The sequence below is a fragment of the Oncorhynchus kisutch genome, linkage group LG4 (genome assembly GCF_002021735.2).
Source record: "Oncorhynchus kisutch isolate 150728-3 linkage group LG4, Okis_V2, whole genome shotgun sequence".
Taxonomy (NCBI): domain Eukaryota; kingdom Metazoa; phylum Chordata; class Actinopteri; order Salmoniformes; family Salmonidae; genus Oncorhynchus; species Oncorhynchus kisutch.
Window position 1 is genome coordinate 45276068 of NC_034177.2, and position 288358 is coordinate 45564425.

Here is a 288358-nt window from a genome sequence, read left to right on the forward strand (position 1 = left end):
GTAACAGTCAAAAGTTTGGACATACCTACTCATTCCAGTGTTTTTATTCTTACTATTTTCTAAATTCTACAATTTAATAGTGAAGACATCAAAACTATGAAATAGCACATTTGGAATCATGTACTAATGAAAAAAGTGTTAAACGAATCAAAATATATTTTATATTTGAGATTCTTCAAAGTAGCCACCCTTTGCCTTGATGACAGCTTTGCACACTCTTGGCATTCTCTCAACCGGCTTCATGAGATAGTCATCTGGAATGCATTTCAATTAACAGGTGTGCCTTGTTAAAAGTTAATTAGGGGAATTTCTTTCCTGCGTTTGAACCAATCAGTTGTGTTCTGACAAGATAGGGGTGGTATACAGAAGACCAAGTCCTTATTATGGCAAGAACAGCTCTAATGTGACCCGTTTCAGGAAACTAGGCGTATGTCATGGGTCAATACTTCACACGAGAGCCATTTGAACATAATCTTTTCTTCTTAAAAGAACAATCAAAATGATTTTTTTTTGCAGCAACGCCTTCTGGATCATGTGAACTTTCATGTGCCTTAATAACAAATGTGTATGCCATCTGTAAATACAAATACAATTGTACATTTACGAGCCTAGTTAGTTTAGCCACAGAAAAAGTCAGTAACCTTCACACTAACAATGCTTGGCTGAGATAATGAGTGGGCTGGACATGCCGGGGGATGAGTTTGGATTGGACTGCCATATAGCACGCTTCTGTCTATTTGAGCTGGTTAGTATGTGTAGGTAATCCTGTCTAACACGGCTTTTAAAACATATATATATTGCTTAGTAGAACTGCAAAGTGTTGCTCTCCACTTTCTGGAGGACCGAGTTTTGAAATCAGTGGAATTAGAGTATGATAGCTAAGGAGATGGATAAAACACCTGTCTCCAGATTACATCTTCAAACTAACGACAACCATGGCATCCGTGACAGGGAGAAGTGTCCAACCATGATGGGTGACGGGTAAGATAGTCTAGCTAGCTACATTTTCAGATATTACACGTTTCTAATTTTGACGAAGTTGGTTTCATTTCAAGTTAAAGTGTACTGTTAGCTAGCTAGCTAACGTTAGCTGGCTGGCTTGCTAGCTAAAGTTACGTATATTATCGTATTATTCGTATCTCAGAGCCATTTACTTAGCTAGCTATAGCCTAATGTTAGCTAGCTAGCATTGAACCTGGTTGGTTAGCTACCTGCAGATTCATGCAGGGTAGTAACATCATGAGTTGGAATTATGTTTAATTGTTTAGCTGGCTAGCTACATGTCTAAACAAAAGACTCATCAATGAAAGTATCCATTTCAATAGAATGTCACTGCGACGAAACTTAGCTGGTAAAATTGCTCTGGCTATCTACTCCGATTTCAGACCACGGGTAAGATAGTCTAGCTACAGTGGCTACATTTTCAGATATATAACATTTCTAATTTTGACATAGGGTAGTAACGTCATGAATTGGGATTATGGTTAATTGTCTTAACAAAAGGCTCCACTATGTAAGTAACCATTTCGGGTGCGTTCGTAAATTCAGTCTGGCTATCTACTCCGATTTCAGAGCACTCTCGTCTGAGTGTGCCAGAGCAGCAGAATAACTCATTAATTTACGAACGCTCAACACCCGTTGAATATGGCCGTAAACGTAAATGTTGGCAAAAAAAAGCATAATTAAATTGTTGCCAGCAGCGCTGTTACAGTCACCAACACTCTGGATAACATGACAACAGTTTAACCAGCTCTGCTAGGGCGAGTAAAATGGTCAGAGTGGGGTGTTCTTTCATTTCTCTCATCTCAAGCTAGCCAATGTTAGCCAGTTAACTTGGGTGCTTGACTGCCGTTGTGAGGTCAGAACGTTCGGATCAACTCTACTCATCGGCCAGATCGTCCAGTGTGCGCTCTGAATACGCCGAGAGCGAATCGCTTTGAATTTACGAACGGACAATCTGACAGCACAGTTGCAGTCACCAACGCTCTGCATAACATAACAGCCTAACCAGCTCTGCTAGTGTGAGTAATGTTCAGTGAGCTGTTCTCTCATTTGTGTCTGGAAGTAGCTAGCAAGTTAACTTGGGTGCTTGACTGCTGTTGTTAATAAAGAACGCTCGGATCAACCCTTAAAGAGATGGGTGAGGCTGAAGCTTAAGAGGGTGTGAATAGGTGATGCTGAATGGGTGTAGACAAAGAAGGGCTCTCCAGTAGCAGTACCAAAATATTCAAAGGCCATTTTCTCAAAAGTGAGTTTACAAGTTTATCAACTTTCTAAGCAGAATTACTTTCCCATTGCTCCTCAACTGTAGTGTATGACATACCATTGTATAGCTCTTTTATCCAATGTAAAAAAAACACAATTTCAAATTTTGGTACATTAGACCGATTTCAGCCAGTCGGTCACAAATAAGCAAAGAGAAACAACAGGCCATCATTACTTTAAGACATGAAAATCAGTCAATCCGGAAAATGTCAAGAACTTTTAAAGTTTCTTCAAGTGCCGTTGCAAAACCCATCAAGCACTATGATGAAACTGGCTCATGAGGACCGCCACAAGAAAGGATGACCCAGAGTTACCTCTGCTGCAGAAGATACGTTCATTATTTTATATAACCTTTATTTAACTAGGCAAGTCAGTTAAGAACAAATTGTTGTTTACAATGACGGCCTACCAAAAGGCAAAAGGCCTCCTGCGGGGACGGGGGCCTGGGATTTAAAAATAAATAAAAAAATACAATATAAATATAGGACAAAACACACATCATAACAAGAGAGACAACACAACACCACATAAAGAGAGACAACAACATAGCAAGGCAGCAACACATGACAACACAGCATGGTAGCAACACAACATAACAATAACATGGTAGCAACACAACAAGGTGGCAGCACAAAACATGGTTCATATTAGAGTTACCAGCCTCAGAAACTGCAGCCCAAATAAATGCTTCACAGAGTTCAAGTAACAGACACATCTCAACATCAACTGTTCAGAGGTGATTGCGTGAATCAGGCCTTCATGGTCGAATTGCTGCCACTACTAAAAGACACCAATAAGAATAACTTATTTGGGCCAAGAAACATGAGCTATGGACATTAGACCGGTGGAAATCTGTTCTTTAGTCTGATGAGTCAAAATTTGAGATTTGTGCTTCAAACCGCCGTGTCATTGTGAGAGGCAGAGTAGGTGAACGGATTATCTCCGCATGTGTGGTTCCCACCGTGAATCATGGAGGAGGTGTGATGGTGTGGGGGTGCTTTGCTGGTGACACTGTCAGTGATTTATTTAGAATTCAAGGCACACTTAACCAGCATAGCTAGCACAGCATTCTGGTTTGCGCTTAGTGGGACTATTATTTGTTTTTAAACAGGACAATGACCCAAAACCCACCCCAGGCTATGTAAGGTATATTTGACTAAGCAGGGTGATGGAGCGCTGCATCAGATGACCTGGCCTCCACAATCACCTGACCTCAACCCAATTGAGATGGTTAGGGATGAGTTGGACAAAGAGTGAAGGAAAAGTAACCAACAAGTGCTCAGCATATGTGGGAACTCATTCAAGACTGCTGGAAAAGCATTCCAGGTGAAGCTTGTTGATAGAATGTCAAGAGTGTGCAAAGCTGTCATCAAGGCAAAGGGTGGCTACTTTGAAGAATTTGAAAAGTAACACTTTTTTTGATGACTACATGATTCCATGTGTTATTTCATAGTTCTGATGTCTTCCCTATTATTCTACAACATAGAAATTAGTACATTTAAAGAAAAACCCTGAAATGAGTAGGTGTGTCCTCAATGTTGCCATTATGGTGGTTAATTCATTAATGATTTAAACATCTGTGTGCGTAGTTTGGTCCAGTTCAGGGGTAGTATGGATCCATCATGACAACCAGATGTAGATCAAGCAAAACACTAAACTATCAGGGATTGAGAGCAGTGGAGGCTGCTGAGGGGAGGACGACTCCATTCCAGCCATTGTTATGAGCCGTCCTCCCCCCAGTAGCCTCCACTGATTTAGAGAAACCCTGTTATTAAAGCCGGATATAATCCCATTGCTTTTGCAGAAGCAGTGGTCCTGGAGGCTGTGCTCTGTGTGTTGACTACCTCAGTAGGAGAGAGGAAGAAACAGATCAAAACAATGTGGTGAAGAGGGGATTGTTTTTGTCACTGCATCACTGCCTGGGGCTTGTTCCATGGTCAGGGAGATGAGATGTGACAGACACCTTGGCAGGTAGGGACATCAGATCCAGAGCCGCAGGGGATGGGTTACCTGGGTGTGGTGTTGTTGTTAAACAGGGTTGTCTCAGCAGCAGCAAGATAAAGAGCAAGCAATGATGTCATTCCAACCAGTGTTGCCCGCTGGGCGGGAACATTAGACAAGAGCCATGTCTGGATAACACTATAACGTGTTTGAGAAGAAATCCAGAGGCATCATGGGAGGAAAATAGCATCTAGACCTCCATTAATGCAAGAAAGGTTTTGCAAAAGGAGAGGAAGATGAAACCTCAATGCATTAGAAGAATTCTGCCTCCCCCTTATGGAAATACAGGAGAACTGCCAGTTGATTATCACACTTTTACTACGAGCTGAGAGTGTTTTGACCCCATTATTTTAGGGCTTTATGCCTTGAGAGTAGAACAATAAAACACCTGACCGAGACTCTTTGGTTTACTCTCAGGCTTACTGACAATCTGGATCTAAAAGCTAAACTCATCCCATGTTACTTTAGATCTCATATGGATTTATGTCCCTAAAACGGAAGTGTATCTTAACCAGGGGTGGAGTGCTGCCGGGCGCTCCTTCACCTTCTTCAATTTGAGAATACACTGAGCTGGTAAAAAAAATAATTCTGATCAATTCTAAATAGATTATATTTAATTACCACAGAAAATCAATTTAAAAAGATAGAATGTCAAACCAAATAAATGTGCATAACAGCCTAGAGGTACAGTAAACGGTGGTTTCTTCCCTGTCTTGTCTCTGGCAGTGGCGAGAATTATGCTGAACTATAGGCTACTTGTGTGCACTGCTGAGGCCTGTATAAGGATTGACCACTTTAACCAATCAGAATGCAGGTTTAAAAAATTGAGACGCATGAATACACCACAGCAAAAGCTGGATTTTATGTCTGTTTTTACAGCGAATTTCCTGCAATTCTATGTAGTAACGATTTATGTTCACTTCTTGTTCAATTGATTTGTTGATAACATTTATGCAAATACAGTCTATGAATTGGCAGTTCATCTCTCTGTTTTATTTTATTCTGCAATCGGGTATATTGTAACCATATGTACAAGCTATTCAAATCAAAGTTTATTTTTGATACAGCGTAGTGTTAGCTACACAATACAATGAAATGGCTATAGCAACTAAAGCTCTCCTCGCAGACAGTGCCATGATATAAAGGTAACGTTACACGTGCTTGTATTAACATTAGGTTATAGCCTACAAATAGCTATACCAGGTAGTCGTAGGCCTATTAGGGTTTAAGGCAAATTGTATATTTTTCCTAACATTCAGCTATCCTTAAGCACAACAAGTTGGTTCAACTTCTTTAACATCACTCACTGTGCGATCCTGGTGCTGTCCTATCACAACCACGAAGGGCGCTCCAATCGTTTAAAATAGCACTCATCAAGATCTGTTGCCTACGCCTAGTAGTTATCCTACTCATCACGTATTGTTATTATTACAAATAGAAGATGATCACTTCGCACAATGGAGAAAATCTCGATCAGAGCTGAATTACTGAATGATTGCCTCGCTGTTTCATGTCCACGAGAATCTGTCTATGGGAGATGACATAACGAATCATGAGTATTTTACATAACAGAACCGAATATAATAGCATAGCATACAGTAGTAGGCCTATAATGTTACTGTTACCGGAAGAAAAAAAACTCGGTTCTAATGAGATTTTAGGATGGTTAGCTGAAGCTGAATAGTCACCGAAATAAATATCATGCGCCAAAACTCAATAGAGCGCGCCACTAGGCAGGATTTATGCTTTGATTGAAACAAAATACAAGACCGGTTAATAGTTCGTTAACATAATCTGTTCTAATTCGCTCACGAAACACTAATTCAGGAATATCGAAATGCATAGGCTATTCCCCTGAAAATTATTGGGATGCAGATGCAGTTTCACCGATAAAACGTAAATAATTACCATTCGCCATTGACAGTGATGATGGCCTATTTTAAAATTAGGTATGCCTGTGTTTGAGGGTATTAAAAATAATGTTTTTCTTGAGACAATATGTGTGGGCATAGGCAGACGTTGCAATTGGAGGATGCATTTTATGCATATTAAATAACAGGGCTCTCCAACCCTGTTCCTGGAGAGCTACCATCCTATAGGTTTTCATTCCAACCCACATCTAGTACACCCGTTTCTAATAATTAGCTGGTTTATAAAATGCATTATGTTAGTTATAACTGGGGTTGAAGTGAAAACCTACAGGAGGATAGATCTCCAGGAAGAGGGTTTTGCGAGTCCTGTTCTATAATGATACCTAGTTCATTTACTTGTTAGTTGTTGCGTTCCCTCACCCAAAAAAGTCAAGGACCATGACGTGGGATTCAGTGCTCATTGAAAAGTCCAGTCAAGAAAAGTCCTTTAACAGTCTTTGTTTAATACTCCAATGTCACTGGTCAAATGAGTTTCACACTGGGGAAGTTCTGCTCTTTACACAATGGGAACAATGCACGTTAGATGACTGTGAGACCCTGACATTTATTCCGTGAACTTTAGTAGAAAATGTCAAACACTGAAAATGTCAGACACCTCCCTCACATGCAGGTTTCTACAGTAGGGGAGAGCGGGGTAAATTGAGCCAAAGGGATTAGTTGAGCCACCCCTTGTTTCTGGGAAACCATACACAAAATGAATCATGTGACCAAATATTTAGGAAGAGGTCATCATTTCATGGAGTCTGTGAAGGAAGAAAACACATGGAAAAAGTGGTAAGCAAGTTAGGTCATTTAAAAAACAAACAGATTTTCACAAAGTCAATTCAATATTGTGTTATATTGTGTTATAGGTTTCATGATGCTTGTATCTAAACCAAAGTAGATGTACATCAGTTGGGGTCTCTATAAGCTACAATATGAGGTTCTAAACCTAGCATGAATGTCCATTTTTGTAGCTGTGTGGGCCAATATAGTCAAAATGTTTGTCTTGGGGTAAGTTGAGTTGGGGTGGGATAAGATTTGAATCCAGAGCCAACTAGGTGAAAAATCTGCCGAAGTGCTATTGAGCAAGGCACTTAACCCTAATTGCTCTTGTAAGCCGCTCTGGATAAGAGTGTCTGCTAAATGTTAAAAATGTGAAATGGAAGGGTAAGTGATATTGAACAGAGAGATCTGTATCCGAATGTTGGTCGACATTTATGATGTGCAATATACCACAACCCCATTCCATTCATTCGCATTTGACCTACCAACACCATCACCCACTTACCCCAAGGCAGCTCAACTTACCCTGTCCCTATGCTCAACTTACCTCATACCTGGGGTATGTTGTTTCAAGAGAACACCTTTTTTGGACAAGCTATATTTTCAAAATGGTCATGTTTACATCAATTCTGATTATTTCCAGGGATATACAACATCATTAAATGTATGTACAGTACAAATCTTTGTTAGAAAGAATACTATATCTCCAGTAGTGAAGCTGAATATAAAGAATGTCTCAACGTACCTCACTCTTCCCTAGCAATTCTTTATTCAGGGTTGAAAACTGTAATGTTCCACACAAGAAACAAAGTTGTAATTTATTGGTTTTTATTCCACCCAAATTCTGCATAACTACATCCAACTGCATTCTGTATGACATGATTCAAACTGCTGTGCCTTCAGAAACCTCAGGGGCCTGTCGTCACATTCCACCTCAGAAATGTGTCTGATGAAAGACGCATCAGCAGTGCATCAACTTGTGTCAACTCATTCGTTATGTTCCTTTTGACTGTTTTTAATCAATCATATTTTCCATCGTTTAGCTTGAAATATGGGTGAACATACCAATGATATTATTTGAAACAAACGGGAGTACCTTTTGTCTTTTAGCGATACAAGTGATAATGATGATGATTCCGAGCACCAACCAAATTGTTTGTGCTCGACAAAGGCCAAGATGTTAAATGTATAGGCTACATTATGATTCCTTTTCAAGTCTCATCCACATTGTTGAGTGAAACTTTATTGTGAGTCAAATCTGGTAGAGGAATTTTTTACAAATGTATGAGTAGAGGTGAAAAGGAAGGTAGTGTTACAGAGCACATCATATAGATTCTCAAAAGGTATTTGCGTTTCAGCTTTTTAAAATGTCATCATATTTCCTGTGGAATATTAGGCTTACACTTTTGGAACTACATCTCCCAAAAATAATTGATTCATAATTTTGTAGAAAAATAGTCAAATAACATTTGTCAAACTGGGTAGCAACAGTTGAGATCCATTTAAAGACACCTACCCAGTCAAACGAATGGACTAGATACTGACTTTGCATTTGTGTCATTATCATTGAGTATAGCTCAAAAAAATTGTAAAATCAAAACAAACAAAAAAACAAATATTTCAAATATGAATATTGCATGCTTAACAAAGTCTTCACATTGATACTGCAGTTTTGTAGAGCCAGGTAATCTAAGAAAGTACTATGTTCATCTAATCCATACTAAACTAATGTCGTACCTACATTGTGATAGACCAAACTGTATTTTCTATTTCCTATTATATCACATTGATTAGACCTTATTCTGTTACTATTTCGAAAGTGTGAAAGCTTTTCCAACGCTATGTCATTATCAGATATGCAATGTCAGCGCAGTAATACACATCGCCCAATCTGGTAACATGTTTTGGTGGCTGTTGATCTACACCTAACTGTACTGATGAACTGAACTAGTAGCATGTACAGTACATGGTAAAGGGCCCTAGCCGTCACGTTTTCCTTGTTTTGAGATCCTGAAAACTCAGTAAATACTCGTAAAACATAGAATTATCCATCATTTTGCTTATGTTATGACCGAGTGAGTAATTTTGCATATACCAGCATATGCACCGACATGAATACATTCGAAATGAGCTATTTGTTTTACACTATGTGTGTTGGTACCCTTTGACAAATTAGAAAATAGGATTGAAAGCAATCTGACCATCCTTCAAATAAAAAAATGCAGTAAAGCAAGTCAACTTCTAAAGAAAATGGTGTCAAAATATACAAGAAAATCTCTCGCTCTCTCTCTATCTCTCACGGCTGGCATAAGTCTCTTCAATAATTCATGTCTTCACGTTACATAATATATTGAATCAACACACCTGTGGCCCATCCGACACCCATCTTCTTTACTACTCTGTCCAGTGAAAAGGATAGGACCCAATATAAGTCAAAATCTCCAAATACAAAACCGTAACACGTGAAGAACTATTGTAAGATCATTTGTGTGCGGCAATATACGACTCTATTCATCTTTTCATAATCGTGGTCAGTAGACAAACTTCATAAACATATGAATGACAGAACAGGTGACCGTTGTTTTTTGTTTTTTTACTGTAATCTGATTGGGTAAAGGTCATGAGTACATTTGAAAAATACAGAATGACATAGCCACTCACACCAAAGCCTTTCTTCCCACGTTTTTTTCCTTCTTTTTTTTCTCTTTTGCCTTTTAATAAGGTGAGCGCACAACATACACTCATTATTTCCCCCTTTTAAAAAGAAGTAAAGCATGAAAGTAAACGACAAAGCACACAAATATCCAACAACTGAAACTGAGAGACTAAGTTTTTTTTTTTAAATACACACAAACCACCAGTAGTAGGTACAAGTCTTCTGTCCATTAAGGAATTTGGAGAATCAAAAAGCACAGTTAGTTAGTCCAGCTTTGCCAGCCCTGTCGTTGGATGGTGTGGACCAGGGTAGAGGTTGTGTGTGGCACTACCATGGGGGATAGTGCTGCTGTACTCTAGTCTAGGCCATCCTCTGCTGGCTGGTGGCAGTTGACATGGAGGCTGTGAGGTCTGGGAGACCTGGGGCTCAGAGAGCAGAGCAGAGAGGGCCTGGCTGGGCTGAGGAGGCAGGCCAGTAGCCAGGGCCAGGGGTGAAGGGCAGGGCGGGTTGTTTGAGTCCAGGGGTACTCAATGTGAGGGAGGGAGGCCCTACTGCCTAACCAAAAGGACACCTAGAAGACAAAGAGAAGGAAATGGAATGAGAGGAAATGAGCCACAACAACCCTGTACATTGATCGGAAAATTCAGTGTTGTGTTACGAAGTGTGTGTGCCCACCGAAATATATGCTGTCTCCACTCAGCTCCAAAGATCATGTAATCTCAACAAATGGTTTCTAAATGACACGGATTCTGCAAAGAGAAGAGACTGATGTAAAACAGGGACAAATAGTGAGGATAAATCCAGATCAAACCAACAGAGTTATCTAGGGACAATATCAGAGGATATTGTCTGGTTCAGATACTAACAGTATTTACAGTATCATTCCACTGGTGTGGGATGTCCTCGGGTTCTGGTGGGTAGGACATCCAGGATGGGCTTCCATACGACGCTGGTGGAGGCATGACAAAGTAGTCTGAGTAACCAGGGCGGTTGGCTGATATGGCGTAGACTCCTGTCATTGGGTTTCCTGTACGAGATAAGCAGTGTTTTGCCAATCAGAGGCTTGAATGAGTGAACTGAAGCAATTTGACAGAGAAAGGTATACATATGCCTTATGTATATTATATATACACATGTACATGTATATACGTATACATTTACTAGTCATAATATATATATACTATTTATTATTCTGACCTGAGTAGCTGGTCATGGACTGGTCAACAGTAACAGCAGGGAAGGGCGCTCTGTTGATAGGCAGATAGGGGGCACCATTGTGCTGACTCTGCATCTCAGAGGCCTCGGAAACACGAGGCTTCAGGCTGACATCGGGTGAAGAACTGCAGAAGGGGAAACAAAGACAAAAGCTTTGTAATTCATACATCTCACCACTGGGTGGCCTGTAAACCTCATGCGCAAACCTGGTAACAGTCAAGGCATTCAAATGAAGATGCTGTTTGTTTTAAATAATGCGGAAAAAAGTACAGCACAGAGTAGAATTACAACACAATGCATGAACAGTATGCCAAAGGACTTAAACTGAACAATTTTCAACTTCATATTCATCATCTCTAGCACCATCCCAACATCAACACCAATAGATTATGTGAAAATGGCCCATTTCTATGTTTTGTAGAAAAAATATAAAGAAAAACAAGTGTTTCTAATGACATCATCAACCAATTAGCAGGCAATTAGTAGTAATTACTCTAAAACTGATCAAACTCACACGAGTTTGGAAACGCTTATCTAAGCGTCATAGGAAACACTTATCTTCCTCTATCTTTTTAACTACAAAACATAGAAATGGGCCATTTTCACATATGTTGACTTTGGGATGGTGCTGGAGATGATGAATATGAAGTTGACTTTTCTCCGTTTCCCTTTATTAAGAGGTAGATAAAAAAAACATGGGGGATGACCTACAAGGATACACAGTGCACAAGGTTGGGCATTAAATAGGTTGGGTATGTTTAGCATTGGGAGGATGTGAATAAATCATAATTAATGTTATTTTCATCAGTTTACTGTCTTTCTAACAGCTAGAGGAGTGTTGAAGGGAGAAGGAGGAGGGGGGGGGGGTTCGTACAGCCTCATTGAGGTCCCGGTAGGGGGTCCAGGCCTGGAGGGTATCAGAGGAGGTGGGGGTCCAACGCCCATGTCAGGAAGCTGAGTGAACCTGAAGCCCTGCAGCACCAAGCACAACACACACACGCACGCACACGCACGCACGCACACACGCATGCACACACACACACACACACACACACACACACACACACACACACACACACACACACACACACACACACACACACACACACACACACACACACACACAACATAGTTAAATCAGTGTGTGGGTGTTTAAACATATGTACTGTGCAGCTACTCTCTCGACACACCTTGACTTTCTACAGTAGCATTCAGGATTTTTGCTTGAAGCACCACCATAAGCAATTCTACAAGAGCACACGTACACCAATGCGTTGTTCCAAATCATTTGCTTTACATTGCACAGTCTAATCAAAGCACTCACAGGTTTGGGTAAGCTACACTGGTGGATTTCCGGCCCGTAGGCAGACCCGCGCTGGTGGCCTCCTCCGCATGGATGGTTCATGGTGCCAGGAGCGCTGGTCACACCCTCGGAGTAAGCGCTGGTGTGGCTGGGATTGTAGGAACTGTGGAGGTGGGGGTGAGGGTGGTGGTGGTGGTGGTGGCTGGCAGGCGAGGGCTCGTCTGGGGCCAGCCCAAAGGCATTACCCAGCAGGATATGCATCTGCTGCCGGACCTCGTCGATGGAGGGCTGAGAGCTCAGAGTGGACGAGTCCGAGAGACCTTTGACCTGATGGCTTCCACCATAACCCAGGGAGCACATCAGTCGGTCCACGTTGGTCTCCTGGAACGTCTCTGGCTCTGCCTGACTCACAGGAAGACAAAATACACACACACACACGAATCGTACGCATACATGGTTATCCATTTGCAATTTAAAAGCACCGAAAATTCAGAGCTATTAACTGGTATCGAATTTCCAATCTAAATCACTGAACAGGCTATAAATCATATTCACTGTCATTGACATTCAGCAAGGTTCAGGCAGCATAAAGAATGGGCTCCCAGGCTGCGCTAGATGAAGGTTTTAAAGTTCGCCTGAAGGTAATCCTCTTCATTTCAGCCATGGAGCTTAAAAGTGAGGATTGGGAGAGGTAGGTATAATGGGAAAGGCTTTGTCCTAGGGTTTTCTCTAGGTTATTGCACCCAAGTACCAGAACTTCTCTAGGCTCAACCACCTTTACCCCTGCAGTGACTCCAGGAGTACGGTGTTCATTTTAGGACATTCTCCCTGCAGTTACATCGGCAGTACGGTGTACATTTAAGGACATCTATGTCTCATGGATGCAGTGATATTCAGTGATGACTCACATCATAACCGCTGTTGCGGATGCCTCTCCTGGACCTCTCCCTGAGGACCAGCAGGTCCATCTCCGTCTCCACGGGGCTAGGGCTGCTGGCGGCCAGGGACTGACGGCTCCAGTAGGCTGGCTCTCTCGATGGGGGGTGCCTGAAGTAGGGATATCATAGTTGCCGTCGTCATTATTATAGCCATCATTAATATCATCATCATCAGTAAAAAATGTAATCTGCAAACATCTACAGTTGGGCTGATTCAATTATTTCTCTGCGCTGCAGCACAGGTTTAAACTGAACACCTGGACATACAAAATGGACTTACAAAATTTCAGACAGTTACTAAACAGGTACCAGGGAGAAGTGGCAGTCAAGCATCACGTCAGCAGATACTCTCGCCCAGAAAAGGCACCGGTGCTGCAGCACAGGCATTTTGAAAAGTGACTTTTAAATCAGTGGATCTGCATACACTGAACGCCCACTGAACACCCACTCAAACATGAAATGAATGCTTCCTGTATAGCATACTGTATGTCTCTCGGCATACTACATAATGTGGATGCTCCCCCACCTCCTGATGTGGCATCCTGCATAGGAGGCCCTCTTCTCCTCAGCAGTCATTGGCTCCTTTGCCATCTCAGGCCTACTGTGCCTCTCTCTGGGGTTGAATGGGTGGATGCCATTGTCTGTGATGGGGAAATCACAGTAGCCTTTCCTCTTGGCTTTCTGGCGTACTTTGTTCCTGTAGTGTTCGATGTCGGTTTTCTGCTTGAGCCCCATGTTTGCCTGTGGACAAAGTCATTTGTATCCATTACATTTGTATATTGATTCTAGTTTGGCATTGCTTGGTATTATGTGTATACTTGGTGAGGTTTCTCTTCCCTATAAATAAACAACTGGTTTCAATTCCATTCTTATTTCCCCTTGGCCCTAACCCATTGATGTTTGTAGATCTGTAGTCCAAGTGCAATATACAGTAGCTCCACCTCTACACTGCCCGTTCTGTACCTATCCAGAACTATCTTCAGATCTGCGTATAAAGGGTTGGGGCCAAGGGGAAGGGAGCAATTTGAGACAGGCTGGCCGATTAAGTATGACATCATTCCCAGCAGACCGGGGACGGGCTCTCACCTCCCCATTGAGGACGACTGAGTCCTGGCTGTGACTGGAGGAGGATGGGTAGGAGTATGTGGGCTGGGCCGCCATTGGCTTGATGGTGATGAGTCGCAGTGAGCCGGTGTGGTCCTCGTAGGGATCTGCTGGGGTGAGAGGACATTGCTATTTAGCACAGCACTAGCTAGCCCAGCTACTACTGATCCTGCTGTTATCCCCAATCACACTGCCTGAGTTACTGCAGTAAGACATGCGGTGTGCGCATGTGCGTGTGTGCGTGTGTGCGTTCGTGCGTGTGTGTGTGTGTGTGTGTGTGTGTGTGTGTGTGTGTGTGTGTGTGTGTGTGTGTGTGTGTGTGTGAGTGAGTGAGAGCACCGTGTGACTGAGGGCATGTGTCCATGCATATATGTGTTTATTTACAATTCATTAGCTCTCTCCTATTGGTCCGACAGTGTCTCAAGCCTGTGTGATGACATAACATTGTGTGGACACGCAGCAGTAGCCTACAGTAGCCAGAGCGTGGCCTCTCGGCTCTCTCTCACCACTCCTCTTGTGCAGCAGATCCTCCTTGGTGCTCTTCTGTGCCGCAGCCCTCCGTGCCGCCAAGCTCTTGCCCGTGTTGAGTTTCCCGGATTCGTTGCTCGCAACCGAGCCGTCCTCGCTTGGCAACCTGCTGCGGGTAACCATAGCAACAGAGGCAGGCAGTGGTAAGCTCTGTGCATACAGTATTATCCAAGGTTAATGCCGCTATCACACAGCCCCCTGGCCACAGTTCTAGCCCGTGAAGACTGACTGCAGTGCGCAACACAGACACCTCGACAGGTGGTGTGCTAGCTAAGACCACAGGCTAGCACAGTGGGTGCTTCTAGCTTAATGTCAACATATCTCTCCTGGTATCTTTTCAGGAGTAACCAACAGGCAGACACGAGTGACTAACACACCAGTCTGATGTGATGTCATATAAGATAGCTTGGAACAAGTATACCCATCATGTCAGCTCATATCGACATCCCTCTTCAGAATGTATGGATCAGGTCATTCGAAGGGTGTTATGCATTCAGAAATGCAAAATGGAATCCACATTCGCATTCATGAGGCTTGTATAATGAGGCACCGTTCTACTCATGTGATAAATAGCCAGACTCTGAGAGAGAGAGAGAGAGAGAGAGAGAGAGAGAGAGAGAGAGAGAGAGAGAGAGAGAGAGAGAGGGAGGAGAGAATGTATGTCTGTGTGTATTCCTGTCAACGTGAGCCCAGAAAAACACTGAATCAAACATGGCCCTGGAAGCATCTCTCCAGGCTGTGTAAGTTCACTCACGTTACCATGCCCAGTGTTCAGCCTCTATTCACTATACACCACTGTGTGTTTACCCCTTGTTTGTTTTTTTCCCCAGTTATTATGCTCAGTATCCTTTCAAAAGCGTTTTGTTGTATAATCATCACACTGCAGAATCCCAATGACAGCAGCAGAGGAGCTGTGTTTGTAGCCTTGCTAATCCCAGTCTGAATGAGCCCTGGGGTCCATCCAAAGGGTGACTGGAACAGCAGCTGACCTGAGTTCAGATACTATTTCAAATCGTTTCAAATACTTGATCAGTGTTTGATTGAGCTTGCCTGGTTTAATGAGTCAATAGAATGGTCAAAAACTACAACGCCCACTCGTCTGGTACTCCAGGCAGGCTAGAGCAAAGCAAATACTCAAAGCATTTGAAATACTTAGAGTACTATTTGAACCCAGGTCTGCACTGCAGTGCCTTCAAGGCCCAGTAATCATTGCAGCAGACTCATGTCACACCTCCAGCATGGTGGCCGTAAATATGGCACTAAAAAGTCCAAGTGGGTCTAAATCAGCCAAAGATAGGGGAGATCTGTTTGACAGCTGACAATGACTGATGTTTTGGGTTGGGCCAGTAAAAAATAAAAAAATAAAAATCAAGCCTTTGGTTGGTCTGTACCATTTCTTCCAGTGTGTTAGAATGAGCATTTTTATGCATTGGAAATTCAAAGGAAAGATGGCTCGATAGGCAGCTCAAGCTTAGCTTTGGCTACGTTTAGACAGGCAGACCGATTCTGATATTGTTTTCACTGACTGTTTTTTTGACCAATCAGAACCGCTATTACAAAGATCTGGTGTGACAATATCTGGTGTGATTGGTCAAAAGACCAATTAGTGGGGGAAAAAATATCAGAATTGGGCTGCCTGTCTAAACACAGTCTTTAGTGTTCTAGACTAGAGGGAAGAGAGGAGGCTGTATTCATTTTGTGGCACGGCAATAACGCATTCATGAATCACAAGTTTTTCATTACAAATTCTTCTTTCTATTGCCTTTTCCTAGTGATAGATGGCTACGATTCTTGGAATTGGCAACACCCAGGCAAACTGTAAGCCAGTCAACATGAGCAGATTTAAGCAGATTCTATGCAATCTGTCCAAGACTGTCATATTTTTGGTGCATTTTCCTTGACTTAAAGTATTGCCACAAACAAATCCAAATGTGTTCTGGTAATCTAAAGAAAACAGGGAGATCATTCTGTTTAAATTGAATTCAGTGTTCTTCTTACCCTTTGTGGATGATGTCAGCAGAAGGAGGTCTTTTAGAGGCAGTCCCATCCTGGTGCACCTTCCTGTCCAATGACAACGGGGCATCTCTCACTGGGAGGCCCAGAACCAGCGTCTCCTTGGTAACAGAGACGGTCTCCTCACCTTGCTGATGGCCTATGTGCTTCTTGGCATAGTCAAATCCCTGCACATGCTGGGACAGAGAGGGTTTTACAAAAGGGTTTACCATGACATATGATCTATGGTAAAGTAAAGGAGAATGACATTTAATTTACAGATAAGGTAAATGAGCAAAGTTGGCTCAGTGAGCTCTGATTTCTCTCAGTCAGCAAGTAAAGACTACTAAATGTTAAAACAAAATGTCTAATGGCACCTTTGAAGTTGGGATATATTGGAAGAAAGAAATGGACAATTAAATTGGTTTATGATTTATATTATACCGAGGCAGTTTCTTTGTTTCACCAAATTACTCTCATTTCATGAAGCCTCTCTTCATTGCAAAACAGCGAAAGGAACAGAATGTACAGATACATTTGCTTTCAAATTCCATTTTTTTTGTTGAAAACTCTAAATATGTAAATACATTATATTCAATGTTTTTCTAGTGCAGGTGGGGATAGAAAGGGAGAATACAACCTCACACAGCTTTAATAATTAAAGTGTCTTGCACGGTGCCATCAATTGCATCACCACACCTGGTTGTGAGATAAATCGACACACTGTTTGTGCAGACATCTTTACCTCATCCTGAGATTAGTGACATTTCACAACAGTGAGAGTCTGGCTGAGATAATGTATGAGGACAGGATGGCTTCATCCTATTGGACAGTCACAGTCAGGGGGAATGTTTCTACAGATGAACCTTGAAGGCTGAGCTCAACAGAGACATGTTTCACTGGCAGGAGGCAGACCTATCTGTCCACTTGATGCGGTTAACTTTATAAATGGCCTCCTTTCATCTTTCAGCTGCCCAGTTTGATAAAGACATGGAGTTGATCCGAGACTCTGCACAAGGCTACTCTCTGATGTATTCGACAAAGATGGATTCTGTGTTTTGACTTGGGCTCCTTTGGTATACTGATGGAGAAGGAGAGGTTTGATTATTTAATTTTTTTTAACAAGGGACTTTTTGTAAAGAGACCTCATGGCAGAACCACTCTAAACAACTCAATTATGATTGACATGATATTTGTTTTCGTTGCACAAACGGCCAAATATAAAGCCACGTGACGGACTATACCACATACTGTGTTTGGAGAGCAATGAAATACGGTCACATATTGAATGATCAACGCAACAACAACAAAAAACACCCCCATGCAGACTGAAGCCATGCCATTGATTTGCAGCTTTGTGTCGTTGTCCCACTTTGATGGATAATTATGTGCTGGGACTGGTGTTTGAAGAAGTCCACTATCTCCCTAGTGGGTTAGGCTCTGCTTGGTATTCTGTCTTCATTCCCAGAACGTTTGGACACAAACACATTCCACTGCAACAGACTGCACATAGGTGCAGTGTGGTGGAACCAAAGAGCTCAACTCAGCACATTTACCACTAATGTCCTTTTGTCATATCGCCACAAGCTATTCATAAACCAAGTAATTATAAGAATGTGTGTCTAATTTGCGCATGCGTGCCACATCTCTGGATCAGCAAGGGACAGAGAGAGAAATCTGCCTCGCAGCATCGCATGCGAATCTCCTATTTTGGTGCCGTTTCAAATCATTCATGTCACATTCAAAACCAACTCAGTGACATGAAAGGTTCACAAACAGTTTCACAAATCAACAAAGCCTTGAAGCACTGTACTCGCACATGTAAAATACAGTTGGCAAATATGGTGCTAATTGGCCACGTTCCTATCCTACTGTCCTATTTTTACTTGACACTAGTGTGTGTCTGACCTTGTCCTACACCATAAACTGGAGCTGGCGCTTCTCTTTTCCCATCCAGAAATATGCACTGATGTTACATCTGTTCTTCTGGAGGGAGTGATTTTGGTGTGTCGTACAGAAGTTACACAAGTGCGTCTTGAGTCGGAATCTGAAAGGTTGAGGGGCAGACCTTGGTAACCCCCCCCCCCCCACACACATTATCTCTATTCATCTAAATGGCACAATATTTAATCCAGTAACAAAATTACTGATCGCTTGGATTGCGCCACTGAGCCACTGGCTGGTATGAGATGAGAAGAAGCCTGGTGGATAAGAATCATTACTATGCATTGGAAGGCAACAAGGACGTATAAAATGGCCCAGTGATCGTGGACGATAAGCCATGGTGAGCCCACTCCATCCCTTCCATTGATTCCCCCCAGGCACTGTCAACATGCATTTATTCACAAATAACACTCAGTCAATACCTGGTGGTGATAACTGCCCTCCCTCCGATAGGATGTCTAAACAAGAAGACAATTGAAAGGGACATTTAGCCGAGGATTCACATCCATCACATTAACCATCTGGATTCTCATTTCGCCGCCCCATCATGCTTATTGAGCACCCATCACTATCGTCACCATTGGCTAGAAGTAATGGAGCCAACGCAAGACGTGTTAAGACCCGCCCAAGAAGTGTTAAGACCCGCCCAAGACAAAGACATTTCTCTGAACTGCGCATTAAGGTGATAAGAGATATGTAAAGTTCACCTTAGAGCGGGGTTTGAAGCTCCTGAAAGCGCCGGTCTTGAAGATGACCCTGTTCCTCTTGCACAGGATGGCGGTGACCATGGCGACAACAACCATCACCAGGGCAACAGGCGTCAGCACAGCCATGATCCACAGATTGGCAGGCGGGACCTTTACCACAGCTGTCGGGGAACCATGGAGACAAAATAAATACACCCATATCTATCAATATGTATTTTTGTTTGCAATCATTACAAAATTATTGAGGCACATAGCTATTCAACAGGCTACGAGACAGATAGAAGTGCTTCAGCCTGAGCATACCTAAAATATACTGCAATAACTCCTGTGCATCCATCTCTTTATGACTGAAAAAGCTAGTTCTGTAGACTTCATGTAAGAGAATAATGTTAAGGCTGTTTGGTAAAGATGTGTAAAAAAAAAAAAAAAAAAACCTACGATCAGCTTGGAGCAGGACAAAGTAGCCCAGAGTGAGGGCCATGGTTTGGGAATCCAAGGTACTGAGGGTCTTAGCTGCAGTGGTGCCAGTTATGGGGGCACCATTCAGTTGGGCATAGTAGGTCATTTCGGCTGAGTTCTTAGGCCCCGGGAGTCGACGAATGCCAACCATCTAAACAAGAGCAGCACAATTTGGTGGATTCAGTGCTGTCATATGAGACATTGCAAAAATACAATAGCATTAATTATGTATTTGAAACACTCAAAAAATAACAGCACTCAGGGAACACACTCATGGGATTAATATGAATCAGTGGAATTCATTGTATTTTAGTATAGATCACATGTCCATAATACGTCATAATGGTTTCATCACGGGCTGTGATTAAAGCTTGCCATAAAGAAGGGGGAAGGGAGTGTTAAATGGAAGAGCTCAACATCCGTTACATGAGCTCTCTCCCCCCTCATAAAACCTGATCATCTGTGACGTTACATAAAAATGTTAATCTGTGACAAAACCTAAAAGGGGACATAGAAATTCCGTGAATCTTCATAAAATAGTGAAACTCTGGGGCAAGTGAACATAAAATGGGACTGAGTGGTTTATCAGTGAGTGAGCATGCAGTCCCGTGTGTGTGTGTGTGTGTGTGTGTGTGTGTGTGTGTGTGTGTGTGTGTGTGTGTGTGTGTGTGTGTGTGTGTGTGTGTGTGTGTGTGTGTGTGTGTGTGTGTGTGTGTGTGTGTGTGTGTGTGTGCGTGCCCGCCTCACCTGGACGGTGTAGCTCCCGACGGTGGTGGCCCTTCTAAAGCGGCTCCCCTGACTCCCCTGACGCCCAGACACCAAAAAAAGCTCAGCCAGCCGCTGCTCCATTAAACTAGCAAAGCTCTGATAATTCCCTTCCAGAGAAGAGCTGTCAACATCCTGAATTACTGCAGAGCAGTGGAGCACAGAGAGAGAGAGAGAGAGAGAGAGAGAGAGAGCGAGAGAGAGAGAGAGAGAGAGGTGGAGAGGTGGAGACAGGGGGAGGGGGATGTGAGGGGGGAGAGAGATGGAGACAGGGGGAGGGGGATGTGAGGGGAGAGGGGGAGAGAGAGGTAAGAGGAAAAGAGAGGGATAGAGAGGTAATGGAGAGGTGGGATAGGGACAGAGGAGGAAAGAGAGGTTTGGTCATTCCTCAATTTAAAACTTGTAAGTCATATTATAGTAGGGCTGACCTGGGCGCACTGCAGTCTCATCACGACAGTGGCAGAAAGGTGTGCCATTTAGAGTCCTCTCACAAAACAGGGCCTCCTTCACACCGAGCATTTATCCGATGTGATCTCACAGAAACAGATGTCAGGAAGCTCTAAATAATGCATCAATAGGATTCGGGAGGGAAAGGAGGAGCTCAAATACGTTGGGAGAAGAAACACCACAGGCAAATGTACACAACACACAGTCGACCAAAGCACTAACTAACTAGCAGTTAGTGAAAATCAATGACAGTTTAAATTACCTGTGATCACCCAGTAGTGCTTTGTGGCAGTGGATGTGTTGAGGTTGTGGTACTCTAGTGCTGTGGAGTGAAAGGGAGAGAGAAAGAGAGAGGGAGAGCAGAGATGAGAGAGAGGTTACAGAGAGTAGGCTTGGGCAATATACCGTTTATACCGTATACAAGGGGCTGCAGGGGTGCGTGCTCAGCCACTGCTTATAACAATAAGTTAAGTATAACTACAAGAAATCTAAGATGTGCCAAATAAATTATATCCAGCTCAGGAGTCCAGCTATGCATTTGGTTGGCTAACTTGAAAGCTACGTGGCTAGATACCAAGATCAAGCCTCTTGGTTACAGCAGAGACATTCAATCCCCTTCTGGATCAAGATCCCTGTTGCCGAAATAGTTTTGTGCTTAAAAAAAAATGCATATATACAGTACCAGTCAAAAGTGTAGACACACCTACTCATTCAAGGTTTTTTCTTCATTTGACTATTTTCTACATTGTAGAATAATAGTGAAGACATCAAAACTATGAAATAACACGATGGAATCATGTAGTAACCAAAAAAGTGTTATACAGTATAAAGATTTTAGACTCCGCAAAGTAGCCAACCTTTGCCTTGATGACAGCTTTGCACACTCTTGGCATTCTCTCAACCAGTTTCATGATGAATGCTTTTCCCAATAGTCTTGAAGGAGTTCCCATATATTCTGAGCACTTTTGTGCTGCTTTTCCTTCACTCTGCTGTCCAACTCATCCCAAACCATCTCAATTGAGGTCAGGGGATTGTGGAGACCAGGTCATCTGATGCAGCACTCCATCACTCTCCTTCTTTGTAAAATAGCCCTTACACAGCCTGGAGTTGTGTTGGGTCATTGTCCTGTTAAAAACAAATGACAGTACCACTAAGCGCAAACCAGATGGGAATAGTATCGCTGCAGAATGCTATGGTAGCCCTGCTGGTTAAGTGTGCCTTGAATTCTAAATAAATCACAGATAGTGTCACCAGCAAAGCACCCCCACACCATAACACCTCTTCCTCCATGCTTTATGGTGGGAAATACACATGCGGAGATCATCAGTTCACCCACACCGCATCTCACAAAGACATGGGGGTTGGAACCAAACATCTCCAACTTGGACTCCAGACCAAAGGACAAATTTTAACTGGTCTAATGTCCATTGCTCGTGTTTCTTGGCCCAAGCAAGTCTCTTCTTCTTATTGGTGTCCTTTAGTAGTGGTTTCTTTGCAGTAATTCAACCATGAAAGCCTGATTCACACAGTCTCCTCTGAACAGTTGATGTAGAGATGTGTCTGTTACTTGAACTCAACATTTATTTGGGTTGCAATTTCTGAAGCTGGTGACTTTAATGAACTTATCCTCTGGGTTTTCCATTCCTATAGTGGTTCTCATGAGAACCAGTTTCCTCATAGCGCTTGATGGTTGTTGCGATTGCACTTGAAGAAACTCTGAAAGTTTTTGAAACTTTGACTGACCTTCTTAAAGTAATGATGGACTGTCAATTCTCTTTGCTTAGTTGATCTGTTCTTGCCATAATATGTACTTGGTCTTTTACTATATAGGGCTATCTTCTGTATACCCCCCCCCCCCACACACACACACACACACACCTTGTCACAACACAACTGATTGGCTCAAACACATTAAGAAGGAAAATAATTCCACAAATGAACTTTTAAGAAGGAACACCTTAATTGTTAATTGAAATGCATTCCAGGTGACTGCCTCACAAAGCTGGTTGAGAGAATGCCAAGAGTGTCCAAAGCTGTCATCAAGGCAAAGGGTGACTATTTGAGGAATCTCAAATATAAAACATATTTTGATTTGTTTAACATTTTTTGGGGTTACTACATGATTCCATATGTGTTATTTTATCGTTTTGATGTCTTCACTATTACTCTGCAATGTAGAAAATAGTCCAAATAAAGAAAGACCCTTGAATGAGTAGGTGTTCTAAAACTGTTGACCGGTAGTGTATAACAAGGCAATTAGAAATGCCGGAAGGGCATATTTTTCTTACTTGATCACTACTAAACAGAATTATTTGAGTGCTCTTCTCGATCAGTTGATGGCCTGATAAATCCAAAATTATGTGAACTTTCTTGCACATCTAAATGTGATGAGTTTGTGGCATATTACAGATATAAGATAAGCAACATTAGGCTGGGTATCAGCCTGATGACAAGCTGCCAAGCAAAGGCACAATGGATGCATTTTACCTGGTTGACACAGACATGCGCAGGAAAGGGATATCACAACTTCAGCCATCTACCTGCATTCTCGATCCTATCCCCAGCACCTTCGTCAAAAATGTTTTTAATTGCATATCTGAAGAAGTGTAAGCTATTGTTAATCACTTCCTGGAGAAATTGGTGTTCAAACAGCAAAATTATTTTTAAGTGCCAACTGTAATTAAAAAAAATACAATCTGGTTTTCGTGCCAACCACAGCACATAGACAGCCTTAGTTCAAGTGATAAATTATCTTAGAGCCAACACAGGCCAAACAGCTCTCTGCCCATGTACTTGTAGATTTAATTAACCTCTACAGGATTGGTGGGTCCCTCTCGGGACTAACGTAGGCTAATGCGATTAGCATGAGGTTGTAACAAGGAAATTTCCCAGGACATAGACGTATCTCATATTTACCGAAAGCTTCAATTCTTGTTAATCTAACTCCACTGTCCAATTTACAGTAGCTATTACAGTGAAATAATGCCATGCTATTGTTTGAGGAGAGTGCACAGTTAAGAATTTGAAAAGTTCAAAATAAACCAATTAGGCACATTTGGGCAGTCTTGACAAAAAAGTTTGAACAGAAATGCAATGGTTCATTGGATCAGTCTAAAACTTTGTACATACACTGCTGCCATCTAGCGGCCAAAATCTAAATTGCGCCTGAGCTGGAATAATACATGATGGTCTTTCTCTTGCATTTCAAAGATGATGGTACAAAAAAAACGTGTTATCTTTTACCAGATATAATGTGCTATATTCTCCTACATTCATTTCACATTTCCACAAACTTCAAAGTGTTTCCTTCAAATCATAGAATATGCATATTGTTGCTTCAGGTCCTGAGCTACAGACAGATAGATTTGGGTATGTAATTTTAGGTGAAAATTGAAAAAAAGGGTCCGATCCTTGGGCTGCATTTGACACTATTGACCATGACGTCCTTCTGGACAGACTGGAGAGGTGGGTTGGCCTCTAAATTAGTTTACATAGCTCAGAGAAAATACATATCAAATGTTGAGTTCCACGAGGTTCGATTTTGGGTCTGATACTGTTCAGTTTATATACTGTATGTTACCCCTTGGCAGTGTTATCAGAAAGTGCAGCATTGATTTTCACAGCTACGCAGACGACACACAACTTTACATTTCTGTGTCACCAGACGACTTTAGCTCCACAGATAAATTATTATACTGTATTAGTGATTAAAATACTTGGATGGCTCACAACTTCCTCCAGCTAAATCAAGACAAGACCGAGGTACTCATTGTTGAAGCCAAAGCACAGAGAGAGAATCTAGCCATACATTTGAATTCACGGGCAATAAAGATAAAACACCAGGTAAAAAACCTAGGTGTTACTTTAGATTCTGAACCATTTTTTTTAGGAATGTGACTAAAATAGCTTTGTATCACCTGAGGAACATTTTCTCTCTCAGGCTGATACAGAGAGACTCATCCATGCTTTTATTATAAGCAGGCTTGACTACTGTCATGCTCTCCTGTCTGGTCTACCCAAGAAAGCCATTGGTGAACTGTAAAACATACAGAATGCTGCAGCATGGGTACTGACCAAGACCAGGCGGCGAGCCCACATTAAACCGGTTTCAAGGTCTCTGCACTGGTTGCCTATGAGTTTTAGAATTCATTTTAAGATTCTTCTATTGGTTTTTAAATCAATCCACGACTGTGCACACCAATACATGTCAGACATGCTTTTAAGTTATGTACCCAGTCGGTCCCTCAGGTCCTCTGGCACTGGCCGTTTAACTATCTTAAAACCCAGGACCAAGAGGCATGGAGAGGCAGCCTTTATTTATTACGACCCCTGTCTCTGGAATTGCCTGCCAAAGAACCTGAGGGGGGCCGAAACTGTGGACATATTTAAAAGAGATCTTAACACATCTTTTTAGCTCCGCTTTTCCTTTGGGTGTTTTTTAGTTGTTCAGTTTGTGTTATTCTTTGTGTTTTTTTACATTATGCTTGTTGTGTAGTGGATATTTGAGCTTTTATTTTCATTGTTTTTATTTGTGTTTTCCTGTAAAGCACATTGGGTTGCATTCCATGTCTGAAATGTGCTGTATAAATAAAGGGTGATTTGATTTGAAGGGTTCAAATACACTGAGTATACAAAACATTAGGAACACCTTCCTACTATTGTGTTGCACCCCCTTTAGCTCTCAGAACAGCTTCGATTTTGTCGGGACATGTACTCTACATGTGTCGAAGGCGTTCCACAGGGATGCTGGCCCATGTTGACTCCAATGCATCCCACAGTCGAGTCAAGTTGGCTGGATGTCCTTTGGGTGGTGGACCATTCTTGATACACACAGGAAACTGTTGAATGTGAAAAAGCCAGCAGCGTTACACTTCTTGACACACTCAAACTGGTGTGCCTGGCACCTACCCCATTCAAAGGCACTTACATATTTTGTCTCACCCATTCACCCTCTGAATGGCGCACATACACAATCCATGACTCAATTGTGTCAAGTCTTAATAATCCTTCTTTAACCCGTCTCCTCCCCATCATCTACACTGGTTTAATTGGATTTAATAAGTTACATCAATAAGGAATCATAGCTTTCACCTGGATTCACCTGGTCAGTCTGTGTCATGGAAAGAGCAGGTGTTTCTAATGTTTTGTACACTCAGTGTAAAAATAGAATATTATTTGATCTTCCCTTCGTGCTCAAATCATCCGTTCTCTGAAGAAACACCCAGAAGGTGATGCAAATTGCAGGTTAGCATGAAGTGATCTAATCAGCCTCCTCTCCAATGCACAATATTGGACCATAACGTCACCTTTGTCAATTAGTTCAACATCTAATTATCAGTACTCTGCTGGTGTAATGAAATAAAGACACCATTCATATTTTCATGTTCAGACCACACACTTACAAACACGCAAACTTAAGCTTTCGCTGAGGACAACACAGTGGAAATATGACATATTTCTGTATAAAAATGAAGAAAACAAGAAGAAAACGCCACTGGAAACAACTATCACGCAAACCCTTCCCGTGATGCCCTGGGGCACTTACGCTCAGCGATGATGAGCGGGGGGAAGAAGAGGAAGTAGCCCACCAGCTCTGCGGTCAGCTGGTTCAGGAGACCGCTGGAGACGGTTCCGTTCAGCACCGCGTTCTCGTTCTTCACCACATAGACCAGAGACACGGCAGGAGAGCCAATCACCTGGGCGGTGCTCTGGATCTGAACAAACACAGACAAGGATGTTGTACGATATCAGACATGTCGAAGTAAATACAACACGCTAAACAGGTATGCTAATTGCATGGGATTGAATATGGCCCAAAGTCATTAACACACCTCCACAGAAAGCCCGCTGTAAGATTCCAGCACTTTGTCCTGAGCTTCCTCAAATGCATTCTCCAGCCGTTGTTCCATCATTTGAACAAAACTGCAGGAGTTGACATTGTCTTCTGAGCCTACAAACCTGAGAACTAAAAAAAAAACGCAGAGCAACAATCAGTATACCAGTAGAGTACATTCAGTTACAGTACGTAAGAGCGCAGTACATCATTTTCTACAAGCATGGTCACATCATTCAGCAGTGTTACATGTGTTGTTGTGGAGTGTTGTCCCTATTGGGCCTTACCTGTTTTGAGCTGCAGATGGACACTGAGGCTGGAGGCCCAGGGGGCTACAGGGAGCAGAACAGCCTTCACCAGAGGACTGTGCTGCCGGATGTCTGCCAGCACTTTGTCAAAGCCATAGGTATTCATTGTCTCCACCACCACAGATGCTATGTAGACCGTTTTCCCACTGGCTACATAGTACCCAAGAGTGACATTATGAGGGCTGCAGAGGTCCCGTTCAACCTGAGAAGAGAAAACGTGTTGTTTATGTCTTGATCGCTATCGCTAACACCCAACACAATTGCAGTGGGTCAAGACTAGTGTTTCTGGTCCTATGTACTACCACTCACTCCTCTCCAGTCTCCACCAGTATGTGTTAGCTAGCTATCCCCGGACACATAACTATGCAGCTTGTGTTTGTGTCGTTTCCTGCCGATCACTTCCGGGCTCAGTAATAATACATGGGTTCTGATGGGGGAGAGAAGAGGACTGGGATAGAGTAGCAATCACTGAATTACACATCGGGCAGACAGACAGAAAAACAGACAGAAAAACAGACAGCACAGGTAGGAAATCAATGGACTTAAACTGAGTCAGCCATCACAGAGAGAGAGGGAGAGAGAGAGAGAGAGAGAGAGAGAGAGAGAGAGAGAGAGAGAGAGAGAGAGAGAGTGAGAACAAGAGAACTGAATAACGGACGTGTCTGAAGAGGAAACGCCTGCAATAATAGGTTTTAGTCATTCAGCTAGTAGGGTCAATAAAGAGCTATTCTCTTCACATACTGTTAACAGCCTCTATAAAGCAAAGCCTATTCACCATTCAAGATGCCATTTATCATCATACTGAAATCCTTTCACCGTTAGTCACTTCAGTCTCCTCCGCTATCAAAGTGAGAAATTGTACCCCATGAATAGTATGGCTAAGAGGGGAGCCAGAATAAGTAAATACACTCACTCTAGTTCCTAGCGCTGCATTAGTTCCTCTGGCCATCCAGAGTAACTAATATGAAATCCTTGTCCCACAACGTGAACACGGACTAATCAACATTTAAACAGGACTACGGCACTGTATTCTGTATTTGATGTGGTAGGTGTTCTTCTCCAGTTACACTACAGCAGTAACAACATCCTAACACAGAGAGTAGAGAGCAGAATAATACGGACCTGGACATAAACATTGGTGTCGTTGAAGGCCCTCCGTAGAGCATGGGTGAGTCCTTTAGACAGATTCTGCCTCGTCATGATATCAAGCCTGTTCCTCCACAGCTGCATGGACAAAACTTTGGAGGAAAACAAACAGTTATATATATATATATTTTTTTTTTATGAAGGTCTTCATTAGGGATGTACTCACATGGTGGCATCTCAAATCTTGTTTTATTTATTTGGCGAAACAGAGTACACTAACAAACGGTTTTCAAACTGAGCTGCTGTTGATTGAGTGCCCATATGGTACCTGTTTTGACCCAGGTCTTCTCAGTGATGTTACATGGTAGATGCTCCCCTTCAGGACTGGTGGGGGTTGGTTCAGTTGTGGTCGGTCCAGGGGTTGTTCCTTTGGTGGTGGTGGGGATGGTCAAAGTGGTAGTCGGTGCAATTGTGGTTGTAGTGGGAGCGGTTGTGGTTGTGGTCGTGGTTTGGTCAGTTGTGGTTGCCATCACTGTGGTCTCTTGGAGGGTGGTCACTTCCTGTGTGGTCGTAGTGGTCCAGGTTGTGGTTGTAACCGCCTCTGTGGTCGTAGCTGTGGTGGTCTGGGGTGTCACAGTTGTGGTGGTCACGGTCAGGGGCGTGACGGTCGTGGTGGTCACAGTCGTGAGCTGTAGACTGTCATTGGTCACAGTGTCTGGTGTTGGGTTGGTGTGTGCTGCTGTGGTGGATGGTGTAGTGGTGTTGGTGTCAGCCCTTGCAGGTGTAGTGGTGTTCCATGTGTGAGTGGAGAAAGGACTAGTCACATTGTCTGGGAGGGTGGCGTCGCTCTCTCCCAATGTGGCCAGAGAGGACACTGGGACTGTAGGTAAATCTGGGTTCGCAGGCAAACTGCTGTCTCCCTCCTCTGCAATGAAAGAAGGAGCAGCTTTTAAATGATTTAAAAATTCGGTTCATATCAGGTCATTCATATCAGGTGAAAAATGTCCCGTTTGGATGATGTCCCATAATGTGAGGATGAGGTCAGACCTGGAGAGGCAGCATGATAGAGGGGATGGAGCAGGGTAATGTGGGACTGAGCTGGACCGAAAGAAAATGGGATTTTGAGGGAATGAAGGTGCAGAGCATAATGATGATGACGATGATAATGATGACGATGATGAGGATGATGATGAGGATGATGATGATGACAACGCTGATGATGATGACGACAACGATGATGACAAGAAACCAACGTCTCTCTAGTGTGTAGAGACACTAACAACAGTCATGAGGTGGGTATGTACGTACATAACATTGCGATTGTTTTTTTTCCTTCTACAACAAGATGGGTTTGATTATTGTTTGATGACTTGTCCTACCTGGGCTGGTGTTTGAGGTGCTGTTGGTTACAGGTGCTAAAGACAAAGGGTCTGTTGTTCCTGCTGTTTGATTGTCACTGTTGATGGCTGAGGAGGAGGCTAAGGAGGAGGCATTAGCTAGCACTGATGGTTGCACAGGCTGCTCTCTGATGCTTTCTGCTGTCAACCCTGATGGGTCTTTTGGGTCCGTGGGTATGGCTGGAGGGGCCCGGGGCCCATCCTCCACTGGCGTTGCCCTGGCAGAGAGGTTAGAGGGCACGGCTGGGTCCTGAGGCAGAGCCGCATGCCTTGATGACTCGTTGTAGTGCCCTTCATCTGGAAAACGAGGAGAGGTGGGACTTAAACAGCAACTGAAAGCATATAGATGCAGCATGGAAATTTAGAAAGAACACATTCCATATGGTTACCTCTCTCCCTCTCTCTCTCTCACACACACACACACACACACACACACACACACACACACACACACACACACACACACACACACACACACACACACACACACACACAGCACTCCATCATGTAACAACTAAAGTGACAGGATACAAATGCGACAAACATTTAACCGTTTTTGAACACAAGAAAGCACAGCAAATGTGTTTATTCTTCCATGTGGTTGGTGGCACTGAGTTGGCAGTGCATGTAGTCAGGCACGGATAGAGGTTTACCTGTGCCTGAGCACCTGCCCCTGTGCCCTCTCACTCTCCAAGTGCTCTTTTGGGTATTTGTATCATTATTATTTTTTTGTATACCGTTTTTGTCGTTTGACCCAAATATCGTTGTGATGTCGTGAAGTTCACCCCCCCCCCCCCCCCCCCCAGGGGTACAGAGATTGTGTGCGCCCAGTATCCAAACATGCATGGCTTGAGAATTGACCGGTCGAGTGTGTGTAGCAAGCTATTAGCTATCAACATTAGGCTACTACCAGAGCAGCATAACACTTGATTTAGGCTACATCATCATCAATATTCAGTCTGGTTGGCCTACACACAGCAGCACTTCACCATTTGTTTCCTTATAGAATCAAAGCTATGGGAAAGGTGCTGGAGGTGCTGCAACCCCCTGATGAGTTTAAATACATTTGCCAAAGTTATAGAATTAACTGCCGTATGTTCAACTATAAATTAAATCCTTCAGAACAGCCTACTACACCATGAGTAGACTTATAACATAGCCACAGAGGAGCCATAGCTTCTTTAAAAAAATTGCCTACCTGTGGATTGTGTGTAGCCCAATATGAAGGCATAAGCCTAGGCCTGCAGTCGGGAACGCGCGAACAGGCCTTTCACTAAATTTCTAATACAATCCAGGGAAAAGAGGTTGGAAAGCAAATGGCTCCTACTGAAAAGGGAAGACTATAATCTGTCTGCTGTAGGCTACCACAATATTCTCTTTAACATACAAATAGGCCCATTGAGCAAACATTGTTTTACAAAGCAAAATGAGAGAGAGAGATAGGCTTTTAGCCATCGGCGAGGGAGCTGCGCAACATTAGGTATTTTAGGGAAACTGGAAAGCTTTTTTAGGACTCCTCATATTGTACAATGTGTGTCTCCAGACACCTAGGCGTAGGCTAATCTATTGATCGATTCAAGATGAGGTCCTTTTGATTGATCGCAAATTCTCAGTGTTGTTTGTGTCAAAGTAGCCTGTCGTAATCATTTGTGAGGTATTGAAAAAGGATTCTGTGAGGTATTGAAAAAAGATTCTGTGAGGTATTAAAAAAGATTCTCTGAGGTATTAAAAAAGATTCTCTGAGGTATTAAAAAAGATTCTGTGAGGTATTGAAAAAAGATTCTGTGAGGTATTGAAAAAAGATTCTGTGAGGTATTAAAAAAGAGGCTCACAGGTAGTTTAACCACCATACACTCAAATTCCACACAAGCCACTAGCCAGCCAGCCAGCCATAAATCATGAGTTAGAAGGTTATGAATAGGATATATCATAAAATTATTATTTAAGAGCACTGAAGCTAAATAGCAATCAGTAAAACAAATATTTAACGAGCTAACGAGCAGATTTACATCAATCGTCAACTATTGAACACCTGCCCCCTGAAATGTCTGTGCACGGCCCTGCATGCAGTGACGTGGGTTGGTGTAGATAAAATGGCCAAATTCTTGTCCCAGTCCACCCCTGGCTTCACTGACATACAAGGACGGTTTCCAATAGACCATTCCCTTAATGTCAAACAGAAGTTAACCAGAACATGGTTACCATGTTCTTAGAATATTTAACATTAATGTTCCTGTCACGTTTCATGGAAACGTTGCAAAAGCATAGCTGCGTCTAGTTTATTATGGGTTAGGAGACTATTCCATCAACGTCCCACCAAACATACACAGTACATGGTTGCCATGTTCTCAGAATATAAGATACTAATGTTCCAGGCATGTTTCATGGGAAGGTTGCTGGAACATACGTGTCCAGTTTTCTGAGGGTTAGCCACCTAGAGTCGATTGACGCACCCATGCATCACACGGGGATGCAATTTTGAATATCGAATAGCCCCCTGTATGTTTACGCAAGAGAATTAGCATTTCTTGCAGTGGCTGCGGCTCAACCACCAATATAACGTTTGTGCCTATTCCATAACATGGGGCTTGTAAAAGAGGTGTTTTTCTACACGTGAGAGGATCCGGACAAGAGAATGGTCACAAAATTGTCCGTATAACAATCATCTTGCTCTACGACATCCACAAGCTTTACTGTAATCGTCTGAACTCTCTGTCACAGACGTTCTCATTTCGAAGAAGTCTGCTCACAAAACCGACTTATCCAGACCGAACCGTTTGAGCTATAAGACACCAATATCAAAAGGGGAGTCTCTCACAAACACGAAGATGTCGGTTGTTTTGCTCTATGATGCACACAAGCTTCACAGGAGTGAAGGCACAACGTCCATAGGGGGTAAAAAGTGCCATGAATAAAGTGACCAAACTTGTGTCTAAATTGTATCTATTGTATCTCAGATATAGGACAGACATTTCAAAACCTTATTTATGATACATTATTGGACTGTCTGTTTTGCCATGTACAAATGTGTTACTCAATGCATTTCTATGGGCTATAATGGTAAAGGACAAAATCAATGTTTCATCAAATATTTTTTTTATATGCAGTACCAGTCAAAGGTTTGGACACACCTACTCATTCCAGGGTTTCTCTTTATTTTTTTTACTGTTTTCTACATTGTAAATAATAGTGAAGACATCAAAACTATGAAATAACACATATGGAATATTGTGGTGACAAAAAAATGTTTAAAAAATCAAAATATATTTTATATTCTTCAAAGTAGCCACCCTTGCCTTGATGACAGCTTTGCACACTCTTTGCATTCTCTCAACCAACTTCACAAGGTAGTCAACTGGAATGCATTTCAATTAACAGTTGTGCCTTGTTCAAAGTTAATTTGTGGAATTGATTTCCTTCATAATGTGTTTGAGTCCGTCAGTTGTGTTGTGAAAAGGCAGGGGTGGTATACAGAAGACAGTCACTACTAAAGGACACCAATAAGAAGAAGAGACTTGCTTGGGCCAAGAAACACGAGCAATGGACATTAGACCGGTGGAAATCTGTCCAAATGTGAGATTTTTGGTTCCAACTGCCATGTCTTTGTGAGACGCAGAGTAGGTGAACGGATGACCTCCTCATGTGTGGTTCCCACCGTGAAGCATGGAGGAAGAGGTGTGATGGTGTGGGGATGCTTTGCTGGTGACACTGATTTGTTTAGAATTTGCTTAGTGGGATGAGTTGGACAGCAGAGTGAAGGAAAAGCAGCCAAGAAGTGCTCAGCATATGTGGGAACTCCTTCAAGACTGTTGGAAAAGCATTCTAGGTGAAGCTGGTTGAGAAAATGCCAAGAGTGTGCAAAACTGTCATCAAGGCAAAGGGTGGCTCCTTTGAAGAATTTAAAATATCAAATATATTTTGATTTGTTGAACACTTTTTTGGTTACTACATGATTCCAAATGTGTTATTTCATAGTTTTGATGTCTTTACTATTAAAATAGTCAAAATAAAGAAAACCCCTTGAATGAGTAGGTGTGTCCAATCTTTTGACTGGTACTGTATATACTGTATATATTTTTGTTTTATGTACAAGGGTCCTAACATACAAAATCAAATAGCTAAATGGTCCATTGTATGACCCTCTTAAAACAATTCCATATGTTAGCTAGGTTTTGCTTCTGGACAGGCCGAACAAGCACATGACTTAGAGAGATCCCTTATTGGGACAGTGGTTAAGGTGTTTGTCATTGATGCTGGTGGCCTGGGTTCGAGACCTGCTAGTGGAGTCACACTACTCTCACATTCTTAGCAACATACGTTAGTGTCATTACTTGGCAACATTTACACCACCCTCATCTGGTCTAATTAAAATCAGTTCCTCATTGAAAGATGAGAATCTGTAGAATTCTACTTTCAGCACAAATAATATCCACTACCTCTCATAAATGATGAGTATTCATCCATTCTGAATAGCTGAGAATCTCTCCATCGTCTTCTTGAAATGCACTTTGAAGTAAATCTCAGCTCTCCTAAAAGTACACTCAAGAAAAACTGTTTTATTGATTATAGTGATTTGGGAGTAACATTAAGACTGGGTAAAATGCCCCAACATTTAGACCACTACACAGAAATGTTCCTGCAATGTTCCCATGAAACGTGTCTACAACATTAATATCTTATATTATGAGAACATGGTAACCATGTACTGTGTATGTTTGGTGGGACGCTGATAGAATATTATCCTAACCCTCAGAATACTGGACACAGGAATGTTCTTGCAGCATCCAATGAAATGTGTCTAGAATATTAATATAGGATATTCTGAGAACATGGCAACCACATCCTGGGTAAGTTCTGTTTGACATTTAGGGAACGTTCTCATAACTCTAGTTCCAAAACATGCAAAATAGGTTCTCAGGAGAGTTTTGCTTACATACATAGAATGTTCACCTAACTAACTGAGAACTGGACACTGAAACATCTAGGCACCATTACGGCTAACATTCTCTCTCTCCCTAGAATTGTTAGCTGGGAAGGCAGGAACACGTTAATTCTCCATTTGACTCATCAATCCCAGAGGCCTGATGATGACATCCTGACTGTCCCCCTATGTTTCTCATCAACATCGTCTCTCTCTATAACCACATCTTGAAAGCATGAAATATTGTTCTCCAAAACGCAGCCTGGCAGTGCCCCATGTCAACAACATGAGTGGTACGGGGAAAGGCCGACGTCAAACTATGGAGCAGAACATTTGAGGATACAAACACTTCTTAGTCATCCAGGAGCAGTATTATGAAACCGTGACAGAGGGAAAATAATCTTAATAAGTAGGTCACTTATGTTTTGTTCAGGATGAGCATAGGGAATTAATTTAGATGCTCTCAAGTACATATCTGGGGCACACATAAGCAGCTGCTGTGATTTAAAAACATATAATCTCAACCTACGAGGGAAAGCTAGTGTGTTGAATCAGTGGTGGTGGTGTTTTCAAAGACATCTTTCCTCAGTACAAGTGAACGATGAGGAATGGGCAGCTAGCAGGGTTTATTGCCTTCTATAAGGGAGACGATTAAATACTGGCAGACCTCCAGAGCGCATTTGTACTTCCGTACCGAGCACATGCTTCCCCCACACTCTAAATCTATTCATCGGAGGATTGTTTAATTAAAAGGAAGGATTTCCAAACCAGGCTGGCTTTGTACAGTACAACCAGGCCTGTGCTTACATCCCCAGGATGCAAGCCCACTGTCTTCCATTAACACTACCTACTGGACTGTTCATCTCAAACAATGAGTCTAGCAGGAACAAGCATCGCTTAATCCTACAAAAAACAATCATTTAAAGCCCTACATGAATATATATATATATATATATATATAAATATATATATATATATATATATATATATATATATATATATATATATATATATATATATATGACAACGAGTTTGTACGTTCTTAATAGCAAACATGATCAGGAGATATTTATCCTAAAAGACCCTATAGGCTCAGAAGTGAAAGTGTGACAGTATTTGGTGTCTTCAAGACAGGACACACTGAAGACCTCTCCTGTATCTATCCTATCCCCCCACAGAAAGCCACCTGCTCTAACAGGGGGCAACATAAGGGCCCTCCCTCAGCAGCACTGAGAGATCACTGAGAGGCTGAGCCATGGCAGTAGACAGCAAAGCTCCTCCATTGGGCTCCTATGACAACACATGGCAGCTCCAGCCGTCCTGGGACTCATGAAGAACCTCTGCCCATTCAAAACAGTGAGCCATTGGGGCAGGAAAGAAGGACGCGTGGAGAAACACAGTCATCCAAGGCACAGGTGGTGAGGAGGGGGCCTTTGGGAAGTGTCCAACTGAAATTAAACCCATTGCGACAGTGTGGTGTGCTTTCCATGGAGTGACACCTTTCCAACAGGATGTGCAGATATACACTTCCTGAAACTATTCATAGTGTCCATCTGTCTCTCTGGGTTGAATATTGGATCTGGAGATTAAGTCACACTTCTACAGTACTTTTCAGGAAGACTACAGGACCCAGATGCAACAATTAACGTTGAAAAGGATGATTCGAGCAATTTATTCCACAAGCAAAACACACGAAACGTGAATATGAAGAAGAAAAAAATAGGTATCACATTGTATTGTACTTAGCAAAATTGCACACATCTAAAACTCAAAAGTGTGCAAAGCTGTCATCAAGGCAAAGGGTGGCTATTTTAATTATCTCAAATATACTGGCTATTTTAAGCTATCTCAAATATAAAATATATTTTGATTTGTTTAACACTTTTTTCGTTACTACATGATTCTGTATGTGTAATTTCATAGATTTGATGTCTTCACTATAATTCTACAATGTAGAAATTTGTACAAATAAAGAAAAACCCTTGAATGGCTAGGTGTTCTAAAACTTTTGACCGGTAGTGTATGTGAATGTCTGCAGAAATTGGTCATAAAATTTGATCTTCATCTAAGTCACAACAATAGACAAACACAGTGTGCTTAAACTAATAACACACAAATTATTGTATTTTCTTGTCTATATTGAATACAAAATTTAAACATTCATAGTGTAGGTTGGAAAAAATATGTGAACCCCTAGACTAACGACTTCTCCAAAAGCTCATTGGAGTCAGGAGTCAGCTAACCTGGAGTCCAAACACTGAGACGAGATTGGAGATGTTGGTTAGAGCTTCCTTGCCCTATAAAAACACCCACAAAATTAGAGTTTGCTATTCACAAGAAGCATTGCCTGATGTGAACCATGCCTCTAACAAAAGAGATCTCAGGACACCTAAGATTAAGAATTGTGACTTACATAAAGCAGGAAAGGGTTACAAAACTATCTCTAAAAGCCTTGATGTTCATTAGTCCACGGTAAGACAAATTGTCTATAAATGGAGAAAGTTCAGCACTGTTGCTACTCTCCCTAGGAGTGACTGTCCTGCAAAGATGACTGCAAGAGCACGGCGCAGAATGCTCAATGAGGTTAAGAATAATCCTAGTGTCAGCTAAAGACTTGGAAATCTCTGGAACATGCTAACATCTCTGTTGACGAGTCTACGATACATAAAACACTAAACAAGACTGGTGTTCATGGGAGGACACCACGGAAGAAGCCATTGCTGTCCAAGAAAACATTACTGCACATCTGAAGTTTGCAAAAGTGCACCTGGATGTTCCACAGAGCTACTGGCAAAATATTCTGTGGACAGATGAAACTACCGTTGAGTTGTTTGGAAGGAACACACAACACTATGTGTGGAGAAAAAACGGCACAGCACACCAACATCAAAACCTCATCCTAACTGTAAAGTATGGTGGAGGGAGCATCATGGTTTGGGGCTGCTTTGCTGCTATTAGTTTAAGCAGACTGTTTGTCTATTGTTGTGACCTAGATGAAGATCAGATCAAATTTAAGGTGTTGAAAATCCCAAATTGTTTGCATAGTCTACTTACACACAGCTCTGACACACACACTTATCCCACCAGACATGCCACCAGGGGTCTTTTCACAATCCCCAAATCCAGAACAAATTCAAGAAAGCGTACAGTATTATATAGAGCCCTTATTGCATGGAACATCCTTCCATCTCATATTGATCAAATAAACAGTAAACCTGGTTTCAAAAAACAGATAAAGCAACACCTCGCGGCACAACGCCTCTCCCCTATTTGACCTAGATAGTGTGTGTATGCATTGATATGTAGGCTACGTGTACCTTTTTTAAAATGTATGTAGTTCTGTACTTGAGTTGTTCTTGTCTATTGATGTTCTGTATTATGTCATTCTGTATTATGTTTCATGCTTTGTGTGGACCCCAGGAAGAGTAGCTGCTGCTTTTGCAACAGCTAATGGGGATCCTAATAAAATACCAAATACCAAAAGTCTGTTATTCCATCTGATTCAATGGAATTCTATTCACAGTAATTCAATAGTACTGTTACTAGTGGTCATTCAATATTACTAATCAGCAGAATCAAAGCAAACAACCTAGGCTACTGTAATTTGCATGCACACAAAAAAAAAGTAAGCTAGTGCCACTGTCTCCCAGGTAAGACATTACCATAAATTACGATCTGAAGAAAGATATTTTTGTGTTCCATTTCAGACTGGGAAGAAAACGCACACCAATTATTCTCATGATAGAAGCAAGGTATTAAGTTATGGCAGTAAACCCTACAGCACACTAACTCATAGAAATGCCAACCTAAAGTCAAATCAGAGCCTGATTTTTGCACAGCTTATGATCAAGGAGAGTATTAAAAAAAAATCGAAAGTTGAAAAAAAAGCCAATGAAGTGATGTTGTGACAGTGAAAAAAAAGATTCAGCTGCAGAATAAACTAAGTGCCATATTCTGTTTGATCTCTTGTTGGAGCCCAGGCCCTGTGTGTGTGACCCATATTGCAGTAATCACACTCCTGGGTCCTGGGAGAATATGATGGACATACTCTGGCACTTCAGTTATCACACAAGTTAAAGCCACAGTCTGCAATATATGCTACTGCCTGCAATATTTCCCAAACAATTCATGATTGATTAAAGTGGCCAGTGATTTCATAGACTTGAAATCACTGGCCACTTTAATAATGGAACACCAGTCACTTTAATAATATACTCTATTTTATTCTACTGTATTTTAGTCTATGCTGTTCCGACAATGCTCGTCCAAATATTCATATATGCTTAATTCCATTCCTTTACTTTAGATTTGTGTGCATTGTGGGCATTGTTGTGAAATTGTTAGTCATTACTTGTTAGATATTACTGATCGGTTGGGGCTAGAAACAGAAGCATTTCACTACACCCGCAATAACATCTGCTAAACATGTGTATGCGACCAATACAATTTGATTTGATACGGTGCCTTCAGAAAGTATTCATACCCCTTGACTTATTACACATTTTGTTGTGAATTCAAAATGGATTAAATGTTTGTTTTTTCTCATCCATCTACACACAATCCCTCAAAATGACAAAGTGAAAACATGTTTTTAGAAATTTAAATCCGTGAGTCTTTCTGGGTAAGTCTCTAAGAGCTTTCCACACCTGGATTAAGCAACATTTGCCCATTATTCTTTAAAAAATTGGTTGTTGATAATCGCTACGCAACTATTTTCAGGTCTTGCTATATACTTTCAAGTAGATTTACTGTAAATCTAAACTGTAACTAAGCCACTCAGGAACATTCACTGTCTTCTTGGTAAGCAACCACTGTAGATTTGGCTTTGTGTTTTCAGGTTATTGTCCTACTGAAAGGTGAATTAATCTCCCAGTGTCTGGTGGAAAGCAGACTGAATCAGGTTTTCTTCTAGGATTTTAACTGTGCTTAGCTCCATTCCATTTAGTTTTTATCCTGAAAAACTCCCCGGTCCTTAACGATTGATTACAAGCATACCCATAACATAATGCAGCTACCACTATGCTTGAAAATAAAATATGGAGAATGGTACTCAGTAATGTGTTGTATTGGATTTACCCCAAACATAACGCTTTGTGTTCAGGACAAAAAGTTAATTTACTCCAAACCATCTACTGCATCTTGCCTATGCCGTTCTGTACCATATCAATCATTACTGCATTGTCAGAACTAGAAGCACAAGCATTTTGCTACACTCGCATTAACATCTGCTAACCATGTGTATGTGACAAATACAATTTGATTTGATTTGATTTACATTTTTTCAGTATTACTTTAGTTCCTTGTTGCAAACAGGATGCGTGTTTTGGAACATTTTTATTCCGTACCGGCTTCATTCTTTTCCCTCTGTCAATTAGGTTAGTATTGTGGAGTAACTACAATGTTGTTAAAGTCACCATTGGCCTTATGGTTAAATCCCTGAGCGGTATCTTTCCCCCTCGGCAACTGAGTTAGGAAGGACGCCTGTATTTGTGTAGTGACTGGGTGTATTGATACACCATTCAAAGTGAAATTAATAACATGAATATCTTCATCACGCGCAAAGGGATATTCAATGTCTGCTTTTTTATTTTTACCCATCTACTGATAGGTGCCCAACCTTGCGAGGCATTGGAAATTGTGTTTAGGTCAGTGACAAAAAAAAACTCAATTGAATCAATTCAAATTCAGGCTGTGACAAAAATACCCCTAGATTCTCTAAGAATATAAGTTATAAGTTATAGCTTAGTACAACTGTGTTATCATAACTCAAGATCACAAAAAACAACAACTAATAAGCCTACTTGTTAAGCTTTTAACCACAAACTAAAATGATTTGGTGTTAAAGATCCTGGAAATTGATTTCATTGGAGGAATAAACACGTAACTAGCACATTGCACACACATGAAGAATGCCTTCCAAATGTGATAAACAAAACCAGGTTGTGATGTCAATGATGCAGATGGATAGCAGCTCATCTGTGTAGGCATTACTTGGTCCCATGTGACTAGACAAGACAATCATGTGACCATTTCCTGGCTTGGGGTATATCAAGGCAGTCTAGCAAAAACAGAGTGAGGGTGAGACATTCTGAGCCACGACAATTTTAAAAGTGGTCACGTAAGGACATACTGAGAGAGTGGAAATTATGCAGATGACAATCTGGCCATATGGTGATCAGGCAGGCAGCAATGAAGAATCCACTAAGTGAGCTGCACTGAGGAGAGAGGCTCTTTTGACTATGTCTACTGCATGCCTTTGATTTGGAGGGGAAAGACACTGTTGGGAGAACTCTAGTCTAGCACTGTAGCTCATGAAAAACAACACAGAAGGGGACACAGCAAACAGCATTACAGTACATTGCCCTAAATCCACCTTGGCAAACAAACATATCCTGATCCTGCCACACTGGCTTTCTACAACAAACCTGATGGCTTGCGGGACAGTGATAATGAATGGCGACAAAGATGGATGGAGCGTGGATTTCAGCAGGCCTTGTTCGTTTTGTATTCTGAGTCTGGCTCAGTCTGGCTCTGCAGTCTTCTCCTTTGGTTAGCATCACAGCAGCCAGGGACTGAAATATTGAGAGCTTTCTAAGCTCCTGCAAGGGAGAGCATGTGAGATTCCTTCACCTGAGTGCATCCTAAGAAACACATGCTTCAAGCTTCAAGTCCCAGGGATGCAGCAGGCAAATCACAACCCTATTAAAAGTGGATGAGTGTCTTGCTCCTCCAGTACCACCCTGCAAAAGAGCAGCGAGAATTTTTCCCCCTCATATCTGAGGAGTCGAAACCGACCTCAGGGTACCAGAAGTAAGACATAGACACTGGGAAAGTTAGTTTCACTCTGCATTAGTTCTTGTTGAATTGTTCTTTGTAGCCTACTGATCCTCAGACAGACAATATCATGTCCACGTGAGTAAGTCCCCCTCATAAATATAAGACCAACACTAAAGACAACCCACTTAATTTCCAAATACTATCAGAAGCAACGTACAGCCTTGTGACAAGATGACATGATTGGTGTTGGCAAACACATTACTGATCATACAAAAATAAAACTTTTCATACAAAAATGTATGTAATTTATACAATTCAATACAACATGCCAATTTTAGAACTGAGTTGCTTACACTAGCCTTCTATAAGACCAATTTGTATATTAAGAATATTTTTTCAGTACAGATTTTTTTTTTTAAGGGTGTTAAGAACATTTCTAGCTTCTCTCAAATTCAGATCGTGTGATGAATTCACAGTTATTTCACTACAGTATGATCAACTGTCAGAACTGGCACTGAGGGTAGAGCGACATTAGGAAAGTCAGTCACCTGAACTTTTGTAGCTAAGGTGACAAATGCACGCACACATGCACACTGGCAGGCATGTACACGCACACACGCGCACACACACACACACACACACACACACACACACACACACACACACACACACACACACACACACACACACACACACACACACACACACACACACACACACACACACACACACACACACACACACACACAGTACACTTGCAGGCATGTACACAAACCATATTTTTATTATGAATTCCTATTGATTCAAATGGCCAAACACAGACAGTAAATCATAAAAGCCCCTAGCAACAGCCTATCCCAGGGAAGCAGAAGCACTTCAATTGATAAGACTTTTAACATGAAAGTATGCATTGATTTTTCATAACAAATGCCAAAACTGCTGCAGGACCACGTGACGCCACTTGTCCAATGAGGAACCACTAGCCATGCTTTGCCCTTCAATGTCCCCTACCGTGGCTCAATACATAATAATAAAAGCCATTTAGCAGACACTTCTATCCAAAGCAACTTATAACAATGCGTGCATACATTTTACATACAGGTGGTCCTGGGAATCAAACCCACTAACCTGGCATTACAAGCTCCATGCTCTACAAACTGAGCTACAAAGGACTCTGATTCATAACCTACTGTAGTGGGAGACTTGCAGGCACTTATGGTGTGAGCACAGAAGCGATTTCATCATTGTTTCTGGGAATCAGAAGCATTAACCTGACAGAGGCCACCACATGATCGCCTGACTTTTCAACCCCTCTTAGGAAACACATTTGTTAAATGGCTCTGATTCCATTGCATATAGAATTCATTAGAAGGCCAAGACTCTTGGCTGTCCTTTCCCATTACATAATAGACACAGTCATACAACACACAGTGAGAAGCATCTTTGCAGCTCTCCGCCAGTTGAGGATACAGCAAGTGGGTTCTAAACGGACGCTGAAGTTGGAGGGAAGAATATTTCTAAGATTCCAAACTCATTGGGGTTGTGCCAACCAGGTTTCATTCGCTTTACCTTCAGGGTATACAGCACAACATGTTTTACATGCAAATTCCAAATACCTTTACAGCCCTATATCTAAGCCGTGCCAAATAAATAACTACACAGCACTTCTGTTTGGCAGTGCTGACATGAATCAAAGCAGTTATTTTATTTTCCTGTTTCAGTTTCTTTTGAGTTTGACCTGCTGATCTGCTCAGGTCTAAGGTGAGGCCAGCCAGACAGCCCTTCCCTTTGTGTTTCTCTCTTTAGTCAACACTGAAGCCTCCCAGGCCAACACAAAGTGAAGACTGCTGCTACATAGCAGGCAGCATCTATTAAGGCCGTCACACAGCCGTCACTGTGAGCGATGACGAGAGGGCGCTCTAACACATTGTGAGTTCAGAAAATGCTCAAGGAGACGGAGACAAAAATCCATTCTTCGCTCAATCTTGAGGGACTTGATGAAATGTTCATGCAAGTCAAGAGCATTCACTGGCTGTGATTTTTACTGAAACATCTCTGTTACCTAATGTGTTGGTTTTGGGGTCAACGCTATTCCCCAAGGAAAGAAATGACAAAACACTGTGTCTATGAATATGGACAATCTCTGGGGACGTCTAAGCTTGTCAGATACAGATTACATGTCACTCAGAATTACAGCTTTTAAAAAGGGGACACAGTAGCTGGACTTACAGCTGCTGTGCAGACTCCAAAATACAGACATTTGGAAAACACACATATGCACACACAGTATAATATACTAACATGTATTTATGTAATAACATGTATTACCCACGGATACATTATATTGTGCATATATAATTAAATATTCTGCATCAAGGTTTACACTTCATTACAACAACAAAAAACACAAACTGTGTTTCGAACATACTCTCATGTTCAGAACACGATATAGAATTCCCCATAGATTGGGAAATAAGTACTATACCTAATTGGGATTAGAAATCAAATTAGCCAACAAGATCATCCCAACCACATGATTTGTAGAGGCTCGTCATGCATAATGTATTTAATGTACAAGGGAAATATCTATTTAAGATCTGACACAGTGAGAGGGGCTCTAGCAATGCATAATTAACTTTCACAGCACAGGCAATCACCCTAATGAAGCAAAGCAGAGTGCATGGGGCAAGGTGCTGTACAGGCCATGTTTGAGGCCGATCTATTAAAAAGACTAAGTATCCAAGCAACCCAACTATTCATCCAAATTGTGGGCATCTTATTATGGGGTTGAATAAGGCCAGTGTTTCCCACACCAATACTGATACAGCAGCAAGACATGACCACATCATGGACAGCCTGGTTAAAGAAATGTGAAAGGTCTAGTTGTGTGTAATGGTAGAACAACACAGGAAAGAAAATGGAGCACAAAATGCAGTGTTTTCTTGTGAAGAAATGCTTATAGGCCTAGGCATGCACTGTACTGTATCTCCAAAATGCCTGTTGATGCCGTTGAGCAGTGTGAAATCCTATCTTCCGTCATTTACACAAAGAAGCAATTTGTTTGCACGTACTATTCGAATCACACAGCATTTCCAATCATTTCAAATCAATCTTAAACTATTGTCTAAAAGCAGACACAAATTGGAGCGTGTACTGGTTATTCAGATGCTATAGGGCAGGCTATATACAGCCCAGTCTGAAAAAAAAAGCGTTAGACAGATCGGTTCCCATGGCAACAAGGCACAGTGGGCTCCATGTTGACTCAAAGGAACAGCTCACCCCCCCCCCCCCTCCCTCGGGAAATACAGGAAAAAAACACCTCATTCTCAAAATGGTACGTGGATCTAGCCTTCCCTGGACCACAGCCAAACGCCAAATTCCAAATTCCAATATTGTTTTATGAATGGAGGAATAGGGGTATATTATGGCAATCTGAGAGGACCTGAAAGTGTATAGGTCAGACCCATGGCTAAGTCACGAGCTGTTTAGGAACAATGAGATTATAGGCTTATAGGCTAATAAACATCAGGTTCAAATCAGAGAGGAAAAGAAAAAACGAAAACCAATTTAGGCTAGTGGCTAGTTTTAGTTTCTTATGACAGCATTATAAATAATGAGTATGAACGTTTCACGAGTTGTGTTCTTTTTTTAAATTCTATATTGTGAATAACCTCCACAAATGTTGCCAACACCGTCGATCAAGTTAGTATGGATATTATTAAAAGTGCGCTTCTGCGCGCACGTTGCAATATTGACTGCACACAGGCATGCCACCCCAGGCACAAAGGCCACTCCAGCGGTTATTTTACTAAGTCGAAAGACAGTGTCTGGGAGGCTGCATTATAGAAAATCAACATTCGTATTGATTTAGGGACGTTCAATAGCTTGAATGTGTCTGCGACAGATAACACGGCTAGTGGGACATTTAGATCATTCAAAAATAGGCGCAATGTCATCATTTACGCACAATAAACCACTACCACCCAAATTGTTTGAATATAAAAAATAATAATGTGGATTTGTGAAGTGTCCACATAGGCTACATTTCAAGTGGCGCTTTGTTGTTGCTGTTGTCTTCTAAAATCTAGATTTTTGTAATAAATCGCAATTTCCTACACGGACAAAAAATAACTAGGTGGTGGGCTACTTTCTCCACGGTCATTATCCCCGTGTGTGAGCTGATAGTCATAATATAGGGACAGGGCACGAGGAGTTCCACCAACCTGAAGAGCAACCAATTTGGGGTACGGCTCTATAATAATACAGCCCGACATCTCAATGAAGACCAATTAGTTTGTCCTACCAAAATCAAGAAAAATATTACTCGAACAGGTTGTCATCAACCAAATAACTCTTACCATCAGCAGCTAGGACCGACGGCATTAAAAGCAAAACCATTCCAACGGATAAAATACATTTAGTCCACATTCGATTCAGCCCCAGTGTTTTTCCGTTTTTCTGGAAACATAAGGTGGATCCCATCCCCATACCTATCCATTCAATCGAACCAAGCGCGCGAGCATTGTTTATTCCGCTGGCGATCAAATCATCGAGGCTGTTACACGCATGTTTTGAAGCCATTTGTTTATCCTTGATACATCTAACAGTCTTAATCTTGTAAAATACATTTGATCAATCCTTCACTGCGGACAATGAGAGGTTCTGCGTAAGCCCGTCTCTCCCAGAGGTTGACACAAAACGGCAGCATTGACACTTGTGTGTAATGCGTCTGTAGGGCACACTCCATGCACCACGTCGACCTGCTAGCGCGTAATAAACTATTATCTGCGAAAAATTAAAGATGCACTCATATCCATAGTAGTGAGTTCAGTCATTCTGACAAAACAAACGTCTCCCATTCAAAAAAAAAAACCCGAACTGATAAATCATACGACACCGTCAGAATATTTACTTTCAAACCCGTCATTTCACGCCAGTGACGCCAGCATTGACTGCTAAAAATATTTGGCATTCTCAGTGAGAGACGACCGCTTGTGGGTATAGATGGCAAACCAAACTAATAAGTCGTCAATAGTAAACCAACTGGAAAACGCTAATTCTATCACCAATTTGATTTGCATGAATTAAAATTGGGCTTCAAAAAGGACAGGTTGTCACCAGGGGGCAGCCAGGGCGGGCCAATGGTATCGCATACATAAGTGATGAGACATTTGAGATCTGGGTTTGTGAACAGCATTGCATGTTATTTAAAAATTGGCCTGGTTTCAAAATGACAGCTTATATTAACATGTCTGCTATTATTTAGAACACTCCAGGCATTAGCTGAGGAACATGGTGTCACCTACATCACTATGATTTACCATGCCCTATACTGTACATGGTCAATGCAATCAAAATAAAGGTAGTGCTTTTCTACTCTGCTTGCACAGGGTGGTGCTATTGGCTTCGACCCGTTTCATCTACTGTATTGTACTGCATCTGAAATTGGACAAACTAAAATACAAGTTAGCAAAGCAAATACCTTATGCTAAACTGGGTTAACACAGTGACAAACAAGATGGCTGAAGCAATATCATTTTTTTTATTTATTCAAAGTGAATCTTGACAATAGTACACCAATTCTTAATTTGACACTCGCCAATATTCACCAGGAAAACCCGCTTTTTATGACAAAGTACATAAGGCTTGGTCACATTGAAATCACTGAGAACTAGAGAGAAATACGACCGCAAACTGTAAAAGACATTACATCCAAAATAATAAATTGTCCCAGTCCTCATAATGTATATATATATATATTGCACAGTGCATTTGCTACATGGCAAACTAGTGTAGCATAAAATCAAAAGCAAACAAAATCATAAAGCCACAAAACTACACATTAAACCAGTAACAGTTCCAATTTCACAATCAAGTCTATATGCTGTGTTGTTTAGATACCGTATATTATCCAATAAATTGAAGTGAAATACAACTTGTGCTAACAGGTGAAATTACTGCAAAAAAAGATCCAAAGCAATCAAACAAAGTGGTAAGGATTGGAAGGTTAATACAGTAGAATACAAAAGACCCTGAATGAATCATATAGGAAGTCATAAAACAATACAATTGCAGTATATGTGACAACTTTGGACCTAATATTTACGTGGGATGTTAAAGCAAATACCAACAAGTCAAATATCAAAACTAAGGCTGCTATATGGATGTTGATCATATACACAGAACAGAATTCTCTGTAGCCAATCGAAAACTAAAACAAAAACTACATTTTTTCAAGTCCGCAAACCATATGTTCAACTCCACATATACATTCACATTGTATGTAAAGCTTTGCATTTGTGCATGTCCAATAAGAGATAAACGGTGTCTTGGGTGAAGAGTGTAAAAAAATATTCCCTGACTAAGAATAACATTTGTATTTTTATATTCTGTAGAAAAGCTTTATGGATTCAGACCATATGGTCTAAGGTTGCGCATTGGGGTTGCGTGATCTGAAGATAGAAGCCAGCACCCATAAGAGCTTCTCAAGAGAGAAGAATGCATTGGATTTGTCAGCTCTATTATACTGTACACGAGTCCAGAAGCAGAATGCTTTCTCACTTGATGGCAAACATGTAAAACATATTTGGATTTGGAGACAGGCTGCAGAAGTCCTGAAATAACAAGAGGCTGCTTAATCCTAACATCCTGCCGCTTGGATGTGTAATACTCTATTCTGTTGAGGAGCGTCCACGTCTGACTCTACTGCCACCCCTCTGCGGGAGAGGGGACTGCCTAGGGGTCAGGGAGTTATCGACCAACAGTTATTCTCTGGACCACATATCTAAAAAAGGCACTAGGTTGTAGACAGTAAGAATGACAAAAAAAATGCATCCGTGTGTGTCTGGGGTTGTGGGGCTAGTGAGTAAACAAATCTCTCAGTCCACAATGTAATGAGACTACAAAAGGAGTGGCAAGATTTGAACGCGAAAAAGATCAGTCATCATTTGACAATCCCCCTTGTTTGGATTAAAGATTGAAGAAAAATACCACACATTTGCCTCAGTCAATCAACTAGGAATAGGTCAGAATCTGTAGAAAATCTCTCTCAATCCACTTTAGATACAAAAAGTGGGTTTAGAACATTTTCTTAGGCTTAAAATAAATGACAAAATGATTTTTTTTCTAGGCAAAGTCCACAGAGCACAGCAATTTCATGAAAACTGTGTGGGATTTTGCCTTATACTGAACCTGATGAGCATATTGAGAGTTCAATAAATTTGAACAAGTGCTTACTGATGCATTTCATAACAAATAGTACGTATGTGAAGAAGGCCTCTCTGTAGCCCAATGTTTAGATAAGGACCAAATAGATGTATTGCAGTAAATATATCTGCATGGTAATACAGATCTGTCAATCAATGATAATGTGAGTAAGATGTAGGCTTTTGAGCGTGTTAACAGAACAATAACTAAAAATCAACAAAATCGTCAACACATCAATTACTGTATGCAATGATGAACCCAACCTATATTTAATAAGATAAAATACTGATGCTATAGGCACACACACACAAAAAAAAACTGAAAAAACCAAAAACGCTAAATTCCATTACTTGCAATACAGTAGATACAATCGCACTTCAAAACGTCAAAGCAAATATACAGAGGCACTAACAAGTATTAATGCCATTAAGTACTCTATACTAAAATAAAATCCACCTCTATTATATGGTAATTAAAACTATACAAAAGTAAGAACACAGTAAGAACTAAGTTAATCATTTTGATGTGTCAATCAGTACATAGCTAGCAGCTTATCTAGGATACATTCAATACATAATATATCATACAACTTGCCCAAAATGCTGAAAATAAAACCTCAAACCTTTTAAAAATATATTTATCTCGATGACTCCAGAATACTTGAGGTCAACGGAAAAAGAGTAGCTACCTTGCTTAGGATATGAATTAGTCTTTGGTGCTGAAAGAGCATTTGAAAAGTAAGGAAAAACAAAAATCTAATGCTCATGCAAGCAATTAAAAACAAAATTCAAAATATATTTCCTCCCTGACGGAATGTAGAAAATAAGCACTAAGCAGTTGACGACGACAAATATTTAAATGGAACAATGAAAGCAAATTGCACTCAACCAATACACCTTGTCAAGCACTACATAGTCCAGCAATTATACTGTAGGTTGATAGATGGGTATATCAAACACTGTATAGGTGTTCTGAAGATAATGAGATCATACTGTACCAAGAACCAACGTTGTCGATAGTCAACAAGGCTGTAAAAAAACATAACACAGCAAACCAGCACCTAATATCTAGATTGTACTGCAGTTTCAAAAAAACAGTGTCAATACTGTTAGTAATTAAGTACTAAGTGACTAGAAATTGATTATCAAATATTAAAATCATTCAAATTGTGTTTTATGTACATTAGTTCATTTGGGAAAAGTCCAAACCAAATAAACATTTGCCACAGCAAAACATGCTGGCGTCCTCTGGTAAAAGAGGCTCAACTACTCAAATATACAATGAGGCCAAATAAGCAAGACTTATTTGATTATCTGATATGCATATCAGAGTAAAAATAATCTTCAAGTGCTGCAGTCCAGTACATTTATTTTATATATATATATATATATACACGCGCGTGTGATAAGTAACATTAACAACCTCATATATTTAAGGCACTACTAGGTGTGGGAACAAGTTACGATGCAGCAAGTCTCACAGTACACATAGAGTGACATCTAAGCATCTGTCAACAACTCAACAAAGTTATTTTGCCCATGCGACGTCATGCAGCGTGTGGAACAACCTTTTCAGACCACTGACAGTATCACACTGAAAACATAGAGGACATTAGCAAACAACACAGTAACACCTTTACACCACAATGAACCAACAAACGAACGGAGACAAACTTCTGCTGTCCTAGCACTGGAGACTGGGATGGCTTAACGAGTGATGTGATTAGCACACGTGCTAAGATAGAAGGCAATACAGAAAGGGGGTTGAGAAAACGACCTCTAACCCCTCCATTTGAACCATTTCATAGAGAGAACCATTCGATCCAAATGACAAAGCAGAGCAAATGTGCAAAAACACATTAAAAGTGAGAATTTCTTAATCATTCACTGATTCATTCATTCTTTTTCCAATTATATTTTTTAAAGCTAACGGATTCAATTCTATTATCATCACCATCAACCAACATGATTTGTTAAAGTCAAAGGGGATTCTTTATCCGTCATAACATGAGAGATGACAGATGAAGGCCTTGGTTGTAGTTGTCACTGCTGGCTGCCCCTGCTGGCCCATGGCCCTGGGTGGCTGGTTCTCAGATGTAAGGGTACTGGTTGAGTTTGGTGGGGCTGAGGGGAAAACCTGTATAGGCAGGCGAGGCGATGTAGGAGTGTGGTGGAAAGAGGGGTTTGTACTGGCCCTGGTGATGGATGGTGGGCGAGGGCAGCAGCCGGTGGTTGATGCCCATGGTCACCTGGTGGACAATGCCGTAGGTGGGCTGCAGAATGGGCCGCTGGGCGCATGGCGAGGCCAGAAGGTGGGCGACGGGCGCCGAGGGAGGGTAGGAGAGTAGGGCGGCCTGGGGGTGGTGTCCCGAGTTGTGGGTGGGGCTGCTGTGGGGGAGGGTGAAAGCATGGCCGTGCACCGTGGGAGGGATGTAAGCGTGCGGCCGCCGGTGCTGCCCATAGTTTCCGTTCCACTCCTTGTTGCAGGAGCCGTAATGCTGGACCTGAGGGTGGGCAGAGGAGAGGGAGAAACCGTTAGTTTGTAGTGGTGTCTAAGTCATTCTAGATAAGAGCACCTGCTAAATTACTAAAATGTCAACAAAGTAAAATTATGCAGGTAGAATTAGATTTGAATGACAAAACCTGGAAGACACCAGTAAGAAGGGGGGACTGACCTGGCCAAAGCCCAGGGGCTGCTGCTGGAACGCGGTCATCTTCTGTTGCTGGCGGGGATGGAGAGGTGTGGAGTGGTGGTTCAGTCGTCCGGGAGCGCAACGCCCTTTGGACTGGCACGAGATTTCGTAGACTGCAAGAGAAACCAGAAAAGGGATCGGTGAGACTAACAGATAAAAAGTATTTTAATATATGACTGGGTAAAACACCAATAAGGACCCACTGGAAACAAGAGCATGCTTTGCTGAAATAAACACAGAGAGAGAAACTTCGGCAGACAGAAATACAATTGCTCCTCCTTGCTAGTGGTAATAAAGCCCACTAGTAAGATTATTCATCTCGGTTTCATCCGCATGGCCCACTAGAGAGAATCTCTATTTGGCACCAGGTCTGAGGCTTAAGATCAGCAGATGGCACTTGGATTCGATTTCAGGGCTAAGGGCGGCAGGTAGCTTAGGGGCTAAAGAGTAGGGCCGGTAAACGACAGGTCGCTGGTTCGAATACCCAAGCAAATTAAGCTCCAGTACATCCTGTTTCCTTTGCTCATCCTTGAGATGTTTCTGAAACTAGATTGGAGTCCACCTGTGGTAAATTCAATTGATTGGACATTAATTGGAAAGGCACACCTGTTTATATAAAGGACCCACAGTTGGCAGTGCATGTCAGAGCAAAAACCAAGCCATGAGGTCAAAGTAATTGTCCGTAGAGCTCTGAGACAGGATTGTGTCGAGACACAGATCTGGGGAAAGGTACCAAAACATTTTGCAGCATTGAAGGTCCCCAAGAACACAGTGGCCTCCATCATTCTTAAATGGAAGATGTTTGGAACCACCAACACTCTTCCTAGAGCTAGCCGCCCGGCCAAACTAAGCAATCGGAAAAGGGCCTTAGTCAGGGAGGTGACCAAGAACCTGATGGTCACTCAGAGTGCTCTAGAGTTCCTCTGTGGAGAACCTTCCAGAAGGACAACCATCTCTGCAGCACTCCACCAATCAGGGCTTTATGGTAGAGCGGCCAGACGGAAGCCACTCCTCAGTAAAAAGGCACATGACAACCCACTTGGAGTTTGCCAAATGGCACCTAAAAACTGAGACCAAGAGAAACATGATCATCTGGTCTGATGAAACCAAGATTTAACTCTTTGGCCTGAATGCCAAGTGTCACATCTGGAGAAAACCTGGCACAATCCCTACGGTGAAGCATGGTGGCAGCATCACGCTGTGGGGATGTTTTTCAGCAGTACGGACAAGGAGACGAGTCAAGATCCTTGAAGTTCTGAGCGCTCTGGAGCAGGTTCTCTGACTGGGGCAAAGGTACACCTTCCAACAGGACAACAACCCTAAGCACCCAGCAAAGACAACACGAGTGGCTTCGGGACAAGTCTCAATGTCCTTGAGTTACCCAGCCAGAGCCCGGACTTGAACACGACTGAACATCTCTGGAGACCTGAAAATTGCTGCGCAGCGACGCTCCCCATCAAACCTGAGAGGATCTGCAGAGAACAAATGTGAGAAACTCCAAATACAGGTGTGCCAAGCTTGTAGCGTCATACCCAAGAAGACTTGAGGCTGTAATCACTGCCAAAGGTGCTTAAAGTAGTGAGTAAAGAATCTTAATACTTAAGTAAAAAATGTGATATTTTACTGTAATTATTTTTTGTACATTTGCAACAATTTCTAAAAACCTGTTTTTGCTTCATCATCATGGGATAGTGGGTGTAGATTGATTTTTAAAGCAACTTTAAAATAAGGCTGTAATGTAACAATGTGGGAAAAGTAAAGGGGTCTGATTGCTTTCTGAACACAGTGTTTGTGTATATACACTGTTCAAAAAAATAAAGGGAACACTAAAATAACACATCTGAATGATCTGAATGAATGAAATATTCTTATTAAATACTTTTTTCTTTACATAGTTGAATGTGCTGACAACAAAATCACACGTGCCTGTATGACCTCCCTACAACGCCTAGGCATGCTCCTGATGAGGTGGTGGATGGTCTCCTGAGGGATCTCCTCCCAGACCTGGACTAAAGCATCCGCCAACTCCTGGACAGTCTGTGGTGCAACGTGGCGTTGGTGGATGGAGCGAGACATGATGTCCCAGATGTGCTCAATTGGATTCAGGTCTGGGGAACGGGCGGGCCAGTGCATAGCATCAATGCCTTCCTCTTGCAGGAACTGCTGACACACTCAGCCACATGAGGTCCAGCATAGTCTTGCATTAGGAGGAACCCAGGGCCAACTGCACCAGCATATGGTCTCACAAGGGGTCTGAGCATCTCATCTCGGTACCTAATAGCAGTCAGGCTACCTCTGGCGAGCACTTGGAGGGCTGTGCGGCCCCCCAAAGAAATGCCACCCCACACCATGACTGACCCACCGCCAAACCGGTCATGCTGGAGGATGTTGCAGGCAGCAGAACGTTCTCCACGGCGTCTCCAGACTCTGTCATGTCTGTCACGTGCTCAGTGTGAACCTGCTTTCATCTGTGAAGAGCACTGGGTGCCAGTGGCAGATTTGCCAATCTTGATGTTCTCTGGAAAATGAAAAACATCCTGCACGGTGTTGGGCTGTAAGCACAACCCCCACCTGTGGACGTCGGGCCCTCATACCACCCTCATGGAGTCTGTTTCTGACCGTTTGAGCAGACACATGCACATTTGTGGCCTGCTGGAGGTCATTTTGCAAGGCTCTGGCAGTGCTCCTCCTGCTCCTCCTTGCACAAAGGCAGAGGTAGCGGTCCTGCTGCTGGGTTGTTGCCCTCCTACGGCCTCCTCCACGTCTCCTGGTGTACTGGCCTGTCTCCTGGTAGCGCCTCCATGCTCTGGACACTACGCTGACAGACACAGCAAACCTTCTTGCCACAGCTCGCATTGATGTTCCATCCTGGATGAGCTGCACTACCTGAGCCACCTGTGTGAGTTGTAGACTCAGTCTCATGCTACCACTAGAGTGAAAGCACCGCCAGCATTCAAGTGACCAAAACATCAGCCAGGAAGAATAGCAACTGAGAAGTGGTCTGTGGTCCTCACCTGCAGAACCACTCCTTTATTGGGGGTGTCTTGCTAATTCCCTACAATTTCCACCTGTTGTCTATTCCATTTGCACAACAGCATGTGCAATTTATTGTCAGTGTTGCTTCCTAAGTGGACAGTTTGATTTCACAGAAGTGTGATTGACTTGGAGTTACATTGTGTTGTTTAAGTGTTCCCTTTATTTTTTTGAGCAGTGTATATTTTCTGATTATAAAAAATCTCCTAGATTTAGGACACTTCAAAACATTGTTTCTTATGATACGTTTTTTGGTATTTCTGTACGTGTTATTCAATGTGTTTCTGTGGGCTTTAGTAGTAAAGGCAAACAACTATATTTAAATCAAATAATGTTTTTATATTTATTTGATAACTAAAAAATCCATAGTATGCTGACAGTCCTTTGCTCTGTGTAAAGACAGGGCTGTGAGGGTCATGGAATTTTGGATGACTTATTGGTCATTCTCCTCTGCTCCTGACTGAATGTGCTGGTTGATACTGCCTAGACAACCAAAGACTTGCTTACATATTTCAAAGCGCAACAACTTTTCATCACACTATAATACATTTTTAAAAGTCCACGTTACCGCAAAAAGTAATTTAACCACACAAATCCCGGCCGTCCTCTCTTCAGTCAGCTGTTTCCTGCATTTCTACACATTTCTCCATGGAGCCGAGAGATATCTTTGAGGTTTTAAAGCAAATTTTCTACAATTACATGAATTTTGCCATGCGGTGTTCTTTCGCTGAAACAAAATAAATACGGCTAAAAATGGACTGTTTTCTGAATTTTCTATTCTCTGACTACCTAGATTTAATTTAGGTGATTGTTAGTTCTCAAAGATTATACTGATATAAAATATATAAGTCCATTATCTTTGACTTACACCCCCCCTCCAAAAAACATGTATTTATTTTATTTTTGCACACCTACTCACTCAAGGGTTTTTCTTTATTTTTACTATTTTCTATATTGTAGAATACTAGTGAAGACATCAAAACTATGAAATAGAAAAATTGTTAAACAGTTTAAACAGTTCAAAATATGTTATATTAGATTATTCAAAGTAGCCACCCTTGGCTTTCTCTCAAATCAGCTTCACCTGGAATGCTTTCCCAACAGTCTTGAAGGAGTTCCCACATACGCTGAGCACTTGTTGGTTGCTTTTCCTTTACTCTATGGTCCAACTCATCCCAAACCATCTCAATTGGGTTGAGAGGGGGATTGTGGAGGTCAGGGCATCTGATGCAGCACTCCACCACTCTCCTTCTTGGTCAAATAGCCCTTACACAGCCTGGAGGTTTGTGTAGGGTCACTGTCCTGCTGAAAAACAAATGATAGTCCCACTAAGCCCAAACCAGATGGGATGGTGCATCGCTGCAGAATGCTGTGGTAGCCATGCTGGTTAAGTGTGCCTTGAATTCTAAACAAATCCCCAACAGTGTCACCAGCAAAGCACCCCAAAACCAACACACCTCCTCCATGCTTCACGGTGGGACTCACACATGCAGAGATCATCCGTTCACCCACTCTGCATCTCACGAAGACACAGCGCTTGGAACCAAATTTATCAAATTTGGACACATCAGACCAAAGGACAGATTTCCACCGGTCTAATGTACATTAAATCGTGTTTCTTGGCCGAAGCAAGTCTCTTCTTCTTATTGGTGTCCTTTGGTAGTGGTTTCTTTGCAGCAATTCGACCATGAAGGCCTCCTCTGAACAGTTGATGTTGAGATGTGTGTTACTTGAACTCTGTGAAGCATTTATTTGGGCTACAATTTCTGAGGCTGGTAATTCTAATGGACTTATCCCCTGCAGCAGAGGTAACTCTGGGTCTTCCTTTCCTGTGGCAGTCCTCATGAGCCAGTTTCATCATAGTGCTTGATGGCTTTTGCAACTGCACTTTAAGAAGTTCTTGAAATTTTCCAGATTGACTGACCTTTATGTCTTAAAGTAATGATGGACTGTTGTTTCTCTTTGCATATTTGAGCTGTTCTTTCCATAATACGGACTTGGTATTTTACCAAATAGCCCTATTTTACCATAGGGCTATCTTTCGTATACCACCATGTCACAACACAATAATTGGCTCAAATGCAATGAGGAAAGAAATTCCATAAATTAACTTTAAACAGTTCAGAGATCAGTTCTAACCAGGCCTTTGCATTACATAAAACTGAAACAAAAGATTACTGTATAGGCCTATTCTTACTGTTAATACTGAAACAATTTTGATGTGAAATTCTCCAAATAGAAACTGACCCGTTCTGTCTGTGTGCTGGTCCATGTTGTTGTTGTTCTGCACCACCCTCATAGGGGGCACCACCATGGTTCTCACTGGGAGCTTGCTGGGCTCGTTCTCGGGGTCCATGCCACGCGTCGTCATACCCAGGGACTGATGGTTGTGGTTGCCTAGGTAGCGGCTCTCCAGGTAAGGGCTGTGGCTCTGGCTGGAGTCCGAGGCGGGGGAACAGTCTACCGTCTCGCAGCCGCTCCCATGACCATCATCCTCAGACATGCTGAAAACAGACAAACACAATCAATAACAGAATAACTAACAGAACAACTAAATGCACAGGCGTGCTACTGATGATCAAGACTTTGACCCCTCAGGCAAGTTATCAAAAGTTGTGCAGTTTGGCAGTACCTGTTGGGCCTCTTGCAGGGGGACGGGCTGGACTGCACCGAGGCAGAGGAGCTGGTGCTGAGGGTGCTGTCTGGGCTGCTGAGGGAGCACACCCTCTCCATGTTCAGAGAGCCCTTACAAGCCTCGCAGTCAGAGCCGCCTTTGCACCTGCAGGAAGAATCCTCCTCCCCATCCGTGTCACTGCTGATACTGATTACGCTGAGGGTGGGGCTGGGTAGGTCATCGATGACCACAGACTCTCGCTGCTGGTGGGACATATCTATCCGCTCGTCCTCCACTGCCTTACAGCAGCTCACTTCTTCACTTCTTTCCTGCTGAACCTCCACAGGCCTCTCCCGATGGGACGAATCGCCTCCTCCTGTGTTACTAACACGGTCGGACATCTTTGGAGATCGGCACATTGAGATTTGGATGTCCCTGTTGTTGTGTGAGTAGTTCATGCTCCTAATAGGTAGTAGAGTAAAAGTTGTTTATCCATACATTGACTATTGTTTATGTAAGAACAATATGACTATGATTTAGTAGTATTTATCAAGCCAGAAACAATGAACTCGGGTCAATTCAACAGCATTGATTTGCCATGGACACTATCTAACTGGAACATAGAGGAGAAGCGTTGGGCGGAAGAAGGAAATCTCACCTGTTCTGACTGGTCTGGTTCCGCTTGTTGGCGTGTGGCTGTGGCCACACCACGTGTGCAATACCAATGTTGATTGGTTGTGGACCGGATATGGTCATTTGGTTGGTTAGAATAGGCTGCATCATGTTGGTGTAATGATTGCTGTGTTGCCGTACTTTCCTTTAAAAAGGCAAAACAACAACATTATATACATTTTATTAATACAGTACAAAGAAAGGGGAAAGTTAAGTATGTGTTAAAAAGGTCATTTCTTCTATGGTGAACTAACTCACCCCCAGTCACTGAGCCTCTGTGGGCCAGCCACATTATCAGAAGACATAGAGGAGGTAGGAGGAGCCACTTGCTGCCAGGCTGGTACCAGGATTTGCTGGCCTCTACTTGGCCACGGTTGCTGCAAAGATCCAAGATAGGAATCATTAGCACGCCATAAACCTTTAAGATGCGGTAAGGGAAGCGTCAAACTCCTAAACCGCCTCACTTGAAAGTGTTACCTCCGACTAGCATGAGTCAAGGACCTCAACTAAGTACAGTGTGGCATCTGACCCCTGTATACACATATCCCCAATGTGAGCCAGTCTCACCTGTGCCATAACTCCAGGTCGCATCTGCAAAGGCTGTATGGGAGGGGCTTGGTTCACCATTGGTATCGTGCTCTCCATCCGAACTGCATATCCTGACTGGTTTGGGTTACCTACAAAAACAACAAGCATAGCCTAGTATTGGATTTGAACTTTGATCGACAAGGCCACTGTAAATCCAGCATTAATATTGTATCTCTCATGAAATGACTCGACTGTGTGCTAATTTGAGGCGCTCCATACCTTGCATGGTTGGGGGGCAAAGGATGAGGGCTGGCTGAAAGGAGTCGCTACACCCAAACTGACCATTTCCAGTCTGCAGCATCCCAGGATGCATCACAGAGGGAGCAGACTGCGTCAAAGCCTGTATGGGGGGGGTTAAGTTTAATCAACTTTTCTTTTCATTATTTACTTCAGACACTGAAATGAGAGAGACAGCAGTACCATTAAAGGTAAATATTAATAGCAATTAATAGCAATTCAATAGCACCAATAATCCTGTAGGTGGCAATATTGGTTAAATAAGAAGTCTATTTACCCCAACCATAAATGTAACAGATTTCCAGTTTACATCCATTCAGGCCATACATTAAGCTTCTTGTAATTGTGATGAATAGATTACCTGGGAGTGAACCGATCCCATTTTATTGAAGGCCATTGGCAGTCCAGCTGAGTTGTTTGAGGGTCTGTGGAACGGTGCTTTGTTGCGGTTGAGCGTATCGTAAGTGTTCGGACGTGATTGACAGGCATCCATGATGTGGAAACACGATTGAACACTGGAGAAAAGGGAGGAGAACGGGTGAGATGGATAATCGGGCAGAGCACATTCATGGAACACTGCAGCCTACTTCTGATCAGTGTCCATCTGTAATCAGTTTGTAGTTAATTTCTTGGTAGAGCATGGAAGAGCTTTTGTTGGGTTTGTTATGTTATTGTTTAGCCCTAGGTTCGACTTACTGATTGCTGTGGGGAAAGTCAAGAAGGTGCTGCATGGTGACAAAGGGATGGTTGAGGGCATCTGAGGGAGCGAGCCTCTTCTCAGCATCAATCAGCAACATGGTCTTCAGCAGGCCCACAAACTCCATCCGGTCTGCCTTCTCTGCCAGCGAGTCACTGCCATCCATATTCAGCACCAGATTCACCTGGCAGCAAAACAAAACCAACATCTTTAGCTACTATGTATCAAAATACACAGGTATTCACTTGTCACACTACTGTATCATATGGTCGTTTTCACACATCATAATCTACTTGTACGCAAATTCGTACTTTGAATGATGTGATTATCTGACACATTTAAGCAAAGTTTTGTACTCACATGTGCTATGTCATCCAGACTGCTAAAAATGTACTTCCTGGCCTCTTTGGATTTCATCCCCGTCTCAGTCTCATGCTCCTCTGTCGTCTGCAGAAACAGAAAATGTGAGGAGTCTTCAATTGTGAACATGCATTCTCTAGAATTCTACCTAGTGTACTCAGAACTAGGTCTGTTGATGGTTTATGACAGGGGTCGGCAACAGGCGGTAAGGTTTTTGGTCCGTGCGTGATTTATTTTTTGCACAAAAACCTGAAAAATAAAATCACCAGTTCAGCAACAAATTTTTTTTTATAATAATAATAATAATAATAATAATAATTCTGGAAATCTGTTCCAAGTATTCCCACAAATAAAATAGATATGTGATCGTGTCTCAATGTAATCAAATACAATAGATTTTTGGCTTAGTTGTGGCCCATTTGCAGTACTCAAAATTATTACAATTATGTTCCGGCCTCCCTACCACCTGCTATGACAAATCATCCCGCGGCTAAATCAATGGCTGGCGAAGTTGAGGGATATTGGCGGGAACTGGAACACGCTGTCGTACACGTCAATCCAGAGCATCCCAAATGTGCTCAATGGATGGCATGTCGTGAGTATGCAGGCCATGGAAGAACAGACATTTTCAGCTTCCAGGAATTGTGTACAGATCATTACATCACGGGGCCGCGCATTTTAATGCTGAAACATGAGGTGATGGCGGCGGATGAATGGCATGACGATGGGCCTCAGGATCTTGTCACGGTATCTCTGCATTCAAATTGCCATTGATAAAATGCAATTGTGTTTGTGTTCTGTAGCTTATGCCTGCCAATACCATAAGAGTGCCCCATGGTGGCGGTGGGGTTAACATTGACATCAGCAAACACTCGCCCACACCATGCCATATATGGTCTGCGATTGTGAGGCAGCTTATGGTAGAGAAATGAACATTCAACTTTCTAGCAACAGCTCTAATGGACATTCCTGCAGTCAGCATGCCAATTGCATGCTCCCTCAAAACTTTGTGGCATTGTGTTGTGTGACAAAACTGCACATTTTATAGTGGCCTTTTATTGTCCCCAGCACAAGGTGCACCAGTGTAATGATCATGCTGCTTAATCAGCTTCTTGATATGCCACACCTGTCAGGTGGATGGATTATCTTTTCAAAAGGAGAAATGCTCACTAACAGGGATGTAAACAAATTTGTGCACAACATTTGAGAGAAATAAGCTTTGTGCGTGTAAGGACCTTTTATTTCAGCTCAGGAAACATGGGACTAACATTTCACATGTTGATGTTTATATATTTTTGTTCAGTGTAGTTACCTAGCCCTGGTCTAGGATGCCCATGTTCAGGAATCAGAGTGTCAATGTTACCTTCAGTCTCCAGGAAGCATAAGGCGAGTCGGACTCTTTGCAGAAGAAGCGGGATGTCTTGGTCCCCGCGTTTAGCAGTTGCTCCCCCGGCAACACTTGTGTCTGAGATATGTAGCGAATCTGTGTAGGAGAAAGACAGAGGAAGACAATATGATTGCAGCGTTTACATCATATACCTGCTTGTTGAACCTACTAATATACAGTGCCTTCAGAAAGTATTCATACCCCTTGACTTATTCCACATTTTGTTGTGTTACAGCCTGATTATATAGATTTTCTCACCCATCTATACACAAATATGACAAAGTGAACACATTTTTACTTTTAGCTAATTTATTAAAATGAAACTAAATGAAAATGTAATCTCATTTATACAAATATTCACAACACTTTGCTATGAACTTCCAAAATGAGCTCCGGTGCATCTAATTTCCTTTGATCATGCTCTGCCTAGAGCTGGCCGTCCGACCAAACGGGCAAGAAGGACCTTGGTCAGGGAGGTGTCCCGAGAACCCAATGACAGAAGTACAGAGTATCTTGGCTGAGATGAGAGCTCTACTACACTATACCAATCTGGGTTTTATGAGAGAGCGGACAGATATCATAATGTAAAAGATCCTTTACCCTCCATGTCTGGAGAAAACCAGGCAAAGCTCATCACCAGTCTAACGCCATCCTTACCATGAAGCATGGTGTCCGCTTTCAGTGAGGGACTGAGAGTCTGGTAAGGATAGAGGGAACAACGAATGGAGCCAAATCCTTGAACCTGTATCAAAAAGTGCAAATAACCTTGGAAATGGAAATTTTCACCCCTGTCTAACAGGACAATGACCGTAAGCATACAGCCAAAGCCACGTTGGAAATTGCTTCAGAACAAGAATGTGAAAATCCTTGAGTGGCCCAGCTAAAGCCCAGACTGGAATCCAAGTGAAAACCTATGGTAAGACTTGAAGATGGCTGTTCACCACCGCTACCAATCTAACTTAACAAAGCTAGAGAAAATCTACAAGGAAGAAAGGGAGAAAATCCCAAATCCAGATGTGTAAAGCTGACACAGACTACCGAAGTCGACTAAAAGCTGTAATCGCGGCCAAAGATGCTTCTACAAAATATTGACTCACAGGTGCGAATACATATATAAATGAGATATTTCTCTAATAAATTTGACAACATTTCTAAAAACATGTTTTCACTTTGTCATTATGGGGCATTGTGTGTAGAAGGATGAAAAAATATATATTTAATCAATTTCGAATTTAGGCTGTATGTGGAATAAGTCATGGGGTACGAATACTTTCTGAATACATCTACAAAGGAATCACCAACATTAAGGATAATGGACAAACATGTCAACTTAAATTACTAACACCAGATGTAAAGTATGTAGAAAAGATAATGGACCTATATTTTCAAATAAGATCATCTTCGAGAACTAACAATCACCAAAATAAAAGCTAGACAGAGAATCAAAAATACCCCCCAAAAATGTGTATTGTATTTTTGTCATTGAATAGGGCCCCCATTGATTTTGTTATGTTTGAGTCAGTCAGATAGCATAAGCCATGGCAAGATGTGTGGAACTGCAGGAAATTTACATTTGTTACTGCAGTCAACAGGAGGGCCTCTAAAAATGGTGGTCGGCGACCGCACCATTGGCCACGTCCCAGCCACGCCAACCACCCAAACCCCCCATTTTGATCTTGAAAAAACCCTGATGGCACTACACACATATTCATCAAAACAAACTACACAATAGTATTTTAATGCAGGACGTAAATAGAGCTGACCACTGCACTGCTATTGATGGCATGCAATGACTGGACCGCCAAGTGTGCTCATGGAGTTGTGAGGTTTGTGAGAGAGGTGTCGAGGAGAACTTCCCATTAGCAGCATTCCGTCACCCCCACATCGGGAGCCTGACACAGGCACACGGCTATCCCAGCCCTACCAAACATACCTGCAGGACAAAGACACTTAAGCCAAGCAGGGTGTTTCGGTCTCTACTAATCCAAGCTAATCAAAAAGGTTACATGTAGGTCTTCCAAACGGAGTAAATAGACACACGTCACACACTTGTAAAATATAATTCCAGTAGGAATATCGGTTACTCTTCTATTATAGTACTGCTGCTAATCCCTTGCTACTTTGCCAGGCCAATATGCTGAGAGCCACTTGACATGCCCAGGACAGATGTAATGTGCTCCAAAATTGCCATGGAAACCCAATCCCACAAAGTGGAGGTAGGGTGACCTAGATAAATGCAAAAAAATAAAAATAAATCACCTTACAAAAAGACATGTTGCTCATCTGGTAACATGGCAAAAACAATAATGAAGAGATCTACTTCTTTATTATTCAAACAACGTCATTGCTGCCTATGAGCTCATTACTAAAATAGTTTTTAAAAACAGCAATAGACCGGACTTAGATTTTGACACTTGCTCTTCTGTGGGAGCAGTGACACTGACAGTATGACAAATACAAGTTAGCATCTGTCCCTGACAGTAATGCCAGTAAGGCCTATTACTCAGAAAGGGTACGTCATATCTACCCTCTTCCAGCCAAAACACTGTGCCTTAGAGCTGCTAAAACTACAAGACCGGGCATGTGTTAGGACAGGAGGCAGGGGATTTTCCTCACTCTGCAAAGCTGCCGCTGTATCTCTCAATACAGCCAGGAGACCGGCGAGATTAACTGGCTCTGTTTAAGGCTTGATGATTTGGATGTTATAGAGATTCAAATTGGGTTGCCACAACGCTGCACAAACACAGTGAGAGCAATGAAGTGAGAACCTGCTGATGGTGCAGGCTTGGGGTGGGGGTGGTGGTGGTGGGGGGTTGAGGTGTGCGTGGTGTGTCTAGCATTAGGCTTATAAATACATTTTGCTGTGTGGCATGGAACTGGACCCAGCGCTGGCGCGGTGTAGCAGTCAGGGCGGCTCATGGTCAGCAAAGCACTACTGCCTGGTCGTGGTCCAAATGACCACTAGACCCAAGAATGACAGCCCTACCCCAGCACACCACAGAGCTTTCCCATGGTCTCCCCTTTAAGCTGGGGGACTCAGTCCCAATCACTTAGTTACTGGCCTAAGGGAAATAATCAAAGATGACACAGCCAATTTCCTGTTCCATTAATGTCCAGATGAGACTTTTTGTATTCGTATGCTTCACTGCTTAGAGAGCACCAACAAAATAAGACAGGGTTTCAATAAGAAAACAAACGAAAAGTGGAGGCTTTAACCATCACATTTAGATTCAAAATGCACCAGCACACAGGCATCAGGGGCTGTTACACTGCTACACTGGTCTGTGTGTGGCCAGTCTTCACTGAGATGTCAGTTCTGTCAGTATCGCTCTCTTCCCTTGACAGTCTGCTAGCTTCGGAGATGTCAGGCAGGTGCTTTGATTTACCTGGTCATACTCCAGTGCTCCTGGGTAGAGGGGCCAGCCCAGAAAGAGCTCAGCGATGACACAGCCCAGGGACCACATGTCGATGGCCTCACAGAACGGCAGACCCAGGATGATCTCTGGAGCCCTGTATATAGGGAATACAAAACAGGAAAGGGTTTAGTGGGGAGCACTTTCAACAACCATTGTTACACACATACACAACAGGCATTGGATTTGTTATACTCATGGGAGGGCAGGGAACTCAAGATGAGATCTTAACTAACATGATTTATTGTGGGAACTCATGTATGAAGACCATGAGGTCACACAAACACAGTAGGTACTGTATATTGAACTCGTATTAGTTCTTCACAAATACTGAGACAGAGCACACACGCACATAAAACAAATGTTTAATCAAGCCGAGAGTGACGCCTGTGGTCTTTGACGGCCATCAAGCAATTTTGTGGACATTACCGCAAAAAAATTAAGGCCAATCAATCAGTTACCATTTTAAAACCAAGGCGGAGCACAGCGGCTGCCTTGACAGATGCAACACCCTAACGCGACCATTATAGTGTGACACACAAGGTAACCTGTGACATCACTCGGTTTTGATATCCTGCTGGCAGGAAACGTCTGTCGATGGATAAATGCTGAAACAAATTCAGCGAGAGAAGGTGTGACCAAAAAAAAAAAAACAGGCTCTTAGTTCTACGGAAAGGGTGGATACCTAGTCAGTTGTTCAACTGAAATGTGTCTTCCACATTTAACCCAACCTCTCAGAGAAGTGCATGCAAAATGGGAGGTTATATCCAGTAGCGGTGGGCGGGTAAAATAACTGGAGAAGTTGTTTGCTCTACAACAGGTTAGTTCTTATGCCTTGCCAAAATGATACCGTGCATTCTGAAAGTATTCAGACCGTAACTTTGTTACGTTACAGCTTTATTCTAAAATGGATTAAAACATGTCAATCTACACACAATACCCCATAATGACAAAGCCAAAACAGTTATGTTGAAATTGTTGCCAATGTATAAAAAAATGTAAAACAAATACCTTATTTATATAAGAATTCAGACCCTTTGCTATGAGACTCTAAATTCAGTTCAGGTGCATGCTGTTTCCATTGATCATCCTTGAGATGTTTCTACAACTTGGAGTCCACCTGTGGTAGATTCAATTAATTGGACATGATTTGGAAAGGGACCCAACTGTCTATAAAAAGTTCCCACAATTGACAGTGCATGTCAGAGCAAAAATCAAGCAATGAGGTTGAAGGAATTGTCCGTAGAGCTCCGAGACAGGATTGTGTCGAGGCACAGATCTCGGGAAGGGTACCAAAACATTTCTGCAGCATTGAAGGTCCCCAAGAACACGGTGGCCTCCATCATTCCTAAATGGAAGTTTGGAACCACGAAGTCTCTTCCTAGAGCTGGCTGCCCGGCCAAACTAAGCAGTCGAGGGAGAAGGGACTTGGTCAGGGAGGTGACCAAGAACCCAATTGTCACAGACAGAGCTCCAGAGTTCCTCTGTGGAAATGGGAGAACCTTCCAGAAGGACAACCATCTCTGCAGCACTCCACCAAAACAGGCCTTCATGGTAGTGGTCACACGAAAGCCACACATCAGTAAAAAGGCACATGACAGCCCGCTATGAGTTTGCCAAAAGGCACCTCAAGGAAACCAGATTATCTGGACTGATGAAACCAAGATTGAACTCTTTGGCCTGAATACCAAGCATCATATCTGAAGGAAAAACTGGCACCGCTAATCACCTGGCCAATACCATCCCGAAGGTGAAGCATTGTGGTGGTAGCATCATGCTGTGGGGATGTTTTTCAGCTTCAGGGACTGGGAGACTAGTCAGGGTCAAGGCAAAGATTAACGGAGCAAAGTACAGAGAGATCCTTGATGAAAAAAAAACAACCCTAAGCACACAGTCAAAACAACACAGGAGTGGCTTCAGTACAAGTCTCTGAATGTCCTTGAGTGACCCAGCCAGAGCCCTTGAAAGGATCTGCAGAGTATAATGGAAACTACCCAAATACAGGTGTGTCAAGCTTGTAGCGTCATATCCAAGAAGACTTGAGGCTATAAAATCGCTGCCAAAGGTGCTTCAACATTGGACTGAGTAAAGGGTCTGAATACTTATGCAAATGTGATTTCAATTTCTCATTTTATACATTTGCAATCATTTCAAAATTATGGGTTAGTGTGTGTAGATTGATGAGGGGGCAAAAAACGATTGACTCCATTTTATAAGGCTGTAACGTAACATTTTGAATAAGTCAAGGTGTCTGAATACTGTCCGAATGCACTGTGTGTATAGGCCTAAAGCAGAGACAATAACCTGTTTCATCACAAAACCAGAGAGCAATACGTCAGGTGACGGTCCACAAAGCATTTTTACATGTATCGAACAGTTACATGACCTACAGCAGGATCAAGCACGTTAATGTTTCCGACATTTTCAGACTCTAAATCAACGGTAGGTTAGTAACCACAGAGTTACTGCAAGTCTAAAAGAAAACAGGAGCTGCCTCCACTATTCCAGCACCATTTCAACATCAACTAACTTATGCTTAGTCTAATATAGTGACAACTAAAAAGATATCAAATGTGCACGTGAGTAAAAAAAAAAACACGTTGACTCACCCTACTTGTAGAGAAACGCAAACGACATCCTCCCCTCCTTCATGTTGATGAAAAGGTCTGACTGTCATACAGTACACGCTTTTAGTTCATTGTCCTTGGTTACCTGGCTAAAATGCTTGCTCGTTAGCCTAACTTCCTTTCATGGACAACGATGCACCAGGCCAGCTAGTTAACACTAGCCTACTACATACTGAACTTCGATCCTCTCAGGCCAGGGGCACAACGTATGAATTTATGGTTAGCATCGCCGTTATAAGCATTGGCCGGTGTGGAGATGTAAGTAAAACCACAAATCCAAATCCCTATCTCCATGCATGGCTTATTTTAGGTAAGGGACAATTTTAGCTGGCCAGCCACTGGAGGTCAACGAAACAAAGAGATGCAACAATTCAAGTGTTTCTATAAATTATATTCTGATTTTGATGTGATTGGTGTGAAGCCAAATCCAAACTGGCTTCCGTTAACACTTGATTTGTTGTGCTAGCATCATTCACAGTTTAGCACAATGCTGGTTGGCTATTATTTTTATGAAACACAGAGACAACATTTTATCTTTCATGTTCTTTTTTTAATAGGTAAACTTTTTGGCATCCGTGAGTACACGCCTCTGGTTATATAGTCTATCATATTGTGCAGCAGAGACCCATAAAACTTCAGTTCAGATACAGACAAATAGGCCATCCGTAATTATTTCAGGCAAGAAAGAATGAACTACTTTCTCAAAACCTATTTTGGACATCTGAAGAGTGGGCATGGCTATGAGACATCTGAAAAGAGAATATCAACAGTGCAATCTTATATTGTGACCATGGGCACCCTCTCTTGCATCAGCAGTTAATTCTGTGCCCTGATGACAGCATAGCTTAGCACACCCAGCATACAGGAAGAGGAGATGCAGAGTTACTCTATATCCAGCCCTGGACAACACTGGTAACAGCTGAGGGGGATCATGTACACCCACAGGGAGACAGACGGTCAGTGTTCACCTCAGGCAACATTGTGAGTAAGAGATAACCAGACATAGTATAAAACCTTAGCTATCTGGGAAAGTAACACCTGTTATAAAAGGCCTTTCTCTAACAGGAAGATCAGGACAGTTCATGTTTTTCTACCCTGTGCTGGAAGGGGAAGCAACAATTAACTATTTCCTGTCATTCCTAAAAAGAGCAGAAAGTTAGAGAAATGTGAAGCAAAGAAAGGACAAGGGACATTGAGAAACGCAGAACATTTCAACGTCAGTATCCGTCGCATAAAGTGGAAATTAGGTCCGAGTGCTATCCTGAGCAGAGATAGTCTTCCCCTTTTTTTGCAAAACATTGGCAAAGGAATGGATTAGAGTGGTGGGTGTGTTATTTAAAAAATATAATTTCTAAACTCCTGTACATGGTGTGCTTACGGCTAAGTTCAGAAGAGTCTGTTATATCATATTACAAAATGTCCCGTTAGAGATCAAGCCTAGCCTATATAACACCAGCATGAACTAATATAGATAACATGCAAGTAACTGATTAATCCAGGCTGGAGCAGGAAGTTCATCCCCGGAGAACGTGTTTCCTAGGCTACTGTGACTGAGGATCTGACCGCCTGGTCAACAAGGCCTGGGTATCCGCCTCCCTGTGGTCCAGGGGAATTCTGCACACTGCAGCTGTTCTGGGGAAAACACATGTCTTCCACAGGCCCAGGAGCAGGGAATATCTAACCATGGCCCTAACTAAACTCAATCTACTAAAATAAACACTACATGTGTCAGGGGAATGTCGATTAGGGGGAGCTGTGAGGGGGTTTCCTCAACCTGTCAGCACAGCTGGGTGCAGGCGAAGACAATCTCTCGGAGCGACATTGGCTCTCCATTCCTACATCAGTTTATTCTAGTTCAGACGGTTCTCACGTTGTGTCTAGAGACATACGGCTCTACATACAGCTCTCCTGCCACGGTTCTCAACCTGCTGGGCTAAAAATACTCTGCCTCATGGGGTGCATATCTAGAAATCTCCACAGCTGATAAACACAGCCATGTGTTCTTTGGAAAAACTTGGAGAATGTTTAAATGTAGTACATCAACCTTCCATTGAGATGCCTTAACAGAGGTCAAGGATAAATGACCGAACTTACCCCATTACCCAAGCAGCAAGAACAAGGACAGAAGCGCTCTGATGCAAATACAGGTAACTGCCAAAATAAAAGGAAACACCAACATAAAATGTCTGAATAGGGCGTTGGACCACCACGAGCCAGAACAGCTTCAATGCACCTTGGCATAGATTCTGCCAGTGTCTGGAACTCTATTGGAGAAATGAGACACCATTCCTCCACGAGAAATTCCATTATTTGGTGTTTTGATGGTGGTGGAAAAAACTGCTCTCTGTTGCTGCTCCAGAATCTCCCATAAGTGTTCAATTGGGTAGAGATCTGGTGACTGACGAACATGGCATAGTTTACATGTTCATCAAACCATTCAGTGACCTCGTGCCCTATCGATGGGGGCATTGTCATTCTATGGGGACATAGCCAAGGTCGCCATATTTACACGACCCTAAGCATGATGTTAGTTAATTGCTTAATTAATTCTGGAACCACACCTGTATCCCTCATTTACTCAAGTGTTTCCATTTTGCCTATACTCTTACAGCAGAACAGGGTATGCATTTTACAGCCCTTCAAATTCACAGAAAGTCAGAAATTCCTCCATACAGATACCACAGGAACCAGAAAGACTAGTTTAACAAAATGTTTTGTTAAGACCTAATGTTGGATATTTAGAAAGAGGAGATACGACCAAGTTCATTCAAGCTAGTGCGTTCTTTATGTGTTGTGGCTGAAGTGTGCGTGAGTGAGTGACTGAACCTGTGAATATACATATCGGACCATTTGTGTCGCGCTCACACCCAGCAGGGAAAACATACCGCTCATAACTGAACTCCGGCAGTGTGATAAAGGCTGCAGCCACAGCCTGCCTTTCCAGAAGCTGCCCGTACAATGCACACACCATATTTGATGGAACACAGCACTTTGTGGAGCCTCGTGGGGGTGGGGCAACCATTTCCAGAATTAAAATACACTGGACCATTCACATGAGAGCTGCCTTATCTGGGTAAAAACAGACCAAACTGACATAGCTAGAATACTGTGATGCCAAAAGAGCATTTGGAATAGCAGCTAAGAATGTAGATTAGATTTCACAGGGAAGGAAGATATTAGCTTCTAGCCAACAGCCACACACAAAAACAAAATGGGCATCATTTACTTTACTCAACAGCCATTAAATATCTTCCATGTCTGATTGGGTGATTAAACAAACGGAGTAGAGCCTCTGCACCAGCAGATAACTGCTCTCCAACTCGAGAAGGCCCATCTGCAGTCTGTCGACACAGGACATTGACTGACTTTATTAGGGACTCATCAGCAGCATCAGCCCAGACATGGCTAGATGACCCTCCTTTAATGTGCCAATTAAGAAACAGGTCTTCATCAAGCAGCCACAGGCCATTGTGTTCCTGACCATTTCTACTTTAATGATGTGTACTGCCAAGGGCATGTTTCTCTCATCAAAACAGCAGCCCTGGCTGATCTGACCACACGACCTTCTCTACTGTGGGATTGGATAACCATTGAAGCTTCTATCTTCGACTTAGTGAGATTGTAAAACAGTGGTAGGGCTGGGCCGTAAACTGCATTTCACTATATACACCAGTATTGATGCACAGATCGGTTTGGATTTCTATTTTACCTTACATAATGGTATTTGTCAATGTTTCGTATGTTAAATAGAAATGTAATTTTGATGAAAGTAAAACAATTCTGGCAATCGTCCATTCTTACTGCCAGTAAGAGACTGCTAACAGTCAAGAACTGCCAATTTGCTGAGAAGCATCCAGCTGCAGATTATGCATGCTGACGCCGCCTGGTCTGCGAACCTCCAAATTGTATTTTTGCATCTCAGATGGTATGTGTGCGTGCAAACAGTAGAAGTTTGTTGGTCGCGTGTATCGCACGAGTCAGTAGCTTTGTTGCAGGGCATCAGTATGCAACGCACACACCAACTGTTGGTGGCAGTAACGCACCATCCTCTCTGGCACCATTAAACCTGTCTGAGCTCGTCTGTCTCACGTGTGTCCTGAGACGGTATCTGCTGCAACCAGACCCTATTGAATTTGCTAGCAAGAGCTTTGGATATGCATGTACATGTACTTTTGCACCATGAATAGTGCCTGTGAAGCAGCGCTGGCGCTGAAGGTACTTTTGGAATGTGCACACGTGCCAAAAACACATTTTTAAATCGGCACAGTGCCCCTTGTGGCGAAAGTAAGAACTGCCATTGAATCCACAGAAAATACATGGTCAATACCGATGTTGTTTCCATTAGAGGTCGACCGATTGGCCAATTAATTAGGGCCGATTTTAAGTTTTCATAACAATCGGAAATCTGTATTTTTGGGCACCGATTTGCCGATAAAAAAATAATATACATACACCTTTATTTAACTAGGCAAGTCAGTTAAGAACACATTCTGATTTTCAAAAACGGCATAGGAACGGTGGGTTAACTGCCTTGTTCAGGAGCAGAACGACAGATTTTCACCTTGTCAGCTCGGGGGATTCAATCTTGCAACCTTACAGTTAACGAGTCCAATGCAATAACGACCTGCCTCTCTCTCCTTGCACTCCACAAGGAGACTGCCTGTTATGCGAATGCAGTAAGCCAAGGTAAGTTGCTAGCTAGCATTAAACTTATCTTATAAAAAAACAATCAATCATAAATCACTAGTTAACTACACATGTTTGATGATTTTACTAGATATTATCTAGCGTGTCCTGCGTTGCATATAATCTGACTGAGCATACAAGTATCTAAGTATCTGACTGAGCGGTGGTAGGCAGAAGCATGCGCGTAAACATTCATTCAAACAGCACTTTCGTGCGTTTTGACAGCAGCTCTTTGTTGTGCGTCAAGCATTGCGCTGTTTATGACTTCAGGCTTATCAACTCCCGAGATGAGGCTCGTGTAACCGAAGTGAAATGGCTAGCTAGTTAGCACGCGCTAATTGTCATTGTGTTGCTGGTTCGAGCCCAGGGAGGAGCGAGGAGAGGGACAGAAGCTATACTGTTACACTGGCAATACTAAAGTGCCTATAAGAACATCTAATAGTTAAAGGTTAATGAAATACAAATGGTAGAGAGGGAAATAGTCATATAATAACAACAACAACAACAACAACAACAATCTAAAACTTCTTACCTGGGAATATTGAAGACTCATGTTAAAAGGAACCAACAGCATTCATATGTTCTCATGTTCTGAGCAAGGAACTGAAACGTTAGCTTTCTTACATAACACATGTTGCACTTTTACTTTCTTCTCCAACACTTTGTTTTTGCATTATTTAAACCAAATTGTTGGTTTAAATAATGTTTCATTATTTACCTGAGGCTAAATTTATTTTATTGATGCATTATAGTAAGTTAAAATAAGTGTTCATTCAGTATTGTTGTAATTGTCATTATTACAAATAAATCTTGAAAACAAATATATTCTAAATAAATAAATAAAAATAGGCCGATTAAGCAGTATCGGCTTTTTTGGTCCTCCAATAAAATCGGTATCGGCGTTGAAAATTCATAAAATCGGTCGACCTCTAGTTTCCATCCACCGTAAAGTTATAACAAATTTAAAAAAATAAAAACGACAGTTGTGGTGGAAACAGGAAGTACAATTTAATAAATGCCGAAAGATACTGTAATTTGTTAATTTGACATGGTGGGATCTTTGTGTAAAAAAAAATTATGGAAGAACTGGCGGTGGAAAAGCCTTTACAGGCTGACTATACCGCTCGAGTGCGCGAGTGTTGCAAAATAAATTTAGAAATCTATATTATTGAATTATTGCGCCAACAAGCATCTGCGTTGCCAAGGGCTAAAATAGAAGTCAGTTCTATTTGTGACACAGATAGCACTGCAAGTCCTGCCTCTCCCATCTCCTCATTGGTTTATAGAAGCAGGTTCCCACGTGCCACCTCCTCATTGGTTATACCCACATGGGTGACTGAATGCACCTAATTAATGAAAAGGTGCCAATCGCAATATAAAGTCAAGAGAAGAAAAAGCCTAGGAGGAGAGATTACTAGAAATGATTAGGTTGACCGTTGTGTGGATTCATTGTCGGAGTAGCAGACCTTGTGCATTTCAGGTAAAATAACTCAATGTTTATATCCCAGGACAAATTAGCTAGCTAAATTGCCATAAATGTTTAATGCTTTTCGACCTGTCCCCAAATTAATGTAATTGGTTCAGAGTTTGTTTTGATATTTTAACCTGCGTGTCGTGAACGCGTTTGGTGTGGGGGGGCAAAATACGTTTATGCACGATGGCGCACGCGAGCAGCCGGTTTGGGTTCCGTGTTAGGCGCAAATATTAATATAATAACCATGATATGGAAGTAACCTTGGAGTCAAACGATGACATGGCGTATGGTCCTTCTACTACGACTCGGGGAAACCATGCAGTTTATTAGGCTCCAGATTAAATAAGTGATGAACTTCACAGGGTGGTGAATGTGCACGGTATGAACTTGATGCTCCTTTCCAGTAAATGTTGAGGGTTTTATTCTGGTGACATTATGATCAATGCTCGACTCCAGTTTGACAAATACATACATTCTTGCAAAAAAGTATTTAGTCAGCCACCAATTGTGCAAGTTCTCCCACTTAAAAAGATGAGGCCTGTAATTTTCATCATAGGTACACTTCAACTATGACAGACAAAATGAGAAGGAAACAAATCCAGAAAATCACATTGTAGGATTTTTTATGAATTTATTTGCAAATTATGGTGGAAAATAAGTATTTGGTCAATAACAAAAGTTTCTCAATACTTTGTTATATACCCTTTGTTGGCAATGACAGAGGTCAAATGTTTTCTGTAAGTCTTCACAAGGTTTTCACACACTTGCTGGTATTTTGGCCCATTCCTCCATGCAGATCTCCTCTAGAGCAGTGATGTTTTGGGGCTGTTGCTGGGCAACACGGACTTTCAACTCCCTCCAAAGATTTTCTATGGGGTTGAGATCTGGAGACTGGCTAGGCCACTCCAGGACCTTGAAATGCTTCTTTCGAAGCCACTCCTTCGTTGCCCGGGCGGTGTGTTTGGGATCATTGTCATGCTGAAAGACCCAGACACATTTCATCTTCAATGCCCTTGCTGATGGAAGGAGGTTTTCAGTCACAATCTCACGATACATGGCCCCATTCATTCTTTCCTTTACACGGATCAGTCGTCCTGGTCCCTTTGCAGAAAAACAGCCCCAAAGCATGATGTTTCCACCCCCATGCTTCACAGTAGGTATGGTGTTCTTTGGATGAAACTCAGCATTCGTTGTCCTCCAAACACGACGAGTTGAGTTTTTACCAAAAAGTTATATTTTGGTTTCATCTGACATTCTCCCGATCTTCTTCTGGATCATCCAAATGCTCTCTAGCAAACTTCAGATGGGCCTGGACATGTACTGGCTTAAGCAGGGGGACACGTCTGGCACTGCAGGATTTGAGTCCCTTACTGATGGTAGGCTTTGTTACTTTGGTCCCACCTCTCTGCAGGTCATTCACTAGATCCCCCTGTGTGGTTCTGGGATTTTTGCTCACCGTTCTTGTGATCATTTTGACCCCACGGGGTGAGATCTTGCGTGGAGCCCCAGATCGAGGGAGATTATCAGTGGTCTTGTATGTCTTCCATTTCCTAATAATTGCTCCCACAGTCGATTTCTTCAAACCAAGCTGCTTACCTATTGCAGATTCAGTCTTCCCAGCCTGGTGCAGCCTGGTCTACAATTTTGTTTCTGGTGTCCTTTGACAGCTCTTTGGTCTTGGCCATAGTGGAGTTTGGAGTGTGACTGTTTGAGGTTGTGGACAGGTGACTTTCATACTGATAACAAGTTCAAACAGGTGCCATTAATACAGGTAACAAGTGGAGGACAGAGGAGCCTCTTAAAGAAGAAGTTACAGGTCTGTGAGAGCCAGAAATCTTGCTTGTTTGTAGGTGACCAAATACTTATTTTCCACCATAATTTGCAAATAAATTCATAAAAAATCCTACAATGTGATTTTCTGGATTTTTTTCTCATTTTGTCTGTCATAGTTGAAGTGTACCTATGATGAAAATTACAGGCCTCTCATCTTTTTAAGTGGGAGAACTTGCACAATTGGTGGCTGACTAAATACTTTTTTGCCCCACTGTGTGTGTGTGTGTGTGTATGTATGTGTGTGTGTATATATATATATATATATATATATATATATATAAAATTTCACATGCTGTTGTGCAAATGGAATAGACAACAGGTGGAAATTATAGGCATTAGCAAGACACCCCCAATAAAGGAGTGGTTCTGCAGGTGGTGACCACAGACCACTTCTCAGTTCCTATGCTTCCTGGCTGATGTTTTGGTCACTTTTGAATGTTGGCGGTGCTTTCACTCTAGTGGTAGCATGAGACGGAGTCTACAACCCACACAAGTGGCTCAGGTAGTGCAGCTCATCCAGGATGGCACATCAATGCGAGCTGTGGCAAGAAGGTTCGCTGCGTCTGTCAGCTTAGTGTCCAGAGCATGGAGGCGCTACCAGGAGACGTGGAGGAGGCCGTAGGAGGGCAACAACTTAGCAGCAGGACCGCTACCTCCGCCTTTGTGCAGGAGGAGCACTGCCAGAGCCTTGCAAAATTACCTCCAGCAGGCCACAAATGTGCATGTGTCTGCTCAACTGGTCAGAAACAGACTCCATGAGGGTGGTTTGAGGGCCCGACGTCCACAGGTGGGGGTTGTGCTTACAGCCCAACACCGTGCAGGACGTTTGGCATTTGCCAGAGAACCACAAGATTGGCAAATTCGCCACTGGCGCCCTGTGCTCTTCACAGGTGAAAGCAGGTTCACACTGAGCACATGTGACAGAGTCTGGAGACGCCGTGGAGAACGTTCTGCTGCCTGCAACATCCTCCAGCATGACCGGTTTGGCGGTGGGTCAGTCATGGTGTGAGGTGGCATTTCTTTGGGGGGGCCGCATAGCCCTCCATGTGCTCGCCAGAGGTAGCCTGACTGCCATTAGGTACCGAGATGAGATCCTCAGACCCCTTGTGAGACCATATGCTGGTGCGGTTGGCCCTGGGTTCCTCCTAATGCAAGACCTCATGTGGCTGGAGTGTGTCAGCAGTTCCTGCAAGAGGAAGGCATTGATGCTATGGACTGGCCAGCCCGTTCCCAAGACCTGAATCCAATTGAGCACATCTGGGACATCATGTCTCGCTCCATCCACCAACGCCACGTTGCACCACAGACTGTCCAGGAGTTGGCGGATGCTTTAGTCCAGGTCTGGGAGGACCTGCCCTCATTCCCTGCAGGCATTTCAATACACCAAGAGTCAAGTCAATTGCCAGACCTCATCGAGAGACTGGCCTCTGGTCAGAGGAGACTAAGCCCATGGTTAAGACATCCGAGGCTTGTTACACCACAGTTCTGTGATCTGTTGAATGGGATCAGATACAACTACGCAGGTCATGGATTAGATAATATCCAACACCTTGTGATGAAAACTGCAGTTTGCCCTTAAGTTTAAGAGGGCACTTTTAATATGGACAAAATAGCCTTGGGTGGAGAGAACCAGGGAATGTCTATTGAAATCAAAACAGACACTTTTAGCAGGCACCTGGGCAAGTGAAATTTGTTTTGCCTAATTTCTAAAGTTTACTAACACCCGGTACAGAATGTTCTGAGTTTAAGGAGGTAGTGTTCAAACACATTGTGAGCCATTCCATTCCTGGCTCTATGGAATGGGGTCCAACCTAAAATATAACAGCAGGTATATGTTAAGGCCATTCAAGTCTGCCATACGACAGAGCAGACATGAAAAATGTGCTTTATGAACCAAAGCGAAGAGGAAGAAAAACAGTGATGTTGCATAATGTTGAGGGAGGGAGTAATTCATTTTACTGTGGCAAAGGCAAATAGCTCTGGTTAACGTCAAGCAGCTTGTATTGCACCCACAGACTGATCCTGCCTAGGCTTGCATGCAAGCATTTCACAAGGCATGTACCCAAAGAGAAAAGGCCCTGAACATGTTGTTCCAGGAAGTTTATGGCTTTAAAATAAAAGTACAAAACCCATCTCTACCCTATAGTATACTAGGCAATAAGACCAGCGCCTCCTATTCGACGCTTAACGTCGGACTCCGCGCAAGAAAAAACATATTGTTGGATATATTCCTAGCAAATAGAATTAGAAAGACAACTGCAGAACACTAATAGGCCTATATCACAGTTATCAGCACTAGATCAATAAGCATGACGTGGGAAATACATTGACCTGGTTGTGTACACAGAGATCAGTGTCATATCAAAAAAAAAATGGCACAGTAACATTCTACAAGTCTAAACTAAATATGACGATCAACAACGCAACCGGCTAGACTGAGGCAGTATTCCTTCCTTCAAAGGCAACAGTCAGCCATAAAAGTAAGGTTCTCCCCTGAGCTGGCACAAGATAAGCTGGTTATGTGGAAAGCACACACGATCCATAAACCTCTTAAGAATCTGAACCCCACCCCCCCCAATTTTTGCTTAAAATTACATACCCAAATCTAACTGCCTGTAGCTGAAGCAAGGAAACACTTTGAAGTTTGTGGAAATGTGAAATTAATATAGGAGAATAACACATTAGATCTGATAAGAAAAGAAGAAGTTGTATTTTTTTGTACCAATATCTTTGAAATGCAGGAGAAAGGCCAGTGTATTATTCCAGCCCAGGCACAATTTAGATTTTGGCCACTAGAGGGCAGCAGTGTATGATGTAAAACCGGTTTACCGCCATCGCTAACATTTGACAGAGTCTCAGCAAAGTTTTAGACTGATCCAATAACCCATCGCATTTCTGTAAAAAAAAAAAAAGTGTAAGACTAAACCAATTAGGCACATTTGGGCATCAAGGCTGTCTCTGCGTTTCAGCTCTATTCTAACGGTCTGTAATTACCTGGCTGTGTTTTAGTGGTGCAAGCCTAACTGTTACAAAACCCCAAAGTCATGGAAATGGAATGGAGAAAAGGTCATTCACAATACAGTGAGAGAAGCATTTTATTCCAGATAGTCGTTATCAAGATTTGATCTAGGAGCTGATACAAACTGTAAAACACTGATGAAAACCGGTTTACCTCCATCGCTAACATTTGACAGAGTCTTGTCGTTCTCAAACAACAAAAAGAGTGGCTGAGCAGTGATGCCACTTGTGGTAGTACTCCAAGTAGGGATAGTACAATTACAGTATAACCTATGGTTATGGATGAAGACAGTAAATAAAATACCCGCCATAAACATGGAACAGCTGACTGGAGACGTGACGGCTGGGCATTTGTGCGGTTGAGTCAGTTTCTGCTGTAACATGGACTCCACAACGTGATGAAACTTTGTTCCTCCTTGCTAAAACATGCAAGCTGTTGCAGCAAACGAGTCTTCAGTAGCCTAGGCAACGTCCCCCTCCCTGCAGCAACAGCACATGCAGTCAGGAGCGGAGAAGGAGAAACGGGTCTTTAAAAGCAAAAAATGAAGGGCTCACTGCTAATGACAATTAGTGCAAAAATAACAGCATGGACATGGAAAACCGTGCATTTGACAGCCCTGGGGCGGTAGAGGGAAAGTCCAACCTCAGGGCAGGGCTAAACCACAAAACAAAAATAGCCTAGCGCTCAGGGAAAGTACACTAAACCCCGGTTATAGCCTGCTACTTTGAAATCTTGCATGAAGGCAAACTCTTTGGCTGTGTAACTCCCGAACTCTCTTGTCCAGAAAACCTAACACACACACACGAGCTGGTGGTTGAATTATTCAAAAGAGCACAGTGCTCCATGTGTTCTGGGATAAGAACCTGGAGGGGGAACACTGCCAAACTACAGCTAGGAGGCTAAACATCACAGATAATAAAAATACAATTTAAAAATTACACCTAACCCATATCTTAACCACAAAATAAAAAAATAAAACATTATTTCTCACAAGAGAATGATTAACTGACTAGCCTAACAATTAATACGCCTACATTACTGCAGTCACTTCACAATGTCATATTTACAGATTACAGTAGGAACATTAGGTTTTGTATATGCAGTTGAAGTCAGAAGTTTACATACACCTTAGCCAAATACATTTAAACTCAGTTTCACAATTCCTGACATTTAATCCTATTAACAATTCCCTGTTTTAGGTCAGTTAGGATGTAAAGCAGAGGCACTGAGTTTGAAGGTAGGCCTTGAAATACACACAGGTACACCTCCAATTGACATCAATTAGCCTATCAGAAGCTTCTAAAGCCATGATATTTTCTGGAATTGTTCAAGCGGTTTAACTTCTTGGGTATAGGGGGCGCTCTTTTAATTTATGGATAAAAAAACATGCCCGTTTTTAAGCGCAATATTTTGTCACGAAAAGATGCTCGACTATGCATATAATTGGCAGCTTTGGAAAGAAAACACTAAGGTTTCCAAAACTGCAAAGATATTATCTGTGAGTGCCACAGAACTCATGCTACAGGCGAAACCAAGATGAAACTTCAACCAGGAAATGGGCAGAATTTTTGAGGCTCTGTTTTCCATTGTCTCCTTATATGGCTGTGAATGCGCCGGGAATGAGCCTGCCCTTTCTATCGTTTCTCCAAGGTGTCTGCAGCATTGTGACGTATTTGTAGGCATATCATTGGAAGATTGGCCATAAGAGACTACATTTACCAGGGGTCCACCCGGTGTCCTTTGTCTAAATTGGTGCGTAATCTACAAGCTGCACGCAGTCATCCAGTGATTGAGAGGAGAGAGGAGGCTTTCAACGAACTATATATCATGAAGAGATATGTGAAAAACACCTTGAGGATTGATTCTAAACAACGTTTACCATGTTTCAGTCGATATTATGGAGTTAATTTGGAAAAAAGTTCTGTGTTTTGATGACTTTTTTTTTGGTAGCCAAACGTGACGCACCAAACGGAGCAATTTCTCCTAAACAAATAATCTTTCAGGAAAAACTGAGCATTTGCTATCTAACTGAGAGTCTCCTCATTGAAAACATCTGAAGTTCTTCAAAGGTAAATGATTTTATTTGAATGATTTTGTTTTTTGTGAAAATGTTGTCTGCTGATGCTAATGCTAAATGCTATGCTAGCTATGCTAGCTGTTACACAAATGCTTGTTTTGCTATGGTTGAGAAGCATACTTTGAAAATCTGAGATGACAGTGTTGTTAACAAAAGGCTAAGCTTGAGAGCTAGCATATTAATTTCATTTCATTTGCGATTTTCATGAATAGTTAACGTTGCGTTAAGGTAATGAGCTTGAGGCTGTATTCACGATCCCGGATCCGGGATGGCTCGACGCAAGAAGTTAAAGGCACAGTCAACTTAGTGCATGTCAACTTCTGACCCACTGGAATTGTGAGAGTGAATTATAAGTGAAATAATCTGCCTGTAAACAATTTTTGGAAAAATTACTTAGTCATGCACAAAACAGATGTCCTAACCGACTTGCCAAAACTATAGTGCTAAAACAAGAAAAGCCCATCGGGCCTCAATTAACAGAATGCTAAGACAATTTGCACAAACTAATAGCAAAATCTTTAACCAAATGCTAATGTGCGAAAACTAACGTAAACAGAATTGCAAAGACAGACAACTCGAGCTCAAAGTTAAGCATAGCTAATAGCTACCAAATGTCATTTTCAGTGAGTGTGGACATTTACAAGCAAAAGTGAATGAGATAAATTGTGCAAATGAACAAAGTTGTGATGCTGCATTTCCTTCAGAAAAGAATGCGCGTGTACACGGAGCAGAGTGGAAAAGAACAGAGAAGAAAAAAAGAACTAGGTAAGAAAAAAAAAAAATGGTAGCTGTACAGACTACTCATCCAGAGCTCTTTGATTTATAGCAGAAAGCCATTAAAAGATATCCGATAGCCAACACTCAGTAGTGAATTGTATACAAGTAACTTTATCACCTCATATGCGCCTCACAGAGACTAGCTGATAGATACAGAACGCTTGGACTCACCAGCTCCCGCCGTCTCCCATTTACAAACAAACACGTGACTGGCTCAACTGTCCTGGGGAACTACAGTAGGCTTCATAATGTCAAATAATGTGACAGGTGAAATGAAGAACGCAATCTGCTTCCTCTCCTAACGTATTGCACAAGCGGACTGCAACTTAAAAAAAAAATTGCTACAAATATTCAAATGACGTAAAAGAAAAAAACTTCCAATAAACATTTGACCGTATTGAAAAACCACCCTGTGGCTTTTTCCAAAACCATTGTATACAGCATAAACAGTACACCACCAAGCATAACCATAAGAAGGGTTTTAAAATGTTTAGTTTGTTCTAAAAGGATGAACTTGTTACCAGTGCTCCTGATTAGGCTTAATTGTATCTGTTCTCACATCTCAATAGGTTCAACTTTTAAGAGAACAACCCCCCCCCCCCCCCCCACCCCATAAAAGTTATCCTGGAATATTCAGAAAGTATAATTTAACCTATAAACTGATCTGAGATCAGCCAGAAGAGTGTGACCTTCAGGGATTTACTTTTGGCATGTTTTACTGTGGCCCCTGCCAGCAGCTTACCATTTGTAGCAGTCAGACTGCACTGTCCAACACCCAAAGGCTAGGCCTATTTCTAGGCCTATTTCTAGCAGCAGTGTATCATGCTCAGCGTCTCTTACGCACTCCTCAGCCAAACTGTAACAACAACCTCAACCCATAGTTGAAGAGAGAGAACTCAAGGCAAGAGCAAACTACACTGAACAAAAATATAAAAAAGCCGCAACATGTTAAGTGCTGGTCCAATGTTACATAAACTGAAACAAAAAAGGTCCCAAAGTTCCAAATGCACAAAGAAAACGTAGTTCTCAACTGCGCACAAATTAGTTTACATCCTTGTTAGCGAGCACTTTATCATTTGTCAACATAATCCATCCACCTGACCGGTGCGGCATATCAAGAAGCTAATTAAACTGCATTACACAGATGCACCTTGTGCTGGGGACAATAAAAGGCCACTAAAATGTGTAGTTGTGTCACAACACAATGACACAGATGTCTCAAGTTGAGGGAACGTGCAATTAGCATGCTGACTGCAGGAATGTCCACCAGAGCTGTTGCCAGACAATTGAATGTTAATTTCTCTACCATAAACTGCCTCCAATGTCATTTTAGAGAATTTGGCAGTACGTCCAACTGGCCTCAAAACTGCAGACCACATGTAACCACGCCAACCAAGGACCTCCACATTAGGCTTTCACCACTTTCAGTATAGCTACCACACATCTACCAGATGCGGTATAATTAAATGCAGTCTCTCATAGTGCGTTCGGAAAGCATTCAGACACCTCGACTTTTCCCACTTTGTTACGTTATACAGCCTTATTCTAAAATGTATTAAATAAAAAAAATCACACACAAATCAGGCCTTTATGGTAGAGTGGCCAGACAGAAGCCACTCCTCAGTAAAAGGCACAGCAGCCCACTTGGAGTTAGGCAAAAAAAAAGGTACCTAAAAGGACTCTCAGATCATGAAACAAGATTCTCTGGTCTGATGAAACCAAGATGGAATTCTTTGGCCTGAATGCCAAGCGTCACGTCTGGAGGAAGCCTGGCACCATCTCTACAGTGAAGCATCATGCTGTGGGGATGTTTTTTCAGGGACTGGGAGACTAGTCAGGATCGAGGGAAAGATGAATGGAGCAAAGTACAGAGAGATCCTTGATGAAAACCCATTCCAGACCACTCAGGACCTCAGACTAGGTGAAGTTTCACCTTCCAACAGGACAAAGACCCTGAAACACAGTCAAGACAACGCAAGAATGGCTTCGGGACAAGTCTCTGAATGTCCTTGAGTGGCCCTGCTAGGGCTCAGACATGAACATTTCTGGAGAGACCTGAAAACAGCTGTGCAGCGACTCTCCCCATCCAATCTGACAGAGCTTGAGAGGATCTGCAGAGAAGCATGGGGACAAACTCCCCAAATACAGGTGTGCCAAGTTTGTAGTGTCATACCCAAGAAGACTTGAGGCTGTAATCGCTGCTAAAGGTGCTTCAACAAAACTACTGAGTTTAGGGTCTGAATAGTTATGTAAATGTGATCTGTTTTTTTCTTCTTCCAATAAATGTGCAAAAAAAATTCAGTTATTGCTTTGTCATTATATAGGGTAGTGTGTAGATTGAGGGGAAAATAAACTGTATCCATTTTAGAACAGGGCTGTAGCGTAACAAAATGTGGAAAAGTAGGGGGTCTGAATACGTTCCGAATGCACTGTATATGTGAATTAGAGTTTGTAGCAGTCTGACCGTACGTCGGATTGATGCCTTTCTAAAAACGAATTACTGTGTAAGCCCCTCAAGTGTGCTTAGTCATGACAACCCAGCATACGATCCTGACTATGAATAAAGGTTGCTCTTCACCATGGTCAATCAGTAACAGTGTGTTTACGGTACTGACCACATTGAAAATAAGAAAAACTGAGGCATGTGTTAAATGGCATAACCCACAACCATAGGCAAAGACACACCTACGCATATGCACAATTACTTTAATCTAAAAGGTCTGCGCACATGACATTTAGCAACCGTCCTCATTTATTGTTTCTGTCTGTTTTATCAAGAAATTAAGGGTATTTTACCAAGCCCTCAAGACCAGGGTTTTCCTGAAGTCCATGGATTTGGAAAACTGATGTCAGAAAAGAGGTTACCATTTGAAACATGCAGGTACATATATAGGTAACCTTCATGGGAGGCAAAGTGAAGACTACAAACAGCAGGTACAAATGAGAGTAGAGGCAAAAGGCATCGTAGTGACTTTGAAAAAACGAAACGAGAGCTTTTAAGGCACAGTGTGGTACCTCGGAAAACTCACTTTACATGTTCCAATAAAAATAAACATTGGTCACCAACCAGTAGTCTCCAAGGCATTCCTAGTCATTCACCAAACATTTCAGCAATATATATATAAATAAATATATATTCTTAATTTAATAAAAAACACAGCGCTGTTGGCGATAGGTGCACTTGATTCAGCAGCCCTAATGCCGGGAAGTAAAAGTGTTCCCATTTTTTAACCATGTGTCTGAAGGTTTAACTCCACCTACCTGGCAGGCCCGGAGAGCAAATTAAGTCCACTTATAGGCCTACCGCTCTCCAATCAGATTGCAGACAGCGATCAGAGTTCGGTTACCTCATGCCATAGACTGTAAAAATAAGTATTGAATGCACAGCAAAGTTGATGTGAGACTTAACTTTTAAAACCACGACTATAGAGACTCAATGAATACAGCAAAGAGCTGCTGTTTTTATGAGTAAGTTCATGTGTAAGTTGTTATTCGGCCCTGTCAACACTTTGTTCAACCCTTTTATAAAGCCATGAAATGTGCGTTTTCCCTACTTCCACTCATGCTACAACCAGCTGCAATGAATGAGTATAGCAAAACATTTTTGTTACGGTTCCGTTATTATTTGTGGCTTGTCTTATTTATTATCAAGGAATATTGCACTTTCTCTGGGCTCGGAGGCAGAAATAATGCAGTGCGAGTTAAGTTTCACCATCAGCTGGAAGACTGTGTCCCCTTTTGTCAGCGGAAGGAGGGAGAGCGGAGGGTGTCTGAGACCTCCATCCCCTCAGACTGACCATCAGATGCTGGTCATCAGTCCAGTAACAAAAATGTATATATTATGCTCACTCAGCTGTGCCACAAGTAATACAACAAATGATATATTACTAGTGTATACCAAAAATGTTGAAATAGTCTGACAAGAACATTGGCAGGGCAATTCAAGCACGTGTGATAATGTATTGGGCCTATAGCCTACTGCACAAACCTCATTGCTACAGAACTGTTTTTAATTGGTTAATGTAGCATAGGCTTATGTTTAAATAATATTATTTAAAAAATGTGAATGGTAGATCTCAGGTTACATTTTGACTCAGTGACCTGGACTCAGAAAAGGTTGGTGACCACTGCTATAAAACAATTAGGCGTAAACTACATGCCACAGGCAGCAGTCTATGCATTGTAATTTGAACACATTTCTGATTTAATCCAGCAGTAATAGTTGAGAGCTGCATTCCGGGCCTAGTTGAGAAGTAAAAAAGTAAAGCTTTAGTCACCTCCAAAATGTGAAGCACTATGAAAAGTAATATCCCTCTTATGAAACACTCGGTTTCAACCTCCAGTTTATGCACTCAGTTCCTCATATCTATTTGACTGATAACCTGAGTGCAACAAAGTCACACACGGGTTCTGTACCCTCACTGAAACATTACATCATCAACATCAAGAAAGTAGATAAGTCCAACACCTACATGAGCAGCGTAGGGGGAGGTTTATCAGGTGTGCAACTGCAGGGGTGTTCACATCCTGCTATCTGCGTAGGTTGAGTTCACTGGACATACTGGCATGTCTACACATAGATAAACTACAGTTATCACAATGACATGGAAATATGAATCCAAGAGAAGCCAATTGTTCACTGTGTACAGTTCAGAAGGCAGGCAACCAGCCTTAGCTGTTGTGAACCTCATGTCAGCCTCCGACACATGCTCCATGGCTGGCTGAACACGAGAACTGCTGTTCCCAATACCAAGATGCAGATGGAAAGAATAAAAAATACCTTGGTACCGTGTGCTGCACACACACACACTCACTCTAAAACAGAGGAACGTCCAAATGCCTTTCTCCGGTCTCTAAATGTGCATTTACACGCAACATTCTTCCCCCCGCCTACTGACCTCTGGCTATATGCAGCCAAGCCATGAGAATAAACTGGCTTTCTAAGCTCTTCATAGACCAGGACCATTTCTGAGAAGCACCATAACACCGAAGCAGGTCACGGAGGTATATTACATAACACTGTTTCAACATTTCACATACTTGTTAAATTGGAAGCGTAAGGCCTATATATGGTAGTGGCCAAAAGGATTAGACATCAAGAATTTTCCATGTGTCTCATCCAGAAACATGTAAAACATTAAAGGCATTCTTGTTCATGTAAACATTTCTGTTCCTTCAACAGGTTACGTAATGTAGGCCCATTTGGGTGTGACCGTCTGATGGTTAACAGAGGCAGAGCACGGAAAGCGTTTGCATGCCGTCAAGCTCCCTCTGAAAGATCTGCAGGTTATTACAGGGCCCTTTGTTCATATTGCATAATGGACTAAATGCATAAAGCTCTGGACAATAGACTAACCCTTGTGAAATGCTAACCCTGTATCTTGAACTGGTCAGTGCTTAGGCTACCAATTAACTGGAGTTGTGCTGATTTGTCATTCCAACTTTTAAAATAGTTCTATGAAGATAAAGGCATGAACAACACTCTATTCATGTAGTCAGGTCACAGTACTAAACTGTATTATTGTGACGTAAAAGGGCAGGCCCAACCTACCTGTAGTAGCGTGACTGCAGGTACGTGGAACACACAGCTTTGGACACGTGGCTGGCCGAGCCAAAGTCGATCACTTTCACCCGGTAAGGTTGTCGCACCGGGTCCACCAGCATGATGTTCTCCGGTTTCAGATCAGCGTGGATCAGCCCCAGGCTCTTGAGCTTCTTCAGCGCAGTGGCCACCTGCTGTAAGACCGGCCGGATCACCTTCAACGGCAGCGGGCTGAACTTGTTCTGCTTGAGGAAGTCATAGAGGTTCTGCTCAAGCATCTCAAACACCAGACAGGTGTGGCTGCGGTGCTGGAAGCACTCAAAGGCCCGCACCAGGTTATGCTGATCTGCATTCTCGCCACTCAGACGGGCAAGGATGCCAACCTCTATCTGGCCCTGTCGCGCGTACGATGGGTGGTTCTTTAGGATCTTGATAGCCACAACCTCTCCTGTGCCCCGCTTCCAACACTTCACCACCTGTCCGAAGGTGCCGCGCCCCAGGAACTCCAGCACCTCATAAGTGTTCTTCATGGAGCACAAGACCTCGTGCTGCACCAACTGGTAGTCTCCATCCCCGACCGCATTGCGAGCCCCAGTCCCTCCCCCATTCTGTTTGCGGGGCACTCCCCCCACCGTGTTCCCTATGTTAGTTTGCAACATGGCAGGTATCATGGAAACGTCCTCCACTATCTGCATGGCTTTCCCACTGTTCTCCGGGTGCTCACCCTGACGTTTCAGACCACATTGCAGGGGGCTTTTTAACGAGTTCAAACCTCCCTCACTCTCTCCTCACCTCCTTCACTGCTGCTTCTCTGGCCAGTCTGACTGCCCCTGTAGCTTCACTGCTGTGCCGGCTTCTCTGGACAGTTGCCTTGACGGGGGGACCCTGGTCCTGGGTCCGAAGTGTTTTTTGGAGCAACTCACTGTGTACTACTTTCAGGGATGCAGTGGCCTGCAAAGTTATGTCCTGCCCACTCAGGAGTCTACAAGATGTTGAAGTTTGTCTTAAATGGAGGATATTGGTAGGCTGGGCAATGCCAAGGTTTATTCCAATTATATAAGTCGACGGGGTCCAATCATTAAAAAAAACTGCTGTTGAACTCAACTCTGTTTCTTCACACTGCAAAAGGCACTCGTTTGTGTTTGATAAACATCTGGTGGGTCCACCAACATTTGAGGCCATACCTGTAAGAGAGAAGGAATGGAAAAGATTAGTTTACAACTACCGCACCTCTTGTTTTGCAGGCAATAACTATCCAAATTACATTTTTCACGCTGTATAATCAAATTTAGCCAGCCATGTTGTTGTTACGTGGCTGATTGTTAGGCCATCTCAACACAACTTCCAACAAAAACTGCTATGGAGGAGGCAATTAGACATTTCAGTTAGATCAGATAGCATGTGGTTTCCAGAATTTCCATTGGTTCTCCATAGCAAGCTCTACCGGGGCGCATTCAGCAAAAAACTAAAACCATATCAATGTAATGAGGGGGGAATCCCATCCCTCTGTGGGCGAGCTATGGTGTGTCTGTCTCACTCAGGCAGGAAAAGCAGAGCAAGCAAAAAAGGGAACTACAGTAGATGGGGGGGGGGGGCTTTATTCAAACAGCAAACTATGTGGCACTCTAGACCGCAAGCAAACAGTCAGCCAACCTGCCAGCCTGTCAAAAGCTAACATTTCAGCATTACCTTTTAAAATGTCTCATCTTGTCACTATAGTCGCTGGAGTACCAGCACTTGTTAGATCATCAAAGTTGGGAAACATGAATGTTTTAGCTGTGCTGCGGATTCTATCAGAGTGAGTGAATGCGTCAAACAGTATGGAAAGGTTTTATGCTGACATGGCAATAGTTACACCATGGGGTACAAATACAGTGCCTTCAGAAAGTATTCATACCCCTCGACTTATTCCACATTTTGTTGTGTTCCAGCCTGAATTCAAAATAGTTGAAATATTTTTTTTTTCTGCCACCCATCTACACACAATAACCCATAATGATAGTATTTTATTTTAATCATTAGTCAATTTATAGAAAATTATACAGAGATCGAATTTACATAACTATTCATACCCCTTTACTATGACGCTCCAAATTGAGCTCAGGTGCATCCAATTTCCTTTGATCATCCTTGAGATGTCACAACAACTTGGAGTCCACTTGTGGCCAAATCAATTATTTGATTTCGAAACACCTCTCTATAACATTCCCACAGTTGACCATGCATGTCAGAGCAGAAACTATACCATGAAGTTCAAGGAACTGTCCACAAATTGAGTGTTTTCAATAACAGTGTTCTTCATCATTGGGAAATTGAAAAAATACAAAACTACCCAGACTCTGCCTAGAGCTGTCTGACCAAACTGAGTAACCGGGCATGAAGGACCTTGGTCAAGGAGGTGACCAATAACCCAATGACCACTGACAGAACTACAGAGTTCCTTGGCTGAGATTGTAGTCCTTCTGGCATGTTCTCCAGTCTCTACAGCACTTCAAAAATCTGGGCTTTATGGGAGGCCAGAAGAAGCCACTCCTGAGAAAAAAAACACGACAGCACACCTTCAGTTTGCAAAAAGGCACAAAGATTCTGTGGTTGGAGAAGACAAAAATGTAACTCTTTGGCCTGAATGCAAAGCACTGTGTCTGGAGAAAAACAGGCACAGCTCAACGTCCGTCTAACACCATCCCTACCATGAAGCATGGTGGTGGCAGCATCATGCTATGTGGATGCTTGTCAGCAGCAGGGACTGGGAGACTGGTACAGCTTGAGGGAACAATGAGTAGAGCGAGACAAATACAGGCAAATCCTTGATGAGAACCTGCTTCAGAGAGCAAACGACCTTAGACTGGGGCAAAGAATTACATTCCAAATGGACAATGACCCCAAGCATACAGCCAAAGAAACACTGGAATGGCTCCAGAACAAGAATGTAAAACTCCTTGAGGAGCCCAGCCAAAGGCCATACTTGCATGCCATTTGAAAATCACTGTCCACAGCTACTCCTGAACTAATTTAATAGAGCTTGAGAAAATCTGCAATGAAGAATGGGAGAAAAATCACCAAATCCAGATGTGCAAAGCTGACAGATATACCCAAGACGACGCAAAGCCATAATCACCGTAAAAGGTGCTTCTACAAAGTATTGATTCAGGGGTGTGAATACTTATGCAATTGAGATATTTCTACATTTTCAATAGTTTCAAAAATCATGTTTTCACTTTGTCATGGGTTATTAAACAATCTTGAATTCAGGCTACAACAAAATGTGGAATAAGTCAAGGGGTATGAATACTTTCTGAAGGCACTGTATGCCATGTTCAGACAGAGGAATGGGTGTGTCTTTCGTATTGAAATGGATTTAGTTTAGGGGGGGGCACGGTTAATCGAATATCCTAACAGACGTTAGTAGATTCCTGTCTCCAAAAAGCACCTGTTGTATTGAGCGATTTAAGCAAATAAACACCAGGGCTATTAATTGAAGATTTATGGTACTTGAGATATTTTTTTTACTATTTTCTGCATTGTAGAATAATAGTGAAGACATCAAAACTATGAAACATATCAAATCATGTAGTAACCAAAAAAGTCAAATCAAATATTTGATACGAGATTCTTCAAAGTAGTCCAAATGTTTGATTTTTGGTTCCAATCGATGTGTCTTTGTGAGACGCAGAGTAGGTGAACAGATGATCTCTGCATGTGTGGTTCCCACCGTGAAGCAAGGAGGTGTGGTGATGGTGCTTTGCTGGTGACACCGTCTGTGATTTATTTAGAATTCAAGGCACACTTAACCAGCATGGCAAACACAGCAATACGCCATCCCAATTGGTTTGCGCTTATCAGGAGTATCATTTGTACAACAGGACAATGACCCAGGATGTGTAAGGGATATTTGACCAAGGAGAGAGAGTGCTGCATCAGTGACCTGGCGTCCACAATCACCCGACCTCAACTCAATTGAGATGGTGGGATGAGTTGGACCGCAGAGTGAAGAAAATGCAGCCAGAAAGTGCTCAGCATGTGGGAACTCCATCAAGACGACTGGAAAAGCATTCCAGGTGAAGCTGGTTGAGAGAATGCCAAGGGTGTGCAAAGCTTTCATTAAGGCAAAGGGTGGCTACTTTGAAGAATATAAACTATATTTTGATTTGTTTAACACTTTTGTTTACTACATGATTCCATGTGTGTTATTTCATAGTTTTGATGTCAGCACTATCATTCTACAATGCAGAAAATAGTCAAAATAAAGAAAAACTCTGGAATGAGTAGGTGTCCAGACTTTTGACTGGTACTGCATATATAGGCCTATTTTAACAATTGAAAGGATTTGTCTAAATTAAATTATCCTTGACATTTACCAACAAGTATACCCCATGACATTTGAAAGTCTTAATTGAGTAAAACAACTTTTGAATGACATTTTTATAATGGTGCTTTGAACTATTGCTGCGCATTTAGCCCCCCAGGCTGCCCTGACATTAGTATGCTATTTCCCCCACTTCAAAAAGCAATTACAGGCCCTCACCTAACGGTTTTCACAATACCTGACAGATGAACGCAACACTCACCCCAAAAACTTTTGTTACATAATCAGTTATGGTGAAATCTGACTTTTCATTCTCTGTTGCTTTTAGCCAAACTACATAAGAAAAACAGCATACCCGCTGTCTAGCATTTACATCAGCAGTCTCCAACAGGTTAATTATGCACTACCAGTAGCTCACCAAACAATTCTGAAAGTACATGCAATTTTCACATGTTCCACAGACAGAAATACTTGCCCCAAAACCTTCAATTAAATGTTAACTGCAAAGAAGGCTTACCTGGCAGAAGTATATCATGAATAAGTATCTATTATTTGCAAACGTTGCCATGAAATGAACAGCAGCAGTTCAGAACTGTCACTAGACCAGCAGATTAGACAGCACATTCTTCCCTCACTAGATTTGCAATGTAAAAAGTGCCAGAGGTGCAATTAAAAATAAAAATTAAATTAAACAATTTTTTTTTAATTTTTTTAATCGCACTTCTGATGTGATTTAAGCATTGACAAGTACTCAGAACATTAAATTTAGATGTTTCTTTAAGAGGGGCGGCAGGTAGCCTCAAGGTTAGAGCGTGGGGGCAGTAACCGAAAGGCTGCTAGATCGAATCCCCGAGCTGACAAGGAAAAAAATCTGTTCTGCCCCTGAACAAGGCAGTTAACCCACTGTTCCTAGGCCACCATTGTAAATGAGAATTTGTTCTCGACTTGCCTAGTTAAATAAAATAACAATTGTCATTTTTACTGAAAAAATATAAAACAATCAGATTCTATAGAGTTGTTTTATTAGCCACTATTTTATCAGGTATATTGACAGAAAACAGAGTGCACCTTTTCTTGTACACTAAGGACCCGGAGAAACAGTTGCTAGGGAGAGTAGAAGAGAAGAATGTGCCTATTTGAAAGGAAAAAATTTATCAAAATGAGTAGCTCGCAATAAGTAAACTTTTTTTAAGTAGCTCTCCTGTTGGAAATTGTTGGAGACCCCTGACAAATATCATTCTGATTGCTCAAGAGTCAGTAGCTATTTTATTTTGTACTTGACAATATCCCCAAAAAGTAATATGAATAGTAACATAATATTAAATGCCCATCCCTACTGATTACCCAATGAAAAGGTTCACTTCACACTCAGGGGTACCCTGTAGTGATATAAATCAGAATAGCAAGTCTTAACTCTTTATCATTATTTACATAAACCTTGTCCAACACTTACTAGTTACCACACTAGCTAAGTACAAAAACAGTGTCAGCTGCAATGCCATCTGTCCATACACGCAGAGGCTTGATACCCCATCATTGGTAGGAGACCCTGGTCTAGTGTTGAATTACACTCCTCGCCATTTCAGGATTGTAAAGGCTGCCTGCTGTAAGAGGCCACTGGTAACTAAGTCAAATCGAATCACTAGTGACTGACTGACCTTTCTGTGTAAGTAATCAACAAATGGGTGGGGGTGCAAACTGAGGACTGGTATGGGTGGTTGATAAGTCACCTGTTGACAACGTAGTTTAAGTAATTTCAAGTAACTAGCTAACGTTAGTAGTGCCAAGGCAGAAATCCAATAAATTATATAAGGGAGTTAATGTTTTAACTAACTATGTCTGAGGGATAAAACATTTATAAGTTAGATGGCTGGTGAAAGTAAGCGTTCATCTTGTCAGTTAACGTTATGTCACAACAAGAGGAAGGACATGACTGGGACTTCTCGTTCCCCCCGAGTGGATTACTACTCAGAGACAGTGTGTGTGCAGTAACGTTACTGTTGCTATTCCATACAATGTAGTTAGTTAACGTTAACCATTCCATGACGTTGGCTAGCCAGCAGGCATTTTTTTTTTTTATCACCCAAAATCAGATAATTAAAATGTACATACAAACCAATGGACGAATCAAAAATGCAACCCATGCTGACGAACAAACGTCTTGCTAACATTAACTATTGGCTAGCAACTAGCTAGCTAGTTTGACAGATTTGCTAACGTTAGCTAGCCAACGTCTACATTAGGCATTGAAGTCAAACTGAGTAAAACTAAACAAGTAGCTATTTACTAGTTACGAAATGCATTGAAATTCGCACAAATGGCTTGATAACGTTTATATATCATAACGCAAAAAATTTGCTATCTTTATTAACAGTAGTTAGTGACAGAATACAGTCAGCAGGGCTTCTCTGAACATGCTAACGAGTTTAACAAGTACCCACACCATGCTCAGTATGCCTGCAATGCTGCCATCTTGTTCTCCTGGACAACGAGGCTTTCGATAAACCCACAATCTCACACATTTTAAACTCCAAATAACTCACGTATTACACCGTTAAATGAAACCAGTCTTCGTCCACGGCGTAGTCAATAACTGCCAGTTTCGCAAAAAAAGTGGCTCTTGTTTTCGTTTAAAGGGTAACGAAGCCCATATTTCTAATCTTTGTTGGGACCAGTTATCCCAGAGGCCGTGCAGTTCCAGCACTTTGCTCGTTATTTCATCAACTAGCACTAGCTATGTTGGAAGCCAGCAGAAAAAGTCTCCCCACCCTCGTTGCGTGTGCAATGTTTAAGAGTCATAGAGCAAGACCAGAGAAATCAACCATCGACACATTACGAGCTGACTTCTGAGCACGATATCGTCAAAACCGCTGGCAGAGTTCTTTTTGCATGGCCCGGTTCCCCAAGGGAGCGGAGTGAACTGATATTAGACTATTCCATTGGTCCTTAAGGGAAATCGCCACTCACCCGGGGCACCGGGCCAAGCAAAACGAACTTCACCAACTATAATCTATAAAGAAAATAACATTTATGAAACATGGTTTATAAAAAGTTTATAAAAAGAAAACTGACAAATTTGAGCAAATATGAACAGTCCCCATAGCCTCAGTCACGTGACTTATTTCCTCAGTTTCTTAAATCCAATTATAAATCAGGTGGTTCTGATCACGGAATGCTGATTGGCTGAAAACGGTGGTATATTTAAGCAATAAAGCTCGAGAGGGTGTACTACACCCACGGCTAAGGGCTGTTCTTAGGGCAACGCAATGCAGAGTGCCTGGATACAGCCCTTAGCCATGGTATATTGGGCATATATAACAAACCTGAGGTGCCTTACTGCTATTATAAACTGGTTACCAATGTAATTAGAGCAGTAAAAATAAATGTTTTGTCATACCTGTGGTATACAGTCTGATATACCACGGCTTTCAGCCAATCAGCATTCAGAGCACAAACCACCCAGTTTACAACAGACCGTAGACCATGCATTGGTGAAAAAAAATGTGATTTTACTGTCCTAATTAGGTTGGTAATCAGTTTATAATAGCAATAAGGCATCTCAGGGATTTGTGGTACATGGCCAATATACCACGACTAATGGCTGTACACAGGCAAACTGCATTGCGTTGTGCTTTTAAGAACAGCCATGGTGTATTGGCCATATACCACACCCCTCATGCTTATTGCTTAATTAGAGAATCAATTTCAAAATGAACTTTAGTTACCTCCAATATCCAATGCAATTAATGTAATTCTATTGAATCTATTTTCAACGGCAAGGTGAAGACCCCACTACATAAAACATCATAAATAGGATTTGTTTGTTAAGTGCAAAATGCAACAAAATATTGATAAGGACATTTTTGCATTCTAACCATAGCATTCTATCCATGTGTTATATTATGGGAAATTCTCAAATAACCCTCCCAGGCCCTCAGAATGCCCTTTGGTTTCAGCAAATGATAAGATAACACTTCTGTCATTTCCCCTCAGCAATACACTAACCTTTTCCTAGATGATAGCGCTGGCCACTTTAATGTATGAATAAACTTGATTTGAATGTCTGTTTCAATATTGAGTATTGTTTCCCTCTGCTGCTAGATATGTGTATTGCATGTAACTCCACAGTGAAGGCTCTGCTAGTCCCAAAAGCATGGGGTTTAAAACAAGGGTAATTTTTCAGCAAAGGAAATCTATATATATACACTACCAGTCAAAAGTTTGGACACACCTACTCATTCAAGGATTTTTCTTTATTTGTACTATTTCCTACATTGTAGAAATATATTTATATTTTAAATATAAATATATTTTGTATTGGAGATTCTTCAAAGTAGCCACCCTTTGCCTTAATGACAGCTTTGCACACTCTTGGCATTCTCTCAACCAGCTTCATGAGGCAGTCACCTGGAATGCATTTCAATTAATTGGTGTGCCTTCTTAAAAGTTAATTTGGGGAATTTCTTTCCTAAATGCCTTTGAGCCAATCAGTTGTGTTGTGAAAAGGTAGGGGTGGTATACAGAAGGTAGCCCTATTTGGTAAACGACTAAGTACATATTATGGCAAGAACAGCTCCAATAAGCCCAGAAAAACAAATGTCCATAATTACTTTTCCTCCACAAGAAAGGAAGACCAAGAGTTACCTTTGCTGCAGAGGATAAGTTCATGAGAATTTACCAGCCTCAGAAATTGCAGTCCAAATAAATGCTTCACAGAGTGCAAGTAACAGACACAACTCAATTGTCACACACTGATCTGTTTCACCTGTCCTTGTGCTTGTTTCCACCCCCCTCCAGTTGTCGCCCATCTTACCCATTATCCCCTGTGTATTTATACCTGTTTTCTGTTTGTCTCTGCAAGTTTGATTTGTTTGTCAAGTCAACCAACGGTTTTGTCTCAGCGCCTGCTTTTCACCCGTCTCTCTTTTTTTCCCCTCACCCTCGTGGTTTTGAACCTTGCCTGCCTGACCTGACCCTAACTGCTGTCCTGTACCTTTTGCCCCACTACTCTGGATTATCAACCCCTGCTTGCCTTGACCTGTCGTTTGCCTGTTGTTGTAATAAACATGGTTACTTTGACACAATCTGCATCTGGGTCTTACCTTCAAACCTGATATCAACTGTTCAGAGGAGACTGCGTGAATCAGGCCTTCATGGTTGAATTGCTACAAAGAAACCACTAAAGGACACCAATAAGAAGAGACTTGCTTGGGCGAAGAAACATGAGCAATGGACATTAGACCAGCGGAAATCTGTCCTTTGGTTTGATGAGTCCAAATTGGAGATTTTTGGTTCCAACCGTTGTCTTTGTGAGACGCAGAGTAGCTGAACGGATGATCTCCGCATGTGTGGTTCCCAAGGTGGAGGAGGAAGTGTGGGGGTGCTTTCCTGGTGACACTCGTGATTTATTTTGAATTCAAAGCACACTTAACCAGCATGGCTACCACAGCATTCTGCAGTGATACACCATCCCATCTGGTTTGGCTTAGTGGGACTATCATTTGTTTTTCACCAGGACAATGACCCAAAACACCTCTAGGCTGTGTGTGGGCTATTTGACCAAGAAGGAGAGTGATGGTGTGCTGCATCGGATGTCCTGGCCTCCACAATCGCCTGACCTCAACCCAATTTAAATGGTTTGGGATGAGTTTGACCGCAGAGTGAAGGAAAAGCAGCCAACAAGCGCTCATGAAGCTGGTTGAGAGAATACCAAAAGTGTGCTGTCAAGGCAAAGGGTGACTCAAATTTAACATTTCTGATTTAACACTTTTTTTTAGTTGCTACATGATTCTATATGTGCTATTTCATAGTTTTGATGTCTTCACTATTATTCCACAATATAGTAAATAAAGAAAATCCTTTGAATGAGTAGGTTTGTCTAAACTTTTGACTTTGTATACTACTCTTTGGGGTCACTTAGAAATGACCTTGTTTTTTAAAGAAAAGCACTTTTTCCATTAAAATAGCATTAAATTGATCAGAAATAGTGTAGACATTAATTTAGTAAATTACTATTGTAGCTAGAAGCGGCTGATTTTGAATGTAATATCTACAGAGGCCCATTATCAGCAACTCCTGTGTTCCAATGGCACGTTGTGTTAGCTAATCCAAGTTTATCATTTAAAAAGGCTAATTGATCATTAGAAAACCCTTATGCAATTATGTCAGCACAGCTGAAAACGGTTTTCTAAGTGACCAAAAACATTTGAGCGGTAATGTCGGTTAGGACATCTACTTTGTGCATGACACAAGTAATTTTTCCATCAATTGTTTACAGACATTATTTCACTTATTCACTGTATCACAGTTCGTGGGTCAGAAGTTTACACTTAATTCTGCCCAAAAACAATGACAATCTCTCTCAACCAGTGGCATATGGGCTAACTGATAGATGCAGGCACGCACTCGCGTGCAAACACACACATTCATGTTTTTAAGTGTATGTAAATTGTATTATTTTGTCTAATGTCTTTTCCCTTGTGTCGGACGCCAGTAAGACTAGCTGTCGCCATTGGCGTCGGCTAATGAAGATCCTAATCATATCAAAGTCACAAAAAGGCTGCAAACTAAATTCAGCAAAGGCTTGACAACCAACACAAACCTGAGAACAAATAAATATTCACAGGATTTATTGAGTGCTTCATGTTCGGTGCTGAACATTGCTGATAGGTAATTACAGCCTTACACAAAATAAGTAACATTGATGTGATAACACTTTATGCAACAATACATTGAAGCATAGCCACGGGAAGATGTTTGGTGGTGGGGGTGCTGCAAATTTGGGAGAAAAACATTTCTTCTCATGTTACAGACTGCTGTATCCGTCCACTAATACAGGCAAGGCCTGTCCGCTCATTAGGCAGGATTATGCGGCCACCTACGGCGGCAGATTGAAGGTGGCAATTTCTGAGCTAAACTGATCAAGACACACCTTCAACAACACATAAAAACCTCACATAATTCTGCCCAAAAACAATGACAATTTCTCTCAACCTGTGGCATATGGGCTTTTTAAGTGATTGCTGATGCCGCCGTGTAATACACAGTGGCCACTTTGTCAAAGGCAGGGGTGCAAGAAATGTTGCTTGTCCATTCCCAGCGTGCGTCTCCATGGTGCTGTTGGACAACTGCATCACTGCCACTCTCCAACGTTCCGCCAACAACAACAAATAATCTGACATAAATCATAGCAGATATCAAATATGGTAGAAAGAGTATGTGGCCTTTTCTGTGGCCTACAGGCTGGAGATAAAAATGTATGACAATGTAATTTGATCTGATAAATCTGCATGATGTGTCTAACATAAATGGTGCCCAATAAAAAATAAACATTGCTGACAAGTTGCCAAAAAACAGATCCTAAAAACAGGACAGGTCAAAGTAAAATGGACAATATGGAATGGATAATCAGGCTACTCACAACTGCTGTCCAGGAGCTTTACGCCGTGGGCTAAATTGTCATGAAAAGTGGTTTCAAGTTTGCATCCTTCAATTTTTGACGAGCTGATCATTACATTTGAGTCACTTAGCAGACTCTCTTATCCAGAGAAACTTACAGTAGCAATTGGGGTTACGTGGGCAAATCAAGGGCAAATCAACAGATGTTTCACCTAGTCGGCTTTGGGATTCCAACCAGGGACCTTTCTTTTACTAGCCAAACACTCTTAACCACTAGGATACCTGCCACAAAAAAAGAAAATACTTACAGTGCACTCAAAGTATTCAGACCCTTTGACTTATTTTTCCACATTTTGTTATGTTACAACCTTATTCTAAAATTGATTAAATTGTTTTTGTTTTTCCCCTCATCAATCTACACACAATACACCCATAATAACAAGGCAAAAAGAGATTTGAGTTTTTTGCAAAAATGTGATGGAGTGCTGAATCAGATGACCTGGCCTCCACAATCACCCGATCTCAACCCAATTGAGATGGTTTGGGATGAGTTGGACCGCAGAGTGAAGGAAAAGCAGCCAACAAGTGCACAGCATATGTGGGAACTCCTTCAAGATTGCTGGAAAAGCATTCCAGGTGAAGCTGGTTAAGAGAATGCCAAGTGTGTGCAAAGCTGTCAATGCAAAGGGTGGCTACTTTGAAGAATCTAAAATATATTTTGATTTGTTTAACACTATTTTAGTTACTACATGATTCCATGTGTTAGTTTTGATGTCTTCACTATTCTATTTCTACAATGTAGAACATAGTACAAATAAAGAAAAACCCTTGAATGAGTAGGTGTCCAAACTTTTCATTGGTAGTGTATATTTGAATTAATCTCAATTTTTTCCCCCAGCTTTTTCAGGGGGTGCTGCAGCACCCTCGGCACCCCTATTTCCCGCAGCTATGCATTGAAGGAGCGTTAATGTTGCATGGAATGAGTCAAAAGATCGATGGACATGCAGTAGATGTTGAGAAAACAATAAGTTAAACAGTAACATCAAGCTCTTACAGTATATACACATTTGCATGCACAACTTTATCTGCATCTATAGCTAGGTTTCCATCCAATTGGGGACAGATTTTAAATGCCAATATTCAAACATTCTTAAAAACAATATGTACATTTTCCCACCACAGACGTTTCCATCCAATTGGCTAGTGGCCAATAAATGGCCCTGCCAAATGACGGAGTGGCGAGTAAAACATTTCCATCGCATTTGCAACCCTACTGATGGTTTTGTCACAAAAATGTTTGTGTAACATTGCGAACGTCCCATTCTGGCAAGTGCATGGGCGCTCTAGCCAACAGCTCGCACTCGCAGATACAGTGTGGGTATAGCCTACTACATGATGAGATTATTATGGACAAAAGAGCGAGATATTATTTTCATTTGTCAAACGGCAGACAAGCATCATTATCATGTCAGCAGAATTAAGACCCCCGATAGGTATTGGAAATGAGCATCAAGCTCATCACCGTGCACTTTCACCACCCAGTGAAGTTCATAAGTTTCATCGGTCTCCAATCCAAAATGAAATCTAGAATCGGCTTCCTATTTCACAACAAAGCATCCTTCACTCATGCTGCCAAACATACCTTGTAAAACGGACTATCTTACCGATCCTTGACTTTGGCGATGTCATTTACAAAATAGCCCCTCCAATACTCTACTCAGCAAATTGGATGTAGTCTATCACAGTGGCATATGTTTTGTCACCAAAGCCCCATATACTACACACCACTGAGACCTGTATCTCTCGTTGGCTGACCCTCGCTTCATATTCGTCGCCAAACCCACTGGCTCCAGGTCATCTATAAGTCTGCTAGGTAAAGCCCCGCCTTATCTCAGCCCACCATAGCAGCACCCACCCGTAGCACGCGCTCCAGCAGGTATATTTCACTGGTTACCCCCAAAGCCTATTACTCCTTTGGCCACCTTTCCTTTCAGTTGTCTGCTGCCAATGATTGGAATGAATTGCAAAAATCACTGAAGCTGGAGACTCATACCTCCCTCACTAACTTTAAGCATCAGCTGTCAGAGCAGCTCACAGATCATTGCACCTGTACATAGCCCATCCAACTACCTCATCCCCATATAGTTTTTTTGCTCCTTTGCACCCCAGTATCTCTACTTGCACATTCATCTTCTGCACATCTATCACTCCAGTGTTTAATTGCTAAATTGTAATTCCTTCGCCACTATGGCCTATTTATTGCCTTACCTCCCTAATCTTACCTCATTTGCACACACTGTATATAGATTTTTCTATTGCGTTATTGACTGTACGTTTGTTTTTCCATGTGTAACTCTGTGTTGTTGTTTGTCACATTGCTTTGCTTTATCTTGGCCAGGTCGCAGTTGTAAATGAGAACTTGTTCTCAACTGGCCTACCTTGTCAAATAAAGGCGAAATAAAATAGTATAATTTTTATTTTATTTTATGTAGCCTAACTAATAAATTGCATGCTTTCCCGACTCGTAGTGGGAGGATCACAAAAGATCATAACGTGACTCCAATATGATGGTTATTATATCAATATTTGCACATAAAAACATTTCCACTGCCATTTCTCATATAATACGTTTTAGACACAAAAATATCCCCCACCTCTTGTCTAGCGTATTTTGTTTTGTCGAGATATGAAAAGTTTACAGACAAATCTGCTGTTTCCATCAGGCCTGTCATTACATTTTTTTATCCAACATGTACTTTACTCACGTAAAAAGGTTGGATGGAAACCTGGTTTGCCAAAAAGCAAACAGAGCTTGTAAAAACATGGTGTTTTAGACTCTCTCGCTCTCCATATCTCGACCATATCTGCTGTCTCAACCTCAATGCCAGTGGTGGAAAAAGTATTCAAACGTCATGCTTGAGTAAAATTAAAGGTACCTTAATATAAAATGACTCAAGTAAAAGTGAAAGTCACCCATTAAAATAATAATTGAGTAAAAGTCTAAAGTTATTGGTTTTAAATATACTTAAGTATCAAAAGTAAAACTATGAATAATTTCAAATTCCTTATAGTAAGCAAAGCAGACAGATAGCCTTGGGCACACTCCGACACTGACATAATTTACAAATGAAGCATGTATTTAGTGAGACCGCCAGATCGGACGCAGTAGGGATGAGCAGGGATCTTCTCTTGCGTAAATTGGATCATTTTCCTGTCAAAATGTAATGAGTACTTTTGGGTGTCAGGGAAAATATATGGAGAAAAAAGTACATTACATTATTTTCTTTAGGAATGTAGTGAAGTAAACGTTGTCAAAAATATAAATAGTATAGTAGAGATACCCCCAAAAAACCTAAGTACTTAACACCACTGCTGAATGCTTGGCTATGACAAGCCAACTGACATTTACTCCTGAGGTACTGAACTGTTGCAACCTCTCTACAACCACTGTGATTATTATTTGACACAGCTGGTCATCTATGAACATTTCAACATACTGAAGACCAATCTGGCCTTAATAGCTATGTACTCTTATAATCTCCACCTGGCACAGCCAGAAGAGGACTGGTCACCCGTTTGAGCCTGGTTCCTCTAGGTTTCTTCCTAGGTTCCTGCCAGCGTGCTTCTACATTTGCATTGCTTGCGGTTTGGTGTTTTAGGCTGGGTTTCTGTATAGCACTTTGACATCTGCTGATGTAAAAAGGGCTTTATAAATACATTTGATTAATTGTATGGTTCAGTATTACCTTTTGTCCTTTCATATGTTTTTTGTAACATGTTTAAACAATTACCAATTATGAATCTACAGCTGGTCACATGAAGGTATGCAAGGCACCAATCATGATCACCGTCAATAACCAGGTTCCGATCCAAACTTTTTATGCAAAGTACATGTCAGATAACAAAAATGTTATGACAGGTCTTCTGGAAACAGACAATTTTCCAGTGAACTTTCCAAATGTTGACAAAACTAAATACGCTAGACAAGGTGGGATTTGTGTTGGTACAATGAATTATGGGAGAGATATCAATGGAAACACTTTTATGCGCAAATATTGATATAATAACCATCACATCGAAGTAAACTTGGAGTCAAACGATGACATGTTGTGGTCCTCCCACTACGACTCGTAGGGAAAGCATGCAGTTTATTAGGCTACAGATTAAATAAATTATAATGAACTTCACAGGGTGGTGAAAGTGCAAGGTGATGTGCTTGATGCTCCTTTCCAATAAATATTGAGGGTCTCATTCTGGTGACATGATCATCGATGCTTGGCTGCTGTTTGACATATATCAAATAATCTCGCTCTTTTGTCCTAATAATCTCATGTAAACTATACATGCGCTCTAGCCAACAGCAATGCCAATACCAGAGTGGGCACTCACTATATAATCCAACACTTTCTTTGTGAAAACTATCTGTAGAGTTGAAAATGCGCTGGAAACCCAACTAACTAAAAAAAATGTATTCAGTACATGGGAATTTAACCGCAAAAGCTATTTTTAGTTGCACGGCCTTTTATCTGTCAATCTGATGGGAACACATGGCTGGTGGGAAAATGCTCATATTGTTTTATGCAGATTTTAGAATATTTGCATGAAACTCTGTCACCAATTGGATGGAAACCTAGGTAGCGATGTGTGCTTTACAGTATACATCGCAGTTTACAGTGGAAATAAATATCCAACAAGGAGGGCCTCTACACAAAAGGTCCTCTTATGTTCTCACCTTTACCATCAAGGACCACTTTGGAAACGTGTATTAAAGGAATACTTTTTAGTGTTATCTTCTGGGAATAAATTCTACATCTTGTTGTATATGTTTTTAAGCAATTCAATTCATGAGTAGCCAGTTACCAAATAGTTTCCAGATGCTATCACAGAACTCCTTATTTAATGCAAGTAAAAGAAAACATGCAATTTTGTATTATGCCTTTTTTTTTTACCCGTGTTTGTTGTACCAATCCAGAAACAGACACACCATCATCAAATAAGTAACATGTGAATGCAACAGCGCTTGTTGTATAAGTATTTTGATATCAATTAATACTGGCATTGTACAATACTGTCATTATTACATTATCTTTAGCCATACAATGGAAAGCATGGATAACCTACAGTGATCCCATTTTAATTAAGAGTTCAGTGTTAAAGCCTAGGTGTCATTACTTTCTCCTTCTTGCACAATCTCCTGAAGGATCTTTTGGTAGAAAGGGGAATAAACCAACTTGTTGAAGTGGACCAGACGGCCAAACTTCATGGCAATCTCTTCCAGCTCTTTGCTGACTGGAGCTAGGCCCCCTGGCAGGGTTGGAGCACTCCTGTGACTGGACTCCAGGAAGGCAAGTAAGTAAGTCTGGATGCGGGAGCCTGAGTAAGGAAAGAATGTTCATGCTCAGAGGGTTAAAGTGACACAGTAGAGCAACAAACTAGGTATGCTATCATCAAAAGCAGCTCATGTCATTGGCATGACCACACATGTAAACGATGATCAAAGAATAGACAGAAGATACAGACCCAAACTATATTTTGCACAGAACTTCATTCAGGGGAATGGCATTGGCAAAATACATTCAACTATGGTTACTCCTTGCTGTCCCCAGTCCACCTGGCCATGCTGCTGCTCCAGTTTCAACTTCCACCTGACTGTGCTGCTGCTCCAGTTTCAACTGTTCTGCCTTATTATTATTCGACCATGCTGGTCATTTATGAACATTTGAACATCTTGGCCATGTTCTGTTATAATCTCCACCCGGCACAGCCAGAAGAGGACTGGCCACCCCACATAGCCTGGTTCCTCTCTAGGTTTCTTCCTAGGTATTGGCCTTTCTAGGGAGTTTTTCCTAGCCACCGTGCTTCTACACCTGCATTGCTTGCTGTTTGGGGTTTTAGGCTGGGTTTCTGTACAGCACTTTGAGATATCAGCTGATGTACAAAGGGCTATATAAATACATTTGATTTGATTTTGATTTGATTTGGTTAGATTACCTATAAGCCTGCGGATGGCGTTGTCTGGGAGAGTAACAGCCGAGATTTGGCCTTTCAGAATGCTCTGCCGGTTTGTGGAGAACGGGGAGAATCCATGTTCAGACAGACGTCCAATTAGCTCCACACACATCCTCTCTCCAATGGTAGCCAAGGCTTCATCTGCAATGAAAGACCTTCAGACCAAAGTTAAGAGTTGGGCGAGTTCATAAATTCATAAAATGAATGAGAGCTCTGGGTATTACGTTATTTCAACTAGCCTACCTGGTTAAAAAAAGGTGAAATATATACATGTATTTCTTTTTAAATGTATGACAAACAAGAGTAGTCACTATGCCTAATGTCGTAGACCATGGTTATGAGTATATTCAAGGGTGTGTATGATCATTCCAACGGTGTGTGTTTAAATGTGTACTTACGGCATGTGCATCTCTGTGAGCAGAACCCCGATGGTCCTCTTCAGTCTGTCCATAAGGCCTGGCAGGCCTGAGATGGCCTCTCCCGTGGTGTTGTACACTATGAGCAGCACAGACGCCACCAGAACCAGCTGCTCCAAGTCCTGCTGCATTTCCTGGAAACGCACCTGGTCCATGAGAAGAGTCTGAGAACATGTAAAAAAAATGATTTGATTTGGAATTTTAAGACCCCTTTAGGTATAAAAAAATAAATATAGATTTGAATATTGAATTTGGCCTTTACTACTATAGCCCATAGTAACGCATTGAAGAAAAACATTCATAAATGGCCAAAAAAAGAGACAGTCAAAAAATAAATAATAAGGAATAAGGTTTTGAAGTGTCTGTCCTTTATCTAGGAGATATAAGAAAGCTCAGGAAATATTTTTTTTTTTTTTACATACAGTACTTAACCCCTTATTATTGTTGGCACAAAACAACCTCCATACTTCTATTCATTTGTATGGGTTACCTTCAGACGAGTCCCATGGGGTCATATTAGTTTGTAGCCCAAACGGTTTGGACTACGTTACAGACAGAAGTTGGCACATAAGTGTTACAATTCAGATGCTACAGATGTTTTCGTGAGATGATCTGGATTGTTTCATGGTCTGAATACCGCTGTAACTCAGCCCCCTTCCACCGCAGATGCAGAGGCCAACATTGGCGAATGCAGTGGATCCAGGCGCAGCCAAAAAAACTGATATCTCTACCTTAAACTGATGGATTTTAATGGGATTTTTTTATAATGATTATGTTACTTACGACACACAGGTGCATCAATAGACTTAAGGATTATTTACCACTGTTAGGCCATTGTTGGGCCTGTGTAAGGTGTATGACAGACAAGCCTACCTCAGGGAAAGGATCAGAGGCGTGGTTCCATTTAAGCAGACACAGGTAAGCATGGTTGTGCACAGCGAGAGGAGTGGGTAAACCACCCGCGCCACCCGCTTGATCTTCATGAAGTACAGACTTAGCAGAGTCTTGAAGCCACTTCTCAGTAAAGTCTAAGGCATCTGAAAAAGTCTGCATGTTACTCCACAAACAGTTACATCATCTACAGTAAGAGCCAGCACAGCATAGCTTAGGTAGGATTTTGTTCAACCAGTGATGACTGAAGCAACCAGTGATGTGATGCGAGACGCTAATGATATCCTCCTTACTGGGTTGTTTTTCAACAAACTCCTGGAATTTCTTCCGTTCGTACTCAACGGATTGCTGCAGGAGGTGGGGTCGAATACTGCTGACTGCAAAATTGGCCATATCAAGTTTCATTTTATCCATCACTGGAAATATCGCCCTATGAGAGAGAGTATGACCATTTTAAAAGTGACAGGGATGAAGACATTCCAAGCACAAATCTTAGCAAAATAAAGCCGTATGTTAGAATGACAAAATAAGGCTGTATGTTAGAATGACAAAAAAGAGGGAGACATCAATTGTGTCATGTTAACATATCATTCAAAACATAACCCCATTACAGCACTAAAAGGAATTGACTGTCGATTTACTTTAATAGAGGCACAAGATCTGTGATTTCCCGAAGCTTCCTGATGTCCTCGTCCCGGCTCGGAGCGCAGAGTGAACCCATCATACCAATGACAAACTCAACCAGCTTACTGATGTCCAGAGCTCCGTTCTCTGCCTGCTGCTGGATCAGAGAGAGGTCTAGCACCTCCTCAATTCGCCCCCTCAACCGACCGTGACCCGGAAGCAGAAAGGACAGCAGAGTCTACAGTGGTAGAGAGAGTGACCCTTTAATGAAAATTGCTCTTCTGAATGATAAAACAGATGCGGTAAAGAGGTCAATGGAATTCGACCAAAACAAGTTTCAAGTTGTAATGTCACATGCACAGGTACAGTGAAATGCCTTTCTTGCAAACTCAAAACCCAACAATCAATAACAATGTATCACTAGAAGAAGAAACAAACACGAGAAATAAGAATAGGAAATATGGAAACATGTGGGAGAAAGATGCCGTGGGGGAAAGATCACGAATCTCCTCATTGCCCTCCAGCAAAATTAGCCTACATTTAGGCTATTGTTTATACTGTATGTGAATTTCACACTTGAGGTAAAAATCTGATGCTTGTATGGCCTTCAACCCCAAAACATATTCATGTCATTGTCACCAATCAACTGCAGTTACAGTTCAAAAACGACTTTGAATACCACCCTATGACTTCTCCATGCTAGCTATGCTACCAGCTCATATGAACTGGAGTTAGCATTTAGCAGTCACTTTTTCTAAACCTGAAAAGGGACTACTAAATGTTATGCAGCGAAGATCTATCCAAATCGGACTTTAGCAACCACCCTTTGGGCCTGATACCGTACATTAATCGTGACGGACTTGACGGATATTTACTTTGTTAGATCAGAATTGTTGAATGTATGCCAATCAGGCGTCATTCTTCTATCCCCCACGGTCTGCGGTCCGTAGACCTCTTTACTGCATCTATGGCCTAGCAACAGCTGTCTTACCTCTTTGATCTCAGCAAGAAGTTTGATGGCGTGATTATATGATGGCGGGTTCTCACTCAGTTGTGCCTCTAGAACGTCCCAGAATGCTTTATGCATAATATCCTTCACCCTTTTTTCCAAACTGGGAGCATAGCAAGAATAATCATTTAAATGGCAATTCAAAATGCGAAACAGCATATTTACAAAATTGTGGATGATAGCATCAGTACATCAGGTCTTATAATTGTGCATGGCACAGCAATCAGAATACATAGTGACAGCCACTTCTATAAGACTACCCATTGAGCTCACCTTCCTTCTGCTGGCTCTGAGGGCTTCACCTGGAAGTCAGTATTCACTACGATCTCATGGGCCAGGGCCATGTTGGTCACACCTTTCGCCGTCTCCATGAGCTCCTCCGCTGACACAAATCTTGGTGGGCTGGCTGTGAAACAGGGGAGCAATGGCAACAGGTTATGTAGCTCTAAAAAGGGATGTGGACCAACTTATACTTAAATTACATCTTTTAGTTTTAGACTTCAAGCCTTCAAATAGTACACCTGATTTTGAACCATTAAGGAAGCTGGGTTATAGCTAGACACAAATTGTCAAAATCATATTTTTTTGTCGTTTCAGGGAGATTTTTTTAAATTTTAACCCTAAACCTAACCATTGTCCTAACCTTAACCCACATTTCCTAAACTGCTACAAAAAGTAAATTATGTTTGAAACTGTATACCATCTAGTTCCCACCCTGTAGGTGCTACTCACATTGTGGGGTGTTCCCTCTGTGAGGACTAGGTGTGCCTCTCCAGACTCTCTTACTATGGGACTGTTCAGAGGAGTCAGTTCTGTCCTCTCCACCCCCAGGTTTGTCGGAGTCCTTGGGCATGTTGCTCCTCTCACTTGAGTCCCGGGACTGAAAAATTTAAGTTGGGATAAATTAGGATAAGAAACATATTCAAATACTTTCAGTTGTGTGATGGCTGACCACCCGCCTCTACGAATCAGAGAGTGGAAGACTCCTCTCTCCTCTCTAACATGTAGGCTCACTTTTTGTGTACAGTCCCATCACAAGTCAGACTGTAGAATATAAACTTCCCTTGAACATACTTCATGTTGTCCACAGATTTTGTCCTTATGTAGGAGGTAATCTGAGCCAAAATAGCCACAGAGTAGTGTTGTTAACACTACTTTCAGTATGATGGCCTGTAAATCGGTTTGTATTTTCAATGCTGCCGCAATTCACACGCGATTTGCACAATGTCAACAATAGCCGAGTTTAACCAAAGCACACACCAAAAGGTGTCCCACACGATCATCTGGCAAATTCCCACACAATCAGCTGATTGCAAGGGGAAGAGCTTTGGTCGAGAACATTTGGTTACATTCCGCTATTGTTTACATACTGTGCACCACGTGAAATGCATCAGGAGATGGAAAACACAAGCAAGCAACAGAACCTAACCGCGCCGCAAAAACTCGGGTAAACAACACTTTCCTGTGGTTACCCTATCTCCTACCTCCAAAAGGACCAACAGCACGGACAACCGATAAAGTACGTTTAAATATCACCGTATTCAACATTCTGGCTTGTAGAGACGTTTTTTTTTTTTTTACAGCGACGTCTTTCAGATTGATAGCATGGAGTAACCATGGTAACAGGCTGATAAGACAACCTAACGCCAACACAAGCATTAAGACAACTTAAGGCAGCCAGGACATCGCACCATCCTAATGATGTGATTGCAAACAAAAACAATCAGAGCTCTGTGGCGTCTGGTCATAAGATCACTGGCGCATAACAAACGATGCAGTTCTGTCAAGGCTAAACCAATAGTGTGATTTCAATGACATCACCGAGTCCTTACACCTCGACAGCAGAGACAGCCTAATTTCCGTCATGAGCTAGCAAGCAAAAACACTGTTATTGTGAGCAACATACCGTATACTGTGGTTAGCTAGCTTGCAGGGTAGATTTCTTTTGCCAGTCCTGAAGTGAATGGACAGTCGAGTGATGGAGTAGTCGTCTCTCTGCTGGCTGACAACAAAACAATAACGTGTGACAAAGCGATTCGTTACCTACTGCCTGACTTTCATCAGCTGGCTGCTAGGCTAACTATAGCTTCGATTCAACCAATATAGTTTTTACATTGTGCTGTAAAAAAAACTCTTGGTTGAATCGAAGCCAGGCTAGCTAATGTTACATGTAAAATAATTAGAATCAATTTGGTTACCTAATCAAAGTGCACTTCTGGCATGGTGAATGAAGTTACATAGCTAGCTAAATGCGTTGTTGATCTCTGGTGAAAATGAAGAGAAGTCTTCCGGCAGTGGGTTGGGCCAAAGTGACGTCGAACTCGTCGTGAGGTCCCTGCTAAATACATACTCAGATGGAAGATGGCTACAATGTTTATGACTGCAATGTGTCCCTCAACACAAAAACACGGAAACTTAAAGCAAAATAAGACTGATGCAATCAGAGTTCTCCCACTCGAGTTAAATTCAAATACCATCCATCTCCATGTATTAAAAAACTTGGATTATTTAAATGCAATTCATAATGCATGTTTACAAAGTTTATCCTAGGCCTATACAAACATGTACAAAGTGTGATCTTTTGACAACATTGAAACTGGCTACACACTGACAGCAGACATAGAAAGGATGCATTTCTTCTCTTTGGCAGAGTACTTTGGATCAGTGGAGGATGGTGGGTGCAGGGCCGATTCCAGGCATAATCGGTCGCTTAGGAACCCCGGCCGCTAGGTGGCCCCCGACCAAAATGATTAAATATACACTGAATCAAATTACGAACGCAACATATCAAGTGTTGGTCCCATGTTTCATGAGCTGAAGTAAAAGATCCCAGAAATGTTCCATACGCTCAAAAATAAATCTCAGACTTCAGTGTTTTCAAAACAACTGGGAACTCAGAAAAAAACTAGCTCCGGCTGGTAAAAATCTATTTGAATTGTCAACCAACTCGGGAACTTCTTCTTTCTAGAGCTCTGACTTTCCAACCTGAATATCACTGACGTCATGATTTGACCTTGTATTATTTTGAGTTCCCAGTTGTTTTGAACGTGGCATTTCACCCCTACTCTTACGATAAGTACCATGGGATCTTTAGTGACCACAGAGAGTCAAGACAACCATTTAACGTCCCATCTGAAAGACAGCACCCTACACAGGGCAATGTCCCCAATCACTACCGTGTGGAATATATATATATATATTTTTTTAACTTCCAGCACCATCTGGTGTCCCATCCAGGGAGTGACTGACCAGGACCAACCTTGCTTAGCTTGAGGCAAGCCATCAGTGGGCCGCAGGGTGGTATGCTTCTGAAACTCAGTATGCCATGGGCTCTCCAACCCTGTTCCTGCAGCTACCCAGTGCTTAAATTGGGAAACCAAGTGAAGTCTGTTTGGGAACATCGACGGTAACATGTTTTCGCAACGAAACATATTTCACTAAACAGTTGACAGCCCTTTTGCATGCTCTATAAAGGAATAAAGGGGAGAGAGGAGGAGATGGAAATGCATGGTGGTGAGAAATTATGTGTAGCTAAAGGTAATGTGCCACCCAATTAATTATGTTTTTTTAATTTTTTTTATCCCCTGTCCATTTCGTTGTGTTAAGCTTTGAAACAACATCAACAACATCAACAACAACAATGTTGAACTTCTTTCTTCAAATTGATTATCACAGCAAAATGAATTTTAAAAGCAGGATACTGTTTTGATAAGTGTTGGATGTGATATTTGATCCCATTTGCATTGATGTCAGAGTGGTTAGAGAGACAATAGAGCTCGGAGTACCAGGCCATTAGCTCAGGTCATGAGTTGGGTACAACCAAAGCATGTCCAGAGTGCATAAGAGGAGATTACGTGACTCAAGGTCATGTGGAATTTTACTGCGGTCATGACTAATGACTGCCGATGTGACGGTAAAATGGTCACCCCAACTGCCCTATGCACAACCGAAGAATTTCGTCACAAACGGTCAGAAACCGTCTCAGGGAAGCTCATCTGCGTGCTCATAGTCCTCACCAGGGTCTTGGCCAGACTGCAGTTAGACGTCATAACAGACTTCAGTGGGCAAATGCTCACCTTCGATGGCTACTGGCACGCTGGAAATGTGTGCTCTTCAAAGATGAATGCCAGTTTCAACTGTAACGGGCAGATGAAAGACAGGATGTATGGCGTTGTGTGGCCGAGCAGTTTGCTGATGTCAACATTGCCCCCCGGTGGTGGTTCTGTTATGGTATGGGCAGGGATAAGCTACTGACAAAGAACAGAATTGTGTTTTATCTATGGCAATTTGAATGCACAGAGATACCATGATGAGATCCTGAGGCCCATTGTCGTGCCATTCATCCGCCGCCATCACCTCATGTTTCAGAATGATAATGCAAGGCCCCATGTCACAAGGATCTGTATGCAATTGCTGGATGCTGAAAATGTCCCAGTTATTGCATATCTGCATACTCACAAGATATGTCACCCATTGAGCATGTTTGGGATGCTCTGGATCAATGTGTATGACACCATGTTCCAGTTCCCGCCAATATCCATCAACTTTACACAGCCATTGAAGACTAGTGGGACAACATTCCACAAGTCACAATCAACAGCCTGATCAACTCTATGCAAAGGACATACAGTGCATTCGGAAAGTATTCAGACCCCTTTCCAGATTTTGTTACGTAACAGCCTTATTCTAAAATGGATTAAATCGTTTTTTTCCCTCATCAATCTACACACTATACCCCATAATATCCCAGAAATGTTTGCAAATGTATAAAAACAAATAGAAAAAGACTGAAGTATCACATTTGCATAAGTATTCAGAACCTTTACTCAGTACTTTGTTGAAGCACCTTTGGCAGTGACTGCAGCCTTGAGTCTTCTTGGGGATGATGCTACAAGCTTGCCACACCTGTATTTGGGGAGTTTCTCCTATTCTATTCTACAAATCCTCTCAAGCTCTGTCAGGTTGGATGGGAAGCGTTGCTGCCCAGCTATTGTCAGGTCTCTCCAGAGATGTTCGATTGGGTTTGTCCGGGCTCTGGCTGGCCCAGTAAAGGACAGTCAGAGACTTGTCCCGAAGCCACTCCTGCGTTAACCACTCCTGGTCCTGAGCGCTCTGGAGCAGGTTTTCATCAAGGATCTCTCTGTACTTTACTCTGTTCATCTTTTCCTCGATCTTGACTAGTCTTTGATACCGCCACCATGCTTCCCCGTAGGTATGGTGCCAGGTTTCCTCCAGACGTGATGCTTGGCATTCAGGCCAAAGAGTTCAATCTTGGTTTCATAAGACCAGAGACGTGTTTCTCAGTCCTTTAGGTTCCTTTGACAAACTCCAAGCGGGCTGTTATATGCCTTTTACTGAGGAGTGTCTTCCATCTGGCCACTACCATAAAGGCCTGATTGGTGGAGTGCTTCAGGGATGGTCGTCCTTCTAGAAGGTTCTCCCATCTCCACAGAGGAACTCTGGAGCTCTGTCAGGGTGACTTGGTCACCTTCCTGACCATGGCCCTTCTCCCCTGATTGTTCAGTTTGGCCGGGTTGCCAGCTCTAGGAAGAGTCTTGGTGGTTCCAAACTTCTTCCATTTGATAATAATGGAGGCCACTGTGTTCTTGGGTACCCTTCCCGAGATCTGTGCCTCGACCCAATCCTGTCACGGAGCTCTACGGACAATTCTTTCGACCTCATGGCTTGGTTTTTGCTCTGACATGCACTGTCAACTGTGGGACCTTATGTAGACAGGTGTGTGCCTTTTTCAAATCATGTCCAATCAATTGAATTTACCACAAGTGGACTCCAATCAAGTTGTAGAAACATCTCAAGGATGATCAATGGAAACAGCATGCACCCGAGCTGAATTTTGAGTCTATAAGGTATTTTTTATTTTTTTATACATTTGCTAAAGTTTCTAAAAACCTGTTCTGACTTTGTCATTATAGGGTATTGTGTGTAAATTGATGAGGGGCCTTTTTTATGTCATCTGTTTTAGAAACGTAACAAAATGTGGAAAATGTTAAGGGGTCTGAATACTTTCAGAATGCACTATTCATGATAATATTATTATGGACAAAGAGCAAGATATTTTTATTTGTCAAACGGTAGCCAAGCATCGGTCGTCATCACGTCACCAGCATAAGACCCTCGATAATTATTGGAAAGGAGCATTAAGCTCATCACCTGGCACTTTCACCACCCTGTGAAGCTCATCATAACTTATTTCATTTGTTGCCGAATAAAGTGCATGATTTCCTAACGAATCCTAGTTGGAGGGTCACAGAACATGTCATCGCGTGACTCCAAGTTTACTTCAATATGAGGGTTATTATATAAATATTTACGCATAAAAGCATTTCCACCGACATTTCTCTCATAATTAATTTTACAGACAAAAAGAGGCCACCTTTACTAGCGTATTTAGTTCTGTCCACATTTGGAAAGTTTACCGTCAAATGTTGTTTCCATCAGGCATGTCGTGACATTTTTTATCTGATGGAATTTAATCATAGTCGAATACCAATCGAGCATGCATGGCACCCGCCCAGAGGCCCTGACCTGCAACATGTTCTCTGCGCCACATGGCAAAATGTATAGAATTGCAGGAAATCAACTTTAAAACATAAATGTTTCTCTCCACCGTCAAATCTCGCATAGGCCCCCCAAAAGGCTTGAGGCGGTCCTGAGTGGGAGGAGTTCTACTCAGCCTCCTCTGATTTGGCTCTTCATCAAATCAAATTAAATTTCTCACATACACGTTTTTAGCAGATGTTATTGCAGGTGTAGTGAAAAGCTTGTTCTTCCGTAATGCAAACAGCTCTTCATTTGTTGTTCTTTGAGTATAGTCCTTCTTTGAATATAGTCCTTCTTTGAGTATAATACGCCTTTGTTGAGGCTTGCTGACAGAAGGTGGAGCCTAAGGATAACAAAGCGAGACATCTGAGTCAGAGCACTCTCCACAAAGACTACAGCCAGATATATATTTCACCTCTGGTTGTTTCCCGTGCACAACTCTGGCGAGTTTGTCTCTGACCAGCTTGTGCAAAGATTCTGGTATCTGAAACAGACGTTTTTTCAATTAAGCCATGTGTCAAATGTAATGATGTAATGAATGCATGTTCATGAGAAATTCTCACAACATACAATGTTAATAAAACATTCATATAGCTTTTCACCCAAATAAATCAGTCACTGTTCTGTCTACAAAACAAGAATACCTTAAAAATATCATGATGATTGTCCGGCATGAACAAGACCAGAAGGTTCACTTTCTCGTTGGCTAGCAATTTGCTGAGGATAATGGCTCTGGAAAAAGCTATCTTCGTAACCATTTTGTTTTCAATCTGAAAATGAGACCATATAATGACGATAGTAATTCCAACATCATTTGAAACATAATATATTCTGGTTAATCAAGGTCTGAATTAGAATGCTCTGACTCCCTACAGAAACAGTAACTGACCCATGTGCATTATCAATCAGTCAATCAATCAATCAATCAATCAAGGCTAGGAAAAACTCCCTAGGAAGGCAGGAACCTAGGAAGATACCTAGAGAGGAACCAGGCTCTGAGGGGTGGCCAGTCCTCTTCTGGCTGTGCCGGGTGGAGATTATAACAGTACATGGCCAAGATGTTCAAACGTTCATAGATTACCAGCAGGGCATTACTCTTACGGTCTCACCTCTTTGTCTAGCTTGATTTCCAGTGGGTCTGTAGCCACAGCCATGAAGCCCAACAATGTGCACAGCTCCTCCCGCTTCACTTACAAGGGTGCAGTTGCTTCAAACACAACTGCAATGCCTCCAGAGCTTTATCGAACTTTGCATTAACTGAATGTGCAGTTCAAACAACAACAAAGCAGTCACACCACCACAGTTTTGGGTAAACAGCTTAGGGGTGGGACTGGAGAAATGTAACCAAATTCATAGACGGGTATATGGATGCAGGGACTGACCATCCGTGAGATCAAAATGATAGTTTTGAAGCTACAATGTGTTTAGTTTACAATGACATTGTTTACAAACAGTAAACAATAAGTAAAACAGTTAGACAGTTAGACAGTTGAACTAAGCTCATGACACATTGGTAAGTAATAATTTTTAAGAATAAATGTCTGCATATAATTATTTATTTATTTTATTTAAAAAATGTATGTAGCAACCACATATTGCCCCTTTAATGCAGCATTACAAATAGCTGGTGATAGAAAAGGTGCCATCTTGACCAAAGTCATATGAAGTGGTCACCTAGAAGTTCGGTAACCCCAATGTATATGTCGGACATGTGATTGGCCAGCAGGGGCGAGCGGTCGGGCTGGCCGTAGTATTCACCAGTGCTTCATACAGCGTCAGTTTGGGCTATTGTTTGCCTGAGCAATGGTGCTGGCCCTGGCCAACAACACAGCACCTGGACACCTGGGCAGCTCACGACTCACCTCCACCACCTGCTGGTCAGGCAGGTACTCCAGACAGACCAATGCTGCTTTAAGCCAATTATCCTCCGTTCCACAGAAGAAAACATACAATTTTGTGCCACTGAAAAAACTGTTGTCCTCACCAACAGGAATATTGTACTCTGTAGGCCTGTATGAGCTCTTCAATTATGGTGGAAATATTCATATAAGATATTAAATTAAGACCGATAAAAAAATCACACAACATACTGTGATTCCTTGAAGGCCCTCAGGGTCTCATTGTCCAGGTAGTTGCTGGTGTACATCAAGTGAGGAGAGAGAGGCCTCTCTACCTTCCAACAGATTGTCCAGCATAGGAAAGTCTCAGAATTGTCTCCTCCTGCCTCACTTCATCAACCAGAGTAAAGGAATGGACTGTTCTTCAATCCTACTCCTGGGTACCTTAAATGGCTCGACATTTAAGTTTTTGCCCGACACCAGCATCCCTGATGTACTTAGTTTTAGTTGAATCTGGTGTATATGTCCTGGGCTATAACAAAATGTGCATCCCTGTGGGTTCCCAAATGTTAAATTGAAGAGTATTAGACAATATAAACACAGTAAACAGGTTTCCATCCAGACTGTTTATGAGAGGACAAAAATGTAACCTGATGAAAACAGCTAATTTGTCAGTAAACTTTCTTGATGTCGACAAAACAAAATGCACTAGAAAAGGTTTAATCATTTTTAAAGAGGAATGTATTCTCATCACGCTGCGCCTTGGTCTCCTCGTTACAACGACCGTGACAGCAGGGTGGTGATAGTGCAGGGTGGTGATAGTGCAGGGTGGTGATAGTGCAGGGTGGTGATAGTGCAGGGTGGTGATAGTGCAGGGTGGTGAGCTCGATGCTCCTTTCCAATAACTGTCGAGGATCTTTATTTGTATTGTGGCGACATGATGATCGGTGCTTGGCTGCCAATTGGCAAGTAAAAATGATCCCGCTCTTATCTATAACCTCATCATGTTCCCTCCGCACTGTAGAGTGGGCATATTTGCTGTTTATCGCAGGCTTTGTCCAAAAACCATCAGAGATTTTAAAAAATAGGATGGAAACACAGAAGTTAGTTAGTTTAGTTTTTTTTGGGGGGGGTAAATGAAAAGTTATACAACTAGTGCTTTTTAAGTGCATTATGTCATGACCACTAGTTACACATCTGCAACAAGTCAGTTTGATGGAAACACACCTCTTTTGGGAAAATGCTATTTTTTTCCATGCAGATTTTAGAATATTTCAATTAAAACATTTCTCCCGTCAGAAAATTTTTTGACTCAAATGTATAGATACTATATCAAATGTAGTCTCTGGTTTCAATTTGACTTTACACTATGATAGTAGATGATGACTTACAGGTCTGTGGAAATGAAGCGTCATGGACTGCTTGGCTTGGACTGATGCTCAGATTTCCCAACCGTCTCCAACGGTTGGCAGTAGAATGGCGAATGAAGAGCTCAGTGACTTTCAACGTGGCACCGTCATAGAATGCCACCATTCCAACAAGCCAGTTCGTCAACTTCCTGCCCTGCTAGAGCTGCACCGGTCAACTGGAAGTGCTGTTATTGTGAAGAGGAAACGTCTAGGAGTAACAACTGCTCAGCCGTGAAGTGGTAGGCCACACAAGCTCAGAACGGGACCACCAAGTGCTGAGTGTCCTCGGTTGCAACACAGAGTTCCAAACTGCCTCTGGAAGCAACCAGCACAAGAACTGTTTGTCGGGAACTTCATGAAATGGGTTTCCATGGCCAGACAGCTGCACACAAGCCTAAGATCACCATGAGCAATGCCAAGCGTCGGTTGGAGTGGTGTAAACCTCGCCGCCATTGGACTATGTATCAGTGGAAACGCGTTCTCTGGAGTGGTGAATCAAGCTTTAGCGTCTGGCAATCTGATGGAGGAATCTGGGCTTGGCGGATGCCTGGAGAATGCTACCAGGTCCAATGCATAGAGGCCAACTGTAAAGTTTGGTGGAGGAGGAATAATGGTCTGGGGCTGTTTTCATGGTTCATAAATAAGCATAAACTTCCACTATCCTCAAAGTGTTGCTAAATTAGCTCTTCACCTCAGTTTGATTCTCAAAACATGCACTTTGGTTGGAGAGTGAGGAACGTAAGTGTTTCCTTCCCTTTGCACAGGTAAAATAATGTGCAGTCACATATCTGGCATGCACCCAATCACCGGTCGGGTTTCCACTAGCTTCTGTAGCCACAGTCAGATTCCACAGCCACAAAGTCAAAATTGTCAAAACTCTTAATTTAAGGTAAGATTTAGCAGTGTGGTTATGGTTAGGTTGCAAATTTAATATTAAGATGATACATGTCAGAAATTGGCTTTTTGTAGATATGTGTGCTCTGCATTCAGGTGTCAGAACACAGGTCCAAATGATGTCCAGTTTTGTTTGTTTTTCTCACGCGCTGGCCTGGCTGTGTGCGAGCTGTGCTAGCGGCTGATTGCATTTAAATAACAGATGGCTAGCTAGGCCTACAACATTGCCTTTATTACTTTCATAAATGTAGCTAACTAGCTAAGCAAACAACACTGTCACTATATAATATTAGAAACCTTGCTAGATTTACTTAAAATCACTTATTGTGTATTCTCAAAAGTGTGCTTGTTTCTTCCCATCCAAAGGAAATTGGCTGTGAAATTGGTAAGTCACCAACCATGCTACCTATCCAGCTAACGTTAGCTCTCTGGAAGGGGTCTATCAGTAAGTCGGTGCCTTGTTCTGGTTTATAGGCCCTTGGACTTGAAGACGGTTGGTGAAAATGATTTACAGGTAGCCCAGACTTAACCAGGGTTGTACAACCTAGGAACCAAACGTAACGGGGAAAACGACCTGAATTTGTCATGTAGAAAAACACGTTGTAAAATACCATGTGCGACTAATACACCCCTGTGACCCCAGGCTCTGAGGTCGACGCCATGTAGTTAGTCAAAGGCACATTTCTCTAAACAGCGGTCTGCTAACTATATAAGCCTGGAGCTACACCAGTGGGTCTCAGCCAGAGGTCCTATGGGTGCCCGAGTGAGCTTTTAGGGGGTTCCTGAAAAGGCAGGGAGAAAACCTACTGTTACTCATTAAGGTCCAAGGACCTGGCTATTTTCAGAGGTAGGCTGGCTCTGACAGGCAAAAACGATATCTAGACGTGAATTAATTCTCAATTGTGACACGGTTTTAGAAAACATTAAGCCCTTTACTTTCATATCACACCAAAATCATTTCACAAATACAAAAATATACATTTACTGTTGTAACCAGCTTTATTACAGTTGAAGCTGACAGTATTTTTCAGTTCAATTACGTTTCTGGCAGCGTTCCTTTACACACGGGTGTTCAGAGCATGCTAGATGTCTAATTAGCGCAGGTGGTCGCCTTGACCGTCCATCTGTCTTCTGTATACACGTGCTGTAACATGGAGATATGGACATGTGCGACACTAACCCTTTAAATGTGTTTAGTCATCAGACCGAGTGTGAGGGAATCTTAACAAAAGTCCCCCAGGAAAAATAGACCTTCATCAATAAGCGCTAAAGATACCTCATCAATAGGCGGTAAAGATACCTCATCAATAGGCGGTAACGGTAGTTAGCGTCTACGAACGGGGAAGGAGCAATCTAACAAATAGAAAACTAGAAGATTGATCAACTAGAAGATTGATCAACTAGAAGATTGATCACACCGAGACAAGGTGATGCTGAAGGTTTTTTATTCAAAGAGATAGACATGGAGGCAATCAGTGAGATGTACAGGACACAATTCAATCAATTAATTAGTTATTCCAGTTTAGTGCTGAGCGATTAACCGAAATGTTGGTTATTTTTCTGTTTTCAAACAACTAATTGACCAACATTGTTTCAACTATTTGAATTCCATTTCGTTCTGTTTTTTGTTTCCGGTGAGCTCAATGCCCACATTGCACAGTTTCTCTAGAGATAAATCAGATCCAGCCTGAACTTTGCAAAGTTTTTCTTCCCTTATGTAACTAGGCAAGTCAGTTAAGAACAAATTCTTATTCACAATGACGGCCTACCCCAGACAAACACTAACCCTGACGATGCTGGGCCAATTGGGCGCCGCCCTATGGGACTCCCATTCACAGCCGGTTGTGATCCAGCCTGGAAATGTAGTAGGGAGTTGTAGTTTCCAACAGGCCAATGTCCAACATAGTTTAGCACATAAAGGTAATTAACTACAGTGATCATAATCCATTGTGCATCTACTTGTCCAGTTTGTTTCTTTTACACCTGCAATGGAAGAGACAGAAGAATGTGCGATCGTGAGTAGATATAGAGAACAGCTGTTGCTTCACGAGGTATCACTACCTGAAAATACATTGGTAGTTTCTATTCAGGAGTCATGACCTATTTCGCAAAAATACCTCCTTCACTCATGCTGCCAAACATACCCTCTTAAAACGGACTATCCTACCGATCCTTGACTTCAGTGATGTTATTTACAAAATAGCCCCCAACACTCTACTCGGCAAACTGGATGTAGTCTATCACAGTGCCATCTGTTTTGTCATCAAAGCCCCATATACTACCCACCACTGTGACCTGTATGCTCTCGTTGGCTGGCCCTAACTACATATCCGTCACCAAACCCACTGGCTCCAGGTCATCTATAAGTCTTTGCTAGGTAAAGCCCCGCCTTATCTCAGCTCCCTGGTCACCATAGCAACACCCACCCGTAGCGCACGCTTCAGCAGGTATATTGCACTGGTCATCCCCAAAGCCAATACTTACTTTGGCCGCCTTTCCTTCCAGTTCTCTGCTGCCAATGACTGGAACGAATTGCAAAAATCTCTGAAGCTGGAGTCTTATATCTCCCTCTCTAACTTTAAGCATCAGCTGTCAGAGCAGCTTACTGATCACTGTAACTGTACACAGCCAATCTGTAAATAGCACACCCAACTACCTCATCCCCATATTATTACTTACCCTCTTGCTCATTTACACATCATCATCTGCACATCTATCACTCCAGTATTAATGCTAAATTGTAATTATTTCGCCTTTATGGCCTATTTATTGCCTACCTCCCTACTCTTCTACATTTCACACACTGTACATAGATGTTTCTATTTTTCTATTCTATTGTGTTATTGACTGTACGTTTGTTTGTGTAACTCTGTGTAGTTGTTTTTGTCACACTGCTTTGCTTTATCTTGGCCAGGTCGCAGATGTAAATGAGAACTTGTCCTCAACTGGCCTACCTGGTTAAATAAAGGTGAAAAAAATAAAAAAATAAAAGTATACCTTATTTACTTTGAAGATCTACAAGGTGCCAATTTAGTCAGACAGCACAGGCAGCAGCTCAATAGAGATGACTTGGGAATGAAATAATAAAGTAATCGAATCAAAAAATGTAATCTACACAACAACTTAAATATTTTAGTAAAACATTTTGAAGAAATGATGGTTAGTAACTGATAAGCAGTAATGGGCAGTCACTACCATCATGAGACTTAAAAAATTATAATTCTGTGTTACAGCATTAATCCCGAACCGACCTCAAAACTTCCTACTCGCTCATCACTATTCCAGGTATGCACTGTTCCCTTATTATTTGCTCTATTTTTCAGTTGATTTAGGTCAGGATTGATTTAATGTCCTGAATCATATTTGGACACAGAGAACCGATGTCATACCTGCTAAGTGCTCGGGTTCAAATAAGCTCATGTTGAAGTGAAGCAACCCGGTGATGTTGACATACAATGATGCAGAATAGTTTCTATTTCAATGTTATACAGTTACAGTGACCAAGGTTTTCAAAATATGGCAATTTGTGTGTTTTAGAATATTTCTAAAACTATTCAGCTGTACCGTCCATCTGCTGTAAGTGTGTACTCTGGTCATCTCACGCCTCCTAGTGCTAGTAACAATTATTGGTGAATGCATAGGATTAAATGCAATTATTAGGCTACACATGCATTAAACACATTATGGATTATAGCTAGCAGGGATGATAAAGCTGCCGACCATGCGGAAGCACTTGCACATAAAATGTTGATGTCGCTTGCTAGATATCATATATTTTTTTGTCAAAATACTGATAAGGTACCATAGTAAAAAGTATGTTACTGCTTGGCTGAAACAAAAGCCTCCACCCACCCTGGCCCACCCTGGCTAAGGATTTACTGTATTGTCTAACTTGGATGTTATATTTATTGTAGTTAACCTTTTATTTAAACAGAGAGTCATATGTGAGGTTCTTTAGTGAGCTGCCAAATATTGTTTGGCAAGTGATCATGTAATTCTGAACCTCCCAGTCATCTAAATAATTTTAAATCATCCCATAAAGGAATCATCATATAATGGAAGCATACTAAACAAAAATATAAACGCAATGTGTAAATTGTTGATCCCATATTTGCTGAGCTGAAATAAAAGATCCCAAAAATGTTACATATGCACAAAAAGCTTATATCTACAAAATGTTGTGTACAAATTTGTTTACATCCCTGTTGGTGAGCATTTCTCCTTTGCCAAGATACGCCATCCACCTGACAGGTGTGGTATATCAAGAAGCTGATAAAAACAGCATGATCATTACAGAGGTGCACCTTGTGCTGGGGACAAAAAATGGCCACTCTAAAATGTGTCACACAACATTATGGCTCAAGTTTTGATGGGGCATGCTGTTGGCATACTGACTGAAGGAATGTCCACCAGAAGCTAGAGAATTGAATGTTCATGTCTCTACCATAAGCCGCCTTCAACGTCTTTTTAAAGAGTTTGGAAGCACGTCCAACTGGCCTCACAACCGCAGACCACATGTATGGCATCGTGTGGGCGAGCAGTTTCCTTATGTCAACGTTGTGAACAGTGCCCCATGGTGGCGGTTCGGTTATGGTATGGGCAGGCATAAGCTATGGACAATGAACACATTTGCATTTTATCGATGGCAATTTGAATGCACAGAGATACCGTGACGAGATCCTGAGGCCCATTGTTGTGCCATTTATCCACCTCAATCACTTCATGTTTCAGCATGATAATGCACAGACCCATGTCGCAAGGATCTGTACACAATACCTGGAAGCTGAAAATGTCCCAGTTCTTCCATAGCCTGCATACTCACCAGACATGACACCCATTGAGCATGTTTGAGATGCTCTGGACCGACGTGTACGACAGTGTGTTCCAATTCCCGTCAATATCCAGCAACTTCGCACTGCCATTGAAGAGGAATGGGACAACATTCCACATGCCACAATCAACAGTGTGATTAACTATGCAAAGGAGTCGCGCTGGATGAGGCAAATGGTGGTCACACCAGATACAGACTGGTTTTCTGATCCACGCCCCAACCCATTTTATTTAAGGTATTTGTGACCAACAGATGCATGTCTGTATTCCCAGTCATGTGAAATTCATAGATTAGGGTCTAATGAATTTATTTCAGTTGAGTGATTTCCTTATATGATCTGTAACTCAGTCAAATCTTTGAAATGTTTGCATGTTGTGTTTATATTATTTTATTTGCACAGTCAGTATTTTCATGCTATTGTGTGGTCATTTATTTTCTATGACATGAATTTATGATGCTTGTTTACTTTATCTCTTACAATATTATTGAGCTCAGTCATTACCTGGTGGTAATTATGTAATTGTGGTATAAGAGCCCTAAATAGTTTGCTGTAGCTCTGCTTTAAGCATTTAAGTCAGCCCAGGCGTCGTGATCGATGACATTGTGATTAAATACGTATCAACTTCACCTCAGGGCTTTGGTTATGGCAGTGGTCTCCCTCAGTGCATTTACAAGACAATAGTAATAAAACTCGAAGGTAATAAACCCTTCATGTTGCTGATGGGAATTATCCCGTTGTATGGATGGTGTCCTTTTAATTTGGCTTTTCATGGCTTATAGAATTGTTTAATATCTGCTCAAATGAATCAGAGGACAGGCAAATAAAGAAATTGCCCCCCCCCCCTCCCTCCCCAGGTCACAATGTCATTTATGATAGTAGCAAATTCTAACTGGTTCATTTAATCCCTGCACTTGATTGATAATGGGGCAGGTTGAATGGAGAAAATACTATTTTCTATTAAAGGATCGTCGGCAGTGGAGACCTCCCACTTAAAAAGTGGTCATGATGAGGAGACAGGGACCATCTACAGGTCAAATTAAATAACTTATTTAATTTAAGATGAATGACAGGGCAATTTGTCCATTCAGTGTAATGGCTCTGACCCCTATTAGACTCTCAGGACAGCTTCATTTCCACCTTGATGGGTTGAAGATGTTATTCTCAATGCAGTAGAATTGCTACTACTACCAAATCATTGCACTGTACACCCTGCAGTTCTGTAACGTTAGGCGTATACCAAATATGACTTATTATTATATTATATATATTTTTTTACTTGTACAGGAGTTATCAGAGTGTTAATTAGTCCCAACAAAACCTCCTGACCTGAACGTCTTGATGGATCTCAGTGCACACTCAGGAAAACTCCCCGCCACGCTAAGCTAGGGTTACTGTAGAAAGACATAAATTATAGAATGCATTTGAATTCTTATTTCCCTAACTTACAATACAATTATTATTATTATTTTTATTTTTTTGACTGGAGGACACGACTTTGAAAAGGAGCTGTCGTTATCGTACACCCCTCACGAGACAGACAGTGGGATCATTTCCTTACAAGTCTTCTTGCTGCAGTGGAAGAACTACATATTCACGTGGAATGGGGATTTATAAACACCCTTTAAATATCTCTTGATGTTACTGTAACATAAAGCCGGATAATCGATTTTTACGTTATTGGAAAAACTTACATTTTCAGGAATGTCTCCACAACAACAACTTCCTCTTCATCCCATTATTTACCAGGAAGAGCTCGGACACGTACGGCTCTATTTGGCCAAGTCATGAGGAATTGGGGAGTGTAATTTCGTAGGAGGTGTATTATGATTTTTCAGAGGAAGCTCACCGACATTTTTGGCCATCTGGACACAAGCCAGCTGTAGTTGCACATCAGAACGGGGTCATGCAAGCAAAAAACCTGATGAATTCTCGTATTTGCTTGTAACAAGGGGTACCCTGGAGCAAGCACTTTAAACCTGACACTGGACATGTTTAAGATTATAAGAGGAAAATAAACTATTGTCTCTTGCCTTTTATTGTTATTGCCATGTTTCTGGAACAGAAACAAACGTATTGAATCTATGTGATCCTCAGGCATGCCATTAAAGTAACAATTTGTAGTTCTTGGGTTTATAGGTGTGAGGTTAAAAGAAGATGTCACGTCAGAATATCTTGCCCAAGATAAATTCCATCATGTTTGTTTTCCTATACCGTGTGACGATGTAGTAGTGGCAAATATTTTAACCACACCAATTTTTTTTATAATCATATGGACGTTTTAGGGGCATGACGTCAAAGTCTGGGTATCTCATTGGTTTACCTGCATTCAAACTCCAGATTCTTTAATGCCCAGACTAGCAATTAAATGAAAGCGGATGATAGGCATTTATCTGATCTTAGAATACTGTGTTGTGAATTTTCACATAAGGTTATTTACATGTATTCAGATTACATATGGGATAGGCCTGACAATGTGTTTTTGCTCAGGCATTATTTAATCTGCTGTTGCCTCTTGATTTACTTGGATAACCAAGTTTAATAACCTATTTACTGGGCTCACCACCCATTATTCCTCTGCAAACTAACAGCTTAATCTTGTGTGCACTTTTCGAGTATGTAATGCATAGTTTAATGGGAACTTAAATAAACTCCTTGAGCCAAATGCCACACGCATATACAAATGAACTATATGTAGAAAGCATTTTCCTTTTACCTGCTTTCCAGGGCACTAATATCACCACTCTAATGTACCGCTACTTCCCCGAAGATATTGGGATGAACTACTGAAACTCAATTCATAGTTGAGCCTCCCTCTTTGAATTTATTCTGTAGACCGGTATCCAACTCTGTCTTTAGGAAAAATGAATTGGGTATTGATCATGATTTGTTTAGTCATTTTAAATGTTTGCAGCCGTTTTTATCTCAATATCAAACCATTTCTGGTTAACAATTTGGTAGTTTGGTAACCTTACTGTGATTGTTTTCAATTACAATGGTAAAAAGAAACAAAAGTCGTTAACACTGTCTGGGAGTTGTCTGAGTGGGGAGGGGAATACTGAAAATGAGCTGTTATTGGCAGAGAGGTTTGGAACTCTTTCTTATTGGTCTTTAGCCATGCAAGGCCAAAACTCCATCCCACCTGAACAGGCTGAAATCTCAGGCGGCGTTTTCAAACCGCTCTTACACTAAAAGGGCAATGTCATCATTTTCACAGTATTTTTCCAACCTCATAGTGTGGAAATATTTATAAAACACAGGAGAATCAAGATTTTGCCTGCACTGGGCCTTTTTGACGGCACTGCGAATAATACTCTAGTAGTAATTTTACATTTGAGATTGACTATGTATTTTATATATTATTTGTATGCGCTTTGCTTCCGGAGGCTGAAACTCAGTATGATGAAAAGATTAGTAACTTGTATCGAAGAAGCAGAAATTAGAATAGCAGAATATCTCACAAATGACAGCAACCCTTTTTTATTTTCCTTTTCTCCAGATTTTTCACCCTCAACACCCCTACTTCCTGCGACTATGTGGTGGAGTGGAAGCATGACTATGGCTACATGCACACAATAATACGGTTATTGTGGATTGTCAGATTAATGTTATAGTTTGTTTAAAATGTTTACATGCTTTGCAGGAAGAAGGATTTGCCTACTATTCCTGTTTACATGGACACATCTGAAATCAGGCCAACTGATGGGACTTAAATAAAATGCAGAAAATCGGCAATCAAAATGAGCGTTCTAACACATCTGAAATCAGGCTACCTGGTGGGACTTAAATTAAATAAATGCAGAAAATCGCCAATGAAAATAAACGTTCTAGCACATGGTTATATCATGTTATTTTTGCAAAGACCATTTGATTCCGAGTTCGGATATATAAAGTTTGTATGTGAAAACTATTTGTAAAATGCATACTTTCCGTTTCTCTGAATTCACTGCACTCGTGCAAAAGCAGGAGGTTTGCGTTGCTGTTGCTGGCACATGCGCAGATCAAATAAACCGCTGGATAAAACTGTAAAACATTTCCTTCCAAAGCTTGCTCAGAATACCAGGTGTTTTAGTCGGCGTGTGCTTACTTCGATTTTGACCTTAGGATAAGCAGAGTAAAGTGTTTACATGACTATTGCCATACTCGGCCTACTGCCATAATCCGTTTTATATCAAATTATTGGTGTGCATGTAAACATGCTCAATGTAGCCAGCTTTTCTTTTTTTTCTTTAGTTTTTTTGTCCAATTTAGCTTTCTAGTTTGGAAACATTTGATTCTGATATCATGACATAATAATTTTGCAATCTGTTTAATTTCTCCCCTGAATTTAGATTCAGTCCCAAATCAGAGGTGTCGAATATGAAACAATATGATAAAGCTATTAACTTTTTTTCCCCTTTATTCATACTATTTTTTATTATTATTTCAAATTGTTTTGTACAAATGCAGTAATTCAGTAATGCCAAAATTAAGTTACTGAGTTTAGTTTATTGTTCCCAAATACTATTCTATTGATTCTAATAAACTAAATACATCTATTGTGACAATGTTTAATTGAAGGGAAAGCACCAGCTGGACAAGGAGATTAACAGTCTGAAGGAGGAAGTGAAATTGTTACAGGCAACATTTCTAGAAAACACACAAGGCAGATTCCCTCCGCTTTTCCCCCTGTTTTGGAGGATATGGGTGAACGATGTGAAAAGCTATCCCACCGCTGGCCTTATGAGTTGGTGTGTATGTGGAATAGATACTGGGTTGAGACAGCTGATATATGGAAGTCCCCATAGCTCACTGCATTTACAACCTAACCCTGCTATTGAGGAATGCAGGCTCCTTTTGACATTTTATTTTGGAGTAAAATAATAGACTTCTTGCTTATATTATGGCACAATTGGTTTGACTTTATTTGATGTCGTACTGTATATTAACTCATTTGTATTGTTAGTTTAAATGAATGGGATTTGCACATATGCAAGGCTTTGCTTATACTATAAAACTTCCCTGAAAGTCTGAACTGTAGACTGTAAACATAACCGTCTTTTTACTACGGTTCTACAGTTGTTCGAGTACAGTTTGGAGAAGAAATTAAGCGAGCTGGTACGGATTCCAATTATATAAAATGTCGACGGGGGAGAGTGGGAGTGGGCGGAATTAAAGAGGAGGATGAGGGGAGGGATTGGCTCATCAGGAGTAACGGATAGGGAGTGTGTGACACTTGAACTGCCAGTGCAGCCGGGAAAATATCACTATAATATTTTACAACTGAGCCTCACTCTGTTTAACCTTCCAGTGGCAAAGAAAAAAAGCGGCTTGATACAGACAATCAAACAAAAATGACAGCGACGAACAATAAAAGGCTCTCAGGCATGTGTCAAGTTGACTCCTTATCTCTAGGAGGGGAGCCGGCGGCCAAGATGTTAAACAAAGGTCCTCTCAGCCCAAAGTGACAGCAAACTCTTTCCCAGTATCCTCCTTTGTGGCAAACTGACTTCGAAAAATCAGACCAATCCTGACCATTCTGCTGAGAGAGAACCCATTTTACTTCTTTTTAGAGGAGCAGAAGCTGCAGTTGCAGACCCAGACTAAAGACAGCCACCTGGACCAACTGGTGGAAGTGGAGGTGGTTTGGGGCTCTCTCCAGACAGTGGGCCATAGTCAAGCAGGCCCACAAGAAGCTGGAGCAAAATGGTACTCCCACCACAGCCATGCCCACTAGAACATTTAGACTTTTGATGTCAAACTTAAGTTGCTCTTATACCTATGCAGAGGAACTTAATGTAAAGTGTTACCATACGTTTTAAAAGCCAGACTTTGCCCAAGACTCTAATATACACTGAGTGTACATAACATTAGGAACACCTTCTCTTTCCATGACATAGAATGACCGGGTGAATCCGGGAGAAATCTATGATCCCTTATTGATGTCACTTGTTAAATCTACTTCAATCAATGTAGGTAAAGGGGAGGAGACAGGTTGAATAAGTATTGAGGCGATTGAGACACGGATTGTGTAAGTGTGTCATTCAGAGGGTGAATGGACAAGGCAAAATATTGAAGTGCATTTGAAATCATTGTGCAGGCCACACATTACCAGGTAGCTTGTCTGGCATTCAACCAGTAACTCTGTTGTGCTTGGTTTTTGAAACGTGTTAATCTTTTGCCCCTAAACCATAGTATCACTATTTATGTAAAGTAGTGAAACAGATACGGTGGAGTCAGCAGCTGCTATTAATTTATAGAAGATAGGAATATTTTTTTCCACCTTGTGGAGTTAATCTGGAGGATGTTACTTTTCCATTTGCAGTAAAGATAAAGCTACATATGCAGGGCGTTCGGGAAAGGATTCAGACCTCTTCCCCTTTTTCTACATTTTGTTACATTACAGCCTTATTCTAAAATGTTGTACATTTTTTTTAGAGTCCTCATCAATCTACACACAATACCCCATAATGAAAAAGGGAAAACAGGTTTTTAGAAATGTTTGCAGAAACAGAAATACCTTATTTCTTATTACCTCCGAGACATGATTGTGTCGAGGCACAGATCTGAGGAAGGGTACCAAAAAAACATTCTGCAGCACTGTATGTCCCCAAGAACACAGTGGGCTCCATCATTCTTAAATGGAAGAAGTTTAGAACTCCCAAGACTCTTCCTAGAGCTGTCTGTCCTGCCAAAGTGATACAAAGGGGGAGAAGGGCCTTGGACAGGCAGGTTACCAAGAACCCGATGGTAACTCTGACAGAGTTCCACAGTTCCTCTATGGAGATGGGATAACCTTCCAGAAGGACAACTATCTCTGCAGCAATCCAACAATCAGCCTTTTGGTAGAGTGGCCAGACGGAAGCCACTCCTCAGTAAAACGCACATGACAGCCAGCCTGCCTGGCTGTCATGTGCCAGGCAGGCTGGCTGGCACATGACCTTAGACTGGGGCGAAGGTTCACCTTCCAACAGGACAACGACCCTAAACACACAGACAAGGCAACGCAGGAGGGGCTTTGGGGCATGTCTCTGAATGTCCTTGTGTGGTCCAGCCAGAGCCCAGACTTGAACCTGATCGAACATCTCTGGAGAGACCTGAAAATAGCTCTGTAGCGACACTCCCCATCCAACCTGACAGAGCTTGAGAGGATCTGCAGAGAAGAATGGGAGAAACTTCTCAAATATAGGTGTGGCAAAGTTTGTAGCGTCATCAATCAATCAATCAATCAATCAATTACATCAGCCAATGTCACAAAGTGCTGTACAGAAACCCAGCCTAAAACCTTAAACAGCAAGCAATGCAGATGTAGAGGCACGGTGTCTAGGAAAAACTCCCTAGAAAGGCCAGAACCTAGGAAGAAACCTAGAGAGGAACCAGGCTCTGAGGGGTGGCCAGTCCTCTTCTGGATGTCCTGGGTATAGATGAACAGCAGGGTCAGATAATAATAATCACAGTGGTTGTAGAGGGCGCAACAGGTCAGCACCTCAGGAGTAAATGTCAGTTGGCTTTTTGGCTTTTCATAGCCGATCATTCAGAGTTAGAGACGGGAGGTGCGGTAGAGAGAGAGTTGAAAACAGCAGGTCTGGGAAAAGGTAGCACGTCCAGTGAACAGGTCAGGGTTCCATAGCCGCAGGCAGAACAGTTGAAACTGGAGCAGCAGCATGACCAGGTGGACTGGGGACATATGACCAGGTGGACTGGCGTCATACCCAAGCAGACTTGAGGCTGTAATCGCTGCCAAAGGTGCTTCAATAAAGTACAGAGTAAAGTGTCTGAAAATGTATGTACATGTGATATTTCAATTTTTTATATATACATAAATGTGAAACAATGTTGATAAACCTGTTTTTGCTTTGTCATTATGGGGTATTGTGTGTAGATTTATGAGTGGGAAAAAAACTATTTAATCCATTTTAGAATAAGGCTGTAACGTAACAAAATGTGGAAAAAGTCAAGGAGTCTGAATACTTTCTGAATGCACTGTATATAAATCCCAGAAATATTTAACTTGGTCAACAATTGCATGATGTAATTAATTTAGTTCAGCAAGCCTACATTTGTTCAATGACTTTCTCTTTGTAGTCTCTGATGCCTCTCTTACAGTTGAAAATGTCATGAGACTCAACAATAAAACTAAAGTCTGTAAACAGAAAACAAGATTCCACAATCATCTCCTTAAAACACTTGAGACGTGATCTAAATATGAATTTTGACTTCTGTTTATAGGGAACAATTGGGTAGAGAAGGCAGTGTCTGGAGGTGTAACTCAAATAATTATCTGCCAAGGAGATCAATGTCACGCCCTGACCTTAGAGAGCCTTTTTATGTCTCTAGTTGGTTTGGTCAGGGTGTGACTTGGGTGGGCATTCTATTTGTTGTATTTCTTTATGTTTGGCTGAGTGTGGTTCCCAATCAGAGGCAGCTGTCTATTGTTGTCTCTGATTGGGAATCATACTTAGGTAGCCTTTTTCCCCACCTATGTTGTGGGATCTTGTCCTTGTATTTTTGCTGTTGAGCCCTACCAGGCTGTACGTTTCATTGGTTCTCTCTTTCTGGTGATTATTAAAGAATATGATTAACCTACCCCACGCTGCATCTTGGTCCACTTCTTCAGACGAGCGTTACAGAAGATCCCACCACAAGAAGACCAAGCAGCGTTTTCTGGACTAGTGGACATGGGAGGAGATACTGGAAGCCAAGGGACCCTGGGCGCAGGCTGGAGAATATCGCCATCCTAAGGAGGAAATGGAAGCAGCAAAAGCGGAACAGCGAAGATATGAGGAGTTGGCACGACGAAGCATGCCCGAGAGGCAGCCCCCCCCAAAATTTGACGAGGTTCCCCGCACCATAGGCGCCACCAAAGTGGGGGAGCCGGAGGTGGAGCGGGGTCTGCGCCGCCACCGAGGATAGATGCCCACCCAGACCCTCCCCTATAGGTTCAGGTTTTGCGGCCGGAGTCCGCACCTTTGGGGGTGGGGGTGAGGGGGGGGGGTACTGTCACGCCCTGACCTTAGAGAGCCTTTTTATGTCTCTAGTTGGTTTGGTCAGGGTGTGATTTGGGTGGGCATTCTATGTGTTATATTTCTTTGTGTTTGGCCGAGTGTGGTTCCCAATCAGAGGCAGCTGTCTATCGTTGTCTCTGATTGGGAATCATACTTAGGTGGCCTTTTTTCCCACCTATGTTGTGGGATCTTGTCCTTGTATTGTTGCTGTTGAGCCCTACAAGGCTGTTGGTTCTCTCTTTCTTGTTTTTCTGGTGATCATTAAAGAATATGATTAACCTACCCCACGCTGCATCTTGGTCCACTTCTTCAGACGAAGAAGTGATCATATATCATTGTTGTGCAGTATCTCTGTAATATACATGTGCAGCATTCACTGTACTATAAAGTGCCGGAGACTGAAGGTTACACACATTTGACCATGACATAATTTTGTTACTTTTCCCTCTTATGGATGTGGATCAGAGTTTTGGGGTCTCCAAGTTTGTAAATGAAAGCACTCTTATGTTCTTGTCTTCGTCAAGGATGTGGAGGAACTTAATAACAAGCTTCTTAAGGCCAAAGTGTCATCAGTGGGTGGATCTGGAGAACTGCAACCTCATAGTCAAAGAGCAACACAGACTGCATGTGGTAAGAAGGATTTAGTTTTTGGGAGAAAATTGGATATGTAGCAGGGTATTTATTACCTTGTATATCAAGACAACGTGAATGAAATGTTAATAATTAAACAGGTTTTTATTTTGCAGGAAACAGAAATGAATTAAAGGAACTCAGCGATGAGTGTACGACTGAAAGGGCTGGAGAAAAGGTCAGCATCCAAATGGTCTTTCCCTGCATAGCATAGTGTATTACATTGGCTGCTCGACGGGGTGAAAATGTTAAAAGGTGACATTTGATGGATTTGGGGAAAGTGTGTCAGTGTAAAATGAAGGGGGTTGGTTTGTGGGGGTTGGGAAAGGGGATTCCCATGCGGGGCAGGCAAGCGGTTGTGCTTTATGTCATTAACACAGCCCCCACCCCTTTGTGTGTGTTCAAGAGGCGATGATCTCACTACAGCATGTCCAGCAGGTTCTGCTGTCATCAACTCAGGCTGTGAGCTGAGTGGAGCTGGAGGTTGAAGCACAGCGGAAGGAGTACCCGATCAGGCCTTTTAGCAGTTATTAGTGTCTCCTCGTTTCAAATAAGCAAACTAAGCTCAAGAAAATTGTTTTTCTTTTAAGATTACAAAATGGTCTGCAAAATTCACTTTCCCGTTCCATGTTTATTCTGCTCTATTACAACTTATTGCATTTTTTATTGCCCCGTGATTTTCTGAAAATAGAACACAATTTGATAGGTATGATTTCAATGACCAGAGAGTACTGTTGATGGTTTAATGCAAAATGGTGGATCAAACACTTCCTCTGTCACTCTCTTTTCGATCAAAGACTTCTTAAAACCAGTTAAATGATTATGAAGTGAATTTCTACAAGGACAGAAACAAATGACGATAGTCTTCGCCGCACATAAAGATGGCGGACTGCATTATATATCACACTTTGCACATTAGTACACACGAAGTGAAACTGAATGATAGTGTGTTTATCCTCTGTTTACAGCCGCGTATCTTATTGCCTCATACTCGCCCCCTCTACCCCAGTTTAATTCACATATTCATTCATTTATTAAAATCATTATTAACATGACACAGCCCTGCTGATTTGTATTGGCTTCTCTTCCTGTTTAGATCCCTCAGTCCAGGTTAAATAAACACATAAAAATGTATTATTGCACAAAAAACCTCTCGGGTGATTAATTTTATTGCAGGCCCTTAAAAGAGAACATGAAGTGATCCGAGAGAAAACCCAGGAAAAACGAACACTGATCTGATGGAGGAGTGCAGAAATTCAAAGATGACACGGGACAGTGAGGAATATTGTCAAATACGGTTGAAAAGATGCTGTGATGCACTGGACAAACATATTCAATGGACCAAGTCTCTCTTGTGATGTAAATGCGTGGTCAAACTTAACTAGACATATGTATGTTTGTGTCACTGCTTCACATAGCTGAACACAGCTGAGCACACTAAAGTTGTGTTAAAATTGTGTGCACTGCGTGTGCTTAAACAGAAGCTTATGTGACATGTGGGGATCCAGTCAGTCCAGCTTCTGATCACCTTCACGAGAAACACACAGAACTACCATCCCCATGCTATACTGCAAGCAGAACGCATACAGGGCCTAGAGGTGGGGGACAGCAACATTTGCCAAATAAAAATCTGACTTACACATGCTGACATATGCTGAGTGTACAAAATATTAAGAACACCTTCCTAATATTGAGTTGCACCCCCCTTTGCCCTCAGAACAGCCTCAATTCGCTGGGGCATGGACTCTGCAAGGTGTCGAAAGCGTTCCACAGGGATGCTGGCCCACCTCAATGTTTACCACAGTTGGCGTGTTGGCTGGATGGCCTTTGGGTGGTGGACAATTCTTGATACGCACAGGAAACTGTTGAGTGTGAAAAACCCAGCAGCATTGCAGTTCCTGACACAAACCGTTGCGCTTGGCACCTATTACCATACCCCGTTCAAAGGCACTTAAATCGTTTGTCTTGCCCATTCACCTTCTGAATGGCACACACACACACAATCCACGTCTCGACTGTCTCAATGCTTAACAATCCTTCTTTAACCTGGATTTAAAAAGTGACATCAATAAGGGATCACAGCTTTCACCTGATCAGTCTGTCATGGGAAGAGCAGGTGTGCGTAATGTTTTGTACACTGCTGATTAATAACAGAGAGACAGATGTTTAGTTGCTGTATTTCGACCTTACACCATGAATTCCTCAATAATACTCTCATCGGTTATCGTTCGCCTATACAGAGTGGGCTGAAAGACAATCAGAACCCAGTGGGTGAAAGCAGAACCCAATCTGCTAAGGGCATTCCTAGAGAGGATGCAGATGTAGTGGATGGAGAGGCACAAACAGGGGAAATGTTACAAATGTGCCAGGTAAGATGCATTATATTGTACAAACATAACATTATATTGTTTGCCAGTCATTGCCATTGCATGATTCATTACCATCGCATTCAAGTTAATTGCATATTTAATTGTGGCATCGATGTTGGTTCAATAACTTTGTAGAAATTGTACCAAATGTATCTTTGATGTTGTTTGGCTATGTGGTTTACCAACACAGATCAAAGCTGTGAAGTCGGTCCTGAGGGGTGTTTGGAGACTGTGATGGAGGTCTCTCCACAGACAGCCAACTATAAGGTTATCAACAGCGTACAGGCCACCCATGGTTCCGATCCAGCGTACACAGGCATAAAGGGAGGTGGAGAGGGTATTGACAAACCTAGCTCAGTGCTCCTGCCACTAGCAGGAAGTCTGGAGTGGTTGGCCTCGCTCCAGTCTGGATCTGCAGATGGTCCGACCACGGTCACAGACGTGGTCCATGTGCTGAGTAGCTGCAGAGCAGGGGAAGGTCAGCCAGCTGACTCAAACAACAAACGTAACTCCAGTTATTCCAATGATCCAGTCTGCAGTTTGATTAATAATGTCTGGATGTCCATCTAACCGACAAAGGTCACTCTATGAGGGTGCAATCTGGCTCTGAGAACAGGTCTGTCTGTGGTGGGCTAGACATTAACCCAGTAGCTGGAGGAACAAGGGATAGATGGCAAGAACAGAGGGTGTATACACCAGAGATGACAACCAGCCAGACATGTGATAAACACGGAGGCAGCCAGAAAAGCAGCATCATAATTTCAGGACATTGGCCCAGTCCGAGCTGAGACCCCATTGGCAGTCTCACAGTCCTCAGATCCATGCAACGCGCTTCCTCAGAAGGTCTTTGAAATCAATGTAATACGATGTCACACGCCAGAGGTCAACGATGTGTCACCTAGCAGGTCATTACCAGCTTCAGCCCAACACAGCAATACACACATTGAGAATACAACAGAGCAATGCCCCTGAACCTTCCACAGCAAAACAGTCCCCAGAGTGTTGTTGCACAGGACTGTGCTCAGTTGGACTATAATATTGCCACCAAGAAGTCGGAGGATACGCATGAACAACCAGCTAAAGACTGTGTGCCGGTGACAGAGGACACACTGGATCCTAACTGTCAGGAGACCTTACCAGAGAGTGGAGAGCTTGATGCGAGCCCTGATGGAACCCATGGAGATGATGTCCCTGAACATCCTTCTTCAAATGTTTGTGTGGACATTGCCGGCCCTGTTGGATCCCAGTCCCAACCTTCTCCACTTGCTATGGGCTCACCACAGTCTGAGAGGGTTCATGAAGGCCACTGCCGTAACTCTACAGTGGAGGAAAAGTTGAGACCACAACATGCCAATGAAAAGGATGCTGCAGTTACGCACAACAACCCACCGACGTCAAAGCCCCCAAGAATTGAGACCGATCTCTCCTCCAAAAGCAATCATTCAAGACAATCTGACCCGCTAAAAGTTGAAGAGAAGACAATGCGTTTTTTTTGCAAGCAACAAAAGATATGAATCATCATTTGTGTTAACTGGACATACATTCCAGGAACATGCAGGGCATCGCAATTAGTCAAAGTACCAATGACAGTAGGCCTACAACCTCTACATGCCAGATATCTCCAGTGTCTGAACTGAAAACCAAACAGTCCTCTGGGTTCCAACAGCTTCCTTCTCCATTCACAATACCCATCATCCTAAAGGGCAAGGAAAACGGTGAGTATGTCAGTACAGGTGAGTATGGCAATCAGTTAAGTCTTCAAATAATCTTTCGAAGTACTTTTACTCTGAAAAAGGAACATCGTGGTTTTGCGACTTCATGATTGCCTCCTTGCGATTGGAATCTGATTGGCTTGAGTATATCTTCCATTCCCTGTTTGTCGTTCAGATCCGTCAGTGATGACCACGTCTGCAGACTCACAGAAAGCTGACAGCATCCTGACTTCCCGCAAGACAGATCATCGAGGGAAGTGGAACCAAATCAGAGATACCTTTTATGAAATATCAATAGAAAAAGTGAGTTCATATACAGTATCTAAGGAGCAGTTATGCAGAGCAATGAAAATAACTTGAAGCTCACTTTTTTTCTTATTTTACAAAAACGTTTCAGCCGAGTGAAATGACAGCATTTTTCTCAGTTAGAGGTTGATGGAGAACAGCAGTATCTCAGCAGTACAGTTAAAACTATTTCAGATAATTGTTTCCTGTAAATCTTTTTTATTTTGTATCCAGGCCTCTGGGTTGAGGGTCACAGAGTCTGAGTCTTAATGTTGAGGGTCACAGAGATGCTACTGTGGAGGGGTTGGGATTTTCAACGTGTGTTCAACACATACAACTCACATTGCTAGATAGAGAATGGAGTAGCTGTGGGAATAGGCTACCTAAGGATACTTTGCTACCTCTCCTCACTCACTCACTCACACACACTCACTTACTCTCTCGTCACAATCATCGCAGTGTGTCAGTCTGCTGTTTATTAGAGCCAGGTGCTGTGAAATGAGAAACAATGAGCATGAGTTACATGTTTGAGGGGAAAGCACCTAAAACATGTAAAGGGACAATTTCAACAAGTTGGATCTATTATTTAAGCCTAAAAGGCTCATAACCAATGACTAACTGTCAGTTCTGTGTTGCCCAACATCCTGACCCCTTCCACTATGGGCAGCAGCAGGGTGTGGCAGGAGTACCCCAGGACCGACTCCTCTCCCTGTCACCCCAGCTTCAGCAGAGGGACTGCTTCTGGTCTAATTGTTTCCAAGCTCATTAACTCTTAATTACTCTACAGCCAATCTGGCAGTGTCTCAGAGGGAATTTAATGGAGAAAACACCACTCATTTCCAGCAGGAGCAGGACCACTGGGCAACTGTAACTTGAGTTAATTGGAATACACAAGTTACAAGAATCAATTAGTGCACATTAACCCAAATTAACAAATGCAAATGAGTTTCTCATTAAGTTTATGTCCCCCCTGTGAGGAAGCAGTAGAGAGCAGATAGACACATGTTAGGGCGATACAGTATGTTGCTCACAGGCCTCACACGTCAAGATTAACAAGTGCATATTTGATTCCGACTGACAGCGGGTGTAGAGAGCAGTGTTGAGAATAAAGAACTAGTCTTTAACCACAACACTTATACTATTTGTAACCATGGATAATTACTATGCTGTAAATTGGCTATTGGGGTGATCACTTTGAAATGGATGCCAGAAGATGCTGTCAAATTGACTCGATCTAATCGAAACGCAGCCTAAATGTGTTACAATTCTGCCCATTTCCAATTTTTACAACTACAGAACCCTGGAAGATACAAAGGGAAATTGAATCGTTTTTCAGCCAGTTACCCGTACGAATGCAAGTAAAATGCCTATTATCGTTTTGCTCCTACGGATGCTCAGTAGGCTTACCACTCAAGATGTATTCCACAAGAGAATTCCTCACACAGCACAAATAAGAAGACTCCACACACCTTCGACAGTAGCACAAGGTCTCTCCGAGGTCCATCTTACTACACTTACTCATTATGAACACGTCAAAATGTTAATGCCTGCATAAAGAAGTCTGAGTGTCTCAGCCAGTGTTGGTGATCCCTGTCCTGAAACGGAGGGTGGGATATGGGGCAATATGGAGAGGGTAATATTAATACACCGCCAGGATTATGAAGCGGTGGTCCTTTTGAAACAGTCAATTACACTTGAGCGCGGGAGGGCGCCCCGGTGTTAATTACCAGTTGGTTTTTATACAGTGTGTAAATAAAGAGGCTGCTGACATTCACATTCCATCACTGTGTCCTCACTGAGTGCCGAGCGAATTAGCCAGGCCCTTTCTTCTGCTCTTCTCTGCATGCTCCACTGGGTCGTGTGCTTTCCGCTAACATTAGAATAACACTGTTGAGGAAGGTGCCTCTCTCTGGGAACACGGCGCCCTGTTCAAAATCATGTCAACATAGTCTTCTTTCGCTGTGGGGTTGTGTGAATCATAGACCTCAATGAATTACCTTTTTTTTATTAAGCACTTCCTGTCTTATTATTTGAATGTCTCAGCTGTGTTATTGTTAATCTTTTCTCTCTCTCTCTTTTTATTTTTAGATCCGATAGACAATGCTGTTCATCATGGGTGAGTGTGTGAGCGATGATTACCGCCAGAGTATGAAAAACAAAGTTGCGTAAAATACTAGAAGACCTTGACGTTCTTAACGTATTCCCCACATACTGTAGGTGATGAGCCTTGAAGAACCGAACAAACACCTCACATCTTTACGGTTTGAGTCATGTTTTGAGTTTGCTTCTGATTTACATCCCCGGATCAATTGAATTGAAAGTCTTTATAGGCGGGGAAAACATTTTATTTGCCAATTTTCTGCAACCGTCAACCAAACGGATCCCTCGGAATGCTCAGCACTTTGTGGAATATCCCGAGGTTATAGAGCTTGTTTTTTTCCGTCACGTTATGCCTCTTTACTTCAAAAGCCATCACAATAAATCTAACCAGGAAGTCTTATTAAATTGAGAAGAAAATGTCCTTTTAAGAAAGCTTGAGTGCAATCCTGGCACTCTGTGTGCACTGCCTCGTGAAGTGAAATACTGCAGCTGCTGGTCTATAAAATACTTCCGGTACATGAGCACATTATACTGGGCTGATTTTACTCTGGACCCCCCCCCCCCATAGTGCCTCTGTAGAGAAACCAGAGTTTTTTTTTAGAAAAGCATTGCCCACATAAGAGTGTTATAGCAATCCAATGAAAACATAAACCGAAGATGTGTATTTAAAGTAAGAAGGGATCTAGTGTTTGATTATATTTTCAATAGTTTTAAAGATCAAACAAGCTTGAACTTTTTTGCATTCATTTTACACATCGACTTTGTAGCATTTATACACTTCAGTATTGTTAGAAAAATTATACAGCCTCTGCAATTAATAGCTGTACTAAAACGCACAACTTAACAATGAATAACTGACTTTACCTTTGCTTGTAAGGTTTAAGATGAACGACTACGCTCTTGGTCTCCCTGTGTGCATGTGTACCGCTGTGAAGCACTTCTGTTCCGGCCCTCTCGTCTTACCCCGGGTCTGGAGCATAGAGAAGATAATCTTAGGCCGTCCCCCGCTGTCAAAGGTCACCAGGGTTTGAAGTTCATCCTTTATATAATTTATGCTCTTAAGTAAGCTCAGCCCTCGTCTCTCTGCGGTCTCACTTCTTGCCGTCAGTTATCAGTCTTCAAATGATGAAATATCCCCGTACAAATCCTTCTGGTGAGAGACATGGAAGTAAGGCTAACACTCTTTGGATGGTTCCTCTGATTGAATTATACACATCAAAGGCCACCATGCCAGCGCCACACGCGCATTTTGATTTGAGCAAGGTTGAGAACATCACATGGGGACATCCTCCTCCTCCCACGGCTAGGAGGTACAGTATGTCACCCTATATATCTGTATGAATAACTCTGACTGTGTGGAGCTCCATAAAGGATGAACTGTTTCAGATGTGATTGGGGGAGGAACTGGAGCCGGGCCTTAAACAGTATGCCGTCTTGCATTAAGCCGCGTCGCCATTGAGGTGTCAGCCCATAAGTCTCCAACAGCAGGACGCAGCAGCCAAATGATGGAGAACACTTCTCCACTCCAGGGGATCTTGTAAAACTGTCATGCCCCCAGCCTCTCCTCCTTGTCTGGGCCTCAACCTCAGCCTGCACTACTCTCTTCCTAAATCACGACTATATAATAGCACGCCAACATCCAGTAAGGGGCAAATGTTGTTTAGTTAGCAACTTGTAGAATAGCTAAGAGAAGGCGTGTTTCTGTTGTTCACTAAGTAGTGGTGTTCTATTTATTTAACATTGAAACATGGATGGAGATCAGAGCTAAATGTTGGTCCTGTTTAATGTTTCAAAGGGCTAAAATATGTGTGGAATACTGTACATAAACCAATTTCCTTTGTAACCATGTCAATGCTAGTTTATGACAGGATCAATAAGGTGTTGTTTAAAGTTACAGTAGGCCTACTGTGTGTGGGCGTTCATGTGTTCAGAATTCACTGAGTTACTCAATACTGCTTTTCTCCACTATATTTTCCACTGCAACAATTTTCCACGTCAAATGAAAATACTGTTATAGAATGCGCTCTGAACTCTGCTTATAACCTGAAGAAACTTAAGACTGAAACTTCTGCTTGATGTTTTTAGATCCACGTTATAGGGAATGTTCCGTGCTCTTGCTCTATTCAACACACCACAAAGTATTGTAACTCTGATTTAACCTGGTAACTGATTTAACCTGGTATTATTTGATATACTTACACTTGCGAACTGTCTTTCCTTTATTCCTTATAGGGTATCTGCTTACTTTAGCAGCCAACCAGAGAACCTCCTGATGAGGCTTCAATGACATGCTCCATTACTCTTACCAAGCGACCCTTGACTTCACCTCCCTGATGAATGTAGCCTCTGACTTGGGGAGTGTTGATGCCAGGTTAGCTGTCCCTTTTTCTCTCTCTCTCTCACCCTGTTTTTTTTGTGTGAATCTTGGTGCAGGGTCTTCAGTGATACGACAATATTATATGAGACGGAAAAAGGACGTTATGAGATGACAGATGTTATGGAGCGTGTTATTTGAGGTTTGGTCTCTTTCTCGCTCATAAATCTGTTTAGGAGGGAGCTGTCGCGCAGGCACTCATACATCCTCCAACTGGGTCACATTATTACCACTCAATTAGTAGATCCAGTCTCAGTTTTCAGCACTGTGGCCCTTCACCCTGGTTCCCACTGGCCAGAGAAGAGCTCATCAGAGAAGGCTACGTCTGGGTGAACTGCTGGTATGCTGGAGGGAGAAGCCCCAGATATAGGCAGCTCAGTGAAAGTATAGAGGATAGGCCATCCAAGAGGGGCTCAGTAGAGAGGAACCAGTGCCTGGAGCAGGTGCCTTCCATCGCGGTCTTCCTCTATGTTCATAGGCATCTGTAGGCACATAAAAACACCAGGCTGACAGTCCCTGTCCATCCCTTAGCCCTCATCCAATCATGGGGATGCCCCTTAATGTCTTTGTCGTTGTTTTTTTCTTCTTCTTCTCACTAATAATGCTAACTGACTTTGTGTCTGGAAGGATATTCTTTGGAAGAACAGTCTCTCTGATCTACCCACTTCCTTGTTTTGTCATGGCGCTCAGTGTAGATGGTTTCTTTCTCGATGATTGAGTTCCTTGGGATAACACGTAGATGTGTTGATGAAGTCTGTAAGGCAACTTTCTGGCAAAGATCTGATCAATGAGCTTCAGATTGATGATGTAGCGTTCAGTGTCTAATGACCTGTCAGATTGGAGGAAAAATGGGGTCAAAGGTCTTCAGATTGATGTCGGTGGAGTTCCTGGTGCCACTGTGTGTTCTATTCCTCAGCAGGGATAAGCAACGTTTATTTATTTAGTGTGTTCTGTACAGTATAACCATCGGAACTCAAGTTTTGTCATGTCTTCCAAGAAGACGTGCATATCACCAAGAGTCGATAGTGTGATCATTTTGGTGGGAACATTTAAAAAAAAAAAAAAAAAAAATCTCCACTACATTAGAATGTTATTACAATACCTGCAATAATGTAACATTGTATAGAACAAAAATGGAATACAAATATGACATATGTCGCACATTTAATAGACATTACACACCACAACACAACATCATCGCATGTCACTTCCTTCATTATTAAATTGAGGAATGTGCATGACTCTTTATCTTCATCTCGAGAGCAAGGGCCAAGACACAGCAGGAATTCAGATGATTTAGCAGAGTTTGACCCAATCGCTCTCTCACGTGCACTACAATGGCAGAGTCCAGTGATGGATGGCCTTCATGGCACTGAGGAGTGTTTAGTTAGTGGGTACTCACTGCCTCACAGCCACGGTCCAGGAGTGAGCTAAATTTACACTGATAGTGGCTGAAGCGGCACTGTTAAAACGTCATGCCCCAGAGCAATGACTGATGATCAGGAGGTCAAATCTGCCAATAACACAAAGAGAATATCAAAAAATGATGTTAGAATATGTCACGCCCTGACCTTAGTTGTCTTTGTTTTCTTTATTATTTTGGTTAGGTCAGGGTGTGACGAGGGTGGTATGTGTGTTTTTGGCTTGTCTAGGGTTTTGGTATTGTCTAGGTAAATTGTAGGTCTATGGTGGCCTGAATTGGTTCCCAATCAGAGACAGCTGTTTATCATTTTCTCTGATTGGGGATCCTATTTAGGTTGCCATTTTCCTTTTTTGTTTTGTGGGTTATTGTCTATGTGTAGTTGCATGTCAGTACTCGTTATTATTAGCGTCACGGTCGTTTTTGTTATTTTATTAGTTTGTTTAGTGTTTCTTCGTGTTCATTGTAAATAAAGAAGAATGTATTCAAATCACGCTGCGCCTTGGTCTCACGGTTACAACGAACGTGTCAGAATATTACATTATTCTGGAAAATGTCAAACTTTTCTTTAGGAATCTGTGATGCATATGATAGGCCTACTTGGAACTTGAGTGATGTTCTTTCTACTTCCATGTTTTTGTCGTGGTAAGGCCCTGCATTTAGGCTACTGTAGGCCATGTGAAACTGTAGTGACCAGCCAGTGAACCCACTGGCAGACACAGACTAGACCTCATGTTTACTGTGCTCTTCTTAGTTTTCCTGCCAAACGTTCTAGGCAGAAAGGTAATCTTGTTTCGTCCGACTCCCCATTAGTAACTACTGGAGTATGTGCCTCATGGACAGGTGACAAGGACGTGGTGTTTAGGGAACAGAACACAACCTTGAATGTGGCTTCCACATCCCTGCTTATATTACCACGACTCATGACTCACTCACCACCCAGCAATGAGGATAGATCAAAATTGAGACCATCATCAAGTGACACTTCATTATCTCCCAGCTCTGGTGAGTCAGAGGAATCAAAACAGCCAGACAGTGGCGTGACCAAAACAAGCTGGTACACCAATGAACGCTTGTCCTTGGGTGATGCTTTTCTCAATTTGAAACACTGTAACATTGTGACCTTTTTATCAAAGCAATTCGTTCTCCATTCACTATCAGCAGAGTTGGATCCCGTCGCTGACACCAACCGTCTGACGTGCTCTTCACTTTAAGAGTTCAGTACCGTGGATTTGGCAGCAGATCAGAACTGCTCTGTTATTTGTAGGACTTTGATTCCTACTATACTGATGCTGTGGCGTTCTTATACACACAGAGATAAGTAAGTTTGAGAAAAATGGGCAGACCAAACATCATTTCTTCTGTCTGTTGAACCCCAGCCAGCCCTTCTTCCACTTTCTCCTCCTCATAAACCATAGAGAGTAGAGACTGAACAGTTTCAACTCAAAGGACTGCTAGTGTGTTGTTAGGATGTAGAACTCACCGTTTTATACTACATGGGACTTTCCTTTAGGTATTGTACATTACTTGTCGAGCAATACCTATGAGGCATTTACGAAGAGGCAATGTAGTCTTTAAATTGTTAATAAAGGCTGTTATAGGAAGCCATAAGCAGTTGTAACAGCTTATAGTAATTCATATAGTTCACAATTGATGTTATTGAAGTTTTGTATGTCCTACAGTACACAGGTAGACACTGTGTGAACCTGTTATATACAGCGGGTTCAGAGAAACTATTACCAAAATGACTCCTTATGAATCCTTATCACTGCATTTCTAAATATTCCTATTGGTATGTTTCTGTAGTTTCCAGGCATAGTTTAGTGTAGTGTTTTTGACATGAATTCAAGTTAGTCTGACTTGCAGCATACCAAGGCGCATGAATTAATGGTGCTGCAGCTGGCGGTACCTCTCTGGCTGATACGGCGCTCAGTGCCTCAGTCTCCCCGTGTTTAGGTAATGTTGGACGGCTTCCAACGTCCGCTCAAATAGCTGAACATTTCCCCGTTCAGCCTTTTGAAGAGTTGCCAGTGTTTTTAAGATACTCAAGTCTCACACAAGTTTCGGGCCTTTGCCTTATCAACTGCACTGCCCAAATCCATCACCACCTGCACGTCCAGTACCACCTGTTATTCTTAGATCCTCCTCTTTCTGGTTGTAAATCAAACTCCCACACGCTACATTATTATTTCTGACCAGACTGCGAGCTCCGTCTGTAACTTTTCCGTGGAGGTGGGCCCAGTTTAGTCTTGTTGTCATTTGCATTAAGTTGATAAAAAATAGGATTAAATGTAACTTTTTCTCCCCCTCTCTGAGAGTCCCATGTTGCTCCTCCAATATAATCAGCGAAGGTTTGTTACAGTGACTACAGTAGCTAGTATGTTTTGTGTTTTTGTTATAAACTTTTTATATAGCATTGCGTTAACTGAATGGCGGTACAGATATAGCTTAGTCAGTCCTCTGTAGCAGTTAGTAAACAATGGGCATTGTGGAGCACCAGCCCCAAGGCCACCTCTCTCTCTCTCTACTGGATCTTAGTAATAATGACTGTATCAGTCTACTATCCCCAGAGAGAGAGACGCCCCAAAGAGGCTCTTTCTTGTCCAACACCTGTGTAGTTTTTATGTCGTTCTGCATGTGGCCATGCTGTGCTGATGTGAACTGACCTCGGTGGTATCCGCAGATAGTGTAGAAGGGAGTCAGCAAGGGCCTTAACGGCACCAGTACGAGTACGAGAGAGTGTCCGATTATTTATGCTGAGCATGTGAACAGAGGGACATTGTTTTGAAGCAGACTTTGGGGGGTTTCAAAAGCGAGTAGCCTAGCGTTGAGCCAGTAAACGAAAGGTCGCTGGATTCAAATCCCAGAGCCGGCAAGGTGGAAAAATCCGCCGTTCTGCCCTTGAGCAAGGAAGTTAACCCCCAAAAACAACTGCTCCCTGGGCGCCGATGACGTGGACATCGATTAAGGCAGCCCCTCCCGTACCTCTCTGAGAGGGGTTGGGTTAAATGCGGAAGACACATTTCGGTTGAATGTATTCAGTGTTACAACTGACTAGGTATCCCCTTCCCAGTTAATGTAGTTCACTGAAGACGAAAGCTGATTATAGAAGACAGTGATTTATTTGAAAAAGGGTTTTGTGTTATCTGTCAGTTGTAACATCTGTACAGGTTGTTGCAGACTGCTCTCAACAGCTGTCCTCTGCACTCCATTGAAGTGAGGCCATATTCTCTCCATGTTTACAATAATTTGTCGCTTCAAGTGCTGTCTGTTTGCTCAAGGCGCCAGAAGCATATTCAAACTTGAGTGTTCTCTGCCATGGATTAAAAGCAGAATTTCTCATTTTCTCTAAGGCCTCTCAGTGGACCTCTCAGTGGACTTAGGCCACAGATGAATCAAATGACTGAAAGTCGACTGGGGCTATCAATTAGTGCAGAGCAAATGAAGTGGCCCAATGTTCTACCTTGAAGTCCATCGTTCTCGAAGGAACTGAAGGGTGTGGAAAAACAAAATATTTTCTGGGTCAGCTGGATCACTGTGTTTCTTGAGACTGGAAAGCACTTAGGTAAAAGTCTGTCAGGTGTTATTTGAAGATCATTTGTTGTTTGTAGAGTAAAAATGCATTGTATGGCCCTGGGAGCTATTACTCCTCTTTGCTATTTTTAAGAAATGCCAGATCGGACATTTACAGAATGCCTAGGAGATCCTCTGGGATAGGAAAACCTTTGATACAGTTTTTTTTTTTTTTTTTTAAATAGAGTGAAAGGGTATATATATATATATATATGAGAGAGAGAGAGAGAGAGAGAGAGAGAGAGAGAGAGAGAGAGAGAGAGAGAGAGAGAGAGAGAGAGAGAGAGAGAGAGAGAGAGAGAGAGAGAGAGAGAGAGAGAGAGAGAGAGAGAGAGAGAGAGAGAGAGAGAGAGAGAGAGAGAGAGAGAGAGAGAGAGAGAGAGAGAGAGAGAGAGAGAGAGAGAGAGAGAGAGAGAGAGAGAGAGAGAGAGAGAGAGAGAGAGAGAGAGAGAGAGAGAGAGAGAGAGAGAGAGAGAGAGAGAGAGAGAGAGAGAGAGAGAGAGAGAGAGAGAGAGAGAGAGAGAGAGAGAGAGTCAAGGTGGGGTATTGTGTCTCAGTCCTTATCGGACATCTAAAGAATGATCATGATTAGTCGGCCCATTGATCAGAACACAAAGAACAAAAAGATGTTCATCAGAGTCCAGTTGTTGCATTCATGTTTTAAACAATAAGTATGTAGTTATTGCTAGAAATCAATCAAATATGAAACATTATAGCATTAAGCTGTGAAACCATAAGGGACCGGGGACCAAGCCCTGCTGCACACTGCTAGAATGAACAGCAGTTTGAATTGTCTCATAGCTCTGTCTTTATTTCCCCAGCCTCAGACGACTCAGCCCTCCAATCTTATTTCCAACTCCCCTGTTGATGGTAAGATAAAGGACTTTGACACAGTGACTCTTCCTGACATGACAGGCTTTTTTTTCTTTCTTGCCTTCTTCCCCGAGTTTAAGAGTTGAAACGTGGGTCAGCAGCTTTTAGCAGAACCCCAGACTAGAATTCCAGATGGTGGAGTCAGAAACTATCTCAGCTCATCAATTTAACGGAGTGCTGCTGCATATATCTACGCTCGCTCGGGCCAAAGCTTCCGGCCACACCATGGCCCCAACGGAACAAATTGAGACATATCTTGTCTAATTGGTTACATGATGACCACTATGTACCCTACAAGGAAGCTGTCGAGGGTGAAATGATGCTGAGTGCATATTTCCGTTAGGAATCCCAAACTCTGACACGTCATCCTACGGTATTGACTGACCAAATGTCCATCTAGGCCTATGGCAGTTTTCCAGTGTATTACTGAACATTCTTCTATACCAAGAGGAAAGTTGACACCTTTAAAAAAAAAAATGATCAGGGAAATATTCCCTGCAAGAACATTTCTGGAATGTAACAAATTGAGGCAGTTACTGAGAATCTACTTTTTTTTCCATTGTAAACAGAGATGGTGGCCATTTTGAGTTCACTTTCATTCACGTCTACTGTTTGTGTCAGTGTTGCCATGAGCACTGAGGGGTTGGCAAGATCGGAAGCAGTGGAGATAGATCAAAAACAAGGACTACATAAAATACTTGTGATTAAATGCAACAACACATATTGGGGTCTATTCAGGGCCGGCGCTAGCCTTTTGGGGACCCTAAGCAAAATTTGGTTGGGGGGCTCCCCCACCTCGCGTGAAAACATTTAATGGCCCCCTCTTGACTGTGGAGAGAAACATGTAAAGTTCATTTCCTGCCTAGAACCAGCCCTGGGTCTATTGGTAACATTACCAAACATGTGTTTCTTTATAAATATGTTTCTTCATTAACATGCTTTGTTTCTCCCAAAGTTGTTGTTCCAGCAACGACTGATTTAGCTATCGCGACTGCACGCCTAATCTCAGTTTTTGCCATTTTTTTTGCAAAACAGACATCCCGCATTGTTCAAAGCCATTTCACGCGCTAGCCTACCATCACCCTCAGACAGGCCCTGTTTCCAATGTGTTTTATGCTATAAGCACTTTTCACAAAAATCTCTGTTTTTCTAGGAAATGCAGTGAGTCACTAACTCTAACTACACAAACACTATGCTGTGTTTAGTTTTCTCTCTGTGTGTTGCTGTGTGTTTTGATGGAACTCTGATCCAGCATTCTGCTGTGTCCCCCAGCCTCCAGCAGGCTAAAGCTGGGTCACCCCGGCTATTTATTACTGAGCTCAGTAAACTCACTGAGGAATACCAACCATACAGACACTGGGCCTGACAGATTCCTGGGTCTCTGCCTTGTTTTACAGTTGGACACTGCTTATTGGGAGTTATGATGAGTGAGGAACACAGTGTGCGTGGGTGTGATGTGTGTTTGTTTATATGGGCAAGCGTCCTTGTTTGTGGGCGTACAGAATAGGCTTCACTCCCAGGTGAAGATGGCCACTAGTGGATTCCTATTCTCTCCCTTACTAAACATCTTGGATTGGATTACAGCAGAGATGGGGTTGAAAGGGGGAGTTGGTGCACTGTCCCAGAAGGGAAAGTAGCCTACTATTTTTGCTGAAGCTGAATGTGCGTGATTTGGCAAAAGTTAATGTGATGTCCTTACAAGTCATTACTTTCTGTATCCACTTTTTCACATTCTTCACTTTGCTGGTTTACAAAGAGTATTATAGACAAGGATCTGATCATTCCTCTGGGACTTAAAATGCATCCATTTAACTTTCCTGAAATGTACAATTCCTGAAATTCTTAACTAGCCGAGATAGGGTCGGGGTCATGATCACTCATCGTTGCAGAAAGTGTCTTTTCGTTGCTCTCAGGGGTCGGGATGGTTTGCCCCATAATATGGCCGCTGTCTTCTTAACTATAAAAGCGCCAACATATTTTATCATAAAAGCGTCAGCGGAGGTCATAATTGGTAATGGCTGCAAATTGACACTGTCTGTCAAGCAGTAACACTTTTTATTTTATTAACTTTTTATAACACAAATAAATGGTTTAATGCCCCCAAAATAAGCATATATTAGAAAAAAAATGAAATGTATAGCAAATTGGATGTTTGAAAATAAATGTTTTTGTATGGTTTTCATGTTTTGCAAAGTTATTTTGATGAATTTGATCCATAGCCACTTGTCATGGACATTTTTCTGGTATACATTCAAAGTGTTGGATTTCTGTGATACTCAGAGGCTGAGAAATTGTCGATTGAGCTAATCTGACATACATGTACCAGTACAACCTAAAATGGCCACCGATATAGGCAAAATGAGCTCATCTGCCATGAGACTTTTAGCTTTTAACTTTGGAATGCTTTGGGCTATCAACTCAGTTCTAATTACATCTGAAATATGCAGTGGCGATTGTAGCACGTACATCTTGGTGGGGGGAAAGTGGGATGCATGCCAGCAAAGCCACTACACAAGACAACACAATACATCAATTGCACTATAGCGGTCACAAGCGGTACCACAAACTGTTAGAGCATACATAAAGCTGTCCCAACAGCAGTCCTAACATCAAACCCCTGCTACACCTGGCTATCAGCGGAGCCTTGTCTGGCAGCAACAGTTCATTGAGCCTCATTTATTGCCTTTCAAAAAAACATAGCTGATATGTCTGACTTGGTTAAACAAATGTGGTTTCTAATGACAATTGAGATGTACAAACTATGGCATAAGGGGACGAGAAGCGGATTAGAGGCAATCTGTAATTCCGATTAAGACATTAATGAGCGAGCTAGGACGGACGCTGTCAATATAACTATTTGTTTAGCACTTATGAAATGTACGGAGACAGAATTCAGAACATGGGACGTTCTTACAGTGTTCTCCCTGTACACCAAGTCAGAACCGTAGGATAAATAAAGGTGGCATGTAAGCAGACAATGAAAGCTCTTACAATATTCGATGATTACATTTCTCTGAAACAGGCTATAGGCTACATGTGCACCACCAAGTCAGAATAGTAGGCGAAATGAAGAGAGGTAAATATACCAAATTATTAGGGTGAGGCATGTGGGCTCCTAACATCTTACTACACAACATACACCTGGTATTATTTTCTTAGCTACAGGATACATATCTCCCTGGCATATTACAACATTTATGCAGCAGTATACAATACATTTTGGACTCACCTTGTTGAGCTCACTTGAACAGGAAGGTGGCGCGGCAGTCCTTCGTGGGCAACTTTTGTCATCAAAGCCTGGTATTCTCTGGGTTTATGGTGCTATCAAGACAACTGGGAACTCCGGAAAAAAACAAGATCGAATCATGATGACGTCATTGATCTTCAGGTCGTAGCTCTTGAAAAAAGGCCGGATTTACAATTCCGAGTTGGATGACCTTTCAAAACCTATTTTCCCAGTCGGAGCGTGTTATTTCCCGACTTCCCAGTTGTCTTGAACTCGCTGAAGTCAAGTCTTCGCAGTTCCTAGTTAACAGTTGTTTTGAGCACAGCACAAATCATGCTTCATTGACAGCATGGCCAATGTTGAATGTTTATCATTTTAAACTTGGAAACAAGCCCCTTCATCCCAGATTTGGGACCACACAGCCACTGTCACTGATTCCTTCCAAACCACTCATTGCTGAATTTACGATTTCCAACTTGTTATGTAATGTTTATGGCCAATGGCCGATGAGCACCAATACGTTTTATCTATAATTTCTCTTCATTATTTCTCTTCATATGAGAAGGATTAAAAAGGATTTGCCAGTAAATTGTCGACTTGATTCATGATGATGACTGCTAGCTAAGATTTTGAAAGTATGATGTTGACGTGATCAGTCCTTTGCCTTAATGACAGCTTTGCAAACGCTTGGCATTTTCTCAACCAGCTTCATGAGGTCACCTGGAATCCATGCTGACTTGCCTAGTTATATAAAGGTTAAATAAAATAATAAAAAATGCTTTTCCAACAGTCTTGAAGGAGTTCCCACATGTGCTGAGCACTTGTTGGCTGCTTTTCATTCACTCCGCGGTCCAACTCATCCCAAATCATCTCAATTGGGTTGAGGTCAGCCGATTGTGGAGGCCAGGTCATCTGATGCAGCACTCCATCACTCTCCTTCTTGGTCAAATAGCCCTTACACAGCCTGGAGGTGTGTTTTGGGTCATTGTTCTGTTGAAAAACAAATGATAGTCCCAATAAGCGCAAACTAGATGGGATAGTGTATCGCTGCAGAATGATGGGCTCCTGTATAGCTGCTCTGTGCCAAATGTTGTGCTTGTATCACAAAGTGCACTACGGAGTCAACGTTTTCAGTTCAGCCACACAACACTTTTTTGTTGTAATTTTTACCCACTTTTTCTCCCCAATTTCGTGATATCCAATTAAGATCCAATTGTCATCTTGTCTCGTCGCAGCAACTCCCCAACGGGCTCCGGAGAGGGGAAGGTAGAGTCATAGAGTCATGCGTCCCCCGGAAACATGACCCGCCAAGCCGCGCTTATTATTAACACACGCTCGCTTAAACCCAGAAGCCAGCTGCGCCAATTTGTTGGGAAGAAACACCATTCAACTGAAAACCGCAGTCAGCCTGCAGGCCCTAAAACAGACAACGCTGGGTCAATTGTGCGCCACCCTATTGGACTCCCGGTCACCGCCGGTTGTAATGCCGCAACACTGCGATGCCATGCCTTAGACCGCTGCACCACTAGCGAGGTCCTACACACACCACTTTTATACAAAAGAGAGACATTTTTCCAAACGGACCCATTGCCGCTTTTAGAGTTAATTTTGCAACCTGTGGATGGGTTTTGCGTGGCCCCTTTTTAGTAGGCTATAAGAAGATAAGACCTGGCCATATAGACTACTCTCTATTCGAAACGGAATTATCCGTGCTGAAGTATGCTAGAGACACATTAATCATCTTGTGAAGTTTTGTCTAGTTCCCTACCACAGCGGCTGCCATCATCAGATGCATGGTAACATTGGTAGGACAGCCTAATTAAATAGCCTTCCAAATCCTATCGCTGTTACAGTGGGAGCATAGAGAAGATGTTGGAGTCTTTCCGAATGCGCAAAATGTATTTATGGATTGAAAGTAGAGAGGTAGGCTAGGCCTACTTGTTTTGTCTTTCAGAATATTTATATGTTTAAAAAATATATATATAACTAATAAATAATGCATTTCAATGTGTTGCCTTGTCATAGCGCCATAACACATCATTTACACTGGAAGATCATTTGAAATGTATTCATAATCAAGGATGTATTAACAGTCTATTTTGGTCTCAGGGTCACAATCCTTTTTTGAAAGAATTTATGCAAATAACCCATGTCTAGAAAATGTACTTCATCATCGATAAAACATTACTAATATAAGTGTAGGCCTACTACAAATTTGAAGCATAGTTTGTAATTATTAATACACATATAATAGAATATAACAATATAATGTAATAGTGCTTTATTAGTAGTAGTTTTAGTATTAGTAAACTATTAGTATTATTTTTCTACTTGGATGAACTTTTAGCCATTGAACTAAATTCAACTGGTTCGATAGACAGAGGTTCCTATAATGTTTAGAGATACAGTGAACGAATTAAGAAAAAATACAGGGATTATAGGAATACATTTAGTCAAAACAATTCAGTTTCAAGTTTAAATGTAACGTGCACAAGTACAGTGAAATGCCTTTCTTTGAGTTTGCAAGAAAAGCATTTGACTGCACTTGTGCATATGACATTAAAACTTGAAACTTAAATATGCCAATCAGAAAATAATTGACAAAGGCACCTATATCGAAAAACGAATTGTGTTACTTTGTATGAGCCGCTTAATCAATGTCAACACATATTCAGGCTATGGTATCATTTCAAGAGACGAGAATGTCACTCCATCGTTTATATGTCGTGTTCAGGTACATTTTCTGTTCGTAAATAGAGGGCTTTTAATTGCATTCATGATATAAAACCTAGGCTACGTGCAGTGACAAGGCATGAGCAACACATAATGTATATCCAAATCACCGAACCAAGAAAACATCCTCATCACGTCGCACTACATGAGAAAGAGACGCTGATTTCATTGCGTCAACAAGAATGTAACTAATTTAAGTGTATGTTCCAGTTTTAAATGACCAACAATGTGAGATGTGAGATGATGTTGTTATTTCGAAAGCACTGCCTACATTTTGTTGTTCTTTATGCGGTACTATTAAATAGGCTATGTGTCAACATCACACATATATTCTAATGGTTGGTAAAGCTGATTAATAGATAGAGGCCGCCCCAGGAATAAGTTAAACAAACAGTAGGTATAATAATTCCAAATCTAACTTTTTTTGGCAACATCCAAAGATTCAGTGAATAATCCTGTTCAAGACAAATCAAGCAGTGATATTGGTACTCACAACTTATTTGCACGTGCTGCGGAAGGAATATAGTGAAGGGATGTACACTCATCGTATTTCTAAATCCACCAAACTATTTCAATTTAAGTGGAACTCTCTCTCAGTCACTCACTCTCTCACTCTCTCACTCTCTCGCTCACTTTCTCTCACACACACGCGCACGCACGCACGCGCACGCACGCACACACGCACACGAAAACACACACACACACACACACACATGCGCATTCATCCATACACACATGCTGATCAAGTAGACAGCAAACCCGGTTCCAAACAAACAGATAAAGCAACACCTCATGTCACGATGCCTCTCCCCTGTTTGACCTAGATATTCTGTGTATGTCGGCTATGTTTCATGTTTTACATGTATGTAGCTCTGTACTTGAGCTGTTCTTGTCTATTAATATTATGCATTATGTCATGTTTCATGTTTTTTTTGTGGACCCCAGGAAGAGTAGCTGCTGCTTTCACAACAGCTACTAGGGATCCTAATAAAATACCCCAAATCACACAAACAGGCCCATTTAGACTTACTGCATGGTGTGAGCGTACACAGAGAGGTGTTTAGAGTGAGGGGCTGAGGAGCCATACTGTCAATGAAATGAAGCCAGCTTCTCATCCCTCTTGCTCATTGGCCTTGGCTCCTCCTCCAGCCTCCTCACTAGGTCTCTATTTGAGCTCTGTGGGCTCTGAAGAAAACAGACGCATGAGTAAAGGAATAGAGGGCTACTCCTCTCCTCCTCTCCTCCCTTCCCACTTTTTCTCCTCCATTCACCGAGCTGAGAGAACACTCCCCAGGCTGGACCTCCAGACAGCACCTCTCTCTGTCCACACAACAAAAGAAACACCATTGTTTCACCTTCGTTTGGGGGCAACTGTCTGTGTTTCCCTAGATACAAAGATTGCCGTCTTCCTATGTTACAATGAGGCTTTGTTGGGCGTGAACTTCCACAGAACCAGGAGCCGGGTACATCAGAACGCCGAAGAAGACTTAGGTCCATTTTCCGAGCGACCCTGTCGGGGTTTTGGACAGACTGGTTTCAGGGTGCGGTTGCTCCGCCAGAGATGGGCTCAGATGTGCGTGATCTCAATGCCCTGCTGCCCCCGGTGCCATCCTTGCCAGGGGGGAACGGGAATTGTACCCTGCCCGTCAGCAGTGCTCCTCAGTGGGGCCCCGTACTGGACTTCCACACTGGCACCCCCTACAGCTCGCTGGCACCCCACCCCTTCATCAAGCAGGAACCCAGCTGGAGCTCTGGAGACCCCCATGAGGACCCCCACTGCGGCCTGAGCGCCTTCACTGTGCACTTCTCCGGCCAGTTCACTGGCACAGGGGCCTGCAGGTACGGGGCCTTCGGGGCTCCCCCTCCACCCAGCCAGCCCCCACCAAGCCAGCCAAGGATGTTCAGCAACGCACCCTACCTGACCAACTGTATGGACACCCAGCCCCCCTCCAGGAACCAGGGTAAGATGAACCATAATCATCTCTTCTGGAGATTAGTGTAGTGAAGCGTTACTGTGGTTGCACGAAGACTTGATATTAGGTTAAATACGATATTTTAATTCTCAGAAAGAATGGATTTGTTCCGTGTTGTTCAAAGTAGTTTTAAGGAGTTACGTTTCTAGTCCTGTAATAATTTTGCGAATTTATGCTTTTCTTATGATTTGACTATATTCCCTGCCGACACTTTTTTTGCTGACTCTAGTGATGTACATTTGTCTGTAGTTCACGATCAATAAAGAAACAAATGATTAATAGATACACCTGGAGAAAAAGGTCCTATGAACAGTAAATGCATTCGTCATTGCAAGGAAACTTGTGTTTTGTTATGCTATTGTATAGTGTGTCAGTGATACTCACTGATCTTATTGTCAGCACAATTCAATGAAAGTGTGTTGACATGAGTTTCCAATTGAGAAAATCTCTGCATTTGCTATGCTCTTTTCTTTATTACCTTATCACAATTTTCACAAACTTATGATTGATTTAGCAAGTTTATAATTAGTGCGTTGCATACATATATATATATATATAAAAAAAAAAGTTTAGTGCCGCTCACTGAACTTAGTACTGTTTAAATGATTTACCAGTAGTATATTCCGCTGCAGTGAGTCAATTTCATAACGAATGATATTATGCATTACTGACATTGCTTCTAGATGAATGTGCCCTATTAACAAAGTGTTATTTCAAACAGAATAGATTAATTTCATCACGAATGGATGTACAATTTGATCTCTGAAATTGTAATAGCAGTAGCTGTGTTGTAGTTCAGCTGATCATACAGTTGCCAATCCTCATACAACCGCAGGACTCTTAAATATTTGATTATACTAAAAAAACTTGTGTTTTTTATTTATTTTTACAACTGAATCTCAAATACAAATGTTTAAGAGTCCTGCGAGAGGTTAATATACATAGCTACTGAACGTTCAGTATTATGCTGAACCATTCATTAGCCATGGCATTAGGCCACTGAATAGGCTATAGAAGAGTATGCTAATGTGTTACAAATTAAGGGGAAATGGCTCAGTGATGACAGAAAAGGTCATTATTTTTTAACTTGTATTATGACATGAACTAATCTCAGTAGAGTTCCTTAAATCAATAAAGTTTATCTGAAGCTGACCAATTGTGAGTGTGACATATACTTGGCTTCTGATTTCCAAGAAAAAAAGAAAAGATTATTATGCCTCAGTTTACACTTTGACCTGAGCTATTTATAATCAAGCTCTGGGATTTCTTTTTAGGGCTGTTGGGGGTCACCAATGTTCACACACCAAATGTAATCAGTCTGCACTTTTAACAGAGGATTAATTAGAAATAACATCAGTTTCAAAGGGCTCGTCCAACCTTCAACCCACTTATCACACCCCTTCTGTGCCTGGCCAGGCAGTACAAACAAGCATGGCTCAGACTCATGCGGGTCACTTTCACTAGATACTAAGACAATGATGGTCACTGAGGGAATATCCACCGTAGTCATGCTGTGTTTACATTTAAAATATGAAACTTGAAAGTCAAAACGAGTTAGTGTGAGGACAGGTATTTTGTGTGCAGTAGTGTCTGTGCCATTAAAGTGTACTTGTGTGTGTGTGTGTGTGTGTGTGTGTGTGTGTGTGTGTGTGTGTGTGTGTGTGTGTGTGTGTGTGTGTGTGGGAAGTTTACTTGAATGGAAGCCGAGGAAAAGAGAATAGTCTAGTTAAGGTATTATAGTAGGGACTTTCCTTGAACAAAATTATTAAAAACTGCAAATATTTGTATTACCCTTCAATGGGTTATATTACCCTTCAGAACCCTTTTTGTTATGTATAGTATTTTTTAATTAACGTGTTGTTTCTAAGTATCATTCTGATATTCCAACAGTCACACAGTTTTATTGTTGACTTCCCTTGGTTTACCATACTGGTTGACATTTTTAATACACGGAAATTCTGTAATAACTTATACAAGATTTGTAGGCTACTTCTTGACCCGCTTTTTCAAAACGAACAATAAAAAAAGACACTTATCGAAGTACAATTACTGGGAAAATATAGATGGAATTCCGAAATGGATTAATATCTATACAGTCACTGTGATATTAGTTTTTATTGTTGAAGGCACAAATTTATAGAATTAGACACTTTGTATCTGACTATTGATCAATTGGGTTACCGGTTGACAATTCACAATTCTGTAATATTTTAACTCTTTGGGAGTCAGTAAAAACTCTTTACAATTTATTATTACATTGATACTATACTGTAAGTAATACGCATAAGGCCGTGGTTCAGTGATTTACATTTGACTACTTGTCCTTATAATAAATGGCTTGTGAATGATTCATAATCTTTTCAGCAAAAGTAATAATCAGACCATCAAATAAATTATTACAATTAATGTGCAACGCATTATATTTTAGAAGATATATGCAGTGCCTTCGGAAAGTATTCAGACCCCTTGACTTTTTCCACGTTTTGTTACATTACAGCCTTATTCTAAAATGGATTAAATACTTTTCCCCCCTCATCAATCTATACACAATACCCTATAATGACAAAGCAAAAACAGGTTTTTAGAAATGTTTGCTAATTTATTAAAAATAAAAAACTTAAATATAACATTTCCATAAGTATTCAGACCCTTTACTCAGTACTTTGTTGAATCACCTTTGGCAGCGATTAGAGCATTGAGTCTTCTTGGGTATGATGCTACAAGCTTGGCACACCTGTATTTGGGGAGTTTCTCCCATTATTCTCTGCAGATCCTCTCAAGCTCTGTCAGGTTGGATGGGGAACGTTGCTGCACAGCTATTTTCAGGTCTCTCCAGAGATGTTAGATCGCGTTCAAGTCCGGGCTCTGGCTGGGTCACTCAAGGATATTCAGGGCTGGTCCCGAAGCCAGTCTCACAGTCCCTGCCGCTGAAAAACATCCCCACAGCATGATGCTGCCACCACCATGCTTCACCATAGGGATAGTGCCAGGTTTCCTCCAGATGTGATGCTTAGCATTCAGGCCAAAGAGTTCAAGCTTAGTTTCATCAGACCAGAGAATCTTGTTTCACATGGTCTGAGAGTCTTTTAGATTCCTTTTGGCAAACTCCAAACCGGCTGTCAGGCCTGATTGGTGGAGTGCTGCAGAGATGGTTGTCCTTCTGGAAGGTTCTCCCATCTCCACAGACAAACTCTGAAGCTCTGTCCGAGTGAACATTGGGTTTTTGGTCACCTCCCTGACCAAGACCCTTGTCACCCGATTGCTCAGGTTGGTCGGGCAGCCAGCTCTGGGAAGAGTCTTGGTGGTTCCAAACTTCATCAATTTAAGAATGATGGCGACCACTGTGTTCTTAGGGACCTTCAATGCTGCAGAAATGTTTTGGTACCCTTCCCCAGATCTGTGTCTTGACGCAATGTTGTCTCGGAGCTCTTCGGACAATTACTTCTACCTCATGGCTTGGTTTTTGCTCTGACCTGCACTGTCAACTGTGGGACCTTATATAGATATGTATGTGCCTTTACAAATCATGTCCTAGCAATTGAATTTACCACAGGTGGACTCTAATCAAGTTGTAGAAACATCTCAAGGATGATCAATGGAAACAGGATGCACCTGAGCTCAATTTCGAATCTCATAGCAAAGGATCTGAATACTTATGTAAACAAGGTATTTCTGTTTTTTTACGTTACCATTATTGGGTATTGTGTGTAGATTGCTGAGGATTTTTATTTAATTAATCAATTTTAGAATTAGGCTGTAACGTAACAACATGTGGAAAAATCAAGGAGTCTGAATACTTTCCAAAGGCACTGTATATGGCAGAAAATTCTGGTCACTTCATAGGTGCATTTGGTTTTCTTCACATCCCGCTCTACTGCAGTGCGTAAAGCAGACTGGTTCAAGGTGAGGACACTACCACACAAACTCCCTGGGCAGTGCCCTTCACTATGCCCCCTTGTGTCCCAGACCAGCCCAGGAGGCTACCCAGCCCTATGTAAGCCTACTGTAATGGGGATCATTCCTGTCCTCCTCTCCACTGTCAAGACAGAGATGAGTGGAAGACAAATAGAGCTCTTTAATGAGTTTTGAGTAAACCCTGCTGGGGCGCTGGTGAAAGTGGCTGTGGTGTGCACTTACTGGCGTCGGTGTTGGTTGGTGTGTGATTGATGAACTGGTGCTCCACCCTGGGTCAGACATAGACATGATTAAGCCTTGAACCTGGTGTCAGCCCTCCAGTGTCCTGCCACAGTTTGTTTTCACTCCGGACGCTTTCACTCTCACCCCAACGCAGGGGCAACTGGAGTTTGAGGAGGGAAGAGGAAGGTAATTTACTACCCATTCAATACAAAAGGTTATGGTTCTGAATGTTAACGGATAAGCTAAATCTGAATTTATAAAGTAACTTTTCACATGCAAACATGTTTTTACGTACTTTCCATGGTCTGAAAAACCTTGATATTATTAATTTAGTTTTTCTAAACCGCTCTTCTTTGTCTTCACAGGTTACAGTGCTTTCGATGGTACCAGTAATTACGGTCACACTCCCACACACCACTCCTCCCAGTTCCCCAACCACTCCTTTAAACATGAAGACTCCCTCGCTCAGCAGACCAGTATGGGTAAACAGCACAATATTCTCACCTAGATTCCTGCTTGTGTGTGTGTGTGTGTGTGTGTGTGTGTTTGTGAGCGAGCGAGCGAGTATTAAAATATATATGTGTGTAAACACGTGTATTGTGAACTCCATACTCCTCGCCTAGGGAGTGGCCTCCATCTTAAAGTCACTGCGAGGTTAAGTCTTACAGTGACCTTCACGTCAGTGTCCTAAATCACTACCATCTTGGGTTTTTCATTTTCCTTTTCTTCATCCATGGCCCTCCTGTTAGTAAACGGCTGAACGTGTGTTGTTAATTTTATATCTGTGATGTTGTAAATTTCAGACTCTCTTCATGGAAATGATAACTGTAGGAAACAGCGATACAAGATTGTTGGAATGTTTAGAACTGCCCTGGGACCAATTCACAATATGTGGAGGCAGAGCCAAAGCAGAGATCCTTCATTTGCGCTTTGAAAAAGCAAAAAGATTCAGTGTGCTTTACGGCTTCAAAGAAGAGCCTCTTGTTTGTATAAGTGCTGTGTACATTCGGGCCACAGGTCACAGGTTTCCTTCACAATTTCCATTTCAGGATAGTTTTTCTTAGAGAAGGATCCATTCGTTCAGAGATGACTTCCCTGAAAAGCTTTATAGCTAATGTGGCTCTTCTTTCTTTGACCCATACCCACATCACTCGTAAAACGGCAAAGTGCTTCAATTGAAACATTTTGTTTGTTCACGCACAGAAAGTGAACCATCAGACAAAAATGTTTACTATTGTTACTCTCTCATAGCCGTGCGTCTGGGTCGTCGAGAGAAATAAAGGATCGGGGAACTCACTTCCAGTGTAGTCGTGAAGCTGTCTTTTATCCTTAGGACTGTCCCATGATACTGTTTAAATTCTCAATCTGTCATGTGTTTAGTTGGTGGGTGATAATTGAGATGAACAGTAACGGTTTCATTTGTCTGCTTGTGTAGGTGAGCAGCAGTATCCTGTCCCTCCACCCGTGTATGGATGTCACACCCCATCAGACAGCTGTGCAGGCAGCCAAGCACTACTGCTAAGGAACCCTTACAACAGGTAGGCGCTCCACTACAGTTGCTTCACTTGTTCTTACCTGACATCACATCCCTGCCACTCACCTTAGCCCCATCCTTATCAGTCCCATAAGCCCCATTCGAATAGGCCTACCACTCACCTGTCATCTATTGCCACAAAGCAGCAGGCTGACAGGCAGAAATCTTACTAAGGAATCCTGTTTGTAGTGACTATCGTCTTGTTAACGGTAGCTAGGATGCTCTAAGGACAATCTGTACAGGATGTTCACCTGTGTAGTAGTCTTAATCTGGCCAAGGTTGTGCTTGCCCTCAGCCAGATTGTCTGCTAAGACAATAATCAGCAGCATTGTGGTTCTAAAATGTCACGCTGCCATTGAGCACGCCCAGTGGCTAGAGGAAGTAAAGTAACAGGGAAAGGAAGTTGGACAGAAGGAGAACATCCTGATTTTCAGTCAGGAAATTATCAAAATAAAGCCATTTGTCGACATTGTACTCTCAAAACCTTCCATTGGACTAAATCCACCGCAGTCCTTCTTGACTAAGAATAGTTTAATATAAAAGCACATTTACCGTGTTGTGTTCACGTTGAAAGTTAGTTGTCTTGCGGAAAAAAATACTTCAAGTAGATGGTATGGATGAGGACCATGTCCAGATAAACTCCTAACAGTTGTCAAGACAGAAGCAGTGCTCAGTAGGCCAAGATAAACAGTGTAATCCACTACTGCTTTTCCAGTCTTAGACCAATGTTGAATTCTTCCTAAAAAAAAAAGTAGCTCACTGTCCTCTGAGTGGAGAGAACCCCATTGTAACCTCGCACAACTGTTAACCAGTGGTAGAAAAAGTACCCAATTGCCATACTTGAGTAAGAGTAAAGATCCCTTAAAAGAGAAAATGACTCAAGTAAAAGTGAAAGTCACCCAGTAAAATACGACTTGAGTAAAAGTCTAAATGTATTTGGTTTTAAATTGACTTACGTATCAAAAGTTAATGTACTTGCTCAAATATATTTAAGTATCGAAAGTAAAAGTAAAAGTATAAATAATTTCAGATTCACTATATCAAGCAAACCAGAAGACACAATTTTCTTGTTGTATTATTTTACGGATAGGCATACTCTAATACTCAGAAATAATTTACAAACAAAGCATTTGTGTTTAGTGAGCCTGCCAGATAAGAGGCAGTAGAGATGACCAGAAATGATGTGTGTGAATTGATGTGTGTGAATTGGACCATTTTCCTGCCCTGATAAGCATTCGAAATGTAACGAGTACTTTTGGGTGTCAGGGAAAATGTATGTAGTAAGAAGTACATTATTTTCTTTAGGAATGTAGTGGAGTAAAAGTCAAAGTTGTCCAAAAATATGAATAGTAATGTAAAGTACAGATACTCCAAAAAACTACTTAAGTAGTACTTTAAAATATTTTTACTTCAGTAAAAAACACCACTGCTGTTAACTCACTGGTCTTGAGACGGCACAAAATTAGCTTGCATTCCTCGAATAGCTTTAACATTTTGTTTTCAGCTCAAGGGAACATAAAGATTCAAAATAAGAGGATAGTAGATAATGGGAGTGTGTTAGACATGGTCTGGAAGCCCATTATTCAGGTTCTGCTCCTCCTGATATCCTCCTGATATCTGTTGGGGAAGGGAAGGGGCTGGGAATACTCAAATCAAAGCCGCTCTCTAATCAAATTCCTGGTACCAACAGCTCTGTATTTATACAGTGAGACTGCAGTTATGCACTTTCTAATGATTTGGAAGTACATTAAGTAAAAACAAGCTAGGAACAAGGTTTCTTCGGGAAGCGCTGGTGTAGAGGATGAAGACTGGTGTCCCCCCCCCCCCCCCAAAAAAAGCTCTAGAGCACCTTGAATCAAAATACCCAAACATTTGGTTATTTTATCAAGATAGTCTCAGGTGTGTATAGAACTTGTCATAGAGGACTTTACCTAAAGTTCACAGTGTACCAGTGGCAATTTTAGCATGTAAATCTTGGTGGTGCAAAAAAATATATTTTTATTATGTATGCCAGCAAAGCCACCACACAACACTAAACAATACATTAATTGCACTAGAATGGTGACAAACGGTGACCAAAAACTGTTGTGTATGGGCCTACATAAAGCTATCCCAACAGCAGTCCCAACACCTTACCACTGCTACACCCGGCTATCAGCGGAGCCTTGTCTGGCAATGAAACAGTTAATTCAGCCTCATTTACTGTCTTTTAAAAAAACATAGGCGGACTTGTTTAAACAAATGTGGTTTCTACTGACAATTGAGATGTACAAACTATGGCATAAGGGAAAGACGAGCGGATTAGAGGCAATCCGTAATTTTGATTAAGATATCAATGAGCGAGCTAGTACGGATGTTGTCAATTTAACTATTTGTTCAGCACTTTTGAAATGTACAGCGACAGAATTCAGAACATAGGCCGTTCTTACAGTATTCTCCCTGTACAGCAAGTCAGAACCGCAGGATAAATAAAGGGGCCATATAAGCAGACAATGAATGCTCTTACAATATTCAATGATTCAATTTCTCTAAAACAGGCTATAGGCTACATGTACAAGTGCAACACCAAGTCAGAATAGTAGGCAAAATTAAGATTATTAAATTATTAGGGTGAGGCACATGGGCTACTAACATCTTACTACATAGCATACACTTAGTATTACTTTCTTAGCTACAGTATACATATCTCCCTGTCATATTACATCATTTATGCAGCAGCAAACAATATGTTTTTGGACTCACCTTTTGCTGTAGTCACTTCCTTCCATACAACTCATTGTTGAATTTACGATTTCCAACTTGTTGTGTAATGTTTATGTCCGATGGCCGATGAGCACTGATACGCTTTATCTCTAATTTCTCCTCATTATTTATCTTCAAATGACAAGGATTAAAAAGGATTTGCCAGTAGATTGTTGACTTGATTGATGATGATGACTGCTAGCTAAGATTTTGAAAGTATGACGTTGACATGATCAGCTACTGTACCTATAACGTGATGTTACATCATTATATCTGTGGCCAATGACCTTGAGCCTTCTTGGATGGGCACTTCTAATGTATCTCTATGTTAGAGCCCAAAGGGCTCGAATTTTCGAGGTCTCCCCTTAGACTTCGCAGTGTCGTAGTTTCCCCATGAGTGACAGAACACTGAGCCAATCATGGCACACCGCTCCGTATTTCCTGCTGGCTTGCCCCACCACCACCACCATAGAAAGCACTGAGCTGGGCTGAAACACCTGCCTTTTGGAGCTGCATCATTCAAGAAGAAAAAAAGAGACCATGTTTGTGTGCAGCTTTATTAACTCAATAATATATATATATTTTTACATTGTTTGCAAACTGATATGTGACACGTATTAATGCCAAAATAACATGCAAAACAGGCAAGCCCCACCCCATTTTTTGCCAAAAATGTGGGGCTCAAAACAGGCTCTGCCCCACCTACCCTGAATGACGGGTTGCCACTGCAGTGTACTAACAATGGGCACACCCTCAAGACTGAACTGTGACACTTTCTGTCATCCAAATTGCTGAATTGATTTGAACTAAAAAACTACAGCCTAAAAAGTCAAAACTCTTCTGAGCACTGTTGGGGTAAGTCGTGCCAAAGGGTTAGTTGAGCCACCACTTGTTTTTAGAAAACCATACACAAAATTAATAATGTGACCAAATATTTAGGAAGAGGTCGTAATTTTATGGAGTCTGTGAAGGAATAAACCACATGGAAAAAGTGGTAAGCAAGTGAGGTAAAAATAAAACGGAGTTCAATTAATTTATTGTGTTATAGGTTTCAAGATGCTTGTATCTAAACCAAAGTAGATCGTTGTAAGACAGTTGGTGTCTCTGTAAGCTATAATATGAGGTCTTAAACCTAGCATTAAAGTGCATCCTTGTAGCTGTGTGGGCTAATAGTCAAAATGGTTGCTTTGGTGTAAATTGTGCCATTTGGCAAGGGGCAAGTTGAGAAAATGGCTAATCAATCTACCCCATACAAATGATGATTACATTTAGTCAGTTTTATGCATAATATGCATAGTATTTTGAAGACACCTCGCATTTGCGTGATTAGTCATGTTGAAATGATGAAAAATGCCATCCTCAGTTGGGTGCGCCCCCCTCTAGGGCTAGGCCACAATTGAAGTGTTTTTTCCCCATGCGTAATGCAAGGAATAATCCCTGGGATATGACGTTACACCTGGGCCTGACCTATTGTTAAAAGTGTATTATTTTGTTTTTACAAAGTGTTTAGAAATGAGTCCCAATGCTTACCCTGGCCTTAAACTCAATTTACCTCGTAAGTTGTGCCAAGAGACCACTTTTTTTTTGGACAAGCTTTTTTCAAATTTGTAATGTTTACACGAATTCTGATTATTTCCAGGGATAGACAACATCCTAAAATATGTGTATATATCTTTGATCAAAATAATACTATGTTTCCCTTGACGGAGTGTTGCTGAATGTAATAAATGACTCTAGATACTCCACTCTCCCTTATTTTATGTAGGTACCAAACAGAGTGCAGGCTACTACGGTCAATGTGCAGGGTACCAGGCACCAGAGCATCCCAGCGCAGTGAGCTGTTCCTGTGGTATGATAAAACGATGTGATGTCAGGGGCGGCAGTGATTTACATTGACATTTTAGTCATTTAGCGGACGTTCTTATCCAGAGCGACTTACAGGAGCAATTAGGGTTAAGTGCCTTGCTCAAGGGCACATCAACATGTTTTTCACCTAGTCAGCTCGGGGATTTGAATCAGCGACCTTTCGGATACTGTCCCAATAAATCAAAAGTATGCGTTTGGGAAAGCACCTGGCAGGTTAACTAATGGTCCTGGCGTCTGATGCTTAGTAACGGATTGCTTATTTGGTTCTGAGTGATGGAGGGCTGTAATTATTTGTGTGGGAGGATCCTCATTGTGCAGTGTATTCAAGAGCCGTTACCCAGGATGCACTTGTATAGATGGGGCCAAATGTTATAATCCTCTCTCTTGTGGCGCTTGTCCACACTGAAAACAGTGGTGCCACCGCTGGACGTCCTCGCCCGAGGAATACATTCCTAGCGGTGACCATTTATATCAAATGGCATCTCAGCCGGAATGTACGGCAACGGAACCCTGTTAACACGCTGGCTTCCACCATTAAGAGGTATGTCGACATGACCAGTTCCTGTCATCTGAAGAACTCCTATTTGATCTGGATTAACAGTCGTCAATCTGCACTTGTCTCAGAATAGCAGTGGGGGTGGGTGGAGGGGGCGGAGGGAGGGGGCGGAAGGGGCGGGGGTTGGGGGGCTCCCTTCATTAAATCACACGTTTGACCACTCACGGGCATTGCTGAGGTATTTGATTTTGCGGCAGAGTGGGACTCCACAGGGGCCCTGTCATTTCTCACTGAGGTGATTGGAAAGGAGAAAAGACCTCGTATCACAGAAGTCGCATACGGGTTGCTTGTTGTTTTACCTTAGCAAGTTCAGGTTGTGCCTGAAATGGTGCTTTCGGATGTTTTCCATGCCTGTGTGTGACCCTGATATGTTAAAGGTGACAAGCCATGATAGTGAGTCTAGGATCGTTTCAGAGGGCTATTTCTAGTTGAGGGGGAAACATCACTTTTTCTCCTGCTTTAGTGCTGTAATGAAAATATCCTCCTGCCTTCTTGCTTTCTTGTCATTTTTAGTGGCCCTCTTTTTCCAACTCCCTTTCCATCTCCTCCTGAACCTCCTCTCTTTCTGTTTTCGCCAGGTATCGTGTGCAGGTTAAATTAGCTTCTCTGTTTTGTACCTTCCTGTGAAATGTATCCTGCTATAATTTTCCCGTGCAGGGCATTAGCCTTGACCACAGTGGGACATGTAATGGAGGGGAAGGGCCCTGCACTGGGGAGTAGTGGAAGTGGATCAGTACACAATGGGATGGCTTTCCCCCTGGGATTCTCCAGCCAGGGTTACAGAGGCAGGGCTCAGTTAGACTGGAGGGGAGGGTCTGACCCTTCCACCACCTCCCCGAAAAAGCCAGCAAAGGCCGGGGTGACTGAATGATTAATCTGCTGCTAAATGAGAGGGACTCTGGTGCTTAGGCTGTGGAAAATCAGACTTGGAGTCTCATCTCCAGGGACTCACGCCAAAGTATGCAATGTGCCTCTTCCAGATAAACGCCACCACTCCCCCGTCTCTCTCCCCAGGCCCTGTCTCTCTCCCCAGGCCCTGTCTCTCTCCCCAGGCCCTGTCTCTCTCCCCAGGCCCTGTCTCTCTCCCCAGGCCCTGTCTCTCTCCCCAGGCCCCGTCTCTCTCTCCAGGCCCTGTCTCTCCCCAGGCCCTGTCTCTCTCCCCAGGCCCTGTCTCTCTCCCCAGGCCCTGTCTCTCTCCCCAGGCCCTGTCTCTCTCCCCAGGCCCTGTCTCTCTCCCCAGGCCCTGTCTCTCTCCCCAGGCCCTGTCTCTCTCCCCAGGCCCTGTCTCTCTCCCCAGGCCCTGTCTCTCTCCCCAGGCCCCGTCTCTCTCCCCAGGCCCTGTCTGCATACATTAACGTGAGCTTGAGGTGTTTAGCTCCACAGTGAATGAGTGAATGAATGAACTGTGAGGAGATTTATTGCAGCATGCAGCTTGCACTGTCCCGACTCCGGCTATCCTTGGAAAGAGTAGAGACAAATACAGCCTTATGCCTTCTCAACCATCTATTCATAATTTAACTGTACAGGATACAACCCCCTCCTTCCATGAAATACAAAAATGACGGACAGTTTTGTAAGACTAATAATATAACGGTATTGCCATCTGGTTATTATGAAACTAGATGTGACCCATAGCTGCCTTGAAATAGCTGCAGTGTGTGTAACTGAACCAACTTGAATGAATACTTTCGGGGGGCTACCTTCGTCTTTTGAGGGGTTAATAAGTGTTTAGCTAAAATTGCCATTTCTAAATTGAATAGTTTTTTACCTCATAAAATAAATAGGTTAGTACACAATGGATGGATAGCACACAATACCTGACCTGTGTTTGTTATTTCTACATATACCACAATGGATCATTGTCCTTTTGTGCTACTGTATGTCCTTATCCTGTACGTCTATTTGATTGAGAGTAGTGTGTGGGTGACAACACGTTTTGGCAGAAAGTCTTGCGGTGTTAACCAGTTGCTCTTTGATTTACTAAAACAGGCCCTTATTTATGGAAGAAAAATAAGTTAGTATGCAGCTTGAATTTGTGTTAATCCAGGGTTAGAGAGAGAGGCCAGTTACCGCCTAGCCGTATGAATAAATCTGGGAATGACAGGAAGTTAACCATTAGTCTTTCCTCCAAGTTCCACTTTGGATGCTTTAGGTGAATATACTGCACTGTGACCCGTAGAGCAATTTGCCCCTATGTCAAGACAAGTTATAGCTGGTGATTTTGCTGCATTTATTTATTGGGAGCTTTTACCTGCTGTGCATGCTATTGAAATACAATGCCAATGCAACTTTGCTGAACTGGCTTACACAGATAAGAGTGGGAAACGCTTAAACGACAACGTTTATTTACGAGTGGGAGACCCTTTCTTAACAACTTTCCCCTATATTTCAGGAGTGGGGCCGTTTACGGCAACATTTTACAGTACATTTAACGGGGTGGAAGACAATAGCCATTCATCCTACGATTCATCCTACAATACATCCTACAATTCATCCTACATTTTCTTGCCTTTCACTCAGTCCGCTCTTAAAACTGCTGAATGCTCTTGAACAGTTTTTATGTGAATTGTAATTTAGCAGACAAAATAGGAAACGGTCACATATTTCCTCACTAAAAATGCTCTTGTGTCTTTCTCTCTGTGGACAGCCATGCTACGGGCTATGAGAGTGACCCCAGCAATCCCATGGTGTATAGCTGCAGCACCCAGTACCGCATCCACACCCACGGAGTATTCAGAGGCATACAGGTCAGTTCTGTCCTCTCACGGCTTCTGAGTTCGCATCCAGGTCACACACTCTGATTCCTCTCTCCATACACATCTTTGCTTATGTGATCAGGGCCAAGGTCGGGACGTGGAGCACAGACGAACACTTTCTTGCATGAACACACATGTACACACACACATGTACACACACACATGTACATACACACATGCACACACACACACACACACATACACACACACACACACACACACACCCTAAATGCCAGCACAAGGTCATCCTCTACTCCCGAGCTCCAGGCACTGCACGGGTGCTGGCAGAAGAGGAGGAGGTGGGAGAGACTAGAGAGATACAGTACAGGAGGGAGAGAGAGAGAGCGAGAGAGAGAGAGCGAGAGAGAGAGAGAGCGAGAGAGAGAGAGAGCGAGAGAGAGAGAGAGAGAGAGAGAGAGAGAGAGAGAGAGAGAGAGAGAGAGAGAGAGAGAGAGAGAGAGAGAGAGAGAGAGAGAGAGAGAGAGAGAGAGAGAGAGAGAGAGAGAGAGGAGAGAGAGAGAGAGAGAGAGAGAGAGAGAGAGAGAGAGAGAGAGAGAGAGAGAGAGAGAGAGAGAGAGAGAGAGAGAGAGAGAGAGAGAGAGAGAGAGAGAGAGAGAGAGAGAGAGAGAGAGAGAGAGAGAGAGAGAGAGAGAGAGAGTTAATAGCCTGACGCAATGAGCAGACTATGCGAGAGGAAGCAGTCCTCTGCCAGAACAGTTGAGACATTTAAAAGGCATCTCAGGATGAAAAGGGACGAGGAATCACTTTCAAGAAATCCATTAGCAATAAAGCCACAGGTTCCTTACACAGGCCCATGTTAATAAATCATTAGCTCTTCATTAATGTCCGTCAGCAGCTTTAAAGCACAGAGAGAGCAGAGATTCTCCAGACCTATTCCCGTTGAAAAATGGGAATTTTGGTACTACATCCGTCTCTTTCTCCCTTCTCATTGTTCTCAAGTGAAATGAATTCAGTAAAACCTCATTCACAAAATGAATCGCATAAGTATGCTTAATCACATAAGTATGCAAAAGTACACTGAGTGTACAAAAACGTTAAGAACACCTGCTCTTTCCATGACATGGAAGGTGAATCTACTATCCTTTATTGATGTCACTTGTTACCTCCACTTCAATCAGTGTAGATGAAGGGGAGGAGACAGGATAAAGACTTTTAAGCCTCGAGACAATTGAGACATGGATTGTGTATGTGGGCCATTCAGAGGGTGAATGGGCGAGACAAAAGATGTACGTGCCTTTGAACGTGGTGTTAGTAAGTGCCAGGCGCACCTGTGTCATGAACTGCAACGCTGCTGGGTTTTTCACACTAAGCAGTTTCCCGTGTGTTTCAAGAACGGTCCACCACCCAAAGGCCATCAAACCAACTTGACACAAACTGTGGGAGCCAACATGGGCCAGCATGAACACCTTGTAGAGTCCATGCCCAGACAAATTGAGGCTGTTCAGAGGGCAAAAAGAGGTGCAACTCAACATTAGGAAGGTGTTCCTAATGTTTGGTGTACTCAGTGTATATTTTTTGAAAGTCATGTTCAAGTTGTACGTGGACACTTGGTGCTCAGAAAGCTTTCTATTTGACAATCCCAGCATTGGCTTTGCCCCCTCCGTGAAGTGGGGCGTCTAGACAAGGGACAAGTCAGGCATACGGTAGTGTCATAAAACACTGAAGTAATTTGCTTATCAATAGGCTGCTAACGCTATTTATTAGAGCGCCAGTGTGCCCACAGAGCCCATTACACTAAGCGCCTGCTAATGGACAGCAGATGGGTATCAGGGTCTGGGAGGGAGGGGAGGGAGGGAGGGAGGGGGGAGAGAGGGGAGCACAGGGGGGCACGGACAACTGAGATGGGGTCTGCCTAACGTCTGTGACTAACTGCTTTAGAGAGTAAATCAGTGGCATGGAGTAAATTTGACCAATCATTTTACGGCTAATTCCAGTATAATGAAGCCCCCCTTAGCAAGGTAATTACACTTCTTCTGCCTTTAAAAAAAAATGTGTTTATTATTTTTGAGTTACATTTTGCTGCAATAGACTAGTGGGTAGCTTAGTTACTATTATCTCTTCGTATGATATGTCGTGGTTCTAAACCTGTATCATGGCTCACTGTGTGTGTGTGTGTGTGTGTGTGTGTGTGTGTGTGCGCACGCACCCTTTCACAGGATGTCCGACGGGTGCCAGGTATCGCCCCCTGCCATTGTTCGCTCAGAGACCAGTGAGAAGAGGCCGTTCATGTGCACATATCCTGGCTGCAACAAACGATACTTCAAGCTGTCCCACCTGCAGATGCACAGCAGAAAACACACAGGTAAGTGCCAGGGCAGCCATAGATCAAGCGCTCATGAGACTAACATACCAGTGTATCAGGGATTCAGGTCTCGCTGTACCAAAGCCCTCTCTGTGTTCCCCTGGGCCCTCGCTCCAGGCGAGAAGCCCTACCAGTGTGACTTCACCGACTGTGGACGAAGGTTCTCCAGGTCCGACCAGCTGAAGAGACACCAGCGAAGACACACAGGTTTGCCCTCTCTCTCTCTCTCTCTCTCTCTCTCTCCCCCACTGCTTCTTTTTTTCTGGTTCCTTTTCCCTCTTTTCAGCTTCTCTGCTCGAGCTCCCTCCATCTCTCTGCCCTCTGTATTGTAAATAGAACGCTGTAGCTCGTGCTCCCTTTGGAATGGCTTCTCCCCTGGCCTCTGCTCTACTCTGTCTCTCTCTCTCTGTGTGTGTGTGTGTGTGTATATGTGTGCGTGTGCCTAGGGGTTAAACCGTTCCAGTGCGAGACGTGTCAGAGAAAGTTCTCACGGTCTGACCACCTTAAGACCCACACCCGGACTCATACAGGTAAAACAAGTGCGTAAACTTTGATTTTTCCACATTCTGCTTATTACTTAGCTAGTTACTTCACTTTTTCATGAACAGTCGGTAGGTAACGTCTCAAGGCTTTGGTGGTTTAGTATTCCAACTAATCTACGGTCTGTTATCATACTGGATGAAAATTGGTTAAAAAAAATAAGTCAGTTCATTGTAACAAATTACCTGTTACTGAAAGTGATCGAAAATGATCATAGGCAATTCATTCATCTCTTCCTCCCCTTCAGTAGGTTTAAACCTCAATACTCACTGACAGCGCTCCTCTCTCTCTCTCTCTCTCTCTCTCTCTCTCTCTCTCACTCTCACTCTCACTCTCTCTCTCTCTCTCTCTCTCTCTCTCTCTCTCTCTCTCTCTCTCTCTCTCTCTCTCTCTCTCTCTCTCTCACTCTCACTCTCACTCTCACTCTCACTCTCACTCTCACTCTCACTCTCACTCTCTCTCCCTCCCTCTCTCCCGCTCACTCTCCCGCTCACTCTCCTAGGTGAGAAGCCTTTCAACTGCAGATGGCCCAACTGTCAGAAGAAGTTTGCCAGGTCCGATGAGCTGGTTCGTCACCACAACATGCACCAGAGGAACCTGACCAAGCTCCAGCTGGCCATCTGAGCCAGAACTTAGCCAGCCTCACTGCTCTCAAACATCCTCCCTACATGAGACTGAATCCCCCAGCTCGCACGGGGGAGCAGCAGCAGAGCACGAGGCCGACAACATTGTTCATCTGCATGTTACCGTACAGCCTCACCAACGGACAGTTCTCCAAACAGTGCCACCTAGGGACAGTCCTCTGTTCATACACTCTGATTCAGAGGGTTATTTTAGTAAGATATATTTAATGAGGAAACCAAACAGTTTCTATCGCTTGTCAGTGTTCTATAGATGTGTATAACTTTTGTGCCCATTTCTCAGTTGAAGTATTACAGACTAATTTATTTGATCATACTTTTGTGAATTAAAATCTTTCACTGGAATGATTTCTGGAAAGGGGGATTTCTGGAAAGGGGGACTTTGGTCCGACAGTATCTTCATCATCGCTATTGTTCAGTCCACATCCCTGTGTTTTTGATTTGATCTGCACCGGGTAGTTGAAACATAAAACTACACTATGTCCGCTTTTGTCTGTGATGTTGTCTGTAAATATTGTTTCACTTTGACAGTGGATTTTGGGGCTGTGAGTTTAAACAAATATGTATCGGGCACACTGGCTATGTGGCCAAGAAGTTGTCATATTAAATGATGTAAATAATCAGACTGGACCATGGATTACATTCATATTCTTGCCATGGAAAATGTGACTTAAGTATTATAGTTTAGACTAGACCTACTTCGATAGATCCAGGAAATGCTTTTTTAAGTGTGTATTTCATAAGTCATAAAACAATTCTGATTTTTTTCCTCTGAAGTGTATTATAAATACATTACGGTCTGTTCCCATCTGTTGAAACTGTATTGTTCTTACTGTTTTTATACAGTATATATACTGATTCTGTTGTTGTTGTTGTTGTTATTTTTTCCCATTGCGTTCTGTATTAAAGCCCCCTCGGAGTGTGCACACTGCCTCGGCAGCTGTGTTGGCTCAGGGGCCAGGGTTGAGTTACTTTTGCCTTCACTAACAGGGCTGATCAACCGCGCTCCTGAGACCCACTGACCAGAGCGTAACCTGACCAGGTCATGAGCCCTTGTAAGTCACCTGACACAAGTTACCAGAGGAGGCTTATACTGGCCCGGTCTCCGAATAAAAATAGTTATGATAACAAAATACAACTCTTGACTGTAGCTAACATCCGCTGCTTTCTTTATCTCTGAGCAGATTCTTTTCAAATTCCTTGACTTCTGAGTGAAACAGGAGACGCAGATAAAAAATAAACGTGTTTTCTCTCAAACTCACTGTTCCTTGGGACTATTCATCTTAATTAAGCGGTGCAGTCTCCCTGCACTTAGAAAAAAATACACTTTTAATCCACTATTGTTGTTTTTCAAACAATAAAAAAATATCCACTTTAAGTTGGGAGTTTTTTTTATCGTTCGAAGTCTACGTAAATGCACTGTCAATGTGCAAACAACAAACAAAAAGCTTGGTACAATTTCAAAATGAATCACAGTTAGTTGTAAAACTTTAAAGCAGTGGAATTCAAACTTTTTCAGCTGGGACCGCAGTTATTCTGCCTGGACTCCATTTTTATCCAACAAAAATGTCTTGCGACTTCACCCCCAAATGTAATGACACAACCTTAAAATTGGTAGTTTTCGATTTTTACATAAACAAATCACCTTTAATAATTTCATTAAAATTTTTCATCAAAAGGAAAAGAAACCAATAAATTTACTGAATAAAATTTTATTTTTCTAATTGCCTTTCTCAAAAACATTTGTATATTGTCCAACATAATAATCTGTACTCTTCATTTTTTTTAACCTAAATATATAAATGTTTTGGGTCACTTACAATTTCCTTGTTTTAGAAAGAAAATAGTTTTTTTGTCCATTAAAATAACATCAAATAACATCAAATGTTGTAAATAACTATTGTAGCTGGTAACCAATTTTTATGGAATATCTACATAAGCGTACAGAGGCCCATTATCAGCAACCATCACTCCTGTGTTCCAATGGCACGTTGTGTTAGCTAATCCAAGTTTATCATTTTATAAGGCTAATTGATCATTAGAAAACCCTTTTGCAATTATGTTAGCACAGCTGAAAACTGTTGTTCTGATTAAAGAAGCAATAAAAAGGGCCTTCTTTAGATTAGTTGAGTATCTGGAGCATCAGCATTTGTGGGTTCGATTACAGGCTCAAAATGGCCAGAAACAAAGCACTTTCTTCTGAAACTCATCAGTCTATTCTTGTTCTGAGAAATTAAGGTTATTCCATGCGAGAAATTGCCAAGAAACTGAAGATCTCATACAATGCCGTGTACTACTCCCTTCACAGAACAGGGCAAACTGTCTCTAACCAGAATAGAAAGAGGAGTGGGAGGCCCCGGTGCACAACTGAGCAAGAGGACAAGTACATTAGTGTCTAGTTTGAAAGAAAAGCTATTTTTTGTCCATTAAAATGAACATCAAATTGATCAGAAACACAGTGTAGACATTGTTAATGTTGAAAATGGTTAGAGCGAGTTTGCGCTGTTCTGTGAAGGGAGTAGTACACAGCGTTGTACGAGATTTTGAGTTTCTTGGCAATTTCTCGTATGGAATAGCCTTCGTTTCTCAGAACAAGAAAAGACTGATGATTTTCAGAAGAAAGTGCTTGTCACGTCGTATGTAGGTGGCAGGGAAGTCAAGCGCAGGAGAATTAAACTTGGTATAAATGGAGTATTTTAATAACTTCAAGTCCGTAGTAAAATAAATGTGGGTACAAAAACCCGTCGCACACCAATCCATAAAACATGAACATAACAATAAACAATCTCTGACAAGGACATGAGGGGAAACAGACGGTTAAATACACAACAATTAATGAATGGGATTGGAACCAGGTGTGTAAGAAGACCAGACAAAACCAATGGAAAATGAAACATAGATCAATGATGGCTAGAAGAACGGTGACGTCGATTGCCGAGCACCGCCCGAACAAGGAGAGGCATTGACTTCGGCAGTCGTGACAGTGCTTTATTTCTGGCCATTTTGAGCCTGTAAACGAACCAACAAATGCTGATGCTCCAGATACTCAACTAGTCTAAAGAAGGCCAGTTTTATTGCTTCTTTATTCAGAACAACAGTTTTCAGCTGTGCAAACATAATTGCATAAGGGTTTTCTAATGATCAACTAGCCTTTTAAAATGATAAACTTGGATTAGCTAACACAACATGCCATTGGAACACAGGAGTGATGGTTGCTGATAATGGGCCTCTGGACGCCTATGTAGATATTCCATTAAAAATCATTACCAGTTACAATAGTCATTTTCAACATTAACAATGTCTACACTGTGTTTCTGATCAATTTGATGTTCATTTTAATGGACAAAAAAAAGAGCTTTTCTTTCAAAAACAAGGACATTTCTAAGTGACCCCAAACTTTTGAAAGGTAGTGTATATCGTTTTTTTTGGTGTTTTTTGGTAACCCAACTGCTGTTCCCCCATGACGCCACTAAGACTTTAAATACCGCTGCATTGTGGCCTAGACTCAATCAGATCAAGCGTTAACCAGCAATAGCAGACTGCGGCACAACTGATGCTTTGGTGTTGGAGTTGGAGGCGGAACTGCGTTGGAGCCGTCGGTGAGCAGCTGCTCTTGCGATCATTGTCAGGAAGCCACTTCCGCCCCACTCGTGTTAGAAGCTCAGAACTAAAAAAGTGTAGGCCGCAGAGAAATAAATAGAGAGAAATAGTAATGGTGTCTTTTTGTAGGCACTAACTCCTCCGTCGCTAACTCCTCCGTCGTTCGCTGGACAAAGCCTTTAATGGGAAATGAATGCCGTTTCTGGATAAATGCCGAAAATAAGGTCTGTGGTAAACACAGGCTTAGGAGATCTTGTACTTTTTGTTCAGTCAGATTATCTTCATCAGCTAACTTCACCTTTTGTGAACCTTGAAGCATTTATGCAGTCAAAAAAAAACACATAAAGGCTTCATAATTCACAAAGGTCATGTTAACAGACTGTTATTATCTCATAGAACAGAAACATAAAAGATCTCCTAAGCCTGTGTTAATAACCTCAGACCTTATTTTCGGAGTTTATCCCAAAACCCTACTCTTGCCCTATACATTTTCCCCATAGGAATGGCTGAATGAACCAGAGATAACTCACTTCCGTTTTTTAGGACTATAAGCGGGCGAGCTCTATTACACTCAAATTGAAAAATCATTCAACTAAATAATGAGGGTTTCTATCATCTTAATGGAGGTGCAGATTCCAATGGTAATGTCCGCTTTAGGTATAAGACCGGTGAGACCCTTGTGGAGTTGACAGCTCTGATGCAGTTCCACCTCTGACACCGTCAAAACATCAGCGATGCGGATGTCGCCTAAATGTATCGGATGGTGTTTGACCACGTTGAGAGAATATTGTTGTGGCCATCCTCTTCTTTAGCTATTCGCTTGGCCCCAGCGTTCCGTAAATCAGCTTGACTCTCCACCCTATTAGTCACGTAAAAAAAAAAAATCCCCTGCTATATCTCAAGAGTGACAGTGGTTAATCTCTGTCCCAGATTTCTGCTCCATGGCCCAGCTCCACGGCCTTTGAAGAGAGGTGGCTGTTTTTTGTAACTTTAATGCGGTCCACTTGTAATCGTCACAATAGAGGCTGTATGAAAACCCTCCACTTGGTACGTTCCTTTTAGACAAATGTGGGACTTTCTAGGAGGACAGGGTTGAATGGGATTGGATGCGTTTGACGTTAGTGTAGTGTACTATCGCAGGCCAACTTTGCCGTACTTTATACACGGCATGAATGGCCTTTAGTGTTATTTCTGAAGACGTTGTTCATGAGGTTGACCTTCATCATAAAAGGTCATTAACATGTTTGCATGACTACCCTATGGTCTTCAGATGCGCTAGTCTTCCAGTTTAGCAGACACGAGATGTACAGTATATGAAACACATTAAAAGTAGTGAAGAAAACGCAAACACCTTCAAGCCTCTGGTCCATAACTCGGGCCGATTCTGAGTGACTGTTGATAAAGACAAGAGATTGGCTTTAGGTTCAGGTCAGAGAGACGTCTCCGAGGCGTGCTCCTCTGTGTCAGTTGACCCAAACAAACCGAACAATGAACTGATATCTGAAAAAAAACATGCACAAACATTATAGTGTACATTTGATGTCGCCAAATAGATGCCCCATGTTCCTACAACTTTGAAATCCCTCTTTCGAAATGCACTCTTTTTCAGAATGCAAATGCCGTGGCGCTGTGTCCAGCGATGTGGTAATAATACACATCAACAGTTAAATATTAACCATCCTCATCCCAATGGCTGCAAACTATTCAGCTGATACGGACGCTGTTCAGAGCGTATACAATTTCAAACCTGATCTCCATCCTATTTTCATCACACTCAACCATTCTAATTATATCAACAACGATATATTATATTACATCCCTTTATATATAATAGTGACCTTATTAAACGCACCAAAAGCATTAATTCAAGTCCGATAGGTGATGTTAGGGTGCGACCAGAGTGTGTGTGGTTGGTGTGTTGAGCTTGTAAAGTGCTGGTGGGTGATTCCATCCTGATAAGCCCTTAGCCGCTTCGCTGCTCTGCTGGCCAAAACAGCCTGCCGCGACGCTGACACGTTTACCACCTAGACCAGTTGAGCCAGTCTCAGCCTCTTCGTCGAGCCTCTCATTTGACAAGATTAACAGGGAAACGGGCGATAAATGAACAAAGACACAGGAGGGAATGTGTAACGTCTTAGGCACTCAGCGTCTGATCGGTTTGTTTATTTTGGGGGATAGGCAGTGAGACCAGAGGAGTCTGTCGGCCGTCGGCGGCTTAAAGCCCGCTGCTGAGAATCTGACCCGAGGAGGGTGGAGAGGATATGAAGTATCAGTGAGTTGTAAATCTCATGGAGTTACACTTCTCACCCCCCAACCACATTCACTTATCCCAAAGACACGTGCACTCCAACCTGCATGGCAATGGAGTGCATAAACAGAACCTGTAACATCACCTTGGGGTCAGAGTCGTTTCGTAGCTCTAGCCTCCTTAATTAACCTTACTTGATTACAAATCATCTGTGGATGCTTGAGGATGCTCCTGGGACGCTCCTGGGTTTATGGGCCACAATGCAATGGGAGTTCCTTAGCGCACTACGCAAATACCATTTTCACAAGCAATGGCAACTAAACACTGCCTTACCTGCAATTTATAGAAGCTCTTCCCTTATAACAAACAGGAGAGGGCTGATCAAACACAAGCACATGCAGAAGTGTTTGAGTAAAAATGCTATTTATTCCATTGTTTATAACGCACTTAAATCCTATTATGATTATGAGAAATGCATCACTGAAGATAGAATGGAAAAGTGAAATCGTTAATAACACTCAAATCCCATATTTTTTCTCAGCAGGCAGTCAGTAAGCTGAGCCAAATCACAGCTATAAATCCTTCACAGGAACAAGTGAACCAATGAGGAGAGAGAGAGAAAGCTGGAGAGCGTGAGAGAGAGAGAGAGAGAGAGAGAGAGAGAGAGAGAGAGAGAGATTTAATTTAATTTATTTGACCATGGTTACTGATCAAAACCTTAGAAAAACCTTGATAAAGTACAGGCTCAGTGAGCACAGCCTTGCCATTGAGAAGGGTAGACACAGGAAAACCTGGCTCCCTGTAGAGAAAAGGCTGTGCAACCACTGCACAACAGCAGAACATGAGACAGAGCTGCATTTCCTGACAAAATGTCAAAAATATAAAACAATTAGAGAATGTCATTTCCCCAAATTTGAAACCCTTATTCAAGGTTTCAAATACCTCTCTGATAAGAGTAGGCTCCCCGTCCTGTTGGGGGAGGACCCAGAGAGCTGTGGGTTGGCAGTGCACTACATTGCTGCTTGCCATAAGATGAGGGACAGTGTCTGACAGACAAATCAACCTGCACATGTCCTCTACTGTATGTGTCACGATCGTCATGGGAAGTAGACCAAGGTGCAGCGTGGTGAGCATACATTTTCCTTTATTTGATAATGTCGCCAACAAAAACAATAAACAGTAAAAAACGACCATGAAGCTTATAAGGCAAAGTGCCACAAACAAAGTTACCTACCCACACTGAAAGGAGGGAAAAAGGGCTACCAAAGTATGATTCCCAATCAGAGACAATGATAGACAGCTGTCCCTGATTGAGAACCATACCCGGCCAAAATAGAGAAATAAAACGGCTCTCTTAAGGTCAGGGCGTGACAGTATGCTTATTGTTATTGTCCAATGTATGGTTATTTTGACCCTTGGTTATTGTTGTTACTGTTGTCCCGTTGACTATTTTGATTCTTATTATTTTTATATTGTAAATATCCAAAGAAAGCTTTGGCAATATGCACATTGTTACATCATGCCAATAAAGCACATTTAATTGAATTTAATTGAGAGGAGAGACAGTGAGAGTAGAGAGAGAGAGAGAGAGAGAGGGAGGGAAAGAGAGAAAGAAAGAAAGAAACAAGAGTAAATGAGCTAGTGAGTCTTGGTGTTGCGCAGGCCTCTAGGGTAATGCTGTAATGGTAGGAGATGATACTGTAGATGTTTGGGCCCTGGTACGACTCAGCGCGAAGCAGAGTGCGGCCTGTTCCTCTGGAGGCTGCATTCCTTCAGCTCCTGCTGCCTGTCAGAGACATGGGCCAAGGCGGGGCCGGGGAAGGTGGCTCTGGAAAGGGGGGAATGTAGCTAGTTGAGCCTTAAACTGTAGTTGTGTAGTGCCTCTTTGAAATCATAGCATTGTAATCAGTCACGGCTGTGAAATAGAGATATGTACAGTACCAGTCAAATGTTTGGACACACCTACTCATTCAAGGGCTTTTCTATATTTTTACTATTTTCTACATTGTAAAATAATAGTGAAGACATCAAAACTATGAAATAACACATATGGAATCACTGCCATCTAGTAACCAAAAAAGTGTTAAACAAATCAAAGTAGATTTTATATTTGAGATTCTTCAAAGTAGCCACCCATTGCCTTGATGACAGCTTTGCACAAGCTTGGCATTCTCTCCGAAAACCCGCCAACAGTGCTGCACCAATTCTGAATAAAGAATACAGAGGATTTTGGTTGCACTACATTACAGTGACCTTATTACTGTGTTTCATATTACACTGTAATTATTGTAAATACTAATTGATACACGTTAGTTACAGTTACCTAGGGTTAGTATGGAGGCTATAAGGTTGTGATTAAACCAGGAAGTGCACAGGAATATAGGGTTAGGTAAGGGGACTAAAGGTCTGTTACTCACAAGGGGAACAGGGCGCACAGGTGCATATGACGTCCTAGGCCAACCCAAAACACCTATAGTTAACAAGGAACACCAGACCAAACCAAAACACCTATAGTTAACAAGGAACACCAGACCAAACCAAAACACCTGTAGTTAAAACTTCTCTGGGGTAGGGGGCAGTATTTTCACGTCCGGATGAAAAGCGTGCCCAGAGTAAACTGCCTGCTACTCAGGCCCAGATGCTAGGATATGCATATTATTAGTATATTTGGATAGAAAACACTCTGAAGTTTCTAAAACTGTTTGAATGATATTTATGAGTATAACAGAACTCATATGGCAGGCAAAAACCTGAGAAACAATCCAACCAGGAGGTGGGAAATCTGAGGTTTGTAGGTTTTCAAGTCTTAGCCTATCCAATATACAGTGTCTGTGGGGTCATTTTGCACTTCCTAATGCTTCCACTAGATGTCAACAGTCTTTAGAACCTTGTTTCAGGCTTCTACTGTAAAGGGGGAGAGAATGAGAGCTGATTGAGTCATGGGTCTGCCAGAAGGCCATGTGCTCAATCAGGCGTGCGCCCGTGAGAGTTAGCTCCGTTCCTTTTCATTTCAAAAGACAAAGGAATTCTCCTGTTGAAACATTAATGAAGATTTATGATAAAAACATCCTAAATACATCGTTTGACATGTTTCTACGAACTGTAATATAACTTTTTTGACTTTGTCTGCACCTAGTGCCTGCGCATTTGGATTACTGTACTAAATGCTCGAACAAAAAGGAGGTATTTGAACATAAATTATTGACTTTATCGAACAAAACTAACACATATTGTGGAACTGGGATTCCTGTGAGTGCATTCTGATGAAGATCATCAAAGGTAAGTGAATATTTATAATGCTATTTCTGACTTTTGTTGACTCCATAACTTGGTGGGTATCTGTATTGCTTGTTTTGGTCTCTGAGCGCTGTACTCAGATTATTCCATGTTGTGCTTTTTCCATAAAGCTTTTTTGAAATCTGACACAGCGGTTGCATTAAGGAGAAGTATATCTTTAATTCCATGCATAACAGTTGTATTTTTGTAAATTGATGTGGCTCTCTGCACCTTCACCGGATATTTTGGAGGCAAAACATAACAACGCACCAATGTAAACAGAGATTTTTGGATATAAATATGAACTTTATCAAACAAAACATACATGTATTGTGTAACATGAAGTCCTATCAGTGCCATCTGATGAAGATCATCAAAGGTTAGTGATTAATTTTATCTCTATTTCTGCTTTTTGTGACTCCTCTCTTTGGCTGGAAAAATGGAAGTGTTTTTGTGTGACTAGGTACTGACCTAACATAATCGCACGGTATGCTTTTGTCGTAAACTTTTTTGAAATCTGACACCGCGGTTGCATTAAGGAGAAGTATATATTTAATTCCATGCATAACAGTTGTATTTTCATCAACATTTATGATGAGTATTTCTGTAAATTGACGTAGTTCTCTGCACTTTCACCGGATGTTTTGGAGGCAAAACATAACAATGCGCCAATGTAAACAGAGATTTTTGGATATAAATATGAACTTTATCGAACAAAATATACATGTATTGTGTAACATGAAGTCCTATGAGTGCCATCTGATGAAGATCATCAAAGGTTAGTGATTAATTTTATCTCTATTTCTGCTTTCTGTGACTCCTCCCTTTGGCTGGAAAAATGGCTGTGTTTTTGTGTGACTAGGTACTGATCTAAAATCCGATGATTGTCTCGGTAATGTGTTTTCGGACCTTCCCTTGGTTGTATTCTGTATTCTCGCGGGGCAGAAATCTCAGAGACCAATTGGTTCTGATTTACCACCCCAAGATATTCCTGAACAACGTCTATTTGCACCCCTACTGGATGGAAATTACAAGTGTAATGGCTGTGCTCAATGCAATGGCACTTATAAATGTAGATCCTTCAAACACCCACAAACAGGGAAATCGATCCCAATCAAAGGGGTTATTACGTGCTCCACTAAGGCAGTTATTTATCTGATTACTTGTTCTTGTGGTAAAAATTATATGGGTAAAACAAAGCGCAAATTAAAAGTATGTTTCTCAGAGTATCGTAGCACCATTAGGTGCAAAAACTTGACTTACCCAGTTGTGGCCCACTTTTTGGAGGCAGGCCACTTGATTTTGTCTCTGCGTTACATTGGCATCGAACTTGTCACCTTCCCTAGGAGAGGGGGGGACCTTGATAATTTATTGTTAAAATGAGAGGCTGCCTGGATCTTTAACTTAAAGACCCTTGCTCCCTTCTGTCTTAACGTAGACTTTGATCTGAAGCCATTCTTGTGATTATTGTGACTTTGCCATTGTAATTGTTTGTAAGCTTGTGTAGTCTAAAATTAATTTATGATCGTATGCTCTCCATTTGTTTTTTGTATGCTGTTCTTTGTATGACATTTTAATATTTGAGAATGAACCAATGATATTAGGCCACTCTTGGCCATGATTACAGACACCTGTATATCTTTTGACACTATATAAACGAGTCATCCCGCAGTGTTTGTGATTATACCCTGATGAAGACAGCTTGGCTGCCGAAACGTTGGATATTCAATTTGGATTACATTTGGATGAAAAATTCTCCTTTATTTTCAAGTTTTCTACTCCGCTAGCCAGCACCTCGCCTAAATAGGTGCGGGTTTCTTTTTCTTCTTGGTACTGAACTAACATAATCGCATGGTATGCTTTTGTCGTAAAGCCTTGAAATCGGACACTGTGGTGGGATTAACAACAAATGTATCTTTAAACTGGTGTAAAATACATGTATGTTTGAGGAATTTGAATTATGAGATTTCTGTTGTTTGAATTTGGCGCCCTGCACTTTCACTGGATGTTGGTCAGGTGGGACGTTAAGCGTCCCATGTACCCTAGAGAGGTTAAGAAGGAACACTAGACCAAACACCTATAGTTAACAATGAACACTTCAAAACCAGTCAGAGTGGCTAGGGGAAAGGGTCACACAGGCCACTTCAAACTCCTACCAGAATAAAAAGAGCTGCCCTGTAGTACTTCTAATGTTAAGGGGTAGGGTTGAGGCCAGGGTTAGGGTTGAACCAGGATATGGACATGAACGAGGGTTAGGGTTAAGGGTTTGGGTTGAACCAGGATATGGACATGAACTAGGGTTAGGGTTAGGGTTGAGGGTTAGGGTTGAGGGTTAGGGTTGAAATAAGAAGTGGACATGAAGTCAGTGTGTCAGAATTCAGTCGGAATCTGCAGAACATTGTGAAACACATGGAGAGGCACAACAGTGGAGTCATACCCTCAACTTGGACTAGAAGCTGAAACAGTATATGTCATGGAATGTTTGGTTTAATGTTGGAAGTGCACATCTCTGTTTCAGGCCCAAGCAGAGCTGCTCTGCAAGCCTGTCCTGTGAGTTAAGGGTGATGAGGGGGTCTGCCCCGTTCCACACAGTAAAACAGGCTGACAGAAGAAAGCAAACACACAGGAGATGACATAAAGTGCTTTAGAGAGGTCAGTGCTGCAGCTGCACCACAGAGGGAAGAGGGTGAGGTGCTTTGGGTGCACCTCTCCAGTGGCCCCTGAAAGTGTCAGTTAACGTAACCATTTAGATGGCAGGACTCAGGAGAGAAGAGAGCCAGGTTACTGCACACACACACTGTCTGATAATTCATCCCCCCGGTCTAAGAGAAGGGAACAGAGTGATCAGAGAAAAGAGGTTTGATTTAAATGCCTTTTTTCTGCTCAGGTATGGCTCTTCCTCTCTCAGACTGGTGGGTGCTGGTCCTTCTCAGGGCCTTCACTGTGGCACCAACTTTCCTCTGATGAATGACTTCATCTGATGCAGTGAGTTCACCACAACAACAAAAAGAAGTTGTTCTCCCTCACGCAGCGTTATTCTCTCAGCACTGTTGTAAAATGAACTGTTGTTTCTTGAAATAGAACGGCGAAGAATATATGATCGGAATGAAAAGTGGGATAGAAGAGAACATTCCTGAATGGATTATTTCCCAGTGTTCCGTGTTATAAAAAGGCGATTAAATCATGTAAAGCCTTACATGTGAATATAGTATATCAACAATGATGGTGGGATCTCAGTAAATAAAGGACAGATATATCCACTCCCGTGTCATGTTCCAATACCTAAGGGAGACGGGCCCCGAAATATATGGGTTATGGCCTATCTAGATTCTGCTACAGTGGTCCGTGTGGAGTTTCATTACTTCCAAGGAGATAGTCCAAAAGATTAAGAACAATACGTTTATTTAGAAAGTGAAACACTCTTTTTTTTGCCTTATCCGGTCCATGGTGTATTAACATAGATGGGAAATATTTCACATAATAAAAACATAAACTAGCCTAGATGTGTTCTCTTGGGTGATGAAATCTTATAAAAACATCAAGCAGAACCTATAAATAGATTAAACAAATATTTTAGGATTAATGGTAAGATAAAACATTTGACTGGCTCTCGAGATTCTGAGTGACTATCTGTAGGCGTACAGGAAGTGCAAGTATAAAAAAAAGTAGTTTGCGGAATTGATTCATCAATTTGCTGATGTTTCATAACTGAAAACTGCCAAACTTTCTAAAATGTTTTATGACATTGGGGAACACATTAGGAGGGATCTTAGACCATTCCTCCATACACAATCTTTCCAGATCCTTGATATTCTTCGTCTGCGCTTAGGGACTGCCCTCTTCAATTTCATTTTCAATGGGGTTCACGTCCGGAGACTGAGACGGCAATTGCAAAATGTTGATTTTGTGGTCAATTAAACATTTATTTGTGGATTATGATGTGTGCTTGGTTGGGGTTATTGTTTTGCTGTAATATCTTCCTGGTAGAGGCAACCAGGTTTTTGTCTAAAATGTCATGGTACTGGGTAAAGTTCATGATGCCGGTGACCTTAACAAGGTCCCCAGGGCCACTGGAAGCAAAATAGCCCCATAAAATCAAAGATCCACCAACATATTTTACCATATGAGTTCTTTTCAGCTTATGCATGCTTATTTTGATGCCAAACCCACTACTAGCTCAAGCTCTATTTTAATGTGATCCAACAAATGTAAATGCCTGGAGTTTGCTAAAGGGTCTTGGCACTTGGATTGAAACCGGTACAATGGTCAGATGACATGAAAATAGAGCTCTTTGGCCAAGCACACCGGTGGTTGGTGTGGGGTCGAAATAAGGATGCATATGCAGAAAATAACCCTATTATCTAAAAAGATTGGCCACTGAACAATGCACACACACACAAAAAAAAGGCTCAGTCATTATCCTTGCAAGATGAGGGGTTGAAAGGTATTGAAAAAAGGGGTGCCTATAACTTTGACCCCTATCTTTTTTAGAGGAAAATTTGATTAGTTCGAATATCTTTATCATAGTTTGAAATAATAGAATTGGAGTGTCGTAAAGTACTACAGTAAAAACACTTTAAGGGATCGGTGTCCCTAAACCGGGACGGTTGTTGCTAGGGTGCGCTAATGTGACTAGAATGACGTTGTAAGTAACAGCCAACTTTCCAGGACATAGACATGTCTTATACAGGCAGAAAGCTTAAATTATTGTTAATCTAACTGCATTCTCCAATTTACAGTAGATATTAGATTGAAAGAAAATACCATGCAATTGTTTTAGGAGAATGTACAACAACAAAACACTTTTATCACGGTAAATAATACATTCATCTCTGAAGGTAAATAATGTACTTACATTCAGTAAGTTTGCTCTGATTTGTCATCCTGAGTGTCCCAGAGATAAAATGTAGTATAGTTTTGTTTGATAAAATCCATTTTTATATTCAAATGTAGAAACTGAGTTTAGCATGGTATTGAACCCCTGCTGCCACTGATTTGGCAGACTCACCAAACACAAATGCTTTGTTTGTAAATTATGTCTGAGTGTGACCCTGGCTATCCATTAATAAAAATTTAAAAAACAAGACAATTGTGCCATCTGGTTTGCTTAATATGACGAATTTTAAATAATTTGTACTTTTACTTTAACTTTTGATACTTAAGTATATTTTAGCAACTACATTTACTATTGATACTTAGGTATATTTAAAACCAAATACTTTAAAACTTTTACTCAAGTGTTTTTTTCCTGGGTGACTCACTTTTACTTGAGTCCTTTTCTATTAAGGTGTCTTTACTTTTACTCAAGAATGATAATTGGGTTATTTTTCCATCACGGTATAATGTAATTTTTGGGGATCATACAATACAGCTAGCATTTGCATGATTTATTTTATACAGTCTTTTTTGCTCATTTTAATAAGCGTGCCAATTATTATTGACCTGACTGTATGTGCCCATGTTCCAACAGCAGGTTGTACAATATATATATATATTTTTGTGCAATACATTTAAAAAGAAACAGTGATTATGAAAAAGTGCTGTAAAATATGTGGAGAGGAGAATTAGCTGAAATCTGATTTAAATAATACAGTACCTGAGAGGGCATGGTTCTCATGTCCTTTGTAAAAATGTATTTTCTGAAAAATTGTTAAAGAAAATCTTTCAAATATATGCAATAGCTCTCTCTAGTGGTGAAAAGCACATCATCACATTTTACCCGTTGTTTTTCCATCCATTGTAAATAGAAGGGACTTATATTGACTGATGCTATAATTGCCAACCCACAGCGCCACCTAGTGCCAGGACTTGAAATAAATTATATATTTTTTATAATAGCGATTGAAACCGACAGATTATCATAAACTCATCCAGCAATTTACAGTGTAAATATCTTTCTCAATTGGTGTTTCTTGTATATTTCCCTTATAGAATGAAAGCCCCATGAGCATAAAACGGATGGTTTGGATCAGGAAGGAGTAGCCCTAAACGTGTGGAGTGTGTTTGTACAGAGCCAAGTGAAAACTACCCAGCAGAGTATCACATTTCAGGGGCACATCCATCACTCTACAGACAGCAGCCACAGACAGCCATTGGCCACTACCTGGGAAGGTTCAAAGTCACATGCTGCGCTGTTTGTCTGATTTATGAACTGTCAGAGGTATCGCATTAACAAGAGATTAGCCTCAACAAGGAGATGTATGATATAAACAAAGTGAAGAGACGACGAGCGGCCAGGGAAACAGTCAGCGGGGAACAGAAGCTAAGGTGCTGGTGGACAGACACACAATGAGAGGCGTATTGGCTATCAGCCAGGGCTAGGTTGTTTGGTTGCTTTAGGCTTGTAATTCTCATTTGGATGTGTGTTGTCTTTATTCAAGGATACTACTATTGCAAGTACGGTTGGTTAAAAGCAGAAAAAAATGTATGAACAGGTTTTTTATTGTATGAATGGCTACTGGTATGATTTATAATGCGTGTGTATTACTCTATAACTGTGTGCATGTGTGTGTACTTGTAGGTGTATGTGTGTGTGCGTGCTCTTGTTTCTTACCATATGTATGTCAGTTCAGTGTGTAAGACAGTTGTTGTTGTGGTAGTTGTCCCCAAGGCTAAGTTGGAATTGGCAGGGGTGCCCCCCCCCCCCAAGGGACTAGGCCCCTGCCAACACCCTCCTCCCTCCTCCCTCCATCCCTCCATCCTTCAGCCTCCAGCTCAGCAGGATCCTGAGCCCTAGTACTGAGACACCTCCTCCCAGAACCCCCCTCTCCCTCTCCTCTCTGTCTCTGGGAGGTCTCAGCTGTCCCCCTCGGAAGGCACATCAATCCCCCCAGGGGATTTCCAACACTCTGCTAGCTAGGACCACTATAGGGGCCAAGCCTCCACTAACACACAGGCACATAAAGGCCCACCACAAAAGAACCCTGGAAAAACCTCTATCTCTTGCTCTGAGAAAATACTGTGTTGCAGTTGCTCTTTCCCAACCACATGAGAGCAGTGTTAGTCTTTGTCAGAGACCTGGAGTGATGAGTGTAATTACTAACTGCACTGAGGAGGAGTGTGAAACCCTACAATGGTTTATGTCAGGGCACCTGTCCAGTGTGGGTTAAGCATTTATGATGTGTATGGAGTTGTGTGTCAGTTAGTGTGCAGTTCAATACATATAGGAATTATTGTGGTAAAGGTGTTTTAAGTAAAACATGTCCGTGTTTGGAAGAAAGTTGCGTGTTTCAACTTGCCTTTACTTGCTGGATATTACTTTAAAATAAACCACTGACAACACGTACATACACATACATGAAAAGAAAACCATGTGTTTGATGTATTTGATACCATTCCACTTAATTCGCGCTAGAGTCATTTAACACGAGCCAGTTCTCCCCAATTCAGGTGCCACCAGCCTGTTGTAATACGCAGTGATGTGCAGTCAGGGTAGGCGAGGTAGGCAGTGCCAACCCTGTAATAATCTAATAAAAAATAGCTGTTAAGAAAATTCTATAAAATATTGTCATTCTTTTTATATCTAATGTTCTTTTTCTCAACAATTCTAGTGGTTTTTATGCAAAAAAATCTCAAACTTTGCTAAAACTGCATCAAAACCGCAGAAAATGTCCTCAGGTATTCATTGCCTTCCTTTCCAGACATTCAAATACGTTCAAATCGTTGAGGGCGCAGCCGTTCCTGAGTCCAGTCACGGTTAATGGACAGTGTAAGCATAGGCATCGCTGCTTTGCCTAGCTTGAAGATTCATTTGTTGCATTGAGCCGATTTCATATTTTGCGCATTCATATTGCCTAAACATGTTGTGTAGGTATTACCATGGGAAACTGCGCACATTTGATCTGGTCTACATAATGGCACTTGCATCCCTTGAACTGAACAAAGCTAGCTAGCGAACAAAAACAACCTGAGAAATGGACACTATTGCACCTCCAAAATGTTCCAAGTTGGAATAATGTAATGCGCCATTTGGAGGGTGAAGAGTGGAACCTATAATGAAAGTTAAGACCAGACAGAGGCAGCATACAGGAGCTCTACACACAAGAAGTGACCATGACACACAACCACCATATCCCTGATTGCTAGCTGCCGGGCAAGCGAACATTGAGTACTGGACTGTCCACTTGTCTGAAACGTCATTATCAATTAATCCTTTTTTTACCAGACTTTTACACATCTTGGACATTTACTTTTGCTTTGTGTATGTAATGGGAATGACTTGTGTCAGTGTGATAATGGAACCGGATTAGGCATTGGGGACATGTCTCCCAGGACTGGGGCCTGCTGTGTGCATGCCGAATAAAATAATGGACAAGGTGTTCTGCTTTGACTTCTACAACTCTGTCACCAAGAGGTTCACCACAAATGAATGGACTTCATTTACAAGTAAAGGTAGGCCTAAATGCGTTGTCCTTTTTTTTATTTAACTAGGAAAGTCAGTTAAGAACAAATTCATATTTACAGCCCCGTCGATGTGGATGGGGATGTGCTCGGCCCTCTGTTTCCTGTAGTCCACGATCAGTTCCTTAGTCTTTCGGACTTTGAAGGATGGCCCTGCCGTCTCACAGGCTCCTGACCAACTCAGCTATTTATGTGTGTTTTTATGCTGTACATAATGTTTCCGCCATTATCTCCTATGCCCTAAAACAGCTTCTGGACATCAGAACAACGATCACTGACCTCGATATGGACGTTATATTTACCCCTGATCAGGCCCTGGTCAGGCCCTGGACTCGAAAGTGGAGGCAGCGGCGAAAGAGAGACAAGCGAGGTGGCGTCATGATTAGGCTACGTCGGCGAGCATATACCTTTTGTTGGCGAACACACAATCCCAAGAGGGCAAGCTGGACAAGCTCCGTTCGAGACTATCCTATCAACGGGACCTGAACATCTGTAACATCCTATGTTTCTCAGCGTCGTGGCTGAACGAGGACATGTATAATATACACCTCACTGGCTTTTCCAGGCGTCGTCAAGATCGGACGGCAGCCTCGGGTAAGATGAGAGGGGGTGGGGGCTGTCTCTTCGTTAACAACAGCTGGTGTGCAATCTCAAATTTTATGGAAGACTTGAGTTTTTATAATACCTCTTGATAAGATGCAGACCGTACTATTTACCAAGAGAGTTTTCATCAGTATTTTTCGTAGCTGTCTATTTACCACGACAAACTGATGTTGGCACTAAGACCGCACTCAACCAGCTGTATAGGGTCATAAGCAAACAAGGAAATGCACATCCAGAGGAGGGGCTTCTTGTGTTCGGTGATTTTAATGCAGGGAAACTTAAATCCGTTTCACCTAATTTTTACCAGCATGTCACCTGTGCAACTAGAGGCAACACAACTCTAGATCACCTTTACTTGACACACGGAAGCGCATACAAGGCTCTCCCTCACCCTCCCTTTGGCAAATCTGATCCTCCTGATTCCTGCTTACAAGAAAAAACAAACAGGAAGTACCAGTGACATGACAAGCGGATGCTAAGCTATAGGGCTGTTTCGCTAGCACACACTGGAATATGTTGTGCGATTCAACTGATAACATTGAGGAGTTTACCACATCAGCCACCGGCTTTATTGATAAATGCATCGGCGATGTTGTCCCCACAGTGAACGTACGTACATATCCCAACCAAAAACCATGGATTACAGGCAACATTCACATTGATCGAACAGCTAGAGCTGCCGCTTTCAAGGAACGGGACACTAATCCGGACGTTTTTAGAAATCCTGCTAGGAGCTCTGACGGGCCATCAAACAGGCAAAGCGTCATTACAGAACTGAGATTGAATCCTACTACGCTGGCTCTGACGTTCATATGGCAGGGCTTGCAAACTAGCATGGATTACAAAGGGAAACCCAGCCGTGAGCTGCCACATTCACAAGGCGGATTACCAGGACGCGTACTCAGAGCATGCACTGACCAGCTAGCAGGTGTCTTCACTGACATTTTCAACCACTCCAGGACCCAGTCTGTAATACCTACATGTTTCAAGCAGGCCACCATAGTCCCTGTGTCCAAGGCAGCCAAGGTAACCTGTAAATGACTAGCATTCAAATGTGTAGCCATGAAATACTTTGAAAGGCTGGTCATGGCTCACATCACCACCATCATCCCAGACACCCTGGACCCATCCCAATTCCCATACAGCCCCAGCAGATCCACAGATGACACAATCTCTATTGCACTCCACAATGCCCTCTCCCACCTGGACAAGAGGAACACCTATGTGAGAATGCTGTTCATTGACTACAGCTCAGCGTTCAACACCATAGTGCCCTCCAAGCTCATCACTAAGCTTAGTACCCTGGGACTGAACACCTCCCTCTGCAACTGGACCCTGGACTTCCTGGCTGTGGAGGGTATGTGGAGAGTGTGGAGGCAGCTATCTCTTATGTATCTTGGCTACATTGGTATTTACATTTTGGTGAATATTGTTTGTCGATTTTGATTAATAGTCTATGCCACTCTGGTTGTTGGAGGTACAGTATCTGTTGTATGGTAAACTTGGGCTTCATCAAGGTTTATTTGTGAGTAAATGTTGCTTTGGTGCTTACCCCAACCACCGACCTTACCGCACATCACTGCACGCATGCATGCACACACACGCACACACCGTGCAAGTTACAGTTTTTCTCAATCGTGCACAAGCAATTTTTGGATGTGTTAACACTATCTATAGCAGAACAGCAATGATCAAATGTTCTGCTCATATACATATTCAGAACTTCGGATCATTTTCTTGCCTTAGTAACTGACTTGAAGATCTTAGACCACCTTTTGCAAAACTTCACATACAAATGTCATCAGTGAATACTGTAAAGTATTTTGTTCATAGAATATAACACATTGAAATGTGTCATTGTGTTCACTGTTTCCGGCAATCAGTAAATACTACTGCACAAAATTCTACATCAGCCCATTCTACATCAGCCCATTCTACATCAGCCCATTCTACATCAGCCCATTCTACATCACCCCATTCTACATCAGCCCATTCTACATCACCCCCTTCCTAATCAGCCCATTCCTAATCAGCCCATTCCTAATCAGCCCATTCTACATCAGCCCATTCTACATCACCCCATTCTACATCAGCCCATTCTACATCACCCCCTTCCTAATCAGCCCATTCCTAATCAGCCCATTCCTAATCAGCCCATTCTACATCAGCCCATTCTACATCACCCCCTTCCTAATCAGCTCATTCTACATCAGCCCATTCTACATCACCCCCTTCCTAATCAGCCCATTCTACATCAGCCCATTCTACATCAGCCCATTCTACATCACCCCCTTCCTAATCACCCCATTCTACATCACCCCATTCTACATCACCCCATTCTACATCACCCCCTTCCTAATCACCCCATTCTACATCAGCCCATTCTACATCACCCCCTTCCTAATCACCCCATTCTACATCATCCCATTCTACATCACCCCCTTCCTAATCACCCCATTCTACATCACCCCATTCTACATCACCCCCTTCCTAATCACCCCATTCTACATCACCCCCTTCCTAATCACCCCATTCCTAATCACCCCATTCTACATCACCCCATTCTACATCACCCCATTCTACATCACCCCATTCTACATCACCATCTTAATTTAGTGATTGAGGAAAAACTGTAAAAGCTCTGTCAATGTTACAATTTTAGATCACACTGTGTTTATGGCTCTAAAGGTGTGTATATATATATATGTATATGTATATCAATATATTGTAAAGAAAAAACAACTCTCAAATAGAATGTTTACTTTGTTCATCACAATGACTGACATTATCGAGCAAAATATTTTGGAGGCTTGAATAAAACAAAACAAAAACACATTTACATGACAAACAATGCATCATGTTGGAGGTATGTTTTGGCATATGGGACATTTTAATTTGGATGTTACAGTAATTGTAGTCAAATCAAGCTGATTTGAATAAAGCAGGCCTGGGGGATACAAGCCGAGTGCAGAGAGAGGAACATGTTATGTACCCTTCACCTCAATCACCAGATACTAAACTATATCTGTGGTGGCAAAAACCCATGCTTGTCGTGTTTGCAAGTCAAATGAGCCTGTTGTGCATATGCTCACGACAGGTTGGAGTTGCTCATGCCGTGTTCTCTTTATGTTGATGGTGATGTCTGATGAGTCGCAGCGAGGAGTGGGCTGCCCAAATATGTGTTCATCTGTGGAGTTGCTGTGTTTCATTTGTGTAAGCTGCAGCTTTGGCGACCGTCCTAAACCCCTCTCTAAGGGCCTTGTAAAGCTACTAAGCTTTCAGGGCCACAGTGGCACTGTGACAACTGACTCTCTATTACATATGCTTCGATGTAAAGAGAACAGTATCATGGACAAATCAGATGTTCATAATAGATAATAATATTGATGGGTCAGGACGTTGATTTCAACCAAAGCCTATGTTTTCCTACTGCATCAAGGGATTTATAGTCCTTTGTTGTTGTTTCCCCCCCCCCCCCCCCCCCCCCTTCTGAAATATTTTCCCACTCCTCCCGTCCTCTGTGCTACAGTGGTACATGAAACAGGCCGGATGGATGCCCCGTGTACTCGGTGTCTGTGGGGGGAAATCGCATAGAGACAAGAGATTTAACTCTCTCATCTCCGCTGCTCACTGCGACTTGGCTCGGCTTTTTCCCAATTTGGAGGATGAAAAGGATATGCTCTGACTTGACGGTGAAATACGTTAACTCCTAGCTAACTGGGTGATATATTACGCATTCGTAAGTAGGGACACCTACATACTGTATGGCTTTTCACAGCCACGGCCTGGATACAGCCGTTCTAAATATCCGACTCACTCTGTTAAAAAGGTTGTTGTTCTGTAGTTCCTGTTCGTTCTGGTGGAGTTTCTCAGGGTTTTTTTTTAAACAGTGAATGGGTCAAATGGGTCCATAGTCATCACTGACCCCCCCACCCCCCCACCCCCCACCACCACACACCACCACACACACACTTCAGTTCATCTAATAGGACATAGTATCCAGGCATTTAGTTAAATGGGGAAGTCCATATCTCAGCCCGTTCTGGCCTAGACTCTCGCCTCTTGGCATATAATTGGTGAAGGCTGCTATTTACAGACTGAAGGTTGCACTCGCTATCAGAATAATGAATGTAATTCTCCTCATTTATTCCTGTTTGTCTAAGATCCGCCATTACTATTGCCATGTGACGGTCAGCTCAGGGCTTATTTTCACACAGGTACGTGTGGGAAGGTCAGAGTAGTGGACTAAGGCATGTCAACAGATTGGGCTTTTCCAGCCAGCTGGGAAGTGTGCACATGGAGTTGGGAGGGAATAGGCACCAAGAGAAATAGCCGTTGGAATTTGATCATCCTAGAAAGAGATGCAACGGTATATTTTCTGCTTGACTGATCTGCCCTACATACTGGGAGACGCAGATATCATGATTGCAACGCGGAGAAAACAAGTGGCACAGGAGACGGAGCTCAAATGAACATTGTGTTACGGTAAGACATGTAATAAATAACACATGCACTACCTAGTGCCATCAAATGGTTTCAGCATTTCATTTGGTTTTGTATTCTTTTCTTTTTTTTTGTTAAAACCAAAGAATCTTCGATACATACCAAAAAGACCATAGTTGCATGCATGCAGTTCTACGCTACTCGATGCCTAAACGCCTGTTAGGCTTTCAACCCAATTTATAGTCTTGAAGAGGCGGCAATCTAAGTTTAAAAAAACAACCGTGACTCAGATCCTGACCTTTTCCGTTCTTAGGAATGCTCCCATATTAGCCCACTCAGAGCATCACACCCAGCTAGAAAGCACTGCAGGTTTGGCGCGAGGCGAGGCGTGTGCGCCTGTCTAAACGTCTAAATGACAGTGTCCCCCTCTGGTCTAAAACCCCAGGATAACATGAGACTGCTGATGACTCCAGGATTGCTTCCCTGCCTTTGGTAAATAAAAGACGGAAAAACAAGTCACGGTCTAAATTGGCCTTTAAAATATAACCCACTAATTGTGAGAAGTCGTCTGGCCTTGTATCGCCTAAGGGTGGACCCCTTTAGTCACAGATCCCACAGTGTTCATACCAGAGGGGTATGTTGAGTGAAAGGAGGGCATATAGGGTCAGAAGAGTGTTGGATTAATGCACACTTTCAAAAAGAGGGTGACTTCTTAGAGAGGCCCAGAGATCCACTGTTCCTCTGGAGGAGTTGCTATGGTTAACACATCACGCCGCGATGAGAACTGCATGGAGCCTTTTCATTTACACATGACTCCTGGGCACTGTTACCCTGTCCTTCATGTATAATAATCACCCCCATTGCTAATACTGCCAATCAGACTGAGCGGAGACAGACAGAGGGAGAGTGAGTGGGAGGGAGACAGAGAAAGAGAGAGAGAGGGAGAGAGAGGGGGAGATGAAAAGGCAGGGAAGGAGAGAGAGGGGGGGGGGTGAGTAGAGAGGGAACACAGCGAAGAAGAGGAATACAGTAGTGTTTTGGTCCCGATTGAGGCGTTTGGGGATATTAATTAAATGTCTTAAACAAACATCATGGCTGCGGAGGGTATGTGGAGAGTGTGGAGGCAGCACAGCGCTCCATCTGCTGTGTGTGTTTCTGTGTGTGTAGAGGGTCTCTCTGTGGAGGGTCAGGCAGAGCGGAGCATTGTGGTAGTTAAAGTTCAGGAACACAGAGGAACAGATGGGCTCCCCGTCTCTCGGGGCAGGCCAACAGCCTCCCAACGCCTCAAGCCCTTTATGTCTCTCTCTCTCCAAGTTGCAAGGATACAGAGAGAGACAGACAGAGAGAAAGAGAGAGAGACAGACAGAGAGAGAAACAGAAATAGAAATAGAGACAGGGCGAGGGAGAGGGGAGAGAGAGAAAGAGAGAGAGAGGAGAGGGAGGGAGGGAGAGAGGCAAAAATGGGAGAGAGAGAGACAAAAATGGGAGAGAAAGAGACAAAAATAGGAGCCAGAAGAATTTAGCTTAAACTAACCTAGCAAGGGGAGTTAATACAACTAGGTCAAACGACCAAACTGCGTGAGTAAACCGAAAAGGAGCACGGACTCTAACGTTAAAACATATCTTCTGTTTTTTTTGTGTGAAGATTTTTCAATCCATTATTTCAAGCAACAGCAGCGGACAAACAAAAATGGTTGCCATAGCAATAGTGCAGCAGAGCAGCAGCAGTAGCAGAGCCCACAGGCACCATGTCCCCACTCCCCCACAGCGCTGAGTCCATTCTTTACCCTCCAGAGGCCTAAAAATGACACAACGAGGAAAGCTCTTAAACAGCAACGACAAAAGGGGAGGCCAGAAACCCTTTTTGCAAATCCTCTACAAAAACAGTGAGTAAACTCATCTTTCTCACTGACCAACCAAATGCATGGGGCTCAGCAGTCTGCTCTCACCCATCCATAAAGAAAGAGGGAATCTGTAATGGGTGGAAGCTGAAAGTCAAAGAGAAAGATGACCCTGACAGCAACATGATAACAATCAACCTCTACAAGACTGGGACTCTCATGGTGCAAGGTAATCTTAGGCTGTTTGGAACAGACTTTCAGACCATTAAAAGGAGAGAGCAGAGAGAGAGAGAAGGACACCACCTCCCACAAGACAGACTCCACCAGCACCACCCTCATCCCTACTTTCCCCACCCAAAAGGGCACATCCAGCACCTCTCTTCCCACCCCAGGAGGAGAGTGACCACCCTCAGTGCAAAGCAGGCTCAGGCCCTCCTTACCACCATGGCTGCCATGAGGGGTGAGTTCACCAAACTGGAGGGGGAGGTTATCCTGCTGAGGGAGAGCGTGAGCAAACAGCAACCAGACATCCACACCTTGGAGGAGCTAATAACCAAGGTGCGGACAGAGCCGTACAGCAGTCTCGCAAAACAGCTGAAAGAGGTTCATTAAGAGAGAGAGTGGGACTCAAGAGAGAGCTGGCTGATCTAGCAAAGGAGGTGAGAGAGCTCCAAAAAAATCCAGGCAGAGCAGTAATAAGGAGCTGACCACACTAAGAGAGGAGCTGAACAGAGGACAGGCTGCAGGAGCAGCTAGATCACCACTCTGTAAACTGGCCTCACACAGCAGAGGAGCCCACCTCAACCAGCCAGGCTTCCCCAGCCCTGCCTGCTGCACGCCTCCCCCCCAGCCCACAGAACAGTCTCCCACTGACAGTGGCACCTGCACAGACCAGCCACACCCCAGCCCCCACTCTACCCCCTCCACTCCAGAAGAAACACTGTCTGACATCGTCCTGTTGATGGACTCAAATGGGAAGTTTGTTCAGGAGAAGAAACTTTTCCCTCGTCACAAATGGAGAAAGGTGTGGTGACCAACAACGCGTAGTGCCATGGAGCTGCTTGATAAGGCCCAGCTCGGGTCACCAAGCCATGTAATCATACACACCGGAAGCAATGACCTGCTCGCTCAGCGGGAGAGGGTGGTGACTTCACTACGGGAGTGATGTCAACCCTGCCACAATCCAAAGAATAAACGCCAGCCTCTCCAGGAACTGTGCCCTACGACCCAATGTGGCCCACCATCCCACCCTCGATCTGGACTGTCTCTATGACCATGTTCACCTGTACAGGGAGACAGTCCCCATCCTTGCCAAGATTTTTCACTCTTTTTGCTGTTTCTTTTTTAAGCTACATTAGAGCTAGCTAGCAACAGCAGCAGACAAACAAAAACAGTTGCCATGGCAATGGTGCAGCAGCAGCAGAACAGTGCAGCAGCAACAGCAGCAGTAGCAGAGCCCAAAGGCACCATGTCCCCACTCCCCTCAGCACTGAGTCCATTCTCTACCCTGCAGAGGCCAAAACTGACATAACAAGGAAAGCTCTTAAACAGCAACTACAAAGGGGGAGGCCAGAAACCCTTTTTGCAGACCTCTACAAAGGACGTTGCTTTAAACCGCAGCCCGACCTCTTCACCGACAAACAGCGGAGCAATGCTAGACCACCAGAAGAACGTTACGCTATTAACAGTCATGGGGACAAACACCTACCGTGAAGCAACAACTTTTCCCTCCCCACATACCTCCCCAGAAACAACTATGACAAAGTGAAAAATGAAAATGGAGCACAGCTCCCGAAACTCTGTCGAAACACTGGGTCTGTACATCGTCAATGGTAGGCTTATAGGGTACTCTTTTGGTAGGTAAGTACTGTAGACAACTTCCTCACCAACCTAAACCCAGAGTCTCTCAGAGCCTTCACAGTCAGCCCACTAACACCTCTTTCAGACCACGTTACAATCAGAGTGTATCTGAGAGGAGCGGAACCCAGCCAAGAAGCATCACAGCCCAATACATTACATGGTACTAAACAGTCTTATATAGATGGAGTGCAAACAGTACAGGAATCTACCAAAAAGCAATTTAGTAGCCAAAAAATACAGTCTCTCCTGGACAACTTTCTCCTACAACACTGAAGGTGTAAATTTTGCCTTTTGGAACATAAACTTTATATTTGACAAATTAGCCACCTAATCTAAAAAAACAAAAGAGCAAACTAGAAATAAAAGATAATGAAAAATGGTTTGATAATGATTTGCAGAAATCTAAGAAAGTCACATTTCTAATCAAAAACACAGAGAACCAGACAACAAAAATATAAAATCAAAATAAATCAAATCAAATTGTATTTGTCACATACACATGATTAGCAGATGTTAATGGTCACATACACATGGTTAGCAGATGTTAATGCGAGTGTAGCGAAATGCTTGTGCTTCTAGTTCCGACAATGCAGTAATAACCAACAAGTAATCTAGCTAACATTTCCAAAACTACTACCTAATAGACACAAGTGTAAGGGGATAAAGAATATGTACATAAAGATATATGAATGAGTGATGGTACAGAGCGGCATAGGCAAGATACAGTAGATGGTATTGAGTACAGTATATACATATGAGGTGAGTATGTAAACAAAGTGGCATAGTTAAAGTGGCTAGTGATACATGTATTAGATAAGGATGCAGTAGATGATATAGAGTACATTATATACATATACATATGAGATGAATAATGTAGGGTATGTAAACATTATATTAGGTAGCATTGTTAAAAGTGGCTAGTGATATATTTTACATCAATTCCCATTATTAAAGTGGCTGGAGTTGAGTCAGTGTGTTGGCAGCAGCCACTCAATGTTAGTGGTGGCTGTTTAACAGTCTGATGGCCTTGAGATAGAAGCTGTTTTTCAGTCTCTCGGTCCCAGCTTTGATGCAGCTGTACTGACCTCGCCTTCTGGATGATAGCGGGGTGAACAGGCAGTGGCTCGGGTGGTTGTTGTCCTTGATGATCTTTATGGCCTTCCTGTGACATCGGGTGGTGTAGGTGTCCTGGAGGGCAGGTAGTTTGACCCCGGTGATGCGTTGTGCAGACCTCACTACCCTCTGGAGAGCCTTACGGTTGTGGGCGGAGCAGTTGCCGTACCAGGCGGTGATACAGCCCGACAGGATGCTCTCGATTGTGCATCTGTAGAAGTTTGTGAGTGCTTTTGGTGACAAGCCAAATTTCTTCAGCCTCCTGAGGTTGAAGAGGCGCTGCTGTGCCTTCTTCACGATGCTGTCTGTGTGGCTGGACCAATTCAGTTTGTCTGTGATGTGTACGCCGAGGAACTTAAAACTTACTACCCTCTCCACTACTGTTCCATCGATGTGGATAGGGGGGTGTTCCCTCTGCTGTTTCCTGTCCACAATCATCTCCTTAGTTTTGTTGACGTTGAGTGTGAGGTTATTTTCCTGACACCACACTCCGAGGGCCCTCACCTCCTCCCTGTAGGCCGTCTCGTCGTTGTTGGTAATCAAGCCTACCACTGTTGTGTCGTCCGCAAACTTGATGATTGAGTTGGAGGTGTGCGTGGCCACGCAATCGTGGGTGAACAGGGAGTACAGGAGAGGGCTCAGAACGCACCCTTGTGGGGCCCCAGTGTTGAGGATCAGCGGGGTGGAGATGTTGTTGCCTACCCTCACCACCTGGGGGCGGCCCGTCAGGAAGTCCAGTACCCAGTTGCACAGGGCGGGGTCGAGACCCAGGGTCTCGAGCTTGATGACGAGCTTGGAGGGCACTATGGTGTTAAATGCCGAGCTGTAGTCGATGAACAGCATTCTCACATAGGTATTCCTCTTGTCCAGATGGGTTAGGGCAGTGTGCAGTGTGGTTGAGATTGCATCGTCTGTGGACCTATTTGGGTAGTAAGCAAATTGGAGTGGGTCTAGGGTGTCAGGTTGGGTGGAGGTGATATGGTCCTTGACTAGTCTCTCAAAGCACTTCATGATGACGGAAGTGAGTGCTACGGGGCGGTAGTCATTTAGCTCAGTTACCTTAGCTTTCTTGGGAACAGGAACAATGGTGGCCCTCTTGAAGCATGTGGGAACAACAGTGCTGTAGACAGATGACCTGGTGCTGCTGTCTCCCACTAAGGAGGGTCTTCTGTAGACAGATGACCTAGTGCTACTGTCTCCCACTAAGGAGGGTCTGCTGTAGACAGATGACCTGGTGCTGCTGTCTCCCACTAAGGAGGGTCTTCTGTAGACAGATGACCTGGTGCTGCTGTCTCCCACTTAAGAGGGGTTAAAGCAGCACCTAAATCATCTGCACAGGTTCTGTCAAACCTGGGCTCTGACTGTTAACCTAAAAAACAAATATAATTATATTCCAAAACCGGAAATCAGGATCATAAATATAAATTCTATTTGGACACAGTTCTATTAGAACACACCAAAACCTACACGTATCTAGGACTAAATATCAGCAACACAGGTAGCTTCCACATGGCTGTGAACAAGCTGAGAGACAAAGCAAGAAGAGCATTCTATGCCATTAAAAGGAACATTAAAATCAAAATTCTAATTAGAATCTGGCACAAAAAAAAATCCAATCAGTTATAGAAACAATTGCTCTATATGGCAGCGAAGTATGGGGTCCGCTCTCTAGTAATGAATTCACCAAATGGGACAAACATCAAATCGAAATACTGCATGCAAAGTTTTGCCAGACTTTATTGCAAGTGCAAAGAAAAACTCAAAATAATGCATGTAGAGCAGAATTGGGCCAAAACCCCCTCCTTATTCAAATACTAAAAAAGAGCCATCAAATCTTGCGACCATCTAAAAACAAGTGATCCCAAAACATTCCATCACACAGCCCTACAATGTCAAGAGATGAAACCAGAGAAGAGTCCCTTTCAGCCAGCTGGTTCTGAGGCTCAGTTCACTAACCCAAACCAACCCCATGGAGCCTCAGGACAGCACTCAGAAAATCTGGCCCAACCAAATCATCACACAACAAAAATAAAAACACATCACCTATTGGAAAGATACCACAGAAAAATATATGTAAACGTCAATGCTATTTGGCTCTAAACAGACAGTACATGGAGGCAGACTATCTGATCACTGTGACTGATAGAAAACTGAGGAAAACACTGACTATAGACTCAGTGAGCACCATCTGGCTTTAGAGACTGGTTGTCACAGGCAAACCTGGCTGCCCAGAGAGGACAGGCTGTGCTCACTCTGCTCCAGGGTAGAGGTAGAGACAGGGCTTCATTTCCTATTACACTGTGACAAATACTCAGACCTAAGAGAATCTTTCTTTCCCCAAAATGATCATTCAGTACAAAGAATTTTAAACTGGATATTTATTGGGTGAAAAGCCAAAATGTGCAGTTTCGGTAATCAAGTATGTGTCCTCCTGCCAGAACCTGAGGGACAGCCAGTGAAAAGCGTTTTCATACCATGTCATGTGGCTTCTCAGTCAGTTTGAGACTAGTCTACTACTGTTGCTTTCATCTATTATTATTCTCATTAATATTGTTTCAACTGCTACTATTATTATTGCGGTTGGTACTACCTTTTTTGTTATTTGTATACTTTAACAATGTACTGTAAGTCATGTAAGTTGCCATGTCAATAAAGTCTACTGATCTACTGAATTAAACATTGAGAGAGTGATAGAGGTAGCGTGCACTGTTTCCTTCATTCAAGTGACGCTTAAGCCAGATTGATGGATCTGCGGGGTCAAGTCACTGTGGTGTTAGCGCGCCCTGAAGGCTCTGTACGAGAAGAATTAGTTCTATGTAATCCTATTGACTTCACACCTCTCTAGAGCATAGGCTTCTGATCTGTTATCTGTAGCTACACTCAATAGCCATTCAAACCTTTAATTAATTTTAGATTTAGTCAATCACTTTGAATCAGTAAATCCATAATCTACCGTTAACTTGAGCAATCATTTCTTACAGTCACTTTCGTTTTGTCAGGATCACCAATCAAAACACAGACGGTCCCACATGAGTCAGTTATCTGTAATGTCCATCTTTTGTTTCACTGCTTTTGTACGTCTTTGGTAGAAAGACGTTTCCATGAAAATAGAATGACTAGATTCTATTATTTTCATATGGATGAATCACCTCTCCAGGAAGCCGGGCGATCTAGGTTCTCGTAGGTCGGTTCGTCAGTGAAGGGTAATTATGTTCTCTGTCACCTATAATTTCCAACACCTACTCTCTCCAGGCCTGGAGGAACCTAATGGCTCTCCTCTGGCAGCCCATTTGAACCGCCGTACAGCTCTGACTCAATTAGTGTTGTCAAGAGATAACGACGAGGCGCTCCTTTTCCCTTTTAGATGAGTTCCGAGGTAAGACAGGAGCTTCGTACAGTATCTAAATCACACTCAAGTCTTTTTTTAAATCTCACTGTGCACATGATCTCTTGTCAAATCATAAAGTTCAGCTAGACATTATTGATATAAAAAAACCGTTAAAAGCGAGTCCTTAGACTTTCTGTTGAGTGCAGTTGCTCTCTAGCTCCATTCCGTTTAGGTCCATTTTTTTTATTGAGAAAGGGATATCTAGTCAATTGTATAACTGGATGCATTCAACCTAAATGAGTATTCTGCCTTTAACCCAACACCTCTAAATTAGAGAGGTGCTTCATCGGCGCCCGGGGAGCAGTTGTTGTTGGGGGTTAACTGCCTTGCTCAAGGGCAGAAGGGCAGATTTTTTCACCTTGCCGGCATGGGGATTCAAAGCAGTGACCTTTTGATTACTGGCCAAAAGCTCTTAACCACACAGGCTACCTCTCGCCCCATATAGCAGGACAACGCTAACAGCGCTTTTCTGGGGCGGCTCACATTAATGCCACATGATGATAAATATCAGGATCAAGTATGCTGAGAGTGGATAGTGGTCCTACCGCTGGCTGATGAAAATACAGCACGCTTAAATCAACAGTTGAAATAATATATATATATATATTTTTTTTAAAGAAGGCATAGTACAGAGCTGAAACAAAAATAAAAACAATCAGTGCCATAACCTACGTGTGAGTTTAGCGCACCCAATGAAATCCGCCGTGTGCAACTTATAGCAATGTCCTGGTCCATTTCATTGCAACCAAAGGCATATACGCACATTTACAGAGGGGGAGTCATTAGCTGTGTCTGACATGACAGTGAACAAAAAATGTTCCCAAAGTTCCCTCGTCACCTTGTCTTGTCACCTCCCATCACGCAAGGCGTCGTTTCATCGGGCCGTTTCGTTTCGCTCACACACACATTAGCTTAGCCATTAGCCTGCCCTACTATCTCTGCCAATTATCTCCATCTGTATGCTGATGCTAAGGATAATAAGCGTGACACACGGTGTAAAATAATGATACACAGATGAGGAGAAGTCTTGATGGACAGAACATGAAATGGAAGACAAATGATGTCTCAGTCTCACTCTGCCAGCCCACACACGCCTAGCCCTCCGGTTAGCCTAGACTAGCCTGTTTCTTTCCCCAAGAGTAGACTGTGGAATAAATTGGCCCATGTGATAAGACAGCAGATGAATTGCCTTGTCGAACCCCCTGACTTCACGAACATACCACGTACCTTCATTTATTCTTGATTACGTCATGTAAACACTTTCACCTCAGCACTGAGCTCATGGGGCTAGCTGAAGGATGATGCTCACCCCCCCCCCCCCCCCCCCCCACAACACGACTTCCCTTAACGTCTCACCGACCTTTTCCACTGTGTGTCAATGAGTAGCCTAACCCCTACTTCTCTCTTCGTGAATCCCAAACTGAAAAAGAGGCGAGAGCAGACAGTTATTAAAGACATAACTCGATCTACCCTCGGTCTCACACTAAAAGAAAAAGGCATTCTTACAAGCTGACTCCTAGAGCGAAGTTAATTGAAGATTGCCAGCAAATGGCTAAAACAGAGCATATAGTCAGAACACCATCCTCAGATTGTGCCACAGTCTGCCAAATGCTGATCATCCATCACCACGATGGTATAGGATGTCCCTGGTGTCAGCAGTAATGGCGTTTTCCCTGGGAGGTGTCAGGTAATTACGCATCTTTAGGGTCACACAGGGGTCCCAGCTTCAGGCACATTTAGGCTGTGTTTACACAACCATCCGAATTCTGATATTTGTTTCACGAAAAAAGATCTGATGTGAAATGATCTGATATGATTGGTCAAAAGACCAATTAGAGAGAAAAGAGATCAGAATTGGGCTGCCCGTGTAAACGCAGCCTGAGTGACATGATAATATGACATTTGGGCCAGCAAGACACACATGACATAACATGGGCCATCACATGCCATTCATATGTTGTCTTTCAAGCGGGTTTATAACTTGCGCTAATATGCATCCTTTGTCCTGATCTTGTCCACATTCTGATTGTGGACACATTTTCAGAAATATGTCTACACAAGTGTCCACATTGTGAACAGATGTCCTGGTCCCACCCAGTATGCAAATGATTTGACAGCTATTTTTTTCCAAAATAATATTTAGTTTTCCTTTTAAAACATATATTGATGCCATAAGACATAAGTCAACGGTGCCACCTGTCAAGTGTTTTGAAAGGCAGGATAATGATGATTTAAATGGTTTCGCTGTCCAGGTCCATCTACAGGACACTTTTCAAATATCCAGACTCAATGTGTGCCAGACCCTCTCCAGAGGTGGTCAGGAAGATCTGATCACATTTCGGATCACAATCAGATCACAAAGCGTCTTTTAATCATCTTCACCTGTCTGAAAATGTGGGCACAATCAGGACAAAGGATTCATTTTAGAACCAGGTTTAAACTGTGCTTCATAATGACATGACTGCATATTGACATCTTCGGTTTCTGAATAACGATCATTTGCATGTATTTAACCCTTATTTTACCACGTAATTTGACTGAGAACACATTTTCATTTACAGCAACAACCCGGGGAATAGTTACAGGGGATAGGAATGAGCCTGGGGATGATTAGGTGGCCATGATGGTATGATATCCAGATTGGTAAATTAGCCAGGACACCAGGGGGTTAAGACCCTATTCTTACAATAAGTGTCATGGGATCTTTAGTGACCACATAGAGTCAGGACACCCGTTTAACACCCCATCTTTAGCTTCACTAAATCTAACATGAAAACAGTTTCAAGTTGATGGCATTGTTTGTATTATAGTGATCTGAACTGATGAACCTTGCAGATTTCGGTCTAAGAAGAGCAAGCTCCATTTGATAAACATTGTGAATCTGCCAACACAAACATCTTCACACTGCACCATGCTGGATATCTGTCTGGCTTTACCGTACACTGCTTGTTTGCATCTCCCTATCCTTATTACAAACGTACCAATTTGCAATGCACGGGATAGGTTATCTTTTATGGATGAGGCGAGGTGGATGGTAGTTAGAGAGCAGAGGGGGACTTCTCATTCCCTCAGATTGGGGGGAATATATAAACAGAGTTTATTGTCATGAGCTGGCTTCGGGGGCTGTCATTTTACATTAAACCCACCACATCTAAATTAACACAAATAACAAGGTTCCTGTTTACATGGTCAGATGAATGCCACGTTTCTGCATTACAGCTATCAACCCCATGCCGCCCCTTCCCCCGTGTTTGTCAAGCAGGTAAAATGGTTGGGATGGCAATGGTATAGCGTTAAAACAGACCTGCTGTAATCTTATTCAGTCTGTCGTTTAATTCAGAGGAACGAGAAAACATTTCCTTTTTGTTCACTACGCTCTCGCATTAAATAGGCTTCATTTTGGAGCTGAATAATTCATGTTTTTTTGGGGTGGTTTGTCAGCATGCTGAGGGAGAGGAGCAGGAGTCAGAGGGGGAAAAGTGAAAGGTTACACTAGCTAGCTACTTTCAGTAGATTGGCACTAGCTACCTCATTGTGAATGGAGGACAATGAGGAAGAAGGGGATAATGAAGGTAATTTTCACTGTCAATAAGAACAAATTATCCCTAATGGAGGACGTGAGGGAAACACAAGGTGTCACTTTATACCAGGGCCATAGGTCATTAAGTTGTTGTGTCAGGGGCCTTCCCTCCGACACATAGCATATAAAACTGATAAGGCAAAGGATGCAATTAAAGTTAGAGGTTAGGTAAGTCCTACCCCCTCTTGCATGATCTCAATTGCTGACACGTATGCTGGTGGGCAGACTACAAAGCTTATTAACTCAGTATTCTCTGGATGCTCAGTAGCGTGTCTGTTAGGTTCCCCTGCGTCAGTGTGGAGGGCCCTCTGAAAAGCAGAGAGAAGGCGTCAGTGGAGAGATCAGCTCTGACATCCACTTTGAGCTGACTGAAGGTGATCTCCCTGTTAATCTGGCGCTACGCAGAGATGGGCAGTATTTATGTTTACATGTATTTTAAATAGTTTTTTAAAATTACTTCTGAGTATTTTGTCATTTGTATTTTCTAAATACTGAATAGTTTTCTATAACAAAACGTGTGTGGTTCACCCTGTATTGGTATCAGAAGTCTGCTAAATGTTTCTGCTAAATGAGCTAAATATAAATGTACAGTCGTCACAGAAAAGGATCACAGTGGCATGCCATTCATTTTCTAATAAAAGCTGAGTACTGGGGTATTATCCAGACAAAGATTTTTAGTGTAGCAATATTAAGTTGTATGAAATTAAATCAGATGTGAAAAATAGGCTATGCAAAAATGTGGGCACCCTTGTCATTCTGTTGATTTGAATACCTGTAACTACTTAGCACTGATTAATTGGAACACACAATTGGTTTGGTGAGCTCATTAAGCCTTGAACTTCATAGACAAGTGCATCCAATCATGAGAAAAGGTATTTAAGGTGGCCAAATGCACGTTGTTGTTCTCTTTGACTCTCCTCTGAAGAGTGACAACATGGGGGGCCTCAAAACAACTCTCAAATGACCTGAAAACAAAGATTGTTCAACATTATGGTTTAGAGGAAGGCTACAAAAAGCTATCGCAGAGATTTAAGCTGTCAGTGTCCACTGTGAGGAACATAGTGAGGAAATGGAAGACCACAGGCACAGTTCTTGTTAAGGCCAGAAGTGGCAGGCCAAGTAAAATATCGGAGCGACAGAGGCGAAGGATGGTGAGAACGGTCAAAAACAGCCCACAGACCACCTCCAAAGACCTACAACAGCATCTTGCTGCAGATGGTGTCACTGTGCATCGTTCAACAATTCAGCGCACTTTGCACAAGGAGAAGCTGTATGGGAGAGTGATGTGGAAGAAGCCTTTTCTGCACACGCCACAAACAGAGTCGCTTGAGGAATGCAAATGCACATTTGGACAAGCCAGCTTCATTTTGGAATAAGGTGCTGTGGACTGATGAAACAAAGGTTGAGTTATTTGGTCATAACAAGGGACGTTATGCACGGCGGCAAAAGAACACAGCGTTCCAGGAAAAACACTTGCTACCCACAGTAAAATTTGGTGGGTGTTCCATCATGCTGTGGGGCTGTGTGGCCAGTGCCGGTACTGGGAATCTTGTTAAAGTTGAGGGTCGCATGGATTCCACTCAATATCAGCAGATTCTTGGGAATAATATTGAAGAATCAGTCACAAAGTTGAAGTTACGCCTGGGCTGGATATTTCAACAAGACAACGACCCAAAATACTGCTCAAAATCTACCCGGGCATTTATGCAGAGGAACAAGTACAATGTTCAGGAATGGCCATCCCAGTCTCCAGACCTGAATATCATCGAGAATCTGTGGGATGATTTGAAGCGGGCTGTCCATGCTCAGCAACCATCAACCACCTAACTGAACTGGAGATGTTTTGTAAGGAGGAATGGTCCAAAATACCTTCATCCAGAATCCAGACACTCATTAGAGGCTATGGGAAGCGTCTAGAGGCTGTTATTTTAGCAAAAGGAGGCTCTACTAAATACTGATGTGATGTTTCTATTGGAGTGCCCAAATTTATGCACCTGTCTAATTTTGTTTTGATGCATATTGCACATTTTCTGTTAATCCAATAAACCTAATTTCACTAGTGAAATATTACTGTGTCCATCAGTTATTTGATAGATCAAAATGAAATTGCTGATCCAAACACCCAATTATTTATAAATGGAAATCATGGAAATTGTCAGGGGTGCCCAAACTTTTTCATACGACATGTAAAACCCTCCCCTAACCCGGACAATGCTGGGCCAATTGAGTGCCTCCCTATGGGACTCCCGGTCACAGCCTGTTGTGACACAGCCTCGGATCGAACCTGGGTCTATAGTGACACCTCAAGCACTGCAATGCAGTGCCTTAGAACTCTGCGCCACTCGGGAGGCATGTACCTGTATTTTCTCATTGTATTTTGTTATTTTTGCCCATCACTGGCGCTATGGAAACGTGGGATGAGTGACAGGTTAAATAGCATAGCTAATTTCCCTACACAGTGGCTCCCAGTGTGCTGCCTCTACCTCCTCCTAATGATGTCTCTAGAATGACAGCTTAGAATCCTTGGATGATAATGAACCTTACAGATAGATAACTGGACAAATGCACACAGACGTACATACACACACACACACATACACACTAGATCATATAATTTAGTACTGTGTTTCAGTATCAGTTTCCCACTGATCCCAGAATGAAGTAGAGTAGACAGAGGTTCTCTGTAGGGTGCTGTTACCCCTCGTGGAACAGACAGGCGCCCTCACAGCTTTGAGGGCTTATTCCTTTGTATCTCAGTTCTGGCTGGGTGCCCAAGTGACGGACCATCTTCTCCTGCCATCTCCTACGCTGGCATTTGAAAACCTCCCCAATCCCACACAAACACACACACACACACACCACCTGGAGCCAGATGCCTGATCAGCGCTCCTCTCCTCCAGTGCCCCAACACTCTGGGAAACAGTGCCAGCATGTGAAATCTCAGGTGACAGTCACCTGGAAGTCTTGTAGCCCCAGAACAGCTGTAGGGCCTTGATTACCTCCCCCTGTCTGCACCGCACAGCACGGCTTTGCACCACCGCCACATCAATCGCCTGTCAATCTCACTCAGCCTTAACCATGACCCACTCAACCACACACACACACACACCCAGGCAGGGGAACACGAGGGAGGGGAGAGGAGAGGGGGGGCTAGTACAGGGGGAAGGGGGGTCGACTGCCAATGGTTCAAATTAATTGCTACATAAGGAAAAATTGAGAGATAATTATTTGCGCTTTCCTGTCATTGCTGCGAAGAGGATGACCTCATTAACTTGCAGCTTGTACACAATTCAATTACCAAGATATGGAAATACATTTTTGATTACTTTGGAGGCCGTAGCGCGATTCATCTCTATTTCAGATGTGGAGTGGGGGGAGGAGTGCATGTTTGAGCGAGGATGTCTTTGCGTCGGTATTTAATAAAAGATACCAGCTTTGGTCTTCATCCTTTGAGAGGGACTCAGCGAGAGAGTATGTCTATTGTAAGCATTAGGAGAAAGTAAAATATTCCTTTGCACCTTTTGTGGGAGAAGTCTGACTATACTGTATGTCCCTCTCTGACGAAAGGCCGACAGCAGGCTACGAAACCCACTCCTCCACTCCTAATGAACAGTATCATGTGTCCCTCACTGTTGTCATATTAAAACAGCTATATTCACATCTCTCTCCAAGATCCAGCCTCTCTATAGGCCCTCATTTCAACAGACGAGCATTCAATCTCTCCGACAGTGTGTACTGTTTCTTTCACTTGTGGGCAACAGAGAGGCTGTTTCTCTTACTTACATTATGATCTCTCGCAATCACTCTCTTTTGCCCCATCTGTCTCTTTCTCTCCTACAACCTCCCAAGGGAAGTAGTTTGACTGATGATAGAGCCAAGAGTTCTTCAAACAGCTTTGTCTCTTTTATGTTTCAGAGTGGCTGGAGAAACCTCCAGTTTCTCCCGGCTCAGAAGAAACGGGCCGTGTGGTGTGCGACTGTTTACTGAAGAGATGTTTGGGCCGTTGATTCCCGACACAGCCCAGAGCACAGACAGACACAGTACTGCTGGAGTTGTTGATTTGTGTTTGCGTTGATGAGAAGAGAGGAACACATGCCTTTAATCAGATACGGCTGGAGGATCTCCAGCTGTTTCTATCTGATCATATTAAAGTTTCAACCAGTGAACAAAACAGCTACGTCGATGAACGCAATGCACCCTGTTGCGTCACATCAATCGGAGCATGCAGGTTGTTATCACTTAATAGATTTGTCTTTAGTCGTTGTGATTCTGTATAGTTGCGACTTCAACTTTACTGACTTTACTGACAATGTGATGCTGAGAATTCCGATTGGTTGAGACTGGCTACATTGTGCTGCTTTACCTCAGCACCACACACGCAGAGGCTTATGGTTTGCATGCTGCATGTATCCCATTTGTCTAATGACATCAGTCGTGGTTAATCTCCAGGTCAAGTAGATCCAGCCTGTCCCACAGGATAATGTGTCAATATTGAAAGAGTTTTCCCTCTAAATATACCTGCTGAGGTGCCACTTCAAACAGGTTTAGATAATCGGGAGATTTAGTGTGTGTGCGAGTGTGCGTGTGTGCGTGCCCGCGTGTACGTGTACTGGGGTGGCTTTTGGCACAAGCCCTTCTGTTGTATAACTTAACGAGGCGTAAAAGGGTGAGTGCCTATGTGTGCCTTTCGGCAATACGGTGCCTGGTACATACATATTTCGTTCCGTCTTTTGGATTGTTAATTGTGTATGCCTTGTTCCTCAGCGTGACCGAGTGAGGGTGCCTCTGGGTAAGATATAGATTCAGTCAAGCAGGCATCACCCACAGATGAGTCTCTGTTGTCTTTGCTGTGTGCTATACTGTAAAGAACATACTGTAACCACTATAAGGTTTTTACATAAAAGGAGACACTATTAGCAGGAATAGATTGTACTTTGGTATGCCCCCAAACTCAAACGTGTTGTGCAGCCAGCCTGCGGAGGGGAATGAACTTCAGTTTCCTGCCCCCCTGTCGTTACCCAATGTTGGGGGTGATAGTGTGAGGGGCCAGGGGCAGAGAGGGGCTCAGATGGGCCTACTCAGGCTAACCTCTACCTCCCTGTAGCAAATATGGAACAGAGGAACACCTTAAATTAGAGCACACAGCCTGAGAGAATGAGAGCGAGAGAGAGCTCTGTCAGTCACATACATATAACCCTTTACTAACCTACGCTATATCACCAAGCACTCTGGGCATCTGACACTCATCCTGGCCTGTTTTTAGAGGCAACAGACACCTTGCCTTCAGGGTTTTACAGAGAACAGAGAGATGGAGTCTGTAATGGGACTACATCTGTTAACATCATGTGAGATAAGATCACAGTTTGGGGGGCAGTGCTCCTGGGGGATGATGGGGCATGGGGCCCCCTCTCCCCCACCTCCCCCTACACTCCCCTCGATCCCAATAGAAGCCAGACACGCGGGCAAGGAGATAGAGGGATGTGGGAGAGAAATAGAGTGGGAGGGAGGGAAGCAGGCTCCAGGCGTTTTAACCTCATTTGTGACAAAAGCCGTATCTTGGAACAGAGCAGAGAGAGGGAAGCAGAGCAGAGAGACTCTCCAGAGACCACTCAGGTCCCTGGGCTCATTTCCATGCAGGCCTAATGAAAATGTTTGGCTTGCTCTCTTAATTAAAGATCATTCCCATTTAAATTCACCAAAGCTTGTGATTTGTACACACATGAGCTCGTTTTAATTTCAAATTAGGGCCTGATTGGCAAAGTCCCTATGCATCTTGTGTCATAGATCTATGCAGTGTATAGTAAAAAGAAGATACATTAATGTTTTTGGACTTGAACAAAATAAGAAAATATATTGACTCTGTTACTGAAAAGGATACATTAGAGATAGTTAAACATTAAGGAAACAGAATACAAATAGAGATACATATTTTTTGAACATTCAGTAAGTCAAACATTAGGCTAGAATAAAAAGCTTTTTTTAAATGTAACCTTTATTTAACTAGGCAAGTCAGTTAAGATAACATATTATTTACGATGGCGGCCTACCCCGGCCAAACCCGGACGACGCTGGTCCAATTGTGCGCTGCCCTATGGGACTCCCATAGGGCAGTCTGGATTCAAACCAGGGAATGTAGTGGCACCTTTTGCACTGAGATGCAGTACCTTAAACCACTGCGCCACTCCGGAACTACTGCATGTATGTCTACTCTTCCAAATACAGAGGATGTCTATGTGACAGTGCATCGCAACTGTAGTTATTGTTTGGCGATAGCTGGAAAATGCTTGTTAAAATAATGACTTTTAGGATCCTTTCATATACATATTTCTGAATGGGATATGTCTTTTTAGGATATTGTGTCTGCTTTCTTTTGGTGTGTTTGCACGGAGCATTCTGAAATTACAAAGCTACTGGGGGAAATTAAGTCAAATTAATGGACCTCCCTCTGTTCTGTCTGTTCAAACCCCATTAAATGATATTGTTAAACAAAAACAATAGTTTTGCTAATCATGCTCTATGCATGTGCATAGTGATTTCCCTGGAGGCTGGGAATATGCATTTTACCAAAACAGTAATTCCCTGTGTTAATCAGAAACTGAAAAGGCCTGGCCAATGGATGGAGGATGTAAAACCGTTTGATTTAGAATCAGCTTCGTGCGACCCTCTCGAAATTGGCTTCCTTCCCCTAAAGATGGTTCAAGTTAATTAAGCACTCAACGGGTTTATGATGTTTAAATTAAAATATATCACCCTCTTTGTGTAGCTATCAGGGGAGAGAGCTGCAAGGCTGGCTAATGGGTGTATGAAAATTCATGATGTAAGACTGAGGGGGCGTTTGTGCTGCTAACCCTGTCACTCAGGGTAAGGGTAGCAAATGTGTAGGTTCATAGTACCTCTGCTGCCCAGCAGGGGGAGTAGTGCTCTGTTCAGGCTGTGGAGAATCAGCTCAGCTCAGGGGAGTTTGTTGTTGTGACCAGATGCTTCATGAAAGATTGATGCCGGAATGTGCCCATGTGTCTCTCCGACACACACACACACACACACACACACATAAATGCACGCACACACACAGGTACGCAGACACACACACAAACAAACACACTTTTTAAGCCTTGTTTCTCTTTCAAGCGATACACCTTCTTCTCCCAAACGACAGATGAAAGTGATCTCACGGAAAACTCTGAGAAAACGTCTGATGCCCATTGAATGTCACATAATTCAAGAGTTTTAGACGCCTACGTTTACGACTTGGCCATTTCTAATACAGTATTGTGTAATGAGGACGTTGAGTTGCAAACATGTCATGGGGCGGCAGCGTAGCCTAGTGGTTAGAGCGTTGGACTAGTAACCGGAAGGTTGCGAGTTCAAACCCCCGAGCTGACATGGTACAAATCTGTCGTTCTGCCCCTGAACAGGCAGTTAACCCACTGTTCCCAGGCCGTCATTGAAAATAAGAATGTGTTCTTAACTGACTTGCCTGGTTAAATAAAGGTAAAATAAATAAAAAAAAATGGGGATGCATACATTTGCAGATAAATTGATGGTTGATTGTTGATTGTTTCAAGGTAACTCAAGGTAATAACATTCTGTGATACGAGTACAAACAGAGTCGACTTTCAAATCCTCTTCTGTCGTCCCTGTGGCATATTTAATAAGAGACAACTTGAAATCCAATAGCATTGGGAGATATGACTTGATTCGAGGTCACCAATGTTTACCACAGATCCTGTCCTCGTGGTTTTTAAATGTGCGGCATGACTGTCCCGTGTGGGGAATTAAAACTCTGTGCGATGAGCTGGGAATTGCTTTGGTTTCGATTTTTTGTTGTTGTTGCTCATTAACCCAACAGAAACAAATCAACCATCTTAAAATTGTGCAACCTCTACACATTGTATCGATATGGCCCTACACTACAGATCTGTAGGTGGTTGCTTTCTTAGCTTTTGCTGTGGATCTTTGAGGGCTTCTATGAAGCAGAAAAGAGGAGGAACGGTCATATGCTAATTCTGTATTTTTTAAAAAGGCATTACTATAATTGTGGGCTGTGAATGTGTTAATATTTTACATGGCATGTATTGGATAAATAAAATCACGCCACTTCATTGCTGGCCATCCTTAATGGGGGACTGAGGAAATGCCAATCAACAAAATGAAGGTTAAATGTATTATCAAACTGCCTTAAATAACCTGCACATTTCTATTAATTGTATTCATGTCTTTATATATAATCTGCAATAGTGTGATATCTCAGTCATCGTTTATTTTACTTTTTTTTTGCAAATGATTTGAGTGGCAAATTAGGTGTCCGTGTGTAAGCCGGTGTATAGGTGTACAGTGAATGGAGGCTAAGGGGGACGCTGCCTCCCAATATGGCGACCTAAGTATGGGCAAATGGGTGTGTCAAAAGGAAAGGAGTATGGGCAAATGGGTGTGTCAAAAGGAAAGGAGTATGGGCAAGTGGGTGTATCAAAAGGAATGGAGTATGGGCAAGTGGGTGTGTCAAAAGGAATGGAGTATGGGCAAGTGGGTGTGTCAAAAGGAAAGGAGTATGGGCAAATGGGTGTGTCAAAAGGAAAGGAGTATGGGCAAGTGGGTGTGTCAAAAGGAAAGGATTATGGGCAAATGGGTGTGTCAAAAGGAAAGGAGTATGGGCAAATGGGTGTGTCAAAAGGAAAGGAGTATGGGCAAGTGGGTGTGTCAAAAGGAAAGCAGTATGGGCAAGTGGGTGTGTCAAAAGGAAAGGAGTATGGGCAAGTGGGTGTGTCAAAAGGAAAGGAGTATGGGCAAGTGGGTGTGTCAAAAGGAAAGGAGCATGGGCAAGTGGGTGTGTCAAAAGGAATGGAGTATGGGCAAGTGGGTGTGTCAAAAGGAATGGAGTATGGGCAAGTGGGTGTGTCAAAAGGAATGGAGTATGGGCAAGTGGGTGTGTCAAAAGGGAAGGAGTATGGGCAAGTGGGTGTGTCAAAAGGAATGGAGTATGGGCAAGTGGGTGTGTCAAAAGGAAAGTAGTGAGCGTGTGAAATGGATTGGGTGTGTTGAAAGCAAAGTAGTGGGCGTGTGGATATGGAGTGGATGTGTTGAAAGCAAAGTAGTGGGCGTGTGGAAAGCAAAGTAGTGGGCGTGTGGAAATGGAGTGGGTGTGTTGAAAGCAAAGTAGTGGGCGTGTGGAAGTGGGGTGGGTGTGTTAAAAGCAAAGTAGTGGGCATGTGGAAATGGAGTGGGTGTGTTGAAAGCAAAGTAGTGGGCGTGTGGAAATGGAGTGGGTGTGTTGAAAGCAAAGTAGTGGGCGTGTGGAAATGGAGTGGGTGTGTTAAAAGCAAAGTAGTGGGCATGTGGAAATGAGTGTGTGTCCAAAGCGCTCTGAAGGTTTTGATTGAGCTGTGTTTCTTTTCTGTTTACTACCACGCAATTTCCATACATTTGAGCTAATGTATTGCACAGTGGTGGCTGGTGGAAGGAGCAATAGGAGGACACTTATTGTAATGGCTGGAATGGATTAAATGGAATGGAGGCAAACATGGTTTCCATATGTTTTGATACCATTCCATTTATTCCATTCCAGACATTACAATGATCCCATCCTCCTATAGCTTCTCTCACCAGCCACCACTGGTACTGCAAGAGTTTGGACTTCTCATGATAGGTGTACTGTTGCATCCTGCGTTGTATGCATGTGCTTGCTGTGACTGTCACCCTGATATTGGCTACTTGGTAGCTACAGTAGTGCTGGACAGTAGTGAAACATTGACAGTAGTGAAACATTTAAAAAGTTATCCTTTTTAGATAAAACTATACTAAATACAGTATATTCACAGGTCACCAAATAATTTATTAAAACACATTGTTTTGCAATAAAGGTCTACAGTAGACTCAACAGCCCCCTTTAGGGTAGCACCATGGTGTAGCCGGAGGATAGCTGGTTCTCATCCTCCTCTGGGTACATTGACTTCAATACAAAACCTAGGAGGCTTGTACGGTGACAACGATGTAGGCTGTGTGTAGCGGTTAGCGATTATGATATGAAGGTTTGGCTTGGAAAGGTTTTTTCGCCTGGTCACAGACAGCTGTTGTGTACTGAAGTCCACAAGCAAAGGGAAAGGGTGAGAGGAGGAGAGCTCGTAGATGCGAGAAGACATTATCCAACGATCAAAGGGATCATGCTGTTTGTGTGTGGCTGCTATGAAAGTGAATTGTGTTTGCTTGTGATCAGGGGTGTATTCATTCCGCCAATTTTATTAAAAACACATTTCTTAAATGGATGAAAACGGGATGAAATGTGGATAAACATCCCTGAATTTGTCCAACAGAAACTCTTGTTTGCAACTGTTGGAATACTGATAACACCGTAGATCAGCTAGACGCAAGCAAAATTGTGCAAGACATTATTGAATGTGGCAACCTGGGCACCTACATCGTAAACTATCATTCATCGGCTAGGTTGTAGCAACCTCGTGAAGGGTATAGGAGAAATTTGAGCATCACGTAGTAGCCTAAACCAATCAATGTTACATTGAGCTGGTTGAATGGAATATGAATGATGGTCATCCCATATGCTGTAATAAAAAAAAGGTCAGGCTCATAAAAATACTAATCCTCTCTGATCTTAAACGGCACCGACCACCACTGGTATGTATGTATCAAAGCAATATCTACACTGAGTATACCAAACATTAACAACACCTGCTTTTTCCATGACAGACTGACCAGATGAATCCAGGTGAAAGCTATGATCCCTTATTGATGTCACAATGTTCAATCCACTTCATTCAGTGCAGATAAAGAAAAGGAGAAAGGTTAAAGAAGGATGTTTAAGCCTTGAAACAATTGAGACATGGATTGTGTATGTGTGCCATTCAGAGAGTGAATGGGCAAGACAAAAGATTGAAGTGCCTTTGAACAGGGTATGGTAGTAGGTACCTGGTGCACCAGTTTGTGTCATGAACTGCAACACTGCTGGATGTTTCATGCTGAACAGTTTCCGTGTGTATCAAGAATGGTCCACCACCCAAAGAACATCCAGCCAACTTAACACATCTGTGGGAAGCATTGGAGTGAACCTGGGCCAGCATCCCTGTGGAACTCTTTTGACACCTTGTAGAGTCCATGCCCCAACGAATTGCAACTCAATATTTGGAATGTGTTCCAAATGTTTGGTATACGCAGTGTATATGCTTATCAATATTAGTTATTTCTTGTGTAGGCTGCTATCCTACTTGAAATAAAATCATGGGAGGGAAAACATTCTCTACCTCTGCAACATGACCATGAAGCTGCCAAGTAGGAAGCACCTCTCAGTGGACAGCAGGCTGTCAAGTCTACTCCTGCTCCAGCTCTCGACGTTGCCAGTTAACTAACCACTGGTCCTGGCAACCCATCATTACGCACACCTGGCAACCATCATTACGCACACCTGCGTCCCATCATTAGGCACACATGGACTTTATCAATACCCTAATTACTGCCAATTTATTTTGCCCTCAGTTGTCATCAGTACTTAGGTTTTATTGGTTTTCTCTCACATTCAGTACGCTTTCCATGTTTGTTCTTTTGAATGGTTCAGTATTAAACTCTGCTGCTGCAACTGCTTTCTGACTCCCGGCGTTTACATTACACAGGCACGTCGAAACAACACCGGTGCACTTGTCGCCGGCTTATCGACTCGTCGTGTAGCCCAATCAGCCACACAAAACGGAAACAATTCTGCACAATTAGCAATGTAAAGCACTTAAGTAAAAACACTTTAAAGTTCACCTTAAGTCATTTATTAGGGGGTTTCTGTACTTTACTTTTGATATTTTTATATATTCCTAAAGAAAATAATGTACTTTTTACTCCATACATTTTCCCTGACACCCAAAAGTATTTTTTTGAATGCTTAGCAGGACAGGAACATTGTCAATTTCACGCTTTTATCCCTGGGCATCCCTACTGCCTCTGATCTGGAGGACTCACTACACAACAAATGCTTATTTTGTAAAATAGTGTTGGAGTGTGCCCCTGGCTATCCGTAAATTTTAAAAACAAGAAAATCGTGCCGTCTGGTTTGCTTAATATAAGGAATGTGAAATGATTTATACTTTCACTTTTGATACTTAAGAGCATTTTTGACTCGTTTCAGGAAACTATGCGTATGTCGACTTGAACAAACGTTACAAAAGAATCAAAATCAGTTTTTTGGCAGAAATGTGTTCTGGAACATGGGAACTTTTATGTGCCTTAATAACAAACTTGTATGCCATCTGTACATACAAATACAATTGTTACATATCGAGACTAATTGGTTTAGTCATGGAAAACGGCAGGAACCTTGATTGGCTGAGATAATGGATGGGCTGGACAAACGCGGGAGATGAGTTCGGATTTGTGGCACACTTCTGTCAATTGCATGAGCTGGCCAGTATGTGTAGGTAATCCTTTCTAACGTGGCTTTTTTTTAAGATGTCACATACTGAAAAAGTGTTGTTCTCCACTTTCTGGAAGTGGAGAAGCCTGGTGGAAATAGAATAAGATAGCTAAGGACATGGAGAAAATGGTGGTGTTTAATTGCAAATATCCAGAGCAGTGGAGGCTGCTGAGAGGAGGACGGCTCATAATAATGTCTGGAATGGAATCAATGGAGTGGTATCAACACACATATTTTGATGCCATTCCATTGACTCCATTCCAGCCATTATTATGTGCCGTCCTCTCCTCAGCAGCCTCCACTGATGCATAGGGCTGTTGTATAAAACACTTGTCTCCGGATTACATCTTCAAACTAACGGCAACCATGGCATCTGTGACAGAGAGGGAGAAGCGTCCATCCATGTATATTGGTAAGATAGTCTAGCTTGCTACATTTTCAGATATTATGTTTCCAATTTTGTCAGAAAGTCGTTTTCATTTTGTCACGAATCCCGCTTCCTGAGTCTGTGTTTGCCTGTGTTTCTGTCCTGGAGTGTGTTTCCGGTGTCCTGGAACGCACCCTGTCTGGTTTCCGGGCGAATTAGCTTGTTGGGAGATCATGTTCACCCGCACCTGTATCCCATCAGTAATCTGCACACCTGTCCTGATCATCACCTCTCCCCTTCAAAAGCTCTGATCTGACATCCATTCCCTGCCAGATCGTTAGCCATGAACAGTATGTTGTGCCATAGTATCAGCCTCAAGTTGGATAGAATTTGTTTTGTTGTTTTTTACGTATTGCTTGCCTTAAACTTACCTCCGTTTGTTCTGTCTTCAGTTACTCACCCGGATCATTTACCCCATTCCCGCCTGGTCGTCGGAGGATTCCGCTACCCCATTGGATCCACCTATTTACTCCCATCAACTCACCACCGCTGCCCACTACGCCACCTGGATATATCTACCCATTCACATTCACTTGTAAATAAATACTCACCTTCTTCCTACTCTCCTTGTCCTGGTCTGCTTCTGGGTTCGATTTTGAAAGAACGTGACACATTTCAAGTTAAATTGTACTGTTAGATAGCTAGCTAACGTTAGCTGGCTGGCTCACTAGCTAACATTACATGTATGGTCTATCTAGTAATATTATTTGTATCTCAGAGCCATTTGCATTGCTAGTTATTGCCCAATGTTAACTAACAAGCTAAAATGGAACCTGGTTGGTTAGCAACCTGCAGATTCATGCAGGGTAGTGAGGTTATGAGTTGGGATTATGGTTGTTTGTTTAGCTAGCTACATGTCTAATCAAAAGACTGAACTATGCAAGTAACCATTTCACTACAACTTCTGTATCCTGTAAATTTGACAAATAAACTTTGATTTGATATTGTATGTGTTTACCAGAGATGGTAATGTGAAGAACATGACCTGCACCAAAGTCAAATTATGATATAACGTTAGGCCAACGAGACAGTGTCTAAGTAAAAAATTATTGTAATTTATGATCTTGTTGTGAGTTTATTTTCCTGTAATAATGAAGACAAATTAGAAAGTGAAGACGTTGTAAGCTATATGATATGGTCATTATTTGTACTGGCTAGCCAGCTAACTTAATGTTCGTTAGCTAGCTAACAAGCTAGAAACTATTCATAACATTGTTGATAACGTTGCTTTTACTTGCCTGGTTAACTAGATTGACATACCAAATTCATTTTTAAACAGGTGGGTTTATTGGTGTTAAAATACACTAGTTATACTGTTTTGGACCACCAAGCTGCTGATTTCATACAGCCTGTACTCTTTATGTTTATACTTTTTCATAATGACAAGGTTGATGCCAGATGACAATAGAATGTTCATGATGTCACTGCGACAACTGTCGATAGATGTAGTATAAACCAGCCTTTAGTCTTGAAGTCTTTGGTTGTTTAGTACATGGCCTCATGTTAATCCTTAAGGAGATGGATGGGGCTAAGTCTTTAAAGGGTGTGAACGATGCTGAATGAGAAGAGCTCTCAGTAGGTTTACAAAACATTCAAGGGCCATTTTCTCAAAAGTGAATTTACAAGTTTATCAACTCTCAAAGCAGAATTACTTTCCCGTTGTTCCTTAACTGCAGTGTATGATATATACCTTCTATCTATATACTTTCTGTCTTTACCTTTTTTACCCTCTTTTTCTCTCCAATCGGACTCGGGAGAGTTGAAGGTCGAGAGCCGCGCGTCCTCCGAAACAACCCAACCAAGCCGCACTGCTTCTTGACACAATGCCCACTTAACCCGGAAGCCAGCCGCACCAATGTGTTGGAGGAAACGCCATACACCTGGTGTCCGTGTCAGCGTGCAATGCGCCTGGACCGCCACAGGAGTAGCTAGTGCGCGATGGGACAAGGACATCCTTGCTGGCCAAACCCTCTCCTAACCCGAACGACGCTGGGCCAGTTGTGCGCCGCCCCATGGGTCTCCCGGTTGCGGTCGGCTGCGACAGAGCTTGGACTTAAACCCAGAATCTCTAGTGGAACAGTTAGCGCTGCGATACAGTGCCTTAGACCAGTGCGCCACTCCGAAGGGCCCGTCTCTACTTTTATCCAATGTAAAAAAACACAATTTCAAATTTGGCTACATAAGACCGAATCGAGCCGGTTGGTCACATTTGAGCAATTACATTTACTTTTGATACTTAAGTACATTTAAAGCCAAATACTTTTAGACTCAAGTAGTATTTTGCTGGGTGACTTTCACTTTTACTTCAGTCATTTTCTATTAAGGTACTGTATCTGTGCTTTTACTCAGGTATGACAATTGGGTACTTTTTCCATCACTGCCAATTAGCTGATTACCTTTCCATACACCCACTTCTTTCGACACAGCCACTCATACACCGACTCCTTTCACCATATTGGGCTGCAGCAACCCACACTTGGAATGGAGGCCTGTGGGTTTACCCTGGTGAAGGACACCTCCTCCTCCTTCCCTTATACGTGGGTAACGTGGTGGAGGCAAGCTCAGATGGAGAGGAGAGGAATGTGTCAGCGGCAAGGAGATGTAAAAAAGACACGCACATACACAAACACACACACAAACACACACACAAACACACACAAAGAAATAATACACACTCATGCATACACATAGACCTGCAAACCTGTAAAAAAAGTTAAATATTGGATTAATTTTAGATATTGCATTTTAGACTTTTGATAAATGCTCTGTTTAGTTTCGTAGAGGTTAAACCATTGTGATGCACGTGATACACATGCTTATACAGATGGCAGAATTTTCTTATTATTTCATTTATAAGATCCTCAGCAAATGTGGGTTTAATTTGACCACATTGTGAACCTTGCTGTAATTACAAAACCTTGGTTATCAATGTGTTTAAACAGTTTCATTTCAACCCCCCAAAACTGCTTTGTAAGCCTTTTCCTCCTTTTCTCATTTAGTCAATTGACCTTGACTGTGCCAGTACAGTCCTGGCAACATTATCCCCTCTCCCTCCCTCTCTCTCCCTCTCCCCCCGCTCTCCCACGCTCCAAGGTTTAAAGTCCCATCAACAAAATTATCCCAGTATCCTGATTACAAGAGCAACTGCCCTACGTGGATGAGGCTGCATCAAATATTAATATTCAAATTAAAATATAATTTATTACATTATCTCTCTCTTCAGACCGACTCAGTCATTTTTATGTGAGCGGTGTGATTTACATAGACGTTGGAGGAAGACCTGTCCACGGTCATTAAATTAGCCCTGGCTGAATAATCAGATAGTCATCTTCAATTGAGGAGCGTGAGGAAAAGATAACTGTATGCTCAACTGCTCAGGAACCACACTACACCCACAGTGAATTGTCCAGACACATACTTTTTCAGAGAAAATATTGCATTTTACGGTGCAACTCTGTTTAAGAGGCATATGAATACTGACCTTTAATTGACAGCCAACGGATGTGCTCGCTCTCTCTCTCTTGCTCGCTCTCTCTCTCTTGCTCGCTCTCTCTCTCTTCTCTCTCTCTCTCTCTCTTTCTCTCTCTCTCTTTTCTCTCTCTCCCTCTCTCTCTCCATCTCTTTCTCCTTTCTCTCTCTCTCGCTCTCTCCCCCCCAAATAGAGGAGCCCCGGCTGTGTCAGATTGGGCAGAAGGTCTCGCCCTCTCCCCGGTCACAGCCTCTCTCAGTGGGACATAGCACTTAGAGTCTGAAACCTCCTCTGCTCCGACCCCTCTGCTAAAGTGCAAAAATACCTAATTTGCATTTGTGTTGTAGATTTAACCCAAATTAAACTCGCTTTGAATCACTATGTCTGAACATGTATTCAGCAGCATTTCCTGTGAAAGCCGCTGTTCATATCTTTGACAACATAACACGATCCAATGAAAAAAATCGGGTGCAATTTTACAGCTTGTCTCAGAGGTCAAGGTTCACCTATTTACCGACATGGGAATCTAATTCAATCAAACGCATTGCCCTTATTTTCTCCCCTTCCGAGGGATGACGTGCGTCTTGGATCAGGAGAAAATAGCAACGCTTGACCTGGAGAGTGCCGCTCCTTTCAGAGCGCCTGTCATCACCAGCAGCAGTTTCTCAGCTGCAGGCGGCCGATCCACTGTGTCCAGGCTTCAAGCAAAGAGAAGGAGACAACGCATTGTTCAGCCTATAACAAATGCTGACAACTACCCGGTAATTAGATGCCGGTAATTTCCCTGAATGGACTTTAATTACAGAGGAAATGGTAGTCCTCCATTGTTTTGGTGGAGCATGGGGAGCATCCCAATGGGCCAGCCTAAAGAGAAATGTGACGCGGGATGAGGAGATTTGAGAAGTTGTCATCATTTCTCCTCCTCCTGTAGTTAGCAGCCCAGGGTTATTATCAGGGGACTCTTAATCACTGACCTGCAGTAAGCTATTAATTGTAATCCTGCAAATTAAAGATAATTCTAATTAGCTGGCACTGGGGATATAACTCATGTGTTTTTGCGGGTTCGGGAGACATGGAAGATGAGAGGGATGTGTCCTGTGCATAGTCAGACGCTGGTTTTCAAGACGCTCTCGGGTGGTAACAACAGAGGGCTGGGTAAGTGCTTGGGCCTTACACGGAACCAATTTCAGATCCAATAGGATTGTCATTATTATGATCACATCGCTCTCCTCTACTTACATCATTATTCCGTGCTTGAATTCCCTTGAAGATATTTCTACAAATAATTTGGTTTTAATCCTGAAAAGCAAATAGACTGTGCACGGTTTTACTGTAACCCTGGCATATTTTTTAAACGTTAATTATGAACACGGTATTACATATTTCTGAGCACTATTATAATCTGGTGTCTATACTTAATCTTCAGAAAATCTCAGACTTCACTACTTTATCAATGTGGATATCACCAATACTAATTTGACCGTATGGGGTGGTGTCCTGGACACACATTAAACCTAATCCTGGACTAAAAAGCTAACACAATGGGGTATACAGGGGGGCAAAAAAGTGTTTAGTCAGCCACCAATTGTGCAAGTTCTCCCACTTAAAAAGATGAGAGAGGCCTGTAATTTTCATCATAGGTACACTTCAACTATGACAGACAAAATGGGAGAAAGAAAATCCAGAAAATCACATGGTAGGATTTTTTATGAATTTATTTGCAAATTACGGTGGAAAATAAGTATTTGGTCACCTACAAACAAGCAAGATTTCTGGCTCTCACAGACCTGTAACTTCTTCTTTAAGAGGCACCTCTGTCCTCCACTCATTACCTGTATTAATGGCACCTGTTTGAACTTGTTATCCAGTATAAAAGACACCTGTCCACAACCTCAAACAGTCACACTCCAAACTCCACTATGGCCAAGACCAAAGAGCTGTCAAAGGACACCCGAAACAAAATTGTAGACCTGCTGGGAAGACTGAATCTGCAATAGGTAAGCAGCTTGTTTTGAAGAAAACTGTGGGAGCAATTATTAGGAAATGGAAGACATACAAGACCACTGATAATCTCCCTCGATCTGGGGCTCCACGCAAGATCTCACCCCGTGGGGTCAAAATGATCACAAGAACGGTGAGCAAACATCCCAGAACCACACGGGGGGACCTAGTGAATGACCTGCAGAGAGCTGGGACCAAAGTAACAAAGCCTACCATCAGTAACACACTACGCCGCCAGGGACTCAAATCCTGCAGTGCCAGACGTGTCCCCCTGCTTAAGCCAGTACATGTCCAGGCCCATCTGAAGTTTGCTAGAGAGCATTTGGATGATCCAGAAGAAGATTGGGAGAATGTCATATGGTCGGATGAAACCAAAATATAACTTTTTGGTAAAAACTCAACTCGTCGTGTTTGGAGGACAAAGAAGGCTGAGTTGCATCCAAAGAACACCATACCTACTGTGAAGCATGGGGGTGGAAACATCATGCTTTGGGGCTGTTTTTCTGCAAAGGGACCAGGACGACTGATCCGTGTAAAGGAAAGAATGAATGGGGCCATGTATCGTGAGATTTTGAGTGAAAACCTCCTTCCACCAGCAAGGGCATTGAAGATGAAACGTGGCTGGGTCTTTCAGCATGACAATGATCCCAAACACACAGCCCGGGCAACGAAGGAGTGGCTTCGAAAGAAGCATTTCAAGGTCCTGGAGTGGCCTAGCCAGTCTCCAGATCTCAACCCCATAGAAAATCTTTGGAGGGAGTTGAAAGTCCGTGTTGCCCAGCAACAGCCCCAAAACATCACTGCTCTAGAGGAGATCTGCATGAAGGAATGGGCCAAAATACCAGCAACAGTGTGTGAAAACCTTGTGAAGACTTACAGAAAACGTTTGACCTCTGTCATTGCCAACAAAGGGTATATAACAAAGTATTGAGATAAACTTTTGTTATTGACCAAATACTGACTAAATACTTTTTTGCCCCACTGTATGCATTGACAATTATTATTTGTCCAGGATTAGGTTTAATCCGTGTCCAGGAAACCACCCCGATATGGTCAAATTGTTACTATGTATTAAAATGCCCCACAGAGTTCAATTACCTTAATAATGCCTGAAAATGTCTCTCTGAGTATCTCACAAACCTTTCAAATGGACCAAATCTCCCATAAAGCACAGCGGTTCTCCAGCTTTGACCTTGGTGTGCAAAACTCTGCTGGGAGAGGGTGTGCTTCCTACTCTGACCATTATGGTTGAAACTCGGAGGCTTTTATCTAGCTCTATAAATATTGACTGAGCCTACCTGTGCTCTCCCCCAGTGGAGAGGGACTAGTTTCCACTCAACCCCCCATCCCCACCCCCAGCCCCCAGGGGCAGAGCCATTGCCTGTCCAGGCTAAATGCTCTGACTCCAACTTACATGGACCTAAATACCCTCCCTGTGTCTGAATCCCTCTGGGTGTAGGTAGGGTTCTTCATGGATGGCTGCCGGCCTGTCATCAAGGAGACACCAAAGGTCACACCACTGTAAACGTCCATCACATCTCCTCTCACCGTTGGCCAGTGCCACTTTCTTGCTGGGCTACTGGTGGCATTCAATGGGTCCACTGGGATGGCCTAAGATGGCCTGTTTGTGGCGCGATAACATCCGGGCTTCACACTTTGGATGGTACAACTTTGGACATTGCCAGCGAGACACTACGTGGAACTAACGGAAAGGAGGCTGCTCAATGACTGGTAAACATACCACATTTACCCACACATTCATACACATGAAATGTTCTGAAATCTCATATTGAGGTGTTTTATTGACATAATGTCCAATAAAAAAGAGTTTTGCATGTATAGGGTGTCATAATCAGCTAAATGAACAAACATTTAGATGGTTCAACCGAATCAGCGTAAAAAAAACCTCTGGTAATTAAAACACTGTATTATCTCAACGGTTTTAATTTCATTCAGACCTATCTCATTTCTCCCTCCTATCTAATTCAGCTCACTGGCACTGGCTGTCAAACAGACAAATGATATGACATAAAACGTCGCTAATCACTTCGGTGGAGGAGAGCGGTTAAAAAAAAAATAGGTTGAGCAATGAGCAGAGATGAAGGAGATATTACTATCAGAACCCATAATTAACAGATAGACATGAGACAATAGCTCCCCTGACATGATGTTAGCAGCCTGGATAAATGTGTCCCTTCTCAACATGAATATTTCAGACAGAGCAGGAGTGTGTCTGTGTACAGTGTTTGTGTGTGTGTACAGTGTGTGTGTGTGTGTGTGTGTGTGTGTGTGGTGGTGGGGGGGGGGGGGGGTAGAGGAGGTGGGCGGTGAGAGTGGCAGAGACTGAGATGAAATGAAAGAACTTGATTTAATTAAAGAACAACGTATGTTCCGAACCATGCATAGTTCATTTTGGAGCAGGATCTTGGCTGTGCTCTTCACTAGCTCTGCCCTGAAGCCAAACAAACCCTTTCCATTCTGATTTGTGTTGAGACACCATACAGATATGCATCGTTACACTCTAGAGGGGCGCGGGGACATTTTACTACATGTGCGGCAGTAGTTAGATTGCCCTCTTAAACAAATGAAGTAAAACAAGGCCACTTATGGCGGTTCATAGGAAGTATATTGCTCTGTGTTGTCCTCAGAAAAATTCTACAAATATGACTACGAGTCATTAAAACCAGCTTCATCATTGACACCATGAACATGTACTTTGTTGTGCAGGCAAAGAGATACATTATAAAAGGAGGGGTTGTCAGGTCTATGTTTGCGTGCTTGTGTGAATGTATGAACATGTACCGTATGTGTGATTCAATTCAACACCAAATAATGCATGACATTGCAACTGATTGTGTGCTTCAGAGAAAGTCAGATCAGCGTTTAGTGGAACGGACCCCAGTCCCCCGTCTGAACCCATCCTGTTCCGGACAGTATTGTATCTCCCTGGGTGTCTACGGTGGTGTTAGAGACCACTCCTTGTCTGCACAGTGATAATATTCATCTCATGAACCCACAGTGAAGTAAACACAACACGGACAGTTTAGGTTAACACCATGTCAGTTGGGCAAAACACACGGCCGCTATATAGATCTAATTGTGACGTGTGATTTCATGTTGCTTTGTGTGTTTCTCATTTCCACAATATGGATCAAAGCCAACATAACGGACACAATCAGATGCAAGATCTCACTGGTACCCGAACAGACGATCGAAACAAATACAGCTAGGGATTCTGTCAGGCCCATTGACAGTGCTTTCTCCTAAGAGTTGTCCATTTAGATTGTTGACCGTCGTCAACTCCTAGTTTCCTATGTAGTATCTGGCTCTACAGATAATATAACAAACCTGGCCTAAATGTCTTGAAATAATTATTCCTCTAACCAGGTTACTGCAAATCCAATTTAGGGAGTTAGGAACGCTAATATTTTCAGTGACAAGTGGTGATTAAATGGACTGAATTTACTATAATTCAAGCCATAAATGTGTTAATAAGGCTTGCTAAGGAATTCAGTAGAGGTCAGAGGTAAGGGTGAGCTGGCATGTTTATAGTAAGGTATAAATTCACCTCCGTTCCAGGCAGATCACCTTTCCCAGGACAAACATAGAGTGTGAGGACAGATGACAGGAGAACCAGACTTCCCTTGCCTACCACCCACTATATCTCTGACCTTTTCTTCTACAGTGGTTCGACAGCAGACAAGGGCTCTCAGGAAGTAAAGGCCACTCAGGAGAGTAATGCAGGGCAGGCATTCCCCTCAGACCAGGAGATGAGGAAGTAGGCAGGGTCGCCCTGTATCGACTGTCTGTTTTCCGCTCACACTACCTTCACATTCTCTCTCTTCATCTTCTTGCTTCGACCACACTGTTTGCCCTCTTCTTTCCATTGCTGCCACCTCCCTGCTTCAGCTACTTCTCTCTTTCCTCCTCTTCTCCTCTCTTGCCGTATTCTCGGTCTCTCGCCTCATTCCCTCTCCAACACTCTTTTGCCTCCCTCCATCGCTGCCTCCCTCTCTCTCTCTCTCTCTACTGTTGCCATCAATGAAAGGAGCGCTGCTCCAGCCCAGCCATTTAAGAAATGTTAATAAACTTCTCGTCAAAACGCCACTTCTTTTTTTTAATCACTACAGTAAAATGGAGGCAATCACAAGATCCTCCTTGTGACATTTTCAAGCTTCCCTCTGTCTGCTCCACTTGTGAGAAACAAATGGCGCTGATGGGGGCTATCGAGATTGAGTTTTTTCACCAAGTCATTACTTCTGTCACCGGCGCCCATTTCCAAATTGAAAAATCTGAAACAATAAATGATGGCTAAGCAGTTAATAACTGTTAAGAAATCACATTTGGAAAATTGCATTTAAGCAATAACCTTTTCTCCCTGTAATTAAATGACAGAAAGGTCCCCGCTTTTTAATTAAGTCAGCAATTTATAGTTATGAAGCCGTACTTCACTATGCAGATTAGTGGCTGATAGGTCACAGAACACCCTGTCTGCTTTTTAGTGGAGCTGATCTGGTAATTACTCTGCTGTTCCACAGTGACCACACTGAGCCTCCACATTACAGCCCCCCACCACACAAACACACACTCATGCAGGCAGGCACGCGTTTAAACACACACACAAACATGCATATTTACACATACACATTAAGACACATACGCACACACAACACGCACACATGCGCTGCTCCTCATGCTCTGTGACGTAAAACCAGGATTAGTCAATGCATTAGTCAATGGATTTCAAAATGAGGGGCATCAATGGAGGGAATAATGTTTGAGGAAGTATGCATGACTGGATGAGTCTGTGTGCGTTCTCATCTGTGCACAGCAAATTTGCCAGTGTAGATTTTTCAGTGTTACATTTATGTTGTTTCAGGAGTTCAATTCACTCTGTAAGGGTTAAATTAACACCCAGTTGTGGAAAAAAAGCAGTGTTAGTGTTAATAACCAGAGTTCTTATTTTACAATTTGGAGCATAAAACAGTCTCATCAAAACTATACCTATCAATATTATATTTCCCAGCAATCTGTAGTACAGGTAGATATTTTTAGAATTGTTTTTCATATCTGTGTTTTTGCATGTACATTGGTTAATTGATTCATGTTATTTTACACAAAGATAATATGCATTTTCTAAACTAATCCAATCAGTTAGTTCGATTTATTGCACCCGTTACTGAAATGGTTGTTCCAGTTGAAATGTTTTAGGTAGTGTTATTAACTTTCCTAACCCTCACAGTCATTCTGAATGCAGGTTGTGGGTGAATAAAAATTCCAACTGTTGGATATCCTAACTCTGTCTGGATTCCAATAGGAATTACACATCACTTTTCAAGCCAGCATAATGTGACTTGGAGGGCTGACGTGTCCTGTAAAACCAGGAGTTTCCTAAAACTATTTTTATCAGGGTAAAATTAGGCCGTCAAAGTAAGGACTGATCATAATGTGTATGTTATTGGAGTTACATTTTCAGGATAATGTTTGCCTATGAACTATGAAAGAATTTGACAACCATTTCTGTCACTAACAAATACAATCACGGGAGGTAACTCTTTATGCAGAAAAAGTAAGGATTTACTGTAACTCTACAGGTGTTGATTTCTTCAGCTGAGACAGTGTAACAGCATTCAGCAAAGTGAGTCCAGTTTACTCTAAATCAAGTCAAATGTTTAACACTGCCGGCCCTCTTTTCACTGTAGTTATAGAGCAAGAATAAAGTCATTTTGATATACATTACATCTGGATAGATAGTACTTATGCATTATACATTGTGTTTTCAGTCATAACTATTATGGAACATGAGTTTTTAAATCCACCCCTCAGCTACTCTGATACTCTCAGTCCATCCCACCTATCTCCGTAAACCCACCCCTCAGCTACTCTGATACTCTCAGTCAATCCCACCTATCTCCGTAAACCCACCCCTCAGCTACTCTCAGTCCATCCCACCTATCTCCGTAAACCCACCCCTCAGCTACTCTCAGTCCATCCCACCTATCTCCGTAAACCCACCCCTCAGCTACTCTCAGTCCATCCCACCTATCTCCGTAAACCCACCCCTCAGCTACTCTCAGTCCATCCCACCTATCTCCGTAAACCCACCCCTCAGCTACTCTCAGTCCATCCCACCTATCTCCGTAAACCCAGCCCTCAGCTACTCAGCTACTCTCAGTCCATCCCACCTATCTCCGTAAACCCACCCCTCAGCTACTCTCAGTCCATCCCACCTATCTCCGTAAACCCACCCCTCAGCTACTCTCAGTCCATCCCACCTATCTCCGTAAACCCAGCCCTCAGCTACTCAGCTACTCTCAGTCCATCCCACCTATCTCCGTAAACCCACCCCTCAGCTACTCTCAGTCCATCCCACCTATCTCCGTAAACCGCTCGATTATGATTTCCATGTGCCATATATTTTTCAACTCTGCTGTGATGTTTGACAGAAATTCTGAACCGTTCTAATTGCTTAGTATCTACAGATTGTAAGTTAAAGATAAGTTGTTGTTTTTTATTGTTAATTGATTGACTATGGCTTTCCAAATCTCCCAACAGTGCTATTTGTAGGGTGAATTTGAGATAAATGTTGTGGTTTTTCAGCTGTTCCTGAACCTGTGACCAGGGACAAGCTACATAGAGGCAGTACAAAAATAAGTGCCCTAAGGATTCTGTCTCTTGTTAGCAAAATCTGCAGAGCTGAGATAGTTTATATATAGATATATATATAAACTAACATTCTGTTTGTGGCAAGAATCGACACATTGAAAATCTCTTCCAACTATTTTGCCTGTATGGCTCCGCTGTCAAAATTTTGGTCAGATCTTTTAAATGTTTGTTTTATTTATTAAGCCAATTTTAGTCTTCAATAAAGGGCAGACACAGAAGGTGTTGCATATTACTCTACAGTCGAGCTAAGCAAACACCACAAGTTCATTTGAGCAATTTAAGAGTTGAATGCAGAACAGAGTTCAATCTTTTACGCTTTCAAAATATGTTCACTGAAAACAACGTGTATTTGACACTTTCCGAGTTAAATGCCCACCATTGATTGATGCTGTGTGTGTGTGTATGCATGTGTTTGCGCGTGTGCACGTGTATATGTGTGCAGGCTTGCGAGCGTGGGACAAACGGCCCCAGGGACAGCAGGGGAATTGATCATTGTTCTGCAGAGGGCTTTATTTCCGGTGCTTATCTGTTGTTGGCTGCGGATTTATGGAGAAGTAAAATGCTAATGTTAGTGTATATATAAACATATGATGGCGTTTCATCTGTCATTTATTCCCGCTCGTTAAGTTATGAGGTTCATGAAAAGAAGATGAAATACTGTTTTGGACAGGATCTCGGGTTCGTTAATACGGCATTCCCATTTTATTTAACGAACCCCTGTGATTCCCACAGAAAACATTCATTATCCAATCATGGGGTTGCTTTGGAAATGATGATTTTAAAAGTAGTTCCCCAGGCTTTATTTCATCCTGAATGTTGCTTTAAAATGCTGCATAATTGTCCGGTTGGAAGGAAGGGTGTTAATTCCACATTTTGGTGGCCTCTGGGAACATGACATTCATTAGACCACATACATATGTTTCCAGTGCAAATGTGTGTAATAGAAGCTGGCAGTAGCAGACACTTCATTTGAGGAATTAGAGGAATGTTTTGATGTGCCGGGCTAATTGTGAGGGTTATACCAAGAAAATGCACTGAAGTTACAGTAGAGTGCTTAAATCCACTCAAAAACTCTTCTTTGGTATTTTCTGATCAGCCCACTGTTGATACAGCGCCAAAAACATTTTGCATGTCAGCAGTCAAGTGTTCAAGATATTGGACTGTCAAGAAGTAAAGTGTCACTGGCCATAACTCTGCTGCTACTTCAGGTCCTCGTCCATGGGGATGTCATACTCTAACCATCTCTTATGTGACATGGAAAACTTGATCGGATCAAGGATATTTTTCTTTAGTTTGTCGTCAAGTTGAATGTAATCACCTGTCATTTTTTGCACGTACAATGTAGGTTTTAAATGTCAGATATAACCTGGACTGTAGACACTGCTCCACGTGCTAAAGGTTCAACCTGACTCAGATATAACCTGGACTGTAGACACTGCTCCACGTGCTAAAGGTTCAACCTGACTCAGACATAACCTGGACTGTAGACACTGCTCCACGTGCTAAAGGTTCAACCTGACAGACATAAAAAAGGACATCTTATTCATACAACTGGGTTCATGCTGAAAATGTGTCTTTTTCAACCACATTTAAGCTCTAACTTAAACCCAAACACCCCCTGGTCAACCATGGTGAAGGAAGGAAGGTGGCGGTGGGGTGGCGCTGGGGTGAGGTGGGGCGGGCCGTAGATACAGTGTGATGTTGGGGAGGGTACACGACTCATGTAACAGGTGGTTGTTGTGAATGCTGAAGAGTACCTGCCATTTTGTGACTGAGCACTCAGCTCTACACCTCCTTATATAAATCTGGTCCTACCATAACGACACACAACCGGGAGGAGCAGACATCCAGTCAGCTTCAATCAGAAACCAAAGCTCTGTTGCGCCTCCTGCAAACGGCTCGTTTCCGTGTAGCTCTAATCGACGGGAGACTCCTCTTGCGGCACAGCCGGTCTCGTACAGAGGTTTTAGCCTGACAGTTGAAACCTGACAGAGGAACCTGTAAATGGTTGTCTGCTTGCAGCGAGCGAGAGAGAGGGGGCTGCAGCTGGCACGGCGGGCAGGCACCATGTGTGCCATCCCAAACCCATCATGTCTGTCTTCAGATGCTCAACTCCCATGATCACTGATCAATGGAGCGTTACGCCACGTGTGTGTGTGTGTGTGTGTGTGTGTGTGTGTGTGTGTGTGTGTGCGTGCGTGCGTGCGTGCGTGCGTGCGTGCGTGCGTGCGTGCGTGCGTGTGTTTGCGTGCGTACGTGCGTGCGTGCGTGCGTGTGTGTTTGCGTGCGTGCGTGCGTGTGTGTGTGTGTGTGTGTGTGTGTGTGTGTGTGTGTGTGTGTGTGTGTGTGTGTGTGTGTGTGTGTGTGTGTGTGTGTGTGTGTGTGTGTGTGTGTGTTTGCGTGCGTGCATGCCTCTGTGTGCCTCTGTTTGCTTCTGTTTGTGGGAGGAGAGTGAACACCGATCATTCAAATATTCTCAAAGGATTGAGCAGTGAATATGTTTACCCCTAAATAAATAGTCAAATGACGTCCATTAAAGTGTGCCATAAGGCTACAATCTTCTAGGTCAAGCGTAAAGGAGCTGAGAAGCAGGTACCAAGATCAACATGAATTTCCTACAAGCAAAGTTTTCTCCCACATCGCACATGAGCTCATGAGCTGGGATAGTCTCCAACCACACAACCAACGTATCTTCCCTGTATGTGACTGCTCTATCCTGAGAGCCAGAAAGGGTAAAGCTTTGTGATATTCACAGGCTGCTGTATGTGTGTGTGTGGCGTGCACATCTGGGTGCTGGTGAGCAGTGCTGCAGAACTGGGATACAGCATGGCGGGAGCAGCTGTGCTTTTGGTGTTGACTGTTGAAGGTAAACGTGAGTGATAGGATCAGAAGGCACATATGCTGATGAGCACAGAGTAGCACACGGTAGCACACGATAGCCGGGAGCACCAGAAGGCCCTCAGCAACCGCACGCCTTTCAGCATGGCTACATCAAACATGCAGTGCCCAGACTCCAACAACACACCTTTGTTCCTCCTCACCTTTTTGTTGTTTGGCCTGAATGCGTATCGAGAGCAGCTCTGCCCAGGTTCACTTATATCACAGTACATCATCAGTGGCTGATGGTGTTACAATTTTTCTCAGTCGCGTACAAGCATTTTTTGGAACTGTGGTAAAACATACCAAAAGCAGAACAGCAGAATGCCTGGTCGTTCCTTTTTTTTATTGATATCTACATTTGTTACGGGTGGATCAGCTTTAATATTGCAGATAGATTGTTGCTTCCATCAATGTCATTGTCCGCGTCCTTTCCAATCCCCATATACTTTTTTGTGCCAAAATATATATTTTATTAATTGTATTATTTTCCCCAAACCCTACCACCACTCCCCCAATTGGAGTAAACTAATGGACAACAAATCTTAGGCTTCTACATCCAGCTTATACATACTATATACACTTTTATGGGCACGATGTATTTTACAATCTTTTGTTTGTTTTTAATCCCGTCCTTCAGCTACCCTCAACCCTTTCAATCTATCTCTGAAGACCATCCCGTTTGACTTCCATCTGCCATATATGATCATCTGTGCTGTATCTGGCCATTGTCTGGCCTTTGTACCTGGATTGCATATCTTAAACCCACTTTTGCAAAACTTTAAAGACAATTGTCACCCGTGAATATTGAATTCCCTGTAAAGTGTTTTGTTAACAGCCATCAACACATTGTTTCCACCAGAAGAGAAGAGTTTGCAAACAGGGCTTTAAAGTGCGGACATTTTAGTCACCTATGTTCTTAGATGCGTTGCTGTTGCAACCTGGCATTTTATTTTGTGAGCACCAGTACGACCAGGAGAAAAATAATTGATGTAATCATAGTCTTCCCTGTGCAGTCGTTTCGAGTGCCCTAGAGAAAAAGTTGCGTGCTGATTTGTTTAATCCAAAGCCTACATGTGAAGAATAGTTTTTTAAATGCATCAGTGATTTGTATTTCTTTGCAACTTTCTGAAAACCTGACGGCATGGGAGTGGCTGTGTCTATCACTGTTGTAGCCAGTTAGCGATGTCCAAACAGTCCTTTCGAAAAGGCTTTCTCATATAACCTTCCAAATGAAATGTTAAAGGTGCTACATAGGATTTCAGAAAATGTCCATCATATATCTGCCTCTAATGGCTGTTTGAAGCTGGTGGACCTTTTGCATTTGGTCCACCAGTTTCAAACAGCTGTAAAAACGATGGTTTTTTTTTTTGTTATTGAAAAAATGTTTCACAGAGATTAAGATGGTAAAATGATTCCCTACACTATTCAATGCTTGTTTTCCTCACATAAACTAAAATTGAGCGAACAGTGTAGAATTTTTAGCAACCAGGAAATGACAGAGCAATTTACATAAAGTCATTCCACTATTAGCGCCAGATATACACTGAGTGTACAAAACAGTAGGAACCCCTTCCGCACCCCCTTTTGTCCACAGAACAGCCTTAATTCATCGGGGCATGGACTACAAGGTGTTGAAAGCATTCTGCAGCGATGCAGGCCCACATTGACTCCAATGCTTGCCACAGTAGTGTCAAGTTGGCTGGATGTCCTTTGAGTGGTGGACCATTCTTGATACACTCTGGAAACTGTTGAGTGTGGAAAAACTCAGCAGCGTTGAAGTTCTTGACACACTCAAACCGGTTATTCTGGCACCTACTACCATACCTCGTTAAAAGGCACTTAAATCTTTTCTCTTGTCCATTCACCCTCTGAATGGCCCACATTCACAATCCATGTCTCAGTTGTCTCAAGGCTTAAAAAATCCTTCTTTAGCCTTTCTCCTCCCCTTCATCTACACTGATTGAAGTGGATTTAACAGGTGACATCAATAAGAGGTAATAGGTTTCACCTGGATTCACCTGGTCAGTCTGTCATGGAAAGAGCAGGTGTTCTTAATGTTTTGTACACTCATTGTGTTATGGATATTTCTGAAATTACAATGCAAAAATTCAAAAACATTTGTGTAGCTTACCTGGCAGAATTATATGATATCATGATGATTTGTATGAATCGGGTGGTCTTTTGTTTTCTTTCATTTGGCATACAGAAACAACGCCAGCTAAACACCAGTCTCTTGAGATGCGCAATTTTAATTAAAGGGCAACTACTGTATACCCTCAAAAATATAGATGTTGTTGTTTTTCTATAAAATAAAAAAAAAGTGAAAACCTGGAGAAAAGAAACTGGGGGAAATCCAAAACCTGGAGAAAAGAAACTGGGGGAAATCCAAAACCTGGAAAATCTCAACCGATAAAACATTTTTTTGTGGTTGTTGGTGTTATTATGGCAAATAAATGTACTGTCTGGTAGTTCTGTGTCTTGAGAACACTGTTTTGAAAATCGACAACATTGTTCCAAGAAATGCTTGTACGCGATTAAGGAATGTATCTGATTTAGTGTCCTTGTCGTGAATCTCTTCCTTGTTTCTCAATCCCAAAAATCGCTTCTTTAAAGGTAGACTCAGCGACATGACATAGATGCAGAAAGTTAACAGCATTGGGGGTCAATTTCCGCAACAACTAAAAGCGTTGAAGCGTGAGGCTCAACTTCTCTGCTGTTTTGGTCCCGTACCCATGCACAGGCGCAGATACTGTGTGTGCCTGTGCGCTGCTGCTCGTGGCAATGCCATTTCACTTTAAGTCATCACTCAAAAGGAAATGATACTCTAAATAAATGCATACAAATGTCCAAAGGAAACATAATTAATATGGTTAGTCACTGCTGTTTGATATGCACTACCAGATGATAATCTGCAGTCATTTGCGTAAATGTAAATGAGCATCTAGTCCCTCAGATTGATCAGTATGGACATGTGACAGTATGGAGGCAGAAACTGTTGGACTGAGGTCAACATTCCTTGTAGATAATGTCAGGTCAAGGGAAGCATGGGATTCTTCCCTTGAATAGAGTTGTTTTCTCGGTTTTCCCGACAGGAAACTCCATCAATGTCTCTCCCCAGCTAGCTATACCAGAGCCACATCACAACACCCTCCGAGATTAATTGCAAATGGTCATTATTAATGAGATTCCCTAGCGCCTGTGGTTCTCCTCCTCTCCAGAGGTCATCTCTCATTGGGGAGAGTGCACACTCTCACACAGACCAGCATCAGGGGCCAAATCCCACTTAGTTTCTACCAGTCAGGTATTCAGGTTATTGTCATCATGAGGACGGTAAGGGAATGTCGCTGAATGAGTCCCTGAGCCAGCAATACTGCCTTCTGTGATCAGCTCTCACATTAATTACATACTGTTATAGTAACATATCCAATTGGTTCCAGAACACTTTTTTTTAAATGAAAGCCAGTGTAGTGTTAAGCAGACTTATGGTACCTAACTTAAACATGTTTGTAGGAACAAAGCAAATGAATGACTACAGAGCACACTGTCCCCAATGTATCGCCATGCCTCAGCAACAGCAGCAGCAGCGTGGAAGCATGGCTTGCTTTAGTGCTGAGAGCCAGGTTTCTACGGTGGGTTCGGTCATTGGGGCCTGACTGCTTCATTAGTCCCGGTGGCTTCATTGAGCTGCGTGCTCTTTGTGACATTTCCCATCTTGACTGAAATGAAAACCCACTCAGCAGCTTTCCCTCCTTTCTTCTCCTCCTCTCCCCCTAGGAGCCATAGCACTGGAACCAAACCTGTCACCACACAGTTCCTTAAACAAACCTTTCCACACTGCATGGGCCCAGAACAATGTACCTCAACTAAATGGTACTAAACGGCAAATTAAGGCTGTGTAAATGACCCATAAGGACACGAGGACCATACTGTACTTTCCATAGAACCCGTTGTCATCACATAGAACATGGGTTATCAACTATATTCAGCAGCGGAGCGGTTTTCTTCTTGAGCAGATGGTCAGGGGGCCAGAACATGATTACAAATCATTTGAAGACTGCAAAGTGACCGCAAGAAGCCCAAACATATATAATTTATGACTAAAACATCATTTCAAGACTTTGTATACGATCACATATATCTCCCTTTTATCCAATGGAATACTTTGGAACAGATTTCCATCATTCAAATCACTTGGAGCTGATTTGCTGGTGTTTTTACAGTCTTTTATGTCCAACAATAAAAACCTTTATTAAGTAAAAATTGAAATAAAAATTGCTCTGAAAACTTGGGGGGGGGGGCAAATAAAATCACCAGCGGGTCAAATTCGTCCCGCGGGCCACCAGTTGGGGAACCCTGGCATAGAAGATACAGTACATAAATATACTGAGCACTCCTATTAATCCACAAAAGGGAGATCAAATCATTTTGCCCATGTACCTTTATCCCACCCATAAAAATAGGTAAAAAGTGATATTACAGAACATGCTGCAATATGCTTTGGTAACAACAACGTGGGTATAGGCTCCTAAAGGCAAAGGGCACAGTGACAGCTCTACCCAACCACAGCTGCACCAGCCCACCACACCATGCCAGACAGGGTCTGTGCCAGTCAGCTGTGCCCTTATGCCCGCAACCTCTCCCATCTGTCACACACACACACACACAAACGCACACACACACACACACACACACACAGACACACACACACACACACACACACACACACACACACACACACACATGGGTGCACATGCAAAAAACACACCAAAAATAACAAATGGACATTCAGAAATACCTTGTTTGCCCAGGAACCTGCATTTGCACTTGATATATGGTGCAACACCTGGAACAGTATGATATGGTGCGAGTGAAAGTATTTTCCCCAGAGTTCACAGGTAGATTAAGAAGTACAGGAGGAGAGGAAAGAGGTTCTGGAGCTTTAAACTTGCTGCACATCTGCCTGTGTCTCCTTCTCCTGCACCAGGCGGTGGTGAGGCATCTGCTGCCTAGCAGGTGAATCCGCTTTTGTTCCAAATCCTTCTCTCGCTCCCTGGCGGCATACATCTCTGGCACAGGGTGCAATAACATTACCATGACCTTAGCCCCATTACCTGGAGGAAACTTATGCACCATTAGATCACACAGGGACTAATTTGACACGAGAGAACTTTTCTTCTGTTCAAGAATTGAACAATTATTGGAGAGATGGTAGTGTACCGATCTCACCTTGTCAGCCTAATGAGTGGAGAACTAGGTCCAAGTTAATGGAATTAAACACTACAATCTAATTTAATCAGAGTGTTTCTCACCTTGTTCTGTCTTTTATTTCTGAACCAGATGATTCCTGATCATGAAGCCGAGGATCCTTGAGCTGCTAAGTATTCTCTTTGGATATATCATTCAATTCATCAGCGGTGACAATTCTACATTTCCAAGCACTTAAAGTGGAACTCACAGTATTTTAGCAACATTAAATCTTATTAAAATCTGTTCATATACACCCCCAGGAAGAATACGACACATTTTTTACATTTTTGACAAGCGAGCACTTAGATATGGTCATTTTCACGTTTTCATAAATTCATAGAATGTTTGATAATGACGTATAGTAAGGCATTTGTGAAGATTCTGTAGCAATATAGAGTGGGAAACCGAACAAAAACATCTATCCTGTCCAGGACCGGAGTCTACGCAGACTGGTGCACCATAGCCAATCTGAGCTACAGTAGGCCTATATGGAAATAAGCCATTTGCCACAAGGGCCTGCCATCATTCACGTTGAACTGGGTGTTCACAGGCAGTAGCAACAGAGTGACTTTAGATCATTAGAAAGCATTTGCCAAAAACCTGAAAATACACCTGAATGGATTTCTGCAAATATGTAAATACAACGGGATTCCTCTTACAAATGTGAACTTCACAATCCTGTTGATCAAACAACCAAGAAAAGGTAGGCTATCTCTCCCTCAGTTGCATATGCACACCCACAACAACAAGATCAACAATTAATGCTTGGCAGAGCGAGATGAGCTCAAATCTAACAAAGGAACATTTAACCCTCTCAAACTTTTTCAGCTAGTTGGCCGACAAAACTGCACTAATAAACAGTGGGGAAAAGTAGCCTGCTCGTCCTTCTGCAGCTTGCCTGCCAATGCATGCTTGTCCCAACCCACGTTTTGACAACTGAATGGGAACTTGACTGCCTACCTGCCAATTTGATTGATGCCAAATACATTTGATTGACAACTAAGAGAAATGCTAACTGTGGATAACAATCGTTCAAGTTTAGCATAGCTAGCTAGCAAAGTGAATCACATTCATAACAAGCTAACCAAATGACACCTGCACCATCTCTAGCTGTACCCAACAAAAAACACCAAGAGGGGAAAAGGTTGGTCACTCATCCACTCCTCCAATCACATTTATTTATTTTTTATTAACCTTGATTTAATTAGGCGAGTCAGTTAAGAACAAATTCTGATTTCTTATTTGTCCTGAGGGGACGGGGCTGGGATTAAAAATGTAAAATAAAAAAATAACATGTAAATATAGGACAAAACACACATCACGACAAGAAAGACAACACAACACCACAAAAAGAGAGAGCTAAGACAACAACATAGCAAGGCAGCAACACATGACACCACAGCATGGTAGCAACACAAGATAACAAAAACTATAAATGATGTCTCCATAATCTAGCATGGGTAGGATGGTCATCTGAATCAGGGTTAGTTTGGCAGCTGGGGTGAAATAGGAGCAATTACGATAGAGGAAACCAAGTCTAGATTTAACTTTAGCCTTCAGCTTTGATATGTGCTGAGAGAAGGACAGTATACTGTCTAGCCATACTCCCAAGTACTTGTATGAGGTGACGACCTCAAGCTCTAAATCCTCAGAGGTATTAATCACACCTGTGGGGAGAGGGGCATTCTTCTTTTGGAGGTGTTCAGAACAAGGTTAAGGGTACAGGAAGCTTGTTGGACACTAAGAAAGCTTTGTTGTAGAGCATTTAACACAAAATCCAGGGAGGGGCCAGCTCAGTATAAGACTGTATCATCTGCATATAAATGGATGAGAGCGCTTCCTACTTCCTGAGCTACAGTGCCTTGCGAAAGTATTCGGCCCCTTTGAACTTTGAGACCTTTAGCCACATTTCAGGCTTCAAACATAAAGATATAAAACTGTATTTTTTTGTGAAGAATCAACAACAAGTGGGACACAATCATGAAGTGGAACGACATTTATTGGATATTTCAAACTTTTTTAACAAATCAAAAACTGAAAAATTGGGCGTGCAAAATTATTCAGCCCCTTAAGTTAATACTTTGTAGCGCCACCTTTTGCTGCGATTACAGCTGTAAGTCGCTTGGGGTATGTCTCTATCAGTTTTGCACATCGAGAGACTGACATTTTTTCCCATTCCTCCTTGCAAAACAGCTCGAGCTCAGTGAGGTTGGATGGAGAGCATTTGTGAACAGCAGTTTTCAGTTCTTTCCACAGATTCTCGATTGGATTCAGGTCTGGACTTTGACTTGGCCATTCTAACACCTGGATATGTTTATTTTTTAACCATTCCATTGTAGATTTTGCTTTATGTTTTGGATCATTGTCTTGTTGGAAGACAAATCTCCATCCCAGTCTCAGGTCTTTTGCAGACTCCATCAGGTTTTCTTCCAGAATTGTCCTGTATTTGGCTCCATCCATCTTCCCATCAATTTTAACCATCTTCCCTGTCCCTGCTGAAGAAAAGCAGGCCCAAACCATGATGCTGCCACCACCAAATCAAATCAAATCAAATCAAATCAAATGTATTTGTCACATACACATGGTTAGCAGATGTTATTGCGAGTGTAGCGAAATGCTTGTGCTTCTAGTTCCGACAATGCAGTAATAACGAACAAGTAATCTAACTAACAATTCCAAAAAAAAACTACTGTCTTATACAGAGTGTAAGGGGATAAAGAATATGTACATAAGGATATATGAATGAGTGATGGTACAGAGCAGCATAGGCAAGATACAGTAGATGATATCGAGTACAGTATATACATATGAGATGAGTATGTAAACCAAGTGGCATAGTTAAAGTGGCTAGTGATACATGTATTACATAAGGATGCAGTCGATGATATAGAGTACAGTATCTACGTATGCATATGAGATGAATAATGTAGGGTAAGTAACATTATATAAGGTAGCATTGTTTAAAGTGGCTAGCGATATATTTACATCATTTCCCGTCAATTCCCATGATTAAAGTGGCTGGAGTAGAGTCAGTGGCATTGACAGTGTGTTGGCAGTAGCCACTCAATGTTAGTGGTGGCTGTTTAACAGTCTGATGGCCTTGAGATAGAAGCTGTTTTTCAGTCTCTCGGTCCCAGCTTTGATGCACCTGTACTGACCTCGCCTTCTGGATGACAGCGGGGTGAACAGGCAGTGGCTCGGGTGGTTGATGTCCTTGATGATCTTTATGGCCTTCCTGTAGCATCGGGTGGTGTAGGTGTCCTGGAGGGCAGGTAGTTTGCCCCCGGTGATGCGTTGTGCAGACCTCACTACCCTCTGGAGAGCCTTACGGTTGAGGGCGGTGCAGTTGCCATACCAGGCGGTGATACAGCCCGCCAGGATGCTCTCGATTGTGCATCTGTAGAAGTTTGTGAGTGCTTTTGGTGACAAGCCGAATTTCTTCAGCCTCCTGAGGTTGAAGAGGCGCTGCTGCGCCTTCTTCACGATGCTGTCTGTGTGAGTGGACCAATTCAGTTTGTCTGTGATGTGTATGCCGAGGAACTTAAAACTTGCTACCCTCTCCACTACTGTTCCATCGATGTGGATGGGGGGGTGTTCCCTCTGCTGTTTCCTGAAGTCCACAATCATCTCCTTAGTTTTGTTGACGTTGAGTGTGAGGTTATTTTCCTGACACCACACTCCGAGGGCCCTCACCTCCTCCCTGTAGGCCGTCTCGTCGTTGTTGGTAATCAAGCCTACCACTGTTGTGTCGTCCGCAAACTTGATGATTGAGTTGGAGGCGTGCGTGGCCACGCAGTCGTGGGTGAACAGGGAGTACAGGAGAGGGCTCAGAACGCACCCTTGTGGGGCCCCAGTGTTGAGGATCAGCGGGGAGGAGATGTTGTTGCCTACCCTCACCACCTGGGGGCGGCCCGTCAGGAAGTCCAGTACCCAGTTGCACAGGGCGGGGTCGAGACCCAGGGTCTCGAGCTTGATGACGAGCTTGGAGGGTACTATGGTGTTGAATGCCGAGCTGTAGTCGATGAACAGCATTCTCACATAGGTATTCCTCTTGTCCAGATGGGTTAGGGCAGTGTGCAGAGTGGTTGAGATTGCATCGTCTGTGGACCTATTTGGGCGGTAAGCAAATTGGAGTGGGTCAAGGGTGTCAGGTAGGGTGGAGGTGATATGGTCCTTGACTAGTCTCTCAAAGCACTTCATGATGACGGATGTGAGTGCTACGGGGCGGTAGTCGTTTAGCTCAGTTACCTTAGCTTTCTTGGGAACAGGAACAATGGTGGCCCTCTTGAAGCATGTGGGAACAGCAGACTGGTATAGGGATTGGTTGAATATGTCCGTAAACACACCGGCCAGCTGGTCTGCGCATGCTCTGAGGGCGCGGCTGGGGATGCCGTCTGGGCCTGCAGCCTTGCGAGGGTTAACACGTTTAAATGTCTTACTCACTTCGGCTGCAGTGAAGGAGAGACCGCATGTTTTCGTTGCAGGCCGTGTCAGTGGCACTGTATTGTCCTCAAAGCGGGCAAAAAAGTTGTTTAGTCTGCCTGGGAGCAAGACATCCTGGTCCGTGACTGGGCTGGGTTTCTTCCTGTAGTCCGTGATTGACTGTAGACCCTGCCACATGCCTCTTGTGTCTGAGCCGTTGAATTGAGATTCTACTTTGTCTCTGTACTGGCGCTTAGCTTGTTTGATAGCCTTGCGGAGGGAATAGCTGCACTGTTTGTATTCAGTCATGTTACCAGACACCTTGCCCTGATTAAAAGCAGTGGTTCGCGCCTTCAGTTCCACACGAATGCTGCCATCAATCCACGGTTTCTGGTTGGGGAATGTTTTAATCGTTGCTATGGGAACGACATCTTCAACGCACGTTCTAATGAACTCGCACACCGAATCAGCGTATTCGTCAATGTTGTTGGCTGACGCAATACGAAACATCTCCCAGTCCACGTGATGGAAGCAGTCTTGGAGTGTGGAGTCAGCTTGGTCGGACCAGCGTTGGACAGACCTCAGCGTGGGAGCTTCTTGTTTTAGTTTCTGTCTGTAGGCAGGGATCAACAAAATGGAGTCGTGGTCAGCTTTTCCGAAAGGGGGGCGGGGCAAGGCCTTATATGCGTCGCGGAAGTTAGAGTAACAATGATCCAGGGTCTTTCCACCCCTGGTTGCGCAATCGATATGCTGATAAAATTTAGGGAGTCTTGTTTTCAGATTAGCCTTGTTAAAATCCCCAGCTACAATGAATGCAGCCTCCGGATAAATCGTTTCCAGTTTGCAGAGAGTTAAATAAAGTTCGTTCAGAGCCATCGATGTGTCTGCTTGGGGGGGGATATATACGGCTGTGATTATAATCGAAGAGAATTCTCTTGGTAGATAATGCGGTCTACATTTGATTGTGAGGAATTCTAAATCAGGTGAACAGAAGGATTTGAGTTCCTGTATGTTTCTTTCATCACACCATGTCACGTTGGCCATAAGGCATACGCCCCCGCCCCTCTTCTTACCAGAAAGATGTTCGTTTCTGTCCGCGCGATGCGTGGAGAAACCCGCTGGCTGCACCGCTTCGGATTGCGTCTCTCCAGTGAGCCACGTTTCCGTGAAACAGAGAACGTTACAGTCTCTGATGTCCCTCTGGAATGCTACCCTTGCTCGGATTTCATCAACCTTGTTGTCAAGAGACTGGACATTGGCAAGAAGAATGCTAGGGAGTGGTGCACGATGTGCCCGTCTCCGGAGTCTGACCAGAAGACCGCTTCGTTTCCCTCTTTTTCTGAGTCGTTTTTTTGGGTCGCTGCATGGGAACCATCCCGTGGCGCTGGTTGTAAGGCAGAACACAGGATCCGCATCGCGAAAAACATATTCTTGGTCGTACTGGTGGTGAGTTGACGCTGATCTTATATTCAGTAGTTCTTCTCGGCTGTATGTGATGAAACCTAAGATGACCTGGGGTACTAGTGTAAGAAATAACACGTAAAAAAACAAAAAACTGCATAGTTTCCTAGGAACGCGAAGCGAGGCGGCCATCTCTGTCGGCACAGTGGGGATGTGTGTTCAGGGTGATGAGCTGTGTTGCTTTTACGCCAAACATAACGTTTTGCATTGTTGCCAAAAAGTTTAATTTTGGTTTAATCTGACCAGAGCACCTTCTTCCACATGTTTGGTGTGTCTCCCAGGTGGCTTGTGGCAAACTTTAAACAACACTTTTTATGGATATCTTTAAGAAATGGCTTTCTTCTTGCCACTCTTCCACAAAGGCCAGATTTGTGCAATATACGACTGATTGTTGTCCTATGGACAGAGTCTCCCACCTCAGCTGTAGATCTCTGCAGTTCATCCAGAGTGATCATGGGCCTCTTGGCTGCATCTCTGATCAGTCTTCTCCTTGTATGAGCTGAAAGTTTAGAGGGACGGCCAGGTCTTGGTAGATTTGCAGTGGTCTGATACTCCTTCCATTTCAATATTATCGCTTGCACAGTGCTTCTTGGGATGTTTAAAGCTTGGGAAATCTTTTTGTATCCAAATCCGGCTTTAAACTTCTTCACAACAGTATCTCGGACCTGCCTGGTGTGTTCCTTGTTCTTCATGATGCTCTCTGCGCTTTTAACGGACCTCTGAGACTATCACAGTGCAGGTGCATTTATACGGAGACTTGATTACACACAGGTGGATTGTATTTATCATCATTAGTCATTTAGGTCAACATTGGATCATTCAGAGATCCTCACTGAACTTCTGGAGAGAGTTTGCTGCACTGAAAGTAAAGGGGCTGAATAATTTTTTGATTTGTTAAAAAAGTTTGAAATATCCAATAAATGTCGTTCCACTTCATGATTGTGTCCCACTTGTTGTTGATTCAAAATTTTAAAAAATACAGTTTTATATCTTTATATTTGAAGCCTGAAATGTGGCAAAAGGTCGCAAAGTTCAAGGGGACCGAATACTTTCGCAAGGCACTGTATGTTGTTGATGTAAATTGAGAAGAGCATGGGCCTAGGGTTGAGCCTTTGGGTACTCCCTTGGTGACAGGCAGTGGCTGAGACAGCAGATTTTCTGACTTTACACACTGCACTCTTTGAGAGAGGTAGTTAGCAAATCAGGCCAAAGACCGCTCAGAGACACCAATATTCCATAGCTGGCCCACAATAATGTAATGGTACATCAAATGCTTTGGCCAAGTCAATAAAAATAGCATGACAACATTGCTTAGACTCAAGGGCAATGGTGACATCATTGAGGACCTTTAAGGTTGCAGTGACACATCCATAACCTGAGCAGAAACCAGATTGCATACCAGAGAGAATAATATAGACATCAAGAAAGTCAATCAGTTGATTATTGACAAGTTTTTCCAACACTTTTGATTAATGGCCAAATAGAAATAGGCATTTAACAGTTAGGATCAGCTTGATCTCCCCTTTAAATAAACATGACATGTCATCCTCCCAGCAGCTAGATAGCTAATGTTAGGCTCTGTGTTTTTAGCTTGCTAAATAAATAGCTAGATACATACTGTACTTTCAGACCCCTTGACTCTTTCCACATTTTGTTACGTTACAGACTTACTCTAAAATATATATATATGTTTTAATTCAGCATCAATCTACCCAGAATACCCCATAATGTCAAAGCAAAAAATGTATATTAAAAAAATATATATATCACATTTACTTACACTACCGTTCAAAAGTTTAGGTCACTTAGAAATGTACTTGTTTTTGAAAGAAAATCAAAAAACATTGTACATTAACATAACATGAAATTGAACAGAAATACAGTGTAGACATTGTTAATGTTGTAAATGATGGCTGATTTTTAATGGAATATCTACATAGGTGTACAGAGACCCATTATCAGCAACCATGACTCCTGTGTTCCAATGGCAAGTTGTGTTAGCTAATCCAAGTTTATCAATTTACAAAGCTAATGATCATTAGAAAACCCTTTTGCAATTATGTTTGCACAGGTGAAAACTGCCATGCTGATTAAAGAATCAATAAAACTGTCCTTCTTTAGACGAATTGAGTATCTGGACCATCAGCATTGGTGGGTTCGACTACAGGCTCAAAATTGCCAGAAACAAATAACTTTAGTGCTCTGGAAAGTTTTCATCAAGGATCTCTCTGTACTTTGCTTCGTTCATCTTTGCCTTAATCCTGACTAGTTTCCCAGTCCCTGCCCATGAAAAAATCCCCGCCACCATGCTTCACTGTAGGGATGGTGCCAGGATTCCTCCAGATTTTATGATTGGCATTCAAGCCAAAAAGCTCAATCTTGGTTTCATCAGACCAGAGAATCTTGTTTCTCATGGTTTGAGACTCCTTTAGGAGCCTTTTGGGAAACTCCAAGTGGGCTGTCATGTGCCTTTTACTGAGGAGTGGCTTCTGTCTGGCCACTCTACTATAAAGGCCTGATTGGTGGAGTGCTGCAGAGATTCTTCTTCTTCTGGAAGGTTCTCCTATCTCCACAGAGGAACTCTGGAGCTCTGTCAGAGTGACCATCGGGTTCTTGGTCACCTCCCTGACCAAGGCCCTTCTCCCCTGATTGCTCAGTTTGGCCAAAGCAGCCAGCTCTAGGAAGAGTCTTGGTGGTTCCAAACTTCTTCCATTTAAGAATGATGGAGGCCACTGTGTTGTTGGGGACCTTCAATGCTGCATAAATGTGTTGGTACCCTTCCCCAGATCTGTGCTTCGACCCAATCCTGTCTCGGAGCTCTTCGGACAATTCCTTCGACCTCCTGGCTGGGCTCTGACATGCACTGTCAACTGTGGGACCTCATATAGATGTGTGTACCTTTCCAAATCATGTCCAATCAACTGAATTGACCACAGGGTGACTCCAATCAAGTTGTAGAAACATCTCAAGGATGGTCCGTGGAAACAGGTTGCACCTGAGCTCAATTTCGAGTCTTATACCAAAGGTACATATGTAAATAAGGTTTCTAAAAATGTCTAAAAACCTGTTTTCGATTTGCCATTGTGGGGAATTGTGCATAGATTGATGGGGAAAATCATTTAATTAATTTTAGAATAAGGCTGTAAAGTACCATAATGTGGAAAAGGGAAGGGGTCTGAATACTTTCCGAATCCACTGTAAATAGCTATTCTAGCCCAGGGGAGTCAAACTCAATCAAAGCACAGGTCATAATAAATAAAAACATAACGCTTTCGCAAGCCTATATGGTTTTTTTTTTTTTATGTCCTACTGCGAACCATTCTGGCCATTGTTTTATTCCCCCCAAAAAGATGGTCCTTTATAATGTCCACTTATCTACATAGGATGCTGTATATACCCTTTTAACATTAAAACCAAAGAAGATATACATAATATGTGTCCAGCCCTTGCTGCTATGTTTGCTGTGCGACCCTAATCAAAGAGTATTTAATAACTCCAAATAACAAAAACGTAGTACAGGTTGCTGTAAAGTTGAAACTTAAATGTGTTTTATTTATTTATTGCAACGCATGGATCACCGGTGCAGTTGAATGCAGCATTGCTGCATGGTGCACTCAGAATGTCTTGTAGTTGAGTAGCCAGGCTACTGATCAAATGTTGCTGTAATAGGTCTACATGTTTCTCCTTTGCATTGTTTTGTTGCAGGTTTTGCTTTTTGATTCTTAATTTTAGGCAACATTTTAGTAGCCTAGCTAGCATGTGTCTGTACACTTTCCCTCTGCAGCGCGCTGTAAATGGGGCACACGAAAGCAGCGCAATTGACGTTAAATTCACCAATGCGAGCGCATCAGCCTGTCATTTCATTAAGTTGATGACTCAATTGTTGACTCATTTATACTCGCTTGTGTGTCCTATTCGGCCCGCGGGCCATGTGTTTGACACGTGCGCTAGACTATTAGCCACGTTGTGACTGACTTGTGATAATTGCCCTTGCTGGGCAATTGATTGTATTGATATTTCTATAGTTACAGTTATCCGTTTTTGTTCAAAATATTGAGTCATTGAAACTGAAATGGTGCATCCCGAATGCGTGGCGGTAGCAAACAATGTACCAGGACAGCTGTGATTTACAACCTGATAGCAATGTTATTTGAACTACAAATACATGTATTGGTGAATTATATGAATCACGCAACTGCACCCATCTATTCTGCCAACAATGCCTTACTGTACTTCGTGGAATTGTCAAATAGAACCTATTTTTTAAACATCTTCTGAAGTTGGTTTTGAAGCATAAACTGGGAATTTGATATTTTTCACTGCTATTTTGATTGTCTTTGTTTAATATCGGCAAAGTAGTTAAAACGCTGTCAGTTCCACTTTAAGAGCAATGCAATCAATGCAACAACAAAAAAGTACGGGATGGCCACATTAGTAGAGCAAGCTCATCAAGGGAGGTAGTGAGAGTACAATCAGAGAAGGAGATGGATACAACTCTGAAGATGTGGCTTGCAGGTCAAACCCATGTGTGTGGGGCTGGGGGGGGGAGAGAGATTTGGGCTAGGCTGTTATAGTCAAATCTGCTGCAAAATGTCTCGCAGCTGGCCAAGTTTGGTTGTGAAAATTAGCATGTGTTCATCAACCTCGTCGTGATATCAGAGAGACAGTGTAGGAGACAGAGAGGGGGGAGGAGGGGAAGTCTCCCGGGGCACTGGGGGTGGGCGGGTAGTTTAGGAGGCTGAATAAGTTATCTAGTCAGCACTGGCTGCTGTGAGAAGTCAGTCCAGTTCAGCACCACCCTGTGTCACCGTCATTGCGAGTGACATTCTGCTTTTATGTAAATACAAAAACAAGTACACCTATTTCCATGTGATAAAACTCCAACAAAGTCGTAGCCTACAAATACATTATTTTACATTGAGCAATTCAGTGTATGGCAGAAATAACACGTACAATGTTAATATTCACAATGTCAAGATAACAGGTAGCAGGTGAGAGTAAATATTGACCTTACACATTGATTCAACCATTACAAATCCCTATCTGTATCAAAGCCCAGACCAAAGCTCCTTCATTTTCCATTTCCTTATGGCATCCTAGAGAATTGGAGCAAAATTACGCTCACTATCGAGATCGGCATCAATCATGGTATGACGTTTCGACAGAGTTTTGGGAAAGGACTTTAAGAGCAACTTGGATGGGTGACATTAAGAGATTGAAATTGCCTGTTAAAGTGTCCCATATGTCAGCTAGTTCTTGTTGCTATAAAAACAGACGGGATGGAAGGAAGGGAGGGAACAGATGTCAAATGCTGCCCCTGCCAGTCCACTCTCAGACAGCAGACGTAGGTAGCATTTTACTGCTGAGAAAAACAACATCTTCTGATTCATATTTGACTTTCATTTGACACAAATAGATGTGCTTTATTATCTTCTTTTTTGTATTGTTGACTACTGACTTCTATAGTCTAAATGCAATCTTTCTTCTGCAATGATTTCACACATTTCATTAATGATGTCCATCGGTAGGAATATGAAAAACGTAATTGTACAAATATTGTGTATATGTGTCCGGTGAAAAAAAGTGTATTTTAATTGCATTTTCTTTTAACCAAATGTGTTTATTAGTGGGTGAAATAAAGAGTCATCTTTCAAATGGAACTAACATTTCCCTCTTTCCTCCAAATGCAGAATTAATGTACATTTTAAATTCATTAGTTTAATTTCCAGGATGATAGTTGGTTATTTTGGCTTTTGAACTGCTATGGATATGTTATATCCTCTCAGATTGTTTGCCTCATTCAAGCAGTCTTTTTAAATAATGAATTAAGCGTTATTAGTCAAGCGTGGAGCACCTCATTTAGCAGAGCATCCTTTCTTGTGTGTGCCTGACAGGCAATCAAAGTTTTTATCAGTGCAGAAAATGTGCCATTTACAAATATACTTGCTGCAATTAGTAGCTATCTGATAACCAAGAATTGGCAGGTTGGTGTGAGAGTTGACAGGATTAAATGGAGTGGATAAGAGCTAGGCATGGTTCAGACAGAGCAAAACAAAGAGTCAGCCTTTAACTTCTCCAAAGTGATAGGGTGATAATAGGTTCTGTTCCTTTGTTATCAACCAACAACCTAACAATCTCTCTGCATGAAAGCAGCCTCATTTCATCGACAAGTGACGAACAACTACAGTGACGAACAACTATAGAGTAAGTAACGGCAGGCTGTCTGTGCATCTTCCTGTGTTCTCAGAGGAGGTGTTTCTCTCAGGCACAATTTCAATGCTCAGAATGAAAGGGCAGTCCAGAACCATACCCCTACCATGTGTAACTGATCTAAATATGTCTGTAGTCCCATGGGGTCTGTCCACCGTGAGCTTTTCAGGTAGGCCTTTACTTATTTATAGCCATATTCATAACCCAATAAACTGTGTAGTCAAAAGTATTTGACATGTTTTTAGTGTTTGTATCACACATGCGCGCGCGCGCCACACGGAGCGAGCCGCAGACCCTGGTGCTTACGCTGGACAGTAAGGCGGTGAGGAAAAACACGGGTCCATTAAAACATCTCCCCACCCTTCTCTGACCCTCATTAAATACACGGCCAGTCTTGTTAAAATACAAGCCAGATTTGCGCTTAATGATCTAGAAAGAAATGTAATTGACTGTGCATTACCATCCAAATGGCTTCCCAGCACACGATGTTTACATATTTCTGACGGGATTGCTGACCAACTCAACATCCGACCGTTGTTGATGAAGAAAGTGTCTGACTAAAGATAGAACCAAGGATTTAACCCTTCGGTCCATTACTCACTATATAGCCCCAACAGTTTCAAACATAATTGTGTCGGTGTAAATGGACAAAGAATAACCTACAGCTCATTGCTGTAGACTAGGCTACTAAAAAAGGCACACCACTGTTGCGACCTGAAGGGAGCTGTCATTTCAGCACCACAACGTGTCCTCCGGTCCACAACTCAAGTATTCACTGGAATTCGACAGATCATATTGTTGACACAAATACATCTACTCGATAGCGAACACAAATGCATTTACTCAATAGTAGGCTAACACCACCTGAAGGGGTTGACATCTTTCAGCCCAGTGCTTGCGTGACAGTGGGAGGAGGACGGAGCTTTTCACGCCATGGTTCTCATTAAAATATAACATCCCTTGACATACTCTGGGACCTCACAGACAATGTGTGCATATGCGCACAGCTCTTCAGTTTTCGTTTTTGTTAACTGCAAGCGGTAGTTATTTAAATATAACATCGTGGAAATAATCACAATTTTGAACATGGGCCAAAAACGTGAAACTTTGTTTCATTGTATCGTGTCTCAGTTGCATTTAAATAGGCCAATCCAAATGTAACCATAAAAAATAGAAACGACAAAGAAAGTGATGTCAGATCGTTTTATTATTTTATTCGTATAGACTACCCCAAACGCTGGATAGGTATTTGAAGCTAAGCCATGTATTTCTGATATATTTCTACCGCTAGAGGGCATTCAAACATTATGAACCAGCCAGGCAACCGCTGCAGCATGATAAATTATCTGTGGTGGAGGAACCCTGGCTAGGATGGAGTCAACGGAACAGTTTACCATACTGCCACGGACTCTCAAGTAAATTAAAACAATCCTTCAATCACAAACGTGGACCTTACTATGCCTACTAGGTACCTTATATACGAATACTTTGGTGAGGCATAGACAGTTGTAAGCTACACGATCACCACCTTGGCTGCATAACAAGCTCAGAAAAAAATGCATTGAAACTGGGGCTCCTGGGCTGTGTCATGTAGGCTTAGCAGGTAGCTTTAGTGAAGCAATAAAGCAAAGCAATTGTACTATGTAAACACTGGACCACTGAGTTTTATTTTCATAAAGAGTTAGGCTTGTTTATCGCTCTTTGGTAAAGTGCTTTGGTGAGCCAATAGGACAATCGATTGAGTGATTTTTATATATTTTTTTAAACACGCAGATTTTGTTCCATGCAGAACTGCTCCATAGTGTGATTTTAGCAGTTGATTTGTAGAAGAAGTGTGAGCGTTAAGGCCTGTTGGGTATCCTAACTTTTCAAGCTGTTGTCTGTATTAGAGCTAATCAAAATCCTTAGACCTGTCACAAAGTCCACCATGCCTGCAGGCAATTACAAAAATAACAATAACTTTGATTTGCAGATGTTTTACGTGATAAGCAGTGGCATGGTTCTCCTGTCTTTTCGATGTGGGACTCATCTCCCTGACTAGGCCTATATGCATTAATTCTGGCAAAGAGAGTGAACACTATACAAACATTTGAAAACACTGTGTTGATGCTGTGTGACAGAGGCGTCACTGTATTTGGCCCAGTCAAAAATTTTTTTTTTCTTATTTTAGAGTTGTGTTAAAGTCAGGAATATTTTGTGTTTGCAGTCCAAGTCGCACACACAGATGAATAAAGACCTTATTTTTTTCCCCACAGACAATAACATGGTTTTCCCAAGTAACATCAGTAAGTAACCACAATTCATGACAGACCACGGAAATATTCATTTTGCAAACTATTGGGCGATCCTAGTTTGAGAAACACAGCCAACCCACAATTACGAACTAATATCTCGTTGCGTCATGAGTTATGAGCAATTATGAAAGCGCGTTTGACTTTTTGTATTGTCTATTGACAACCTCTGTCGTGGAATTAAATGATTACCATTTGTTCAAACCAGTTCCAGTTTATTCACGTTAAATCGTTTGACCTCTACCATACATGTGCAGCAAGCTGATGTACTTTAGAGTAGTTGTATATATAGGCTGACAGTCATGGCACAGTAGTCGCCATTTTGGATTCTATTTGTAGCACACAATAAATGTCAGTATTTGCATTGAGTATGGTGGTCATGCAGCTGAGGAGATGTTATGATAACATGAACATGGGTCAATGACCAGGTTATCAGGTGCAGCAACCAGAGGTGATGCCATGCCAGGATCCGATGCTGGATTATAATTGGTCCAACATAGAGAATGTAGTCACCTAACCCCAAAGCATTAGATCGTTTTTTTTTTTTAATATGGAGCTACAAAAAGTTACAAAAAAAAGCCTGTACTGAAAAATTAAGTGTGTATCATAAAACATGAATGTGTATTGGCAGTGTTTCGGCTGCTAAGGGGTGAATATAATAGGCATACATAGCCTACTATATAGGGCCTAATCAGGGTTCTCTTTTATGTATTTCTCTCACACATTTACCAGCAGAATAAACGGAAAAATGATTAAGACTATTATTTAATGACAAATCTAATTTAAATCTATTGACATTTCTGATAATTCGAAAATATTTGTTGTATTTGCTTGTTAAATTTGTATAAATCAATAATTACTGAGCTTTATTATAAAGGAGACAATATGCCACTGCTCATCACGTGGTCACACGATCTCCCAACGTTCGTGTTATGCCATCAAACTAACGCGTTGTGACTGCTCCTCTCTCTTGTGACAAAGTCTTACAGCTGCCTCGAAATCAATAGATGTCAAAGAAATATGAAAACAATCATGATGAAGAACTTAAATCCTGCCTCCGAGCCTGTATGGGTAATGACAAACGTGTCCCTATTCTCAAGACAACAGATTAATTCAACTCAAAGTTTGGTCGAATTGTATTTCGTATAACTTTTTCTTCAAGCAGATAATGGCAGTCAGTCACATCTGTTGGGTTTGTAGTGTAATGTGTAATTACTGCCCTTCATGTGGTCTACAGCTTTGAACCATCTTTAATTAAAAGCTTAATTAAGGGGCTATCTTAAACAAGATCATAACCAGATGGTTTTCTGTCGACAATAGACGATGTGAGGCCTTACGCTGACTTGTCACTAGGCGGCCATTCACGTTCATTCAAAAAGAGAAAAAAGACTAAACTTTCAAAAATGAATTTAATAAAATTTAACAAGAACATTTAATTAATAACACTTCATGCAAAAATTGTCCCACAACCAAGGACAGGTGTGTGTGTGTGTGTGTGTGACCTGCCTGTTAACAACAGTTAACATTATTCTTAGTCTTGCCTTGGGCTAGATGTTAACAAATCAAAGTTATTCTGATAACTTTATCATTCTGATTTTCCCATGCATTACCATGAATTACATTTCTATATAGGATATACGTTATATCTTCTTCAATTGTCTTCAAAATATTTACTTTGGGACTAAATGTGTATTCTACGTAAACAGTCATTACTCCTGTGGGTCTATTTTCCAGACGGTTTTGTCGTTCATATTGTTTGATTCAGTGGGTTGTTTTCTCATCTCTGGTTATTTCTAATTACTCTAATATATATTATTTTTCCCTAGATGATTATCTCATAGACATAGTAATATTTGGTAACTGAAAGGAGAATAAGAAATGTTTAACTCTAATGTAGCATGACTCCTTTGTTCAGTGGTTGATGTAAAACAGTTTTTCTTGGGGAGAGATATTGGTGTAATTTAATTTGAGCCATGCTCTCCCCGCTTGCTGTGGCACACAGCACGCGCACTGTGCATTCACTGCATTCTTCTGGTCTGTAGCACCTGGAGCTGCCTGGACGGGGAAATTAGCATTGATATGGAATTAGTTCAAATGCAATCTTTTAAATCGTTGCAAGAGGCAGGCAAATAATTACACGTTCAGTAAAATGCCAGGGGTCACTGTCTCGGCGGTCCTAACATGCTGACGCCCTAACCATACAGTGAACATGGAGCAAAGCACCGGCTGAGATTGCAATGTTAATGGAAGGAGTCGCTGGGGGATGGGGAGTGGTGGGGGTGTATCAGGCAACAACAACAACAAAAAAATTCAATGTTCAATGCATATAGGCTGAACTTGGTCTGCTATATATTATCATTGAGTCTAATTTAGGGAATGGACTCGTGCAACACTGCAAAGGAGAGAATGAGATGCTCTGCATAAGGCTTTTGCTTTGTGCATGTTATATATGAGGGTCAATTATTTGTTCTTAGTCAGCTAACATAAAATGTTAACTGTATATACAAGTCTGGCAAGCAGTTTGTCTGAGCGACATTGTAGTGTGCATATATATTATCAGCTTGGAACTTATGCATGCTCATATGCTCAGTGATCCTTATGTCCTGTTCTGACCAGGTCCCAAACCCCCTTTTTCCTGAGTAAGCTAAATTCCACAGCTATACAGCTCACATTATTAGCATAATGCCACAGGTGGTAAGTCAAGTCAAGTTAAGGCAAATACAGAACATACCATGTAGATAATGTAGGCCTACAGTGGAATATGAAGTGCACAGAGAGAGAGAGAGAGAGAGAGAGAGAGAGAGAGAGAGAGAGAGAGAGAGAGAGAGAGAGAGAGCAAAGCCTTGGCCTCCAGCTTGGACTGTTTCATAGGTGGGGGCATCGTGGAATGCAGCACCATTTATGGATGTATGATCAGAACCATGAGATGAAGGTCAGGCTGCCTGTTGTTACTGATCATGGTGGAGAAAGGAGAAAGGAAATAACCATTTATGGAATGGAATTTGGTCTGAATGCCTCGAACTAAGGTGTGGAGTGCAAACACGTTTTGGATGAAGCATTATGGTGATCAAATCAATAGTTTCCCTCACTATTTTGGTCACACTATTTTGGGTTTTAATGTATACCCCTTATAACATTGGCTACTGGTACAGTACCCTATTTAAAATCGCATTATGTCAATCAAATTTTCGCCTTAAGGAAGCAAATAATTCCATCTCTCTAATTCAGCGTGCTGGAAGAGAACATTCTACCAACACTGTTCTTGCCTCTGCATTGGCATAGCCCTCATCATACACTATAGGTGATTGAAGCAAGTGAAAATGTTATGTGACAAGTAGCCTATGGGGTGTCATTTGTAAAATATGATCGAACAATACATATCATCATCGGCAGGCCTACAATGCGTTTACAAGTCCACTAGATTAATTACGCGCGTCGTGGCTATTAATGTTGGACGGTGGTAAGGGGTGTGTGTAGGCAAATCATGTACACTGAGTATACAAAACATTAGGTACACTTTCCAATATTGAGTTGCACCCCCCTTTGCCCTCAGAACAGCCTCAATTCGTTGGGGGAATGGACTCTACAAGGTGTCGAAAGCGTTCCACAGGGATGTTGACCCATGTTGACTCCAATGCTTGCCACAGTTGTGTCAAGTTTGCTGGATGTCCTTTGGGTGGCGGACCATTCTTGATACACTCTGGAAACTGTTGAGCGTGAAAAACACAGCAGCGTAGGAGTTCTTGACACACTTTTCAACCTGTGCGCCTGGCACCTACTACCATGCCCCGTTCAAAGGCACTTAAATCTTTTGTCTTGCCCATTCACGCTCTGAATGGCCCACATACACAATCAATGTCTCATTTGTCTCAAGGCTTAAAAATCCTTCTTTAGCCTTTCTCCTCCCCTTCATCTACACTGATTGAAGTGTATTTAACAGGTGACATCAATAAGGGATCATAGCTTTCACCTGGATTCACCTGGTCAGTCTATGTTATGGAAATAGCAGGTGATCCTAATATTTTATATGTATGTTTAAACAAATGGGCACATAGAACATTGTAAGACGTTCTGGTAGAGTGATTCATTTATTAAGATGTTGCCTACTCATTTGTATTGTCAACATGTCTGATATCCTCGTTAGCCTACATTTTCCCCTTGTCAGCTCGTGTGTCGTTGGCAACAATCTCACACGCAATTCGTGGCAACATGTACAAAAATTATTTCAGCAGATTTAGTGTGTTTTTGTTTGGCTTAATTCGTGTGAAAATACACATTTATGTGCGACTTAATTTGTAGGAAAAGACACATTTTGGTGCGACTTCACTTATAGGAAAATACTTTTTGGGGGGCAAACTTCGGAACAATCGTTTGAAAGTCACTAGAGCAATGCATGATGGGCAATGATGTTCTACACTGCCTTTTTTTTGTGTCCCAAATGTATTTGTATGTAAAACTAATATGTTAACAACCCAATATTGTTAATCAACCAGGTTGTCACCGAAGAAATTCAAAATATAATAGTAGCCTTTATGTTGTTGTTTTTTTGTTAACGCCAATACTGTTTTCTATGCTTGTTTTTGCTTAATACTGGTGCACAAGTATTCAGAAAGGCACATTTTGTCGTGTAGGCAACAGTTGGCCTACATCATTTTCTTCATAACACATTTCATATTTCGTGGAGCCTACATCACACAATTTTCTTCATCATGCATTTTATACAAGGCTATGTCGAATTTTACAGGGATGGCCAGATTTGTTGTGGATTAATGATGAAAGAGTGTATTGTGTGTTATCTTTAACTGGTTAAACGTTTGTAGTTTGCATGTTTCAATAATGATTAACATGGTTAAAAAGTTGGACATCTCTGCTTGATTTAGCTTTTGGTATATTTAACATTTTAATACATATTCTGTATTTCCATTGAATAAAGCAGTAATTAATCAACACACTACTGTAAATAAATGGACAGTACCTGTTATGAAATGGAAATAGCATCTTAAAAGGGGTTTATTTACAACCTATGGGGTATACATGTTGGGAATAGCAGTATAGGAGTGTCTGAAATTAATTAAGTACTCTAACTGTGAGATATGTTCAGTGTCAGAATACATTTCCAGTGAGAAATGCCCAGTCTGAAGCCATCCGGCTATAGGTTTCACAGCCCTATAATAATGATACAAGTTATATCACCTTTAAATGGTTTATTTACAACCTCTGGGGTATTACATGTTGGGCAAAGTGGTATAGGAGAGTCTGACATTTAACCCCTAACTTCATTTCAGTCTATGCCAATGAGAACCAAGGGGGGCCTAGTTTCATCCTTCATGACTGGAAAAGGCCTGTAATTCTAGGCCGTAGAAAATCCTACATCCATCTCATTAGATCAGAACGGGATGGATCAACAGTGATTCATATTACTGGTTTGCATCCTAAAAAAAAAGGAGTGTTTTGCTGCATGACACACACTTACATTATTTGTCTACCCATATGATGTGAATTGTTGTCAGGTTATTAGACGTAAAAAAAAAAAATACTGTGTTATTGACTTGTTTATTGTTTACTCCATGTGTAACTCTGTGCTGTCTGTTCACACTGCTATGCTTTATCTTGGCCAGGTCGCAGTTGTAAATGAGAACTTGTTCTCAACCTGGTTAAATAAAGGTGAAATAAAAATATAAAAAGTATACGTTTCATTAACAAAAGAACACCATGGTTGTAATAACACTTTAACCTTTTCACACACGAACCCAACAAACGGGGTGTGACCATTCTACAGCGGTTCCTGAAGTGTATGCTCAAACCGGTGTGATTAGAACGCTTATTTAGAACGTCCAGTTTCGAATGACTCAACAGTCAGCGTTTGAGCTGGCAACACTGTTTCTTCACGGAAATATTTAGCACAAACGCAGTCCTTACAAAATTATGTCCTAAATGTGAAGTTTACTGTTGGATGCAATGTTCAAACAATCACAGAAGTAGCTACAGCATAACACAATTATCCTAACCGGAAAATGTAGACTACATTTGTCCTAGCGCAAATTGAGGAAAGATTGACGTAACACAAGCGGTCATATTTAGATAACTCTCGGCTGACAGGAACCACAATATGAATGAGCTAATAGCCATTACTATTTATAATGCATCACATCACGGGTGAGCAAAGCATTGATCGAAATAGTAGAGTAAAACACTTTCTAGAAATTGAAAGTAATCTGACGATGTGCCACACCTTGTTTTTTTCTCTCACGTCAACCAAAGACAATAAGAGGAGAGAAGATGAGTTTGATCTGTTTGCAGTATGCATGTTGAAGGGGGTGTGTCGTCGACGATCATTCACTTCCCTTCATTCAACCTCCAGAAGTTTACTCGAAAGATAAGTGAACCATTCCATCACCACATTATAACATCTTTGGTCTGACAGATGTTTACGTGACACCCATAATGCATTGTATAATGTCAACAAACATGGCGACACACATAGCTGGCAAATAGCTTAGCATTAGCTCATTACAATCAGTACAACCTTCAACAAAAGTATTTTACACTCATCATAGGTGTCCATTACAATCTATGCAATAATCAGAATGCATTATTTGTCACCAGCACTTAAAAACATGTGAATAAAATTGTAAATACATTATGCTCTAAACATATAGTATGTCAAAAGTTTGGACACACCTACTCATTCCAGGGTTTTTCTTTATTTGTACTATTTTCTACATTGTAGAATACTAGTGAAGACATCAAAACTATGAAATAACACATATAGAATCATGTAGTAACCAACAAAGTGTTAAACAAATATTTTATATTTGAGATTCTTCAAAGTTGCCACCCTTTGCCTTGATGACAGCTTTGCACACTCTTGGCATTCTCAACCAGCTTCATGAGGTAGTCACCTGGAATGCATTTCAATTAACAGGTGTGCTTTGTTAAATGTACATTTGTGGAATTTCTTTCCTTCTTAATGCGTTTGAGCCAATCAGTTGTGTTGTGACAAGGTAGGGGTGGTAATACAGAAGATATCCCTATTTGGTAAAATACCAAGTCCATATAATAGCAAGAATAGCTCAAATAAGCAAAGAGAAACGACAGTCCATCATTACTTTAAGATATGAAGGTCAGTCAATATGGAACATTTCAAGAACTTTGAAAGTTTTTTCAAGTGCAGTCGCAAAAACCATCAAGCGCTATGATGAAACTGGCTATCATGAGGACTGCCACAGGAAAGGAAGACCCAGAGTTACCTCTGCTGCAGAGGATACGTTCATTAGAATATCTGCACCTCAGATTGCAGCCCAAATAAATATTTCACAGAGTTCAAGTAACAGACACATCTCAACATCAACTGTTCAGAGGAGACTGTGTGAATCAGGCCTTCATCGTCGAATTGCTGCAAAGGAAGGCCCTAGAAATGGTCGAGGACTCCAGCCACCCTAGTCATGGACTGTTCTCTCTGCTGCCACGGAGCGCCAAGTCTAGGTCCAAGAGGCTTCTAAACAGCTTCTACCCCCAAGCCATAAGACACCTGAACATCTAGTCAAATGGCTACTCAGACTATTCGCATTGCCCCCCACCCCCCTCCCCTCTCCATACCACTGCCACTCTCTGTTGTCATCATTGCATAGTCACTTTAATTAACTCTACCTACATGTACATTCTACCTCAACTAACCGGTGCCCCCACACATTGATTCTGTACTGTATTTAATTTTTTACTGCTGCTCTTTAATTACTTATTACTTTTATCTCTTATTCCTATCCATATTTTTTGAAACTGCACTGTTGGTTAGGGGCTCGTAAGTAAGCATTTCACTGTAAGGTCTACTACACCTGTTGTATTCGGCGCATGTGACTAATACAATTTGATTAGATTTTGATTTGATTTGACTACTAAACGACACCAATAATAAGAAGAGACATGCTTGGGCCAAGAAGCACGAGCAATGGACATTAGACCGGTAGAAATCTGTCCTTTGGTAAGATGAGTCCAAATTTGAGATTTGTGGTTCCAAACGCTGGGTCTTTGTGTCTTTGTGGTTCCAACCGCTGTGTCTTTATGAACCGCTGTGTCTTTGTGAACGGATGATCTCCCCATATGTGGTTCCCACCGTGAAGCATGGAGGAGGTGTGATGGTGTGGAGGTGCTTTGCTGGTGACACTGGCAGTGATTTATTTAGAATTCAAGGCACATTTAACCAGCATGGCTACCACAGCATCCGGCAGCGAAACGCCATCCCATTTGGTTTGAGCTTAGTGGGACTATCATTTGTTTTTCAACAGGACAATAACACAACACACCTCCAGGCTGTGTAAGGGCTATTTGAAAGAAGGAGAGTGATGGAGTCCTGCATCAGATGACCTGGCATCCACAATCAGCCGACCTCAACCCAATTGAGATGGCTTGGAATGAGTCGAACTGCAGAGTGAAGGAAAAGCAGCCAACAAGTGCTCAGCATATGTGGGGACTCCTTCAAGACTGTTGGAAAAGCATTCCAGGTGAAGCTGGTTGAGAGAATGCCAAGAGTGTGCAAAACTGTCATCAAGGCAAAGGGTGGGTATTTTGAAGAATCTCAAATATAAAATATGTTTTGATTTAACACTTTTTTGGTTACTACATGATCTATGTGTTCTTTAATAGTTTTGATGTCTTCACTATTATTCTACAAATAAAGTAAAATCCTTGAATGATTTGGTGTATCCAAACTTTTGACTGGTACTGTACGGTACTGTATATACATACATACATACATACATACATACATACATACATACATACATACATACATACATACATACATGCATACATACTGTATGCTACAGTATAAATGACAACACGATATACAGAAAATAAGGCACTTACTTTGATAGGAACGCACACATGTCCAAAACTATTATTTGTAAGGAAAACAACAATGAAGGCAATGCGAGCGCCAGCCAGAAAATGTGCCAGGTAGTGCAAGACTGCGCAAATGTCAGCAAACTTGATCTGCGGAAACAATGTGGAAGTGCTTGGGCACTCCTTGAAGAATGAAGTTTGCCCGGCTCAGTAAACCCTCAAACATAAATTGTCCACAATACTGAAATGGGTTAGGGTTAGGGTTATGTCAATTAACTCCTATGTGAATTAATGAGGAGACGGAACACACCTCAATTCAATCTGTTGTTATAAAATGAAAACTTGTTCGAAAATCATTTGCAACTGACAAGTTGAAACATAGCCTATAGATAATTAGCAGGCAACGCAAATTAACTGTCCTGTTGTGTAACAATCACATTGAGGAACAGTGAGTGCATTCTGACATCACGTGAAACTAAAAACTCACGCTGGGGTGACCGTTAGAGATATTTGGAACTCACTTGTGAAAAGGTTAAATGGGTAGTTTGTAAATGTGTAGAATGTGTTTGTTTTGGGTCCACACTGGTAAGTTTACTGATGTAAATTAGACTGTCACAGAGGATTTTCTTCTGAATAACTGGTCAGGGCACTTTCCATTCAGCTTCAGGTAACTTTGATTTAAGGTTTGATCACACCTGTAGTGACTACTTCTATCCGTCACGCCCATTGTTGCTTATCCATAGTTCACTAGATATATCAATGTAATTACACCCACCACAATGTAGAAAAACAGAATGCTTGGACGTGATCCCAACGCTGCTACCAATGAAGCGGAAGAAAGTGTTGGCTGCAACAGGGTCTCTAACCAGGGCTCATACGTGACAAATTGAGCTCTAACGGCTGTTTCCCCACATTTATCGACAAATTATGAAAATGTATCCCCATTCTCCAATCAAAGACCTTCATCAATTCCACAAAAAACAGACAAATACGTTTTTTTTACTCCAATCTGGCAACCCTCATAAAATCGGACATAGCACCAATATCCCAATGTATTAAGTGAAAACAAGCATAGAAAACAGCATTGGCATTCATTTTTTTTAAAGTAAAAACATAACGCCACTATTATATATAAATAAATGTGGGATACAAAAAAGACGGTGTAGAACACCATTGTCCAAAATGCATTGCTCCAATAACTTTCAAAAGATTGTTCCTGAAGTTTGCCCGATAAAAATATATTTTCCTATGAATGGAGTCACACGAAAATGTGTATTTTCCTACGAATCAAGTCGCACACGAATGTGTGTATTTTCACACGAATTAAAAACGCACGAAATCTGCTGAAATACTTTTTGTACATATTTGCACGAATTGAGTGTGAGATTGTGTTGGTCCTATAGCCTATGCCTGCACTAACTCCCCACTTTCGTGTCATGGAAATGACAAATATGTAACTTTTTTCCCATAGAATCTGGTTCAATATTGTAGCTAGCCTATTGCATCAAAATCAATGTGAATGAAGAGTAGTTGGCAGGTGTCAATCTCAGTATTTCGCTTCACCCACGTCTATTACAAGGGTCACGGAGTAAGACCAAATCCTTCTGTTATCCTTCTTCATGTTCTCTAGTGTAGAAAGCAGCAACATGGACGCTGGCGGGATGAACAACAAAAACATGTCCATGAATGTTATTAAGGGTTTTGTTGTAGGAATACCAACAACTGCATGTTCTGAGAATGTTTTTGTGCGCATAAAGAGTCGTGTTGTTCTGTGAGAGAAGAGGGACAGTTTAATGATGGAGCGTTTTCAAACAGGCTACATTGTAGATCGAACTGAGCCTTGTCACGTCGAGACAAAACCATTTCTAACCTACAGGACGTGCCTGTCGACTTTGAACAAATTGGGTCCAGTCACCCCGAGGCCCGAGGGAATGCAGTTAATGTTTCAGTCAAGGCTGGACGACGCGCAGAACAACAAATGAAATACTACATTTATTAGAATATTTCACAGAGAAGAGAAACATAGAAAAGGAACAAATACACAAATTGCCTACAATTGGCCTTAAAATAACTATGAATTACTTTCTTTAGATTCTTATTTTTCCCAGACCAGTATTTCCTCAAGTAAATTGCTTGATATTTTATGATAAATGTCATAACTGAATGGTGGCATGTGCTATGTATGATCAACTCATGCAGACTGCACATTTCCAGTGTAGACTATTAGCTCAGGAGAGTTGATTGCCAGATTATCATTTTACAATTGATAGCCTATCCTCGAAATGGACTCCCATGCTATATTGTATGCTACTTAGCCTACAGCAATCTGATCAAAAAGTGCATAGGCCTATAAATTAGCCCTCCCAAACCACATGGGCAGACTTCTTGATGCACATCTAACCTAGGTCTATAATGAAGAAAATCCAAATTGAACACAATCATTTTCAAGTATACCTCATTCCATCAAAACATCCGACAGTTATTCCAGTTTTGTCATGAGGTAATCCTTTATCGACTCACAGCTGTAATGTGGTAATATGGACAGTCCCTGGACTTTTACCACCAGCTTCGCTGCAAACAAATGCTTGAGGATGTAGGCCCCTTGTTATTGCTACCACCGATCTGCATGGCTAGAATCAAGGCTAATAATAAATGTCACTCAGTTTGAGTGAGCACGAGACTGGATCCCTGTAAATTTATGGTGCACTGCATGAGCAAATGTTTTCCCAAACTTTTTAATTAGATTTTTGACGGAAATATTTGGATTTGTTTTTTTAAACATTATTGTTATTATGTTAACATAATAATAATAACAATACAAAAAAGCATTATAATTATTATGATGATGATTAGTAGTAATAGTAGTAGACCTAATAGTATTATTAATAATATTCATATTATTATTCATATTATTATTATTAAAGTGGGTCGTTCGTGAATGAACGGCTCTTTTTGAACGGCTCTTTTTGGTGAATGTCAGGAACCGAATCACATCTGTGAAAGAGACGTTCATTTGCTCCCTGATTTGCATACTGTTAGTACTGCCTTTTGAGCTCCAGACTACGATTAGGTCTATCTGTAGATAAATTATAAAAACGTTCTCTGAAGATTGTAATTCCTCACTGCAGGAAGAATAGATAGTGATGAAAGAGCCCTTTTCTCGTCCACACACATTTTTGCAATGTGTTCATTTTCTCTCTTTTTTTTGCAGACGTCGAATAATTTGGTCACGTAAAAACGTATTTCAACTGACATGTCACGATCTGACATAATGGCAGGCATATTGTAAGCTTTACATTAGATATTTGATATTGTTCCATGGTTTTAAGTACAGCCTACATTTTTAAGCGAAACTGAACGAAGAGCCGTTTGGAGCCAAATTAACGGCTCTTTTAGCTGTACAGAGACAAATGAGCCGCCTCACTGAAGAGACTCGGAATGCCCATCACTAATAAGTAGGTTTGGATATCTCCCGCTGCGATTTCCTAGTTAGCGGAGTGATAAGTGGTGTCCAAGTTGACGTGTAGCGGCACTACTGCCAATAACTGCCAAGTTGTGGATGATGTTAGTCGAAAGTTTGTGGTAGAAGCGACATGGTCATTTCATATTCTCATCGACGTGGAAATAAATTGCAATTCACTAGGTTACAATGAAAACCATGGAGTCTAAACATCACAATCTATACATTATTATTTCTGTTTTATGATCAACACGGACTGGAAACGCAAGTGGATCTTTATTTTCTATCAGGTATGACTTTATACATATTTCTCTGTCAACCAATACTCTTTATAGGCCTATGGCTTTCCAGGTGTGGTGGCTTGGATATATTGATCCTTGCTATTAAATAAAGCCGTTTACAAACACATTTCCCCGTGCTTAATTGTTCCCACTGAGCTCCGAGGAAGCATGTTTATTGAACCCGAGGTAAGTCTTCACGTGATGCTAGAGTACGGAAAGTTGTCCAAAAAGATTGCTTAATTAAACAGGCTATAGGACATAAGGGACGTAAACGTAACCTTTTATGGATTTAATGCAACTACCGTTTTTTTATGCAAACATGATTAAGTGTTATTAATATAAATAATATCAATTAATACAAATCCTTTGTGTGTGTTATTAGGTTATATAGTTGATATAATCGTAGTATTTGCCTAGATAGGCTCTTGTAAATGAGTCAAATAATGTGAGTATAACAACACGGCAGTGAGTGCACACTGAAGCTTACCTCATGACTAAATTGAGAGCCACTTTCCACACCTCCCTAATTAGTGGCATTTATCGAGGAATATGTTAGTCCTGCTGTCAGGATTAACAAGTGTTTGAAGTAAAGAATCTGGCAATGAACCATGTCCTGAAAAATGACAAAATCTTTGGTTATACTTTAAATTCTGGATATGGGTCAGCATCACAATTAATAAACACATATTGCCTGACCAGGTATAGCCATGGCAAACATTGTCCTTCCAAAAATGAGTTATTCATGGTTTTATTCCACAACTTTTATTCATTCGGCAGTATATCATTTCTGTCAAGTATAGCTTAGATACAATTTATAATGTGTCACCGGTAATACTCCAAGATCAATTGCCATACTACTAGTTAGCTGTTGAATATAATATTCATGTTCATAATCTTACGTTTCCCAGAACCGATCCTCTCATTAACCTCTGGTAAATCAATGGGTATATCAACACACATTCGCTTTGGTTGATATTTTAAAGTCTCTCTCTCTCTCTCTTTCTCTCTCTCTCTCTCTCTCTCTCTCTCTCTCTCTCTCTCTCTCTCTCTCTCTCTCTCTCTTTCTCCCTCTCTCTCTCCTTTCCTCCCTCCCCACTCTGTCACTGTGTTCCCAAGGATGACGTCAGCCGTATTCAGTGCGACCTCCCCTTATGATTTTTTTTTTGTTCAAAACTTTTTAGGCGGTCGTCAAAGACCACTTTGCCCGAGGGAAAAGGAGCGACAAGATTACAGTCTTCTCCCATGGCTTGAGAGAGTACTTTCTGCTTATCCGAAAGGCATTAGGCTAATTGATAGTCTTCAACATAGCAATTGCAACTCGTGAATGTCGGCTGAGTTGTTCCAATGAATGGATTTACATTGAGATTTTTTTTTTTTTTTTACACTTGTTGATTTCCACAAATTCAATCCGCAGTCAAGTAACAAGATAACTCAACCACAAGACAAGAACAAGGCGGATTACGTCTTTCCAAATAATTCAATTATCCATTGGTGCTATTGTTACAACAGGTTGATCTGGGATCTTCTCATTGAATTGAGTGAAGAGGAAGTAATTGGGGTTTGTACATTACAATATAGCAAACGTTGTTAGCAGTGCACTGCATGGTTCTTCAGTGGGTCTATGGACATGAAAGACGGCTTTTGTTGCAGCCAACTGCAGTTTCAGGGTAAACTTGTAACGATGCCTTTTCGTCCATAGATGTGCATCAAAGCAATTATAACTGTATTTTCAACATTCTTTGACATAGTCATGTTTTGCTTATTTGCATGCATAACATGTTTGACCTATGCGGTGCATGCTCGGAAAGCTTCATGAAATATTCAAATAAAATACCCTATTCAAACGCCCACCTTTAACTATTAACAAATATTTTACTACACACAAACCTTCAAATCAATGCAACATTGAAAGAGTAGCCTATAATTCATGAAACCTACTGAAAGTAGCATCTTGCTCTGCTATCTATACAAACCTGTTTTGATGGGCCAACTTCAGAAAGCAAACATTTCATTCAAATAATTGACTATTTTTTCACAGTGTGTGCCAAAGTGTTTAGGCAACAATAAGAGGAGTGGAATGGAAGTTATGTGAAAGTATTAAACGAGGTTTCAGAACTTCACCACAGGGCTAGAGATGACAGTGCATGACGGTCGCGGCAGCTCATTATCCCGCTCCCATTCATCCGCCCTTTCATTGCGATGCAAACTCTTTGGCAGAGTCGTTTGTCTCCGCATTGTACTTTAGTTGGGAATGCAATGGTTGTCAGGACTCTTATTCAGTTTCAAGATAGTTTATTGATGAGCTCTGACTTTTAGCACTTTTCACATTTCAAAGGAAGTGAAGTGTACGCATCCACGACCACGACTTAATTTTATGGTCTGCGCGTTGCGACACTTTCACCCCTCTTTTAGGTTACCCCACCACGCCACAACCCCCCTCGTTTCTTATTCCACGACACGGAATCTGTTCCATTTGAACAAATGATTGGAACACCCCTAGCCGAGACTGGTTCTCCAATTTTAAGCTAAAATGCAGGCAAGGAGGGGTTGCTTTGGAGTGCCAGGCATTCTACAAATGTAGTTCGGGTGTGTGGTCATGACTGCAAAGACATTTGCTTATATTTACGTCCTGTGTAATCTATACTTTAGAAGCCTCGACGCTGCGTCCTGCATATCATTTGATCCATAGAAAATTAAGAAAGATCATCAGCCTCGGTATTATATTTATTTAGTCGGGAGATATTGTTTGTCATTTAGGGGTAAACAACCAAATCTACAAGATGTGATGTCAGTCAACAGCAACACGTGCAGGTTTGCGCTTGCTTCAGTGACTGCACTCTGCCCTTTAGGCTGCTGCGTAAAGATTGTAGGCTATGCAAAGCTTTCAAAAGCTACCGCCTAATACATCCCTTACTGGAATAATTCAGTAAGCGGAATCTTTCAATTCAGCCTTTAGATGTTTAAAATAAATAAACGTTAACGTATCACACTATGCAAATGGTTAAAGCGGTGTTCTATTGGTTTTTATCAGTGAATTATCAGTCGTAAACTATCAAAAAATGAAGATGGACTGCAAATGGTTCATGTTGATCCGTTTGAGGTCGACACGCAGCATGTGTTCACTGCCCTTACGTCCATTTGCAACTTCAGGTTCATGGTTAGTGTAGGAAATATTGTATGCGTTCCACGATCGTGGAGCCCTGTGAGTTGCACTTGCCCTCCCTTGCCCTCATCCAATAGCATTTTTAAATGATATATTCCGTGTATGTGTGTGCGTGTGTGTGTGTGCGCGCGCGCGCGTGTGTGTGTGTGTGTTAGAGAAGGAGAAATTAATGTGCATGTGCAGAGTGATTAGTGGGTTTGAAAAGCAAGCTCTGGCTCTGCCCGGTTTCCCGCTCTGGCACCACGAAGTAGGAGGAAGTGTTTCGCTAGAAGATGATGACAGAGGTCAGGCACTGCTAATGGGCCACTGAAGAGGAGTGGAGGCGAGGCACAGACCAGGAACACATACATTAATACACTAGTACCATCACCAATCAGCATAGGTGCGCTACCCTCTCCCTCTCTCTCTCTCTCTCTCTCTCTCTCACGAGCGCACATTTTCAGTCTCGCGCAGTCCTGACATCCCATTTTATTGTCAATATCTGCTTCCTTCACAGGGATTTCCATCTCTATTCAAGATCACTTGGAAAATATATACAAGGACAATTATTCGACGGGGCTATCCAGCGCTGTGGCTCCGTCTCTTTTGCGCTCAGACTTATCAACAAGGGCTTTGGCTGCAGTGTACACAGGATGCCTCAAAAAGGTAAACTCCGATTTCTTGGCACTTAGTACCTACATTTCAGACAGCACACATTATTCACCCAACCATGCGTACCCCAAACAAGCTTACACATTACACGATTTTAGAGTGAAACATAAAATAAGGCTACGTGTTGAAAAGGCAAATTACAATTAAGTTAATAACTTGCATGTTCTTGTTTTAATTTAGAAAGAGAATCCGATTGGCTCAAGTTTTCAGTGATGGTCATGTCGGCTTTGATGAAGGAACTTCGGCACACAGACTAGTGGCAGCCTAATTGGAACATTTCAGTCCGCCTCTTTCTTACTCTGGTATTGCTTGTATGCCGTCGTTGGTTGCGGATAGCTTAAAGCTTATTTATAACAGGAAAGAGTAAAACGTCACGTTATGCCAGTAATCAGTCCAGAGAATGGGGACGCAATGATCCGATGAGCAAGGGTGTCAAGTTGAATCATACAGTCAGACTCACCCGGGCACCATCACAAAAAAAAATGCTCTGTGAACTTTTTCCTAAAGTTCACAAACCCTAACCCTTTTCCATGTATTCAATTACAATTGAAATAGTCCTACTTACTCAACACAAATAGTAAAGTGGTTTTAACATTTGCAGGATATATAGGCCTATGTAAAAACCACTCATAATAAATAATACATGATTAAGCTTAGCCTGTAGCTATTTTTCCATCTAAAATAATGATGATGATGATAATGATCAGAATTAGTGCGTATCAGGCTACTTTTTACATGCTCTAGATAAAACAAGTAGAAGAAAATACAGACAAAGCTCAACATCAAAAACATTGTCTATATTAGAGGTTCATTTTGATTGGGCTATTTATAACATTGGGATATGCATTACGCGTTTGACTCTTTCAGTACAACAGGCCAATTGCTTTATTCTAAATGCAAAAAAAATATGATAGCTATTGGTCTAATGGTAGCTATGTAACATGTTATTGTTGCTATATGGAGTTGTTCTGCATATAAATGAAGGGAATAATATAGGCCTTACAAGTCTGAAGAAGCATGTTCAATTGAAATTCCAGTAGTTGTGGGTTAAAACGGGCAAAATACAGATGAGGCCCTTGTATTTTGCGGACTGCATCAAATACATTATATAATTGTAGCTAGACCTGAACAAAAAGGAAATTATTGGGTTTTCATCATCTCATCTTAGTGTGAAGTAAAAATCAAATCAAATCCAAATCAAATGTATTTATACAGCCCTTCTTACATCAGCTGATATCTCAAAGTGATGTACAGAAACCCAGCCTAAAACCCCAAACAGCAAGCAATGCAGGTGTGGAGCACTAATAATTATATTTACAAGTAGGCTGCTTTCGGGTTAAGTTCATGCTTAAAACATTTGATTATTTTAGACATCAATATCAATATAAACTCAGAACCCTTTACTTTGCTTTTCCAACACTTTCCATTGCAATCATTACATTTGAAAGCAATTAGCATGAGAAAAATGCAAAGAAATCTTTGTAGCTACACCTATCTACTTATAAACATCTACAGTGACTGAATCAATAGCGCATGTAATTTTTTTTTTTAAAGGATTATTAATTGTGAATTGTAATGATGTCTTAGTTGAATTTACACAGTTTCTTTCGAGTATTCTCCATTCATAGGAATAACACGTGCTGCACAGCTTGGATGTATAGGCTATTTATTTGTGGATGTACACTGTAAATACACACACAGTCCATCTCCTGTTTAATAAGGAGGTGACAAAAAGGGAGAAAATCAAAGCTTGGACTATTTCCTTAGTGGCCTCCTTTTCGGCAAATGTTTTGAATAGGCTCTTTATGGCAATTGTCTTTTTCCAATTGAGCACCCGACTGAGCTGTTGAATTTTTTTTTTTTTAAACCTTAACCAAACACCAGTAACATAATTATCTCCAGATATTTATAACAATAAATTGCGTTTCTAATTTATAAAAATTAAATTAAAAATTAAAAGCAGAGGGATACGGGCACCGGGTCACGGCAAGCAGCAGTGGAACTGTGGCGGTGTGAGGGGTTTGTTGTTTTGCTGGGTATGGCCGCAGTGGGAGGGGGTTGCTCCCTTCAGCTCTTTGTATTCCTGAGAGTTATTGGTACGGTTAGTACGAGGCTGGGTATATAGTTAGGGAGCCTCAGTTATACTCTCTGGGTTCTGGTGTAGAAGCAGAAAGGACGCCATTGTTGAAATTGTGCAGGCTTTGTTGGAGAGCCTTCACCCCCTTCCCGATTTCACTTTCCAGAGCAGCCAACCGAGGTAGACGGCGTATGTCACTAGACGACTACATCTAAAGACATCTAAACGTATATTACTGAAGTTTTTAATTGTATGGAAAGGGGATGGACTGAAATGTTCATGGCCAATATAATAACAGTAATATTAACATGAAGAGCCCTGAACAATGTTGCACCTCTTAATATGCACATTTATTCAGAAATCCTTAATGGTATTTCTTTATTAAAGGTAGCCTACTCTCAATACACCTAAAATACAGTTAAAGCTGATAATATTTAACATTTTCTCAAATTACTGCAATGCTATTCATCTCATGGAATGAGTTGGAAAATACGTCTGACTTTATAAAAACGAAAGCTAAGGTGTACTAATAAAATGTTTTGCTTTGTCCATAGGGAGAATATATTAACTAGTGAGAAGCAGATGAGAGAGTCTTTAAATTGTTTTAAGCGGACAGTCCACACTGTTTCCAGGCAAGTTTAAATATTCAAAAACCTATAGAACAACAGACGATATTATGCTCTCGTATTATAAAATATGAATGAATAATAGCCTAATGCATCCCGAGTCATTCATGAGTAATAATAGTGCCCGTCGTAATTTTCTAATTGCACCAAATCAATGTCTGCGATGTGTATGTCCCCTTTGTATTGTATTAGTCTATTATTATCAGCATGCCAATACTGATCATTGTCATTCCTTTCCCATGACTAATAGAATACTATAACCGGGCCACGTGGGAATCTGGCGTTGCGTCCATGATGCAAAACAGTAAGTTGTGTTTTTTTCTGAGTAACTTATACTTTGAGCTGGAAAGAGGCAGGTGGCACATGACATTTATGCTGAAAGATGTTGGTTTGCATGTTTGTGTAGAAAAAGGCCACTGCTTTTGGGCTTGTTTATATTTTATGAATTCGAAATTATTCTCATATTTTGTTCCACACATTGGTCATTCTGTCATTGGAATTTGACTAGTATGCTTCCACTAACCTGTACGTGTTAGAACTGAAATAGAGCCCAACATCTGCAACTGTACTATCATATCAGAGAAGGGGCTAGCAGGAAGTAAAGGCCTAGATTATTTTATTTATTGGCCAATTGCACAACTTCCAATGCAGTTGTTTTGACACACACACACACACACACACACACACACACACACACACACACACACACACACACACACACACACACACACACACACACACACACACACACACACACACACACACACACACACACATGAAGAAAGAAAGGTTATTCTTGATATGATAAAATAGCATTTCAGAAACGCCTGTTGGGGTATGCCAATTCACGTTGTTCATTATATGCACTAACGGACATTGCATTCATCTCATGGAGAATGTGTAATATTTGTGAAGAGGTTATCACTTCTATATTACCACAGAGTGGGCTACAATTGTATGCTTTGATGAGACGTTGAGTTTTTTTTTTTTTTAACGAATGCATTGGACCTATAAACGTTAGAGCAGATTTGACATATTTGAGATGTTATTCAGTAATTGATAATGAATAATGTTGTGTGGTTGGCAGAGTGACAATAAAAAACATATATTTTCTTTCTTAATGCTGGACAAGAGGTGTATGACATCTGTAACGAAGGTGTGTGGAATAGCTTACCTCTCATTCTCTTAACTGAACGACACGTTTGTGCTGCAGTGTGCTTTCATATCTATGCCAATCCATTATATTGCCTTGGCTTAGCCTTGAACCTCATGTATATTTCCATGTCAGGCCGAAAATGTATTACGTTATAGACGTGTAGGATCAGATGGAAGATGTGACGCTCTACACTTGAAAGACCTCCAACCAAACAAAGCATTTGAATCTAGGTCAGTTTAAGTAGGCCATATGAAATAATTGAGCAGTGAGGTGAAGTCCCATATTCCCTCTCACATTTGAAAAAGAAAACGGAGGCCTTCAAATAAACGCAATAAACTGCACGAGTTTTTTCTTTGCTCAATAATTTTATTCGAGATTTTTTTCTAAAGACCAGACATATCGTGTCTGTTCCTCACCTTTTAAATGAGCCTACTAGCTACCAAAATATTAGGCCCAGGCTATATATTAGCCTGTAATCAAGATTGTATAGGCGTATGCCATTATTCATGGCTTGTTACAAATTTTAATGTGATGGTGATGTTTTATGGGGTGGTCTTTTGAGCGAAATGCTGAGCAGATATGATTCCGGTGAGGCCTTTAGTTTGTCTGAAGGTCGCGGCTGGCTCTGCAGGCTTTGTGCTAATAACTCCTGGGTGTATATGAAACTGAGCGTCCAAATTGACGCCATATGTTTTCCTATTAATTGACTTGCAATAGAATACAAGGCGCATAATCATTGCCACCCGGCGAGATCGACAGCACTTACCGTTGGGAATTATATAATGATAAAGAATTAGGCCTAACCTTTCTAGTGAAACTTTTATATTATTATCTCTGTGTGGCAGTGATCAAGTGGATTTATTTGAGCACTATACGGGAGGCGTGTTCAAATCCAATAAATCTTCAATATGCTTTTCCCTGCTGACCTATCAAATGCACAAACACAATTGATTTAATCTAATCCTGGAATTAACCTAAAAAAAATGACATAGCGATGGATTTTCTCTTACAGCAGTCTACCCCTAAGCAAATAGCCTATATTTCCACCCATATTTTGGCTAGAATTTGTGACTTTAGCCCTATGGCAGTAGACAACAAATTCACAAACACATGTAGCCTAATGTTCTATTTGTAAGGCCTAATATAATATTATAATTGATGTAGGGCTACCTATTTTTTAATTCGTATTTGAAAACATCAACAAAACAGATATAAAACAAGGGAGTCTAAAGTCTCCAGCAGACTCATAAAAACAGTGTAAATATAGGCTGTGTTGGTTTTTTTTGCTTGAAAAAAAAGAATGTCACTTTTTATATATTTAGAGCGACGCGCGCTCCCATCCTCGTGCCCGCGCACAGCCCCCTGGCTACCATAAAATGAAGCTTCCCTTGAAGGGTAAATGAGTAGGGTCCAATTTAGTCTGAGTGATATCCAAATGCAGACAGCTAGGGTCGTTTTATCATGCTACTATTTGTCGTGATGATGCGATTTTCAAAAGCAGAGCAGTGTCATAAAGTGACATGCCTGCCACAAGTGCTCCAACTGATCTTTTCAATTAGCCTTCCATGCATGATCCAGGGCGACTTCCGCCTATTTCTAGAAATTAAGCTCAAACTTGACGTGCAGCTAGCTTTATTTTAAAGACAAATGTCAGCCAGGCTCATCATATTTTCCCACTCTTCTATATTTGGAGCTTATTTATTGCTAAGGAGCTTGTGCTCTTAGAGTCAATTTAACGTGAGGCTTCGAAGGGAAGGGAGCGGAGAACTAGAGCAGACGTAGGCGACTACAGGGAGGCTCCTTTTCCGTTTGACTTCAGGTTTGGTCTGGTTTTCTGGGCTATCCTAAGCTGGATATTGTTAATTGACTCGCATGAAAGTACTTGTTTACACGAGCGTTTGTGATGTTTTGGCTAGTGTAACAAACATCAAGTTGATAGACATAGGATTAGGTGATGATTTGTTTGAAGTGTTGACATTATACTGTAATTACTACTTTATAATGCTGTGCAGCAAATAGCATTACGCTATTTGACCTAAAGCTTTGCAAAGATGCGCAAATCTCGGCTCAGTGGGCTAGATATGTTTTGGTCCAGCTCATACAGCACCGCTGAGGGTAATCAATGTTCTGCATGTGTGATTAGAACAATATTGTAGAAGATAATGATATTGCGTGCATATCCGGAAAGCATTTCAAACATCTGACAAATGAACAATGGCAATAATTACACACTATGCAAAGTTCAGGGTGATTTCTTCTATGTTTGGTGCTGAACGTTCCGTTTAGTTTAGTCTCTTGTTTCTGCTTGATAACTTTTATTTGTGCATAGTAACCATTAAACCGCTAGCATCGGAGACATCTGTAGTGAAGTGCCTAGCAGTTTTTAATCACAGCTCTTGATTCGTGGTTTAACTAAAGAGAGTGCAACCCCTGTCTCTGCCCAGGTCACAGTGGAGTGAATCAGCTTGGCGGAGTGTTCGTCAACGGCAGACCCCTGCCCGACTCAACCAGACAGAAAATAGTCGAGCTTGCTCACAGTGGCGCGCGGCCGTGCGATATATCCAGGATTCTGCAGGTGATAACACTGCATTCTTCTCTCTGTCTGCATAGTAAAACGCTTTAGAATAACATTTGCCTTGTGTGATTTGTATTTGGAACATACAACTAAATGCACAACCAACTATTGTTATTTCAAACCGTTTTAAGTTGCAGTTTTGATTTTGGATGGTGAATTACGAATTGTGGTTTGTGGTGATGCCAGGATATGTTAGGACACAACCTGAAAACATATCCATCCAAAGTAGAGATCCACTATCAGATGCATTTCAACAAAGTGCAAGTAAAATTACCGTATACCATTCAAGGTATATTTCTTGTGTTATAGACCCATGGTGATGCAAAAGTCCAAGTGCTGGACAATGAAAACGTAAGCGTAACAATGTTTGTAGTATACACATATATTACACATTAGTCTTGAATAATGTATGTGATTTGTGTCTATTGTTTTCTATTTAGGTGTCAAACGGCTGTGTGAGTAAGATTCTGGGCAGATACTATGAAACTGGCTCCATCAGACCAAGGGCGATCGGGGGTAGCAAACCAAGAGTAGCAACTCCCGAGGTGGTCGGAAAAATTGCCATATACAAGAGGGAGTGCCCGTCAATCTTCGCGTGGGAAATTCGTGACAGACTGCTTTCAGAGGGGGTCTGCACAAACGATAATATACCCAGTGTAAGTTCATTGAGTGTAAGTTACTACTCATACCATTTTTTACTCATTAAAAATGAACTGAGTTAAATTACAATGAACAACTGACCTTAATATTGGTTATGATTATGCACCTGTTTCAGAACAATTACGCATTGCAATTGACGACATACATTTAGTTGATATTTTGTTTATTTCCCATTTTGATACCGAGTTTCTTACCCAAATACATATTGTGAATGTGAGGGTATGCATGCAATTATGTGACAGATCACTTTACAAGCCAATGTGCCGTCACAACCAAGGGAAACGCGTTTAATTAATGTGAAGCATTTTGGGTTTGTCTTTCAGGTGTCATCGATAAACAGAGTACTGCGCAACCTGGCTAGCGAAAAGCAACAGATGGGCGCAGATGGCATGTATGAGAAGTTGAGAATGCTGAACGGTCAGACTGGGACGTGGGGTACCCGGCCGGGCTGGTACCCCGGAACCTCAGTGCCAGGACAGCCCAACACAGGTAGGAAAATCACTGGATTTGGCGTGAGGAGTGAGAATGTCTTTATTAGGTCATTTTATAACGGAAAAGTGTTATTATTAGCGTTATTGTGTTATTATTATTAATTTTGTATTATCATTTTATTATTATTGTTGCTGTTGTTGGTGTCGTGTATCATCATATCAGGCCTAATATTACCATCATTATTATTATTACAAAAAAATAAACAAAATAGTATTTCCTTTTTATTTTATTGTTACAACCTTATTAGGCTACATTATTGAAAGTAGCAAGGAATATACTTTTTTTGTGGAAAATCTTAGAGGATATCAAAGTTCAGCTGATTGTTTGTCACTAATGCATCGGCTTTATTAGTCTTATTTGACCTATGCATGGAACTGTTAAATAGGCTTGTGCCATGCCCCGAAAATGATTCAAAGATTAGGCTACTTGGTATGATTCGACTAATTATTAACTTGCAAATTCTCGACATGTTTTTCGACAACGTTTTTTTTTTTTACAATAAGGTTGTCATTTCACAATTTAGTCTGTACGATTTAGTCTGTACGATTTAGTCTGTACGATTTAGTCTGTACGATTTAGTCTGTACGATTTACGATTTAGTCTGTACGATTTAGTCTGTACGATTTTGTCTGCACGATTGATGCATTTCTAGGCCCATACTCTAGGCCTATTTCTGGAGGAGTTCGTCAATGAGTCCATATTTTCCCCATCCAAACTGCTTTAAGATGAACAAATGTGAAGCAGTGTGCGGTAGGCCTATCTGTACAAAGGATGTTTCTGTCACACTCAAGAATTTGTTATGGGAACAGTTCTGTCGCTATGTAATTGCTCATTAGAGAACGTTTTGTTTCTCATTAAGGCGACATGAATAAGCGTCTAGTTTGAGGAGACAGCTGTAGAAATGTTCCACGGGAGACCCATGGACACGATATGGCACCACTTGCCAATTAGACACGTCAGTTTTAAGAGAACTAAACAATAAAGGATGGACACTATTGAAATAAAAAGAACCGTTTTTTTTGTCCTTCATAATACCTGCGTTTTTTTTGTTGTTGTTAAACTACACCTGTCTCGAATGAGGAATCCCAACAAATAAATAAATTAAGGTGAAAGTTGACCAAGTGCCAATAGTAACACATATATATTTTTATAGCAATTATTATTATTATTATTATTATTTGGCGTGGTTAGAGCGTTAGGCCTGTAACCGAAAGGTTGCTGGATCGAATCCCAGAGCTGACAAGGTAAAAAGCCGTCGTTCTGCCCCTGAGCAAGGCAATTAACCCACTGTTCCTCGTTAGGCCGTCATTGTAAATAAGAATTAGTTCTTAACTGAATTACCTAGTTAAATAAAGGTGAAATAAAAAATAAGTATAATAGTATCATAATTCTCTAATTATAGACTATCAATGCTGTTATATAATAATAACGATGATAAGAAGTGCTTCTGCTGCTGTTGTTTGTACTTTGAATGTATCTCTGTTCTATTCAAAATATGCCCAAAATGTTTGTGTGAACACCACAGCCAGCTATACCAACATCGTATGTTCACTTATGTTCTGCCATAAGTGTCTATACTTCCATGGAGTGCGATTTCAGGGAAATTAAGAATCCATTACTCCGGAAGCATACGGCAGGGTGAGGTCTCAGAGGGGGAGAAATATGGTCTCAATCTGATAAACGCCACGCAACAGTGAATAAAATAGTGGATTCATCGGAGTGACAGGGCCCAAAGAGAGACAACTCTTTCATAAGGAGAGGGTGAAAGCTCTCGCTTGCGATTTCGTGTTTTTAGAGATCAACGTGACAGTTTTTCTTATCTTTTTTTCTTTATAGAGGGCTAAAGCTGTCTATGGGTTTTAGACACTTTCTCTTTCAGGGGGTCCCAGAATGTTTTTAGTTTCTATTGCTGAAAGATGCCGCAGTTGGTTCTCTATCTTTTGGCTTGTTTTACGCCTGACTGATTGCGACACGTGATACTAAGGAATGGTTTTATTTCCCAGCGCCTTTTATTAATGAAAACAAATCCCAAAATCTAGCGACAGTTGGTCTGACTGAGGGATAATAGAACGCACATTCACTCCTTTTTTTTGACGGATTAGCTCCAAAACCATAGCGCACCGGTCACTGATAATCTTTCTTTTTGGACACAACAGGGACATTTAAAGGGGATAACTTTAATCTTCGCGTATGTTCATAATAATGTAATAAAACACCTTGTTCTGAATAATGCATTTGGTTTTGAGACAACACATCTGTCAGACAAGCATCGGCATAACTTCAGAGCAGAGTGAACAAAGCTACCCACATATGATGATGGGTCTCTGCTGATATATATATAGTCGTTCAAACATATCCGCACCTATATTATTGAGCATACCAATACGGCTTAAGAATAGGTATACTGAGCAACCTGCCCGTGCATGTAGAAAAAAAAACACGAACTGTGAAATGGTAATCAGTCACACAATAAACTGCCAAAGCAGATGTATCTAGGCCTACATAAATAGGTATAACGTTTGCTACGTAGGCATAATGTAATGGATCAAAAGTATGCTGAATAAAGTGTCTAACAACGCCACTGACTGAGGCCCCTCAACTCACAGTTGGTTTCTCTGTCGCCTTTATGTAACAAACACTGTCTGAGCATAGAGATGTCTCATTCAATGTGTGCATTTTTTTTCTTCTTTTTTTCCATGGCCTAAAGAAGCCATAAATCTGAACTGTCGTTGAACAGGGCATCCTAGGAGACAGTGATTAATGATAGTAGTGCATAAAGGTTAACATACTGAGCTGAAAAGTCTGTTGACTGGAATCCTCCATACAATGAGGGGCACTGCGAGCCTCGAGAAAATCCTTTTGTGGCCTCCAATTGTGTCCTCAAAATTCTACCCATGAAAGTTTGCCAACCCCTTCACAGACCATGAATTTAATAGTTCCCCTTACTCTCCTGGTATCGTGTGGTCGTGAAAAACGGGTTTAATTCAAGTGTTGTGGTTTATTTCAACGGGTGTACAAACGCCTATGTGGACATTTTAAAAAGGAAAGTTTGGATTTTAAAGCATTTCCTGGAATCTAAATAGGTTCTACCATGTTCTCTTATATTTCATCACGAGAAGTATTGCTACATGGTCATTAAAGATCTAAGCCAAAAATAATAATTTCCCACAACATTGTATCGCCATTTTCTATAGCCTGATGTAACTAATAATATCTGGTCAAAATAACACAGTTAATTGTCAAACCCAGTCAATATCAGTTGGAAGAAGCAGAGAACGCAACAAGTCTCAACATTTCATATATTATAAGATCATGTTTTAGGCACAGGCGGGTTTTGGGCATATCCTCACAGGCCTCATTAAACTCAATGCAACGCAATATAAACTCCAATGCAAGAAATTTAAATAATTGCGCTAACAACAGGTGCACCTCTTGCTATGCATGAAAGCTGAACAAAGAGTGATAGTTTGAATTGATTGATTGATTATTTATTTTTCAGACGGTTGCCCACCGTCAGACGGCGGAGGTGAGAACACTAATTCAATAAGTTCGAATGGAGAAGACTCGGATGAGACCCAAATGAGACTTCAGCTGAAAAGAAAATTGCAAAGGAACCGCACTTCGTTCACACAAGAACAGATAGAAGCGCTTGAGAAAGGTAAATTATACCGCCACTGTCACATGTTCTCGTCCAACTGTCGGCCAAAGTTATCTCATTAATGAGCTGGTGATACTAAATTAGTATATTTTAAGCATAATTAAGGCATCAAGACTGACTCATAACTGGGCCTATTCATTTGGAACATTACCACAGATTGCTGTTTTCATTGGCGTACTTTGAACTGTTTCACTGCAAATTAGATTTTTTCCCCCACAACTGTAATAGTCTGAATGCTTTTGTAGGCATATTTGATGTATATCACATTTAATTACTTCCATTCTAGTTCTAAATAATGTATTACTTTTTTCAGAGTTTGAAAGAACTCACTATCCAGATGTTTTCGCAAGAGAAAGACTTGCTGCAAAAATTGACCTCCCAGAGGCCAGAATACAGGTACAGTGACCTCTCCTTCTGCCTATTAATATCACCTTGAATTTAGGGACATTGTAATCACATTCAAAGAAGTGACCCATCCAACACTCACCATTGAAACATTCATGTGGTTTCAGGTGTGGTTTTCAAATAGAAGGGCAAAGTGGAGGAGAGAGGAGAAACTCCGGAATCAAAGGCGGCAAGCCAGTAACTCCTCCAGTCACATCCCTATCAGCAGCAGTTTCAGCACCAGTGTCTACCAGCCCATCCCACAGCCCACGACACCAGGTTGGAGTCAGTGATCTTTATCTTTAACAAAACGTCTTATTACATCATGTGCATTCCACCTTCATCTATTGTTGTAGGATCCATTTATGGGATTTTTAGAACTGTAGCCTAATCAGCATGTAAAACAAAAATGTGTAGAAATGTGGGTGATAGTCAGGAATGCCACACAATCCATTCTATGTTCCTGCAAATCAATGTTGCAAATGGCAATCAGGTGCTGACTGGTCTCTAAAATAAATGTATATATCCTACCCCTGCAGTATCGTTCTCGTCAGGATCCATGTTGGGAAGACCAGACACAGCCCTTACAAACACATACAGTGCCCTGCCACCTATGCCAAGCTTCACCATGGCCAACAACCTGCCTATGCAAGTAAGTACATCACCGTCAGATCCAATAATAAATGTAGCATTTTGGTGTTTTTTTCTAATGACTTTGCATAGCATCCAAGTTATTTACCACAATAAATGTAAACCTATACAAAGTATACATACACATCACAAGTGAATGCTAAGAACTGGCAATGATGTAGTTAATACTATGTTGAATTTGTAAACTAAATATGATAGTGCATTATTTACGTTCCCATGGCTTAGTGTGGCCCATCCCTTAGTTGTTGGGACCATAGATATGAGATGCTGCTAGGTGACAGGTGAATCTGACTGTCATGTGTGCTGTTTACCCCCCCAGGCTCCTGTGCCCAGCCAGACCTCCTACTCCTGCATGCTGCCCACCAGTCCCTCAGTCAACGGGCGGAGCTACGACACGTACACCCCTCCTCATATGCAGGCACATATGAACAGCCAGTCAATGGCAGGCTCAGGAGGCAACTCAACAGGTAAGCAGAGAAACAGGGTCATGACAAAATAAACAAAAATCCAAGACATTATGAATCACCATTTGCAAACATGAGTAGGCATACATGGTGCCTGAACTGATCCACCGCTCTGTGTTTGTTGTGTCAGGTCTCATCTCTCCTGGAGTATCTGTTCCTGTCCAAGTGCCAGGCAGTGAAGCAGACATGTCCCAGTACTGGCCCAGGCTACAGTAGAGACATGACTACCGTCAACGTGTGACTCCTCGGATATTGTCTTGAACGAAGAGGCTGTCCAGCAGTATTTAATTACAGACAAGAGAAAATAGACTCTAAAAGACACTATTTTGTACTGGGATTGTGCCATTCTCTATCATTCTTTGGAGGCAAAGACTTGAAAAAGAAAAAAAGAGAAAGGACTTCTGTAAAGTGCCCGGTGTAACATCCTTATTGGGGGGAAAAAATATCTCTGTTCTCCGTTTCCAACTTATGTCATTTTTGGTGTATTTGTATATGGCCATTTGTATGTCATAATGAAAAAACAACAACGTGGATGGACTGTGAAACTGAGTTGTTCCTTGCTTCTACTGAAAAGAAGATCATTTGTGAAGAACTTTCTGCCATTAATAGTTTTTGTCAACGTATATCAAGAAGCTCTCCCAGTCTGTGTACAGAATGTGGACTCTGGTGAAACAAGTTTGTATCATTCAAAGGCAGAGCTGGACCAGCAGGTACCAGCTGGGTACAAGAAGCCCATTTCTCTGTTCTTTTCTTTTCCAAAGCTTTCTGGCAGAATCATTGTAAATGGAAAGCATTAACCGCTAAAAAAAGAGGTGAAAAAAACAATTGGTAGCTAAAAACTGTAGATTGTGTCTTCGATATAATTCAGTTTGTTATGTCGAAATGTAAGTATTGGTCTTCCCTAGCAGTCTCCCGGACACAATTTCTATAATAAAGTTAATTTCATTTATATTTCTCTGAATATTATTCTATGTGTGTTTTATACACATCTTCAAGTAATTTCATTCAATCGGGTACAAGTTCTTTGTTATAGTTGTAGTTAAGAGTTTTACTTTATTCTGTCCCACTAAAACCTTTCACTGCAACAATGCATAGTAGCGCAAGGCCTTAAAGCCATTTGAGGTTTGCATCTATACATGTCTGAATGAACCATTCTTGATTGTACAAACAGACCAAAGCCTTTGTATATAATTTATGACACAACCTCCATTTCCTTTTGTAGTCTTCTGTTGCCAATTTTGTAAATATTTTGTTGACTTTTACGTAGACGCAGAGTTTTAAATGTTAGTTTATCAGCTAGTCTTTAACTTATGAGCGAAAACCAGACATGTCCTTATAGCGGGTTGACCAGACCTTTGCTTGTCAGCGCTTTAATTTGTCTGACATGAGAGGATCGTGAAAGTTACTTTTCACGAAAAGTTTTGCTCTACGACCCCCACAAGCTTCATGAGAGTCGCCTGAAGTCGGTGACACTGACGTACCAACTCCGAACAGGTCTTCTCACAAAATCGCCTGTCTAGTCTGAACGGTTTGAGTTAGAATCTATTAGGATCCCACTACCGAAAGCTGAGATTCACACGAACACGGAAATGTTGTGCTCCATGACCCACACAAGCCCATTGCTGGGTGATAAAAATGAACAAAAGTGAATGAGGGGTAGAATGTGCCAAAAACAAAGGGGTAAATATGGGTCTAAAAAACTGAGCTAAATGATCCATGGTATGACCATCTGAAAACAATTCCACATGTTAGCTTAGTAGAAAATCCCCCCAAGGCTTAGGCTCAAGAGGGTTAGCTAGTAATAAAACATTTATTAAAAAGATAGGTGTCCAAATTATTGGCACCCCTGTTTTGAATACTCTGGCACCCTCCCCTTGCGAGGATAATGGCACTGAGCCTTTTAAAATATATATTTTATGAGATTGGAGAACACATTGGGAGGGATCTTAGACCATTCCTCCATACAGAATCTTTCCAGATCCTTGATATCCTTCTTTCTGTGCTTATGGACTGCCCTCTTCAATTCAAACCACAGGTTTTCAATGGGGTTCAAGTCCGGAGACTGAGATGACCATGGCAAAATGTTGATTTTGTGTTCAATTAAGCATTTCTTTGTGGATTTTGATGTGTGCTTGGCGTTATTGTCTTGCTGGATGATCGATCCACTTGCGGCCAAGTTTCAAACTCCTGGCAAAGCCAACCAGGCTGGCTAAAATGTTTTGGTACTTGGTAAAGTTCATGATGCCGTTGACCTAACAAAGGCCCCAGGACCAGTGGAAGCAATACAGCGCCATAACAACAATGATCCACCACCATATTTTACAGTAGGTATGAGGTTCTTTTCTGCATATGCATCCTTCTTTTAATGCCAAACCCACCACTGGTGTGCGTGGCCAAAGAGCTCTATGTCATCTGACCATTGCACTGGTTCCAATCCAAGTGCCAATGCCATTTAGCAAACTAAAGGCGTTTACACTTGTTGGTTTCACTCAATCAAACCTTTTTTTCTGGCAACCATTTTAAAGAGTCTCATTGTAGATTTAAGCGACCTGTTGACCCGAAGATGCGACCAAGTTCTGTATTTCTACAACTTTGGCCCATGGATTTGTCTTTGCTTCCCATACCATCTTCCTCACTGTGAGTGGAGACAAGATACATTTGTGTCCAATACCGGACAAGTTTACCACTGTTCCAGTGGTTTCTAATCTTCTTAATTGTGGTAAGTGGTGTATATATATATATATATATATATACACCATATATATATATATATATATATATTATTTTTTGGTATTTTTTGGTACCCATTGCCTGGTACTCATTTCCTGATTTATGAAGGTCAACAACCATTTGTCTCTTTTCCTTTGTGAGTTCTCTGCCATTTCCCATGGTGATGGAGGACAAAGGGATTTTACATGTGTAAAGCCATAAACTGAGTTTAATTTAAAATAATGAACGTATTAATGCAGATTACATTTTGTTTGATTTTATTTGTAATAATCTTTAGGGGTGGCAATACATTTGACACCTCTTTTTGAGAGAAAAAAATTGTATTACTTGTTAAATAAAATATATTTCTCTGAACAATTGTATTAGTATAAAAGAAGATCATTTCCCCAATTATTTTTAGCATACAATACGCTGAGCATTTGTATTATTTATTTATACGGTCTTGTTTTGCTCATCTTTATCAAGAGTGCCAATCATTTTGGAGGTGACTGTAGCAATTTAAGAGTTTATTTCCAAAAAGCTATATACACCAATTTTTCACATTTGTGTTTTTTCATCAAAATTGACTGCTTATAGGAACCTTCATGTGTGTAAATGTTAGTGTTTTCAGATTTTTAATTAATAGATTTTAGATGTGTATGCAAATGTTTTTTTTTTGCAAAACACTATATGTACATTGTTTAGCTGGAATGGAATTTTCAAATCCTGTATATTTGACTGTGATATGTGGTTGTCTCACCTAGCTATCTTAAGATGAATGCACAAACTTTAAGTCGCTCTGGATAAGAGCATCTGCTAAATTACTAAAATGTCAAATGTAAATGTTTTACATACAGATCTCATACTACTTACTGTATTGAATTATAATTTGTATTTTTTTTATATTGATGTCACAAATGTATCATTTGTACATTTCTTTATTAAAAATGTACTTATTTGTTACATTTGACTGTGTAAAACTAAGCAGTACTACTTATTTCTCTGAGTGTAACCAGGTTTCCATCCAAACTTTTTATGCGATAAAAATTGTCACGACAGGCCTGATGGAAACAGCTAATTGGTTGGTAAACCTTCCAAATGTCGACAAAGCAAAATACGCTAGACAAGATGATATCTTTAACCATCACGCTAAAGTATACTTGCAGTCATGCAGTGATACGTTGTGTGGTCCTCCCACTACAACTCAGGAAAGCATGTAATTTATTAGGATACAAATTAAATAAATGACGCTGAACTGAAAGTGCACATAATGAGCTTGATGCTCTTTTCCAATACCTATTGAGGGTCTTATTCTGGTGACACGACGATCAATATTTGGCTGCCGTTTGACAAATAAAAAGAATCTTGCTCTCATGGTTATAACAATCTGATCCTGTAGATAGCATATCTACATAACTGTTGGCTAGAGCGCACGTGCCAAGACAAGAGCACTATGCACTATACACTATACAATGCAAAAAAAAAATCTGTCAAAACCAACAATAGAGTTGACAATGGATGGAAAACCATTTAACTTGTATTTTTTATTCGGTACATGGGAATTTAACAGCAAAAGTAATTTTTTTATATGCACTACATCATCACCCGCAGCCTTTTATCTGAAACAAGTCTATTTGTTGGATACATCTTTGGTGGGAAAATGCAGATTTTGGAATATTTGCATGAAGATCTGGCGCTAATTGGATGGAGACCTAGCTTTTGAGGCGGATATAAGGCATTTTTCATTTATATTATTTGTGTCTCTGAAATGAAACCATCAAGTGATAGATTTGAAACAAACACATCTGTCACTGAATCATGCCATGATTAGATAGTGAAAAAACACACCAATCTCTTTCATAATTTCTAATAACAATAAAAGCTCATTTACAAACATTTCTGAAACTGGATATTTAGCGTTTTGGAAAGAAACTTCAATTGTTATTCTCCTGCAAGGCTTCAGGCCATGTCAGCATGCTACCTGGCCTCAAGCCTCAGTTCTGATGCTGTACAGAAGGATGGTCAGCCATTGGTGTCTAACCTATCAGAAACATTGCACTTCACCCATTTGAATGGTTGAGTTAGTTCAGTCTCTGCTGAAGAATCTCTTCTGTAGTGTTCTATGTAGAGCAAACCTGTGGACACAGAGGGGCTAATGTGTCACCGATCATGGTGCTACTGGACACTGACACCTGACATTTGTAAAAGTGAGTCAGTTTGGGGTCATGAAGAATAGAGACTGTTCCTTTGTGCTGTCTGATATATGAGACAGGGCAGAGTGGAGAGGAGACCCCAAAGGGACACAGGTAACGCTCGGAAGCACAATGTCAACTGATTATTTTTTATTTTTTTACCATAGCAAGTGACATTGATGACACTAAACTGGATCCAGTGAGACATCAACACACATCAACAGCCATCATTATAGAAACAACAACGCTGGGAACATTCCATGTTAAATGATCATGTTCACTTTCTGAGTAACAGAAAAAAAACTACTGCGATTTCCTAAGGCAGTTGGTGGTGGCAGTCAAATTATGCTTAAATTATTAGTATTATTAGTAAATTCTGATTGACAGCACTGGCATAATAATTATAATGCAATGTATTAGTATGTCATCAACAGTGGACCCGTGGACAAGTGACAACCAGCTGGAATGAGTCAAAGGTGTGAAACAATGGGCAACGCTGATCCCCCTCCTATCAACATGATAATAGTCTCACACCCACTAGACTTACATTGGTAGACTCTACATTTGTAGAGCCCACAATGTGACACATATCACCTAGCCGTGCGTGTGATTTGGTCAGGTTTGGCTCTGTCAGGACAGGAGCAATGTTTCTGCTCAATGGAACGCGGAGCTGTAAGAATTC

At 41.9% G+C, this 288358-nt stretch overlaps 5 protein-coding genes and 1 long non-coding RNA gene across 39 annotated transcripts; 2 read left to right on the forward strand and 4 right to left on the reverse strand.

Moving 5' to 3' along the window:
• Nucleotides 1–9537: 9537 nt before the first annotated feature.
• On the reverse strand, nucleotides 9538–46222 carry LOC109889592 (UPF0606 protein KIAA1549L). Of its 8 annotated transcripts, none has more exons than XM_031823059.1 (23): nucleotides 45701–46222; nucleotides 29627–29941; nucleotides 28576–29172; nucleotides 28284–28399; nucleotides 27141–27363; nucleotides 26852–26985; nucleotides 26566–26734; nucleotides 21283–21342; nucleotides 20556–20716; nucleotides 19788–19959; nucleotides 19350–19510; nucleotides 19065–19100; nucleotides 16705–16895; nucleotides 14685–14812; nucleotides 14161–14288; nucleotides 13601–13815; nucleotides 13045–13183; nucleotides 12158–12538; nucleotides 11708–11805; nucleotides 10816–10958; nucleotides 10485–10645; nucleotides 10294–10367; nucleotides 9538–10189 (listed from the first exon to the last, which is right to left on the reverse strand). In XM_031823059.1, exons 1-22 carry the CDS (start codon nucleotides 45921–45923, stop codon nucleotides 10338–10340), a joined length of 3981 nt encoding a protein of 1326 aa, XP_031678919.1. In that variant the 5' UTR covers nucleotides 45924–46222; the 3' UTR covers nucleotides 9538–10189; nucleotides 10294–10337. The 8 variants fall into 8 exon arrangements, with proteins under 8 accessions (XP_031678919.1, XP_031678918.1, XP_020336730.2 ...); XM_031823058.1 differs by having other exon boundaries at nucleotides 14161–14285; nucleotides 14685–14815; XM_020481141.2 differs by having other exon boundaries at nucleotides 14685–14815.
• Nucleotides 46223–46865: 643 nt separating this feature from the next.
• LOC109888902 (homeodomain-interacting protein kinase 3) lies at nucleotides 46866–93569 on the reverse strand. The gene is made up of 15 exons (XM_031823066.1): nucleotides 93126–93569; nucleotides 86286–87460; nucleotides 64215–64338; nucleotides 60805–60924; nucleotides 59442–59528; nucleotides 59081–59265; nucleotides 58746–58899; nucleotides 58367–58487; nucleotides 58127–58236; nucleotides 57818–57936; nucleotides 57546–57704; nucleotides 56906–57349; nucleotides 56521–56777; nucleotides 51223–51353; nucleotides 46866–51051 (listed from the first exon to the last, which is right to left on the reverse strand). Exons 2-15 carry the CDS (start codon nucleotides 86969–86971, stop codon nucleotides 50638–50640), a joined length of 3111 nt encoding a protein of 1036 aa, XP_031678926.1. The 5' UTR covers nucleotides 86972–87460; nucleotides 93126–93569; the 3' UTR covers nucleotides 46866–50637.
• Nucleotides 93570–97194: 3625 nt separating this feature from the next.
• tcp11l1 (t-complex 11, testis-specific-like 1) lies at nucleotides 97195–109257 on the reverse strand. 2 transcript variants are annotated; one of them, XM_020481142.2, is made up of 11 exons: nucleotides 109128–109257; nucleotides 108836–108931; nucleotides 107662–107809; nucleotides 107203–107335; nucleotides 106912–107032; nucleotides 105938–106158; nucleotides 105590–105726; nucleotides 105279–105442; nucleotides 104388–104569; nucleotides 103972–104144; nucleotides 97195–103353 (listed from the first exon to the last, which is right to left on the reverse strand). In XM_020481142.2, exons 3-11 carry the CDS (start codon nucleotides 107780–107782, stop codon nucleotides 103139–103141), a joined length of 1467 nt encoding a protein of 488 aa, XP_020336731.1. In that variant the 5' UTR covers nucleotides 107783–107809; nucleotides 108836–108931; nucleotides 109128–109257; the 3' UTR covers nucleotides 97195–103138. The 2 variants fall into 2 exon arrangements, with proteins under 2 accessions (XP_020336731.1, XP_031678927.1); XM_031823067.1 differs by having other exon boundaries at nucleotides 102856–103353; nucleotides 108836–108927; nucleotides 109128–109251.
• A 9783-nt stretch (nucleotides 109258–119040) lies between these two features.
• On the reverse strand, nucleotides 119041–150393 carry LOC109888705 (uncharacterized). The gene is made up of 3 exons (XR_002255183.2): nucleotides 150010–150393; nucleotides 131027–131176; nucleotides 119041–119614 (listed from the first exon to the last, which is right to left on the reverse strand). It is a non-coding gene; the product is annotated as an uncharacterized LOC109888705 (long non-coding RNA).
• A 3530-nt stretch (nucleotides 150394–153923) lies between these two features.
• LOC109889594 (Wilms tumor protein homolog A-like) lies at nucleotides 153924–173185 on the forward strand. The gene is given in 9 exon segments (XM_020481143.2): nucleotides 153924–154700; nucleotides 159215–159331; nucleotides 160285–160387; nucleotides 168195–168294; nucleotides 170481–170503; nucleotides 170505–170626; nucleotides 170744–170833; nucleotides 171073–171165; nucleotides 171669–173185. Coding segments are annotated over 9 exon segments (1170 nt in total). The 5' UTR covers nucleotides 153924–154300; the 3' UTR covers nucleotides 171791–173185.
• Nucleotides 173186–267413: 94228 nt separating this feature from the next.
• Nucleotides 267414–283736, forward strand: LOC109888706 (paired box protein Pax-6). Of its 26 annotated transcripts, none has more exons than XM_031823077.1 (15): nucleotides 267414–267776; nucleotides 269878–270026; nucleotides 272664–272741; nucleotides 272986–273039; nucleotides 273868–273891; nucleotides 276336–276466; nucleotides 276776–276817; nucleotides 276907–277137; nucleotides 277450–277615; nucleotides 281118–281276; nucleotides 281590–281672; nucleotides 281789–281945; nucleotides 282200–282312; nucleotides 282631–282778; nucleotides 282906–283736. In XM_031823077.1, exons 4-15 carry the CDS (start codon nucleotides 273027–273029, stop codon nucleotides 282989–282991), a joined length of 1353 nt encoding a protein of 450 aa, XP_031678937.1. In that variant the 5' UTR covers nucleotides 267414–267776; nucleotides 269878–270026; nucleotides 272664–272741; nucleotides 272986–273026; the 3' UTR covers nucleotides 282992–283736. The 26 variants fall into 26 exon arrangements, with proteins under 26 accessions (XP_031678937.1, XP_031678939.1, XP_031678944.1 ...); XM_031823079.1 differs by having other exon boundaries at nucleotides 281789–281939; XM_031823080.1 differs by lacking the exon at nucleotides 267414–267776 and adding an exon at nucleotides 269222–269763 and having other exon boundaries at nucleotides 281789–281939.
• Nucleotides 283737–288358: the final 4622 nt, after the last annotated feature.

Bases quoted from the DNA above. Each gene is read 5' to 3' on its own strand.
- LOC109888902 (XM_031823066.1), bottom strand. From the start codon at position 86,971: ATGCAGATAGTGGAGGACGTTTCCATGATACCTGCCATGTTGCAAACT. The intron at 60,925-64,214 runs GTAAATCAAAGC...TCTCCTACACAG, and splicing joins GAGCACTGGAGTATGACCAG to ATTCGCTACATATCTCAGAC. The intron at 51,052-51,222 runs GTCAGTCCCCCC...GCCCACCCTCAG, and splicing joins AGCCCCTGGGCTTTGGCCAG to GTCCAGCATTACGGCTCCTG.
- LOC109888706 (XM_031823069.1), top strand. The intron at 273,040-273,867 runs GTAAGTTGTGTT...ATGCTGGACAAG, and splicing joins TGCGTCCATGATGCAAAACA to AGGTGTATGACATCTGTAAC. The intron at 277,616-281,117 runs GTAGGAAAATCA...TTTATTTTTCAG, and splicing joins GCCAGGACAGCCCAACACAG to ACGGTTGCCCACCGTCAGAC.
- LOC109889592 (XM_020481141.2), bottom strand. From the start codon at position 45,923: ATGGCTTCAAAACATGCGTGTAACAGCCTCGATGATTTGATCGCCAGC. The intron at 29,173-29,626 runs GTAGGACAAGTC...CTTTCATTGCAG, and splicing joins CACCTCAAACACCAGCCCAG to AGGAGGGAGACAGCAGTTTG. The intron at 14,289-14,684 runs GTGAGAGAGAGC...CTCTCACCCCAG, and splicing joins TCTGCTGCACAAGAGGAGTG to CAGATCCCTACGAGGACCAC.
- tcp11l1 (XM_020481142.2), bottom strand. From the start codon at position 107,782: ATGCCCAAGGACTCCGACAAACCTGGGGGTGGAGAGGACAGAACTGAC. The intron at 107,033-107,202 runs GTGAGCTCAATG...CTATGCTCCCAG, and splicing joins TCAGAGCCAGCAGAAGGAAG to TTTGGAAAAAAGGGTGAAGG. The intron at 105,727-105,937 runs GTAAATCGACAG...TCTCTCTCATAG, and splicing joins GATCTTGTGCCTCTATTAAA to GGCGATATTTCCAGTGATGG.